Consider the following 248967-nt stretch of genomic DNA (forward strand, 5'->3'; position numbering starts at 1 on the left):
TTTTAGTATTTTCTTTTATTAATTCATAAAATATTTGAAATCATTAAGAGGCCAAACTGGAAGCTGAGACCAATTATTCCAGAAAATAGGACTCTTGGAGAGGAAATATCTCCTGAATGTTAGCAAAAGACATGGGGAGCTGCTCAGTTTCAGTCTCACTGGGGATATGGAAGCATTTTTGGTATTTTCAGCAGTCATGGCTAATGGACATCTATTAACAGAAAACAATTAAGTGATGCCTTGAGAGGCTACCTGGAACAGAGGCTAGACAGTGTTAAAGGAATAAAGTAGATATTTACTAAAAGGCCTTTAAAGGATACATCTTGGGCAATACAAGAGCCCAGCTGTGGCTCTAGCCAAGATGGACCCAAGATGGATGACAGATCATGAGTTTTCACACTTTTATAAGTTTTGATCCATTTGCATATTGGGGTTAATTGTCCAATTACAGCTTCAGGTTATGAAGTCCCATCCTCCCAGATTGCTCTCCTCAATTCCCTGTTGTTTATACTTTTGGGGCCTGAAGCTGTAATGGTGTCCTTGGGCTGGAAAAGGATTGTTTTGTCCAACCAAACTGTGAAGAGAACTTGCTAACACTTTATATGGAGTTTAGAGTTGTATACTAATGCAGTACAAAATATGGAAAATATGAAATCTAAAATTTAAGGCACCAAAGGATTTCATGTCCCACCAAAATGTTTGTTAGCTTCTATAATAAACATTAACATATACCTGCACTTTAGACCCAAGGGCCAAATAAATATATAATGATTTTATTATCTCTATGAAAGGATAAATTGTATCTGTTAATACAGCATTAAGAGCAATAAAGCATGAAGTGCATCACCACGTTAGGCGTAGAACAAGCTAATGTCATATTTTAACATCAAGTGTCCTTACAAAAGGTTAATGAAGTCAGGTTGTGCATTTCAAAATAATTGGCAAGTTAATGTTTAATAGTGTGACACTGGTGACATTGGAATGCAAGAGCAAAGGGTCACATAACATTAAATAGCTGACTAAGACATGTTAGTTCTAGCATAAAATGTGTGAGCAATGCATAAAATCTACAAGCACATATTCATCTTTTATGTTTTTAAGGTGATACTGGCATATCCCATGGTTTACAGGGAAGAAAAGCTGTTAGAAAAATAGATCTCTGTAACCAATTTTGCCTTCTTGCTTCCATCAAGCACAGGAGATTTTCATGATAAGACAGTGAAGAGTATTATACTTGAGAAGAAAATGCAGAATACTTGCATGATTTTAGTATAAACTTAAACCCCATGGCTTTACTTATGCAAACTGCAAGAATTCCAGTGATAACTGCAACAGATGTCTTATAGCTTTTTAGAAGGACATAAGCCTGTCCAAAAATCCCAGATATTAAAGTGTGCTGTCTTCACCTTTATGTAAAAGATAACAGCTTGATAGATGAGGCTGGCTGTATCTTCCTTATCAGCTTCATTTTTGCAGAATGTGCAGAACACAGATGTGTCCTCCCATGGCCACAAAGCTTCCAATTGTATTTTTACTTTAGGGGCCCCTTATTTTTTAACTGTTTTCAGTGAAAGAGATTTTAAATGTTGACTGGTACTCAACAAAAAATGACACCATTCCTCTGTCCCAAATAACAGTGAGAAGTGGATGGAGGTCCACTGAAAAAATACTATCTTGGTGAATTTCTGAATTGGTCCCTTGAGGTTTCTGAAGTTGAGAGAAGCTTCAGATCCTCTAATCCAAGGGATAAGTGCCAAATGTACTTGAGTTTTCTCATATTTGTGTTTTTCTTCAGTAGACAGAACTTAACTCTTTGCTTTGCTAGCATAAACTGGCTTTTTTCATGCATCATGCTTGGTATGAAGACTGGCACCAGCATGACATATCCTGCCCTCCAGAAGAAGCTGTTCCATACAAAGAGGTTCCATTAACAGAGCCAAATGCTGGGATATGAATGGAAATATTTTCCTGAAGAGGTAATGCCTGAAGTGGCACCATTCCCATTGGGAGCCTCATATCATCACAAGATCTTTACTCAGACTTCATCATCACCCTTTTATGGTTCTGTCTCCATTTTCCCTCTCTCCACCTTTCATCTCTATCACATATCACAACTCTTGATACTCTGAGATCATTCTGTCAGGCATACAATTACCCCCTTGTCGATGGGCACTGTGTGCATTCAACAGCTCACCTTGCAGGGAACCCCAGGTACTTCTACTATGTAGATTAACAGCCAAGTTCACACAGGCAGGCAGGGTGAGGCTGTCCATCCTTCAGTGACCTACAAATGAAGGACCTTTATTGTAAATCTCATTCAAACTCTCTCTCACTTAAAATGGCTTAGCCAGTGGCAACTCTAAATGCACTGTAATGTTTTGACATAAAAAAAAAAGACTCACTTCTACACTGCAAATCTGCTCATGAGCTCTCACAGCAACAGGGCAAGTCCAAGCTCATGAGATGGTTACAAAAAGATGTTGACTAAGGACAGCACAATTCCTAAAGCAAACTTTTCTTTTTATTGTGCTCCCAGCAGTGGTATCCACATCCAGCAGAGAAGGTTTTAGAAGAATTGATAGCTGGATCTCTGAGTAAGCATATTTGTCAATTCTGTCCAATATTGCATTTCAGCCTGATCACATTGTCTAAACTCAAATCACCACTGTAACCACCCCCTCCCCCCAAATAAAACTGAGCCAATTACATCAAATACCACAACTGATTTCCTATATACTTGTCAGGGAAAGCCAGACACCAGTAGGTACACACTACAGATGTGCAGGAGATTTGGAGTCACCAGCACCAGCGAAAAAATTCAGCTGCTCTCAGCACTGCATTACACAAGCTAACCTTGAAGAACATCTGATACTTACAAAAAAGAGATCAGCCATGGAAATTTTTAAACAACCAAAAATCAAAATAACAGTTAAACCTCAGTAATTCCCCTTTGTGTCTGGGAAAGTTAATTGTGTTAATTAGCAAATAGCAACTGAGTTACAATGGAAGCCTGTACTTTACCATGTACTAACACATTATTTTTAACAGGCCATATTGCATTTTCCTATATCATCAGTATTTACAGCCACAAGAACATTAATAAACTGAGTTTGCCCTTATATGTAGATACAAAGCTACAAAGCTATGTGTGTTTGTATGTATGACATACACACCAACATGTATACATTTCTTTAAAACTTGTAAATCTCTACTCTGAAGCCAAACCACTTTTACTGCACAGAGTAGAAGATACTAGCAGCTATAGGGTCATTCATGCTTCAGAAGAGACATTTGACAAACGCCAACAGGAAATTGCCAGTAATGTAATGTAAAGCAGGATATTGTTCTGCTGGAGGAGCGATTTTCATCACTAATTATCACTAACTTCCAGCCTTAAACGTGCAAGGAGGAACCAACTCTCAATTATTTTACTTTTAGGTGTTGGCATGCATTTTGCCCTGGATTGCTGCCAAGGATTCTTGTCCTTCTCTCATCCCTGACACCACAAATTAGGATTTACTCCACTCAAGAAAAAACAGGGAAAGAAACTTAGGCCCTCCATTTGTTTTCCATAAAGAGTATTTGCAGTTACTCCTTACCCTTTTATGATGACAAAGCAATCCTGGAATTTAACTTGATCAGCTCCTTCATGTTCTTCAAAGAGTGACATTTGGCACAATTACCATAAGGAAGTTTAAAAAAGAACAGGAGCAGCAATAACAACCATACTCTGAACTTCTTCTTTTGATTAGGAAAATGTCTTATAGCTGTCAGCAACTAAGAATGTCTTGTAGTTTTAACACTTCTTTTAACTGGAGACCTCAAAAGGCCACATACATCACAAAATGAGTCTGACAAACACTTTTGGTAGAGAGGGGCTGAGCAGACTGCAGGCAGAACTAGCACCAATAATACCCATGAGTGCAGCAGAGTAACTCTCAGGAGCCCACAGCAATATTATGAATATCACTGTACTGAATGAGGTGCTGTCAAGATCCTAAGGCTGTTTTGAAGCAGACAAGCTTTTCCAGAACAGGAATGGTATAAGTTCTGTTTTCAGTTTTATCTTAAATATTATTAACATGGCTTTTCTCACAATGATCAAATGACATTGGGATAAAGCTCAAACATAAATAGAATATATAATATTAATTGTTGACCCTTGCAGAACAGCTTGCTTCTTTTCTAGGTTGCTGGTACTATGGTAGGAAGAGTTTATTTAAAATAAGTAACAAAACCTCTGAGCAACAATGTATTCATGTAATGGAGTTGGGGGGGAAGTAGGAAAGTAAAAATTGCAAAGTGATAGCTTTGATCAGGTTGCCAGCAATGCCTCATCCCCCAAGACATCTTACTGGAGACATGTCTATTTTTAACAGCAGTCTGTATCTGACAGAGGCAGATTTCATCCTCACCTTTCACATACAATAAGGACGAGGCGAAGAAAAGAAGTCAACAAGAAGAAAAGCAGCTGATACATTTAGTGTTCTCTTTACCATAAGAAAGCTTATCTTATTAGGGTTTGACTGAATTGTCCAGAAAATGATGCATGGGGGAGTTTCCAGTCAGTTCTGTTGAGGAACTCAAGATTCCCAGGAGAGTGATGATAAGCTGAAATGATGGGTTGATAGGAGGCATTGCATATATAGATAGGAAGGACAAACCATCTTCAGCTAAAGACATCGAAAATGTGTAAGTCTGAAAGTGCACATAGAAACTATTAGCCTGGAAACATGCTTGCTTCAGCAGGAATGACTTGTCAGAGGAAAGCAGCCACTTTAGGACTCCTTAATCAGTATTTCACAGCTGCTGTACTTAGGCATTCCTCCTGGCAGTATTACTCACTTGGCTGCCCATATGCCTGATTATAATGGTTGTTTCTTGGCCATATTAGTTATTTCTTCTGTAAGGCAGCAGCCTTCCAGCTGCATGACACATGGAGCCCACAGGTATATACTTTTAACATATGCTGCATCTTGTCCTTTACACTGCTCCTATTAAGCCAACACAAAATGAGGAGACTGGGACTGCTCTGTTCTCTTAGCAGTCAGTATGTCCAGGAGCAAGAGCTGAAAAGCTCCCAGTGTTGCAAGCCTGGCCTGAAGGATTAGGAACAGCAAGGATTAAACACTGCCATGTCTAACCGGACCTTTATGCTGAGTGTTCTTGCCTTGACTGTTCCTTGTAAAATACCTTTTTTTTTAACCTACTTTCTCCGTTCAAATAGAAAAGTGTTCCAGAGTACTCTGGTAAAACTCATTCTGAAAAAATACTCAAAGACATTTTAAATTAGATCACATCACCATTGAGCCCATGAGACTTACCAGAAGGTGAAGTACAGGTGTAAGATTTATGTGAGCTATTCCTGATTTATACCCATTTAATGACAATTAAATCAAAGCAGCATTTTTACTACAGTCCAAGATCAAAGTCTGTGTCTTACCTGGCTGGCTAAAGAAATGGTATCATTCCCTTGATCATACATAGTCAGTTTTGAATTTGCAGTCCATCCAGGAGACTTGTATTCTGCTGGATACTGGAAATAAGCATTTGATTGTGGAAAAAGTCCTTGCTACCTCTCCAGTGAGTTGTATAGGAAGCTTCTAATGCCACTAATCTTAGCTTGAGGTTAAGCAATGATAAAGATATCTATCTAGTTCATAGAAATGAGAAGTGGAAGCAGGTAGATAGTCACCCTTAGCTTCTCTCATTACATATACACCAGATATATATGTACCTACACGACAGAACCTGCTGCATTCAAAACACAGATGGCACAGTGAGGCACGGTCACATACTGAAACATTTTAAATAAACCATCCTTTTCTGAAACAGCAGCTCACGAAGCATTACTTTGTGCTGGGCATTAAATGGGAGCAACCTGACTTTCATGCTACAATGTGTTTCCAAACAGTTTGGGCTTATGGATTAGATGGTTTTCCACTCATATCTACACATAGTCTGCAGAGGGAAGGAAGCAATATCTAGAAGGGGAAATTGCTGTCCTATCTCTTCAACTGTCCTCCCCACAAAGGTGTATGCTTTGATTCTCCATTTAATGATAACTTGCAGTTTCCCTCCTGATAGAGCAATATGTACAGGCTCAGCATTACTGAGGGAATCAGTCTTGGCAAAAGGGAAGGAAAAAGAGGTTTTCAGTAACTAATTTTTTTTAGCAACTTCAGAAGTTCTGGGAACAAAAGATTCAGCCTGGCTATACAATTGTAAAACTAGAATGTGGTTTATGAAAGTCTGCTCTCATCAGGATCTCAGAATCTCCTCTTGAAAGGACAAAGTCCTTGAAGTGCTGGTGACAAGCAGCTCTTTTTCTTTTCCCAATGTCTTTTGGCAGTCTTTACTTCCTATTTGAACCTGGGAGTAATGCCAGGCTGTTTCTGAAATATTCAGACCTGTAGACCATTTGTCAAACCTCTAAATCAGAGTACAGCAGAGTGCAGAGAACAGAATAAATTTAGCCCATGCTGAGTCTCACAGCTGGATTCCTCTGGGATATCCACTGCATTTCATTTAAATCTAACTCAGGAATCTCTGTATTCCACCATGACAGAAACTGCTTCCCAGAGACACACTAACTCTATAATAGGGCTCCTGTGCTCCTGGTGAAAAATCATAAAGCAGGAACCATAGAAGTCCTTTGTGCACACTTTAGGCCAAGTCCTTTCTGGATTACTCTTTCTTAGCTAAATGGTGAAAGGGGTCTTTCCATGGTGGTGTTTGGAAGGTTGGCACCACGTGTGTCAGGGCACTATGAATGACAGAGGCAGTGGGTGTTCCCAGGGGGACCCCAGCCAAGGACCAGGGAAGCCTGGGAGCAGCTCCAGCAACTTCCTGGGAATGGGGATAGGACAAGGCCAAGCCAGGATGTACCCCCAGGGGTGGGGGTCAAGTTCAGGCTTGGTGCAGGAAACAAGGATCAGCCAGAGTCCCAGAATGGCTGGGCAGGGCCTTGGGGATGGAACTGGGCTTGGCAGAGCCATGGTTGTGCTGAGCTGAGCTATGACAGCACTGGTGCAGGGACTCAAGTGGAGTTCTGGCCCATGGCTGGGCTGAGGAGAGGCCCCAGTGGAGGCTGGGCAGGGACAGGGAGAGCCCATGTTAGTGCCCCATGGCCCTGACAGCACAGAAGTCACACCATGTGCTCTTAGGGCTGTCACAGAGCAGCTGCCTGACACAAGGCTGTAACCATGTTTGAAAGGTTTAAAACACAGGAGGAAAAAACTGTATGTAAGTGTCTAGCAGGAAATGAAGAGGCATTAGGGTTTGGATTTTTTGCATTTGGCAGGCAGAGGGCATACTCAGCCTAGACCTAAATATAGCTTTCTGTCTGCTTAGAGGCTATTTATTCTTTCTGTCTCCTGACACCAGTACACACAATATTAATTTAACATGCAGCAGATGCAGCAATCATACAAAATCATAAAATCTGTTTTGGAGAAATCAGTGTGCTGGGAGTGCAAAAGGCTGGCCAGCAAGAAGCCACAGTTCTCCCCCAAACACCTGGAACTGGTAATGGATATTGGGAAATAAGATGTTCATAACCAGTTGAGGCAACTGGGATGACTTGATCAAGAGTTTTCCACCTAACTGATTTTTCCAATAAAAAGTCAGACTCTGCTCCTCTCCAAAATTACTTTTTTTTCTGTCAGAAAATCAGAACCACAGCTCCCTGCACAGCTTCCTCTACAGCTTTTGCAGTTTTATTCCTGCCTCCAGGAAAATGGTGTTTTTTGGATCTTTGCATGTAAAATAACTGCATGGAAAAAAAGCAACCATTAATGTGTCAATGCAAAAGCATTATTTTCCACATAGAGAGACTCTGCTGTCAGTGATTAAATTAGCAGCCTTAATCTTAGCTCACATATTCATTAAACTAATTTTATTATGTATTAAATAGTACGGGACATATATCCTCACTTAATTAAATAACTATTCATCGGGTGGAAATCTGACAGATCCATAACTGTTAGAACTGAATTATTTCACAGAGAAAATGTCCATTTGCTGGCAAACCCTGTTACTGAATACAGTGAGCCAATTTAAATATATACTGTATGTGGCACTCAGACAAATATTTACTAAGATGATTTTTTCTTTGCAATATTGTTTGTCTATAAGCAGACACACATTGAGTCCCCAGAGGTGGGGTGGGTGCCCCAGATAGTGGGGTCCTTAACATCCCCAAAGGACTTGGTCCTAGGAGTCTCTGTGGCTCCTCAGTACCCAAGCTGTCAGGATCCTCAGCCTCCCCAGATCCTGGAATCCCTGCCTTTGGGATGTGGTGGTGGTGATGCTGGAGATGCTGCCCCAGCCGTGGCTGCAGTTACGGCTGCAGGATGAACCCAGCCCCGATGTCACCACTGCACGGCCAAGCAGGGCACAGAGAGATGGCAGGGTTGGGGCAGCAGGTGATGCTGTAGCAATGGCACTTTTCTTATACCTCCAAATAGTTTTAAGATGGTTCCTTTTCAGGAAAAAAGTTGTGTTCCCTTGAACAGAACAATGAATAGGGAGAGGAAATTCAGATATGCTGTTTCTTTTTACAGGACTCTGCTCTCTGCTCCACGGTGGGTGTGGTTCAAGAACTGGAGTCTGCTCCCAAGACAGGACTGATATGGGAGTAGCTTTGTGTGTTGCTGCTGAGCAGCAGGTCCACTGACTCCTGATTCTTGAGCAGCACTTAGTGCTGGTTGGCATTCACAATTCACATTCAACCACTCCTTCTTTGCTGTTTGTCCAGGTTCCTTCTGTCCATTCAGCAGATGAGTTTGTACTTCACATTGCTGAGTCTTCTTGGCTGCAGCTCCTGAAGAGACTGCGGTCTAAGTGTATGGGCTACACCATGGCACGTGCATTCTCAACCTCTTCCCCTTCCATTTAAGATCTCAAAACATATCCATGGCAACTGCAGCTCTTGCTTGCAAGAAAACAGAGACATTAAGAAATGCCTGTCTCTCCTTCCAGAGTCTGGTGTCAAAACATAGGACGCAAATTCAACATTTCTCAGTTCCCTGGGAACTATGGCCATCTCCTTGGTCTCCATGGTCTTCTACAGGGACTCTGAGCCACTAGAGCACTATAGTTACCCTAAATACACAGCAGCAATCAAGCACAGCACTTGGCTTAAAGAAATCCATTTCATGCTTAAAGAATTCTACAGTGGGACAGTAGGAGGAAGACAGTGTAGAAAAAGAATTAACTCATTATAAAGGAGCAAGATACGAAATAGCAAGCAGCTTGCATTTCATATGGCCAGAAAGGTGATGTCTAGGAGAAAAAAACTGATGTGTTGGAACAGACTGTTCCAGCAAAGCACAAAGTTAAATGTGGCACACAGACATGTTATTCACCCACAAGCTCCAAACCTACAGAGGAAGCATACGCCTGTCAACATTTTGACTTAGAATTAGCATCACATTACAGCAAAACCAAGAGAAGGCTTAAAAAGACAACCCTGAAATGGAAGAGAAAAATGCATGTATTGAAAGGGCTCGTTATACTCTGCTGATCATGGCTGGCACATACTAAGAACAAAGAGGTGAGAGGGGCTGTATTTTTAAGAGAGTCTGCCACTCCCCAGTATTTGTGTACAGCTACAAACCACACTGATCCTTTGGGGGACAACAGAGTGGCATTAGAATGATGCACACCTGGCAAGAGACTGCTCTATACTGTTTGACTAGTCATCAAAATATCTGTAGTGCCTTTTTCTTGCTTTTTGCTATTATTTTTTTAAACTGTTGCTCAGACAATCGATGATTCATTTGTAAATGAAAGCCATGTTTCTTTCTTCCCAGGGATACTACATATAAACAAAGAAAAAGGTGTTTCAAGACATCCTGCTGTAATGTGTGTCTTGTTCTGTAAGGTTGCAGTGATTCTATCCAAGGCTGAGCTTTTAGAGAAGTCATGTTTCTTATTAAATCAGCTGATGATATGGAGAAGAAACAAAGTTTTCTCAGTCTTCTTGCATATTCTGTTTTCTTTTTCCCAAGACCATGCCATTTTGTCTTTACTTTTTATTAGATCTTTCTACAAAGCTAGGTAGATCGTGCTAGTTATAGCATGATATAGAGTAGTCATGCTGCTAAACCACAGCAAATTCTTTGTGAAAAGACACCACAGGTATTAAAGTTAAAAAGAAGTTTTCTGAAAATATTTTATCCTTTTGTGCAGGTTTTAGATCAAGCCATAAGAGCTCAGCATAGATGCTGTAAACTCAGCTGAGAAAAAGGAGTCAACAAGAAAAATGTAATCCTCAGGTAGGAGACAGAAAAAGTACCAACAAATCCCACACAGATACAAAATGGTGTCTTTTTTTTTCTCCTCACAAAATTGGAATATTTAGCTTTGGTATCTAAAGGATTAAATCATCACTCTTGTTGGATCTTAGCCTCACACTTGTGTTTGATAAGATCAAACAACACATATCACAGCTCAGATTTATCTCCAATCAAGTGATTCTCTATTGGGATTTCTGTAACAACCAGGCAATAGCTAGTATGGTACAGAAATTGTGACATGCTCAGGAGCCAAGTATTCCTGCTAAGATTTGAGGAAAATGCAGAGGGTGACCCCTTCATATTAACCTTCAGACCATGAATAAAGACTTTGAAATGTAATTTTACTTGTAATTAACATCACAGAAATGTGAAACAGCAGGTAAAGGAGACCCAAATGAGGCTGCTTTTTCAAGTGCTACATCACTTTTGGAAGATTAAAAATCAAGCTGCTGTTTAAGAAAAATGTATTACAGTGCAAGTCAGAAAAATTCTCTAAAATTAGACGTCTAGTGTGTACTAGATTGGCAAAAAGGTTGTTTGAAAACAGCTGATGGAAGAACCGAGGGCCAAGAGTAGGAGAACAAACACAGAGCAGGAAGCACAAGGCCGCCTAGCAGCAGATTGCGAGAGTGTACCAAGAGGAGGGAAGGAAGGTAGGAGTTCTTGAAAGGTAGTAGAGGTACTGACGAGTTTTCCACACCACCATAATGACACACGCTGTTTGTAATGAGCATTCCCAGCTGCACTGTTGCTATAGCTAAGCCTTTGTTTCCCACCCTGGTTTTCATTTCCAAGCAGTGGTTGGACTCAGAACACCTCTGTGAAAGTCAGCTATCCCAATCCTAAATGGAAAAGCAAGCAACATTATCTTTCCTATCTCCCCACATCCTTTGGTATCTCTTTCCACATCTCTGAAAACACTGACATTTAACCGAGGTGGGCATATTCTCATTTTCACAGACAACTTTAAGACTCTGCAATCCCCAGTGAGGGACACCAGGGGCATTTCAAGTGGATCCTTCTGTTCCAAAGACAGCTAAGACTGCCAGGGAGAAGTGCCTTTTTGCAGTGATGAGGCTCTGAAGAGGCTGGGGCCTTTACAATTTTCAGACCAGAAATGGGAGGCAAAGAGCAAGAGATGCCAATGATCCTTGGGTTTATAGACCTTCTGCTCCTATTGAGTGCTGAGAGATTATTTTGCCCTTCACATATCCTGCCCTAACCTCATCAGAGCCCAATGGAAATTTGTTAAAGGGTCTCTGTTTAACTTGGAATTCCTTCTAGTTAGTCTGGCCTTTTACCAAGTACATTTGTCCATCAGACCCCCTCTTGTGTGTGCCCCAGCACTGTGAAAGCACTACATGGCAGATTTATAGCTGGCTTTTATTAGGCTTGAGGAAGAGAGGGGGATCTGAGCAATGAAAATGTAACTCTGTTACACCAAATTCTGAGAAAGCCAAAACGTAGCATGCACATGAATAAGATAATATAGGCTATAGTCTTCCTCTTGTTTTTCAGACACATCAGAATAACTCTTTAAAAACCTGGTAAAACCAAGCAGGTTTTAGAAAGGAGCTACAGCCCTATATTTACATCAGGAATGGGGGAAAGTTGAGCAGTGTAAACCTCTTTGGGTAGCTCCAAATATCTACAGAGGCGCACACACACAATGCCTCTGTGAAGGCTCCAAGCACGGTGAGAAAACACTGCAGAACTGCAAGGACTGCACAGGAGCACCAGCATGTGCATGGCTCCATTTCAAACCAAACAAGGACAATATTTGTTGTTCTTAGTTTATTTCTTGGCACTCAGGAAATCAAATGCCATGCTATTCTTCTTTTTTTATGCTGGGCCTTTAGGAGGCTAGTTGTCATTGGAGTGCTATTTCTTAGGAAATTTTAATAGGGTTTCTTTTTTAACAAATTTTATCTTTTCCAATAAATAACCTCAATGGTTTAGAATGAGTTGCTATGAAAGTTTATCTCCTTGATAAATATTTGTGAAGTTTGATAGATCCTGGAAAGCTGACAAGCCTGAAGAAGCCTTTACACTGGATTTCAGTGGGAACATGCTCTGATCCAACACACACTGCCAAATTTCACACCAGACAGCTAAAGACTGGATAGAAAAAAACCAAAAGCAAAACAAAAAACTTTCTTATGAAAATAATCAGCTGTTTGCAACATACAGATGAACACTGGATTTACCCCTAATCTGCCATTGCTCCTTTAAACTCTTAAGTCACTACTAAAGTTACTGTGTCTTCTCTGTGACCCTTCCATATGTGATTCAGGTCCATTGCCTCTGTGCTGTTTATTTAAGCCTTCTTTGGCATGTATCTTCCCCTGATACCATTTTTACTGAGTGAGCCCAGGATAGCAGGAGTTTTGATCTCCTCGTGCCAGTTACATAACTCCTCTCCCCTTACCAGGAATTTAGGACACAGGCACATACTGCCCCAGATCCGCATTATGAAAGAGCACCTTAATTCCCTATAGAAAAGTGAAAAAACCCCAGTGTTATTGAAGATAAAACATGAAGATAGTTCTATGCTTCTGAGGATACTTGACTGGCATAGTCAGGGCCCCTTTACTTCACAACACATAATTAAAATAGACTGGAGGTGAGCAGGTTTCTTTCCTACCCACTCCCTTTTACCACCTCTGCTGATTTGTGGTTAGACTTTCCTCATGAAACTTTACTTTTTCTAGAGAATTTGCACAAAACTTTGAGACAGAGCTAAGAACAGATGCTGCCTCTGAAGAATCAGCCTCATACTCAAATCCCAGTGGCCTCAAAACTGAGAGTACCCAGCCCCGAGTGGGGAGGCAGGTGCAACAAGCCCTTCGCAACTGTGGCCTCCCAGGCCACACCTCTGCCCAGCCCCACACCTGGCTGAGGGCAAACACTCTCAGGCCTCCAGTGAGATCCAGACATCAGGACAAGACTTCTCCCTGCTCTAGTGAGGAAATCTGCCTGAGAGAGCAGGCTTAGACAGTGTGGTGACCAACAAATGGCATTGCAAAGCCTAGTGTCAGACATTAAGATTTTATGGACCACTATAATTAAAACAGGTTCATTGCCAGGTACCTCATTGCAACGTTCCATTAGAAAGTGATAATCCAGAGATCTGGTTTTGGGGTTAGGTCATACCTCAAGGTCATCAACCCCTTGCCTCAGACCTCTCCTGGGAAACAAGCACTGAGCAGAGTTCCTGAAACAGCACCAGAATCTTTACGTGGTGGACATCCAGCTGCTGAGGGTGCAGCATGCTCAGGAAGAACTCGTTTCTGACTCAGTGGTCTCAAAATAAGGAAACTGTAATCAGGTCCAAGAGATTACTTTGATCCAGCATCTTGTTTAGTACTTTTGTTGCAGGAGACAGGTTATTGTTACAATCAGCATTTGAATACACTGTCTTTTGGGGCATAAAACATTGTGTACAAAGGGTGCATTTAACATCAGTGCTGAGCCTTGCACACTTGGTCACACAAACCCTTTAATGGGACCTTACATGAAACAGAAGCATCATAACTTCTGTGCCCACAGTTCAGGTTTCTCCTTGGAGTATGGGCCAATCTTTAATAAAGATGGCTCACTGAGGCTCCTTTGAAGTCACTGCAATGCAGGCTTTTGCCACATTGCTTGAATAAAATGGCCTGTGAGATCTGGGAGCAAGTTCAGGGGAAGGGAAGCATCCAAGTTCTTTTCGGGTTTGTCTGCAAAATGTGACACATGAAATATTTTTCTTGTGATGATCTGCTTTCTGGCAGGCGAGCCAAAAGGATTCAGTCATTGTCCAGTAAAGCCTTTAAGCAGGAATAGCCAGGAAATCAGTGCAAGAAGGAACAAACAATCAAACAAACACAAAAACTTCCAGGATTCTCCAACCCTAAAGTAAGGTCGAGTTTATGCTCAAAATGCAACTTTTTTTTTTTTTTTTTTTTTTTCCCAAACAGTATCTTGGTAAGAAGAAGTGGATGTTTATAAGCACCTTTGGCTTCACTCAGATGACTTCCACTGAAGTCACCACCTTCTTCCTTTGAATGTTTGGTAACTGATGATGTGTTAGTATGGGACATATTCATCTCATTTGCTTTGTGATCTGTCTCTGGAAGAAGCAGACACTGTGCATGCTAACCCAGCCTGGATAACAGTACCACAGGGCTGTGCTGGGCCTGTCCATTAGCACCACAGGGTGCCACAGTGACAGCACAGGCACGATGGCCTACAAAGGTAAGGTCATGATGAGTTTCCCAAAACAAGCCCTCAACAAGCCGGCTCAGGCTGCCCCAGAGACTTCCTAATGCTCATGGTGAGCCAGGTGAGCAGACAGCCCCTCTGGCATGAGAAAGAAGTGAAAAATTCAGTGTCTGCTTCTGACACAGATGCACACAGACAGACTTTTATGTGCTTAGATTAGATTTCCCATTAGGAATGGGGTGTGCTGGAGCCACTGGCCACCTGGGTCTCTTGCTGCTGCCCTGCAGCTTTTTTCAGAATACTGTGGGAGAAGAAATGCAAATGTATTTCTGTGGAAATTACACAGTGATCGGGACATCTGGAACATCTTTCACCCAGCCAGCACAGCCGCTGGCTTCAGCCACTTTGGTTTTATTTCAGCTCCAGCAACATGGCTCAGCAGTGCTGTAACATTAAAAGTGTCACTCCGACCATGGTGCTGCTGCAGCCACCCGGGGAACCAGACAGGCTCTGGAGTCAATGGCTGCTTCCTTGGGAGAACAGGTCAGCCACCCAGAGGGGACGTGCACATGTACAGCTGTTGGGACCATAAACACCATAAACTGGGTTTGAAGCTCTGGTTCTGGAGAACACATATCCACATCTGGCTCATGTCAAAGCTGTTATCTGTTGTATCTCTTTTCTCTAGTCAGCAGGGGGAGAAAGTAGTGACTTTTTTTTTTTACTATTTCATAGTTAAAATCCTGTGTCTCAGAAGTGCTGCTGGGACAGTTTGAGGCCCAAAACACTCATCCATCAGCCACAGGAAAAACAGCAATCTTCAAAAGCAGTAAAAGCCTGAAATCCCGAGGCAGTGACAGCTGTCAAACAGCTGAATAGCCTTGACCCACAATCCAATGTCCTGGAGAATAACTTGACAACAGAAGCCATTTTTATATGAACTAGTGTACTTTCCACATCCCACATTTCAATTTTTATAGATGTCCTACAGTTAAAGCAAGAATTCTTCAGACAACATCAAGATGCTGTGGTGGGAGGACCTCAGCATACAGTACTGTCACTGCCAGGAAGAACTTGCAATAGGAACAGCCCAGCCTCACTAGAAAAGTATCATCTCCGACTTTTTAAAGACATGGACAAGGCACTTTCCCAAAAGAAGATATCTCAAACTCAGCTTTAAGCTTCAGAGGGCCAAGTCAATGTGTTCTCTATAGGCTATGCTTACTCTTTTGAAGGACAGAGTCAGATTTTACAAAGTTGCAGCAAAATTTTCTTAGGGTTCTAACTGATTGGTAAAATTGCCCTGCTAGTGGCTGCTCAGCAGGAAAGCAAACATCACAACTGGGCTGTTTTCCATCCCTTCAGATCTTTTAACATTTTAGTAGCAGTGTCAGTAGGGAACAGGAAATCTCAGAAGTACTGAAAAGAAAAACCCTACAATTCCTTTACTGCAATACACAACTCTGAGTCATCAGCAAAGTTTGCCCTCAGCTCAGAGTTTTCCCATTCAAATAAGCCCATTGAAACCAGCTGTGATCAGAAGGTCTTTGTCCTGCATCTAATTTACCCTGTCAAAGTGCTTCTTCCATCTGAGTCTCTGCAGGGAAGACAGTCATCTCTCTGTGATTCCACCTCTAGTCAAATCCTCTGTGCCCTACTGAAGGTGACAAAGAGAATATTTTCTCTAACATCCAACAATTAACTGGTACTGCACATTAGGAGTATCACTCAGTTCATAATATCCTCCTTTATTCCAATGTAGGTGGAAGCAGGACAGGTTTTCTCCTGCAGTGCTTGAGAAACTGTTCAAATAAACTCCCTTTTCTGAACTTTTCAAGGTTCTTTGCTGTTCTGTTCATTTTTGCCATATAAAGACACATTTCCTCTAAATGTCTGTGAACACAGGAGGAAAATACAGACTCTTCCACATATCTATCCACACCTGATCAAATCTAGACTCAGTTTGGAGTGGCTGTGTTGCTATTTTTACTGCACTTCAAAAGAACAAAGCTTCTCTTCTGTCAGAAAATCATTCTGGGGAAGTGTAAGGCAAAATTAATATCTTGCATACTGCATTCCCAGCAGCCAAGCTTTTGAACAGGAAAAAGTCTAAGTTTTCTGTATAGTTTGACTGCTCAAATTACTTCTATTAATAATTTGTCAGAAGGATTTAGGATAAGCTTCTTGAAGGCATATTGATTATTTTGAACCCAGAACAGCATGCACAAAGCTGCCAAGTAAAAGTTATCCTTTCAGATAATCATATTCATGAGGTCAGCAGAGGACACTAACTCGGCACTTTGCTTTGTTTCCACATGATCTCTTCTCCCTGGGGTGTGAGATTAGATTGGGAGGAAAACCAGTTACCTCTCATCTCTCAGCCAGTCATCAGCACTGAATCTCTCAGTGCTGCTGTGAGTCAGCTACAGATTGCAGCAACCTGAAGTCACACCAGGGCATTGAGGGGGGGAAATGAAAGGACTGACCCTGATGATGTCCCTTGTTCCTTCTTTGCCTCTCTCTTGCATACCCCACCCAACAGGGGCTTATGGCACTCCATTGTTCACCAACACTGGCACTCTGCTCTGGCCATTGCACCCAAGGAGATCAGGGCCTCTGGCAGCGTGAAGGTGGATTGAGTTTTTTTTCCCATGGAAAATGGCCACAGCCTGCATCCAGTCACACATGGCTGACAGTGCTGCCTCCTAAAATCATGAATGTCACAGGATTTCTCCTGGACTAAACAACTGGGACTATGGCTGCCCTTGGAGCCCCAAATGCCACCTCTGAGCTGACCCTGAGACACTGGGGGTTCTCCCCATGGAAAATGGCCACCATTCGTGTCCAGTCACATATGGCTGACAGTCACATGAGATTTCAAGGCACAGAGCTGGGAAGAGCCAGCAGGAACTCTGGGTCCAGTCCTGCCATAGTACTACTTGGAGATTCAGTGCCCTTCACTACACTGCACCAATCAGTGCAACTTCCTGGGAGCCTGAAGTGCAGTCTAGTGGCTCAGGCATCCATCCGGGACAGGGGTACTCAGCTCATCATTCTGCAGGACAGCCTGCTCACGTGGCAGGGAACAGGGCAGACTGGCACATTTGGGATGATGCAACTGGTTCTGCCAGAGGGGCAGAAGAGAAAAGCAGAGGAAGAGATAAGGGTGTTATCTCTATGGCAACTGCCAGGGAGCAGCACCGTGCTCACCGGGAGAGAAGGGAAGAAAGGGAGAGGGGAGAATAAAACACAGAAAGCACAGTCAGGAAATTGCTAACCAGGGGGAAATGGAGGTGGAAGAGGAGCAGCAAAACCCACTGTTCTGAAGGGGAAAACAAAGGGCTCACAGTTTTTGTTCAAGGAGAAGGCTTAAGTTCCCAGCACAGATCAGCTCTGCCAGCCTCCTCTCTGCATCCTACAGGACATGATCTGCTGCAGCCAGACACGGCTTCTGGCAGGCCAGCAAAAGTTCCCCATCATCTAATAGGAGACACCAAAAAATGTGTGAGACTCAGGTAACTGCACAGGTCTTTGAGCCTGAGAAGCCAGCAGTGCTGGCATCATACATAATGTACATGCATAATTTAAAGCGTGAAATATTCATTTTACTCAAACCACAGATGAGTATTAAGCTCAGATAAAGATGCCAGATGGGTGGTGAATAAATTATATTCCCTTAAATGCATCTGAAATAATGTAAAATAAATACTGAAAAAATTAGCAGGCTGAAGATCATGCCAGTGCTGTACAACTTGTTTCATGTCTGCATCAGAGTACAATGAAAAGGTAGGTTGAATTCAAACTAATCACATTTGTTCAGCTTTGCCCCATCCAGGAAGGCTTCAACCATACAATCCGGAAGTCAAGGTGAGAAACTCGCTCCTTATTTCCCACACAGTCACAGCACAGTCTCCACAGAATGGAAACTTACTGTCTTAGCGCCAGGCCTCCAGTTCCTTCTCCTCTCCCTTCTGTTAGTCAGCAGTCATTCACATGCCCTCATGATTTGAGAGAGTGGAAACTGATTTCCTGTGACTTCTCTTGACATAGGTCATAGAAAGGGCTCATTTTACCATCTTACCTGTGTTTGTGGTATGGGCTCTCCAGCTTGCCTCAATTTCAGTAGCAGTGACAGAGAGGTTTGCACCACCGAACTCTGCTTCAGAAGAAGACACAATGCAAAAGCCTTAGCAAGCAGAGAGATGAACAGCCCCTTCAGAGCTGGGAGGGCATTCAGTAAGCCCAGAAAATCTCTCAGCTGCTCATGCACACAGAGGACAGGCTGCCAGTTCAGCAGTGGGTCAAGCCGAGCAATATACAAAACCCAGAAACTCCAGGCTGAAAAATGTGCTTCCCCACAAAACCTAGAGTAAAGCTTCCCAGGCTGAGGTGCATTTATGCTATTCCAAACCTCCCTCTGAGATGAAGGCAAGAAAATAGCCTCTGTTCTCCAGAGGCCATGGGAAGCAGCCAAGTTCACCTGACAAAGGTGTTAAGAGATACTGCTCTCACCTTGGTGCCAGAGGAGATGGAGGCTCTAAGGAAGTCACATCCCTCAGTGTGACAATGGGCTGGCCCAGGTCCCCAAGCTGTGTTCTTGCTGCTGCAGCCTCCTCAGTGGCTGCTTTTTTGCGAGGGAGAGATGCTATCCTTCAATGATGGACAGGCTTGGCAGGGTGTCCTCAGCTCCTCCAGAGGTTGGGAACAGGGAGGATGGTGGGTGTTGAACTGAGAGAGCCCTGGCCACCAGCCAGCACCTCTGTGCTCCTCTTTCCCTTTCGGCAAGACTTGAGTGATGAAAGCACATCACCACATTTACTGCTGGGGACTAACTGTGCAATACCCTGCTGTGCTCACACAGCCACCCAGTTCAGGAGTGCACCAGATGACTTTCCAGTGGGAGACTGACATCATCTGTGTCTTGGGGATGAGCTGGGAAAGGAACCACTGCTACACAGCTCAGCCAAAGCACAAGGGATTATATTGACAAAACACAGTCTCTCAGACTGGAATGTCTTTATTTCAATTAATTGCCTTGTTCTCTCACCTTGCTGCCAGTTTTCCATTGCTGAGCAGTAGCCATGCATTAAACCAAAGGGAGCTGCCCTGAAACCATGAGCAGGAGCAGCTCAGGACTTGTCAAACAGGAAATTTAGTCTCCATTAACTCAACTCCTGAATTTAAAAGAAATTTGCTGAACTGTATCAAATGCTGTTGGAGATACTCATATTCATAACTACTTTAACCTTAATTATATTGATCTTAATTAACTTTCAGATCTAAGCTATTTTAGTTGTCCATGTATGTTGAACACCATTCAACCACTGGGGAATGGAATTTAGGTTTCTTCTTGGTGTACAAACAGGCAACCACGTTACAGCACAGCAGCTGAGTCAGTCACTGCTTGTACTCTCACTGTAACCCTTCACAAATGTGACTTCCAACACATTAACATGAATATTTCTCCCTGAGGTTTAAAGGAAGGCCTTGCCTCACAGCTGCTGCAGGGTGGGAGTACCTGCAGCATTAGCTCAGCTCTTGGAAATAAACAGAATGTGATCAAGTCTGAAGGATGAATAGATAAATGACCCCAGTAAATGCCTATGGGATTAAATGCCTATGACACTAAATGACAAATGAAAGGACATTTGTCCCAGTCAAGCAAAGTCAGCTGAAGATCATCCACTCATGTACAGTTAAAGAAGCCTCTTTTCCATGAAGTGAGGGTACACATGTCACCTGACTCTGGCTCACCTCCTTCACTGGAAAGTGGAACACAATCATGGAGGCCATTTGCCATCCTCCCACAGGCTCACATAAGGCACCTCACACGTGTAGCCCAGCTCACAGCACACCACTACCAGTGCAGAGCCCTTTGCCGGGATGTCCTACCCATAGCAGGAATGTGCTTCAGCTGCAGGAAACCTTTGGTTTTCTGTGCTCCCCTTCAGCACAAAACTCCCACCATCAGTGTGATACATGGGCAGTTCCACTGCAGCAAAGCGTAGTCATTGGTCCACACAGAGTTTGCTGACATGCAGCCTGTGCTCAGACTATGCAGACTGGGGTTTCCACGTAGAACAATCTCTGAAGAAAAAAAGTATGTGATCGCATCCTAAAGGATGAGCTCAGATACCATTATATGAAGAGACCAGGAAAATTCTGTAACTGAAGCATTTTTGATCAACTCTCCATATGTGCATCATCATAGCACAAGAGGAGATGTCTCTGTGGCTTCCTCTGAGATAACAGTATAGGTTCCCTTAAATGGTGGAAGCAGTTTAGATGCTGGAAATAGCTCTAAATCCCTTTCACATGATAAGTGAAACTCTCTTGTATAACCTGTATTTTTTCTTAAAAGAAGATTCATTGACCGAAAAGAATGATTACTAACTGAAAGACATTAGATTTAGGCTACCAAGCAGAAATCCTTACTAATCTTGGCTAATCTTATGCCTGCTTAAATTCTGCTTTCAGAAGTTTCTCTCCAATCACTTACAAAACAACCTGTATTTGAAAGACAGACTGATGTCATTAATTACCTTTATCCCTCATCATCTCTCTGTCATCTGTCTTAAAGAAAAGCTTAATCCTGCAGTTAAAACTTTATCTTGGACTTGGAAGTTCACAGAGGACAGGGCTGCATGGGAAAGGCAAAGAGCTGCACTGCATTCCTGGGAGAAGTTTGGTTCCCTGCTCGGCCACAGACCTCAGGTCCCCATCAGCCAAACTCTGCACTGTCTTCACATCCCTCGTGTGTCTAGGGAGTGCAAGCTGCCCCACCTGATGGATGCAGGAAGCAGAAACATTGCAGGCTACAATACTGTTAAAATAATAAACAGTAAAATAATGACAGTCCCAGCCACAGGAGTCCAGGAGTCCCACAGGAGCTCTTCCAGGAAAACAGGACAAAATTCTCCCTTCCTGGAAGAATGGGCACTACAGAAACGGTGCTGTTATGGCCTATTCCACTGCTGTCTGGCACAAACCAAGCGCTCAGAAGGGAACTCACAGGACTGAGGTGCCTTTTCCAAGATGAAGACATTCACTTGCTAAAGTACAGCACGAGTTCAGAGGCTGCTCACCCTGCTCTGGCATCTCCCCTGTGCCCGTGCATCATCCCCAGTGCTGAGTAGGGTATGTGCCAGGCCCCACTGCCCCTCTCTGTCCATGCTCCAGTGGTGACCCTGTGCCCTGGCAGGAGGCAGAGGCAGGGCTGTGCTCCACACTGAGTCTCTCTGGCAGACATAATCACACAGACCCACCCTAAATCCCTGTCTGACGTCTCAGCTGTTCTGGATGCCGTTAGAGGCATTTTTCAGTCCAGCCACCAGTTTTAATGGGATGTGCAGTTAAACAGATTCATCCTTTCAGCTTCACTCTGCAGAACCTTCACTCTCCAGCTGCTGCTGCTCCTGTCCCAGGGAATTAGAGTGCTCTTAGTGTTCCTCTTTTGCAGGCAGGCACATTGCTCAGAGAAGCAGCTCTTGCCAAGAAAACTGTATAATCTAGAAAGCCACCTGCTCAGCTTTTGTTCTTTGAACTCCTTACAATCAATTTCCCTTTCCCAGGAGAAGGTGCAACTGTTTTCAGTGAAGTAGGAAATAGAGGATTCATGATATGCTATAAAAGCATTGCCAGTCCAAGGGAAAAGGTTAATTTGCCTCACTGTAGGGGCTGAAACATGTTATGTGAGAAAGCAGAGACAGCATAGGATCCCCAGTGCTGGCCTCCCAAATTTCAGGAAAGTGTCCTTGTGCCTACTGCAGTACCTTGCAGATTACTGTCATGTTCCCATCAGGCCAGGTTGCAACGTTAGCACCACACAAAACAAGATATGGCACTTTAGCTTCCTGACAGGCCTCCATTTCCTCCCTGTTACTTTCTTTGTGACTCCTGCTTGGGACAGGAGTATATGACATTTGCTACAGGGGGTTCTCTCAGCTGGTCCCCCCATGGCAGAGCCAGAGTCCACCTCAGGCCCTAGTGCCTGAGGCAATGAGCACAAGGGCTGTGGGACTGAAAGTCACCCATTCTCCCTGTCTTTTGGTTTTGCAGATGTGCAAATTCATTTCATGATTCAATAATTTATTATGACAAAACTGTTCTTTGCAAACAGCAGCCACATGCAAACATCTGCCCCTATGTCTGCAGTGTAACCTGAATCCCCACCAGCTTCCCTGGATTTTCTTGCTCAAAGAACCTGACAAATGACCATGGAGATACATCATGTGACCTTGTACAAGTGTACACCTTGTGGCAAGCTGTCACAGCCAGCCGTCTTTTATGCAGATAAAAGTTTGGTTTCCACTATAAATACTTGTAAGATATGGCATGAAATAGGCACTGTTGGGATAAAATTAATCCTTTCCTGAAATGCACAGCTTAAACAGGTGGGACAAATGGCTGCCTAAAGATACCTATTTCAGCACTGACAATAGAGAGGGTTCAGCTGCCCAGGAAAACCTGCCTTGCAGAAGGCCAGCAGCCCCATGCCCAGAACTGCTGCTCCCCCTGCTCTCCCCATCATGCTGAGATGCTGCTGTTTGTGCAGTTCCTCCGAGCAGGAGCCCCTTGGACCCCTCTTGAGGGGCTCCCAGTGGTTGGAGGGTACCACACAGGCAGGCATCTGAGCCTCACCAGGATATGGCTCAGAGTACTGTCTGTGCTCTGTCCACTACCAGAAAAAAGGGCAGGGCTTAGAGCTATCTGCTCCCTTAGGAACTTGGGACACACAAGCTGTATTTTCCTTGCTGTACAGCTGGGATCCAGAGGCCTCATAGTGTAACGCTACCCCATAAAAATTCCTCACCAGGCCTAAGCCTCTTTCCCATACACATCATTAATAAATACTATTCAGTCAATTTTCACATCCAAATTCACACAAATAATGAGAGGAATCAAAACTGATACCATTCTGTCTTCATTAATGCTGTCATCTGACTCCACACTGGAGACTTTCATCTATCCTTAATTTGATGTCTGGTAGAAACATTTTTTCCTGTGGATATTTGTGTTCATTTGATGGTAATTATGACCTTTAAGTATTAACAAAAAAAAAAAAAATCCCCAGCCAACAGCCTCCATGCACAAAGAGTGAGACAGACCACAATACCAGTTTTCACATATCTCCTCAAGACCTAGAGGGGGCAATTCCAATTGAATCACAGCTACTGGTTAATTGCAATCACCTTGTTAAGAAATATCAAGTTAGAATCAGTAACCAAAAAAGACACACCTGGGTTTGCTAATTCCCCCAGCCTGCTGGATTGCAGGCAGTCACTTGCACACATCCTGCCTCTGCTCAGACCCTAAATACCAAAGCAGGCTTTCCAGAAACACAGGATCATCTTCTGCTTGCCCTAAGGGGCATATGCCTCGAAGCAACTCCAAGCCAACCTCAGTTTGCAAACCTGAGCCAGTCTCATGGACTCAGCATTTATGGTTTACTCTGATGACAATTCAATTCTGTACTCAGTTGCTTCCAAAATGTTTCAACTGATCTGACAAGGGTGCCCTGCCACATCATCAGCTGCCTGTGGCTGTACACCTCTAGATTGTTTTCTTGGCCAGTGCATCAAATCCTACAGAGTAACTCTGTTTCCACCCCATAGTCTAATGGCAGTCCTGAAACAGTGCTGCCACCCTCTCCCTCAGGATTGGGACAAAATCTGCTTGCCTTGGCAAGGCAGTGGGAAGCTGGGATGGGTCTCGCTAGCAATCAGCAGAGCAGTCTGTGTGGATAACCAGTTACTTACAGACAAGATACCAGCAAAATATAGTCACAGCATCAGCAGGTGAAATTACAGCTTGGCTTTGGTAGGAGCTGAGCCCCCTCATGCTATGGCTGATCTGAGCCTCCTAAAAACAGCTTCACCCAGCAGTCTCTGATGGAGCTCCACAGGGAGCTGCCACCTGCCCAGGGCAGCCCCACACATCCCAGAGAAGGGTCCCGGTGGCCATGGGCTGGGTGCTTACTGGCCCTGCCCAAAAGCATTTCCTTCTTGCTGCTCAGATTCCATAAAAACTTAAGAGTCCATCGAGGTATGCAAAGAAAAGGAGCAAACCAGATGTCCAGGGGGAGTTGTTGGCACAGCTCAGCTCTAGCTGTGCTGCCCTGGCTTTGCAAGCACCTTGTGCAGGAAGGCTGCTGCAAACCAGCAAAGCACGGCTGAGTCAGGGCTGGTGAATCCTGAAGGCAGAGCACATCAACACCAGCAAGCAGTGGACTGGACTTGCCAATACTGTTATGTTCTTCAATGCTTTGTTTCTGCCCCTCCAGCACACTCACCTTCCACCCTGGGAGGACCAGCAATGAAGCACAGCAGCAGCCCCTACTCTGCCCTGTTTGCCAGGTGCAGGAGGCAACAGCAGCACTCCGCTTCTCCCCCATGCAGAGCACACTAATGCTGCAACTGCAAAGCTCCCCTCTCCATCCATCAGCATCATAAATAATCACAGCAGCTCCTGCTGTCCAAACCATCATTTCTCTCGTTTTTAATTGCTTTACGTGTAGCTGGTTCACCAGACGCTATGTGAGGAAGCATACAAATAATTCATCTCTAGGCTCCATTCTCCCCATATGTGCTTCCAAACAAGCCAGATTAATCCTCCTTCTCCCACCTCAGTAAACCATGGGCCAGGGATGGGCCAAACTGCCATCGTACCTCCAGCCCTCACGGAGGTCTCTGCAAACTTCTGCTGGTGCAAACCAACCCCACCGGTTACAAACTGCTCCATGGCTAAACAGCCCTTTTCTGCCACTGCAGGGGGGCTGATGGCTCCTCCTGGGCTCTCATCCAGTGCTCCCCCATGCACAGCCCCACACTCAACGTGCCACCTCCTCTCCAAGCACACTTTTGGCCTCAAGTATCACATTTGTTTCCCAATTCTACTATACTCATGTCTTTCTAAATGAATGAGTCTCTGCTGTGAAACTTATCAAGGAAAAAACTTCTAACATCATCAGTAACTCAAATTTGCCTTTGGAATCATTCATTTTTCTTGCAGCTCCCAGAGGAGGGTGGTGTGGACTGTGCACAGCAAACAGCTGTCAAACACAACACTCTCCTGCTCAAGATTTGTCTGCTGAGAATTTGATGTCTGCATGTCTTCTTGGAATTACTCCATGAGTATTTTCTGCAAAAGCAATTTATTCATCAAGTGTTTCAAATAATCAGGAAGAGTGTAACATCCTCATTTAAAACATGACCTGCTTGATCAGGGGCATGTTCACACAGTACTCTCTGTTGCAGAAGAACAGCTGGTGAGACAGAACTTGCACCACATTTCTGGCTGGGTCAGTCACATCTTGGTTACTGAACTCACAAAGCCCTCAACATCACTTCAGAAAAGAAACATTTTTTCAGGGACTTGCTGTGGAAAGCAAATGCAAGACTGCTCAGCCTGAGACTGTGCAAAGGCAACCTGCCAGGACTGTGCCAGAACAGTCTCAAAGAGCACTCACGCTTTGGACCCATGAAACACAACCCAGCAGTGCTCCCCAGCTGCCCTTTGCTTGGTGTGGCAATATGGAGACAGCTTCACTGGTACAATGTTATGGTAACGATAGATTTTCATGCCTACCTAAGGCAGGGAGAGGGGCCAAAAAGAACCAATTCCTGGTTTTATTGAATGTGTACTTCACCTACTGCTGCTGAGATATGAGCCAGGGCCACCATGCTCAGCCCCACAGCAAGTGGTGGAGACCTGAACACTGCTCCTGTGACCCCCTCACCTTTTTTTCTGAAGATTCCCGAGTTAGTCCCCTGCCTGAGGCTGCTGTCTACCCTGCAGGAATGGGACCAGTGCCAAGAAGGCTATGACCTAATGTTTTAGTCTGAACAGAGAGATGGGAGAGATGGCATATCATACAGGAAAGTGCTCTCTATGCATGCAATTATCTGATAATCTATTTTAGGAGATGAATATTGGAAAGAGGAATAAAACTTTCACCTTCTTTGCACTGGGCAGCTGCATTATCCCTTTAAAAACAGGGAACTAAATACATGAAAAATGATACAGAAAGCAGTGGAACAGCATGGTGCTTTAAGTCATGCAGAATTCAGGAAAGGGAGGGGAAAGGGGTCAAGTCCTACTGGTCATGTCAGCACATGAAATTTGGTAAATACTATTCCTGCTGATTTAAGACTAATCAGGTCTGTGAACAGCTGGATTAATTCAACTTCTTCCCATGCTTCGTGGCTAGATTCCTGCATGCATGCATATAAGCAGCAAAATCCAAGTGAAACCTCTGCATCCATCTTTTTCTCATGGCCCCCAGTGTCCCCCTTACACACGTACAGGTCACACTGTAGCCCTGTGCCCTATGCTGGGGCCTCTCTGAGCTGCCTGCCCCATCCTTGCTTGGGAAACATGTAGGAATTTAACACCTGTGAGGTGGCTGCCCCTCTGCCACACTTGACCAAAGGTGCAGTTTGGTAGGGGTCAGACACACAAGCACGTGGATGAGACATCCCTGATCCCTGGAGGAACCGAGGCCCTTGGGAGTGGTGATTTTGTGGTGGCTCAGCCCTTCCCACACGTGCTGCCTCACCTGTGCTCATCAGCAGTGGAAGGATTTGGCAGACACTGGTGTTACAGTGCCTGGTTGTATTCCTGAGAACAAGAGCAAACTCAAAGCTTTTCCAGAAATGTGTAATTAATCTGTGCTTGGGAAGGAAAACATCATCAGTCTTGTCTTACAGTTGAGAGAATGACAGAGAGAAAACAAATACTGTAAAGATGGAGGACTCGGTGGCAGAGAGAACTCAGGTAGATTCACTCCTGTGCTCCCTGCTGGCAGACAGCTCCTCACACCAGTCCTGAGAGCTTCTCTGATTTCTAGCTGTTCAACTTCACTGTAAGCAACTGCAAATGGCTGTAACACCTTCCTGACGTAACTTCCATAGAAGTGATACAGATAATATCCACCCTTCATGTGGGACATCAGGCAAATCGTACCAGCAGAGGGCCCAGAGAAGACTGTTCCATTGCAAGAAGCCAGGCACACCATGAAACACTTCCCAAAAAGGCCAGGCACTCAGTCCCCTCTGTGTGTTTGTTGCTGATGCTGGATATGATTTTTCCATGTGTTCTCCCTCAAGGCTGAATTTTTATTAACCAACTGCCACTTTGTCATTCACTTCCACTCCCAGTGATTTCAAAGGAGCTCAGAGGAAGGTGAGATGAGCTTTTGCTGCCAGCCCCTCTGTTGGTGCAGGAGGAAAGGTGGAGCTGCTCCAGTTGCGGGGTTCTGGGTGCCAGCACCACGAATAGTCCCATGAGGGTGCCCCAAATTCTCTGCTCCTGTATTTTGGCACAGAATGCATGACCTTGGCACAGGACATGACATAAATGCTAAAGATGGTATGAAAGGTGTGTGTGCATGCTATGGGATTTCCAACCAGCCACTTTGGGTTCTCCTAATGCATCCAGAGTGAGAGCTGTGTAGTACACCCTCTACATGTGAGCACAGAGAGCAAGCCCTTCTCTCTCTAATTTCATGTTCATTTGTTCCTAACATCAGAGAAGGTATTTTGCCAGAAGTTTCTATACAGACATTAGGACAGCCTTTTAGATTGAGGAAATCAAGATATTTCTAGATTTAAATGAAGCACCAAGAGGCAAGCCACTCACCCTTCCTGAAGCAGCCTCTCCCTTCTGAGAGGGATACTTTCCAAAGGCTGATCCTTTGCAGCTGATGATGCTGGGGTAATGGTTTCCTTAGTCCCTAACTGTAAGTAGTGAAGGCCAAGTGTTGTTTTTGTACAAACGCAACCCAAGAGGGCAAAACGTGAACATGCACACTTACACCATTGATGTGGGCTTTATGCCTTGCCTGAAACACAAAAGACACTTCTCCAGAGCTCAGTGAAGTCTGAACACACACTCATAATCTAAGGGAGAGATAAACAGAGCATTTAAGGCTGGATCTGAGCAAGTATGGCAAATTTTACTGAAATGGTATTTAAGGCACCTGAGTTATAATCTTTGCAGTAACACAGCTGCTGTTAGAGCAGGACCTTCTCTCAAGCAACTTACCCACTCTAACCCACCTTTATCCAGGATCATGTAAAATCACTGCAAAATCATGGGTCAAAGTTGTTTTATAGCTTTACTCTCTCAGTAATGTGCAACATGAACATAATAGTGTTATTAAGAAGTCAAAAATAACTTAACACAATAGCTATATAAGAGTTTCCAATGATCAAACTTTCAGCAATTACTTTTTGTTAAATTCAGAAAATTAGCATATTTGTTAATCAAATTAATTTAAAAAGTAGCTTTTAAAAATAAAAGCAGTGCTTTAAATAAATATAGTCTTTTTATAACCATAAAACACTTAGTCCTGTTAAAGATAACACAAATATTCCACTCAAGCACAGTACTTAAACAATTGAAATTAATGTTGTGAGCACAGGTGGGCTGGACACAGGGAGGGACAAGGATGCATTGCTTCGGGACATTCTCTGTCTCCTTTCTACAGCAGCACAAAGAGGCAGCCAGTTCTCAGAACTTCCCCAAACACATGACATGTGTTAGGATATTTGTAGCTGCTATACAAAAATGCTGGCAACCTGTTTTTCCCCAAGCTATTTCTCTATACTACACCAGTAGCAGTTCTTCAGCCCTGCTTTTAAATGTCTAGAACAGCATAATTTTAACCACAAAAACATTAGGCCAGAGCCTGCTTGCTTCATCCAGCTGACTCCAACATCTACGCAGAAGGTGGCAAGCAAGGCCTGACCTCTCACAGATCTTGCTCTAAAGCTCACATTTTGTGAAATCTGGAAAACCTTCCTTTTAATACTGGCATCACTGGCTGTTTCAGAACAGCCTGAAGGTCACCTCCAGTGTTCATGACCACCAAAGGGTATTCACAGCTCTCCCCATAATTACAGGGCTGGCTAGCTATGGTCATTACTACTCAAGTTAATGCCTATCAGCAAAGACTGTAGCTGTCTTGCAGATCTACAAGGTAGCAATGTTTTGCTGGAATAAATTAAATTAGCCAGTTCTTACGTTAGTATGTGTTGTCTGGGTGTACCCTGAAGAGCAGTTTGCTAAATTCACCAAAAAATACACCTCAAATCTACCGATAATCTACCTAGCAACTCTGATCATTTCATATCCTGTCTACTTGGCTGTAACTCTTCACAAAAAATCACCTTCAGGGTGTGCAGCAAACCACCAGTTATGTCCTCACAGAAACAGCTGTCAGTAAAATCTGTTGTGTTTTGTCTGTTTGTTTAAACAGCATAACAGTAATATAACCTATAAGTAAAATGATAAAAGCTGGAGAGTAAAGTAAAGCCCTAAACTGATACAAGTGCTCTCAATTTGTTTTGCTCTTCAGAATGAACAGGCCTATTCAAAGATGACAAAGGAATAAATTAGCAAATGGCTAATGTAATGCATGAAAGAGTGTCTACAGGATTTGCATGTGCGCACACACACACGCACTTGCATACAGACAGCTTGGCTTCATTAGAAATCTCACTACCAGAGTTTAACTTGGATAAATTAACTGCATTAAAATACTGACATTGTGAGGATTTTAATACTATCACACCCTGTAGAGGGCACTCCTGTGTGAATTTTTAAATGCTTTAAAAAAATAGTTTAGACTTATTGAAATCTGTGACAAATGTGACAGCTCTGCCTCTCCTCACAGCCTCCCATTCTCATCTCCAGTATCCTTCTCCTGTATTGCCTCCAGGCACCGTTTTGCCTTGGCATCTGCCTGCCCGCTCCCAGTTTTGCTCAGTCCGCACGACAGGCACGCCAGCTGGATCTGCTTCATGTTCTCCAGGGCTTCGTTCTTGGCGTTCTTCAGGAGATCTCCTTGGCCCTGGGGATGCACAGACATGCAGGAGAGAGTCAGAGATTGCACACATCACTCAGGACCAAAAGAAGCAATACTGCTCCTGTGTCCCTAAAGGTCCCAGGTCCCGTCTCAAATCATCTCTGTCCCCTGGAAATGGGACTGAAGCCCCTCCTGCAGCTTGGTGCCAGCACAGTGAGGAAGGCAGCAGCCAGCACTGGACAGGGTGGGACAGGCACCAGACTCCTCCCACTTCCATGCCACCAGCCTTGGGAGGTAATTTTGGCCGGAACAGAAGGAGGTTGCAGGAGAAGGCATTTCCTCTTCCATAGTCAACAGCAAGGTCCTGCCAGGGCCAGGGCTGCCAGTGATGGCACATGGCACCCCTCTCCCCAAGCTCCCTCCCTGCTCCCTGGCATCAGGTCCCCCATGGCAATGGCTGCGTGTTCCCAGCCAGGGACCCCTTAGGAGCTGAGAGACCCTGATAACCCACCCCTCTTTCCACCTGGATTTAATACCCAGCCTTGGGCTCTCCTTGAGCAGAGCAGGCCAAGTTGTGCCCATATGAAACACATCACCCCACAGCACTCCAGTGAACCCTTCTGAACCATTTTGTTTGGGACCTTCTAGAAGACAAATAGGAATGAGACTTCATGAACACGCTGATTCTGTATCTTCTCAGAGCATGTGAATGTGAGGTGACTAACAGGATATCAATCCAACTTGTAACAATCAGGAAAAATGTGTCACAATAAATTTGTATTAAGGAGTTGGGGTTCAGAAATGCCAAAATGAATATTTATGCAATATTGATATCTCAGGTGCCGTGAAGCTGTAAGATTCTGGAGCTACAGATAAATATATATATATAAATAATAACAGGATACAAATAAATAAAAGCCAGGAGATGCATCTGGTTATTAAAACTCAGTAAGAACTTGAGCTCCTCTTCTCCTAATGTCACCCCAAGTACAGCTTGAAGTACAGCACAAGCTGCAGCTGGTTACACTCATAAGGAATACTTCCACTGACTGAAATGTCACATTCCCATCCCTGCCACCCAGCCTGATCACCTGCAAATCACAGGTACTTTGATGGGCCTCACAGGATACAAGAGACACTACAGCAGGACCTTGGGCTCACTGGAGGGGTGACTGGTCACTTGCCCCTCCTTGGGCTCTCCAAACAAATCAGATGTGTTGGATGAGTCACAGTGTGACACCTTCCAGCAGTAGGAGCATCTCTGCTCTCCCTTTCTCCAGAGCTAAGAGGAAGGATTTATCCTACACCGATGAGCAGAGTTTCCTTTTTGCCAGTGCCTGGCACTGGACTCACAGACTCACAGGGTCTGAACCCCTGTACACAATGTTCACAACCAAGAAACAATGGTGGCTTGCAAGGCTGCAGCACTGGTAAACACCACGTGGGATACCACGTCATCCAGGGACGACAGCCTGTGCCTGAGAACATGATTGCCTCATCTCCTGGTGTCACAAATTTGTCCCTGCTGAACGATGCAAATCACCATCCAGATGCTGGGAATACAACTCTGTGAGAATAACAAAAAGCACTGGGACTGCGTGAGCAGCTCTGTGCTATTTGCCATGAAGCTCTTTTGAAGGGATTTGTGTCTCAGCAGCATGACAGTTCTGGGAATACACAGACAAAGAGCTTGGGATCCAGTCAGCAGGCACAGTGTGGAAAAACAAAACAAGAATAAATTATGCAGCAGATACTTTTCATAGCTCTGAACTTTCTTTTATGTCAGAGGTGTTGCTTACGGTTAAAGACAGTAGGCAGGAATTCAAGAGCCCCAGAGCTGCCTGGAGCACCTGGCCCACCTTGGTGTCCCTCCCTGTCTGCAAATGGTAGAGGAATGTTGCCGGTGCTGTAGTGACAAAGACAACACTGCCACATAAACGAAGTACATATCATTAACAACATGATAATGTTATCAGAAAGAATCCTCAATGTTTCTCCTCAATACATCTTCCATCTCTTCAAACTGCACAAATGCAGTTTTAAATAGTTTGGGTTTAGGATTAAATACCCCGGGCTGCTACTTCTTATGCACACAGGACCAAAGACACTAAAGACTTCACCATCAAACAGGAAAAAATTAGTGTCACCATGCTTTGCAACCTTAACTTCTCCAAGCCAAAACCTGGCATTGTGTGTGCATGTCCAAGAACAGAAAAATCCCCTCAGTGCAAGAAGCAACCCCTCTCCAGGGTGAGGGCAAAGCCTGGAAATGTTTCTCAGGGTGGGCCACAAACTGTGTTTGTCCAAGGACTGAGACACGCGTGGACGGACGCTATTTGGGATTAGATGCACTGTTTGGGGGACAACAGCCCGAGTCTGCCCTGCCAAGACTCACATCTGAAGTCTGCAGAAGCCAAGGGACTTCACACCCCACGTGAAAGTGCCATGCCATCCGCTCTCCCTTATACATATTCTGATTTCACATTTGAGTAAACAGGCAATTCAGATTACAGATTTTGTCTGAGGCAATGCACAAGATGTCTTCAGGTTCCAAGAAGAAACACACGCCTCCTGAGCATACTTCCAATATTTTGAAGACATTCTTATTTTACAATGATCTAAAAACAGAAGTGGCCTTAGCAAAATAGTGCAATTCCATTCATGTACAGACCAATTGATTTATGTCTTAGTCTCCTTGTGATTTTTATTTTTAAACAGCTGGTTCATTTGAGCAAGACGAAGAAACAAAAATTATTTTGAATCATCTGTCATGAGAAAATTAACGACAAACTAGCCCTCTCTGACAGAGCTGTCATAATTCTAGAGACACCATTAAAAAAAAAATCTGTGTGCAATGCTCCGTTTGAAGAGCCATCTGTTTGCTTTGAAAACTGGCTGTGAGCATAATCCACTTAAGAAGAATGTCAGCAAAATTGTGTCAACACCTTAACAAACTAAATACTGGAGAGAAGCTAGAGTAAACTTTACAAGCATGATTACATTGAAACAACCTTCACAGACCAGTCATTGTAAGCATCTCTGTGCACAGAACCATCCTGCTCGCCCTTACAAACAAAGCACCTCTCTTTCAGATAAGGAGAGACCATGACAGTCCACTTCAGCATCTATCCATCTATCTCCCTTCTGCTACTGGTATCATCAGCCTTTGTGAAAATAAAAACTCATGAGAAAGTTTAAACTCAGCATTTGGCAGGACAGTGACTTAAGCCAGACGAGACTAATCAAGTGTTCTAACAAAAAATGATCAAGGGGCCATTTTCATTTAGCCTTAGGGAACATCAAAAGTCAGGTTTCATACACCTAACTACAAGTATAACTGCAGAGCTTCAGCACAAATTAACATTACAGGACAAATAATGCAGCTGGTCAAGCAACTGCAAGATTATAAGCCTTTACCTTGACAGGTTAATATTGCTTAGAAAACCCTTAATCTGACATGGTTTTAAATATTTTTCAGTTCCCGTAACAAGCCATGAAAGGCTTTAAGAAGCACAAGTAGCTCTAGACAGACACTGGCAATGGCTACAGATGGGACAAATTCCATGCAGTTGTAGGTTCAGTTGGTTTTTTCCAAATAAAATACCAAAGTTTTTGAGTCAAGATAACAGCTCTAATACCCAACAACAACCCACTCTGAGGCTGAGGAAATGAAAGCTGGGTTTGGTCAGCGGCACCATTTTGTGTTCAACTTGGCAATATTATTTCTTTTATATAAATTGCATGTATATTTCTATGAAAATATAAATATATGTGCATGCACACTAATAATTACTGTTTCTATGCTTTCTAGGAAACACCCTGCAACACATAGGCCAGGTTGTGAGGACCCCAGTTATGGCACTGGCAGCACCCACAGCCTCTGTGTTGGCAGCACCCGCACCAGCGGCTGCAGGAGGACCCTGAAGGCCAAGAGTGGGCCCATGCAGGAGTGAACTGCACTGACAGGTGCCCCACATGAGCACCTTGCACTGCTCCTGGTGAAGCAGAAAACCCTACGCTGAGCAATGGGGCTTTCCTGGCGTTCCAAACTGGCTGTGTTTCCAGGAAGGCTGAAGCAATAGCTGTGAAAGCCATTTTCTAATCTGCTGCTTGCTAAAGCAGACAGTTGCTTATCTCCTGAGCAGACACATTCTCTGACAGCACATTATGGGAGCTTTTCTCTCCAATCCTCAAGGGCTAAGTAAATACAAACAAATAACAGAGGTTTTAACACCCATCCCACATTATGCTCATGATATTACTGTTATTTTTTAACTTATCCTCAACAAGTCAAGCTCTTTCATTACTATTTAATCACAAAGTAAAATCTCCAGAGGATGCCAGTGGATGCCAGCGGGTGGCTGAAAAAGCCAGACACAGTCAAATAAAACAGCCGCAAGCACCGCACCAGTCCACATTTCAGAGGCAACACAGGCACAGTAACAGTACTGACAATCTGTGCCAAGGGACTCCAAATGCTGGAGAGCTGCTCTCACATTGGGATACTCTGTGTGGAGGCAGCATTTACTGCAAGGGGTACATTTTCAAAATGTCATAGTAGGACTAATTGTGTTTAATATTAAAAAGGAGGCACACAATTAAATGATTGCATATGGCTTTGAAAATGTAATCTTGGGTAGGAAATCATTAATGAAAAGATTAGACTGTTACATTAAACTTATTACAAAAAGCAGATATTTTTCCATGCATCCTTCAAAGCTAAATGTGGGAACAATTGATTTGAATTTGATTATGATACATTCATATTTCAGAACAGACTACTCCAAAAACAGTGTTCCTGAATCAATGCAGACTGTAAAAACCCAGCCTTTTCATTATTACTGCAGATAGTTTGTCGACAGCTTTGCTTTATTGTCTGTGACAGAGATCATAATGCACATGTTGGCATGAAAAATTACTGTACACAAAGATTAGACACAATGCTATAATCACTTCTCACACACTGAAATATAAAGGATTACAAAAATGAGTTACACCAGAGAAAAAGCAGGGTCCAAATGTTACTTGCCAATTTATCTTTAAACCCTCGCACAGCAGAAATTCACTTCCTAACAGGAAAATAAAAAGGCCACAAGTATAAAAGATGGCATTTAAATGGCATTCCTTGTGTGTGGTGTATCATTTTAGGTCTGGGTTTTGGGCACAGCTTCTCACTTAGCAATTGTAAACCAAATGCAAGAGCTTGTTTCTACCTGGCTGAAACCAGCAACAACTTTGACACTGAGTAAATCAGGTGATCAGACCAAGTGCTCGCTGGGACCTGAGTCATCACATTTTGCAGGATGTGCTGGTGATTTCAGACATCAAACTGAGCATCTCATTTTGGTATATCAGCATGTTACTGACAGCCCATTTCTTCTTCCCATTTTCCAAAGTAGGGTCTAGCAAAAATTTTCAAGAAGGAAACAACTGGGAATCAATTATATCACACAGAGAACAGATCTGAGATGTATGGAAAAGAAAACATCCACCTAGGGAAAGACAGTCCCCATTATATATAAAGTGCTGAATCTCTGTAAGCAAGAGCAGCAAAGCATAACTACTGCGGAACAGATTATTGTGTGCAGTTTTGACACAAGTTTACACAATAAAAACCAAATTAAATTATCTAAGGTTGTGCCAAGCACCAAGGTCAAAGCTCTAGGGCTGATCTGCTCAATGCACTGTAGCCAGCTAGGAGAACAAGGCTGAGGATGATGAGAAAGAGGAGGAGATGGATAGTTAACAGGAACAATCTCCTATTAATTCTGTATTTAAGCCACATTATTCCTTATGTCATCTTTTCTCCATTTACTTCATGAATCAGCCATACTGATGCCAGCTCCAGGCTTTCCTGCCTGTCTGTCATTGCACAGGGAGCTGAGTGGGTAGCAACTCAAGCTCCTTTTCCCAGGAAAAACACCGGGAAGCGCAGAACCAGCCCTGACTGCTCTGTATGTCCCAACTGGCTTACTCCTTACTCAGGGAAAAAAATCCCGCTCGCACCTGATCTTTGCATGAGTCTCAAAAACAAAACCATGCCTGCAAGAAGCACTCAAGGCCTTGAGGGCACTCACTGCCTTGCCAAGACACTCAGCCCTAAGATGACACATCCCAGCAGCCTCCTGCCAGCAAGCATCTAACCTAAGGACAACTGCTGGGACAAGAGCTAAGGAGCAACTATCTCTGCAAGTACCATCTACAAAGCACAGTCTCTTTTTGAATGCAGACAGTTGTAAGGGAAAGAGGACAACATCAGCATTACTCCAGGTGGCTGGGAAAATTCACAAGGTAACTCTGAAACAATCTGGTCCCATATAAAAGCAGAAAGGTCTCATAGTAGTTCAGGGGAAAGTGGGTGAGAATCTGGGTTACAGCACTTGCACAGAGCCCATTCAGCCATGGCTTGCCCTAAGCACCCAGCAGGATCCAGTGGATCAGCTTGGTCCTCTTGGAGACCTCTTGGTGTTCAGACAGCATAGCAAAGGGATACAGAGGAAGTGAATAAAAATTAATAAACACATTACAATAGAATGAATAAATAAATAAATAATGAGCAAAGGAAGCAGAAATTACAATGGCCCTAACTTGTAACGCAGACCAAATGTTCACCTCACTTGTGGCTCGGATGCCATTACACACCATGGGCTGTACACACCCAGTGGATATGTGACTGCAGGTGGGCAGTCTGACCCAGGGATGGGGCCTGATGCTAACCATGCAAATGTGATGTGCTAAAAACAATATTTGTTTTTATACAAAATAAATGTTACCTGAAAACCAGTTCCATCTGATTTTAATTACTTTTATTTAAACTCCTGAACTAGACCAATCTGACAGTTGTCGAGAATTAGGCCATCCCATGCAAAACCCAAAACTTTTACACTGACTTCATTTGCCATTTGCATCTCACCCAAAAGGTCTGCATTGGAGAGGATGACCTAAAGGGGTTTACAGAGCTATTCTGCATGAGCCTGGTTAGCTTTCTAGGAGGCTGGTGACAGTTCATTGCACAGCCAAGCAGTCAACCCAAAGCACATGGCATGACATAAATGGTTGGGAAGACAGAACACCATCTGTCTCTGCTGGTATGGCACTCCCTTGAAAAACACCCATAGCATTTCTTGCCTTCTTCTCCAGTTGTTGGAAATGTGCAATTAAAATCTAAATGGTTGTGCTGGATATCAAGAGACAGCCCCCACTCCACCACACTGGGCGAGGCTCCCCAGTTATTACAAAACTGCCAGTCCACCACTTGTATATTCCCAAATAATGTGACACAGCCAAACACAACCCCCAGAGCAGCCTGGGAGCTGGAACTGAACAAAGAAGGAGAACCTCAAGGAGAACCTCAATGAGAACAGTCAGGCAATTACCAGAGAAGCAAATACTTAGAAAACCTTCTGATTCTGGCTGCTGGCCTTGCCAGCACGAGGATATCATTGCTTTGTGCAGCCATGGCAACTTAGGAAAGAGGGTCTGTATTTGTAATTCTCTTACAGGATTTGCCTGACAAGACAAAGGCGAAGGACATACATGGCCAGCTTGCTCTCAAACTCAATTGAGTGCCGGCTCCAACCCCCGATCAAAGCCTGAAAAGGAATTAACACCAAGCATTTGTTTGAACACCAAAGTGGCAAAAGCACTCATGCTACAGTCTTCCCTACTGATCTTGAAAAAGAGCTCTTCACTGAAATCCAGGGGCTCTTGCAAATCAATTGCACTGCATGGCTGCTAATTTATTCCTTCGAGCAGGCATTTTATGTATTAAAAAAGTGGGCTTTTATTTTTATTTTTGAAATAAATGCCTATGCATGGGGATTTAAATTGAATTATGTTATATCAGGCTGTCAAAAGCAATGAATGTGAACATTGACTGTAACTGTGCTGCAGCAGGAATTTGCTCTCAGAAATAATGTCATTAATTTGATGTTAGCCATGTGCTGAGCAGTTCAGCTGCCTGTGTGTCTCTCAGGCACTATGTCAGGCAGACAGTTTGCAAGCACAGACACAAATGTACAGACTCTTGCTGTCAACCCCTCCACGCTAGGAACCTGCCTTTTTTGTGGTGATAAGTTTAAAATCACAGGGTTGGCTGGAAGCCCAGGAGTGTAGAACTAATACTAAGAAAACCCCACACCTCTGAAGAAATTTGGGCACTGTTTATTTTTGAAACACAGCCATGAAATGAAAATTGAAGCTGTATGTCCAGGCACTTATTTTTTATGCCTCCTTTCTTCACAAAACCCAATTTCTCACAGGTACCAGTACCAGCACTAACTGGTAACTCCAGTAAGGTCCATGGAGTCCCAGAAAAACAAAACAAGAGGAATAAAGATGAGGCAGAATGTGCACAATTTTTTTTGCATTTGATTTTTCTGAGTAAAAGGACCAGCTGCAGGAAAAGAGATGTTTTGCAGCTGATGAAAGTCCTGTGAAAGACAACCCACAAGCAAAACATTTGGCTGGAACCCCTTGCTCCCTGGTGCCCTCTGTGCTGACTCTCTCAGATGCACAGGCTGCAAGCACACAGTTAACATCAAAATCATGTCCTTCATCGCAGTGTAGCCAGCAAAATGTCCCTGAAGTTCATCAGAGGCTGGAAAGGGTTTAGTGGTCAACTCCGAGCTGATTCTGTTTTGACTGAAGACAACATGCATCTGGTGCTGGTTTAGGTTTTTTTTAGGGGGAGGGAGTGTTGCAGCAATGTCAAACAGTCACTGCTCTCCTTTGAATTGCTGGAGATACCAGCTCAAAAAATACCTACAGCTGTGTTTAATGCTAACTGAAATAATCTGATCAAGATGAAATCAAATTGTGCCAGTCAGAGCAGATTGTTTGTGGACAGAGCACCTTCAGGATTGCTCCCACATGCAGCTCCTAAGGCTCTGCTCCTTTCTGCCTGCCACAAGCACTAGTGCCTTAGCAACTATGTGGTTTGCAAATGCTGCTGGTGCAGTGGCTGCTGGCCAACACCACCAGCTGACTGGGCCATGGGAATCTGCAGAAGCCATCCAAGCTCCCTATTCCTACTCCCCCAGATGGGACAAGGCACCCCCCTCCTCCCTTCATGCTAGGAGCTGTGGGCAGCCAGTTTCTAATCAGTTCACAAGCAGCACAGGCCACAGACAACTTTATGCTGATGAAGAAAGCTTTAAGCTCAGACCAAACCTCCAAATCACATGAAGGTTTAAGTGCAAAAAGAAAAAAACAGCAGAAACCACTGTCTAAGTACTAGGAGGAAACAGGTTTTTATAGGATCTCTGAGCAAATGCTCTGACTCACTTCATCCCTGTCCAGGGATCAGCCCTGTCATTCTGGTGCCCTGCAGTCAAAGGCAGGTTTGCTGGTGAGACTGGACAGTGAGCTCAGCAAAAGCAGAGCTGAGCCACCTTCTCTGCTCATGATCTGCCAGCCAGTGGATAAAGTGGCTCCTGTGGGCCTTACACGCTAACAGGGCTTGTTTCCCCTGGGAGAATCCCAGCCCTGCCTTCCCAGTGCAGATGTGAAATCAAGTACAAACAGGAGCAGATAGGGTTATTTTTATAAGCAGAACACTGACTGACCCAGCAGGCAGAGAGCTACTGAAAGGAAGCAACTGAGAGGGGAGGAGAACATCAGCAGGGGTCAGAAACAGGCCTGGTGGAAGTGAGAAATCTCTGTTTCTCTTTTTCAGAAGGATGGGAATTGAAACACAGCAAACTGAGTGAGCCAAGCACAAAAATTAGTGGTGCAGGATAGGGGTAGTATTCATTTACAAATTCATTGCCCCAATATGTCAATGAGGGAAAATGAACGAGCATAATTTACAATCCATTACAATACTATGCCACAGAAAATACGAGGCTTTTCAGCCAAACTGATCTCAATTTTTAAGCCATTACTACAGATGGCTGTAATAAAACCTCCACAGTTACTGGGGAGGGTTGGAGAATATGAGTTTAGACTATCCAGCATCAGACCACTGAGATACCCTCTGAAGGAAACTGTGCTGCTGCTGCTGCTGGCAGCCGCCAGTCCCAGCCCGTTTATCCCAGACTGCTAAATTAGGCTGCTCAGGTTGTTCAACTACCACCACCACCAATACCTGAAAAGGTAAAAAGAGCACTTTTTTGCTTTTCTGTGCCTTCGTGTGGCTCAGCTCCTCCCCACTGCTACATACACCAGCATCCCCAGGTCACCACCCAATGGAGTGGGAAGCCAGGGAACAGAGTGAGAACTTAACTGCAATTATCACCTCTATTATTACTATTCAGAGCAATCACAGCCTATCAGTCAGGATCTTCCTGCCAATACCAGACCTATGGCTTATCTGTAACACAGGAGGTACTGGAGAAAAGAGCTATTAAATATGCATTTTTAACTTACTCCTCTAAGTCTGACTGCTCTCATGCAATCGCCTTTCTGACATCAGAAATGCAATCTTTTTATTTTTGTGATCTAAAAATAAATAGCAGCTGCCTCAGCACATGAATCACTGGTTTTGTCTCTGCTTTTCTCCTCAAATAGATCCCACCTGTACCTAGGGAAATGACCCATAAGAAAATGTCCTTTATGTCCTGAAGGTTTTATCACCTGGCACTTGAATTCATCTGACCCACGTAAAAGAAGACTGCAGCTGTCAAAAATACAAGATTGTAGTTTCCCAATCCGTTGTTCCTACAGTAAAAACTTACTTCCACCCACAAGTACTTGGGCCTCTCATTGCTCTAGCTCCTGTGCAAGGTTTTTGAAATGCCTGCTGCATTTAGAGCTTATGGGGTCTTCTACCATGATCTAGGGGAGAATAACTGCAGAACAAATGCCTGGTCTCCCTGAGAACCCACAACTTTCACTTAATGCAGTCTGTGGCTTTTCACTGTTCCAGCCATCCCTGCAGACCCCTATTTCCAATAATCACACATGTAAACACAGAAGTCTTTACTCCACAGCCTTCTACTGCTAGTGGCTCCAGACAACAAAAATGAATCAATACCACCATTGAGTTAAAGAGCATTTTACTTGAACCACAACCCTCAGAATATGTAGTGGTGTGGATGAACACTTTTCAATGTCAGGAGGCAGTCATGGAAACTACACTGGCACAATGAAACGTGGAAGGTCATGCCAGCAAATCACTCCCTGCTGGATTCAGAGTTCAGCTCCTATGACTCATATACTCACACAAGTACAGAAGTAGTCAAAGGTCCTGGCTAACAATCACATTATGCACATTCTGACATGTGGAGAGAAGATTTCTATCAATGCTCAGGAGGGAGAAGGTGAGGACTTGGCTTTCACACAGAGACATGCCAGCCCCCAACTTCAACCAAGCACAGGGGCCAGGAACTGCTCCATTATAAAATATATAACTGGATTTCACTGAGGCCACTGACTGTGCCAGGGAAAACCCAAACACCATCTTAGCAACTGCAGAGGAAGAAGTTCCAATGGAGCAACCAGCAGTTTTTATTGCCTTCTGAGCTCCCCTGAGGAACTATCCTAAATTTGCTACCCATTTCACCACAGGGAGCAAGTTTTGTAGATGCTGGCATGTAATTCACACAACAAAAAGGGCAGTCAGCTTGTCATAATTTCTAAGCTCTGGGAAACTGTATGTTATCCGCTAACAGGAGCGGTAAGGAGCTCCAAATATACCCCAAGAGTAATTTTTAGAAAATGTCGAACCTCTTATCACACACTATTCAAACACAACCATTTCAGGTGAGTACCAGTTACAGCTCCCAGGGAATGGCACAGCACAGATTTAACAATAAGAAAATGCTGGAAAAAAAGCAGTGTACAAGCAATTCTCTTTTAATGTTCTTGCCACATACAAATCAGTGCCCTGGTCTCTCTTGATACTCAGAAATTCAGAAAGTAGATGTGGATGGAGGCCCACCATGGAGACCCACCATGGATGCCTTAGAAGCAGAGCCCTCCACTCCCTGAGGCTTTCAGTGGCATGAATAAACTTCCAGGCAAGGTAGTGTGGGCCACTGCCAATCCAGGAAGGAAAAGGTCTCTCCAAGCCCCTCGGTGAGTGCCAGGCACTGGGGCAGTGGTCCTGCCTTGGGCACTCACCCAGTGCCACACAAGGGCCCAGAGCAAAGGCTTCCAGCCCTGCAGCGCTGCCTCACTGCCTGAGCCATGTGGGCAGGGCTGGCAGCTTTGCGTGGGTTACACTGCAATCCAGAACACCTGACAGAGGCAGCTGGTCTTTGTCTCTTGTTCTTTGTCAGTACAGCCATTGACAGAAGCAAGAAATGTGTGAATTTCTGCAGAAACTTGTGCTTTCATCACACCCTTTTTAATTCCTATGAACAAGGTCACATTGTCAGATTGGCACAAACTACATTCCCAATTTCCATGTCTTCCAGGTTGTGTTAATTAGCTCCACTGCAAGTACAGCAGTGTTTGATATCCATACCTCAGATAAAAACACCACTGTTGCAGGGGAGGGAGAGGGTGGTGGCAGAAGTTGCCTAAGTTCCTATGCCACCTGCAGTTTCTGCCTGCACTGTCTCTTCCTGAGAGTGGTCTGTAAATGCTGACCCAGTTTTTATACCCAAGCAATTCTCCTTTGATGGGGAATCACCGTCACCCCTCCTCTTCCCACTGCCTCCCCTCAATAGTTCCAACTTTCCAGCACAGTTCTGCCCAAGCACATATGTGCAGGAGTAGCCACTTCTCAAAAGATCTTCAAGAAACTTGTGACTCTACCTGCTGATTTTTCAAATAACCTCTTCATAGGTGATAACCTTGTCGCTGCCCAAAACAGCCTTCAGAGAACAAACTCTCTTTGTATTCCACCTGAACGTTATTAATTACTTTTCCAGTTGCAGAGGCTTTGGACCGAATGACACACCCCCTCAGGAGAAGCTGCCCTTCACACCCAGGTGACAAAATCCCTGCCAGGCTGGTAGAGAACAGTGACTTGAGCAGCACAGATGGGACTCAGGCTGTGATGGGTCTGCCCCAAAGGCACAAGCACAGAAATGCCAGGTCCCACACAGCCACTCCAGAGCAAAGGTGACACAAAATACAGAGGAATAACTCACAGGAGCTACATCTTGGTGAGGGGACAGCATTAGAGCTGTGCAAAGCTTAGTCTAAATCAAGGGTGGGGGTCACAGGCTGTGAGCCCCACACTGGCAAGATTCAGATGATACAACTGGGGCAATGCAGAGGGAATGGGATTTGAGGCTGGGGAGAAGAAACAGTAAAGACTGAGATGACAGCAAAGCACAGAGAGATAATGGAGTTAGGACAGATAACCAAGCTGAGGGCTTCGCTGAGCTGCCAGCCTACACAAGAGAGAGAGCTGGGCATCTATTTTGCCTTTCAAACATCTTGACAAGCCTCCATTTGCCAAGTGACACTAAAAGTGTTTTTCTAAGCACAGCACCTCAGTGTGCCAACCCTTGGCAGGGCTCAAAGCCCATGCTGCTGAGGTGGCCCTGGCACAAGGGGTACCAGGCACAGTGACCCCACATGCTCCTGGCTCTGTCTCCCACCACAACACAATGCATCTCACCCTGCATGCACAGCCAGCAGCTTGGCATCAGATCCGTGGCTTTTGGCAATTTGTCCCATCACTCAAAATAAAAGATATCACAAGATTGCTTGAGATCCATCTCTGGCTTATTTTAGTCAAATTCAAGAACTCAGAAAGGTATCACTCAAGGCTTTTCATACCACCTTTATTTTTTTCTAATCTCTTCCTTTTGTGTCAAAGTTACTGGTTTTTTGCACATATATTTGATGGCCTGTCTCACCTCCTGTATACATACACGCATGTGTGTTTGCACACATACAAACTCATCCCAATGGATCTGAAGGAGTAATATTTAGACCTGAGTTTCAGAACTTTGTTTTGCAGTTAAAAAAAAAAAAGTTTATATCAAAGGAAGGCATGTCACAGTACTTGTTTTCTGGATGAACTTCAGTGACCCTCCATTTTTGGGTTGTAATACACTTGGGACCACACTAACTGCAGGAAGGTCTTGTCCCTAAACCCACCATTGTGAAACACCTGTAGGAGTAGAGCCATGGTGGTGAAGGAAGAAGAGTAAAGTGAGAGAATTGGCAGAAACACACATTTCTGCTCAGATGACTCTGGCCATCAGCTCTTTCCCCAACAGCCAGATGGCTCCCTGGGTCTGCCAAGTTCTGGGTATCACCATGGAAAACAGTACAGCCTCATACCAAGCACCTTCCACACCAAATATATGAGCAGAGCTTAGATCCACAGCAGCTAAATATTCAGCAGCAGGAGGAACTACACAGCTTCTCACAGGCCTTTCCAGTGCTATTTTTTTACCAAAATAGGTGGTAAAGGCTGGAGAAAACAGAGAAAACTGTGTGTGCTCCCTGGAAGAACAGAAACTATTAATTGGCTTTGGTTCTGCAGGGGCTGTGTGCCACAGGGGAGTCAGTGCTGCTTCTCAACAACACCAGCACTGCAGGCAGGTGAGTGCAAGCCCATGTGGGTCCCCATGCCTGGACAAACACAGATAAACACAGACTCTGCCTGATCTCAATGTCTGGACAATCATTCCTTGTCAGTGAAACACTCCTGCTGTGACATTATTCAACAAAACCCCAGCAATAACTGAGTAACAGGGGACAAAGTCTCTTCTCTTTGTCAAGCTATCCTGGGACTTCACGCCCTACAGAAACTCACAGGACCATGAAGGAGATCATCAACAGCTGTGAACTCTGGTAATATTTGCTCTCTGCTTAGTCCCTACTATTGCTAGCAGTTGGTACCTGAAGATTTAAGATTGTCTGGGTGGTCTTCACATGTATTTTAAACACACAAATATTTAGCTTGTTCTAAATCCAACTTGTGTCTTGGAATTTTCCCTGGCCAAGAAAACAGAGACCTTGTCAGAAACACCATTAGGGCTTCAAAATCTCACAGGGAACAGCCAGGTGCCTAGAGAGGTCATGCTGTACTTGTTGAGACCGCTCACTACATCCTCCCCGGCGCAATGCTCTGGCAGCATGGCTGAGGGCCAAGAATAACAGGATATTCCAGCTGATTAACTAGTACTCCTGATGGACTGGGATTACACTCCTTTTACCCTAATACACAGTGTTGAAGCAACTTGAGAAGTTTCCATCACCAGATACAACTGACAAAATCCACAGAGAGTGTCTGTTGAAGAGCTCTGGTTCCTGCCTTTGGGCTTGGGCAAAACAAACAAAAAACAGTGCATTCACCATTTATGGAGGAGGTCTTTATCAACCAAATCAGTAGAGAACAGCACTCGGCTAGGTACAAGAAAGATCTGCCTATCCTGCCTAATAATCACATGGTTTGGTTCCCTTGGTTTACAAAATACACTGATCAAAACAGCTTGGCATGTGAAGCACAACACTTACACTTACCTCCTTATCTTGTAACTCAAGATCATTCAAAGGACTCTAAATCTCCTATCCCAGAAAAATCTTACAACACCTCCACATACAGAAGAGCTCTGGAGCCTGTCCTGAGAGCCAGGAGCACAGACTTTGCCCTGGAACCAGCCCTGAAGCTGGGAGCCTCCTCTGCACTCATCACCGCATTCAGAGTACACAAAGGTCTGGGAACAAGTTGTGCTCCCATGTGGCTCCTCCAGACTCTTTCTCAGATTCAATAACGAAAAACATAAATCTACCTCCTCCCTCTTTCCCTCTACTTTTAAATTAACTGCTTCCAAGTAAGCAGGTTAGTATTTACAGGACTAAATGGATGTTGACCTTGATGGCCCTCTTCACCTTGTCTCTAGCACTCTCAGAAAGCCAGCTGTTTTTTATTAATTGTCTCTTTTTTGTCCTTCAGTTCACGTGTAAGAGACCAAGCAGATCTAGTCACTATGTGAACCATTAGAACAGCTCTGCATTTTCTCACTTTTGTAAAATCTGCCACTCAATCACAGACTGACTGGCTCAGATAATCTCCGCTGGAGCTGGCACGTCTTGGCATAAGGCAGCAGATCCTTCAAAAGTAGCCAGGGCATACAGTCTGGAGAGGTTTAAAAGTTTGAAACACTGCTCTTAGTTCAAAAGTTTGAACTACATCAGCAAACCAAATGCAAACAATGTGGGAACTAGAAAGCAGGAAAGATATTTAGTCTCTCTGGAAAAAGAGCCTTTGGGGTAATCACATTCAAAATGCATTTCTCTAGATTTGGGTATGAGTAGACATGAGGTGAGTTGATATGGAATAACACACTGAGCCCTGCATTTAAAGGCAGGCATGAAAACTCCAAGCCACACAAACCACTCCTGTCTACTGCTCTTGCTGGACTATCACTGTCAGAAGATGACAGCAAATCACAAGAATTTGTTGCTAAGACACTATGGCTTATATTCAATCAATTTTTGACGTTTCACAAATTGAGCACCAACGTGCTTATGTCCACAAATATATGCTGAGAAAACGGGGGAGATATGGTAATCAGGAATTTCTGGGGGTGAGCGGAAAGCCTAACTGACACTTGGAGCGAATAAAATATATGAACATAGAATAGAGCAGCTTTGTGTGGACTCATGAATCCATCATGCTCTCACTTGAGATCTAGACAGCATAAATTCTCATGCAAATCCTTTAGCAACAATTAAATGATATGTGGCAGAACAGATTGTTACATTGTGCTTAACTACGTATAAGGTTTCTATGATTCTGCTGTGCTGCTCTGTTATCTGCTCTACAGCATGCCAAGGAAAAAAGCCATGGTTCATGTCTAACTGCAGGAAAAAGGACTGATATGAAAAGACCCATAAAAATATCTCAAGATTTTATAATTCTGTAGAGAGTATCCATTCAAAAACACTTCCATAGTGCACTATAATAATCCTTAAATTAAGGCTGGGAATGAACCTAGTTCTTCCATGATCATCAGAAACTCTGTGTTTAAGGTGCTTTAGAATATCAATCACTATCTGATAAGTAGTTTTTCTTCAAAAAGAAAACTGATACCGTATAGTGATGATAAATTCACCTCATTAGGTGAGGGCAGGTAGTCTGTAGGTACATCTGGCAGAAATCTCACTTTTATCTCTGCAAGTAGCCTTAAAGTGTGCATTTGGGGCTCTGCCACCCAAGTGAGGGGTCTGGGATGCTGCAGGCCTCCCAAGCAGCTGAAGGACATCATCCTGCAAAAGTGCTATCTCTGCACAATTCTGCTGCATAAAATCACATACGCTAGCGCTAACATTGATCACAACCACATCATAAAATTGTGGATGCCTCCTCCAAAGAGAGGACTGCATTAGCAATTTAATAATTGTATGCCTTCTGCATTCGACAGACTTCTCAATGTATCTAATCAGCATTCATTTAAATGCAGGATAATTAACAGATACACTCATGGATGAGAGCTGAAACAAGCCCTGAAAATGTAGCCACTTGATGTCTTGTGTCATGCACTAATAGTTGGAGTCCTAGTCAGGCAGAACAGACAGACTTGAGACAGCGGAGGTAAAATCTCATCATGGGGAGCAAAAAAAGATTTAAAAACACATGTGCATTTCAGAGCAGACTAGAATCAAACATTCGAATCTTTTGCCCTTCAGCAGAAGACCAAAACAGTAAATACCACTTTTACCTTCTTTTCCCCATGTTTTATCTTTAAATAAGCTGGCATGTTGGCATATTAACTATCCAGATATTTATCATCAACATAGAAGTACCTCTTGGTGTTGTTTCTAGACTTTGTATGTGCTGACCCACCAAGCACAAACAACCCAGAAAAATCTGTCTGCAGGCTGTCAAAGCATGTCCACATGAGAGCAGTAAATCTGAATCACAATCAACATACTCAAACTTTGTTTGACTTACTCGCCAGGCTCTTGGGACTCAGGTGGATCCCAGCTTCTTTGTTCAAGTGAACACCTCCTGGCAGTCTGTGACAGTTTTTCCTCAGCAAGGAGAGCAGTTTTGCATGCAGGTTACAAGTTTTCTCCCCTCAAACATTCTCAAAAATCCATATAGCAGTCATTGAATCAGTGGTTTGCGCACGTGATAGATGCTAAGAGTGCCTCAGTTACTGCAAAATGCTTGGTACAAGATCCCATGGGAGAGGCAGACAGTGGGCTGAAGAGCCCCAGGAGAGGTGGCAGCTGGCTCTGTCCTGTGCCGAGAAGGCCAGGAGCAGACCCAACCTGGGTCATCAGCAGGACATCACCCACAGGTGAGAGTACCTGACCTGAAAAGCACCCAGTGCTCTCCAGTGGCACTGAGGGCAGGGGTTATGGCATCAGCTCAAGATCAGGGGTTATGGCATCAGCTCAAGGTCAGAACTGCCCCAAGAGGGCTTCCCAGCTTCTGCCTTCCAGGCTCTGGTGCTCCCCTCTCTCCCAGCACAGGCAGGAGGAGCTCACTGCAAAAGCAGCCACTGAACCAGAGCAGAGGTGGCCCCGCCAGGCAGGCGGGAGAAGCACCAGCATCTGAGAAGAAGCACAAGCCCACGCAACTACATAAAAACCTCTGCTCTGGGAAAGGGGGAGTCACCTGCTTTAAAAACAAGAAATACCTCATGAAAATGAATCATGCCCTTCTGTGACAAGGGAGGGTCACACCAGAACAATTGCCTCAGCTGAGCTGAGCAGCTTTGCATGCCTGGTAGGCTGAAATTAAGGATTTCCTAATACCATGGTCCCTGTGAGGGGGTTAACACAAAACTTCTTTTGCTGCCTTTGCATTCTACTGACACTCAATTAAATACAGAGAGGAATATAAAGACACAGATCTGGTGCTGCACGGAAATAAAAGTTAAACTAAATTTGGGATCATAACCATTCCTGTAATACTGCTGTGACAGCATGATTCTTCTGTCTCGTATACTTAAGTTATGCCTCTCAGTATTACTGACTGCAAACCTGACAGTGTTCTACACAACATGGAACCAAAAGAGGAAGGTGTGACGTTTTATAAATATTGATGTCAAAGCTGACTTGTTAGACTGTCACCAAGTTATAACATCCATTCTTTTAGTGACATTTTTACCTTCTGGCAAACAGTTTGTCCTTACAGTGGGTATTACTAATATGTAATTAAGTTTATATAAACTAAGGAAGAAATTGACATACTATTTTGATTCACCTCTAAAAAGTACTCCAGGGCATTTTTAAACATGACAAATGACCACAGTTAGGATTTTTATAAAATACACTTTAATCTTGCAGTCTGTAGCTATTTAATGATTTTGCCAGTAGCAATTTCTTATTGCATCTCCTCTTTTATTCAAAGCTTACCTACTGCAATGAGTCTTTATAAAGAAACACATTAATTAAATATGTCTTGGCTTCACTAGCCTAGGAAAAGACTATTAATCATTTCACAGCACAAGAACAACATAATACCTGCTATTGCTCATGGGCACCTCACACAAACTGACTCCTGCCACGTGATGTAATTGCCTCCAACAACCCTGAGCACACAAAGAGGCTTTCTCTCATCAGCCATTCACTCACCCCACCTCATGTAAAACAGCTGATGCATTGTGAGATGTTATGGGATTTTTTTTTCCTTTTTCTTACAACCCTATAACAACACCTAGTGAAATATATTTGTAATGTCCACCCTGCCACTGGACATAGGGAGGACACCTAGGGAGGACACCTATGGCTTGAGTGGGGCAGGGTTGTCAGTCTCTTCCTGCCAAATCCTCCTGAGTGGCTCTCACCAGCACTGTGAGGTGCTCAGTGCTAAAGAGGAGATGCAGGTTTGTTATGGGCAGGGTCACTGAAAGACAGTATTTTTAAGTGAAAAAAGAAAAAAAATTATGTAAAATGAGAAAAATTACTGATTGTTTCGTATCACACACCCGAGGTACAACTTCATTCCCAGTTTTCTAATGTCATCCCTGAGCTGGACTTCAGTTAGAATGAAAAGATGTTTCATGTGCATTTCATGGATAGTTGTCACAAACTCTATTAATATTTTATTGTGTGAGAAAGGTAGAAAAGAATTTGTGGCTTACAAATGAAACAAGTAAATTATTCCTTGACCTTGACTAGATTTTTAAAAAGCTCTTTTAAGTAAATTGACAATATGTGCTAGGCAGAAATTATTTTCCATGGAAAATGTTTCTTTGATACTCTACTTGTACGATCATTAATCATAGGTCACTGAGAGGTGCAAACTTCACGTTTGACAAACATCTAAAAAATCAAAACATTTAGAGTGACTCTGATCGTTAGACATTTGTTTTACTTAACACAGCAAAAGGTACTCAGATTAATGTTCAGAACTGCCTAGTGTGCTTTTGGCGGGGAGCAGGAGGATGACTCTAGCTGCTAACCTCAATTGCTCTGTGTGGAATAGGTTATCTATTTAAGTCTGTAACTTTGAACTGGTTGACTTTTCTCTTCATGAGAGATCCCATTAACTGAGCTGACACGGACTCCATTCCTCACTTCTGCATTCTCTCATGGTGAATCAAGGTATGAAGGAAACCACAGGTGTTCCAGGTCTTCTCTAACCCTTCTTTACCACCAATGGTCTCTTCCACAGACTTCTGCCCTTCAGCCTCTCTGTTCCCAATTCCTTTTTCCTTCTCCTGCTCAAGACATGTTAAGTGCTCTTTCCAGCATCACAATGGTGACACATACCTGTCGTACTGCTGTTGCATGCTACATTTAGGGATATATTTGATGAGGAACTTAGTGAAAATTCCCTTTCATCAACTGGCTTGCTCTGGCATTTCAGCAAAGGGAAAGGCACTGGCAGGTCACAGGAAGATGCTGCCAGACAGGGCAGCCTGGGAGCTGGAGCAAGGGAGCAGCTGGGACAGCGAAGGGAAGTGTGATCTATCAGATCATGCAAACCATAAGCCATCTTTCCCCTTCTGTTCAAGGATTAGATAAATTCCTTTCACAGCTTCCAAAACAGAGGTGTAATTGATATATTTGATAAATATTAATAAATGGGGTAATTGATACATTCCATTAAAAAAAGAACAACATGTGTCTTCAGAATAAGTAAGATGTACAGAGAAGCTAAAAGAGCAAAGGTTTACTTATAAAGTTAACATGAGACAGGACGTGGTACTTTCTGTGCTTACCTTCAGCACTGTGATATTCCATGCAAAACTCTCAATGGCTTTGCTTAATTTTCTTCCTTTCAAACCTTCTTTTGTCCCAAGGTTATGAAGCTCTTCATGGAATTCCATTCCTAAAAACACAGATTGCCACATCACTCAATGTGCAACTGATTTTCCCTATAAAATGTTGAGTGAGCATTTTCAGTCTTGCAGCTGGGACTTCCTACAACCTCCTTCTGTGCTTTCTCCCCTTCCTTTTCTTTTTATTACTTCATCCTGGGAGAACATTTTCCAGAATAAAGGTGCCACGTACAGTTTTGAGGTTGTGCTTCCAGTTGGTTTGTGGCTCTCCTTGCCAGTGCTGGGGTTCCACACAGGCACTGGTCCCTGCACAGACACTCCTCCAGCACTTCTGCCTGCAGCCTGCACTGCTGCCAATACTGCAACAAAAGGCGATCACTTGTCACTCTCCTTGAGCTGATGACTTTGCACCTTGGAAGGCTGTTTGACACACGTGGAAGATACCTGTTCAGCACAGCAAATGCAGGCTCCAATGCACATCTCCTCATTAATCTTCATCAGTCATACAGAAAAGCCCTTGTACTCCACAATGATAAATTACATCAGAAGCACATAACTCTAATCACAGGATTGCAACTCCTGCAGCATGGAGAACTGAGACTTCCAACCACAGCCCTCTTGCATTTCTTTGCTAGTTTCTGTGGCAAATGTCTGCAGACCTCTTTCCAGATACAAAAATTCAGGAAATCTGGGAGCAAATCAAAAATCTTAAGGTATCCAATTAGCCCACCAATTTCACAAGATCTGCACAGTGTATGCAACCATTTCTCTGAATCTGGTGTGGATTGAGAGACAAAATGGAAAAGAGCTGCTTGTGTTCCCTTAATTTGTACCTTACAAAGGCCAAACTGGCACTAAATAACTCCAAAGCATCTCAAGTCTACCCTGGCTGAACAAACCAAGCTCCATCTCCAGTTGTTTCATATCTCTCCCTCCCTTAATACTTTAGGATAATTGTCACTCTTGAATTTGAGCTTCATTGAAAGGACATCAAAGAAATGCCAACAGAGAGAACATCTGTACAGTGTAGATGCAGAGGCAGCCTGGCAGGTGGCTGAAGGACAGTCCAAGCCAGGCTTGCACTCAGCACAGCTTGCCCAAAGCACTCCTGAAAGACTAACACTGGCTTTCCTTCCCAAGCACCAACCCCAGGAGCTCAATAACACTGAGGCTGTTCAACCCCACACAGTGCAAGAGTTCTCTATTGTTTATCATCCAAAACTTCACCCACTCACAGGCTTTGCTTGTCAAGGCTAACGGAGTTCCTGCAGTACATTCTTTGGAAAACTGTCTAAATAACTGCACCCCAAGCAAGAATTCCTTGCAGGTGTGCTTCATGCCAACTGATTTACAAATCATTTCACTTCAATTAGTAAAAGAAAACCTTCAAATTACTTGTTTTGTCCTGGGAAAACATAAGAGAGCTAATGGATCTTAGCTCTACGTGGACAGCCCTGCCTTCATGCAGCATCCTTTTAGTTATTCTTCCCTCTTGACCTCACTTCTCCATCTGTAACTTGGATACAGCACTGCCCCAAAAAGAGGGAGCCACAAACATTTGTTAGGCTGCAGGCAGCAACACCAGTGAAAGCTTTTAGCAGGGTCAGTCCTCCAGGCTGCTGCTGACCACTGTGCATTGGGCTGAGCCTGCACATTTAAATAAAACAACGATAAAAAGCCAGTCACACAAGAACCAGTCCGGAAGAGCCAGCAGGACCCTGAGGCACATGGAACCCGCCCCAAAACAGGCTATGAAGCAGAGGTCTGGTGGAACACATGTTCAAAGGAAGCAGCACGGGGGTGAGGTAAAGGACAATGTCACAGGCAATTATACCTCTGACACCTCTTAATTTTGAGTGCTTCATCTCACCACATTTAAAGTGTTAGATAAAAATTTGCCTGGGTAACATTTGCAACAAACTAATTGGCAAATGAGCATGAGGAGGGATATCTCTCTCTTAGTCCTTTCCTCTTCCTAAATCCCATGGCTTCAGAGAAGCACTTCGTATCTCTCCAGCTGCCTTCTCAATCAGAAATGTTAAGGCTAATAAAGCAAACAAAAATGAAAATACAAGAAGATGCAGCAGCAAACTGAAAACATTTGAAAATTTTCTCTTTTTCTAGGGGGAAGAAAGGGGGAGCTGCATGAAACTCTGGAAATCAGTGTGGTGGCATGGTACTGCACGGTATTTTCCATACACATCTCCCACTCACAAAGACTCCAGTGCCCAGTCAAATGTCATGGGTTCTTCTCTCTGCAAAGATCAAGCTGGGCAGAAAGGTGGCTGATGCTGCTGAGAGTCTGCATAGTTTAGTGCTAAGTATTGCTCTTAAATTATACCTTCTAGACACCCTCCTGGTGCTACATTTCCTTGTTACTGCCCCTTTCCTAAACCCTCTGCACACAATGAAGGCTTTGGGCACAGGAATTTTATGCTGCTTACGCAGATACACAGAACCCAAGGCATGTCACAACAATGAGGCCCACAACCTCCAGCCCAACACAGCCACTTGCCTCTTGTCCCTTTGCTACCACAATGCCAGCATGGCTAAAGAGCAGAGACTAGGTTCCATCCTGCTCTTGCACCACATGAAAGCAGTTAAATGCTACTGCTGAAACAGCTTCCAGTTTCTCCTAATTAAAAAAATGAATTAAAGTATTAACTACAAGACAGCAGTTTCATTCATTATTTACATTTAATAGAAGGAAATGGCTGTAGCCTACATCACTTGCCAAATCCAAAAATGCCTATCAGAAACAATAGTATTTATAATTGTTGGGGTCCTGTGGGTATAGAAACCTCTTGCCTGCTCCGTGTTCAAAGGAAAAACTGAGCTAGAGAATGCAAGTAAAGGCATTATGCCTTCTCACCCCCCTCTTTTTAATGCCTTTTCAGTTCATTTGACTAATTTAAATGCTGTCAGACAGTTCAGAGCTGTAGAGCAGACGGAGAAATAGCTTCTAAGATGAAAGCTGAGTATTTTTGTCTGATCACACCTGCACTGCTATTGGAAGATGAGCCTTCAGGAGGGTGGAGCATGCCAGAGAAAGACCAGAATGCTCACTTACATCCAGGTGAAAAATGCTATATTAGTCACAAACTGTAGAGCAAATTATGGCACATTATTTCCCATCTTCCACCCAGAACTGCTCAATACAGATGGATTACCTGCTTTCTGGCACTGAACAATCTTGTCATGAGTGGTGTCTGCCGTCTCAATAAGAACCCTGCTCTCTTGAATCATCTGTCAAAAAAAAAAAAATTAGCATTACTAGGGTTTTCTACAACACCTAACACACAGAAAGTACAAAGGTTGAAACTGGAGAGGAGGTGTGCTCTGAGAGCAATATGGTAAATATTGGATCCTTCCTTCCTTCCTATGGAGGCCTCCCAGAGCTGTATCAAGCTAAATATCAGTTGCTCTGAAAATGTTTTGCTCCAAAAGTTAATGAACAGCTGTTTTACACCCAGGAGACACCACTGCAAATAATATGAAGGAAACACAAGTGATTTCAGAAGAAAACAGATTTAGCAGACAAACTTAATTCTGAGTTCAACTAAGCCCTTTCTAACTGGTATTTTCTTAGAGGGGGAAATAAGTATAATCCTTGACATAGGTGGTTATTAAAAATGTTACCAAGTCATGAATAGAGCTGATTTCCAGAAGTATTTAAGCCTGTGCTGGATTTTATTCTATACAACAGTTCAGACATCTATAGTAGTTCTTGAGTTTCTCCTCTGAGAAACCGAGATCCAAATCCTATCCTATCCTCAATATTTCTGTTGAAGCTTAACTGAAAAGACGACAACACAAAAAATCAAAACAAAACCAAAAAATTCCACCTAAAACCAAACAAACCAAAAGCAACAGTTTCAACAAGCCTACTCACAAGTTTCAAGAGACATCCCTACTTAGAACAGCCCATTAACAGCAAACAAATGAAGGGTCCATTACCTGACAAGTTTCCTGAGCCTCCCTACATGCAAATACTATTCTCCTTTGATGGCAACATGCCTCCAAAACCTCTCAGAAGCCCAGGCAAACAAGAATATTGCTCCATTGTTCTGTTTTGTGAAATTGCAAAAGGTGGTACATACATCTGTTACAGAAGGCAAGAACATGCTGCATAACCAACTGTGTCTGAGGATAACCTCACTGTCCTGGGATGTCCACCACAAACCTCGAACCCAAACAGCACGAGAGCAGTGCCAATTAGAAATGGAGCAAACTAAAGAGTGACTGCCTAATGTTACATCCTGAAATTAGAAAAATCACCTCCTGAAAGCTCTGCCAAAATGCTGCAACTGCTAAAAGCCTCCCTGCTTTCAAATACGCTAAATATGAAAACCCAAGTAGTAGGTTTCGATGATTTTAGTGGAAGACAGCATAACAGTAATAAATTAACACTTTCAAATTAGCACATCTTACTGTTTTAATTAGACACAAGGAATGAGAGACGCTTCCACTTGTCACACTCAAACTTCCAAATTCTGGAGGAATTAAGATCCAAATTTTGCTCCTCATCTCATCTTTATTTCTAATTAAAGGCACTAAGGCTGCATTTAACAAAAATACCTATGCCTTTCCTTTGATATAAAGAACAACACATGGAAAACAAAATCCATTATCAGCTTCACAGGCAGTGTGAAAAGCCTGATATACCTAGAGAGTGCAAAATTGTTTTTTAACAGAACACACCCAGTGGATATGCCTGAGATTTAAATTACTTTCGATAGTGTCCAATGCCTTTCATTCTTATTACTTACTTGTTCATGCATCACATTGATTTTTTTCCTCTTTGATATTTTCATTTGTCATCTAGAAAGAAATGACAATTTCTACCCACTCTCTGGCTTTTCTGTACCACAGCACATTATCCTTTTGTGCTGAAGGAGCCATTCAGCTGACAACTACAAATCCCAAAGGTTTGTCTGAGCAGTGACGACAGTAAGAGTCCCAAAAATCCTGCAAGTCACTGGAGAGGCAGCCAGAGGCCAAACATGCACCTCTTGCACATGCAGAGCTGGGGCCCGTGGGGCAGTGCCTGCACTGGCCAGTCCAGCCAGGAGATCCCAGCATCTCCATGGCTCCTGCACCCCATGCAGCCATCACCCTGGGCTTGGGTCCCCACTGGGTCTGTGCCTGTGCTTCCTACCCAGCAGCAAGGTTTGCCCTGTGAGGTCAGCTGCAGCAAAGCTGGTACAGCACATCCCATGTGTCAGACTCTCCTGTGCTCAGATCCCTCAAGCAGAGTGTGACTTGTGAGGTTTTTATATACACACATGCATACATACACATATATATATAGCCACAGGAAATTATCCCACCACACACAAAAAAAGCAGGATCGAGAATCATGCAACTACTGGACCTACTCCCAGGAGTTTCTGGTATGCCTATTTAAGGATTCTCAGACGTGAAGGTATTATATTCATTTTTTAAGAGTAAAGTAGCACTAGGATGTCAATTTTCACTTACTGCAGAGAAGGTAGAGCAACCCTCCACTCCTTTGATGCTAACATCAAAGTCTCACTACTTTCAGCTCAGCAAGAACAAACAATTAAAAACAGATCATGTAGCAGAATTTAACCTGTTCTCATCTTCCTATCTGCAGTAATCTTGACAAAAATAAGCAGCTTTTTCCCCATGACAAATCCTGTAAGTGGTTTCAGAGTTCCTCAGCTCAGTAACCAGGGTTAAAGGACAACCTCAGTTCATCACCTGGCATCCTCCCTCACACGTTCTTCTAGGAAATATTGTACTAGGTAGAAAAAATGGGACCCAAGCTAGTTATGAGGTAAGATTTTGGCTGGCCTATGGCACCTATACCATAGGTATATATACCACCTATATATACCACCTATACCACCTCTGATAACACAGTGTGCAGGACCCTATATCCCTAAATGACAGGCCAGATTCTGCCCACAACAAGAGCTGCATATGCAGTTTCAAAGGACACAAGATCCTGCTTCCTAAGGCTGCTGTAAAAGATGGCAAGAACAGGACAGGGCAAGGACAAAGCCTGGGTGTTCACCTGGAAGAACAGACTGATTCAAGCAGACAAGAGTGTAACAGGCAGGTAACTGCTATCTGGGAATAAAGTTGTAGCATAGCGTCATGGCATCTAGATACACTTTTTCTTTTTTTGTCACTAGTTTTGAAATGAGTCCATGATTTCCCAGTTTAAATCATTCCCTGCTCTTCCAGCTGCCATCACATCTGAAACCCTGCTCAAGGATGTCACCTATTTCTTCTAGAAAGGACAAGAACCAGAAGCCCTAAAAACATAACATGGAAGGCTGTGAGATTTTCTGCTGGGAAGGTAACACCATAGATCACAGGACAGCCTGAGATTTTCAAGGCCACTTTTGCCAGTAATATATCAAAACACACCAACCTATCTCAAAAGTGAAGAGTGAGCTTTCTCATGTTTCAGCATGAATTTCCAGGCATCCTTCCTCTGCTCAGATCCACACTGAGCAGCCCTCCAGGCAGCTGTGCAGTCCCAGCCATCTGGCTGGAGCCCATCAGGATGCTGTTTAATGTCAGCTCCCAAACGGCAGCTCGCTTCCATGAGTGACTCTCACAGAACTAGAGATGTCCTACTCCCTCAGGACTCCTGTGTTCCACCAGCGTGTGCTAACTCCTGAATGCTGAGCTTCAAGGGATTACCATCCAAGTGACATTTACTGAAAAGCAGCCTTTAGAGGATGGACGTTGGTATCTAGGTCCACTCGGGAGGGAGGAAATTTTTATCAGCTGCTGAAGCTGGCAGGATTTCTTGGGATAACTTGCATTTTCCATGTCAGAAAGTTAGTGATAAACTTTACTGATTGATGTGTTTAACATAACTGGAGGGTTGAGGGGGAAATCAGACAAAAACAAGAATGAAAGCACATAAAACCCGATTCTGGTATTGAGAAGAAGTATAAACTTGATTCACCTCAATCCACCTGAAGCTCTCCATAACAATCATGGTGGATTCTCAAAAAAAGCATAAGAAGCAGGTGCTGGCACAAGCCCACGAATTCTCTCCTTATCCAGTATATGAGACCCAGGAAGTGAAACAGACCAAGGGTTGAAAACATAACTGACCTGTCTCACTTCACTGTCTAAGAATAGCATGGAATATCAAATTTAAAATTCCAGTGCTTCACACAAAGAACAATGCTTTAATTTGTCACTTCTGTTAAACTAAATACATTTTAAGTGAAATTTAAAATATCTTAATACTGAGAGCATCATATTACTCACATGAAATTTAGAGGGTTATTTATTGCCTGTACTAAGGGCAGTTTAATCACAGGATCAGTACAAACTGAACAAAAGAATGTTCTTTTTACTTTAATGAACTCTTGTGCTAAAGACCAATATCTTCTTTTCATTGTGAATTATTCTATAAACTGAAAAGGAGAGAGGAAATTAACACAGCAGTCTCACCAAAAAAGACAAAAAAAGAGAGGAAAAGCTCCTGGTGGCAAATTAAAGTACTTCTCCTGCTGAAAAGATAAATGAGAAAAAATGGACAGTTCAAGGAAACCTCTCATAAATATTCCACAGTTTAAAATTAAGACTAAAAGGAAGCTTTCTCTTAGGTGTCTCCTCATGGGCATTGTCCCAGTCTTCCATGCCTTTCATTAACAATGAAGAGTTTTGCCTGGTTACAAAAACAAAACCACTAAAAATCCTCAAAAACAAACCGAATCCACTATCAATCAAAAATGAAAGAGGTTACAAAAACACAACCAATTCAGAAAACAGCTGAAGAGAAAACTGAGCTCATGAAGATTTGAAGAGAAGTCCCTTTAGCACTGAGTATTTCTTGTACACGTCTGAGACAAGAATCAACCAAGCCATCAACTGTGTGTCAGCAAGTTTTGCAAGAAAAGAAAGATGGGTATGCAGTGCCAGGACATGGGAAAGAATGCTGCTGGCCACCATTCTGTCCCTCACCTTGTCTCTGTCCCAGTATAGTTCAAGCTGGATTTCGGTATCTGAGTCTTTTCCTGCAACAGCCCAGCATGAGAAACAGCTATCAAGGACAGTTACATGAGCTGGAAACATCTGAAACACCTTATTGCACAAACTGGAGAACAAACTGCATAAAATTCACCTTAAATTCCAACTTCATGTTCTCAGTTAGAAATATTTCTGGGAAAATATGGAATCATTGTTGCAGGATGTGATGTGTGCATGAAGACCAGTCCTCTACAGAACAACAGGAGCAACGGAGGAAAAGAGAGAGGTCAGTGTTCAATATGCTTATGCTAAAACAGCATAACTGAAGTACCCAACTGGAACTTTCTTCTCTAAGGAAAGTTCGGATTTGACTCTTTTCTGGTTCTGTTTTAGAAGCGACTAATGGACATGGGCAATCAAAGCAAGAAACTTTGAGAGCAGTGGGTGAAAGAATTTTAAGAAGCAGAGAAAGAGCAGGACTTTCCTTAATAAGAAGTGGAAAAAGAAACTAACTTTCCCAATTTATGTCCAATTTTGGATGGAAAATTCTTTAAAACAAATACAAATTCAAGACAATGTCCATGTACTGGACTGTGTTTGACATCAGGGCATTATGACACTTCTTTGGCAGTGGGTGCTCTGCTCTGCAATATCCCTTGTCTTCAGCTGCTTAGAGAATTGTGAAAAATGTTCCTCTGGGAATGACTCTATCCCAGCTGAGGTATGAATTTCAGTGAAAAAGCTCACAAAAATCTACTTAGTCATTTTGCATTTACATAATATCTGGGAAAAAGGACTTTATTCTTGAAAATGTAGTCATGCCTGCACCAAGACAAGCCCAAAAAGACAATATGAAAGAGCAGCAGACAAAGAGCAGTTCACCTCATACACATTTCAGCAGATCTCTGCTAGCATGCATGGACCATTACCCATGTCAGCAAATCCACTGCCATTAAAATACCTCTTCTTATTTCCTAGCAACCTCACAGATGCTTCTTGTCCTCTCAAAAATCCCCAATACATCTCCATGTTGGCCAAGATGTTCTTAACTACCCTGCATCTCTTAGCAGTACCTGCAACCACCCTGTCCTTCCATAACTGTCTGCTTCAACACAGCAAGATCAGGCTTGAATACATAGAAAAACATGAATGTCAATGTGAGTTTATATAACAAATAGCTTCATTGTTCAATCTTTTTTACACTTGTTATTTATGATTTGAAAACACATAAAGATAACTTGGATGTCTCATTTTTCTTAGAAAAATTTCTGTATGCACATGACCCAGGAGATTGGGTAAAACCAAGAACAGTTATTATCACTAGTTTATTGCTTTTTGATTTTCAAATGACTCAGTCATTTGATCTTGGAGGAAAATAATGCTTAACCAATAACTGAAATGCAAAGTGCACAAGTGTCCCTGAGTTCATGCATGCTTGCATCAGCACACGAATATATCATGCAGACACAGTAACCACAATCTGTTTCCAAACAATTCTCAACCAAAAAAAAAATCCTAACTTCACAGGATAACTGTTTGCAATGAATAATTCAACCATCTGTCAGGTCCAGCTGGACCCCATCCCTTCTCTTCACATGGAGTAACTCATTTTTAGGTGTGATCAAAGAACACCCTCATTAATTTGACAGGTTGTGAGGCACGTTGCACGTGCTGCCCACCTGAACAACCACCAAGGGGGAGCACACAGGTAGAAAGGCAGAGTAAGAGCCCTTCCTCATGGGAAAGGAAAGCTCTGAAGAACAACTCTAAAAGTGGCAGGGTACACTATCCTAGGATATGTATGTGGGAAGCAACGACAGCACGACCAGAATCCATTCCTCACGCTCTATGTATGGAATCAACTAAAGCTGTAAATTGAAATTAGCCATTCTACACTGTATTTCTGATCACTGACACACTTTTCAAAAAGGCTGTGTATTGTCAACAGTCCACCTTATTTTCTTGATTTTGGTAAATCCTATTCCCTCCTCTCTTCTGCAGAAGCTCCTATACAACCCAGTATTATCAATGAAGCCTCTTCCTACATGAGACATGGCCAACAGTACAGCTCCACTAAATCACTGTGATGCCACCATAAAATGAAGGAAACACAGTCCTGAAAAACTGTTCTGGTTCCTTAAACAAAGCACATTAAATTTTATTCTAATAAGGTCACTCTCAAAAGAAAATATTTAATGCAGAGCACAATAATAAAATTAATTGCCCAGGAAAAAACAAACAAACTGCACAAATGGGTCTTTGTCCATCTCACAGCTGACAAAGGCCGAGCAGGAGGGAACAGACAGTTAATTGTTTTCCAGATCATTGTGGCAGGTTTCTGAGCACTTGCATCTCCATTTCCCTGGACCCTCACCCTGTTTATGCCCCATTAAGCACATAGGCAGAGTCTATACTTTCCATGGTAAAAAAAAAAGGTATATTCAGTTGGCAGTTTTCTGTAAGGGGGAAAAATTCTAACACATTAGGGTTGTTTTTATCAGAAATTATTTTCAAAGCAGACTTTTCAAATAATGTGTCACATGTAGTGTTTTCAGAGGCGGTAAGGAAGCATTTACCCAGCACTCAATCTCCCTGTGCTGTGGGGCCCAGTGAGTGAGGCAGACCTGCAGTCACACTATGAGATTTAGGGTCAAACTTTTTCCATTTTACTGTAAAATGAATTAAGAAGTATGCCCTATTCATGCAAGAGACAGGCCAATATAAACAGATTTTATTTTATGCATTTAAAAATGCTCTTAGACCTTTTCATTCAAAAAGCACTGTGAAGTGAAGAGACATGCAGCAAGCACTTGTGGATCCAGTTCCTTGAAGCCATATTTATCAACAATATAAAAGGCTGAACTATAACATATCTTGAATTAAAATTAATAAGTAAGCTAAAATATTTTATATTACTTTCCACCAACATCTCCTTGTGTTCTTATTTGCACAAAAAATATTAAAAATAAATACATACAGGATTATATGAAGTCATTATACAGCAAGGAGAAGCCCCTTGTCAACATTGAAAATGCAAACCCCTTCCCACACTGTGATTTCAAATATCAAGATTGATAGAGACAGTTCATTTATTCAAACACAGAAAAGGCTAAATAGATTTCAATATTCTGCTGCTGGCATTGTCTCAAAAGGCAAACATCCAAAATGTAGCAAAACCACTTATTAAATCCAGCTTTCTTTTTCAGAAGTGAATAGTTTTAAAAAAGTAAGAAGCAGTCACAGGCAAAGTGGGTAAAAAAAAATAGTATCATGTTCTCCTTAACAGAATTATATCTCAAAGCAATCCGTATGTAGGCAAGGCACAATTCCCTTCTCTCTCTCTCTCTCTGATTTTGAACTCTTTGCACGCTCTCTTGACATTCAAGTTACATTTTCCCCCATCGGAGACAAATGTGAGAACAACCATTATTTAAAACAGTTATACAAGTGTTTCTGTCTACATCCAAAAGAGGCCTTTCACCTATTTAAATTGAAAACTGTTTCCAAAGTACAACAAGGCCTTGAAAAAGTCCCAAGTGTACTTTTCAGTATATAATTACAAAGATAAGAGATGACACATTCCTTTTGGTAAAACTCCATTAAGCAGGCCTCCAAAGGCAGAAAAATCTCTTATTTATGTGGTATTTGCTCTTTCACAAAGACATGAGACCATGTAGCAAATCTACCCCAGAAAGATTCCCTCTAAAATAAGGCAATCAACTGGATTTGCAAATCCTTGTTCTGGTATTGTTACAGCTGGCATTTTATTACCATAACTTAATAATTTCCAAGTACTAGAAACTATTCTGGAAGGAACCCAGGGATTATTTCAGAGTACTTTTAGTATTTCTGTTTTAATCAACATCAGTGTCTTCTCCCACTCCACAAGCCATTTTTCCCTTGAGAAGTGTGCTATAAAGGCAAAAAAGGAGACGGGAAGGAGGTGGGCATTTGGCACACTGAATAGTTGGTCAAAGCTGTGACCACTCTTTGCAAAACATCAGGGTCTCTGCAAACAATTTGATAATCCCAGCATTATTCACCATTTTATTCCTTATGAACACAAGCTGCAGAAAAAACTGCTGTCCTCTGAACATGAGTTGTGATTCAGCCTGGCTGCCACAGTGCACTATTTAAGTCAGGCTTGGCAGAACTGTGCATCTTGCTATCGGTTGCTGCAGACCACCAAAAAGGTTGGGAAGCAGTGGGCACCCCCACGGCCCAAGAGGCACAGTGTGACAGCAACTTCTGCTGCTGGAAGTCACGCACAGCTGTTGCTCAGTCACCCACAGCAGTGACATATGTCATACAACGAGCAGCAGCACTCATCTGGAACGATTCCAGCTCGTGTCTCTACATTTGTGTAAGCATTCCTGTACCATACTGACCTCTCCTTCCCCGTGCAAGAAAATGGGGATTTTAACCTTCCTTTCCAACACTGCCATGCCCTCCCCAAGAGCAACACTGACTTCATCTGACAGGGACAGGGGCAGTACTTAACAGTGCGGCTGCAAAGTGTAGGGAAGGGGAGGGCTCAGCTTTGCCTGGGAACTCCCATGCTGCAGCTCCCTATCTACTGGCCTTGTGCTCTGCTGCGGGGAGGCCAGCGAAGGGCAGCGCACAAATCTTGCTGCTTCCCAAGGACAAGGACTACCAGTGCCAGTACAGGCTGAATTGCCACTAGTTTTGTAAACAAAGTCCTCTTCAAATGCCAACCTGTGCTAGCCACAGCCGTGTTTAAAAAAGGAAACAATAACAAAAAGCCCAGTGTGGCATTGTGGTGATTGAAGGCCAACTTGCAGAGCCCATTTGAAGAGCCTTGTTCATTTAACTGGAACATTTGGGCGTGTGAAAGCCAGCGGGCACAGCCTGCCCCGTTCACAGCAGTGGGAAAAGGCGGAGGTCGCAGTGCTGAAGTGCTTACCAGGTCATACGCTGCCAGGACCTTTTTCTGCACATCGGGCACGGTCCCCAGAGGCTCCAGGTAAGGAAAGGTGTCCTTCATGCAGAGGGCCACCGAGGGCGCGTTGTCGCTGCTCACGAGGCGCGAGGACAGGGTCAGGATGCACTGCTTGAGGCTGGCGATGGGCGGCAGCCCACACAGCTCCTTCACCGACACCATGGCGTTCTGGGCAAGGGACACAAACACTTCAGCACGTGTGGCCACTCACCGTTCAACTCCCCCTGCCTGCCATTACCTTGACAGCCCTTTCTTCTTCTCCCTCTGATGGCAGGCAGTGCTATCTCGCTGTTCACCACCCCCAGGCCCTCCATGGACCACGGGATTCCATCTCACACAGGAATTCCCTGCCAGCCCCATTCTCTGTCCCGAAGCCAGCTCCAGCTTTCTTCCAGGCTCAGGCATCCCAACTGCCAGCTCTTCAGCTACTTTGCGTTGCAAATCCAGCCCTAACAGGGACACCTTCTGGTCTCCAGCATATTAAACCATCAGCCTAAAATGCTATTTCTCTTCCCAACTGCTTCGACTCCAATCGCTTTTGATGCTGTAATCACTTTGTTCTCCCATCATCCTCCAGCAAGAACAAGTTTGACAGACCTTGTATTTCCCATGGGAAAGGCAAGCAGGAAAAACTCACTTTGTGTTCAGCCTTACATTATCACATCATAAAGAAACACACACACTCTTTCCCCTTCGTAGGTCACATGTGAGAAAATCAATACTGGATATACAGGTTCAAACGAAACTGACATGCCAGGATTTATTTATTTATCTGGTCAGAGGATATACAGCTGACATGCACCCACCATTCAGCTTCTTGAGTTGTACAAGGAGTGACCAAAATCCACAAAACCCAAGTAAGATATTATAACAACCCATACCTTGCAAATGTTCCTCCCACAACTTGCTGAAAAAAACCCAATAATGAGACAATGCCTGGCTAAGTTTTTCTAATTAATTAAATATGACAGCATGCAGTTAAATCCAAAACTGTGTCTTTACACAGCATTCCCCAGAACATGATCTTTTACTGAACTTTTGCTTAGAAGGCACATTAATACTGTTTCTGAGTCAAATTCAGAGAATTTTCATTTATATAGTTCATATATGGTGCCTGACCTAGACAGAAGGTGGAGTCAGCAGTTCAAACTAGTTACTTTCAAGGCCTGAAGGAAAGGAAAGGCTGGGAAGTTTTTCCCATTCTTAAAAATATGCTGAGACAATTCCTTTGAGAGTGATTTAAAGCTTATGTCATTTTGTAAACTTTTCCAGCTGTCAACATTTCATTTGATTTAGACTCCATCCAGAAGAGTGGGGTCAATGAAGTGCTACATGTTTTTCTCCTGTTTTCAAGCGAAAAAAATGAACTCTTTCTGTATCTTTACCAAGGAATAGCTACAGCTGATTCCAGCCATTTATTACGGAAAAGTCATTGTTTAATGCAACTCAGTTTTGTTTCTAGGCAGTGCCTGAAGCTCAGAATTGAGCTGTCCTTTAATCAACCCCCAGTCGCTCCCACCACAGAAGAGAGCACTGGGGATATTCTTGTTTGGCTTTGCTGCCACTTCACATCCTGCCAACCACCAAGGTCTAACCCAAACACCTGTGACAGTGCCATGCACCTGGGCCCTGATGCTGCTGGCCACAGCAGGCTCTGCTGCATGCAGCAGCATGGACAGAGTGCCAGGGGACCCCCTGAGCCAAGACACTGGCACTGGTGTCTGCGCCAGCCCTCAATCAGCCAAGACAAAACAACTATTCAGCAGGGAGGAAACTGCAATCCAAGTGGCATTCACTGCCTGTGTTGAACATCTGCAACCCTGGGGCAAACAGTGGCAACACACTCTCAGGAAAACATGCTGCTCTTTGCACAGTGGGTTTCTTTGGTGTACACAAGACCTTAATGACACATTCACTGACTGCTTCTTATATTTCACCAAAGAAAATTAAGAGCATAACGCTCACTCAATTAGCAAAACAAAAGCTTGTTGATGTTTTTTAGAACCAGCGAGGAAATAGAGTATCTGGGACCAGAGGCAGGGGACACAAATGTACCCTCAATTCTGCTTTCTCAGGAGAAAAAAAATCAACCAGTAAAACATGTTTGGAGAGGGCACACTGATTTTTAAAACATTCTGCCTAATCCCACATTTGCTTGTTAGTTAGCACCTGTTACTATCAGCCTGCCAATGTCCATTTAAAGGTTGACAACAGCTGTGGGTGTGAAGTTTCACCAGCTTCCACCAGCTTCAGCAAGCCTGCCCTAGCAGCAGCTCACACCAGGACTTTCACTTCCACATTCAGGACACAACCAACACGTACAATGGAAGTCTCATACCTGCATATTTTCTCTCATGTCAGTGGCCTCTCGCAAGGGATGCACTGCCAGCTTAAAGATGTCATCGATAGTCTTGAGACCCGTGTTCCTCAGCATGGTGTACTCCCTTGCTTTCTTCCCTATCCTCACTGAGAGACTACGCTTCTGTGCCTTCCCGCCTCCACTTCGGTTGGTTATTGCAATGTGAACAAAGAGGGTAACGTGCTCCATGATATCACCAACAAAAGAGCGCAGTGGGATGTGCCTGTATCCGGGCTGTAAGCACTCCAGTGGGATGGTGTACTGTCCTATGAACTCATCCCCAATGTAGTCATCATCCAAAACAACAAAGCGGATCATGGCCAGCTCCGGTAGATTGATCTGGAACTCAAAGCTTTCATCAAAAATAGGGTTGTCACTGTTCTGCTGCACAGTTCTAGTTCTTTGTTCGGTGCAGTCTGCAGGAATCCCATGTATTTCTATGCAGACATATGGGTCTATGACATCCCCTTTTGCACATGCACCCTTGGGCTTTGGAAAATTCTGACCACTGATAATTTTGACATGTAGGACCTGCGGGGAGACCCCAGGAACAATACCCTTGGTATTTGCGCTGAAGTAAGACACTTCGTCACGCATCACTGAAGGCCTGAGAACATACCCGCATCCCCCGTTCTGTAGAAACCAACCAGTGTGTAGGTCCATCATGGGCCCTGGGGTCTGATAGTTCATTGCCACTATCTGGCAACCACAGTTCCAAAAATCTTGAGGATTTAAGTTACTGGAGTCTATCCTCATAGCACTCGGGTACACCCTGGACAGAAACTTTTTGTTGTAGTTAACAAAATCTTCAGGGTATTCATTTGCAATCCGACTGGCTTCTGCCTCACTGAAGGAGCACATTTCCCAGTAATTTTGAGATTTCATGGATGTCTCAAAGTCTTTGTACTGGATAGATTTGCATAGGGACACCAAGTCAGATAACTCCTTGCAGAGCCAGATCAGCTTTGGTTCCCTCGAGAAGTCCTCTGACAGTCTTCGGGATATTTCAGCCTCTTCATCTTCATCTGTGACCTCTCCTTCTAATACATCCTGGTCGCAGGGCAGTTTCTTCCCCTTCACAATGATCTTCATTTTCAGTTTCTCAGGTGATGGGAGGTAGGCTTCTGAGGATAACGGTGTCTCTGTGTACAGTTTGTTTCCAAAGATTCTTTTCATGTGTTGCACCACCACCTTCTGCTGCTGTACAGAGCAGTGGTTCCCCAAGCATAGAATAAGAGGGTATTCTGAGGCAAAGAAGGCCAATTTGTTTATTACTTCGATGACATTTCGAAAGGCAAGTGGCGATGTCATGTTGTTGCGGTTACAAATAATGGGTTCATTATCTGGGCCGTCACAGACGTCCAGTTCAATACTCCGGCAGCTCATCTTTAAAGCTCTGACATAACCATTGATATCAGCCGGCCCTCTGAGCTGGTCTTCTATTAGATATGTATTGTGGGATGCATTGATGTAGTAATGTGACAAAGGCTGTGTCATGTCTTGGACAATTTTTTTGTGCTCTGGGTCAAAAATATCACATTCTGAGGACAATAAGTATTGAGTAAATCCATCAATTGCAAGAAAACCTTTCAACCGCCCTTCTTCAGAAAGCTCATACCTGCGTATAATATCTAGACACATTTCTTCTGTTATGTGGGTCACTCCTTGCTCAGCCTCTAAAAACAGCATCAGGTCATTGGCATCCAGGTACTCTTTGTTTTTGGATATCTGCACAAGTAAGAAATACACTTCAGGTCTTGTGCAAAGTTCACTGAACGCTTCACAAAACTCTTCTTTTGTTACTCGTGTTGTCAGTTTCTCTTTGCTCTTCTGAATTTCCTTAAATTTTAATCTAATCTTTGATTCCTTTAAGGTGGGGTTAAGCTTCTTTATTAGCTCCACAGCTGTATCTTCTAACATTATGCCATTGCCATCGACGTCGGCTGCTTCGAAAACAGCTTTTAACCAGGCAAACCGTGGGGTATTATAGCTGCTTTCCATCAAGTCCAGGGGTTGCTTGCTACGAGAAACTAAGTACCTTAATCCTGATACCCAAATATTGGCCACATCAGCTGAATTGGCAACCAAGTCAAGGGACTCATAGTTCTCACCATGAATTACTGACAGTGCACAGTCCTCAGAAATCTGATCTGCAAGCCCATTGTTCCTGAATGTCTCTGTGTTCTTCCCTAGTCTGATTTCTTTTATAGCAGAAATATCAAGCTTGGCTTTGTCCAGATCCTTCTTGGAAGGCTCCCAGCGAAGAGCCTGCAGGTCAGGATCCAGAGTAAAAAAACGGTTATAAATCCGGGAATTTGGACGAACTTTCTTCAATTCACACCCAGCCTGCATAAAGCTGATACAGTCGCTGGCACTGCTTATTTTCTTCTCTGATGGCATGCTGCTGAAGGACACTGTTTTCTTTCTTCCACATTTTTGGTTTGAAGGATCCTGTGGAATAATTACATTAAAATAAATGAGGAGGTTTTCTTTGGCCATTCCACAAGTGCATAAATAACAGAAAAGGTACATTTATGTAAAGATAATTAATGTTCTTCTGAACCTCAAAACACAACATCTTATTCCTTCCCGTGATTCAGTTCCCTACTGAGCTATAAAATATACTGAGCTATAAAGTGACTTGATTGACTGTGTCATTAGAGATAGCAAGTTTTCATGAGTGACATTTGCAGCTATTAAACTGTCTTCCAGATCTCAGCAACTTGCTACAGCTGTGAGGAGGCAGTATCCAATTGTATACGTTTTGTCCAGTTTCAATGCAGATATATCACACTGTCTTGTCTCCCCAGTTGTTTGGAAAAGTAGTTATTCTGGTCATTTCTGTGTACAACAACTACAAAGCACTGCAGGAAAATGGACAGCCAGACAAGAAAGCCAAAGCCTTTCTCTTTAGGATATATATTCTAACTCCTCCTGAGAAAATACACAGCCAGACATGTGATTGTCTTTTCAGTCTCAACTACTTCTTGTAAACCCTGCCTACAAAGCTGTCTGTAATGTTAGTGCAGCAACTAAACTTGAACCTTTCCCTGCATATTATCAGTTCAAAACATCTCACAATCATTACAACATATAAATCATTCTTTTCTCTGCATGATTTCCATCTACCCCATTAGTATGTAAACTATCCAACAGCTACCAAAAATATTTTTAAAACATCAATTAAGACTGCAATTAATTGTGGAAGATTTGTTAAAATTGCTTTCCCTCCTATTTCCCTAGCCACTAGCAATACTTCCTTAGTTCTCTGCCTTCTGTTGTTGAAGGGACCTCAGCTGCCTGGATTTTAAATTGAAAAGGAGCCCTAAGGCACGGAAATGTTGATGCTGGGACTAAGCACTCAGCCCTCCACACCCTGCTGCCTCAGGCCCAGACATCAGACTGCACCAGGCACCAGCTTCCCAACAGCCCCTGGAGATCTGCTTTGAGATGCCAAAACCCCTGACTCCCAAACCCTCCGCAGCCTGGACCTCCCTGCCCAACCCCAGCAGCTGATTCATCTCAGCTGCAGCTTACCTGCTGTGTCAACCTGCTCAGGCAATACTCCTCTGCAAATCCTATGAATAAGCCCTGCTCTAGCGGGGGCCCCTATCCACCTATCTCTGTTCTTTGATGCTCTGCACCATCAGAGCAGGACCTTGTGTAGCTCCCCATGCCACAGAGCATCAGTTTTGGTGCTCATAAGAATCTCTCCATTCTTCATTTGCATGTCTGTATAGACACTTTCAGTAGATTAGTCGGTATGAATGTTTCTACATAATTGCTGTTGTCATTCAATCACTTCATTCGATAACATCCAAAATATTTCCAAACCCCCAGGCCTCTAACTGCTGAATTTAAAGGCGTGGGATCTACAGGGAACAAAATTAAGACCTCTATACTTCTTATGACAAAGACTTCTCATTAAACTAGTACAGAGACTTCTACTGACAAGAATAATTACTCTTGCCATTTATTTAGTACTTATTATGAGAATGGGTCTCAAAGAAACAGGAAGAAAGTCAACGAAGCGAATTCCTCAGGTCAGCTACTTTTTAAATTACAGTTTTATGCTAAAATATTCTGTTCCTGCATTAACACACTGTGTTTTAATACACAGCTTTGGTTATGAACATCTTCAGGCAGTAGATGCTAATGAATACAAACAAATGTAGCAGATTATTCCACGGGTTTTAGAAGAGCCTCTTCTTTTTTATTTCCTTATGTTTACAGGAGCAGTATTTAGATTTAAAATTGATGATTAATTAGGATTATTTTCCTCATATAGTTAGATGTATTAATGGCCTTGGAATCTGCAGTGAATCGGTCCTTTACAGAGGTTCCTCAGGGCCAGACCTGGAAATCTCATCAGAGCAGCCTATCTGATTTATCTACAGGTCTGACATTTTGTCTTAACTAGGGAGGCACGAATGTTATGTAAATACTTTATTTTCTGCAAAAAATAAAAGGCATTTATTTTTAGTTCCAAGATAATCCGTGTCTTTTGATCAAAGCAAGACGGAATTAATCAGCCATTTTTTAGGTATTCAGGTGGGGGGAAAAAACCTCCTAACTGACCTCATGGACAAACAATAAAAGTTTCCTTTTAACACACAGACTTAACTCCTCAGGGATTTTGGTGGGAATTAGATTATCCTCTGTGTTGTCTTCACCTGTTTTTATTTTTGACTGATATTTCTGGTTTTGTACTTAGTGGTATCTAAAGAACATCAGAATTGTACAACAACACTTCATGTCAGAGTAGGACTTCCCCATATCTTTTAATCAATTGAACAGAATTCAAGCCTAACCCACTGACTAATTGCCTACAATTAACAAGATTTAATTATTATTGACACTGATGGGATTATTTTAACTGATACTAACAGTGTCCTCCATCTAAGGTATAATACACACAAACCCCACAAAACTGCCATTGCTAACTGAGCTTACTACTGCATTGGCTATTCCCCTCTTGGTCTCTCCAAACTAGGAGCATACTCAGTCTTTCAAAGTGAGAGCTGTTACTTTAGATATAATGTGAAAGTCCTCATTCATAATTATCACAAAGGTAATTTTATTCCAGTCTTGCAGAAAGTCAAAAGATGTTTCTCTAAGTTCCAATGTTGTTTTCTGAGACTGACAGCCCAGGCACTCGCCTTTGCATTACCACACTCCTAACGCTTGAACAAGCAACTCTGGATCCTGACACCATGATTTAGCCAGCCCACACATCTCCAGATCCCCAGCGACCACCCTGGGGAGCAGAGGAGTGTTTTCTTCAGGAAGCATCCTCCCACCACTGAGCCCCACTCACATCAATGCCTGGAGAGGACAATTTCTGATCTTATGTTTGTTCAACTGAGACTCCAGAATTTTGTGTTCTAATTTTAGTGTAGCTATTGCTTTCTCTACCTTAATCCAATTTCAACAGATTGATCTTCTAAAACGAGATATCCAGCCAAGAATACTGTGCTGCAGTGTCTCCAGTGTCTAAACTGCTGCTCCGTTTTACTGGATACTAAGAACAGGAACAAGTACAGTCACCTAGCAAACTAAAAGCTGCCAACATCTTACATGGATAGATAGGAAACCTGTTCTCTTGCACTACCTGCCAAGAACATTCCCACTGCAAGTTATCAAAACACCTCTCCTCAGTGTTTACCCATGCAAGAGCACTTGTTCCTCTTCATTAACCAAAGCAATCAGAAAGCACAATTAGATGCAGCCCTGAATCTTGGAACTGGGAATTCTTTCTCCAAGATGCTAAGGTCATCAAAATTGATCTTGCCTAGGTAACAGGACAGTTACTGGCCTAGGACTGCCCTTTACTCTCAGTCACTTGTACTGATAGAACTGAATTTATTGTGGCAGTGAAAGATGAGAAAGAAATTATGATATTTGCTACAAAAGATCTACATCAATGTGAAAATGAGGACCTAACTCATAGATTTCCACTCTAAGGTCTTTCCTACCAGGGACAACCAAGCTCTTTACAAAGCACTCTTGGTGGAAATGAACACAATCAGTTTGCATGTGATGTGCAAGTACAGAAAGGAAATCCCCGCTTACATGGGAAACCTTGTGTTTCCAAGGAAAGACACTTCTCAAAGTTACTCAAAACTAGGGTTTCCTTCAGTTCTTTGGTTATCCACTATGAGGTGATGTAACAGGATGACTCCATCTCCCTCCTGCTCCTGAGCCTGCATAGTATCAGTTATATAAAATACCTCAAGACCACATCAAAATGCATTTAGATTTCAGCCTATGCACTGCTGCTCTGAAATCATTAAGGACCAAGGAGATATATCTGTGTGCTGGCCTGACTGCATCCTAACATTTTCTAAATGTTTCTAAAGGAAAGATTCAGAGCACCAGTCTACGCACACTCCCAAAATAGGAGAAGCTCTCCTGTGTAACACATCATCCTCATCAGAGGGACTGGATACATAAACAGTACGATCACTAAGCCATCAGCAGTTGTGGGAAAACTCCACCCCATTCACCCTGACCTCTGACTGCTCAAACTTCTGCTGTTTAAATCAAAGAGCTAACAGAAATAAATAAGTGGGATTAAAAAAAAATGAGTAAACATGCTCTCCACCTTATCCCACCCTCTTTGTCAAAACTGTAGGACATAAATTGTCCATCTAATGTTAGGAACCAGGGCAGTAATAAGAACTAGATAGTAAACCTGCACACAAATGTCAAGCTCATTAATTAGTATTTGTCTGAAATGAAGCAACCTGAAGGCTCTCTAAAGCATTAACAGTCTTCCAGGATTCTGCTAAAGAGGATAAAAAAGGCAAAAACCATCACCTACCTAAAGACACCAAAATCCCTTAAAAACCTGCAGGGCTCCAGTGAAAGGATGTGAAATTCAGTAATAATCCTGAGAGATAAAATCTTTAAATGCAATTAAGAGCTATTTCCCCAAAAAAACAATTCACATTTTCACCACTTTGATTCTAATCTTTGACATTTCACCTGAACCTAGCACTAAGAAATCAGTAATAGACAGCTTAGTCTGTCCTCACAAATAGACTGTAATAACCAGTCCTAAAAGCTATTGGCTCTGGAAACTCCAGATTATCCAGTTAACTGGCCAACTGATTACCTCATTTTCTGTTTCTCTTAGAAGAAACTAATTAACTCTACAGGGTAATCTTGAGTGGGATACTTTTAGATATTTCAGTTATGCAAAGACAGAATCCCAGTCCCTGAAAATCTTAAGGCGTTACTTTACTTGTAGTTTTACTTGTGGAGGAAAATATACCTTTAAACAGAAAGTAAAAAACCAGTGAGTCACTAATGGCACTCAAAGCACTATGTAGCAGGTTGACAAATGGCAGAGTAATTTTTCTATAACGGAGTAAGCCAGAGCAGGGAAGATTTATATAAACCACCCAAAAAACCAAAAAGTCAAAGCCTGGGCCAGGGCTCCAACTGGGATCTCATACACCTGTGAGGCTCAGTCCATTTGATCAGATGTAGATCAAAGCTTGAACCCACAGTACCAGCAAATTATTAGAACAGGTAGCAATGATCACTGTAAGCCAGTATTCATCATTAGCACACAAAGCTTTCTTCTGTAAATCTCAGCCATGTTCTGACCATCCTCAGAGAGTATCCTTGGACTGCCCATTCTGCAGATTTTATCAACTCTTCTCACAGCCCCTGCTATCTCACCAAATTAAGGAGCTAAACCCCCTCTATCTTTCTTGGCAAGGCCTGTAGGATCTAAGTACCAGGTATATACCAACTGTAACTACTCACATGTCAACAAAGAAAAGGTTGCCTACTCAAAATGCATCCAGGCTGACAACTCATGGCACAAAGCAGCTACCTTTGCACAGGGGCTGAACAGCCAAACCACCTTATCCCTGGCATGGGCAGCTATGGGGATGCTGCCAGTCACACTTGGGCTAACACACAGTTCTCAGAGGATGGCAAGAGCAGATGTTACTGCTGTGAGATAAACCTTGGTAGCCTCTTCAAGGCAAAATTCCTACAAATTCAGGGATTTGTGCACATGGGGAACAAAGACCAGACCCAAAATTTAACACATGTGCTGTTAAAAGCTGAGCTACACATAATGGAACAAACAGAAAACTTAAGGCTGACCAAAAATAAAACATGGACACATACATGAGAAACAGCTTCAGAACACACTGTCCAACAATTCTCCAAATACCAAAACAGTCCCACTGACATGTCTGCAAAGCCAGCGAGTTGTCACTAACCAGCAACTTAACTCAAGCACAACCTCAACAAAGAAGCCTCAGTACTATCATAATTCATAAAGAGCAAGGACTAAGGGAGCTCAGACAGGAAAGAAAAGTGTCCTGGGAAACAGTGAGTAATATCTGTATTTACAGCAGGCTTTCCTCAGCTCCCCAAGATTACCGGGACATTGGGTATGGGCACTGGGCTCTCACCAAGACCTATAATAACAACTATGATCAGCTTCTCATGAAAAAGTCACCCTGCAAAATAGTACTGCAAGGGCAGGAAAATTGAGTGAAGATAATAGTGTCTACTGGAGAAGCTCAAGAGGAGACAAGACTATAATGGCTTATCTGATTTTCTCTTTTGCTCCATTACTAAAAAACACTTTCAAATACTGTTGTGTAAGACCAGAAGGAGATACAAAAAAATGCCTGGAGCAGATCTTCAGGAAAAACACCTGAAACAAAATGATTTGCTGTTTAAGAAATGCCTTGTGTACTTGGCTTTTTCCTTTTCTTCTTTAAATGACTAGCACTACCAAATTTATTCAATTTTACCTTGAAGATGATTTACTTTTGCTGTTTAAATGACAAATTAGAGCAAAATAAAAAAACAGCAGCACTCCATCTGGAAATGCTTTTTGGAAATGAAAAGCACACAATGCAAGAAGGATTTCTTTTCTGGCATGATACCATGCTGAAGTTACTACTTTTCCCTTCCTTTTTATAAGTAGGGCCACAAAGCCAAGGTTGAAAAACTTCCAAGAGCACAAGAACATGAGAGTCTATAATGAGGCTACCACTTTCCAGGGCTTTCTGCCATTGTTGTTGAGGTTTCATCCAACTGGTTTCCAGGAGCGCAAGCAGCTATCCCTTTATGCATTAAGCAACATCTACAGTGAGATACAGATTCCTGTATGACACTTCAATACATACACACAATGTCTCCACATAAGCCTACAGAAGACATCACCTGATGAAGATTTTTCATGGATACTGTCCATTCTCCCTGAAGAAAAAGCCCCTTCACTAAGGACACCCTAAGTGCTAGATCTACTTCCAAATGGAAGGAGGCTTAGAGTTTGGAAGGGACTGACCCAGCTCACTGGATGTAATGTCTCCAACCACTACTACTCCCAAATATTCTGTTATTTTCAAGTGCTTAGGTTGCTCACAGGCCCTAATCATTCTTAGTCTGCAAGGGCACCTTGGACATGGATTGAACTCATCATCCTGCAGGGAATATAAAGCTGAGAAAAACAGAAAGACACTTTCTGTCTTCAGGCAGAAGTAGTAGCAGCAAGGTCTGGAGAAAGGGGATCTCAGCTGCAGCATTCCCAGAAGAACTCCATTGTACAAATCCTCATTCTGTAACAGAACCTCCTTTGAAGGCATCCGAGACAAAAATTAAGAGAATAACAGAAAGTCAGCAGCAACTCAGGAGGAAAAAATAAATAAGTTTAGAAAGACCTGGCTAAGGAAAAACATGGCCAAGTGGTACTCCCTTTCATTACACCTCTAAACACTTGATTGGCACTGCATCTATGAGTGGGTAATTTTCACTGTCAAAATAATGGAAAAGCTGAAAAAAGATTTGATTAAGAAGAAAACTATGATTAGCATTACCTATTTCCAACATTACGGAAAACAGAGCTTGTCAGACTAACCTGATAGCTGTGCTTTTATGATATTAAAGGTTTGGTTTATACACACAAAGTCATTGTAATAGACTCTAATGTATTATGGTTTCTGCAATGTATTTGACTTGGTAGTGAATGACATTCTGATTAAGGAAATAAACTCAGAAGACATTAAATTGGTCAAACACAAGATAAATGGTAACTTTCAAATGCAACAGTAGACGTGAAACACTTATCATGAAGAAATGCTTCAAATGGGATCCTGCAGGGACCCATTCTTTAGCCCAGTGCTATTTTACATTTTTAGAGTGAGCTGGAAAAAAGCAGAAAAGCAATACACATGCAGTCTGAAGATGATACAAAGCCAAGTTTCAACAGTGATGACTAACAGAATGTGAGTCAGCAGTCAAAAGACTGCTTGACAGACAATACATAAAAAAATAACTATCTTCGAATAAGGAGCAAAATACAAAATCATAGTTCTAAAAACAGAAGGGCCAGTCCTTATTTACAGGACTCTGATGCAGGAGAATAATTCTGGGTAAAAAAAGTCAACTTTGTCATCACAGATGATCAGCATAGAACAGAAAGATCACACACAAAACAGTATACTTGGTTGTATAAATATAGTATCTTCTCATGATAGAAAAGTTGTAATATTGTTGTATTTGTCCACCATGTGATGCTCTCAGTTTAGAAATTACCTTTAAAACTGGAAAGTTCACAAGTGCCACAAGAATCAGAAAGATTTTGGAAAACAAATTCAAGTAAGGGATTACAGATTATTTTAGTTTAATATACATATTGTTTGTATTGATAATTATTATATTAGTATTAATAAAAATGTGCATGAATAAAAGTAAAAAACTTAACAGACACCCCATACCCTAATTAAAGGATATCTGGGCACTTTTATTCAGAATGTAATGCTATCAATTGAGTAGTTTAATTAAACCCTTAATCGATGTACTTTAAGAAGTCCTTCAAATTACATTTCCTTATGGATCCCCTAGAAACTCAAAATGTGGAGTAATGTTGCCACAGATTTTAGATCACAGAACATTCTGAGCTGGAAAGATCCAAAAGAATGATTGATTATGAAGATGATTTTATAAAGATTATATGAAGATCAGTACTATCAAGTGATACATTCTTTTAAATCCTGGAAATCGACACATTCAAAATCAAGCCAAGACTCTAAACAAGAAAAGCAAAACTGACAATGGTCACAATCTCCCAAGGATGGCTGGAGAGTCTTCATCACTTTTTCATCAGCACCTGATTCCTTTCAAAAGGATGTCCCATAGATCAAATATGATTTAATTTAAGCTCTATTTAATGGAGAGATTCCAGACTTCAGTGCTATTTTTTGGCCTGATTATTTAGGTATTAACTCAAAAATTAAATCCCGTGTTTTTCCAAGAGAAAATGGTTGAATAGGACGGTGCCTTCTGGTCTGCTATCATGGCACTGGAGATTACCAAGCACTGGAGGCCCAAAATAGGGTGACCAATTTAATTTCACTCTGAATCTTACAGCAGTCCTCCAGGAATAAAACGTGTAATCCAATAAGCCACACAAATCTCAACAGGCTAATCACATTATTTTAAACCCTTTTTAATCAACTTAAATTATTTCTTCATTAATCACATTTACGCCTATTCAGATCAGCCCCTATACCTAAAATCAGCAATTAAGTTACAAAAATCAATAAAATTAGGTAATGAAACTGGTTTAATGGGTTTTTTTTTAGAAAATTCCAATTGTCAGTCATAATTAAATTATTAAATAGGTTGAGATAAAACACATAAAGCCGAATATGAAGTATATGGGCAAGACAGGGCAGTGTTTTATCTGACCTATAATGCACTTGGGGGCGAAACTGTGCCTCGTGCTATCTAAAGGCCCTCGTTTTCTTCTTCGAGAGAAAAGCAACTTTCAGCATACCCAACAAAGACATCAGCTCCTGCGAGGAAACTGTGTATCAGCTGAGGAGAGCGCCCTTGAGGTGTAGGAGTCTGCAGAGCTGGCTGCAGGCTGTCCTGGCGGCACAGGCACCGCCTGCTCCGCAGCGCACGGGACCGGTCCCTGGGCAGCCCCGGCACCGCGCAGCTCTCCCGGGGCGTGGAGGTGCCATCCACCTCCCCGCACCCACGGCACCGCCCGATCCACCTCCCCGCACCCACGGCACTGCCCGATCCACCTTCCCCGCACACACGGCACCGCCCGATCCACCTTCCCCGCACCCACGGCACCGCCCGATCCACCTTCCCCGCACCCACGGCACCGCCCGATCCACCTCCCCGCACCCACGGCACGGCCCGATCCACCTTCCCCGCACACACGGCACCGTCCCGATCCACCTCCCCGCACCCACGGCACCGCCCGATCCACCTTCCCCGCACACACGGCACCGCCCGATCCACCTTCCCCGCACACACGGCACCGTCCCGATCCACCTCCCCGCACCCACGGCACCGCCCGATCCACCTTCCCCGCACCCACGGCACTGCCCGATCCACCTCCCCGCACCCACGGCACCGCCCGATCCACCTCCCCGCACACACGGCACCGCCCGATCCACCTCCCCGCACCCACGGCACCGCCCGATCCACCTCCCCGCACCCACGGCACTGCCCGATCCACCTCCCCGCACCCACGGCACTGCCCGATCCACCTCCCCGCACCCACGGCACCGTCCCGTTTGTGATTTATTAACCCTCGTGCTGACACCTTGTCAACAAGCTCCATCACAAAGCAAAGATCAGGGAAAGCTTTCTGATTGCTCCTCTACAATATGGGCACCAAAATGTGGCTGTACTTAACCTGTACAAAGTTTTTGGGTTTTTGTGGGTTTTTTTTTTTTTGTTTGTTTGTGTTTGTTTTTTTTTTTTTTTACTTTTATTTTTATTTTACTCCCATCTACAGTTTTTAGCTTTGCAATTATGGGCACGGTGCATACCAGTCATGGCCCTTCAGCACCCTTGGGCTGAAAAGCAAGGTTTACACATAAATCATGCCTGCTGGTATCACAGCAGTTTCAAGCCATGAAATGTGCTTCTACACTGCTAAAGGAGTTGGCAGGGCTGAAAACAACATACAAGTGAAACAATTATTTCAGTGGTGCACTTAGCAACGGTATGACAAATTAAGCATCTCCCTTACAAGCAAAACACAGATTTCTCCATTAATAGAAAGGAAAGGAGGATTCAAGAAACAGCTGTGGTAGTCTCATTAAATCTTATTATGTGACTCTCATAAGCAGGCATATTTCAAATTTTTACCAATGCAGACACAGAATGTTTTCATTACTCATCAAAATAAGCAGTAAATTAGGCAGGTTACAAGCACCCTGATAAGCTGCAAACTGCAGCATCATAAACATCCAATTTATTTAAAGAATAATTGATTTTCTATGGAGATTTGCTACAATTTTTTATCGTATTCCTTCAAAATTATCTACCTTCAAGGGCAAAACTCTCCTATTTCCCAGAGCCCATATCTTAGTGAGATAAAAACCCAGTTGCTCATTTGGTTTTGTTTTTTTTTTTTTTTTAACAAATAAAGGAATGAAATTATAATGTAGTTTTATCCTGGTCATATATTTATACTGGTTAAATAATCATAAATCTTTTATTTTAGAATTAAACTATGTGCATGCCTGAGTATTACAATCCCTTGTGTTTTATACATGAATTTTTACAGTTTAAGTGCATCACCAACCTGGTGTAATTGCCTCCATCCAGTTAATATTTAATTTTATGAATTAGTGGTTATAGAGGTTTTAGAAAAAACTGAACTGTAACCACTGTGTAACTACACTTCAACTGCAACATAACTTAGCACTTATGTGGAAAAAGTAACACCTCAAGTCTCCAATAGTTTTGTAGACTTGCAACATTTTGGAAATGTTGAGCAAGAGGAAAAATGTTGGATTTGCAGCCAGAGGAGTGGGAACCTCCTGGCTTCCCTCACAGTTCAGCTCAGAAGCTCAAGAAGACCCTGAGGAAACACTATCTGCTCTAGATTTGTCTGGTGGTTTCCACAAGACTCAAAAATGTTTCTGACACACAAATCTCAGCACCTTTGGAGAAAAGGCAGCTTCTGCCAGGGTCTTCACCCATCCCCTCACCTGGAGGGATACATGGCAGAAAAAGGGGTGTCTAGCAGTGGGGGCAGGAGCAGTTGGGCCAGGGGTTTGGGGAAGCTTTTTGTTTTAAGAGGTCCAAGTTTGCTATTTGCCTTCTCGAGGCCAGAAAGCCACAGGCGCTGCTAAACCACAAGCTTCCCTTATCTTGCACAGTTGTCATTAACACCAACACTCTGCCCAGAGCAATTCAAGAAGGTACTAAAGGACACTTAAACACTGGTCACTGTTAGTTTTGTGTGTGTGAACAAGTGGTAGCAGAAGAGTGACATTAGTGAGCACTGGGAACCACTTTTGCATGGACAAAAATCAGCTCAGTACTCACAGTTCATTCAACGGGCCCTTTAAAATAGATTCTGCTTTGCAACAACTCTGTGATTCTGTTGTTGCTCATTTTAAGCTTTAATCTTGCAAACACTTACACACTTTTAGTCCCCACGGTCACACTGTTCATTTGTTAATATTGTATTTAGATTAAAATAGGTGTGACTGTGTATTTGTTCATCGAGCAGCTCCTCAAGTCCTTTTTAAACGCCAGTGCTCTAGCTTTTCAAGACTTCTAAAGGTAATTCCTCCCACCAGGGAAACAGATTCTAAATTTAATGGTGTTTTTTACATAAACAGGTACAGTGAAAAGACAAACGTTGAGAAGAAGACAGTTTCTTCTTGAAATATCAACTCCTTCCCTTCTTCTTTCTTGTTATTTTTCATCAGTTCCTTCAGTTGGATCTATGAGCGATGAATGCTCCTGAACATGTATACCTTCCCCTTTATTCACCTTGGAGCAACATCTCTATTCAGCTGCAGCATTTGCTAACTCTTGGAAAGAAGAGGCCAGAGGTAAGCAAGAAAGCACCTTGGTGGCAACAAGCAGCAGTAAGTGCCCTGGACACAGGGGAGCACACCCATTCTCAGGCTGGACTGCTCCAAATCCAGCATTCCTGGGAGAGGCCAGTGCCTGAGCTCCATCTTTACAGATGACACTAGTTTTTCCTAGCTGGTTGCCTCAGGAAAATAATATGATTTTTTTAAGTGCCTGTCTTTAAATGGAAGACTAAAAAGGACAAAAATTCAAAAATTATAGAAAAATATAGAAATCACTTGCTTTGCTTGTCAGCTTTCCATTTCAAAGCTCTTGATGAAATTTCTCATCTTAACCCTAAAGCAAAACCTTATGCAATGAAGGGACAACATATTTTATATCTGTTTAATTATAATAATGAAGACTTTGGTAATGCATTTAGAAGAACTACAGTCTAATCAGGGCTGTAACCAGAGAATTGCTTTGTTATACCCAGGAGAATTTGTCTGTCTTAATTAAGTTTCCTCTCTCAGACACAGAACATAGAGGCTCTTTCATCTGAACCACCTTATGTAATTGCAGAACAGCTCTACTTGCTGCATACAATATGCATTGTTTGCAGCGCAGTTTCTAACACTATCATCATGTTTCCTAAAGCAAAAATATAGAAAAGATAGACAACAGTCTAGACAATGTCCTTGGATATGGTAAATGGTATATACATGCTTCTGTCTTGTAGTTCAGTGGCAGAGGCTGCAGTAAAATATGAATGCCCTAATGCTCACATTGATCCGAATCACACTGAATTCCCTTAGTTCACACAGGCAATTGTTGTTTACTTAGCTCAATTTAATGAATGCAGAATCTAGCCCACAGGAGCAATGTATGAGATTTGTGGAAGTCCCATTCTTAACTGTACCATATTTTCTGGATATACTATTTTAAGGCATGATTGCAGTCAGGAGAAAAGTACAAAAACACTGTAACAGTACCAGATATTTTACATACAGATTAACAAAAATTAGATCTTTTTAGACCTATCATAGACACTAAACTCCATACCATATTAATTTCAGTGGGTTTTGTCTCTGCTGTTTTCTCACTTCAAACCAATATTGAAGCTTATTAAAAATATGTTCCTCCTTATGCCTATACATAAGCCAAATAAATTTCTTTTTTTTTACCACAGGGTGTTTTCATCTGGGATCATTAGTAACTATAAGAAAAATAATCAACTCTTTGTATGCAGTGAAGTGGCAAACGTGGTTTTTAACTATGTACTCTGGGAAGTAATACATTTCTAACTCATTTTCCATAGACAATTAAAAATTACACACTACCTGTCACTGAGTTCCTCAGCTACTAGGTAAATTGAGGCACACCAGATACTCTGTAATTGCTAAATTACACTGTTGATCAAAGCACACTCTTGCAGCTCAGCAAACTGAAATAGCATTACTGCCCTCATGTAAAAGGAATGTTCCACCCTGCAACCATTTGCTGGTATTTTAAAACTCAAACACTGATTTCAGAGCTCCAAGTGAAATGTGGTAATTCAACAAGCACTGCACTGTGCACCATCACACTAAGAAAGAGATTTGGTTGTAAAGTTGGCATCACCCAACCTCAATCTGTGGTTCCTTCCTAAACTCTCGCAGAAAACTGTTTTCTCCTATCACTAAGAACATGCCCCAGAATAAATTCAAGTGCACTTATACTGGGAAAGGGTATGAAACTATGAAAATTACACCATCCAGAAATCAACCACAATACTAAATTACAAAGGACAAATTTTGAAGGGGTCTGAATATATCTTTTGATTTCAGGGTCAACATGGTTATCAGAAGCGGGAGAAGTGATGTAACTAAACCTGTGAAGAACTGAAGGGCAAAACACTTTTAGAGTATTAAAACTGAGTATTAAACTGAGCTGAGCTGTTACTTTCCACAGTTTAGAGTTTACTTTTGGTGACACACTCATTCTGGATACCTTTATGCAAAGCTTGGAGCTTCCTCTTTCTCTGCTGCCTGAAAATACAGGGCTTGAAGTGGAATTCTGAATCCAATAGGCAAATACACAAGACTGCCTAAGAAGCAGGTTTTCCTTGCATCCTGTTTCTGAAAAACTCAAGTACAGATGTCCCATATATCGTACACAGAGTCAGAGGCACTGACAACCACTGAAGCTACAGATCTGACTCCAGAGTGATATCCACATTAAGCACAAGTTCCATTACTTTGTTTTGCATGAAGCACAGATCTGATGATACATCCCCAGCTCTTGCTGACTCAACTAAGGGTTTAAACACAGATCTACTGTATTCAGTGACACTTAAGAGATATTTCAGTGCTTTGCTGCTCTCTGAGGCATCCACAATCACGCAGGAAACAGAAGGCAGACATGCTGTGAATGCTGCTGACATGTTGTAATACCAAGCCACAAAACCACCTCTCTGTTTTCAGAGACTGCTCGAGCTCTGTATCAAACCTACATGTTTTGTGAATCATATCTTCATGGTAGGAAAGCAGCAGCGTGCAGCAGAAATAAGTCAAACAGTTGTCTTGGTAAAAATAAAATGTTTCTTTGCAGAAAAGACACCACACATAATTCCCAAGTGGTTTTTTCAACATAATTGCTTGGAATATCTTCCAGAAAAAAGACAGACTACATACCTGAAAAACAACCCTTTTCATTTCTGACCATAAAGATAACCTTAAGGCAGGCAGAAGACATGGACTTGAAGCCTCTTAACCTAAACCATACACCTTTCACTATGAGTTCCCCAGTAATTAAAGTATAATAAATGGCTCAGTTTGGATAATACCATATGCTGGTTTCTTAAAAGTTTCATTGTAATTGTTTTTCCTTCTTGTATTTGAGAGCTCTTACTCACGTAATACCAGAAAACATACACAGAAGTGTCTCACTACCTCTGCCATTTCCTTTTTAAAGACTATGACAGTGATGATACGAAAAAATGTTTGTTTCAGCAGACCTTGTGCAGAGCTGCTCACGCACAAACCCAAAATCAGGTTCCAAAGCAGTCCATACACACAGCCTCACCACAAAAATTATGTGCTGACCATAGCTTAATCAGAATTTTCAGAGGCAGAAAATGTCTCTTAAGTTGATCAGATGCAGGTGTTTATTCTACTGGGAAAAATGGGACTTAAGGCCTGTAAAGTCATCTTGTGTTTTCTATTTAAGCCTTTGCAAAGAGACAATGTTTAGCAAATAGATGCATTTTAAATACACATCCTGGACGTGTTTATACTCCCTTTGTGACTAACACAAGGAGTTGAGAGTAAAGCTGTGCTAAGTCCTGTGGCTTGAGACAGGATGCATGGGCATGAGCACACAGGCACACAAGCACCAGCGTGCAGCTGCGTAAGAACACATCACACACTGACACACAGCTAAGACAGAGCCATGAAGGGATTCCACCAACACCTTTCCAAATGCAACCTGCATAATAATAAAAAAAACTTGGTATGTTCTGAGGCATTGCAAGAGCAAACATTTTCTCCACACAAATCTCTCCTTGAAGCCTAGAGGGTAATAATGTCTTGCAGGGATGATTACACAGCATCCAGAAGGAGACAGAGAAGCAGAAAAAGAAAATAACTCCATCAGAGAGAAACTGGGAAAGCCAGCACAAAGCTTCTCTCTCTATAATTAACTTGGTAGAATAATAGCAGAATTATACAAAAAGAGCAACTAGAGCCCCTTCCAGCAAACATTGCTACTGCCTGGATTAATCAGAGCTGTTCCCGAAACTGATAAATAAATTGACATTAGTTGAATCTGCATGTATAATACCAATTCAGTCTCATTTTTCATGCCAAATTATGTTGGATTTTAATTAAAATATTTTAACTGAAAATTAAAATGTCGGTGGTGATGCACAGATGCTGCTGAACCAATTTATCTTCTTCCTAATGCAAATAAAAAATAAGAAGAAACACCTAAGAGCAAGAGTTTGAAGCAATTGTCTGCTCAGACAGCAGCAGGGACTGGCACCACTGAATTAAGTTTCAGGGGTCTATTTTCTTTCTAAACTCATCTTTCACTACCAGTAAGAAGCCAGCAGGATCAGGGACTGCCCAGATGAACTCTATTAGTCAAATAGCAGGAAAACAAGAGCAAATAGCTCCTAAATGCAATATAGCAGTAATAATACATGACTTAGGAAACTCCAAACAGCTTTTTCATTCACCCAAGCCAAAAATGGCCCCTTAGCAAAGCAGAAGCCTTGAACTCCACTAGCAACCCACACAGACACACACAGTGTGTGCTCATCTGCCTCAGCTTCCCCCAGCATTTGGGTGGGACTCAAATGCAGTGGCTGACCACCACCTTCCACCTCTCCAAACACATTCAACAGGGGAGAAGTGATAACAAGGGAGCCATGCATTACAGTATCTATCTTCCAGAGCCACTGCTCCAGAGATGCCTAACCCCACTTCCTCCCACTGCTAATTGCTTCAAGCGATCTAACGTGGTTTGACACAGCAGCAATCACCTACCAACAGCTCCCAGGGGGTGCTCCCCATTTTGGACCTAGTCCTAACTTCAAACTCACAACTATTTTAATCAGACTGTTCAATCTATGTGCAAGATCCACAGGATCACTGTCACAAAGTGAGACCTGCAGCTCTTCTCTCCAAAGCTATGGTTTCTGATGTTTCCAGAGGTTCATCTGTTTGGTTCAAAGAAATCAAAGTAATAAACTTTGTCCTCCTCAAACTAGTCATCAGCTTCAGCCTGAATTTCTAAATGCACACGTTTTGGGCCCAGCACCATACACAACCAGGCTGTACTGATGCTGCTGGTCAGTTTCTGAAATGCTTTCTCTGATTCCACAAATAAAACCCATTCCATGACTTAATTTCATTTTCTAGCTATGAAATAAATAAGAGAGACAATGAAATGTTGCATATTGCAATGCAGTTTTACAGTGAGTGGGGAGCCCTTAAGGAGAATGGAAATGTAAACAAAAATTAAGGCATGAGTCATAGAGTTCAAGTCAAAGAAAAAAGGGAAAAAGACCAGTGAGAATAGCAATACACAAAGAGGGTGAAAAAATTGCAAACAAAGGACAGAAGTAATAAACAGGGGCCCATGTAGAAGTGGCTGTCAGGCATTAGCAGCACACTTCAGAAGGGGAGAAGATAGAGCTTTTGACACCTCACTCAGTTCAGCTTTCCATCCTCATTAAAAAAGCATCTGAAAAAGAAAACCTTGGTTCTCCTGAGAGCACATTTCCTTCTCAACAAATGTTACTGAGAGTTGCACTATTGACATCAATAAAAGGAGGGTAGCTTAATCACTACAGATAGCTTTGGGATGCTGATTTGATGGTGATCTGCTGCCCAAGCTGCTAATGGTTTGAGCCTAATTTTGTGGTAATCTGACTGTATTCATCCTTAGCTTCCTTGCTGCTGAGGTATCTAACATCACTCTACCTGTCAGGTCCTGGGAACTGAAAATTATTTTTCTACAGTATTCAAACAGCTGACAAAAGAAAATGGATATTACTAATGGGCAGCGCCAGCACCGATTTTTGAAGAAAATATGGCAGTTTCACAGAGCTGAATTACATTACATATTTGCACAGGGCAATTTGTACAGGAAATACTCTTCTCCTTAACTGAGTCTTGCTGTTAAAACAGATCAGTCTGGAAAAAAAAGAATAGAGGTCAGAATGGGAGAAAAGCCAGCCTGATCTTTTCATCTGCCTGCAGAGCACCAGCACATCCCCACACAGCCCTGCACAGCAAAGACTGGGGAGGCAGAAGGCAATGAGCAGCTCTTATCCTTAAGACTAAAGGTCAAACTGAACCAAGCCTCCAGTGGCAGCAGAGGCACGTGCTTCCAGCGCACACCCAAAGGCAGAGACACCCAGTATGTCACCACTTCACCAGCAAAGGCTCTGCCCGAACTTGTCAACAAACAAAAGCATTTTGTGCATGACTGTTTCCAAGGCTTGGTTTTCCTTCTGCTTGTCCTTTGCAGACCCGAGGCAGGTTGGCCAGCTGGGTAAGCCCATCAGCCAGCACAGAGGCAGCAAATGCCAGAGACATGCAAGACACCCCACACTCATGCGTGCACATGGTGACTCACAGCATCCGTTTCAGTTGCCAAAACTGTTTAATAAACTACTAGTAGATTTGAGGCTTGAAATTTTACAGGGATGTTTAGACTGAGAGCTTATACAGTGACAAACTTCTGGCTTTGAGAAAGGCTGTTAAAACCTATCTTTGGTCGTTTACACATCCTCTCCTAGTGCGAGACCTGCCATCTGCCTACTGTGATTTGCTAGTTACTCTGCCGTATCCGCAGCCACCGTGCTGCTAAAACACGCAGGCTAAAACCTCTCTTGGTGCTCTTACCCACACGCTGCTTTTAGACTGGTGCTTGAGAAGGAGCAAGTGGCTTAGGCTTAGAAGCAGAGGGCAGAAGGACTTGGTAATTTGTACCATAAGCACTACCACCCCCAAAGTCCATGCAGGGAATCCCCGTGTGCTGACACCCCTCTGCTGCCAGTGCATTGCACTGTCTGACAGCAGCCCCTCCATCACAACTGCACCCACCCCTACAACTCCAGCACCCTGCTTTTTGGACACTAAGCAATGCCAAGAGCTCATACAACTCTCAGCCCTCCCACAGACCCCTCATTTGACCTTAGACACAGTCAAATCTTCCCCCCTTGCATCAGTTCATCACCAGCAAGATCAAAATCACTCACGTGATTTCCATTCCTGCTGCAACCCACAAAAGCTGACCTGGGGGACCAGCACATGGAGCAGCAGCAGCTGTGTGTTCAAACACAGGGGAGACTCATCCACCTGGCACAGAGTAAATTCATGTCCCCTGTTCCTTCCTCACCTGCCTGAACCCAAATGCATACAGTACACTGTTTAAGAGAGAGGTAATTTGAATTAAACAGTACTCCTAGCACATTCCAGGAGCATTCCTGAAAACCAAGCATTTGGATGAACTTTCTTCCAAAGCCTCTAAACAAACATCCAGCTCTACTGTAACATTGCTGCTTTCTCCTTACCTTAGTAACTGTGGGAGGCTAGTTAGCTCATTCCCCTTGCAACATAAAAGCCATTTCTCCAGTCAAGCCTCTACATTACAGATGGTTATTTTGTCCTTTATCATGAGCCCGCTGATAGTCTCTTTCATAGGGAGGCAAAGCACCCCGCTGAATGATGAAGGTGGCGGCAGAGAAGCAATCATGCTCGCACAAGGGACCTCTCCCAGGGTTTTATGCTGTTTGCAAAGGCCTGACTCCAGTGCCAGGCTGGCTGTACATCACTGTGATTACACTGACTAGGTTATTCTGATTTACAGCAGAGACAGAGAGGCAGGAAATTGGCCCAGCAATGATGTACTAATGTCTACTCTTCTCCAGAAGATCAGGGCCTCCAAAATACAAAAATGTTTAAACCGTGTTTTTGATAAGCATGAAAAATCATGTAAAATCATTACAATTTTATTAGAGGAAACATTTTCAAATGCAATGATTAAATTAGGAATAATGACTTGGACTTGAAGTTATAAACCTCTAATCTCATCAGCACTAATGACCTCCTGAAATAAAAGGAAGGAAGTCAGCATCCTCATGGCTGAGACAAAGAATGCACAGCACATGACAACAGCTCTTATCAGCCATGCTACAATGGCTAAAAGTGAGAAGACAAAGACTGGAGAGTCAAATCACAACCTACATATTAAAAATAGCTTCAGCTATCTCAGATTTTAAACCCTGTTTAAAACTATTTAATTCTTGAGCTCCAACCAATATTGAGACACTTAACTGTAGTCAAAAAGCAGCCTATATAAAAGCGATGTTACTCTGTACATATTCACAATGAAGAATATGGGAAAATATGCAATGTGTTTGACCTATAATTGTCTTCCCAATGCAAATGGCTTCTGACATGCATATTCCAAAGTGTAAGTTGCATGCAAATATCCCACGCACCAAACTGCTGATTCTGAAGGACATGCAGCAAGGAGCTAGTCACAAGATGGCATTCACCTTCCCACTCTTCTCTTACTGAAAGTCCCCCTCCTCCTTGATACTGACACTGATCTCCCTCCAGAGACTACTGAGATGAGAAAGAAAAGGGAGGGTGTAGACTTCCACTGCATGTAAAGACTAAAGATGGATCCAACTGCCCCTTACCTTCCTGGCGCCGACTGGCAAAGAAGTATTGTCACTGAACAGGCCTAAATTGTAACCTGTATTTTGAGGTGCCATTGTCAAGATTAGGGAGACCTGAGCTTGATAAAGAGCAAGGAAAAAACTAAATATGACAGTGCATTTTCTTACTTCTTCCCCTTGGTCCTGGAGGTTGTCAGGATATGTTCTCATCCCTTATGTGATAGAGACAATCTCAGGGTCCTGTGAAACCTTAACTTCACTCCAAATGCCTGCACACACTCAGCAGAGCAGGTAGAAAACAAAGCATGGTCTTCACGTCCTGCTTCTAGGGCTGCTGCAAAACCTGAAAAGTCTCTTCCCTGAGGAGCCTCTCCACACTGAAGGTGCTTCCTCCTGGTGGAAACAGCCAGCTAAAATGAAATTGCTCGTTCACTAGTGTGTGCCTAATTGGGGCCTTCTATGCTGAATCCTCCTTTTATCCTCTCCAACAGCAAACATTATAAAGGATGCTTATCCTTATTTTCTTTTTTTCCCCTCACATGTTTAGCCATTTCTCTCTCACTCTATGAAAACTGGAAGCAAGAGGAAACAGTGGAATGAATGGATGCAATGTCTGTCAAAATATAATGTATGGGGAGAAAGCAAAGTGGTCTTCCCTAAACTCAACAATTATTAGCTCACATGTCTTCTGAAACACCAGCAAATGTAAGAAACTGGTGATGGAAGAAGGATTGTTTTAATGACGTTTGCACCTCAAAATTTAACCACAAGAATAAAGTAATAAATAAAATAAGAATAATAAAATAGTAACCCATGCAACATTGAGGAAAACCAGCAGAATTATCTGAGTGTTTTTCCTCATCTTCCCTCATTTATACAGATTTTAGATTTATACACTTCTCTTTCTTGTACAGACTACATCACAAGATAATGCATGATTACTTCATTTGTTCATTAAAACTTCAGCAGCATTGTTTCATCTGTCAGATAAATGGAAAATACTGCTAATACATAGCTGTGCATTAACATTATTTTTGCCTGTCTCACCATGAGCTCAAATCCAAGAAATGAGCCTCACCTCAAACAGGTAATTTAGTTTAACTTCCCTTCAAGACCCAAAAAACTCATCTTATCCCTTCTCCCCCCAGTTGAAGTAGCCTACATAGTGAAAAACTGAGTTTCAGAGCTTTGGATCGGAACCTCTGGGACCTTGCTGGCTACAGAGACACTCCTGCTTGGTAGAAAATAAAAAGATGCTGTTTTGTGCACCTTGGGAATTTCCAGGAACACAATACAGAACGAATCTCACTTGTGCATCCAGGAACAGAAGGGAATGATTCACCTGAATACTGTATGCAAATTTGGTCTAAGAGTGCACACAACTAATTACTAGACGTGGATCACTACGATAAGATTCTTTTCCTTAAACTGAACTTCCAGATTCATGGTATGAGTTTGCTTGCCTTTTTTTTTACCTTTCCTTTATTAAAGGAATAAACTTTCTATTTTTAGTCTGTCATTAAATATGTAGTGTGTGCAAACACTGATGAGTGTTTCTTTACCAAATTGTTCTGTTCTAACAACTGAGAACAACATCTTTTACCGCATTACACATAGGAAATATTTAGAACAAACAAAAAGAGAACATTGGCTACACACATGCATTAAATATCTGATAGTAAAGTGAAAACAACACATGTGGTAGTGCAGCTGCACAACATTAGGATAATTGAGTCTGCTCTCCATCTCTTCAACCATTGAGTTTCAGCCTTTTTAGTATTCTTGAGTTATCTTTTTTCATTGTAAATAGACTTCATTTTCAAACTCTTCCCATCATCTTTTCTTCCCTTGAACTCACCTCTGAGAGACTTAATGAGGACAGAAAATTGATCAATGAGTACATTTTATTCCTTATTTGAAAGCACATAATGTTTCTCCTCTTTGTAGGAAGATGTGTCTGGAAGTACTTCTCTTCTATAAATGTATTAAGAAAAATGAAAGAGAGACACAGCAAAACCCAATGACTTAGTTAGCACAGATGTGCTCTTGAGATACCAAGACTGCAATACCCCTTTCAGCTATGCACTGCCAGCCCAGATGGTTTTGGGACTATCTGTGAGATTTTGCTTACTCAGGTCATGAACCTCCAGTGCCCCAAGCAATTTACCTATGCTGAAACTTGGCTCCCTTTGCACAATGTGAAGCTCAATCCTATTCTGTTTTTAATAAAAAATATTTTTTAATTTAATAAGAAAAGACAAAGTCACAAACAATGGTTGGTGCTCAAACACAAATTTTCATCTTTTTATGGACTATTTTTTACATGTGGGAGTTTTGTCTCCCAGAGCTATCTAATTCAAAATTATTTTATAGCCCTGTCATCAGAAAAATAATAACCACAGCCTGACAAGACCTCAGCATGGGTGATATAAACAACCTTCAGCAGAACACACTGGGGTGCAAGTTAGCTAACATGCAACTACAAGAGTAGTAGGAAATAAAACCAGCTAGATACCCTTAAAAATACCAACACAGTATGCTCAACATTTTCTTTCCTATTGTGGAGTGCTATAATTAGTGGTTAGTAAGCAGCTGTGTGATGGCAGCAACCAGATGTTGCAACAGGGTGCTGCACAGCACTGGTAGGTGTGTGAAAAAAGAGGCAAAAGTTGGCCTAAAGGGTTGACTGTTAATATTGCTTGCATTATTCTAATTTCTTAAAAAAAAAAAAAAAAAAAAAAAAAAATCCACCACCTCAGAAGGAAATTTTATTTAAAAGACACTCAGAAAATACACTGGCTCATCAGTCAGGCTATTAAAACAGAATAAGTGTATTAATAATAATTACAAATAAATACTGTGTTAACAATAAAGAGAAATTACGCAGAGCAGTAACAATAAATTATATAGTTTGAGATAAAGCCTAGTAGGAGCAGTGATTTTCTTCTCTATATTACTACATAAGTTCTATGGGGTGGTGGTTTAACATATTCCCCATGTTATACAAGAGTAATTTTAAAATTGAAGTGGAAAAGAGTTTGTGAAAAACGAAAGTATATTTAATTGCAAAATGGACTCAAGACTTGCATTAAATGAACTGACCTTATCAGGCTCCATTCATCAGAATTTTTCACCCTCAACAAAAATGGAAAGTGGGTGGGGAGCTGTTTCAAGTGCTGTTAAGCTTCCCACTGATGTGAGCAGCTTACTTTAAACAAAAAGTTCAAGGTTTCTGTGGAAAGAGTAACAAACCCACCAGGATTTCAAGGGTGCATTTTCCCATGAATCCCTCTCCATTCTCAGTGCAGTGGCTGTGGGAACACGATGGCCTGTCTCACTCGTGGCTCCTGTGTTTAACATGACCATATGCTGCACTCTCCCCATTCTCCCCCAGTTCATGCTAAATTTAACACTTGTACTACATTGTTCAAGATCTCCTTTGAAACTGCAAATTTTTATATTCATTTGCAAGATATGAAAAAGAAGGGTTTAAAACCATTAATCTGGCTATGATCATCAGCCTGCCATTGATTTTCCATTTAAATCTTTTCACTCATCTGTTACATTATAGACTAAAACCCCATCTCTTGAGCAAGCCGAGCGTGCCCAGTCAGTCTCTCCGGCAGATAGAAAGTTTTCCCCCAGCCACCCTGGGAGGTCAAAAGCACAGCTTAGGCACACACTATAAATAAGTGGTCAAGGTCAGCAAGGTGAATATTTTAAGGAAGGAGATCCAAGCCTCTTCCCCTGCCTGGAGGAGACAAGGGAAGGAGAAGGGAGCCTATGGACCCAGTGAAGCTAAGGAAGGGAAGGTCCTTGCTAGCTCGACGCGCTGCAGCAGGAACACCCCTTGCCAAGCCGATGGCAAGTCTCTGCCTAAGGGCTGCAGCTCAACAGGGATGAGGGAGCACTTGCAGGAGGACATCGGAAGGTGAAAGGCAAAAAAGGATGCACCGTTTCCCTTCACACAGATTAAAGGCAGCCCACGTGCAAAGCAGTTTCCCCAGGCACACTGCCAGTGTGCAGTGAGGGGCAGGCAGCCCTTGGCCCACACAAGGGCCTGCAGGACTGAACCTTCGGGAAACACGGGCATTGCTCCCACCCATCTGCCGTGGATGCACAGGCCCTTCCAAGACCAGAAGGGGAAGCAGGAGGCCAGCCCTGCCACAGTGCAGCACTCGGGTAACAGCTGCTGCTGGGCTTCCCGGGGGCTGCATCCAGCTGCACGCACCAAGACACCCTGCTCTTGGTTCTGCTCACAGGAAGATTTGCCAAGGGGAAGGCAGCTGGCAAAAGCTACTAAATCCTTCAGCTCAAACTAGCAGTGATCCTGCTGTGCCCCTGCCAGCTCTGATGGTGGGTCAAATAAAGAGCTCTGCACTCCAGGTAGCTCATAAAAATAGATTAAACATCACAGTCAATGAGACGGTTTCCTTCTATTTGCCCACTCAAGGAGAACAACTTCCCCTACAGATTAAATTCTGCCTTCCTCCACTCAGTGGAGGCACCAGGGTACACAGGTGGGAGGCAGGGAAAAGGCACACCAGAACAGAGAGGAGCACAGCCAGGAAGGAGGCCCTGTGTTCCTCCTCTCCACTTACTCTGCCAGCAGTGGACCATTCCTATGGCATGAGTGTGCTTCCTGCTGTGGCAGTGACACAGACCCATAAGCTGCAATGAAAATAAAAGTAAGCCATTACAAAAATAATTTGAAAAGCATTTAGTTGTCACACAACTGAACTATTATTTTCATGACATTTACAAAGTCCATCCAGACTGACTGGCTTGGGATGGTCAATCAGACTGGGATGTACTCTCTGCTCCTTGCAAATGTGGTTTTAACTGATGAGAGATCACAAGACAAGCATTAGCGACATGCCTTGTTAAACACCACCAATAATGCAACAGGGAAACCAGAATACACAGGCATGAAAACAACAGACAGATATTGTGCCAGAGCAATACTGCTTTCCTCCAAGGACAGCCATGACCTATCTCCAAGCTCTGGGGATGGACATCTATCATGTCAGCATCCCCATCTTTCCCAAAAAGGGCAAATCTAGCTCCCCAAGGCTCAATATCCCTTACACCTATCCATCAGAAGGGTTAAAAGAGAAAAAAGCAGTTAATGAATGTACATGAAGTCCATATGAGCTATTCTTTTCCATAAAATTTGCAGAGCACCGCCCAACTGAAGTGGTGCATATCAACAAAAAGCACTTGGCCATCTGGTGGAAGAGAATTCACTGACCAAGTCTCAGGTATGGACCTGCACAAACATTTTTAAAATATGAAGGTCTACAAAGGAATATATACACATACTTTCACCTTCATGTGCCTAACACCCATGTAGTGCTTCATTCCGGGTAACTAATTACAGCAGGACAAACACCAACACCGCAGCTTACCAACAGCTCAATTAAATCAAAGTTTTGTGGGTGTTAGCTGACATTTCTCAGAAAATGCAGTGTACTCCTGAAAAACAGTGTTACAGAATTCTCTTCAAAAGCATTCAGCTTGTTCTTCCAAGCTGACAGGTTAATGCCTCTAATGCACTGAAAATATCTGCTGTATAGTCCCCAAGAAGCCCTGCTCCCATTAGCACAAGCTGAGCTTTCTGTTACCGCACCAAGAGTCTCAAGAGAAGAGCAAGATAAAGGATCTACATTCTCCTATCTACAGCATCTCTACTGTAACTGCTGCTTACCACACCCAGCACAGTGCTTCAACATTCTTACACCTGGGGTTGCATTTACTGTAAGTTCTTTACAGATAGTAAATCTGAACTTTGCTCCCTGTATAAGAACTTTCATCTCTCAATCTGATTCAGTCTTCTATTAATTAACAGTTAAGTACAACATCTGAGGCTTAAGGTCAGATTATTAAAAGCTGCTTCAAAATTGTGTATAACAGAAAGCATAAGCTTTTAACAGAAGCCTATGTGAACAAATAAAAAGACATAAGAGCCTTTCTCATCTGTCAAATGACTATTTACGTTTTACTTCGTCTGTTTAGCATATTGCTGCTGTTTTCAAATTAAGATCAACACAATTTGCAGACAAACATACTTTTATAAAAAGTAACTCCTCTTGAGCTGCACAGGTTGCCAATATATTTGGCCTCACCCCACAATAATAATGGTCTGCTTTACACTAAGCTCTGCCTAACACCATGGTCTTCTGGCATGCATTTAATTCAGCTGCACCTTCTGGAAAGAGCCATGGCATTTTTAATATACTTTATATGCTTCCGACTCATTGAAACCAGCCATAGCACCTCCCAAATGGTGCATCTTCCAGGACTCCATTCCTGCCAGAGCCAAAAGCTTTGCCTTAAGCTCCCTCTGTCCCATGCTTGTCTGGAGATACTGCAGTGCTCTCACAGCCACACAACATCCTGGGCACAAGAAGGTCACTTTAATTAGTGGATGACACTCAGATGATTTTAGAAATGGAGAAATCTTGCTCTCTCATTTTCTATTTCGCAGCCTGTTCCCAAGTCTCTAATTATATATATTCACACCTCCACATGGAATTTAATAGGAGTAAAAAGAGATTGTTCATCTGAAGGCAACACATATTTCTCCAAAATGTGGAAAGTTAAGTAAAATGTCACAAGGAAAGAAATTCCAGGTGACTTTAGATTATTTAACTGTCCAGAAAAAGTCTTTGCACATAGCTTGAAATGAAAAGTTTCTTTCTATTAATAAAGTACATATGCTTTTAAGAGTCTGGAATTAAAAATGCATCAAGAAAATGTTCTGTCTCCAAGCTGGTGCAAATCTGCATAGTTCTGCTGATTTCAACAGAGTGGAGTACAACAAAAATATTTTTAAGTGGAAAAAAATCACCTAAAAATATATGTTCAAGTCCTTTATTTCAAAGTTGAGGGAGAATTACTCTTCTCACACCTATCTCTCAGGAGCTTTGCTAAAAAAAAACCCAAGCAACCAACAAAAAATCAAAACCAAACCAAGGCATGAGGGTAGCACTAGCTCCAGAAAGCTAAAGACAGTAAAATTTCATCAGAATTGTCTGGTTTGCCTCTATCAAAATAAAATTCATCACTCATTCATCTAACAAATAATACTGGTCAGGTTACTTACTGATGTTTCTACAACTCAGTACAAATTCATTTTTTCATCTAGAAACATTTGAGGGATGGGACACTCAATAGATATCTCAATGAACTTCCATTTCTTGGTTATCTGCTAGAGAGATCTTTTCAACCAGTTACAGAAACCTAAAGTTCACTTTCTGAACGCAAATTGGACAGTTTTATACACCTCTGCCACCGCGGAGGGAACACGAGACTCAGCAAGACAACATCAAGCAAAACAGGAAGTTTTCTTTACCACAAACAAGTTTCTGACATAGGCTGTTGAAGAAAATGGTACAAAGTAGGAAGATTTCACTGACAAATTTCATTAGTAGGACTTCACTGAAAGAGAAAAGAAAACCAAGGCTCCAACATCAAACACAAGCCTGCTACCTCGACCTCCACCCGTGACTAGGGAAAGGAAGGCCAGAGGGCACTCAGTGAATCTGGGCTCATGGCAGGAGCACTGCCCAGCACATTTCTCCTACAGCCAGGGCAGCACTTACTGCCAAGACAGGAGCCACCAGCACCCCAAGGTGACCCTGCAGCTTGCCACAGGCCATTCCCCACCTTGCCCAAGGGTCTACTTTGGTTAGTAGGACCATAAACTGCTTCTTCCTCATGCAGATGCTCTGGACTGTGTCCAGCCCACTGCGTCTCCTTGGAGAAGGCCACCACGGCCTTGTGAATAGAAGGGTGGTCTCAGCCCACAGCTGAGAGCTGCAGGGCTGACACCTGCACAGGGTGGATGCAAAACTAACACTTGCCCCCAGCCACTTCAACACTGGGATATTCAGGTGTGATGCATCAACTCTGCAAGTATCAGTTGGTTTGCTGATTCTTTGGTTGGTTTTTTTGTTGCAACAACAGGTTCTGTAGGTCCAGCTTCCCTCAAAAAGTCTTCTAAAAAGAACACATCTACCACTGAAAGCTGAAAAACAACTGCAATTACTGTGACTGTTAGGCTATTCACGTGAATGCATGTTCTAGATGGGACGTCCTGAACTCTGCAAGCCAGAAATACATTTCCAGTGCTTTTAGTTTATTTAAAGAAGGTCAACTGCAGTTCTGTAAACAAAGTATACCTCCAGCACCAAAGGTCTGAAGTCACAAACTGAGCTGGAATATCCATCTCCTTATTGCAAATCCCTTAGTAATCTCAAAAACAGGAAATGAAATAAAAGGCCACAAATAAATTGTATTTCATTCGCTGATCAAAATACCGGACATTTCTTCCCAGAACCTCTGACCCTTCCTCAATATCTCATGGAAAATAAAGATTTGAGAGATTTCTGCTTAGGATCACATTTTTCCCTCCTATGTGTATCTTCAGCCATCAGGTCAAAGAAACCTTAGGACCCAGAGAAGAAACCACAGTTCCCTCCAGAGCCCAGCTTGCTCTCATTGCTTCTCCAGCTGCATGGAAAGTGACCCCTTCTTCCACTCTCTCAGCAGGGAAGCACCATGTCCTGACCCTGGGGGCTTCCACTCAGCAGGGTGCTGCTGCTCCCCTTCCTCTCGTGATGCTGGCTCAGCAGGATGAAGGCAAAGGTCACCCAGAGACCTGAATCTTCTACCATGTTCATGTCCTGCCACGACACAGCCATATGGCAGACGACAGAGACACCACATCAATCAGAACCTTCTCCATTCAAGTAGTGTAAACTATTAGAATTATTCTACCTAATTCTTGTCAACATCTACACTGCAAGATGTCACGTTTTCCAAATTTTCAGTCATTAAAGTGAAATTGCCCCACGAGCCTCCTTCTTTACTGGGGGGAGAACACTTCAGTTGAACTTGGTTTGGGATTTGTACTCCCTACTCCTCTGGCATGTTCTCCCTCTCTTTTAGTTTTAACAGCAAACAGCAACCACCTAGTGCTTTCTCTGTGTCAGAACAGTCTCTCTGCATCCTATTAATGCTGCAGCTTCTTTCTGCTCATGGTAAGTGCCTTCCAGCACATGTCTGTAGAAGTGAGAGACAAAAGCTTTTTTTTTGTTCTAACAAGGTTGGCATCTACTCTTCATGCCACCACTTGCTCACAACTACACTTCACAGATTAGATTCAGCTCTCTTGCTCTCTTATTCCTTCTCACCATTGCTGACTCTGAGACACATTCCCCTACTTAAATTCTGCTTGAGCTCAAGTTGTGAAGCATAAAAATGTTTTTAATTTCCCAGGAAATGTAGATTTAGACAGACTGTTCTCACTTTTCCAAATCACAAGCACACACAGAGCCTTCTCCTGCTCAGTACATCATTAGTATTTCTTTCCAAGAATTTCACTACTTGCCAAATATACTATTTTCAGGAAAATATGCTTGGTGTAAAATCTTGCATGGAGGTGTTCATTAGCCAAATGCCACTCATTTTGCATAGTCTTTTTTTTTTTTTTTTCTAGTTTGGATCCTTAGGAACACCCTGGAAGGGTAAGGGATGGATAGGAAAGATTTGTGTAAAATAAGCCACGCATTTGCTATGAAATATACACAAATGGGCATAAGCACCAGCTGCCAGGGATGGATGCAGGCAAACATGGACATGGCAGCACATGGAATGAACACGAGGGAAGTGCAGCTCTGAGCAAAAGGTATTCAGGAACACCAACCAATGTCCTGCCAGTCACACCTTCCGATATGGATGGGACCTCCCCGACAGCTACAACTTGCATCTTCAGCAGATGAGGAAAAAACAGTCTATTATTGGGCTGCTTCTGAAACAAATTAACCTACAGGCACAAGAAAAGAAGATGGCTTGAAGAAACTTTTTCTGCCATTCTCATTTATGTGACTTTCTGACAGGAAATTAAACTCTCAACCCCATCCATTTAAAAATAGGAAGGAATAAACCCCATGTTTCAGTTAACAAAAAAAGCCACAGTGTTGACCACAAAGACTTGCCTAACTCTGCTTCTGCAGAACTTGTATGCAGGTAAATTGGTAGTTCATTACACAGAATATTGCCGCATTGGAGGTAAAAAAAAAAAACAAAACAAAAAACAAACAACACAAACATCAGAATTAGTTCAGTTTTGCCTTGGTTTTACACAAATGCAGGGGGGAAAGTTAACATAGACATTTTCTCATTTGGAAAGCCAAAGCCATACATCTTAGTCCATATTATATCCCCATATAAAAACCACAGATTACAGCTGGTGCTGCAAATACTTGAAGCCTTGAAAAAATCAGGTTACTTATTCAAATGTTCATGTTCTAAGGCCCCTTTTAAAGTGGTTTACCAAACTCACAGGACACTTGAGAATTGTTTTAAAAAACTGCTTGTTTCAGCCAAGATTAGATTTGACTTCAGAATCTGCTCACATACCTAAGACTACAGAATGATTCAAAATTTGCGTATCCCATGGCCAATCCACCCATGAACTTGAATTATTACAATCTAGCATAAAACATGTCTTCTAATTTATAAGCCTTATCTGGGATAACATGGTGACTGATGCTAGGGTAAGGAAGTTCCTCCAAATTTCATTTGAGGTTAAATATCTGATTTTCAGCATATGCAAAAGGGGGAAAAAAGTGTTCTAGCTGGAACATGAAGCTGACATTTCTGAAATGCCAGCAGACTGGTTTCTAGTTTTTGCTGGAGGAAAGACTACCAATATGTCTTTACTTCTTTCAGCATTCCTAAATTTTCCCTGTCATCATTTTGAAATAGTGGGAGTCATCCCTCACAGTACAGCAACCCCCAAGCCTTTCTGATACCAAAACTGACAGCTATGTAGCAGAAGCTGTGAAAATTGTTTTCTGTCAGGTTAAAAGAAGAGCGTAGACATCTTAAAATAGGGCAAAAATCTGGGTGTCTTGAAAAACACCTGAACCAAAACTTTTAGAACAGCCACCAATATGCTAGTTCAGATACACAGAGTGTGACTGAAAATTGAACCTAACCTAGAAATCCTCTGAAAATGAACAGCTACTGTGCTTCATATTCACAGACAGCAGCAGCAAGAAGGCCACACATTTGCCTACAAACCACAAGCTGAATGCTATACCAAAGGCAAGGGAATCCCTCAGTGGAGCTCAGAGAGTCAATGGGATCTATCTTTTCAGTTTACCCAGCTGACAAATAATAAGGGCAAACTGTTCGTCCCCTGCAGAAATTATGTGAAACTGCAGTGTACAAAAGCACTTGAGTTTGATTAAGGGTAACTGGAAGAAGCTGGCTGATTAAGAGTGAGTTGCTTAGGCACTGAGGTGTTTAAACAAAGATTAAGAAAGAGTACATGTGTTTCAGTTGGGAGAACTGAAATAATTAAACATCACTAATCCCATTGTGTGGTGCAGCACACAGAGCAGTGCTGGAACATCAGCCCACAAATGGAGACTGTACCAGCACCATCTGGCACAGCATATCAAAGTTACTTTCTGGGCAACACAATATAGCTTAAGTTTTACCTGAGAAAACAGGTAACACATATTGTGTACAGGTTGAAGAAAATCATTTTCAGGGCACTTTCTTGAGCATTTTTTCATACACAATGAATGAAGTTACAAACATAGGGTCTCAACAGGTTCCGGTGGCTCATGATATTCCCTGCTATAGTACAGAAGCACATAGGGTGCCTAACACTGTGCCTCCACTCCCCCCATCCACCCCAGCAGCACCCAGGGCCTACAGTGGTGAAAGGGAGGCGAAGGAGCAGCAGAGAGAGAAGCGAAGGCAGAACTGGAAGGGCTGAGAGCCACTGAAGGGCTGCAGTAAAAGGACAGTGAGCAAGGGGAAAGGACAACCAACCACTAACTGAATTAAAACATACAAGAATCTCCAGGTTACAAAAAAGTAAACTGAAGATGAAGGGACAATGCTGTGGCTGTTCTCCCATAGCTCCATCTGAGGCTGCCACTTGGGGAAGCCTGACACCTCTGACAGTATCAGAGATGTGGAAGATACCAAAGGGCTGGAAAACAGTTTTGTTTTTTTTCAAAAAAGCTCAAAATTTACAGTCAAATTGTAATTTATTCACTACATTAATTTGTCCCACAGAAATTTCTCCTTTGTTTTCACCTTTAATATGGAAGATGAGGAAAAACTGAATATGGAAAAGAAGGAAGATTAAAAAAAAAAAAAAAAAAAGAAATATCAGAGACAGCTAAGGAAGTTCATTTATGAGAATATTAACAGGAAGAGAATATTAACAGGAAGGGATCTTTCATATGACCCAAAGCACATCCCCAAAAGACCACTGGCACAGTGAAGCAACAGTATGTTTCCCAGCATGGCAGCAACACTGCTGTCCTGTCCTAATAGTGTAATTACTCTGTTAACCAAAAATCCCTATGGCAACTCTTTGCTACATAAGCTCTCTTTTAGGAAAAAAAAACAAAACCAAAACCAAACAGCTTTAAAGACCTTTTCCCCTTTACTTTCGTTGAACTTTCGGTATTTTCATTGAACTGATGAGTTGGGTATTGTAATTCCTACACTCATTAATGCAGCCTACATTCAGAACCAAGACCTGCTCTGGAAGCCATGGTTTCTGTATATCTAGGAGTTGTGTTTACCTCAAAAAAGGTGGAAATAAGAAGAAATTCAAACCTTTCTGTGTTCATTAAAACACCTAATGAGAAAATTGCTGCCTAGAGCAGTTAGTGGTAACCTGTTATTGCTGACAAAGACAGCAGAGCTCCTTTGTAAATACAGTAAATACTATTTCAGCTACTCTGGCCCTGAAAAAAAGAGCCAGGATATTGTTTATACCCAAAGAAAAGTGATGGGATTTGTATGGTCTGCAAGTGCCTGAACAATGTACTTATTCCACTGAAGTGCAAAGCTGTACAGAACAGGATCCTCTTCTCACTGAGGAAAGCTTTTAGCTTAACTGGGAGCAAATTAAAATCTGGCACCACTAAGCTGGTAGAACAGTCAAGAGGACCTATCACGTCCAGAGATTTAGGAGCAAAGATAAATCAAAAAAACCTTGAGTGAATCACTACATTGTGCAATAGCACAGAAAGGAGATGTGTGCCACCATGGCTGAAAAGCACAGCTATCAAATTGAGACAGACTTACAGCCTGGCACCATTTTTATTGCTCTCAATTGCTTGAACCAACCAAACCTCTGAGACAACAGGAAAGTCATGCAGATTTCAATCACGGTTATTTCTGGAACTGCCAAACCCAGAAGGGAATATCCTTTCCCGCACATTTTTAATCTGCTTAGAAACAAATCACAGGAGTGTTTTCTTAATGTCTCGTATCACTGAACAGTAACACCTTCATCCCAAAACAAATGAAGCTACAAAAAGCTATTCACCAGGGTGATGGAAAGAAAATACTGCTAAGCTGCTCCTTACTCTACCAATACAGCCTGTAGCATCACATTTGGGCTTCACCACATAAGTGCCCCAGGCAGACACACAGCACACATTGACACTCTGCCAGCACACACTCTTGAACAAACCAGTCAAAACTGCATATTTCCTTGCAATTTATGGAACATAAACTTCAATATCTCTGAAAGCCATTATTGCCATACAAACTGCTACAGGCAGTAAAACTGGAACCACTGAGCCCTAACCACAACTTTGATCTGCTATTCTTTTTGTACAGAAACAATTCTAGTAGAATCTATTATAACCAGTATGGTATAAACCAGCAAGTGACAGCAAAGCAAGCTCTGAAGAACATTCATATGGACCTGCTTTAAGAGAAAGACCTCTATTTTACTATGCTAAGTTTAATACATTGCATTTCACCTGTTACATTGAGCAAGGGCAAGGCACTTTCCCATACTTTTGGCAGTGGAGTTAAATTATGCAGAGCTAATTACGTGATGCACTGTTTAAAGCCTGTCTCAAATAAGGAGAATGCAAAAATGTAGCTCCCAGGCAAGTAGGAGAGACATGGGATGTGTGTGCAATACAAACTTCTCCTAAAGGACTGTAATGCCCAAGACACCAGCTGTCTATGTACACCATCTGGACAGAACTCAGGTGTATGGCAGGGACCATGAAATCCTGATTGTTTTGGTCTCCCAGCTGAGGGTGAGGTATTTTGGCAGATGTGGCTGCCTGATCTCTCCAGTTCCAGGTGCTCTCTTCAAGAAGGCAAGACTGATGAACCATCTTGCAAGATAGCACAGCAGACAGTTTTTCTCCTCTGGTTTTCCTTGTTATGCACATTTTCTGTAGTCTGGAGGAACTGCTAATTTTTGAAAGCCGTGGAAATCATGCAGCCCCTAACTTTCAGGGAGACTTGCTCTGGCACATATCAGGAATAATCATCAGTGAGCGGTGTGGCTCCCAGCCATTCTCCTGCTCCCCAGGGGCAGCAGGAGCATCCCCACACGGCCTCTGGAAGCAGCACGGGGAGTCTGCCTGGCAGCCCGCCGGCAGCCACCACTCCTCTTCCACAAAAGGCTGGCAGGGCTGCAGAGAGCTCTGCTGGGAGGAGCCGGCAAGGAGCAAGTGTTCTCTCCTAGCATAAATACAGCTGTTTTCACAGATGCATGTCTTTAAACTCACTGCTTCGTTCCAGGCGGGAGTGCAAAAATCTGACTGGTTTTGCACATGCGGCCACTGTGGGTAACCAAGGCTAGAAATCTCGAGAAAAGAATTATTCTTTTTTTGACCTGGAAAGGTTTGTCAAGAAGTGATGGCAAAATCAGGCTTCATCTGTCCATAAGAGTCACGACTGGCAAAGACTAAATCATAGGATATCCTGAGTTGGAAGAGATACATGAGGATCATTGGAATCCAGCTCCTAAATGAGAATAAAGAAACTCAAGAAAGCCCCCAGGAGCAAGCAGGGATGTGAAGCTCTGGATTATCCTGTCATCAGCACTGTGGAATTCCTATCCCTCAGGAAAATAAAATTCTGACAGATAATGCTACCATGGCTCCTGCTGATGTTGCTCCTGTCAGGCTTCTTGCTGCTCCATCATAAGCCTCCCAGTCAGCTCACAGCCAGTGCTGCCCCTCTCCTTCCAGAAGCAAGGGAAAGCTGGGCCTCGGCACAGTGAGCCTGCACCCTCCCAACAGCCCAGCCTGGAGGTTTGTCCATCTGCAATGAAGCCACTGCAGCTCCCCTTATTTACATTAGGACTGACACCAGGCTAAAAATTGAAGCTTCAGGATACCAACAAATAAATGGTGTCCTTCAGGGAGATGAAGTTGAACTCCAAAATTCATTTCATCCAAGGTAACAACAGCAATTTATAACAGTCCAAAGTATGTTTAAAGTTGCCCTTTGTTAAAAGCCCTTTTAAAGTTATTTTGAAAAACCTGAAAATGTCTGCTTCTTTGTGGATATGTAATGTACTTGATTAAAAAGCTGAGCCACCAGCAGGACACCAGAACTGTTTGCTCTGTCCTGGTTTGTGCTGTGGTTCCAAACAGCCACAGCCAGTGTGATTATAGATGGCCCAGAAGGTAACAGGCACCGCGCAGAGGTAAAACTGCCAAGCAGCAAAAGTAGCCAAGGTCCATTCATCACTGACAAAGTGCCCTGGTGCTAAATCCTTCACATTCATCTTCTCCTAAGCTTTTCACTTTGCAGTTTATTACAAACAGAGCTTGGCTCCAAACCTCAGTAACCCCTCCCACAAAGCTGTATTTTTCAAACTGTCGTCCCAAGCGGCCCTGCCACTCTCCTGATCTCCCATGAACATTACTCCATATTTACATTACGTACATTAAGAACATTTTTAGTTATTCTTCCAGCCCAACAAATGAGCGTTCACAATAATTTGGACATTGGCACTGTCTGCCTGCGGCAGGCAGATGCTACTGTGCTCAGTAGAAGGGGAAGCTATTTTTATTTTTTTATTTTAGCATGAGAGCAGTAAAAGCTTCTCAGAACAAGCAGACACAAGTGAAATTGTTGCTCTTTTTTTTTTTTTTTTTTTTTGCTGCTCCCTGCCCCTTTCTCTTTGGGAGAACAGCACTGTTCCCGTTCACAGCAGGGAGCCTTCATGGGGGAGATGCAGTGCCAAAGGACAGCTGCTTTTTGATGGTCCACACATGTTTATATGAAAAGTACATATTCCTTATTGCATGTGGAAAGCCAGCCAAACTCTACATGTTGTACATTTCAGTATTTTGAAAGCAGGATTTTTAAAGGATGTCAGGAACCTCTGCTTCTGTTAAAATGTTAGCTATCCTGTGGATCAGCTGCAATTATCTTATGACTCACTTTCCAGTGGTGGTGTGAATTTTGAACAATTACATATTTTAACTAAGTAAGAAGATAAGAAAATTTTCATTTTCCACAGAGCACTATCATTACAACAAAAGCTTAATAGTTTTTTTTAATCTTCCTTTCCTATCCATCACATGATTTGTACCACCCTTTTCCTTAGATCTTACACTAGGTTATTAGGAGATACACACCAGCAAGCACTTAAGTCCCTTTGTTCTTTCATCCACGCCTCTCAGTACTCCTCTGCCTTTCCCACGTCCATTGGCCCAGAGTTACACAGCCTGGCTCTGCCAGGATTTCACAGAAGGGACCACAGCTTAACATACAAGATCTCCTGTGGGTCCTTGTCAACCACAAATAATGAATGCTCAGACCATTCTCCTCACCTGCTTGAAGTTTTCATGTCTGCAAAACGCTCAGCAACTGCTTATATCCAAAAGAACCGTCCATGAAAACATGTAAGAGTTTTAAGCTGCTACCAGAGAAAGGGGAGATGGAAAGACGGATGGATGGGATACAAACACCTTGCAGCCCAGATCCCCAGGGCAGATACAAGATGCATTCACCAACTACTCCTTAAAGGGTATGAAGACAACCCAAGTGGTCCATACAATAAAAGCCCCTGTAACTACAGCACTGCTCTATCAGCTGAGCCATACAAAAAGGGTTCTTCAAAAGCCGCTCACCCATCACCATATCGTTCCTCAGCTCCACGCACAAGCTTTATTGAATTACTCTTATTGAATTAACCGGCACAGCCCAACAACAGCCAAAGATAGCAAATACCCAACTTGTCAGTAAATGTGAAACTCTAGCCCAGGTAGGTCTCTGTTTATTGGAAGTGCTTGCACCATTCATGATCAATATGCATGGCAAAATTGGTCCCCAAGGTCCCTGACGTCAAGGAAAAGCTTCCCATTGATATCAGACAGATTAGGACAGATAGCAATCTGTTACCTCAGGGTAACTCTGAACTGCAAAGGGAGACTGAACTACAGACTGCCTGTTATCGTCCAATTATCTTTATTTTTAGCTACACTTCTCCTTATTCTCTTCCCAAAACTTCATCTCCTTAGTACAGAAGGCAGTGAGAGCTGAGAGAACATGAAGTACCTTATGACACATCTGTCTGTACATCTTCACAGTGAGAAAGTCTTAAATGCTGGCTGTAATGTCAAAAAATTACCTGGGCAGTTCAAAAGAAAAGACATATTCCTGTGCCAGTGTTCAGAAGCTGATAGGATGCTCAAAGGTCACAATTTTCTTGCCATTCAAATAGCAGCTCAGCTGTTAAATTCAAAATCAGCAGACTGCAGCAACTACAGATAAGAGTCAATGTACCTTGGTTTCCAAGTCAGGGCTATTTAAATTCTAACTCCATAAACTACTTGTGCACTCAGCATTTTAAGATTCAGTGGCCTGCTTGCTCTCCTAAGAGTTAATGCTTTCCCAGAAATAGCCTCTAACTTACAGAGTAAAGGGGGAGAAAATCTGTTTGCTCAGCTCCATAGCAGCCAAAAACTTCCTGGTTTTACCAGGAGAAGAAGACTCTCCAATAAAGACACTAAAACTAGCAACAAAAAAAAAAAAAAAAACAACCAAAAAAAAACCACCTTTTGAGGACTTCTTATGCCCTGGGGCAGAAGTTACCACTGTGCAGAACAACACACTGCAAGGCATGTGTAAGTCCCCAGGGACTTAGGTGGTTCTGGTTCACTGTGGTTTCTGTACTCTTCCCAGAATCAGCAAATCACAAAATCCTCTTAAAATAATCTCTGTATCTTTATAAAAGTCGTCTTCTACGCTAAAATACAACCTAAGGCCTTTTAACTGCTCTCTGAACAAACACCACAGGGCAAAGTCAATGGTCCTCTGCTAAAACTCCAACTGCAGACCACAGACATGTGCCATCAGTGACTACTGAGCCCTTCTGATGGGCTTTGAAGAGGGACTCCATATACTAAATGCCTCTGCATTCACAATGCAAAGTATTTCTCCAGGCTGGAGCTCTGGAGCTTCAATGTGTGTAGTAACGAGCTGTAAAAACATGTCAGCAGAATTTGAGCAGACGATGCCAAGCGTCAAAATAGGATAGCATTTAAACATTTGCAAATTTTGCTTATGATACAGCAGCACAAGGCAAACATACCACCATTAGCATTTCAAAAATAGTGTCTGTATGAAAGGAAACTGTAAAAATAACTTTGCTTTCTCCTGGCATCCCTATGCTAATAGATTCTTCTTTTAATTAATAAAGTCTCTTGCATGCAGGCACCAGGCGTCATCATCTACTCAGACAATTCCAGATCCTCTAGCAAAACAAATCAAAATGTGGTGCGCCTCTCACTTTCCCCCACCAAACCTGGGAGCATAGGTTGGGGCCACATCCTGCTCCAAATGTCCATGTTCCACTCACAGGTGACAGTAAACTTGCAGTGATCCCTCCAAGAGAGCTCTTTCAAGTAAGCTACATCTCATCACTGAGAAATATGATTAACTTCTACAGAAAAATCAGCTGAGCCAGAGACAAATGGATTTGTTTATCCAAAGCTACCAGATTAATGCTTGTACTACCATTAGTATCATAGCAGACAGTCAAGTATGAAAGCAACAGGAATCAACATGAAATATAAGGTTAAAAAATCGAAAAAGTGAGATTTCTTCTGTAAGAAAGAGTAAAGGTATGTGAGAAACAAAAGTACCAGACTGCATAACTGCAGAGGTGCTGAGTTCCAGTTACACAGGCCTTCCTTACCCATAGGATGCTTTGCTGGGCAGTGCCAACATTTTTCCAGACTATTTTATGCATGCGTTGCAAAACACACTGAACTGTTTAATCTACCTTTTAGTACATTGTTTTTCCACTTTGCTCTCATCACCTTCTCAAGTACCCAGTCCAGGTCTGGAGTTTGCAAACACTGGTAACTAATCCAAGAATTATCTACCTGGAAATCTCATTAGCTAATATACAGAAAGCACTGCTAAAATAAAGATGATTCATTTTGTTTCTATTAGCTGAAAGGTCACAAGAAACAGCTGAGCAGATCTAAAATTACACACTTAACATGAAACAGCACTAAATCTGAGTACAGTACTGAAACAAAAATCATGACAAGCAAGAATTCTGTAAGCAAGGTCCTCTGAAAAGCAAGTTACTAACCTGATTTTTAATCTGTTTCACCCAGTACAGCTTTGGTGGTAGATATACTCTGTCACCGTTTTCATCCAGGAATTTTATAGACTTCATCACTCCTCTTCCTTAATAGTTATTTGCTATAGGTCAAAAGATCCCATCTTACTAAATACAACCTTTTAGTTCCCAGCTCAAAACAAGCAGACAGACAAAAGTACTGGTAGTAGCCACAGGTAGTGAAGAGACCGCAAAATTCCAAAGTATTTTGGAGCTGGTCATTTTACGGAATTTCTGTGTAAAGAAGGTCATCCATCAGAGTTTGACATCAGTTGTGGTAAGGAAGCATTTTTCTCCTACTTTCTGAAGAAAGTAAGCTGACCAGTAGGAAAGGAAGGGGACTCTGCTGTAAAACCAGAATTAAGATGTGCCCCTGTGACAAGGCACAGCCCTCCCAGGCTATCATTCACCAATTAGCACTACAAACACCGTGCCTAGCTTTAAGGCTTCTTGTAACAATATATTTATGTTCATGTTTAAACATTCTAAGAAGTGGGTTCAAATAAATATAAACTGATTAAACTTCAAAAGTGATGGGCAAGTTTGGGCCTTTTATTTCAAGATAGCCTCCCTGCCACACCCTGGGGGGGCCTGATTTTCATGAAGTCCCACTTCCCCTCTCTCCAGGAGATCCCTTCCTGCTATGACTCAGAAGAGCCAGCCAGAACTGCAGGTCGTGCTGGAGAGCTCAGGGTGAGCTATGCCAAACGCTGCATTGATCCAACGCTCATCGTCAAATCCTGGCCAACCCGTTTCCTTCTCAAGTGTCTGTTCAGAGCATGGAGGCTGAATCTCTGCACCATAAGACACATATACCTTCTGCTCCGGAGTGAGGCATTTAGAGTGGTCTTTGCTTTTTGCTGGAGCACTGACACTAAATCCTCAGTGTTCACAAGAGGACATTCCCTTTCCAGGCTGCAGCCTTTTATAGCCAGTACCTTTTGAAAAAAGCCATGCCCTGACACAGCACATCTCCAGGTGTTGCACCTCCAGCCCAAAGAGCACTCACCCTGCAAGGAGTGTACACTTCTAAAGGCTGCACAGGTTTGAAACCCTAAGGTTTTATGCTAAATCAACTGGCTAAGAAGAAAAAAAAAATGCAACCAAAAAAACACCCAAAACAACAACAAAAACAAACAAACAAAAAACCTACACAAAGGAAAAAATCCCCACAAACCCAAAAACAGTCCCAAGAAAGAGACACAGCGTAAGCAGGAAGACATGAGCTTTAGTCAAATCATGTGGGCAGACTGTACAGACAAAGAGAGATAATAAAAACCTAAATTTTATGTAAGCAGGGAAGTAGGTCTGGGTAGTTGCACCATAAACAGTGCTGGCTAAAGATACAGTGTACAGCTCAAAACAAGTAGAGTAGATTGTACCAGTTCAGGTAATGGAGAAAGCTAGGCCAGGAGCAAAAAAACCTTATTTTTTTTTCTTGGAAAATATAGCTCCATTCCAGCTAAACATTTTTTTTTCTTTAGACAGTTTTGCCAAAAATATCCAAATTAAAACTAAAATAATAATGTGCCAGCAACAGCTGCAATACAGCAAATCAACACAGCCTGGGTTTGTACATCTATATCTTCTATAACCAGATTCACGTAGTCAAAATCACTTAAGAAATACATCAGCACATACTGCCAGTTTTCTATTTCATTCCTAACCTAGGAGCAAGGCAATTAATCTCAGAGGCCTGCAGTGCTCTCAACTCCAAAGCTGCTCCAGGCTCTTTCCAAGCTCTGAGCAGCTGGTGGTGCCTGACAGAAGTGGTCACACTGTAGAGGCTGAAGGTGCAATTCCATGTGTGGCTTCCAACGTGTCCAAACCCAAACTCCTGCAGAGTGTTTTCTAAGCCCCAAACCAAACATCCACACACTCACTCTCTCATGTCAGCAGTGGAATCCTAAAACCACACAGTAATGCAGGAAACTGATCCAGGTGTGTGCTAAAATACATGTAATTATGGATGGTGCATACCTGTACCTAAGAGTCAGCAACATCCCTGAAGGAGTATTACAGGATACTTCACCCCTCAAAAAGCACAGAATTTCTCCAGAAGTTGTTCATCTGTATTTAAGTCATCTTCCTACATACTAATACTCACAAAATACCTTGTCAGTATTTATCAACAGATTAGACAGCCCTTCCCTAAAACTGCTAAATATTGTTATTGTCATTTTTAAGGAATTAGCACTGAGGAACAGAAAAGAATTCTGCATAGCACTCTGAACTGCGGCCCTCATTTCAGCTGAGCCAGCAGAAAAAGTGCAGGGGGAAGGACTTACACTATTGCACAGAATACGTGTAACACTATACAATACTTATGTCACACTGCACAACTATTGCACAATAATATATTAGATATTGTTACAAAGTGCTATATAGAAATATTATATAATTGGTACTGCACCCCACCACAGGCTAGGGAAGAAGGCAGGGAAGACAAGGAGAGTTTATATAGAAAACACCCTCCATAGAGAAAAAGTCTACTCTGAATTACATACAAGACTGATCTCTCCTTCTCTCTCTCCTGCCCAAGAACCGGCTCTGTTGGTCAGGTCAACTACCATCCACCCAACAAGAAACACAGCCAGCTCAAGAGAAGCCTTGGAGGCTGCAGTGCTGAGCCCTGCCAGTCTGGCAGCTTTTGGAAGGACCTGCTGTCTTGAGCCACAGGTCCCGGGCACTGTGCCTGAAGCACCAGCCCCAACAAGGGGCTGCAATCTTGGCTGGTGCCTTGCACACTGGCGTGCCCTGTTCAGGGAGCCACAACCTCAACCCTTCACCACCACAGCAGCCTCTCCCCTGAATGAGGAACCAGCACAACCCACCGCCCTCAGCCAAGCTGCCAGCCAGAGCACAAGCTGCCTCCCTTGGGCAGCAAGGGGCAAAGGACCTTGGACCCCCCTCCCCCTGCTCCGTGCTGGATGCGCTGCACCGAGAGACAGCCCAGCACAACAGATGAGATTCAACGTGAGCATCAGGGCTCTGCTTTCATGTCTGCTCTTTAAAGGCCCCCAGACAACACTGTAGCAGTGCTGAACTGAGCCTCATAAATGTAACTGCTGAACACATTTTATGGGCATCATTCCCAGGGTCTGTGAAAACAGTGTGTTCTGTCTCAATAGCATCTAAACGAAACAAGCTCTTTAACCACCCAACAAAGGCCTGTTTGATGTGCCACATTCCAGGAAGCACAGCTCAGTATGATTTTATCTGTGCGTTTTCAGGCCCTTGTGCCTTTTGTTGAAAAACTAATACAGCTCCACAACAGGGGAGAAAATATTCCTCTCAGAGTATGCAGCCAGAAAAACAACAAAAAAGTTAATATTAAAAAAAGAACCACCATACCAACTTTCTCTGGTGTCACACTGTTTTCTTCCTTCAATGATCAAATGCTCACCTCCTAGATAAGGGTCTTTTCTCAGGCCACCTGTAGTGAGCAAAACATTTGTACCAGCCCAGCCAGTAAGAAAAAAACATGTATGTGTTTTGTTTACATGCAACCTCTTCAACCTCCAGTATCTGTGCATTACCCAGTTTGCTTATAAGTCATTAGTCATGATGATCATCTCACTAAATTCCATGGGAGGCCTCACAAGAGAGACGAATGCTTGCTTTCTCCTGAGGGCAGGATGCTTGCTCAGGATAAACTTCATTTTTTATATCCATGTAGGCCAACACAAGCAAATAGGCTATGTCCTTCTCTAATGACAGTGCATAACCAGGAGGGAAAAGTCACTACCAAAGAAAAACAAGTTCTACCCAACCTCTCAAGCACTCAGAAATCTCTGAATGATCACACAAACAATGTCTGAAATAGGTGAGCCAAGAACCTGCTATGCTTTGACAGTTGTGAACGTGACTTAGAGGAGAACATTAGGTGGGTGACCCTTTTCTAGTACAGGTCCTCTGGACAAATTTTAGATATCTATGACTAAGAGACTTCCTGGGCCAGCAGTGACATTTTTAATAGCTCCCAAACAATTTTTCATTATGATTTTGGTTTTTTTAAACCAGTTCTGCTTTCAACATTCCCACCAAAATATATCTGACAGAGTAGTTAAGCTTAGATATTTCTTGTATAAAAAGAAGTGTACTCTTTGGGCCTGAAAGTGCCACCTGACAGTTTCACTTGAGGTATCTTTGCTTTATTATGAACAAAAATAAGCATTTGTTTCCAATCTATTTTATTCATACTGCTCAAAGTTTGTAGAGTCTGTATCTCCTTTCTGTAGTCTTCTTCGGGGATGAAGAACCTTCACCTTGAAAGTCTGAAGTCATTTAGAAGACAACCCACAGCTGGGACCATTCCTGTCAGCCCACACTGTGCCCTTCCAGCACCATTTCGACTAGTCCAGCCTGGCTAAGATGAGCAGCTCTGAGTCACCGCTTCAGTAGGTTTTAAAGCACGGTGAGAGCTGACAACTCATTTAACATATCTCAAAGCAATGTTTAGCAAATGCCTTGGGGTTATTACTAATAGCTGAAGGCAATTAGCATCCGTCAGCTCCTGCCGGCCACATGCTCTACCAATCTGAATGTCCAGCTCAATTAATAAAGACACATCCCTGACAACCTGGCTTGTTCTTTTTAATGATTTCATAGAAGGGTATTGACTAAAGCTTCATTCCTGCAAACAGTGTGCACTCAGAGCATTTGCACATCTCGGCACTTTGGTGCCCAACGCAGGTGTCACAAGAGAGTGAAATTCTCCTTCTTTTAATTTGCTCTCTCTCTTTTTTTTTTATTTCAATTTTTATGTCTGTACTGAGTCCAGGAATGAAAATTTAATTTGCCACCGAGGCACCCACTGAGCTGCAACTGCATCCTTGGCAGCCCAGCAGCACGCAGGGCTTTGCAGTGTTAAACACGATGAAGCCCCATTGCTGTTGCTAGTGGCATCCAGCTGCCAAGGCAGGCAGGAAGGATGGAGGACTCTGCCAAACATCACCCCATTGCCCTGATGACAGGCACACAGAGCTGTTCTGGAGCAGATGCTGACATAGCCTCTCCACAAATGTCCCCAGCAAATGAGGAGAGCAGATTTACAAAAAGAAAAAGAAAACATCCAAGACAGTTGTGATCATTTTGTTGCAGGGCAGCAAGCTGAAAATCCCTCACATAAGAGAGTGAGAAAATGGGGGAAGAGGGAAAATGTTGAATTAAAGCTGGCACAAAAGGGTGCTGCTCTTCCAAGAAGCTGAGTACAGCTATCAGGGCCTCAGAAATGGCCATTTAAAGGATAAACTCTTTTTTAAACACCTTCCCCAGAGTTTGTTAACAAAAATAAGCCGTTCAACCCATGGGCACTGAATCTGTTGAGCTAAATAACATTATAATAACAATTCTCCACTCCTCCATACCTATTTTATTCACTAAACATGTACATATTAGTCAGCATGGAGCTGTGGTGGGGTTGTGAAGCAATCCTGACCTCATCAGCCACTACTGCACTGCTAAACATTAACTTCTGTCCACTGTGAGACCTCATCGCCTGTGCTGCTGCAGCCTTTGCAATTCAGTGGCTGCTCTGAGAAGGGAGTACAAATGGAGCCATCTACACATTAGAATTGACTTTCATGGTTCTCTACACTATTTCATTTCTCTGTGGTAGAGATGTAATCCCTTTTCGAGCTCAGCACCTCTCTCCCTGCATTTCAGGTTGCACTTCAGGCTTCACTTGATGGATTGCTTACAGCAGATTTTTTATAATAGCTCAAGCTAGGCTTAGATATAATAGCGAAAACCAGCGTGGTTAATATCACTATTTAACAAATACATCATTTCTTTCCTTATTTGTGTTAAGTGGGGCTCTTTGTTCCTTACCTTTGGCTGAATGAAAACAAAAGTTATTTACATCATTCTGTAAGCTGATGTCCTCACTACTTGCACCTCCATGTGCAAACTCTACCAACAAAACCTGCACTGTGAATAATAGCAATGGGAAGACATGAACACGTCTCATTGTTCATATGTACATGCTGAATTAATTTCAAAAATATCAAGTTTTAAATCCACTTAGGAGGTTAATTCAATATGATGCAAGGTCTCTGGATTTAGCTTTTAATCAAAAAGACACATATGAATAGTTTGAATGATTTAGAGAAATCCAAGCATATTATATAAAGGCTGTTTTTTTATCATGACAGCATATAACCCTGTCAAAAGAAAAAATGAGTTGACAAATCTACCAGTGGTTAAACCATGGTAAGTAGGAATTATATTTTTAGCCTTTAATACTTTGGAGTATTAAATTAATACAGAGTCCCAAACAAGCTGGCCCCTTTATGCTAATATTAAGCCAACCCAACCTGTGCTCAAGGGTTATGCTTTTCAGCCCTTTTTCAACAGCAGAAGGGCTTAGGAGTCCCACAGGGCTTTGGAATCTTTCAAGTTTTTACAGATTTGTTAAGAATCAATATTGTTTCAGAGACTGCTGGAACCAGCCTCCCAAACTCTCCAGGCCATTACTTCTCAGCACGGAAGGATTTCAAAACACCTGAGCAGACACTGCCTTGTCACCTCTGCTCCCACACAGAATCCTTTCCATGCACCCCTACAGCACAACAGGAGACATCCTGCCCTTCAGCTTACACCAAGTATCTCCCCTTACCCAGTAATTAGCTCTCTGGAAGCTAATCTCCCCTTACCCAGTAATTAGCTCTCTCATTTAGCCCATTCTCTCCTGAGACTGAATGGCTTATAAAAAAATTCCCACCTCCATCTTGTATTTACTTAAATATACAGCAGACAAAATAGTTTTCCATATGTAATTTTTATAAATACTACCTTGAGATACAGCCACTTGTGTACTGGCACATTATCTTCTTGTGTAGGCACAGTGCATATATGAACAGGCAATTGTGGCTTCTCACATATGGATTTGGAAGAAGAGAGAGAAACCCAGCACTCCTTAAGGAAGGGACTGCTTTGAAGTACTTCATGAACGCACTTAGCATAATGCGGTTTGCTGACTGGGGCTTCCAGCAACAATCAGAACGTAAGCAAATTATAAAGATAAGGTTTCTAGAAATTATTGCAAGACTCATGTTTTCTCTTTTACACAGCACCAGTATTTTAACCCAACGACCTGGCACCTAATCTAAATGTGACATTTAATTAACATTGCTTCCACGCATCACTTCCTCTTGCCACCACATCAGAAAGCTGCTCCCTGCATAAGAGAGCTTTAACCTTTGAGTGTGTGCTGTTTGCACACACATCCTGCAGAATCTGCATTCATTATCCAGGAGCTTGATAAAGGACACTGAGCTGCTGCACTTTGATGATCTCTCCCATAGCTGTGGCCTCTTTGTGCCAGGTGCTTGGTTAGGGTCCTGTGGAGCAGAGCTGACCCAGCGTGGGCAGGGGACTGATCTGCCCTGTGTGACAGGGGACGTTGCCCTGCCAAGTGGGAGCTGTCTGGGCAACTATTTTGAGGTGATTATTCCTCCTCTCCTGAGTATGGCTGCACCAGCTACTGCAATGTATGCTCACAAATGTTACTGCCTGATGCCTTTAATGGTCATTTGTGGTCCAAAAAAATTTTAAAGGCCGCTAAAAGGGGCAACAGACATTTGTCAGTTCTACAGAGGAATGGGAATAAATAGTAAATAACGTATCATATTCCAGATCCATCTTTTGCATTATGCAAACATCAAGACTCCTGTCTGTCTCCAGAGAACTTTTAGTCCCTCTTCCATGCTCCAAAATAGCAAGGACAACAATAAATTTGAAGAGCTGCAGCACAAACTTAAGGATACTTGTATCTGTCATTTCCAAGATGGCAAGCAGTCTACCCCTACTGTTATCATTATCTACATCTGCACCTTCTACTACTACTACTCACTTTCCATCCTCTCTATTTAATTTTCCTTCCTCTGACTTAGAGAGGCACACTGAAACTCCAATATGTGCTAAAGTAAAGCTGAAAAACAGTCACTATTTAATAAGCAAAACTGTGCCTGTTTTATTTATTTAGGCAGCTTCTGTGAATTCACAGTTATATTTGCATGAGTGTTCCTCATTTTGACCAGCTGGATGCTAAAGAAAAACCCTCATAAAAAATTGGTATTCATGAAAAACATACACTTGATGAGCTATTCTGCTCCTAGAGACCTTTCCTCTGGCTTTATTCTATTCTTCTTTATTATGAAGGACATTTCTGGACAACAGAATCAGGGCTTCTTAGTGAACATCTGATATTAAAAGCTATCTCCCAAGAGAGCCAAATCTTGTTTGCCTTGGCCACACAAATAGTTTTATCAACTTCAGTAGAACTATGTGTGCAAAGCAGACAGGACTGGCCTCTGCTAAGAACTGTGTGCCATGTCCCTGAAGGTTGCTCCTGCTACTTCGGTGATCTCGCACCCCAAAGTCCTAAAGCACCAGTAGTTTAAATAGAAAGATGTTGAAGAAAACAATTTCCTGCTGTCATATGCAGCTCTAGAGAAGAAAGAAGAGAAGACAATAAAGTGTAAGGCCTTTTTCTTACCAAAATGTTTTTATCACATTTCAGTGCCTGTTTCACATAGATAAATTTCTCCCAATACTGTTTTTCTCCCCAGTGCTTATAATAGGAAAATGCTACAAACTCAACTCTCTTGTGTGGGGCTTCTGATACCAGTTTGGGGATTAGTGAATTAGTCATCACAGTGCTGTGCTGGGACATGGAATGGAAAGTTACTGCAAAAGGGAAACTAAGGTGAGCTCAGTCACACCAGCTGGCAAATCTGCTGTGTCTTGAAGGCTGTTACAAAAACCAGGTTTTACACCAAACTCTCCTGTCATTCTGCCTTGCACAGATACATGACTTCATACATAGAAGTAACACCTGGCAATTTCTGAAATATCTTGATATAAAGCTACACATATACAACATCTTCCTACAGGCAAGATCGGGCTGCTGCAATGGGCATGCTTGGGTGACATTGTTACTGCTTCCTTTGCATTTGTACAATGGGTAAGTGATAAATTTAATGCTTAGGAACAAAGAGATTAACCACACAGTATGTAGTGCTGAACTCCTCCATTCAGCCATTAACCACAGCAGGCCTGCGTTGACATCTCAGCTGTAATGACACATCCTGTCAGAGCTGGACTCCTTTCTATGTATATTTTAAGTCCAAGCCTGCTTTTTTGTTTAAAGAACTATTGCAAAACAACCCACTACAGCCTAGATGGGTCCATACAACATATATATTTTACCTCTGAAAGTGCTTTTCATGCATAGCTGATTCATCCCAGAAATTATCCCAGGATTCAAGTGCACTCCAGACACAGAGAGAGCTGGCTAATTCCTCACAAAGTGACAGCAAATCCACTAAATAGCAGTCTTGTGCTCAGCCTTGCTGTGAAGGAGTGAATCTGCTGCTAATCCTTTTAAGACTGTCCATCACACATTGACTAGTAAGGACCAGTGTCACTACGATGAAAAGGGTTGTAATCTGCAAAGTATTAGTTGCTTTATTTCTGATAACTATAGCTGTTTTCATACATGACAACATGTATGACCTTACCTAGGTTTTTAAACTATTTAGCGTTTTAAGTACAGAAGTTAACACTTACTCTAGAGTCCTTTTTTCTGGTAGTTAAAGCATTTTCAATTTAATTTCCTTAACTGATGAACTGTGTCAGAAAGAGCTATTTAGGACACAAGCTTTATCTTAGGACCTTAATTTGATTGTGTTCCTCCTGGGGACTATTGCACTGGCACTACTTAAAAGATGCTGCAACAGCAGCAGCAGCATCTTTTACCTGCACCCCATACATCTTCAGCAATCCACCCATAATAACCCATGGAGGAACAGGGAAAACCCTTTCATTCCTAGGAAGAGATACCTTGTGTGTAAAATCACCACAAGAAGTGGGCTGGGCTCTAGTGGGGCTGCCAAGTGTCACACACCTCCAGCTGCCAGGCTCAGCGGTGCTGTACAGAATTCCCTGCACAAGGGGAGCAGTGGTGGCACCCAGCTTTCCGCAGGCAGGTGGCCTCAGTGCATGCCCTGGCCACGCTGCCTCCAGCCTGAAGGCAGAGGCAACAACGCAGGCACCTAATGAGGGCAGTTGCAGGAGTTCCAATTGTATGTGCAATCAGTTCTCTCCCAGCTCCTTTTATGGCATTCTACTGTCCAGCTGGTACCAAAAACAGAAAATGCAATTGAAATATCTGGAACACAAGATATGATGCTGCTAGTGGGAAATTACCAACTCACTGACTGGAATTCTCTATACATCTTTAAGAGGATTACCAGTAGTTCTACTGAAGTCTAAGAACTGACTAGACATTTGGCTCAGAAAACAGATACTTCCTTGGGAAAAAAATATTATTTATCACTTTCTCATCCATGTCTTTTTTTTCCATATTAGTAAGACAGGGAGGCAACATAGCTGCCTGACAATTCATTTGCTCTACTTTATTGATTTCTCATATGAAGCCATGTTCCCCAGACAGTGATGTCATTTATTTCCATAGCAACTGTATAACATCAGAGGACTATACCTAAGCAGGTGGAGGAAAACCTTTAGGGAACAAGAACTTACTATGTCCCTGCAAATCTGCCTACAACAGAAAAGGGCTTTTAGAAGATGTCTGAAATCTGGCTCTTAATAGTCTTATTTTTAAAGAGTGAGTAGTAACAGTAACAATTATTATCCATTCTTCACTGGCAGTGGTCAAATCAAATTCAGATGGGCAAAACCTACTACTCTCTTCTCTGCAGAGCACTGCTCTGTACATGCCACATGCAGAGAAATGGCAGAAAGACACAGCTATCAGCAGCCCACTCCAACAACCATAATCCCCTTTCCTCCTGCTCAGAAAGTGTTCACCAAGTTGCCAATGAACTCAGGCTGGTTACCAGCTTTTCAGAAGCAGGACTCAGCTTTCCAGATCAATACTTAAAACTCAAGTCATTCAGTGTGTGCCAGCTATCTCTATTGCTCTATGACTTTGCAGCACAAACTTGTGCAGCAGCTGGCTCTAGCCATACTCCGAAGTTTCTCATTAAGCAGACAAGATAATACATAAGCAGTCCAGGGACAGCTTATCTTGATTAAATGAATCACTAATTGTATTCATGATTTCTTTCAAAATTTTTACCCAAAGTACCACCATGGGTTCTGGTCATCAAAGCCTCCATGGCTCAACAAAATCCCAGACATGATACTGGCTCCTCTTCAGCAATCGCAATATTTGAGCCAAATGTGATCTTCTTCCTAACAAGCTGGCCCATTTCTCCCCAAAAGGCACAGAAGCTCACACACAACCACAAGAAAACAACCCTGCTAGAGTCCTTTTTTCAGCAGGCACCACAGTGTGCTGGTGTCAAGAGGAGGCACGTGTCCCAAGGTCTGGGGATAGAAGCACTGGGCCCTGCTGCTCCTGCTCATATGAGTTAGCAGTGTAGGAAGGGAAAAAGGACACAAAGGGGCTCAGAGATTACCAGAAGGTGACAGCAGCTGCATAATGCAGAGAGTTCTCAGCAGCTCTGCACTGGGCATAGACCTGCTCCCTTCCAGTTTTCCCATAGGCAAACGCAGGACTTACGACAAATGACCAGATGTGGTCAACTCTTCCTACCATCAGCAAACATCAAGTAAGCAACTCTACTTCCATCACTGTAAAATACTTCTATAATCTCTACTGATCATGTATTCCAGGCTGATTTCTATTTTGTACAGAAAAAGTGAAGCAAGATGCTTCACATGGCAAATAAAAAGTAAAAAGTAACTGTTGCTACACCTTTTTTTATCTGTGAAAGTCAAGAGATAAACACCTGAAATAACATTCAGCTAATAAATCTCTCATACAACAAAAGCACTCCATTGTTAACAGTTGCCTGTTCAGCAGGCTGCTAAATCTGTTACTTTGAGCTCCTGATCCAGTATGTTTTAGCAAAAGATAAACTGAGGCTTTTGCTTTTAAAAAACAGCAACAAGACACTGGTCTTCTCTTTTCCTGTTAGCAAAGCAGATAAACTGAAAGGAGATGCCTTGGGTAAATTCAAGATTTGAATTATTCATTAGCTTTACTAATTAATCTGCAGTTCAGTAGAGTTAATATTTTCTTTAAAGTAGCCTCAGAACTCAGGGAGATGCTGAGCAACAAATGACAGTGCAAACAGATTTTTCTTTTTTCCTATTATCACCACATTAGGCTGTGCATAAATCTCTCTTTTAGCATGCAAATACTTTCCCACTGAGGTAACACAGTGTGGGTTTAGATTATTGCTGCCAGTAACCAGTATTTTCTATTTTTATGATCTCCATAGCCTTCAGAGACTTCCCTCTGCTTTATAATTCCATTGCCCATCCATTGTCAGTTCTCTCCTGCATCTGCAACCTGTTGTCAACTGATGTGATTTACTTTGTCAGTTATGCATCTTCTTGTGCCCTTTGGTCTGTGCTTACACATAAACTATATTGACAGCTAGAGAGACTTGACTGACAGCTCTGTGCGTTTCCCTTTCAGAGTTTAGCCTATACATGCTGGGTACGGTCTCATGAGGGCACAGAGATGAGGGGCTGACATCACTGAAGATGCCTCATTGGCAGGCAACCTCCCTGAAATACCCTGCATATATTCCCCCACTCTCAGATGGACCCCAAAGACAACATGAATATTATTCAGCTGATGGTCCCTGCATGGTTGCATTAGGGAACACATCAAAAAATCAAATAAACTACTAACTAGTCATACAATAAAATGCAGTTCTTCCTGCAGAATAGATAATTCTGCAGAGCTGATTGACAGTTTCCTACATTAACTCCTTCTTTTATATTGAATTATACCAGACATCCTGCATGCTGAGCTGTTTAGCCTGTGCTGTAGTGCATTATTGCTACTCTACAGCTACTGCAAGAAAAATGATGGAAAAGCTTGCAATGCTGCATCACCTTCCTGCCTTTTCCGGGTACCCCCAAGAAGGAACTGCTCATCTGAGAGCACAGACTAAGAGAAAAATTATTAAACTAATCTGGAATCTCTTTCTAACCCCAACTAATATTGGTATGCAACACTATTACCTCTACCACGTAACACCATCTGCCCAGGTGTTCCAAGAGAAATAATGAATTTTGCAGTCTGATATTTGCTGATATTACACAGAAAAGGAAAGTGGAGCATTTGAAAAGTATTTTCAGTTCTCCATTTAAACTTCACATGTGGAAAACTATTTTTTGTTTGTGCAATAAGCCACAACCCTAAAGTTTTCCTACTGAATTCACTGAGCAACAGCGAGAGCTCAGCCCAAACAGAATCAACAACAAAGCAAGCTGAAGCAAACCCATTTATGTCTACTTCTGTTCCTTTGCCTTTTGTGAGCAGAAGGACCACGTACGATGGACAGCTACCAGCCTCTTGAAAGCAAATCAGTTTCTTTCAAAGAACATTTGTATTTTGTAAACCAATTAAACCACATGAATAGTACAAGCATGAATAGGCTTTTGTTTTATTCAAATTAAGATATTTGGAATTTGTAAAGCTGCAAATAGATATGACAAAAAAGGTAATAAGGATACAATAGAAAATTATGGAGCAGGGAGAAATTTAATTACATGCCTCTTTGATTGAAAGTTCAAGGTTCTTTTTATATTGCTTCATATTTATAAATTCACAGATCCTGTCTCACTGTTTTCCAAATATGTTCAGGAAAATACACTGGTTGAAATTGTCCTTCCATGGCTTTTAACTTCAGTTGCATGCTGTTTAGATCTTTTTATTTCTATAAAATGCAAAAGTAGTTCCAAGCCATGAACCAACATACTTCCTTTTAATGAAGGCTGGGTGAAAATCTGCAGTCCTCCAATAAGGGGAAAAACCTGCAGAATTTAACAGTGCACAATAACCCTTCTAAACAAAAAGTTTAAAGAAAATATAAGCCAGCCAGAGCTCTATATCACTGAATTCGGCAGCTGAAAGAGCCAGGTGCTCCATCAAATAGTTTTTTAAGCAGACTATTTCATTTCCATAAGCAAAACATCACCCACTAATTCCCATGCATTTGAATTTACTGGGATGTTTGTTTTTTGCTGGATTAAAAAACAGCAACAACAAAATCAAAAAACACCTATACCAAGATGCAAATTTACAAAAATATATGCATGGTAATAGCCTTCCTTATTTCAGAGACCATATTCAGGATGATGGGAGCAGTCCAGATACCTGGAGTTCTGCTGTATGAGTCTTGAACAAGGATTTCAATCATCTGGGCCTAATCATATTCCCATGAAAATCAAGAGTTTAGTCAGTTTTACTAGGACCTGTTTGACGTGCATGATACTGACAAGGGAAGAAGACACCTATGGAAAAAAAAAGGACTCATCTGGGTCTTTATCAACTTGTATGAAATGCATGGGGTCACTGCTGAGCCCCTTGGGGCAAGTGAGAACAAGCACTGGGAACATGACTCCAAAGAATAACCTGGTGTCACGAAACACAGAAAACTGCCCCTTTCTTTCAGGAAAGAAAAAGAGACTTCAGCCTTTGGGAGTATCTGTTTTCATTCTGCCATCCTTTTGAATGCAATCCACTGCTTTTTGTGGTCCCAGCTGTACAAACAAGCTGCCAGATGACCTAAAGGGATCTGCAGAAGTGGTAGCTCTATCCCTAAAGGTAAGCAGCCAAAATATACAGTTTGTCCTGTGCAAGAGGTAAAAAAATCCTGACTGTTACAGAACACGAGGCAAAGAAGCCAATAGTGCAAGGTGCCAAGTATCTCCAGAAAATTAACTCCCCGTGTTGCCAGACCTAAGAAAGGACACAGCAATACAGCCTGCCGCTACTGGAAGAACAGTCATATAACACAATGTTTTATCCCTACGCACGACAGAAAAAAGCTGTACAAAGAATGCTTACAACAAATGAATTACATGAGGCTGACTTGACTTAGAATTCTGCAGAGGTTGCAGGTGACCTGTCTGTACAGTGTATTGGAATCCAGCTGGCAGCAAGGACATAGCCCTGGTATGCTACCACATCATTTGGACAGAGATACTTTCCAGAGAAAAGCTGCACTTGAAATAAACTAAGATAAAGGAAAAGCAAGAGCATTGGGAAGTTATTACAGTCCATTGGCCTGCAGAAAACAGTAGCTTTATAAGAGCTCTTGCAGGGCAATAGATGTGGTGCAATTAATACAAATAAACCCTGGAGTATAGCAAAGCACATTTGGAGTGAATTGAAGCTGTTGGCACCTATACAGAAGGAAAGCTTCAAATAAAAGAAAAGATGCCACAAAAGAAGTGAGGTGAAGTTTGTGTTTTTGGAGAAACTTTTAGGGATTGCAGGGCCGGGTTTGAGGGTGCTGCTGGCAGTGGTGCATCTGCTTGTGCACAGACGTTATGCTGAGTTTGAGCTGTGCACTGAACAGAGACGGCTGGGTTAAGGTTTAGGATTAGGAAACAATTGCATGAAAGTCATGTATATTTTATTATGCATTTTCTTCTGGATTTTCTTTCACCTATTTAATGGGGAAGCAACAGAGCCCATAATGAAGCCCCAATTTTTAAACCATACCAATCTCATTGTTCATTACACATTAGGAATGGGATTTCATCAATTTTATAAGACCTGAACAGATACAAACTTCTAGGAAAGACTAGCAAATATAATATATAAGCTTTACAAACTGTAGATTAAAGGTCCCAGAACTAAGAGGAATTAATATTAAACTTTAGCATATTGATGTTTCTGTCAGTTCTGAACAGTTGTTCATACAGCTTGATATGCATAAAGCTCTGTATTTCACATAAGCTTTTGCTATAAATTGCTTTTTCATAAACAGTTCTCGTTCCTGATAACTAAGAATACAACAGAAGCTTTCTCATAAAAACAAGATATTACTTATCATACTGCTGTATTGGTTTGAAGTGATTAAAAAGTGAGCACATGTCGTGATTAACTATTTAATTGAGTGTAAAAGAAACTCTGAGCTCTGTAGTTCCAAGCCTCATTGCTGCTTGATCTTGTGTTTTACAAGGCTTTTTAGCTATTATTATAAAAATCAAATCACACTATTGTTTGAGCAGCATCCATTAGTTTTGCTTTTATGAGAGCTTGAAAAACACCTTGGAGCCTTAATGCATGTGTTTTAAGTGCAATACTGAGGACTGCTTTTACACCAGTATTAAATGTATTACTCATCCTGGGTTTTTTAAACAGAGCAGATTTTTTTAGCATCATTGCACAATGCCTTTGCTCTGTATATGTAGATATGATATTTATGTGTACATGGTGTCTTATTTCCAGCAGGTACCATGTGACTAATGTCTACTTTGAAGGCCCTTTCTTTAATATCTAAGGTATTCAATATCCATCATGTTGGAGGGTTTCAGAAACAGAAAGTTATACCATCCTCACCTTTTATGTGCTTCAGAAACTCTCCTTCAGTGACAACTAGTGTCCTTTTCCAAATTTTTTTTTTTAATTCATGTTGATTTGCTGCAAATGAATTAAGCTCAAAATACTAGAAACATATAGTTTTGGCAAGTGTTTCAAAAATGTCTTAACAGCCTGATGAGCTGGGAGTTCCAGTCTTCTTCCCTCAATCTGGGGAATTCTCTGCTTTATGGTGAACTCAGCTGCAGCACCCACGCTTCCTCAGGGTGCTCAGGAAGTTGTTCTGAAACCCACAGATGATGAGAAACCCTACGTGAGCTAAGCTGTAGTGAAACCTGCCTGTGCACATGCCTATGCATTCTCATGCCATTTTCCTACAGGGTGGAACAACATTTGTCTCACTTGAGGTTTCCAGAACAGTTTCCTTTCCCTTCTTTCCCTCACACAAAGTGGTTTTGTAAGATTCAAGACCCTGGTCTGCTTTACAAGGTAAATATGTGAAATGGCCTTTCAACATTCCAGTCTTACAGCATGATACAGAGCACAGTGCAGAATAAGGGGAACTTTGTCTCTATAGAGCCTTTGGCACCTTTTTTATAATGTAACAAAATGTATGTATGCACTGAATCAGAAAACTGCCAAGAACGATGGCAGTTTTTCCTCTGGCTCTGAGCCATGCCTTTTGGCACCTTCATTGTGAAGGGATATGCAAGTGCTGGCTGAAAATGCAGAAAGATTATATCACAATTATCTTCACAAAATGTGTGAAGCCCGAGACTTTCTGGCAGATTCCAGCTGCAGAGTTGAAAGTTCATGTGTTCATGCAGAGTGCAAATATAATGCCAAAGGCTTGTGCTCAGGCATATAGGCTCCTTTGTATCTTCACGTTGGTCTGTAGAGCAACAACAGAGCACGGAAGGTGGGTGTGTACGTGTGTTAGAACAGCAGATTGGATCGTGACTGCAGAGAGGTAAATTGGATTACTTTGCATCTTCCATGAAGCAATCTATTCTATTCTCTTGCTTGCAAATCATCTTTCACAGGATTTTTGGTTGACATGTTTCAATTTTTGTCTTAGGTGAGATGAAAGAACCAAAGGAGTGTCTGCTCTTGTCACAGCCAAGGCAGAAGAACATTTTTCTAAGAAGATGCTGGATTTCACTGCTGGAGAGTCTGCTGGGCAGCACGAGCTCCAGCAGGACCCTTTATACTCCTCTGCCACTGCTGAGGCACTGACAGGATATGAACATCTACTGGTCATTCAGCAGTTCTTGAAGGTCAGCATGAAGTAATGGAGGGAAGAGAGGTACGGGTAGGTGCTTTCCCAAAGAGGCTTCAGCTTTCTGTGGTGGGAGGTGTTAGGTACTCATCCCTGTGCACACAGTACCCAGTGCCTTTCTGCAATGCCTGCCCACTAATTCCAGAGATGCACTAATACATTTTTGCTCATCATTAGTCTCCAAAACATTAATTGGCAGTCAGAATTTTTGAAAAGGAAGCTTTGGAAGGTCCTTTTGTTCTATAAAGTATGAAATAGCATTTCTTCTCCTATTAAACCAGGCTGGGACTTGGGGATCACATAACCACAGTGTGCTGTGAATTGATGCTTCTTTCTCAGCTTTGATTGCAAGTCCTCTTCCACAGAGGGGTTCAGCTGTTATACTCACGGGTTTCTCTTGTGAAGCTGGGGCAGGGGAGTATGGTATCTTCCTGAAGATACTCTGCTCTCCTACTGTGTGTATGTTTTGGGTTTGTTTTTAAAGAGGGTTGTGGATTTTGAAGTTTATGGTGCCTGAGTGATGTCTACTTCTCAGAGGTAGGATGAGCTATTGGCATATCTGACTGGCACATCTGGCTGCCTGAAACACAAGCGTGTTGGAGGCAATAGAGAGTTAGATCATTTAAAAACGGCAACGGCTATAAAATGCCAGAGGTATTGGAATGACATGTTGTGCTCAGCTTGGGAAGGTCTTTGTCATAATAATTAAAATTTCCAGCCTTCTGTACAAATTATAAATTCGAGCAGTCTTCTGGGGCTAGTGTACAAGATCTGACTTTCATTGTCTGTTTGAATTTGACAACCAACAGTGATTAACATTTTTCTACTAAATTTAGCAGGCAAACTGTAAGCACATGAACCATCTGACGGACTGAAATTCCTTTACAGTGTTGCAAATACTAGGCTTGTGACTGCTTTATCAAATTTCTTCAGCTGGTGTCAGTACTGATGGAAAGAGTTATAGTAAGTATTTCAGAATTATACTTTACCTAAATTACTATATCTTTTTAAGATACATCAAGACATGGCTTATATTAGGGAAACAGCTCCGTGTGACTAGAGATTGGAAGGAGCCTGAACAATATGGAAGGTGAAAATATGTAAGTTCTGAATTCTGCTTTGGTGCAGGGAAGTCAAGTCGTTTCACTATTATTTCCTAGATTAAACAACAAAATTAAGTAGAGGAGATAATCAATATTTCGCTGACTACCCAAGTATGTTTATTGAGTGGAAGTGTGTGAAATCACTGAGATGGAAACCATATGGAAGTGACAGTGGTATTAGGGTTGTCATTATTAATAATAGAACTGCCCTTTTTGATCAGCTTCTCCTTTATCCAAAGAGAAGCTTTTAACTGGGAAGACTGAAGAGAACTGGAATTTATATCCACAGAAAGCAGAATACCAACAACCTCGGGGCTCGCAGCACTGCCTGTTGTACAGACAGCCTGTTTGGGGACTGTATAGCCATTAAATTCTGCAGTTACTGCAGAGATTGTTTTGCAGAAGTAATGTTCAGCTTCCACTGGGCATCCATCATGGCTAGATTTAATAGGGAAGGAAAAAAAACTAAAAAAGCCTTGCTGTCTCCAAGTTATTCTGGAAATTAGGTAAGGGGAGGGGCTGTGCTGCTGACAAGAGAGCACTAGCTCTTGCTGGACCAAGTCCTGCAGCATTCACTCAGGCAAAGATTTCTCCCAAAGCAGGATGAAATAATGAACCCATTGGAATCATCAGCACTGATCATCCCCACTGATGTTGGTGCAGGCAAAATTTCACTCTGAGGCTACTGGAGAACTACTTGGAAATTTCTACAAGGGAATGTAGGAAGAAGAAAGGATGGAACAGTGCTTGCAAATAAGAAGTTGTACTGTATGGGAGATAGTAACATCTACTTTTTGTCTGTGCAGAAAGTCTGCAGATGTAATTGAAACAGGTTTTTTTTCAAAACCCTAACAATAACACCAATGTAATAAATGCACAAACCAATAACTGTGGCTGACTTCATAGCATAGTTTAGCAAAATTCTTTCAATTCAACCTGCATCCTAAAGCTGAGAAACCCAGAATATTTAACAAGAAACACAAAATCTCACTCGTATGTTTTCAAAACTTGACCTTAGCAAACTTCAACTACAACCTTAAAGTACTCAGATCACCAGAAGTTATGTTGAAGATAAACTGGCACATTGACCCCCCAGCACCAGCTCTCAGTGGTCCTTTCAAGATACAGAAAGGGCTTCTGTTCTTTTCTCACTCTTTCCTCACCGCCACCGCCTCAGTGCCCACACCTACAACAAACCTAAATACCCTCCAGTCCCTCCTGCCAAAACCAACTCTCATGCACACTAACTGCTCCTGGATGGAATTCAGCAAGAAAACGATCATTGCTTTCTCCAGGGGAGATAAGGTGGCAGCTCTGACACCTGCCCAGAAGGAAAAAGGGGTCCTCACACAGACTCTGATGAATCTGTCAGTATTTCAGACCTAAAGCAGGCAGCAGCTAAGGGATACTGCCATGCTGACTGTTCAGAAGCTACATCAGTTCTCTGTGCATTTCCACAGCTCCCAGGCCTTAGGCAGGATGATTAATAGTCGTCTCTCGAAGCTCTGTGAATGGGAAGATAACGACAGTGACAGATCACTGTAGCTCAGACTCTCCCAGCTGCTGCTGGCCTCCGGAAAGTTATAAAATGCTGATATTTCTTTACCCCGCAGGGAAGGTGTGTCAGCAAACCTTCTCTAGGTAAAATCCACAATTACAGCTTCATGCAGGTAGGTAACCCTCAGCTTAGAAAAAAACCCTTTAACAGTCTAGCAAAGCACTGATCAGGGTGAGAGAGCTAAAAGGTCAATCACCAACTAAGTCATAAATGTTTCATTTAAATTTGAAAAAGTTTAAACCGTTTTTATAAAAACTCATTTTTTCCTTTTTTAACTCTTGAACCAGGAGGACAGATCTGCCATTTCTGAAAGGATGGAGAGCCTGTCACTTTGTCCCTGGAACTTCCCTTCCTGATTCTAAAAAGCTCTAAACACTACTAAATCTAAGCTCCTAGAGGGATCTTGATAAACAAAGGCAAATCATTCATGTTATCGTCTAGTAAAATCAAGCCTGCCTTTAGATGTCTTCCCTGCTCAGGAATCCTTGCAAATTCAATTTGCATGCTTAATTAGAATCTATGCCCTCATGCCACTCTGTTTACAAGAAACAGTCCTCATTACAAAGCTATGAGTCTGTATTTCCTCTGCTTCTGAGTATACATTGTACATTTTTATTCTTTAATCTCTTCATTGGCTGGTTTGGGTGTGAGACACACTTCAGCACTGAAATGCCAGCCTGCCATCTTTGTATTTGTTTTGCTCAGGTATATTTATGATCCAGCTCTTGAAATTCTTTTCCATAAAGATTTTCTGAAATACCTGAAAGCCTTCGTAGTTTCACCTGTACAACTGTAAAAAGCCTTTTGATCTTAGAAGCAGAAATTACCCTGGAACTCATACAAACTTGAAAAGTAACTCATCAAAGGATGAGCAGGGAAGTTGGAATCTGAGCACTATACTGAAACAGTAACTTTTTAATGAGCATTTGTACCTGCTGTATACCCTTTGCATTTTGGCATGGATTTAGAGCACCTGTCTACTTGCAGCTCTGCTCAGCCTCCAGTGCCCTTTCTTTCACACAGGGAGAGAGGTTCAGCCATGCAAGGGAAAATGCCACCTTTGAGACAGGGAATGGGGCACACACCCACAAAGGTCCTGGAAGAATTAGGTATCAGATATTATCAGATAAGTATTATTAGATAAGTATTGCAGCAACCTATTGCAAGAGGCAACTAAGAACACCATGAGCATATCCTCCTAGGTACATATTAACTGCCTGTTTGTGTCTATGATGGATCAACAGAAGTTGTTTGGGAAACAAATTTAACACAACCTGCAAATAGCCCAGATGCTGCTGGTGCAACAGCACCAGAAAAGCCTTATGGCAAAATCAGAGCAAGACTGATTAAATAAATAATAATAATCCTATCCAGTTTATACCCTATGTCTAATAGCTAGCTAATAAGAGACAGTATCATTTGAAGTCTGGGAACATTTTATGTTCCATCATGATACAGTCCTTGGGTAATAAAAGCTTGGAAAACATTGTGTTAAACTGTATTAAAAAGATATCTCCGTCTTCCAAAACACAAAGCCACAATATATGGTTACTTGTGCACTGGAGTGCAAGGTGCATGTTGCTACAGTAAGGGTGAGCTCCATCAGAAATGATCTCAAGATTCTTTGGTGATAAAGCCCAAGTCATGAAGCTATTTAATAGGAAGTACAGCATAACAAAGCTTGCACTGAACAACAGTGGTAGTCACTGAAGGAGGGATGTCCCATTGTGGGGGAGGTCTTCTGGCATTTCCCTTGCCCAGGAGGAACACAAGCTATATTGGGGTTGCTCTGTCCATGTGACACAGCACTAGCAATGAATGGGTCAAGACTGAATGCCCATCCAGCCCAGAGAGTGGATAGCCAGCAACACAGAGCCTGGTCTGAGTAGAGATTGAGCCTTTTTCTAGTGTACACATTCAGTGTTTAGAAACCCAGAAGTTACACACTGCCACACAGATTGAGAAAAATGCATCTTTACAGAGACTTAAAGAATTTTATATGCAAGGGTATGTTACTGATGTTCTTGTTCCTCTAGCAACCAATAAAATATGCTCCTTACAAGCAGCAGCACCTTATAGCCAAATAAAAGGCATGACTCTGCCTCCAGCAGTTTCCAGTGGATAGAGGAAAACATGGTAAAAGGCAGGGAAGTGGAACAAGAGACTTGATACAGCATAGTGTCAGGAGGGTGCCTGCTTTCATGGTTCAAGCATCCTGCTGTTTCTAGCTTTTAAAACACTGGCACAAGCCTTCAGGACTGTGCCCTACTAGCACTAACATGCCAGCGTGGCAAGCCTAACTCTCACATGAATGATTCCCTTCTCTATATCCTTTTTCCTGTGCTTGCAATGCTATTGTTCCCATAAGATCTCATTACATATTAATAACCATTGAGCCATTCATTCTGATTGCAGAAGGGAAATACCAACTGCATAGTGGCTGACAGAATGAGATTTTATTAACAAGTCTTAACATTTCATTCATGTTTCCAACTTCACCATGGTTTTTGAAACATGGAGAAAAGAAAATCTGGCACTCAGCCATGCTAACAATCTACTTGACTTTTTCCAGAACTACAATCTAATTCTATGCCTGCTTAGATCAACCAAGAGTTTGACTCTTCAACTGTCAACTCAATCCTTTGCCAGCTATCCTTTCATGCCTTTTTGTCTCCACCTGTTTGATGCAGAAGAGAAAACCAGTGCAGTGGGTTTAATCACGAAGCAGCCTTCTGTGATGTACAGTCATGAATCTCAAATAAGGATACTGATAAGAAGCATATTAACCACCATGTGAGAATTTTAATCATTTCACAGTCTTCTCCACAAGAGCTGTGCTTGGCATCTCAGTAAAACATAAGGGCCCCCAGACTGCAGCTTTGCAGCCCTGCTCACTTCCACTGCTTGCATGAAATGCAAACATATCCCTGCAATTCTGCATTTCTACGGCCAGCACCCTGCATTGTGACCCTGGTAGTGAATGAAACAGTATTTAGAGATCAAATTCTTTGACCTGAGCATTTTTTTTACCTGTTCTTAAAGCCACATACTGCCTCATTTCTCTGCTCTTTCTACTGTTCTCTCTTTGGAAATGGAACAATAATCTATTTTCAACAACACAAAGTAAGTCTGTGTAAAAAAAGCCATCTCCATAGCTCAAGGCAGGTATGGCAGTTTAGTGTCCTATGTCCTCAGGCAAGTTACCCATCTGAGAATAAGCTAATTACTAGCCAAGGTTTGAGCACACATTTATAACTTAGCTGTGCAAAATGGTCATTCTGATTTGCGATGTTCTTTAAAAAAAACCTCACCCTTTTAAACTTGAAAAAAATAGTTACCAGGAAAAAGGGTTATATACTAAGCAAATCACACCTTCAATATTATTTTTTTTAATATCTTTTTTTGCTGTGATTTTAAACAGCAGCATGTATACATGCAAACAGATTCTACTTATCAGTATGTGAGATGCACACATGTGGAAACACACATATAATAAAGAGACGATTCAGTTACAGATAAATATATTTTCCACAGATGATTCACTTCTATTAGCATCTCTTAAAGCTTGAAGAGAATGTACTTTGTAAGTAAACGCTAGCACATCCTTTACAACTATTTCCATCCTTTAATAGCTTGGAAGGTTTATTTAACAGTTCATTACCAGGGCAAACACAAAAGCCAACTTCATTCTCACAGGCACTGAACCCACATGGTTCTTTCCCAGAACTGGGCTTGTTTATTTGCCTCTAGCACACTCCACCTTCAGTCCAACCAAACAGGTTGCTCATTTGCCATTTCTTAAAGGGCTGACCAAACTCTTTGCCTTGATGTCCTAAGATGCTGATCCATTTGCAATGCTGTGGACCAATTCATTCAAAACTTGCCCCTCTATGGTCAAATAACTTTATTTTCCACACATACTGTACTGAACTATCCACTGATTTTTCATGATGCCTTTTCACTCTCCCTGCTCCAGATCAGACCATTTTTCTGCAACTGGAAGGCAAAACATCCTTCTACCACTGTCTCCAGCTTCCTCTGTACACCTGTCTTGAACTAGGAGAATATGAGAGAATACTGTAGCCTCTATACAGAAACCAGGCTACCTACATGCCCATACATGCATAGAACAACCTGACAATAACCAAGCACATCTCTAGAGGTTATCAGTATTTGCAGTTCTAAAGAAACTATTTTCTATCTTTAGGCACCACTAGGTCATGCTTTCATGATTCAGTTCATGAAGATGCCCAGAAAGACAAGGCCAATCAATATCGTTATTGACAGGTTGATTTCAATTACTGTAACTCTCACTGCCAAGCAACAGTTTGCAGTTAAACTGCAAATAGATCTCATCCTGAAAAACATACAAGTGCACTACAAAGAAAGGCATGTGTTCAAGAGAGCTCCTCTTAAATAGAAGCATTCCTTTGGCATGAAAAAAACCCCAACCAAACAAAACCCACTTTCTCAATTACCTATGCCTGGGAAGTTTCCTTCAGCAAGCCCACTGGATTTTTTTATTCCTGCGGAATTTAAACTCTGCCTGCAAAACATGAGTTAATAATCTTGGGTGGGTAAAAGACAGGTAGTTTTCAAATTATATCCAATGCAGGGATTCTTCCAGAAACTGCTGGCATCTCTAGTACCTCCAAGCACTGCTATCACCTTGTCAATAGAGTAAAATTGGAATGTCTACAATTCAATCCAGCAACACCGCAGGGGGACAAAACACACAGGATTAAGAAGAACCACATCAACTTGTGAGAACACAGCAGCAGCTGAGGGCAGACACACAAAACACTGCAAAATAAAAAGTAGGAAGAGTAGCACGTTCTACCAAACCCTACGATTCTAAACCCACTCCCAAATGAAACCAGCATTACTGTCAGGAGGGGAAGGAAAAAGTATCTCTGCTTCGCCTGCAGCTCTCTAGCAGAACATTCCTACCCCCTGCACTCTTCCAGCACAAGCATTTATGTAACTGTACAATGAGCCAGAATAACTCAAATACACAATAACTAACTATGGATGGAGTCTCCAAGGTCAATGAGTAAGAGCAGAGGAAAGAAAGATCATTTCTTCCTCCCCTCCAGTAGCTGAAGGAGGAAGCAGAAATGCCTGAAGTGCAATGCCAAGGTGTCCACACTCAGCTAACACGCGCCATTTCTCCCTAGAGCTATAACTCCTCAGCATCTTAAGCACTGCCACTCATGAACAGGGGTTATTCATCAACCCCAACAGTGCCAAAAATATTGACTAGCCCTTTACATTTAAAAGTTCAGATCTTCAATGCTTTGCATGCAAGCATCCTGCTTTCAGCTGAGTTTTCAGTCAAGACTCCTTTGCATTACAATGCATATAAACAGTGACTGCATTTTAAAAGGAGCTGTAAGCAACTGGAGATACTGCCCTCTCTCCCCAAGGTAACTGAGCAGTTGCTACCAATGGAAAGAAAAAAGCAATGAAAAATCAAAGTGCATTAACATGTGTTATTACAGAGGTGAGCTCTTTAACCTCCTTCTGACCATTCCCCTCCTTCTAACATTTAGCAGGCAGCCAAAGCTTTTAATGGAGGATTAGTGGAAAACAGCTTTTCAGCAGACATTGTCCAACAGGGTTCTGGCACATCAACTTTCATCACTGTCTCACAAGACAGACAAGCAAGTTTTATACCCAATTGTACTTTAAATCATCTGTTTTAACATTTCTGCATGTAAAAACTAATACGTAGAAGCAATTTGTATCTGCTTGTCCCAACAACAGCTTCAAGGTTCCTTCTAAAGTACTATTTCCTGTCAATCACCATTTGTGTTTCTCCCCCACTATGTTATACTTTTCAGAAACTCAAGTTCAGTCATTTAAAAGCTTCTACTAAAAATCCACTCTAAGACTAAAATCCACTTTATCTACTAAAAAGAAAAATAATCCAGCTTTAGTGACATGTGCCCAGTCTTCTGTATACTTATGCTAACTTTAAAAAACGGAAGCTATTTAATACTTAGGTCCACTGGGACTTGTATACAAATAAATCCATCAAAAAGCATCATCCTTATTTTCCTTCTTCCTTATGTTAGACCATCTGTGCAATCTATTGCACAGCTAAGGGGAAAAAAACAAAAACCAAACTGAAAGGAAATGCTCTAACATTAAAGGGAAACAGTTATTTGAGACAAGAGCATTTTTGCTGGTGGCAGTGTCTTCAGCAGATAGTACTTTGGAATTGAAGAAGAAAGTAATGCTTGTTTCAAGGGAGGCTTGTTTTTATCCATATCCTGATGGAAACCTCCAGCACACAACTTCCAGCTCCAAAATGTTTCCATCACATTTGGCTCTTAACCACACTAACAGATGTTTAGACCACTGCTTTTTTTAGAGGGGTTAGACCATGACCTTGCACCTTCTCTGCACACAGAGCATTATTTTATACAGAGAACAAGATTTCACTGCACAACTCACCCCTGAAAAATCAACTCCACTTTACTCCTCAGTCTTGGTGAAACACAGTAAATTGAAGACCATCTTGTCTCTCTGTTAATACTAAATCCAGTTGTTGAGAGACAGCACAGAACATTACACTTTATAAGGGTCAGTGAGTCATTTCTGCAAAGGCAGTTCGGGTCCCTCTTCCTCATATCAGATTTTTGGACAATTGTATTTTGGAAGGGAAACAGCATCCTTTAAAATCTTAACAAATGCACTGTAGGAGACAGCCTGCTTGCACTACCTCAGACAGACACAAGACAGACTTTGGTTGTAGAAGCACATCCCTCCTTTTAAGGGGTAACATTGGCATTAACCTGTCCCTCACCCTTCCAGGTACAAAAGTCAGCCAGCCTCCAGCAACCATTCAGTTCAGCTCCCCAGCCCAGCTGTCAGAGAGGCTGAGGCATAAAAAGGAGACTGAGCCCTGCCTGTTTTCCAGGGAGGAATGGGGTAGAGAAAGACCAACACACATTCTTCTCCCTGACACCCCCAGGCTTGGCAGACAGATGCACCTTGAAGATGTGGAGCCTCACTGACAGAGGGAAAACAACTCAACTGCCAAGTGACAAGACCAGAACTTTCTCATCCCTCTCTGCTCATTACATAGGGATAGACCATAAATATCAAGGGTGCCTTACTGGAACTCTCAATAGATTAGACTCCACATTCTTAATTAAGTGCCTGCTAGATCTACGTTGTGCCTCAATCACTGCATGTGGTATTACCAGTAAATTAAATCTAAGAATAAGACAAATAAGATGGTCCAGCCATTTAAGCCCCCGTTTCCACTTGCTAGCAAAACTGTGACTCTTCATCTACACAGCAGTCTTGCAGGAATATAAACTGCCACTGCAGAAGCAGCAAGTATTTTTTCCATACAAACCAAAACAGCCTTGTTATACGCACAAAATATTCCAAGTTTCCACATCGTGTCACATTTGTGAAAGCTTCCACTGCACACACATCTTCATTTTAGTTTTAAAAGCCACAGAAAATCTGGAAACTGTTTTACATTATTCAAAAAACCAGAAACACAAATGTTTCTTTAGTTTGTAATTAAAATGAAATTGTTTTTCACTGCTCACTGTCATTAAATTAAGTTGCAGGCTTTACTGGAGTTAGCCTGTACCTTATCAGTCTGTTTCAGCTGTTCTGTGTAATAAACACAGATTTCAATTTGCACAGAGTCCAGTCTAACAGACCCTGGATCTTGCCAGACTAACACAAGGCAAACGGATGGAGAAACTGAAGTGTGTAAGAGAGGCGACTCTAAGGTGACAGCAAGTCTGACTGACCATTTCATTAGAGCACTGCTGTTTCTGAGTTGTCTCTTCCCCATAGGACACTCCTACAGCAAGAGATGGGCAGCACTGCAGCCTCAGAAGAGCTACCAGCTCTCCATATGCTCTGCTGTGATCCATCCTCAGAAGACATCCAGTGGTCATGGAGCCCAACAGTGGATTCACCTGCACAGACCTGTGGCTTGTGCTCTCTGACTCTATTTAACCTTTGTTTGCCACTCTCCCCTGTTTCTTCCTTCCCTGCTTGCCAACTCAAAAAAACACCTGGAGTTTCATGCCATTTGCAGATTACAACCAATTATTATGGGACCTGCAATCCAGAAGCATTTGATATGACTTGCACATCCTGCAGAAAGATAAATGTCTGAAGGATCCCACAAGATCACCTGACTCCTGTCCTTCCACTGATGTGATAAATGAATCCTGCACATGAAGGTCAGAGCAGCAAACATTTTTGCCTATAGCAAGGTTCTGGCATCTGGCACCACTGTATTCTTTATATCTGTTGCAACCTCCTTTATTTTTAACAGAAAATTGAAAACAAATTTTAAAACCTGATTTTAAAGGTTACATGCAACAGAAATGTGCTAGACAGTTCCACATTTCAACTCTAAATTAAAGCCCAAAGCAGTTAGCTTGATAAGACCCATACTTTACATTACAACATGCCAAGGGTCCAGACCTTCACTCTGCCCTGGGAAGACAGGGCTGGCACTCCCAAGGCCTGGGAGGTTTTCAGAAAATATAAAAGAATAGAAACAGTTCAAGATTTCATCTTTTTAAAATAAATCACAGGGAAGCAGGGGGAACACCAAACATTCCCCATACTTTGTAGCAGATGGAAATTTTCTCCCAGGGAAATCCACTTGAACAAAAGGTTATTTGTCTTTAGAAGATGTTCACCCAAAGACTGCAAACCATCTTGCTCAGTCACTGCCCCAGACAGCTTTGTGGATCTTCAATTCAGTGACAGCAGTGGCTTACTGAGCCAAAACCAGGTATCTATTGAGTTTGAACAGCTTATTGGAAAGATGCTTGCTTTTTTTACCATAATTTATTTTTATAGTTTCATTGTATCCTCTGCCTAATTTATCACCTCATTTCTGTGTTTTATTATCCTGAAGTCTTTCAGTAAGTATCCATCAACCAAACCTACAAGTACTCCCCATGGACAGCTCTCCCTAGAACATTTGCTGACTACCCCATAATTAATCTCTAGTTGCATGGCTCAGAAGCCATTTTCCGCCTCTACAGAAACAGCCTGCTTTCTATGTTTGTTTCATTCTTCTCAATACCACTCATAAGAAATAAACAAAAAACCCCTAAAACTACAACATCTAAACAACATGTGACCTTTTGCACTTTTGATTTCCAACAAGAATCAACTTAAGGCACTCCAACAAGTGCTGTCCTCTGTATACTAAGATGGGAAAAGGAACAGCAGAGACTCATGTTTTGGCCTATATTATTTTTCAAACTGCTTTTCAAAACAAGTCAACCATATGGATGTCATCTTTAAAAACTTGAGCCACACACTCTTCAGCATGACCTACCATTATAAATGAAAATTACTGTCAATTGAACATGAATTAGCTCTTTTGTTCCAAAAAGTGAGAGATGACAAATTGTTTGCTCCTAAACAACATTACCTAAACATCCTCTAGATTTAAATATCACTATCCCCACTTCTCATCATTACCTAGTAGTGCAAACTAATTATAAAATCATTTTGAGATCTAAAGGGTTCAGGAGTAGTAAACTTTAAAAAAACTTATTTGAATCATTACATTAAGTACATAGATTGTGCAATTATTTCAGCAACTGCAGACTAAAAACTGATTGAATGTTTGTGGTTTTATATAGCCTGCCAACCCTGAAGGACCTACAGGCTCAGTAAGGCTACTGAACAAGGACTGTCAACCTTGGAATCTGAAAATCCAAATTTATATCAGCTTCAAAGGAAACCTGACTTGACTTTCAAGAACAAAGTTCTTCACCCCAGTTGATGCTACTTTCATTCCCTAGTCTGTGAAAATACATTGACTGGATCCTCAGGAGCAGCCACATTCCCATGAATGAACTTGCATAAAACAACTGCCTGCAAACACATCACGGCAAGTTCTTCCAAACATCCAGTTTCAAAGGTGTGGACAGCTAACCAGTCACCAGAACCTGTGGGATTAACACTGTGTAAAATATTTATGATCATTAACCAGATTTTGCAAACGTCCCACACATTTTATTTTGTGTTCTTTACTACGCTGATAATGCATTCATCTGTCTCAACACTTCTTTTTTCCTTTCATAGTGGCAAGAAAGAAAAAGGTTCATGCATATCCTGATAATATGGGTATCAAACACCCAAAAGGGATTCTTGCGTTCTGAGGCAAGGAAACAAGCTCCCGTATCCTCATCAGCTGTAGAGCTGGATAGAATATCTCAGTCCTGAGGTAACCAGAAAGTAAAAATGCAGGATGAAAATGGTCTCCCTGTATTTCAGTATGAGCTAAAAGGGAAAAAATACAGCACAGTCTTAGCAGCTTTTATCAGGGCATATCTGAGGCATTACAGTATTTTTGTACACTAGGAGCAAAGTAATTACAATATGCCAGACTTTGCAGCGTGCTCTCTGCTGACACGGTAAACATGGCCTTTTCAAACAGTCTGAGGTTATTCAGTCCATTTTACTACTAGTGCTGGATTGCTTTTGACAGGGTTTTTTCCCATACTTCATCCAGTTTTGTTTCAGATGCCCCTAAATGGAATGTGATTATTTTACTTAGGAGATAATCCCCAAACTGAAGGGGTCCAGTTTCTAAGAAGAAATTAAGCCCTGTGAACCCTAAGAGAAATTCAACTTGGCTTTCCCTTTTTTTTTTAATTTCACCTCATCAGTCTTAGTCAGAGCCCCTCATAAGTATAAACCAATTGTACCTGATGCTTTCATGATAAAAGCTTGTAATCCATTAGAAAGTCATCTGCAACCTCAAAACTCAATTTACGTATGACCTTTTAAGCCATCAGATCAAAATTATTCCAAGTCACTTTGGTTAATGTCATGTCTGACCCGCAGACTAAGGAAGCTCATTAAGTGCCATACTCAACTGTACATGCTGATGTTTCTCCCTGCAAAGGGAGCACATTTCTCAGAGGTTCCTCTTCAATTCCTATGCGAATCATGAGCCATGTCATACCTTTTATCTGCAGCTGACATCTGCTTTTGATTTACAGGATCAGGAGAGACAGTCAAGGATACAGGCACAGATGCATTAAAACATTCCCTTAAGCCAATTTGTGGGAAGATCTAATTCTTCTCTCCTAACTAGCACTTACTGCTTATTGTAGAAAGCAAGAATATAATGTGAGGGTATTGCAAACCAAGTAAGGCATTATACACAGAAAGAATCCCCAGGACTGGTTTATTACCATCACTGTAAAGTGATACACCATCCTACTTAGCACTTTTATTTACGTAACTTTACATCAACTACATCAGAGTAATCAATTACCTAACAGTGTTTCTAGACTAGTCTCCTTGGAAGATGTAACTGATCTTCTGAGAGCTCTGGCTCACAACATAATGATTTGTACTTCTTTCTCTCGGAAAAGGGTCCGAAGCCAGCTGCCTTCATATAGCTCAGTTACACAACTGCCTAAAATATTAGCAACTTCAGTGTTTATAGAGGCCATAGGATTCATAACACAAAAACTATATGCTCTGACAGCAGATCACTGTTTAGCCTGGAAAGAAAAGAGTTATTGTCATTCTGCTGCATTTGCTAAGGATGGCTTTTCTGCTTGGCTAAAATCTGAACGGAATCCACGGCCTAGGAAGAGTCTTATCTCACATGGCCACATCCAAGGGACTTCATAATTCTTCAAAGCAAAAAAAAAAGCCTGCCAATTAACCAAAAATATCTTCTCAATCAAAGTAAGGATTAAGAAATTCCCAAGGGAAGGATTTGGATTTGAAAAACCCACAGCTGGGCTGGAAGCCTAGAGGGGAGCCACAGTCCCCCAGATCCAGATTACCTCCTGGAAGCACAACACCTGAATGAAAATAAAGAACATAAAAGCCTCCACCAGGAAGCCCTGCCCATGCTGTGAGATGAGGAGCCCATGAAGATAACCCAAACAGACAGAAAGGTAGGTAACAGGATCTTTGTGCAGACTCTTTCATTTCTGTTCATCCCTGCCTTTGTAAAAGGTAAAACTGGGGCTGAAGTATCCTCTCAGCCCAGAGTTCACATGTTCTTCTCTGAAGTGCTGCTAACACCCTCAAGTGAGCTGCACTTGCCAGCAGGGTGACACTGGCTCCTGGCCTGTACTGGTACGGTCTCAGGTGTGTGCATTGGCTGGGCACACCCTGATATAGCACAGAGGGAAGGGGAGTGCTTGCACCCTGAGCAGGCATTTTTAATAAGCCAACTGAAACAGGTCGTGTAGATGAGGAATTGCCAATCTGTACATCAAGAAAACAAGAGGTAAAGCATAGATTGAACACCACTCAAAAATGAATTTTAGGAGAGCTTGACACACCGGGACTGAAGCACTGCAATCACACATAGCTGCTGATAAAGTCCACTTTACAGCTAAGGACCTCACCAAGGCATTCGGAAACACAAAGCCAGCAGGTTGGAGTGAACTTTGTACACTACCACTAAACATAACAGGAGTTTGCACCATAATCACAGTTTTCAAAGAGCTGTGAATATTAATACACAATAGAGCACTTACCTGTAGCTTATGTTAAAAAAAAAACACCTCATTTTAAATGCAAACCATTCACATCTCATTCTGAGATAGGAATGCAGCAGGCTCGAAACTCACCAACAGGTTAAGTGTCAATTTGGATAAAACACAAGAGGATGCTTTTGATACTCCCCAGTGTCTGTGGCATCCCTTCCCTGCAGTCCTGCTCTAACAGTCTTCCTGCCACTTATAACTACCTATTTTAAGGCTACCAGGTCAGTCAAAGCACTGGCCTGACAAGGTAAGATGCCCTTCCTCTTCCCAAGTTCATTGGTCCACAGCCCCTACTCATGCAAAAATGACTTATGTGGCTGAGGATGTAAAGAGGTACTGAGCTCAACACAGCAGCTATCATAAGGCAGCTCATCCTTCTTAACCAAGAATTTTCCTCCCTGTCTCTCAACCCCACACTGCTCTGTGCAGCAGCCTTCCACCTCTTGCTAGCACAGGAGATGACCTGTCTCAAAAGCCAGAGCCAGCCCACAAGCTTGGCACTGAACTGCCCTGCACAGCAACCAGAGCCCAAGGTGCAGTAAAGGTCACTTTCTGCTGTGTCCCCAGGCAGCTGGGGCCACAATCTGCAAAATGCAAAGCAGGAAGAGACCAAAGTTTCCAGACGATTGTCCCTACACAGGGGTGCAGATTAACCATAACCAACTAACAACGAATAGAGTCATGTGCAATGTAAACAGAAGAATGAGGGACATGTAAAGTCTGAAAGAGAAAGAAACTAGGACACAGGAAAGGAGATGCACTTGGCTTAATTAGCAAAACAGTCAGAAAACCTGGGCTATGGGAAGTCTAACCACAGCCCTTCAAAATAGGAATGATCCCTCTCCAACCTGTCTGGGAAGCACCTCCCCTCGCAGCGCAGCATTTGCAGCACTCTTTTATCTAATTACCACCAACAGGCATCTGCTGCTGTTTGCATCCTCGCGCTAATGAGCAAACGCAGCAGCCAGATCTGGCTGGAGCTGGGGAGCACTATTGTGACTGCAGAGATTATTTTTTCCTGAAGTTCATCAGAAGTACCTGCTCCTCAAGGAGATTCAGAACTTTCTCAAAACTGGGAAAGGGAGCATGAAGAAAGTGCACCAAAGATATTAAATGATTAAGAGTTTTAAAAGGAGGCAGTGAGTGCAACATTGACAGGTATACCTTGGGCTAACTGCTAACCCCCACTGCTCAAACCACAGGGAAATATTTTGGAAGGGATCAAAACCAATAGCTGCCTTTTGTTAAGGCTAACAAATTCAAGCTTGGGGAAATCCACAAGGTTGTTTTTTCTAGTAGTCCACAAGGGAGCTCTATCCTATTTCCAACATTAACATGGGACATGGTGCTCCAATTAGAGGTGTCTCTAGCTCATAATATGACTCTTAAGTGACATTTCTGGTTTACCATCAGCTTTAACAAAGTCTATTTTAAAGAGCCTCACAGTGCACAAGGTGCTCTGGAAATAATCTCTCAACACAAAAGCAAAGAAAAGATAGTTAGATTTGCTCATTCAAAAAATTAGGTTTTTAACTTCTTACAAATATGCTTTTTTAAAAAATGTGGTAACCACCCCATGATTTGGTTCAAAATATACATTGGCATAAGGTTACTGACATTGTTGGAAAAAAAACCAAGTCCTTGAAAAAAAAAAAAAAAGCTTAGAAAAAGCTATCACTGACCCTGACAGGCACAGATAGTGAATTTAGTCTGATAAAATGCTGCACAGTCAGTTGATGGAATTACTCTTTCTCCTTTCCACATCATTTAGACCATCAGCCCTAGACAACAGATGTAAAACATTCTTCTCAAAAGAATCACTTGTAAAACATGTTTTCCTATCATACACAGACTGAGATTTTGGAGTAGGAAAGAAGTATGGGGATTTTCTCTTTTATTTCACTGTAATAACCTGAGGTACTACTTATGTTTCGAGAAGCTCCTACAGGCCTTGCCTTAGTAGGAGTTTGAGTCATTCGGTTACCTTGGGTAGGATTATTCCTATGCTTATGGGAAATGTCAGTCTCCCTCCAATATAATAAATATTTTCCATGTAGTACTTACTAAGTTCATAGTTGATTTCTTTGTGCAAGAGCCTTGCAAAACTTAAGTTTGAACATGAGCACCAATCTGTATTTATTCCCTTCTAATCATACAACCTAGGGGCATATGGGCCCACCAACAATGTCAAGGCAGAGCCCTCGGCAGACACAAGGAATCTAAACTCTGGAGGTACGAAACTGGGGGAATTGCAGGGCTCTAAGAGCTACAGAGGTGTCACTACAACACCTGCTCGTGCCAAATATCAAAGTATCAAAGGAGACCTTCGGATACCCCACAGCTGGATTTTCATGAATCCTTTTCTCCAAGACAATAAGTAACATGCTGAAGTAGTAGCTGCACTTCAGGTACTACTTCCAGTAAGTAGGTCCAGTTCCACAGTTACGAGTGTCCATGACTTCACCACCAGGAGTAAAATTGCAATGTATTTCCAGCATCAGCACACTGTTTAGCAAAACTGTCCTTCCATCAATAGTTTAGGCCACTTTCCTTCTCTGCAGCAACAAGTACAAAGGAAAAGCAGTCAAAATGCCTCCCTCAGAATGCAAAAATCCCCACCCCACTGTACTGCAGAGCTGTCAGTTTGGTTTTTCAAACTTAGATGACTGCTGATCCTGGTAACAGACTTTCCTATTCTGTTTTCTCAAGAATTTCTGCTTTACCCCCTCAAAAAAGAAAAAAAAACTTTTTTTTTTAATTGCTGTGTCTAAAAATCTAGCCGGAAGATATTTTATACCCTCACTTGAATGTTTGCATAACATTTCCCTAAAAATGCTCTCAGACTACATACTCACTCATAAAAGCTGTCAGAACATGATGAAACTGTTCTAAGTGACAATTCAAGAAAATGCAGAGATATTATCCTACTTGGGCTGAACTATTCTTTTTTTCCAAAAACAGATCATGGGGAGGAGACAGATTCTTTCCTGTGAGAAAGCAGTGTGGGGGGAAGATTATCTATCCCTCTCTATTCCCAAATGAGGATGCTTAGGAAGAGTTGCCTCTGTGAGGAAGACTCCCTCACACTCAGCACAGCACCAGGCAGCTACTGGTGCAAATATTTGACTTTAGGCTGCTGCACAGGAGCCCTCAGCAGTACAACTTCAAACCTGAACCAATCATTCCACCATGTCAAGAAGGAAGTCTCCCCCAAACACTACCAAAATTACAAATGAAGTGCAGCCATTCTCCCAGTGATGCAACCTGCTTCAGAAGCTGAATGAGACTTCAGGAGACTACTGAGGCAGAACAGTGTTTTCTTCACAGAGATGCTGGGAGATCAGGACCACCCCTGCCTTCTGCTGCTACGCAGCTGATCCTTGGAAATACATGTTGCTTAACACTGGGCAGTAAAGTTACTTACATAGTGAGGTGCTCATTAAAGGACTGAGTCCAAAAATGGTCCTTCCCTGAACAGTGAATACATTCATTGCTTCCCAGTGGCAAGTGCTGTGATTGCAGGATATAAGAAACATTCACAATTACAGCTGGATTGCAGCCATGCCCTTTGGATATATTCTTCTCTATGAAGGGCAAGTTTACTAATTAGAATGCTACAGCTCTAAAGTAACAAATGTCTTTCAAGCAGAAACTTTTGATGTTTTTAAATTCTTTCTGCTTTTATTTTAATGTCTGTTTCACACTAATCATATAGTATGCAATTTGGGTGCAAAACCACAAGTACTTACTTTTTAACCCAGCTGAGACCCTAAGACATGATCCTAAGACATCTGAACACTGTAAACCATACATCTCTCCAAATAAATAAAATCCAGTTTAAAAATAAAAACCTAGAAAGTGTTCTATACTTAGTTTGCTAATGGATCAATGTCAGAACTTTAAAGACCTTAACCACACAGCTCCTCAAACTACTTGACCATGCCAAAGTTTGACTGGCATGCAGCAACTACAGTACCAAAGAGTTGCCTTAAGACATCTACATTTCCAGTTGCCTGAGACAGCCTAGTTTTAGCACATAAGCTCTTCCACTCCTGACATTTTGATTCTGCAACCTAGACACTATCACTTAGAAAACCAAAACAAAACTTTTACTTTTTAAAAAAAATGTTTTCAAGAGAGCCAGTCAACATTTTTTTACCAACAGCTCACTCCTTAAAAAACCACTTTGAAATATACAAAATCCTTATTTTAAACTCATACCTCCTTGCTAATTTTGGAAAAAGTGTCTGGCTCACAAGAGTCCTGTAGGCAATGTAACAGAGATGCTGGCATGTCTTTTCTGCTGCACACCAAGCTCCTGCTGCTACCTCTTCCCATGATCAACCTCAGGTCCTTTCCAACACTACTGTTTTCCAAGGGTCTTCTTTCACAGAGAATCTGCATTTTTAATTATTTCCCCAAAAATGTGCCAACTTTTCCACTTTGAACCTCATTTTATTTCTTGTGTATGTTTTTAAGCTTCCAGAAACTGTCACCCAATTACATTATTTCTCTGACTTGCCAAGCAGCATGAGCAAATAAATTCCACTGTCGAGTTCAACCACCTCTGTAGCTCACTTCTTCCTTTATAGAGAAACAGTGTTAAACAGCACATGCCATTTTATGAAATCACCCTCAGTCTGGGTCAGGACTCCGCACACAACACCAGCTAGTTAGGCTGGGAAGAAGACCCAAGTCTACATGTCTGACAGCCTCAGTGAAAAATCTGCTTTCATTCTCCTCAGCTGAGCCCGTATGCAAAACCTGATCCCTGGATACTCCTCCCAGTACTGCACACTGCTGTTCCCCACTCCTTCCCCAAGTGGGAACACTCACTTCATCCCACAGCCCAGCAAGAAGCTTCTGCAAGACTAATCCCTTCATTACAAAGCAGTTTCATCCCTTCCTAGATAGAGCAAGTACTTCATCACTTACTTGTGTAATTTGATCTAAAGTTTTGATCAAATCTGCCTGGCAGAATTTGTCCTTTATAACCTGATGTTGTTTATTGCTCCTTGATCTTCTCCAGACTTCCCTTCCTCGATCAGAGCCAAGAAACTGTCTCATTTGCTACACAGCTATACATAATTTTGTGACTTTGAGGCCTGTTGATTTTATTCACACCCCCCTCCCCCCCCACCCCAGTCCTCCTTTTTGGGGCACTTCTTCCTTCTTTTCACCCAGAAAAGAAGGCTGTGGGTTTGCACAGCTCATCTAGCTGTGTATATATTAAGCGTGGTTTATACTTATTTTTGTAATTTGGCTGCATAAGGCTTTTTTTTTTTCAGATTTCTGAAAGGAGGTGTTCCCTAGTCTGTTAGCATTATTGGATTTTAGATCATTCAAGGGCCTGTTAACAGCTACTTTGAAGCTCCTGCATTTAAGGAACAAAACTGACCTTGGCATGTGTGAAGAAGTGAGGAAATGCAGGTTATTATAAATACAGCCCATCCAAGCTACCTGTGCTAAACCATTGCCAGGCCATGCCCCACTTTCTGGACTGCCCTTCAACCCCAGTGGGGACCCATAAAGGGTGCCTGCAGGGTGAAAGATGGGGTGTATCTCCACCAGACCCTCCAGAAGGAAGCAATGACCCCAGCCCTGCTTCCCCCAGCCACATCCCTCTGCCTCCAGGCAGGACAACACTGTGAGCTGCTGCTGGCTCTTGTGGCAGCTCATGGTTTTTGCAGGTGTTTTTCCACAGATAGCCTAAATTTCTGTAGAACCACCAGTGAAATAGCCCAGAGCCTTCTTCCCAATCGTGAGCATCCTTTAAAAACAGACTCATACACTGTTGGCAAAAGGGGGTTTTCTGGTACAGATCAAGTTTTTCCTAGAGTTTTTCTGAGATCAGTTCACAGTGTAGCTCTGTCTGGAGACAGTGATAACTTTTACTACATTCCACTGCACTGGGGATTTTATTTTTAAGACACTACAATGTAAACTTTTACACTTTACATACTCTGTTCTCTCTGTGCACATAAATCGTTCTGATGATAATGAGTGTTATCTTTTTCACACAGTTAAAAGAAAAGTGGCCTTGTTTAGAGGGTTAAAAGTGCTCTTATAAAAAAGGACACTTAGCCAATAGAGAAATTAGGAACACTGCTAAGGACAGTTCCTAAGGAGTAATGTCACAAAATAGACAACTTTAGCACTAATTGTGTCTTATTCTGAGTGGCAGGTTAGTATGATAGTTATGTCCCATTTTTATTTTTTCTAACAAGGTGAAGAAAGACTGTTCAATGTCAGTAATACTTTCAGTTAACCACAGGAAGCACCAGTCCATTCTTTCCTTGTCCGTTGTAGCTCTGTTGAAAACAACAACCATTTGCATGTGTCTGAGCTCAGCCCTGAAGGCTTCCTCTTGCCAAGACTCATTTATCAGTTTAAGTAAACTATAATGTAATTTCAAACAAAAGTTATTTGAACTAGTAGCTGGAATATTTCAACAAATAGCTGGACTGCTTTCTATGGCTACCTTGTATAGCAGCATTAAAGACCAAAATTAGTTCAGAATATGTATTTTCTTCATAAAATAGTCATCTTTAAGGAGCTCTACTTTTTACTGAAATTATGTGCCACATATTCCAGTGCAGAAAGTTGGCATCTTCCCAGTAAAAGCCAGTGGAGCTATATAGCTTTACTCCAACTGAAATTCCCACATTAGCTGTGCTGTATGTTTCATTTGTCAGTGTATTGTTTTGGATTAATCATACCAGAACATGATGAAAAAAATACATTACTACTGTAAAAAGAATAACATGCCCTAACTATATCCTCAATCCTCTCCCATAGCCCTGCTGATCATGTTCCTTTCTCTGAGCTAATGTACAACACCTGTGAGGGTAATAGTCTTCTAAAAATGTGTGAAAAATACATTTCTTAGCTTATACTATACAGTGAAGGGGATCATGTGAAATGTTGCAACTTCCATATAAATACAGCTGTTCTCATCTTTTTCCTAGAATATTAACTTTTCCTAATACACACTTATATGAATCACAAGATTCCATCTAATAATTTATGCCTGCTGGTAGCAGTTACTTGGAAAGGAATTATTTCAGCAAAGCCAGTATAATTACTAATGATCTCATGCCTAGTTACTCTTTTTAGATGCTCAGTAAACCATTCGTAAATTCATTCCACCTACTATCTGTTTAACTTGTCAGGCAAGCTTAATAACAAGGGAGCAAGAACAGCTTTTAAAAGGAAGGAACCAAAGCAAACACTTACACCTTTGCCCTAAGCGATAAGTGCAACTACAGAGGCAAACCCAAAAAAAATTTTTTAATCTGCTGTTGTAAATGCCTGTCCTAACACCAAACATCATTCCGAATAAGCATGCGGCCACATGCAATGACCACATGCACAGCAGCTTAGGTTAGTGGGTTCTTTCCTTTTTTTTTTTTGTTTTTGTTTTTGCACACTTAACTCTTTTCCCACTTTTCAACCTCTGAGCCACCCCTTGCCCTTGGCAACCTCTTTTTCCTTTTTTGTGGCTCAGTGGAGCTGAAAGCCCCTTGGTTCCTCCAGAGCAGAGAACCAGAAGTCACCTGCAATTACGAGCTGCAAGAGCAGCTACTCCCCATCTTCTGCCAGATGGAGTGGATGGAGCAGACGAAGCAGTTGACAACAATCTGCTCTTTCCTGATCCATTTAAACACTTTGCTATCGCCTTTAAACTTTCCCACAGCTCTGCTAGAAGACAAAACCCACTTGGAGAAATGCAAGCTGGAGGCAGTATTTCTGTCTGTTCACAAAGCACTGTGAGGTGGCAGAGCAAACCCAATTCTTCACCAACTGGGTGCTTCCAGGTTCTGCCCTTCTGACTCACTCCAGAAGCATTCAGTGCCGCTGGCTGCCCTTCCAAACACATACACAGTCTAAATCCAGCTCCACAGAAGCATGCAGGTTCTGGTAGCAAACAGAAGCTCTTGATCGAGTTGAGTGTGGTGTCTGCAGTTCAGCTAGTCGAATATGAGCTAGATACAACCTGTTCTCCACCTCAAAAGCAATCCCATGGCAATCATGTTTTCTTTTAAATAGATTTAAGTCTAATGTTGCATATACTCTTCTCAGCAGAGGTACAACCATCACTTTTCCAATTATTCCATACTCCAGCAGGTTGCCTGAGTTGTACAGGTATCAAAAGTCCCCCGAATCTTTTACTTGTTTAGTTTCCATATTCTTCTGTGTTTATTTTTTTAATAATTCAAAGGAAAATTCTATGGGGTTGGTGTTTGGTTTTTTTGTTTTGTTTCTGGTTTTTTTTTTTTTTTTTTTTTTAATAACCAATGCTCTTGGCTCCAAGAGTCAGTTACAATGGACTGCTCATTTTTTGGCATGTCTTCTGAGTATTTTTCAGCACATTCTCAATGGCATTATGCAATCATTTCATTCGTTTCCACTGTTTCACTTGGCAGTAAGGTGAGTTATAAAATGATGTCAACTCTTGGAAAACTAGAAAAGCCAGAGGACAGTTTCAGGGGTACACAAACACTAAAATCACATCCACCTGGAATTCAGAAATCTCCACTTGAATATCTGTGATCTCTGTTTTTCACTAATAAGCCATATCATCATATCACAGTTATCTAACACTTATGGAGCTACACATCTACTCCCACCCTACCCCCAACCCAACAAAAAAGGGTGCATTTGGTCCTATTTTTAGAGAACCTTTTGGACAACCAAAGGTGAAGTCGCATCCAGTTCCATGCACAAGACAAAGCAATGATGTACAGTCTCCCTCTCCACACTCTTCACTATTGCAGTTTGGTATGATACACCTGACATGAGTCAGCACAAGGTAACAAAGCACAATCTGTCATCACCTTGCCCCCTGACAACCCTATTGAGTGGCTCTTACTCTAGAAATAAAGATGTAACTAGATCTTACAGATGCTTGAATACAGGTAGTCTTTCACAGAAGATACACAGCATGCTTTTGCCTCAAGTCAGTCAGTGGCTTCTGGCAAGACAAATGTATCCAGAGGAAACAAAAATAAGCATGGAAATGGTGCTGACAGAAAAAAAGTTGTTTCTTGAGCAGGGAATCTCCTTCCCCCCCATCTCCCATGACACTGGATGCCAGGTGGAATTGTCTCTTCAAGGGCTAGGGAATTGAAAGCTCCAAATGCTCAGAATTAAAAACTAAAATGTGAAAAACTTGATTTCATCAAAGTGCAGTTATCTGAAGACCACCTGACACATTCAAGCAACTGCCGGCAAACATGAGACATGGGAATGGACATGTTTTGCCTCTTACCTCTAGACATCTACAATGAAACAAGTAATACAGTAGAGCTTCCCTCACACAGACCCCAAAACAATCCAATACTAGTGCTGTTTTTGCAAAACAGGCTGCTCTGAGCATTTGGAACTTTTCCCAAATCCAAAGCAGCTGGCACTGCAGTCTGGAGATCACATTGCTTCTGTCAGCATCACAGCTTGTCATTAGCTGTTAGCGCTCCAGAGGGGACAGGGTAATCTTCACAGGAGGTAAGGGAAAAAGAAAGAGCCACATGGGTGGGGGAGAGACTCTCATCCCCAGTTCAGCCCTCTCAAAACAGCCTGACATAATGTGACAAAAAGAAGATGAGGAAAAACCCTATTGTGAGGGGAACAGTCACAAACTGACAGCCCCCAGAAATGCACTGTGCTGCTTTCTCATACAGCAGAGCATGCAATTTTATAACAATTAGGGCAATGCATAACACCCAGAGGAGCAAAGAACTGCTGACAAAAGCTAGTGCACCTATATATGTCAATATTTTCTAACCAATATCTACAGGAGTCTCTCTAAACTCCTGTCAGAATGAAATATGCCACAAACAAGAATTCGCATTTTTTCAAAATGTCACTGAAATTAAATACCATTCATCAAGTGGATACATAAGTCTACAAGTAAAATCTGTGGGGTAAATGCAGAGCAACCAAAACCCATGCCTCATTTTTGTAGCTAGAAGAAACTATTGCTCTTATTTCAGTGACTGCATTCCATTCTTAACATGTGTGAGACCTGAAGAAGAAATGATCCTGAAAGCCTTTAAAAATAAAATTGAGCTACTATTTGTACTTTTCCTCTAAGCCAAGCTCTCCTCTGCCAAGCACTTGTGTAAGTATTTAATTGCAGTCTCATGCATTAATCAGAATCATTGGGAGCACAGAGAAAAAAATCCACAAGTATCTGCAAAGACCACAAAGGTCGAAGTAACAAAAATGTAAGTAGTTAGGCTCTGTTTCAAATGCACCTTTAAATACAATCATCATGAATACAGAATTTAAAAAAAGACTAACTGTATGAAAAGCCAAGAGAAGATGTAGACGTTATTTATGGCACTACAACAGAATTCTTTTTCTCTTATTTTAAATACAGAAGCAGCCCTGGATGCATAGTCTGTGCTTACAGTGTCTAGTGCGCCATACAAGTCCCTGCCAAATCCGCTACAGCAATGCATTCAGCACACATATGCTGACCTGGATTTTTTTCTTCAAAATTTATCATTTTGCCTTCAGAGTATTTCAATTCAAACACTGTTCAGAAAACCACTGAAACCACTGAAAGATGCTCAGATAAGCATCTTTCCCTGTGTTTTATGTAATACACGCTCAAATGAGAGTAAAATAAGATCCTGAGCAAGAATAGTCAAACTACTTGTACATGCTTGGAGAAGCTCAGCAAGAGCCATGGTTTGGTGCATGTAGGGGAATTTCAGGGATCTCTGTTTCGTTAACCAGTGCTTTGCTAGTTTAGAGGCTCTCACTGAGTAAATCTACAGGGGATGCCCAAACTAAGAGACTCAAGTCAGATAGCCCACATGGTGAAGTGCTAAGTTCATGGCCCCAGTCTGAACTATGGGATTGTGTTTGCTTTATCACAGTATGCAGCTCTCTGTGATGGGCTTCCCACAAAAGTCACAGCCAGCTGCAATGAAGGAAGAGGAGGCAACAGTCAGAAAAGGAAGCAAAGGGATGATTTGGTGTAAAGCAGAAATAAGGGAAGGAGAAGACCCCAAAATACTTCTCAGGGGTCTTGCTCTTCAGAGCTTTCTGTTCTAGGATTCATCTAAATGGAGTCAGCAGACACTTCTCTGCATCCACAGCTTTGATAAGCTCTCACAGTCTGGTAGCTTCAATAAAGCAGAAACAAAGAGTGAGTTTGCCTTTATTATGGCACTGTGTGGTACACCATAAATAACTGCTTGGAAAGAGTAACCAGACAAACACTTCAAACTGCATTTGTCAGATAAACTGGGTAGAAAACATTTGGTGATCATATCAGCCTTGCTCTTGTATTTATTAATTTGCTTTTAAATCCAGCATGCAATAGCACTGACAGCATGTCTCTTAGTCATTCATGACATCTCGTTGCTCTTTTTACTCCTCATCCCCCAGAGGCCCACTAAAAAGAATGGAGCATTAGAGAGAGGAAGGCTTGCTAACCCTCCCAAAGCCAGGGAACGCAGCCCAGCCGTCGGAGCTTGATCTCTGGGCCAGGGTAGCAGCATGCTGCGGGTTCTGGTGCACAGGTACATCTCTGCCTGGCAGAGAGGAGACACCTCCTCCCTCCCCACTCAACACTCTGCACCTCCTCTGCAAGCACCAGGAGGCAATGCCAGGGGCTGTGGGACAGCAGCCACAGAAGGACCTGAACCCATTAGTAATTTAAGCCCTATACAGGATTCACCCTCTATCAACAGCATAACATGTATCAACTTCAACAAATATAACTACATGGATAGAGCTGCTTAGTTGTTTTAAATTATCTGAAAACGTGCAAAAAAATACTTCCTAAGAATCAGGTGTGCATAGCTGGGAGTTTATTTTTCTATTATTTCTACCTGTTTTTTTTTTTCTATTGGCATACCCTAACATTTGAAAATGTGCCAGAACAAATTGCAATAGAAACTGTCAAACGTTCTCTCGAACCTGTGCAGTTACGAAAAAAATGTTTCATTGCCATGCATTACTCTCTTTCATGCTAATTTTGTGGGTGAAAAACTGGTTAACACATCATCTTCTATGCTGAAAGCAGCCCAACTGGATTTTCTCTATTAAGGGAGCAGAGGGCACGTGGAGGACAAGCAGCAGTGTCAGGGGCCCAGAGCTTCTGGGGTGCAGCACTGCAGCTGCCTTGCACAACTTCAGCAACACAACTGCAGCTCTCAAGTGGGTTCAAAGTGGTTTCCACTTTGAGGCAGCTACTCCATCACTGTGCCATAGCTTGCTTGAAGCTGCAACCAGGTTAAAAAAACTAAACCTCTTCTTAAAAAGATGGGATTTCTCCAAGACAGGGGTTAATTTTAATGATGGAATTAACAAAGTAACATCTACCCACAGCAATACCTTTGATGAAAAGGCACATTTGTTTGCTGAGTTTACTCCCTGTCAGCTGAGTGAGTTTTCGGCCATAGTAACTATTTATTTAGCACCAATGCTTTATGGGACTGAAGTCACATCTTCTTTTCAATAATAACTTTGTATTTCATATTCATCTTGTGGAAAGAGACACCTGAGCACACTGAAAGCTCTAATGCTTGGAACAGCTTTACCATCCCCTACACAGCTTTTCTCAAAGCTCAACTAAAGATGAGAACTCTGTAAACCATCCCAGAGTCATTAATTTTAGTCACTCAAATATTTTTAAAGGCCCATCAGTGCTAATGAGCATCTTTATTACATTTTCAGCAGTAAGTAACTCAAGCAATGGCTTGCAATTAACTAATTGTATGTGCACCGAGATGCATATTGTATATGCATCACTATTCATTTACCAGTAGCCTAATAACACCATGAATATTATATTCAAAAAAAGTTCTTCCCATCATAACAGACAACCTGCCTGTATAAAAGAAAAGTATCTAGTAACCTCTCTTCTAGTGAGACTCACAGGAAATCATATATATCCCTGCAAATTCCTACAACTATTTTATTGCTTCAGAAAGAGGAAAACAAAAAATCACTCACAAAGTTAAACAGCTATCATTTCTGCTTGGCATTTTCCAAACAATAAATATATGCGGTAACGGCTCGTGCCTTCAGGCCACTGAGCTCTGACTTGATACCACTAACTAAAGCAAATCTACATCGTAAGAAACATCTCAGCAACAAGCATAGTTTGAATTATTCAAATCCAAATTGTGAGCTAACAAATTCCCTTTTTTAAACAAAAAGTGTTAATAAATTATCCTTTCTAATCTAGCACTGCAAGCAAGAGATTTTTTTGTTATTTTTAATGCTATCAGCCTTAGCTCAAGGATGGGAGGGGCTAATCCTTAAGCAAATGTTGGACTTGTCTTGGCTGTTTCCAAGAGCTCCAGAGCATTTAGTGGCATTTAGCCACAGTGAAAGCCCTGACCGAGTGCAATGTACTTGGATCCTGCAAATGCCATGGCAAACTTGCTCACCATTTGGGAGGTCTGTACCCTCAAATGCAAACATTTGGCTCATGGTTTATCCTATACAAATGTAGTGGTGGGTGGGCTACACTTCACATGGCCATGTTCAAATCTCCTGGGTTGGCAGCAATCCCCAGTCCAGCAGATTCCCTCAGCACATGCATAATTTTAACACACACCACAACAACATTTAAACTATGGACTTGCTTAGTTTATTGGATCAAGGCATGAGTATCTATGTCTGTGCCTCTACACAGAAGAAATATTTTCTGTGGGACTAGCTCTGGGCAAAATTCCTAAGCTTTTGCATTGAAGGGTTTTTTTCCTTGTACTGTCCAAAAACAGTAAAAGCAACTGTGAAATGGAGTACATGAACCATTTTTTTCCTCCTTTCCTTCAATCACCTTGCAAGCCCAAAAAAAGGCCTGAACAGAGTCTGTTCCAACAGGCACAAGTTTGGGTTTTTTCCATTATAAATATTTGTTTCGGCAGCCTATCCCAATTTGGTATAATTTTGATGTGATACAATCCTGTTTATTTCTGGTCTCTGCCAACATTATCTTCCTTTTCTATTTTGGTTCCACTAAACAAAGCATTTAAATGAAAAGCACACTATTTTTTTTGTGTTCTAAAATACACACATCTGTTATAAATACCTAACTTTTCTAGAACCCTCAAAACACACACTTCACACACTCCAACATGCCTAGATTTCCCCTTGGCAACATGCACCAAACCAAATGGAGCAAAGCTGATCCTAACATGGGAAGCTGCAGCTAACAAAAACGTTCAGGTTCTTGAGATTATTTTCAGCAGTTTCATCAGTAAGAACTTTTTACACCCACTAAACAAGTCTGAGATTGCCAAGTAGCAACACACAGTGGAAGTATCAACAGAGTCTTTCAGGGTGAAACAACATCCTGAGGTCATGTAACTGCTCCATTTTTGAGGAATGTGAGGGAAATGTATAAACAACAGGCATACCTCCTGTATAGCACACGTTACTTGTGTTAAAAATAAAGAAGCGTGGTGTAGGGGGAACTCAACCCAAACCAATGGTAACTACAATATAAACTCCTTTAACCTGAGCCATCAATAATTCATCTTTTATCAGCAAAAATGATATGCAGTTCTGCAAGCTCCTATTTGTTGAATATCTGTGTACATAACCATGACTCCAACTGTTACCTCAAAATAAAGAAACCAAAGAAGTGTTAGATCTCAAGGTCAGAAAACAAGCAATTTGCAAAAAAAGGCCAACTGAGTTCTCCTCTATGTATACAGGACTGGCAATAATACCCCATCAAACGTTATGGACTAGTGGATCTACAGTGTCATGCTACATCTAAGAATTCTGGACCTATCCAGCCTAACTCAGAAGTGTTCACTCTATTATGAATTATCAGATGCTGGCAGCAAATGCCATATTCTTAAGATTTTGCCAGTGCTTCCACAAGTAGACTGGAGACGCCCGAGACTGACAGCAGCTCCATCCCAATATCCTCAAGATGCCCTTTCCTTCACTATACTCATCAGAGAAACAATATATTCATAGGTCACACCTACAGGTGGTTCCCCACCAAACATTCTCCAGATCCAAACCACAGTCAGCTGTCCTCAGTCGCTAATGGCATTTAAAACAAAGCACAGTTCTCGGGGCAGACCCACTTTTATGGTCTAAGGAGGGGCATTTTAGGTCATGACAATCACTGGGAAGCCTTTCAAAGAGGATGGGTCTTGACGCTCCATAAATTTTAAAGATCCCATCTGCATTTTAAAGGTCCCCAGATTGATCCCAAAACTGCTGTTACCCTAACACCTATTTTCAGTGGTAACACTACTTAAGTTTGTAGAGGTCAAGTTTCCCACTAGACTAGAACCAGCATCTCCTTCACAACCACAGCAATGGAACAGATGATTATCAAAGTCAGTAACTCTGTCCCTTTCTTCTCCCAGCTAAATATCCAGGGAAGTCCAGGCAGTGGTTGATTGCATTCCATTTAGCTGAACTGGTAAATGTACAGTATAATATATTTCTACATAAATATGACAGCAAGTGCATACAGAATCTCAAGCTGTGCAGCTGAATACTCACTATGGGTGTTTAGATTCATACAGTGCTTTCCCAAAGGGCCTTTCTTCCCATTTCCCTTTATTTTTTATAGATGACAACAGTGCAGGGGCTGTGGCAGACAGACAATTTGCTCCAAATATGGAATGGCTTTGATTCAATCTTATCTTGTAGAGTAGCTCAGCCAAGAGTCACTGCTTTTGGTAGGAAAACACTTCAGGCTCTGCTTTCATCAGCTCCACTCCAGCTGTCCTAAAAGACTTTTTCAATCAACCAAGCAGCTCATTGTCTTGACCTTGACTGCAGGCAAGGGATGACTTCTCAGAGCTTCAAATATTCTACTGGGGAGCAGAGCAGGGATGGGGATCACAGGAGTGTCCATGTGAGGCAGCATTATTTAATCCCTGTAGAGCACTACCAGACCAAAGATTACTGCACTGGTTTAGTTTCTCTACAGTCAGATAATCAGTAAGAGCCTTGGTTACCATAAACCAGGGGTTATCTGAGGATCATGGAGATCTTCCTTCCTCCTCCTCCTGAAGCTGCAGGTGCCTTTGCTATGTGGGTAAAATGTTAGGGGCTCAGCCAGCCCTGCACCTTGAGGAAGGATGTATGATGTGGCTGTAACCCAGCTCCATGAAAGACAGGCAGCATCAGGGGACCACTGGATGAGTGCAGGCAGAGCCCTGCAGGACTCCCCAGGTGCAGCATCAGGAGCCCTTGGCTGGATCCTAGATAAACATCAGTGCAGCCAACACACAGTCTTTGGAGCCAGCAGAAAAGCTTGTTTGCTCTGGAGCTGGATTTCTTAATTTGTTTTGTTAGGAAACAAATAAAACCTTACCAATGGCAAACTATGCAAAACAGAAAAAACTTCTTGGACTGCCTCAAGACTCACAGTCTCCACAGCAGAAAGAGTTTTAACATCAAGATTGCTTACATTGCTAATTTTAATCAAGATACACTGCAACATAAAACTAAAAAAATTAGAGATTTAAATGACTGTGCTATTTTATTGAGTCTGCTTCATTCCTTAATTACTTTCCTAAGGGAAAGCCCATTCAATCTCTGAGAGCACAGCTCAGTTCAGTAATGAAATTGCAGCTCTGTACATCCAATCTAACCCTGTCCATTTTCCAGCTTGTAAAGAAACAACAAAAATAAATTAAAAAATCACAAACAAGACAAAACTTTAAAAAATTAAAACAACACCAAGTAACATTTCCTACAATACCATGGGTCATACCTGCTAATGTCTTTATGCAAAAGAATAAAAAGAAAGGCTGAAGTCTAATCTCCTGCATTTCCCAATGAGGTTTTAATCCTCATCTTCTCCATGCAATTCCTCTATATATTTGGTATTTTATCATGCTCCTCTAGCCTAATTCTCAAGTTAAACCATTTTAAACAGCGCAATTACTGTCATTTTAGTCTCCAGCAGCTGGTATTCCCTGAGCTTTGTATCTTGTTTGTTACCTTCATGGGAGGAGCAAGGTCTGAATGAAGCCAGAGTGGAAACAACCTGGCTTCATGCAGACCCTGCTCCTGCAGATCCTGCAGTCTGACTTCTTCAGGTAGAGCCCTGCAGAGCCAGGCCTACAGAGCTCTATCACAACCAGTGTGCTCACACGCACCCAGCAGCAGTGCTGCACTCCCTTCCTTGCTATTAAACTCAAATGGGTGTAGATTTACAGCTTTCTACAGTCTACACTTTGCCAAACTTAATTTGTACTTGTTTCATTCTTCAGAGTCTCCTACAACATTTTAATTATTTATTGCTGTCTTATCTTAACTCCTTCCAGTTAATCTGTGTCATTCTGACACTGAAAAAGCACAGAAATAAAACAACATTTTAAATGCAGATACCACAGCTTATAAACCAGGTCTGTAAGTTACAAGCAGGCTCTCATTTAACTTTGACTGAAGTCTCCTTCTCCACTGTTGCTTGTCAAATGTCTTGCCCCATTGAAGTCTGCTTCAGCTTTCTTCTCTAGAGAACCACACAATACACTTGATTACGTTCAAGGCTGAATTTCATTGTCTCTTATTCACATTCCTCATGTCTCAAGCTGTCATATTTTGCTATTTTCCCCATCTTTAAATGCACTTGCAATTCCTGTCAATATGCTATGATCTCCAAGTTGTCTTGTCTCCGATGTACCAGCCTGGAAGCCAGGTCTCCATGCTTGCCTTGAGGAAACCTCAACCAGACTGAGGACCTGGACAATGTACACAACAGCTCCCTCCCATTCCAGATTGTTTGTATTTCCTTCCAGTACAGACCAAGCATCACATTTGAAAGCTGACAGCCACTCTCCACTTAAAACATTTCTCTTGTAACCTCCTCTAGCTGGTCACTCCTTGTCCAGACTGACTTTTGCACAAGTCCTGTACAAGAGTAAAACACCTCCTTAATGACATCTGTGTGATTTACTAAGGAACAGTAGTATTCCAACAATTGGGATTCATCTACCCTCACCATGAGTCTCCTGTATTACTACAGAGAGCTCTTTGCAAGTGCAAGCACATGAATTCTTCACAACACCATTACCCAGAAGTTAAGTCCCCCACCGTGTTTTTTTTTGTGCTTTTCCAGACTTCCTCATTTACCGGTGTTGAGAATCTCACCCCACTCAGCAGTACCCATCACTCTCTAGCTCTGCCAGTGCAAGTGAGCACCAGGGAAGATTTGATGTCTGGAATTCACTGCTGCTCAGCACACAGCTGTGTCTGCTCACGCCTTTAAGGAGAGAGCCCACATCTACTCCCTGCAAAGGCACAGGCCACAGAGATCTCCACAGCCTTTGTTCAGCATCTCTTGCTGAACACTAATCTTGGGTCTGCCACCATCACTCTTCCTCACTTCTTTCAGCATGGCCAGAAATCCCAACCACACTCCTACATGCTCTAAATAATCAGTAACCCATGTGTCACAATATAACCTGCATTATTTTTCCTCCCTCTTTTCTACTGTCACTCCTTACTGCAGTAGCTGAGTATTTTCCTGCAAAAATCAATGCTATGGAAATCCCCCATGCATTGATGGAAGCCTCTGACACTTCTATTTTTGGCAAAAATTACTTCCCAGTGTAGGATGCAAAACATTACTATTTTAACAACAGCAGTTTCTCATATCTTGGCTACTTTTTTGTAATTGTTGCTTCTCATCTCCACAATATACTTTTTTAATAAACTTAATAGCAATTCTGTGATTTTAATTTCACTTGGAATATAGCTAAACCACTAAGTCTACTCTGGAGACCTACTGATTTATGGTCATCTTTTAATAAGTTGTATTTGCTCTGTTGAAGCACCTCTGGGTGCTATTGCAATGGAGCTATTTGCAATTGCAAATGAACAGTGAGGCAGATTTTCTAAGCAAAAGAAATCCAGAGGGCTGCAGAAAACACACACAAGATACAGCTCGCCTACATGACTGCATATAATTCAGTGAAATGCCAAATTGCTACATACTGTGTTTAAATTAGACTACAACAGCCCTTAGGAAGAAATGTGTTTTTCTGAGTGCTTCTGTAGGCAAACCTGGACAAACTTGTGTCACAGATGCATTATTCAGAAAATGTATAACATAATTATAATACATTTATATTTTAACCCCTTAAGATATTTTTAAACAAAAAAGGGATTTAATACAACCTGTGAAATTAAATCAGCAGTGCCAGGAAATGAGGCAGACTTCCAAAAAACACCAAAACATACGAAGAGACAGTGCGTACTCAGTTTGTATAAAATATACTACAAGTGCTGGCCATACTACATTTACATCTGCCTTGCAACAATTTAGAGGAGGCTGATAGACCTCTGTCAAAGCTGGATCCTTCCCATCCTAGCATCTTCTGTCAAACCACAAGGAGACAATAATAAAGGGAAGAGGAAATAAACACAGAAAAAAACTAGCAAACAAAAACCACACCACAAATTGATTTGGCCTATTGCATCCTCCATGGTTTTTGGTTTTGCCTCCTCCTTCACATGATTAATTCTTCTGCAGACATTATTGCATTTTATGGTACAATGGGGATTTCAGACTCAAAGACAAACTGTTGTTATAACCAAGTAAACATTGCATGGGATAACACAATACATTCCACTGTATTTTGAAACTGCAAAGTCAAGATTGCAGCCAAACTGGGAAGATGATGAGGTGGTCAGACAAATAAGTAGAAAGTAAAAGCTACAAGCTGTACTATAAATTAACCACCTCAATTAAATTCATGCTGATCCTTCTCCAAAAAGGTTCCACTTTTCACCTCCCCATCCCTGAAAAAACATACTCCAAAATCAAAAGCCAAAACCGCTGGTCAGCTATTGATGGCTTCAACTCTTCTGCTACTATGCAAAGAAGGCACTACAGAAAATTCAACTTCACCTTGGGATTCAATAACATTATTCAGGATGACAAGAGGGTATTTCAAAAACTTGAAGTAGGATTCCAGACAAACAAGTGCTTCTCAGGAATACTGCACACTTAAGAGCCAAGAGAGCTCTGAAAGTAGTTGGCAAAAAATTATGACTCCGAGCAAAACTGGAATCTCAAAGGGCATGGAATCTGGGAGAGGAAAATCTATCAGGAATTAAGCTTCAGGTTTTTCAACATTTACTGCAGCATCTGAATGACCTCTCCTGTCCTGCAGGAAAACAAAGACAGTACCAGCAGCTACAACCACATCCACAATCCAGTCATTCTTAGCCTGTGGAACAAGTTAATGCTTGACATAGGTCTTCAAAAACATCCTGAATGATAAATCAAATCGCACAGAAATTAAGTCTAAATACAAGCTATCACATTGTTTAGAGCATAAATCAGGGGTCTGAAGAGGATGGAGGACACAAGCACATCATTAGAAACAAAAATACTGAGTCAGACTGATCGCTTATTCCTTAAACAAAACCTGATTGCATCTTGGCTTTTGCCCCACTCAACCCTCAGAAGAGGCTTATTCAGATGATAAGCAGGAGAGAGCAGCAGAAATGGCATATCCACTCCTCTCCCACAGATGAACGTCTCATGGAAGCAGAAAAGGATGATTTTTGGATGGTGATAGTGAAACAGCTATATATAAATAATGGTTTTCAAACTTCTTTTAACAACTAGGCTCCTGCATTTTTTCTGGTGGCAGTCTGAAGTGTAAGTTTAACAAAAAAAATCTTTCTTTCCTTTCAAGAAATCCCATGAAAGTCTATGAATTGGGTGTCTGTGTCCACATGCTACCCAGGCTGAAAATCAGGTCTTCATTCTCCAAATCCCTGCTCTGCTTAGCTCCAATGACTGCCAACCCCTCAGTTCCCTTTTTATTCCACAGGGCTATTGCCATCACAACTTGCAGCCCAAGCTGCTTTGGAGATGCTGAAGCCAGGAAGACTTGCTTTATCCTAAATACTAGTGTTCGACTGTTTCTCTCCTGAAATACATTTACAATGTTTTTAAACAGTCAAGCCCAACAAGCACTTGCTCCCCACCGTAATTTCAGGCAATTCACTCCTGATTCCCACCAGACCCTGCTCCAGCACTTCTTGCCCACGGGAGGCAAGAAAACCACTGCCTAGGACAAAATAAAATAGCTCAGTGATGAAATGACGAATTTGAAAGGCCTGATCCATCTCCACCTAATGAATATGTGCTCTGCTCACTCTGGGACAACGTTTAGAAACGTGTTCTATATAGTTCTCATGAGTTTTATAGCCCTGGGAGTGCTGCATCACAAACCTGACTCTTTCAGATTCATCCAAATTCACAGCATCTCACCATGCACAATAAATGCTGATAGTAGAAGCCTGTTTCCTTATTTAAAAGAATAGCTTCAGTGGATACAGCACATTACATAAAGAATTTAGATTTTTATTATAGCTCTCATAGAAGGGCTTTGAATAATTGCTGCCTTCTAATCTTCATAATCTTTAATTTTTGTTTCATAGCAGACTGTTTTGTGGTTATGGCAGAGAAGGAAGGAGAATGAATAGGAATAGGGAGTAACTCAAAATCAAACCAGAAAGCTGATATACCAGCAAATCCTACTCTTTCCTATTAGCAGAAGTATTTAAATAGAAACAGAGCTTCCTGTACAGGAAGAACAAACAAGAAATAAAGTGAAAGAATATAGTAAAATTGTTAAAAATCCTTTAAGAATGGATCCTTTCCAATTCAGCATATTCTATGATTCTATGAGCTGACTTGGAGTAGTGCTTGCCCTAAAAAGTGAGACTATTAATTTTTAACAAAAACACCCAATGTAACATGGATATACAAGATGTTAAGCCAGACTGAGATGTGCCGACTTCTTCTCCCTCTCCCAGACTAAATGGATCCTAGGTGACAGTTCAGTCTTTATACAAAAATTCACACATGCCCAAAGACCCAAGGAAAGACTTAAGACACATGGAACTCTGAGTATAATGGTGATTACAAGAGAGTAAACAACATGTTGATTTATGATGAGGAGTCCAAACTTTCTTACTTCATACTGATTTTTATACATCAATCTCCAAGCAGTAAATGTTCTAATTATCTTTTTTTTAGTGCAAAACAAAAGCTAAGTTGATTTTGGAGCGTTCCTGTGCCTATTTGTTTGCATAGTATTATGCAAACATTATTTTCATTTGATCCAAATGAACACAGTCTGCAGAACACAAGTATAGAGGCAATGTTCCAGCAGCATGCTCTGAAAACAGACATTACCTCTATTGCTCCTAAGAGAGGAGGTAGAACAAGCTCTTAGGCCCAGTGGGAATTGTGGTCTGACAAGCAGGGATAAGTACAAAAATCATGCAGTGCCTGAGGTTATAAACACAGTGTGCAATTGCTGCTTGCAAAGCTTCAGATACACAGGACAGTGGCCATTATCATTGCGCTTTATTTTCCCCATAAGTCATCTGTGAAGACAGATAAAACAGTACCAGGCTATAAGAGTTATGGTATCTTCAAGGACAGGTTAAATCAAACTGTGCCATGAAAACACTGTTTTCACACATGTATTTTTAGTATAATCCCAAGGATATAATTTTATCTTGCTCCCACACAGTGTCTTCTTATCAAGTCCTGCAGTCTGTGTTATAATTCAGAGCAAACAGCCTCAACTGCTGCATGCTGTTGTTGCAAAAAGCCAGGACTATTTATTGGCTGTCAAGCACTACAGAGTGAATTGCATTGCTTGCATGAAAAATGTGACAGAAATATTCTTAAATATTGCCTTTTTATTACAAATAGGAAAGAAGTGACCTCAAAGAACTATAAATTCAGACTAGGAGGACCAGATCTAAGCACAGCTCATTAAGTGATGCTGTGATTTAAAAAAAAATAATTACAGAGTCACAGAAAGGTTTGGTCTGAAAGAGACCTTAAAGATTATCTAATCCCAACCTCCCTGCCACAGACAGGGACACCTCCCACTAGACCAGGTTGCTTAAAGCCCCATCCAACCTGGCCTTGAAAACTTCCAGGGATGGGGCATCCACAACTTCTCCGGGCAATTTGTTTCACTGCCTTACCACTATTATAATCTCAGGGTTTAGTTAGAAAAATAAGGTTTTAGCCCTCAAAGTGGGAGATATGAAAGGGTGAAATATGTGAAATCTCTACACAATTATTAGTCCAAGTCCATAGTCACTCCAAAGTTGCTCTAAATAGAGTGAAGGGCATTGTGTGTTTGGATTTCTTTAGGTCAGTAGTCTTGATGACAGTGGAGGGAGTCACAAAAAACATTTTTTTTTCAGTAAGCCAAACTTTTACTGGTTTGGATTGCATCTCCATTTCCTTCCCTTCTGTTCTGGTTTCTACTGTTAATAAAGTTGGGCATTTGTGCTAAGCTGTGTAAACCCTTTTACATTGCAAATATTTCAGAATTACTCTGCAAGTGTGACAGATCCAGGAAACAAATCACTGTAGCAGAAGGCATTAGTAACATCTTCCTCCCCCACTTCTTTTTAACCAAACATGAGAAATTTGGATATTTCCATAGTTCTCTCACTGTAGGGAAGCCCCTGTCATTGACAAAATAAATACAAATTGTAACACTTTACAATGAGGTACTGTAATGAACAATCTCAAGGTTAAAACCTTGGAGAAGGAACTGGATGTAAGCTGTAGATTCATTATTATAGGCTACAGCTACAGTACTAGTATTCTCTAGGAAAAAATCTAAAACTTGCTATCATATTTCCTGAGTAAGTCCTATTGCTCTGGAATGAACTGATGGGATCACAGCACCTTCGCTGCTGATTAAAGGTAAAACAGTGTTCCCCCTTAAAACATTAAATATAAAAGCAATTAATAAGCACATACATGGGAAAAAAAAATGACTGGTACATCTGGAGATCAAAGAAGAAAGCAACAGCAATGGAACTTCAAAGTGTTTCCTAACTGCTGAAGTTTTTACAAGGACATTTCCTTTCTCTTTTAATCCCTGATTAAATGTGTGCCAAATAGTCTGGCAAAAACTCCATCACCAAACACGTAAAAACCATTTGATGTAGGTCCGTATACACAAGTGAGTGCACACACATTTCTGAGAAATGTCTCTGTTTTATCTTCCCCCAGAAGCAGAAGGGTCAGTCTCACACACAACAAGTTGGCAGATAAAGCACAGCAATAGGATTCCTTGCAACACTTCTGTTCTAATGCCCCACCCCAGACATTTATGGTATTTCAGAGTGCTGGGTAGCATCAGCAGGACATGTACCTTCTCCTGAAGAGGCAGCTCATAGGGCCAGAGAGCTGTAGCTGCAAAAGCAAGGCTGTCATCCTGCAAAGTAGACTTGACTGCCTTTTCCTCTGATTGCTTCCTCTCAAATGGGCAAAGGAATTCTCAGAAACAATACTTTCATAATATGATTTTTTGCTAAAGCAGACTTATCCAAGGGATGCTGATGGCCCAGGCCCATTGCTGTATTTTGAATAATCAGGCTCTGTGCCAGGCTGTGGAGGGCTGCTGACTGAGACTAACACTTGGACAGCTTACCTGGGCTCTATGCTGAGACAGAGGCTCCTTCAGAAGCTCATCAGCATGGCAATAAATTAAAAAGCAAGTGAACACTTATTTGATGTCTGAAAAGTCAATAAACCTTTCATTGCAAAACCAGCAGTAGGTAAACTCCTTTTATCTCAACACTACCATTTTTCTTCTCTACAATACAGAAAGCCATACAGCTTTTCTACTTAACAGGCCTCTTGATCTGTGTAAATCCCTGCTGTCTTCATTCTCAGTTATTTTAATAGGTACATGCAATTCTAAAGCATCCAAGCCTACAAATTGTGTGTATGGCTCAAGCCACATCTTCTTTCCACTAATCTGGTTTAAAAAATGCACAAGATGTAAGGCAAACATTTGCATTTCGTGTTCAAGATACAGGTCTTCAACTTAGAGTGTTACCAATTGCTTTCCTTTTCTCTGGTCTCCACCAACAAATAGCAGTATTCTCCAGAAACTGTTCAGGGTTTCTGTTCATTTTGGGGTGTTTCATTGGGTTTTAAGAGTTGAGTGAATGTTTTCATCTGTCTTGCCTATTTCCTATAAAAGCAGAATATGAAGAATGAACACTTTCCATCCATCTGGCACTTCATATTTTTAAAGTTTAATATAAATACAAGTATAATGTGTTTGCTGCTTTGTTTTTTTTAAAAAAAAAATTTTCTGGGGTCTTACTTTTAAAGCAGTTCTCTAACACAGTAAATCCTAGCGTGCCAGATTTCAGCAAGATATACAACAGGATGAACTCATTAATACCCATAGCATGACATGCATAAAGCATGCATGAATGGAAACCAGTATGTATTGTATTGGCTAGAAAATCTGAAGAATTTAATTAATTCATTACTTCATGTCAAACTGGTAGTGAAGTGGCATAGGACATTACTGGACTGGTATCCAAGCATTACTTTAATTAGGTTTTAATTGGAAGGAGATCATTTGCAAGGGAAAAAAAAAAAGATACTGAACCCTGCAATCACAAGTGTATAGCCAAATTGTGGATGGCTCTCATACATGAGAGACCTAGATTAAAATCTACCAGATGGCAAATCATTCTGAGGAATAACAAAGCCTCTTGATCACTGTTTAAGGTCTGAATACTGTAGTCTTCTCCATGGCTGGATACTGCTTCATCTTGTCATAATTTGAAGGAAAACCAGTGTTTATTTCAACTGGCTCTCCCCACTGTTTTAACTATTAACCAGATGATTAATACTAACAGTGATTTTCTGCCACTCTAAATATATTCTTTGCTTTCACAAACATTAATATAAAATTGGTACCAAAAATCCAAATAGGAGTGTGACTACCACACACACCAAAAAAAAAAAGCTTTATCTGGGGAAAAACAAAAAGCATCACGTATGAACATCATACTCAGCCAATTTACTTGAAGAAGGAGGCCCTTAAAAGAAGATTTCATATTCAGACTTGACAAATACTTTTAAATTAATCTGCAGGCTGAAAAGTAGAGCAGTATAACTGGGAAGGTAAAAGCTACCTTCAGTTATGTTTTAAATACCATTTGCCTACTTTATCAAAACAAGGACTGGTGTATGTGATGCCAGAGCCTCTCTTTCTCCTCCAGCTGCTGTGCTCTGACTGAACTGATAGCCAAGTTAACACTGCTACAGCAGTAGGAATTGTTCAAAATACCACCCTAGTCCCGTTTCCAAGCCAATATACCCCAAAGAGAAAGAGGAGCAAAGTGTTCAGTGCCCCAGCCATCCTCAGCCCTCTCCTGGATGCCTGAGAACCCTGGTAAGTCTAAGCTTTAGCCAAGTGACATCATTGACTGTGCAGTTCACCAAAGGCTAAAACAGCCTCACACACTGGTTGAACTTTCAACCTAGAGATAAAAGACTCACGTCTGAGCTACACTGTCCCCAGGGTTTTCCTCTTTTAAATAATTCAGTCATGCATACCATAAGTGGATCGTGAAATCATTTAACAGTGTATTAAACCAAAAGAACAAGCAGTTATGGCTACTTTTATACCTTGTCTAAACTAGGAATTACCCACCTGTTGCACTATAGTTTATTCACATTTACCTCTTCCTGGCTTCCATTTTCATGCTGAGATGGTGTTCTAAGACAAATAAGTTATCTAAACAGCTACATTCAAATATATCTGCAACCAGATCTCAGTGGAGGTAGAAGGGGGAGCCAAACCAGAAAAAAACCTAACATGCTAAGCAAAAAATATATCAAGTTCAGCATTCATTCAAAGCATATGATAAAGAAATGCAACAAATGGTTTGCTGGAACAGAGCCTTCTTGCATTTCTACAAAGTTATTTTTGTAACAACCAGTCAAGGACCAAAGTAGGCATTGCTAGGAGTTCTGATCCTGCAGTTTTGCTGCTTAGTGTTTTCAGAGATCATTAGCTCCCACTGCCAGGATATGCACAGGGGACCAGCCAACTACATTTCACAGCTGAGAGGAGCATGTGTGAAGCTCATTTTTTTCCTCAGAACACAACTAAGCTGATTCTAAAACTTCTTTTTTCTCTCCTAAATGAAAACATCATTAAATTTCATAATAAAATGGAAACCATCTAAGCCCTTCTCCCACACTGGTAACAAAAAATACCACCCTCAGGGGGTGAAAGGCCAACAGCACCTGGAACTGCAACGACCGAGGTGGGGCAGTACATCATGCCCTGAGCTCTGCAGCAGAGGAACTGACCACTGCTCTTCACTGGCAAAGGTATGTTTCATTGGAAGATGATGTGTGTATAGATGAGTCATTTAAGTTTTATTTCAAAGTAAACTAAATAAGGAGAATGCTCATAACTAGCTCATTAGCTGCCTTCATCAGTATGTTAATGTTTGCCTTTAACTGCAGTTTCACAGTAAAGTCCCTATCATTGCATTTCTTATCTTTTTAGAGGAACCTCCCCCAGTGTTTTGAAGAAAATCAACTTTTCCCAGCTATTATACATCAGAGGTCAAAAATTATTATAAATTCACAAGCTAAAACGGACTATCTTTGTAGAATACCTCTCCAGGCATTCCCATTGTACTAGAATTGTCCTTGGATAGCTGGAAGGATCTTTCTCATGGAGTGCTCTTGCAGCCATTACCTCGTTTCCACATTCTCACAAGGTTGAGCTATTTTAGTTGGGACTTGCAATAAAATCTTTTCTTAAATGTCTTTGGCCCAGCAACAAGAAATTGAACCCCAGGGACAGACATCCAGAAATAAAAAATAAAATCTATACAACTAAATCACAATAAGCAAGCAGTGAATTTTCAGACAAACTGATGTCCCGGTGGAGCCAGCTTTGCCTGCCCTTACAATGAACAAACTCCTCATATGAAAACAAGTTCAAACCATTTATCTATAGCAACAGGATCAACTGCACCTTGCACTGGTAAAAGATTATGGTACAAGCCAGTAGTGGCAGCATTGAGTGTGCAGGTTCAGCTGAAGTGACCCAGTCCCCATGCTTGCTTCAAACATCTGCTTTGTCTGTTCTCCTGGACTACAAGCTCTTGAAAATAAAGACAACTCTCTGCTTTTTATAAACACCAGGTTTAAAGGGATGTTAAGGTCTTTGGACTATAATTAAAATGTCAAACCAAAGTAGCTACCAAGGAACACTGCAGGAACGTTTTAACTTTGTGTTTTTAGTGGTTTTGGTTGGCTTGGGATTTTGGTTTTTTTGGGGTGTTTTTTTGCTTCTTTTCTTCTTAATGGACATGTAGTACCATGTCCCTTAAATAAAGTACTCATGGCTGTAGAATAGAATAGTAAACAGCAGCTTGAAACAGTCAAACTTTTTAAATCAAAAACTCCATTAAAATCTCCCTAAGATAAAAGTCTAGTTCTTGTTTGAAGACTTATCATGTGTACAAGTTTCCTGCCAAGAAGAATTATTATGATACTGCCTATCAACAACTTGATCTACTTTCTCTTCCTGCTGTCAAAAAATTAAATTTTATTATTTTACAAAGATGAGTATCATCACTATGACAACAAACCTATGACCTGGAGGATGCCATGAAATAACGTGGCAATAAAAATCAACAAAAGGAAACAAAGAATGAAGAATGATTTTGGAAGCATTCCTCTCTCTGGGAAAGTTCCTTTTGCAACAAACCCACTTCAGGAAATCTGCAGGTCCACTTAACAAGGAATGTTCTCTTCTCCTAAGTACCAAGTGATAGGCCAAGTTGTGTCAGAGTTGTTTTAGATTGGATATTGGGAAACATGACTTCACCAGAAGGGTTGTCAAGCACTGGAACAGGCTACCCAAGGAAAGGGTGGAGTTGCCATCTCAGGAGGTATTTAAAATGTATAGATGTGGCACTTAGGGACATGGTTTAATGGTGGACTTGGAAGTGTTGGGTTAATGGTTGGACTCAAAAACCTTAAAGCTCTCTTCCAAACTAAAGGATTTTATAATTCTATAAATTGCCTTTAAATCAGTCAGGTCTTGAAGCAAAAGGTCACCCCTGAGTTATTTTGGTTCCTCAGTTAAAGCTTTTTTATGTGTGCTACAGTGGAACAAAGCTTGTACTTTCCACATGGGCATTTTTAAACTCATAGCACAGGTGCCTTGACAATATGTAACAAATATGGAAAGAAATCAAGATGTATTCCCTTGTCATTCCAAATTGGCTTTGACTCCACTTATGTAAATTAAAAAGAAAAATGGGACCCTACTTTATATACTCTAAATACCAATTACCCTCTTTTACTTTCCATAACTTAAAATCTTTTCCTATCTGTTTCATACCTTTTTTTAATGGCATACAGAAATATTGCCTAAGGCTATCCAGATGTAATAAAGCATCTTTATCATCTTGAGTCATTCCACTTATTAAATCCTAAACCAATGTCAAATTAATATTTATAGAAGACATGGATTTCCATAAGTATTTCACAGCCAGCACTATAAATGTCATTCCCAGGCCATATTTCTAACTCCACAGTCTCAGCTACTTTGTGAATGATAATCAGTTCACTGCTGTAACTGTTCTATGACTATGGTGCTGCATGTACCACAAACAAGGAAATGCAATGGAAATGAAAAGATTATTTTATATTATCACAAAGTTTCATGCTAATAGTCTTATTTTTAATTCATGTGACCACTGCATTAATTTATAAAACGCATAGCCAGTAAAAAAGACAAGTTGGCATTTCCCTATAAAATGAACCAGACTTAATATTTTTCAGCTTTTGTTTTAGACAGTTCACTTTGTCAGAATCTGTACTTCGGAGTAACTGAAATAACAGGGTGAATTTTCCCAAACACTTTGGCCACAACAAAAGGAAAAATGTTTTTAAAATGTTGGACTTATTTAGTTCAGATTCAGCAAAACAGTACACCATAAAAAAAAAAAACCTCATAACAGTTTATTCCAGCAGTTCCAGAATAAACTATAAATATTTCCACAACATTAAATTTTCAAGCTCTTGTAATAAACACCTGCCCACTAACAAACTAATGTTAGATTTGCAAACCACTGCTCCCTGTTACCCCTCAACCCCAGTCCCGCCCCAGCTGTGGAGGATCTACATGAACCTGTTTGCTCTGCTCTTGTCCTACATGAGAAGTCATGGAACTCCCAGTTTCCATTCCCACTCTGAACCTGCTAAAGGATGGTGGCTGTTCATGGTGTGACACTGGAGTGCTGGGAATTGGCTCCACAGCCCCTCCAACAGGAATGAAAACCCTGCACACTGCACTTAGTTCAAGCTTGCACAAAGGGAGAATGAAACTTCTGGCCCTGATTTCAGAACTTCACTTTCCTTTGCAAGGGGAAACCAACACACTTTTGAAAATGTCAACACAATTAGCTTCACATACATGAGAAACAATTATTTTGACAGATCAAAAACACTGGATTTGACCCAAAATTAAAAATTCAATTTTCCTTTATGTCAGTAAAAATAACCTTTGAATTACTTCTTTTTTCCTCCATACTCCCAGTTTGATCAACGTCTGGAAATATCACGCATTTGCATAAAGTAGATATTTTTCTGATCCAAAATAAAGAGAAAAGCTGAACAAGAAGAATATCAGTAGTAAAGTAACAACAGAAACTCATTGTCAGTGCTTTTCATGGTCAAAGTTCTTCAACTAGAAAGAAAAAAGGCCCTCTTTTTCATTTGGATTACAATAATACTTGGATGACCCATCTAAGACAAGCTTTCCATCGTGTTCAGTAGAAGATACCATCCCAACTAACAAAAGACAAGGGCAAAGAGTAGGAGAGGAAACAAAAGCATGAAGATATTTAATAACTCACCCAAGGTCACCTGAACTTTTTGGAAGAGCCCATGACAAAGCCTCTATGTTGTGCTTCCCATGCACCAGCTCATACTGAGCTAAAAGCCTTCTCTGTGAAGCTGTTCTGAAAGAAACACGCCAGATGCAAAAACTACAAACAAGAAATTTAGAGAAAAATAAGTCACCAGTCCCCCTCCACCAGCACTGCTACCATGGGACTTGCAGCTTCCAGCAAGGGGGAGCAGTGCCAGGAAGTCTTACACAGCTCAGAAAAGTAACCACAACCAAGAATGGTATCTGTACCTACAGCAGCTTCCTCTGCAGTCTCAAACCCATTGAAACATTCAAGTCCTAGATGGTTAAATCTCACACAAACTCTTAAACCTAAACAACAAAAAGGTGATTTGTCTGTCTAGTTTCCAGAGTGCCTGTAATATAAATCCTGTCCTTCCAAGCTAAACCAGGCAGACATGCCTGAAGACATTTCTTTGGCAAACAGAGTGTGTTTTGAGAAGCTAACACAGATCCAAACATCATATTGTATTTATCAAGGCACTTCCTTCTCTTGCATAGAGCTGTGGTGCTTAGGCAATTTCATTTAAATAAAAACTCAGGGTCCCTTGGAGAGCAACCTAATTCTGATTATTGAAATGACAACTTCAGAATATCAGCTCAAAACATGTTCGGTTTAATTTGTGTTGCACATTCAAATAAAATAAAGCAGCAAACCCAGAGTTTAAGTTACATGAAAGAAACTAACATGCTATTGTAGGGGCCAACAAAACAGAGATTAGTGTTTGTCTGTCATTCTCTACTACAGATCAGCAAAACTTGGGAATGTGACTTAAAAGCAGTTTTCCCTCTTCCTGAACTTTCGGCATGCTCATTTTCATCAAGTCATGAGAAGGCTAACAAAAACTTTAGTACAAACTGAATTCACTCACAGATAATTGAAAGAGACAATACAAAAATTCCAAGTTCTCTATCAGCTCTATTTTATCTAGCTTTGAGAAACTGCCATAAATGCATTTCACAAAATTAAAGCCATGTTGATTTTACAAGTAAATAGTGCTACCTACTTACAAACACAACTCTGACTAAAGCAGCAATAACTTGATATTTAACATGAAGCAACCAATTTCCTCCTCAGTCAGTAAATTCTAATACAGCAATGAAGTTCTTATACATATATATACACACATTGATGTTGCTATTGCTCATTAGACAGTGATTTCCTAGATGATGAATACATATTATCCCTATTACACTAGTGAGGCATTATTAAGGTCTTCACTGACAACTGTCTTCTCTGAAGATTACAAATCAAATGCATCTTGCATTTGTCCCTCTGAAAAGAAAACTGTTTAGAGAATGCAATGTGCATTCATTCATGCTCTTCCTTATGAGTCAATTTGCCTCTGGACTTCCATTTTGCAAGACTTGTATAACTTAAAGGGATATGAGGCAAAAACTTGTGAATCAAACTTCTTAATTCTTTAGTGCTTTCCTTCTCCTGTATTCCAAACCATCAAGAGCCCTCACACCTGCAGCTTTCTCCTGTCAGCTCTATCTCTCCAGACTCTTTCTTGCTATGTCTCTTCCTGTATATCCCATTCTAGGTAGTCGCTCTTCCTTTTTTGGACAGCAGCACCTGTTTTCCAGGATTTTGCCTTTTTACCCTAGTACTCAGATCTCTTCCCAAATCTCCTCTGTCACACTGACTCCATATTGCAAGTAGTTTTTCCCTTCCAGCTGAGCACCTCAATATCTCAGAAGACAAATGTCTACAGTAAGAGACCAAGTTCTCCCAAAGTTCTATGTGCTATTCTAGTCAAGCTTCTCAGTACATTAACAAAAACCCTTGGTCAGTTTGCCTCCATCCCCCTGCTTCTTCAACACCCTCTCACCCCCTCATTTTCCTTTGCCCCTTCTTCTGAGAGGGGGGAAAAAATTAAACATAAGGGTGCCCTAAAACTTGTGAAGACAGTTTCCTTGTGCCCACACAGCATGCCTGGGTGGGTGACAGCAGCAGGGCAAAACACACTGCCCAACCTCACTGCTTTCCCACACTGAAAACATGACATGGCACAGCAGTCCCAGGAATTTCAGGCTTCTGCACCACGGCGTGTATCTTTTGTGATTTGGGTATTTGAGTCTAAAATAAAAGGGAAGCAGTGCAAAAACAAAGAAGCAAAATCACTCCAGCCAGATAAGCACATTAATCAAAATCTAACTGCATAGCAATCACTTACCTGCATGCAACATCTACAAACCTTAACAGCGATGAACAAGGGCAATAGAGAAATGAATGAGGGTAATAAACAGCAAAGCTACATGCTTGAGTGCACAAAATACTAAAAACTTGAGGTGTATTATTTCTTATTTAAAAAAACAAAACCAGGACAGTCTGCATCTCTACTGCATAAAAAGTAACTTCAGAAGAGAAAAATTACTGCAAATACTTCTATGTTGATTTCAAAAATAACACCAGAACAGCCAGCAACAGGACAAACAGTTAACCGACCTAATCAACACACAGTTATTTAAGAACCAGGTGGCACAACTAAACATCCTTCCCATATACCAGTAGAGGACATTTTAAAAACAAGTCCAGCCCAAGCCACACTGGAAACCAAGGGTCTCCACTTAATTCACAGAGGGTTTTGAGCTAAACCAGAAAAAACAGTCAGAATATGTAATGACTTGAACACCAACAGGGCAGAGTGGACGTAAAGTCAGTGGGAAATTAGGTCATTTTTGTCTACAGCGGCATTCTCACTGAAGGAACTCGGCAGAAGGAAGGAAGGACTGGTTGGATGCCTGGCAGGCACAGGACAGCATCTTTTGGTGCCTGGCTGCCTGCTGTGCCCACCCAGCCAGCCCTGCTGCCTCTCCCTGCCCTTCCCAGGCCGTGGCATTTCAGAAGGGATTACCTGAGTGAAGGACAAAGCACTCATCTGTGTGTGCTTTGTTTTAGCACTGGAACCACCACCTGTACTGCAGAGATCTATGGGTATCCTTACCAAAAACAGGATAAGGAATAAAAAGTGAAACTGGGAAATGGGAACAAAATAACAAGGGTTATTTTTTCCCCTCTTTATGTAACAAAATATCAAATGAGGTCTAAAGAAGTATTCCTTCCCTACACAGTTACCCATCAGGCTTCAATTTAAAAAGTATCCATATGCAGAATAGAAAAGGACATGCTGAAATTCAAACAAGGGATTAAATCCAGCTCTTACAGGGTTTAACAACAGGAAAATATTAAAAGGCTGGTCTTGAATAACAATATCCTTAACACTAATATTAAAGTGCTTTCTTGAACAGGGGCCATGAGGAACTGTGACCCTGATGATTGGGCAGGTGGAATGGGGAGTTAGAATAAAAACAGTTGTAAATTATTATTAATATCAATAGCTGCAGGAGTCTATTTATGTGTTTGGTTCATTTTGTTCCATATTTATGTGTCCTGAGATCAGCAAGAGATGTGTTCATGCAAATGAGTGGTTTGACTCAGAAGGGTTTCAATCCTGCCTGCTAAGAGAAGTTACACCATGCTGCACCCAACAGCTTACAAAGGAATAGAAAGAACAAATGTCAGTGAGTTACAAAAATGGGTACTGAATAAATATATGCTAAGTATACATCCAACACTGTTACACAGGCACAGGTGCTGTGAAATCTTGATACTCAAGCACATAAAGCATGGAAACTGATGAAACAAAACATGTACGCCTAATTCTTTTGCTCTGCAAACAATCTTCCTTACCTGCCCAGTCCACAAGAAAAATTAACACATACATACAAAAACCCCCAAAACCCCACATTCCTTGTATTGCTGCAATACACATATCTATTTACTCCGAAGGACACATGCTACTACAGCCAATATCATTTCCAATGGCCTTCACAACATGATTCACTGTGAACTATGATTTATGTTTCTGCACTGGATGCATATTATATTGTAGTCACATTCACAACCAGATGAGCTAGATCACTCTGGCCATCACTGTCCTTACACTAAAGCCCTTTACAGTCTTCTGGCATCAGAAAGGAAAAAAAATTAAAGCAACTATAAATCTAATTGGCCCCCATTTAACTGCTTTTATTAATATGCAAACATCCACTTTCACTCTGTCACAGACACAAAGGTGGATTGAGACACAACCCTCCACTGAGCTCCCTAGGCTCTTTTAAAAGAAAAAGCAAAACAAATAACTTCATAAGGAGAAAGCTCACAGCTAAATGTAATTATTACCATTTTCCTTCGGGTCCCAGGAAAACAATGCAAAAATGCTGATTGGTTGACTAAACTGAGAAGTTAGTACCAGATCCCATGGAATAAGATGGTAAATGGATTTCTCCTGCAATGCAGTTCACAGAACACCCAGCCATGGTGCCATCCTGCATCACATGCAGGGACTCCCAAGGCTGCCCAAGAGCTGCTCTGGATGCCCATTCCCATAGCATGGGTTAGCCAGCCTTGCTCGGTGCATCCCAAAAGCCCTGGCAGCTCCAGCAAACAACATTCAGAGGAGGAGAAGGGGGCAGCATCCTGATACCACCTGTTAGTCTTCAGTGCTGCAAGGATTGTAGCTGGTATGGAGGAGGTAGCAACCATCTGCCACTGCCACAATTGAGCATGCAGAGCATCACTAGCTCAGAGCAGACAAACAGCAGGGAAAGAGCAGGCATCTTCCTGACAAAACAGAGACATAACTGTTGATGGGCCTGATTACTCCTAAGGTTACTTAACACCCTCTACCTTCTGCAAATTAAGTGTTGTCTTTCACCTGCTGAATTTCAAATCAAGACAGATCTGCAATTTACAAGAAGGACATTAGAGGGGGGAAAAGCCCAGCTCTTCTTCTTTGTCTTCATGTGTCAGAAAAACAAGAGGACCTCCTCTTCAATCCATTCTTGTAGATATATAATACTAAGGACTCCAAAACAAAAGCCTTTTAAATCAGGTTCTAAGTAACACTCTTTTCTGCATGTCTCAGTCACTATGCTTATAAAATTAAAGCTATGCCCTCAGTTTGTAGGCACAAGTAATTATTGCCTGAGCAATACTAAGCTATTATACTAATGAGAACCAAGGGAAAGCTCATGAATTAGTTAATAATCCTATCCTGAAAGCATCACTTCAACAGCACATAGGAAATACAGCCTGGGGTACGCACACAACAATGACAAAAACAAATAAGAGATGATCATTAGGTAAAGAGCCACTCCTGTGTGCTAGTTAAATAGGAGTCTCAAGAGAAAGCATTCTGTGAGGCCAATGTAACCATAGAGGAGAGCATTAAAACATATACATGTGGTAAGCCATGGCATGACCACCCAGGCAATAATCTGCTATATTCTCCCTTCCATGAGTTGACTTAACAACCACACTGATGATCTTTTAATGTAGGAAAAGCTGTTTGTTTATGAGAGATACTGGAAAGCAAATCCCTGCTCAATTATTTAGGTGAGTTTTAAAGAAAAACACCACACACGGCAAAACGTCCCATGTCCAAGCCCTCACGAGGCTGAGAACTGCCTCCCCGAGCAAACGGGAGCTACAACCCCACTGGCTCCAAACACAGAGCGGCCCTGGAGGACCCCAGAGGCCAAGGAGTGGGCATGTTCACGGGCTGGATGAAGGAGCAGCACTTCTTCCCTAGCCCTCACAAAGCAAATAAAAATTACATGGAAATAGTGAGGGGAGAAACATCCAGCATGTTCTTCCAAAACAAGTGGGAGAAGAGCCAGAGAGAGCGCACTGTGTGGAGAGCTGGAAAGAAAGATGCCAAACAGCTCTGGCACAAGCTTCCAGTACTGCAAGACAGCAGTACCAGCACAGCTTTGGCTAAAAAGAAAAATGCCTCAATACTGTTTGGTCTGATGTCAGGGCACAGAATCAGACCTACAGACCACTACAAGAATGATGGAATATAATCAACAACCAAACCCTTTCTGCAAGATTTAACAGCACACAATGCAGAACAGTTTTTCAGTGGATTAACCCTCATCTCTACAGAGGGGTCAAACTAAGATTAGAAAATAAATGAAATTCATCTGAGCATCTAGCAATTCTGACAAGGCAAAATCAAGCCTTCAGCAGCAATATTAACTTACTTTAGGCTTTCCCTAAATACAGGTTTTAATTCCTCTTTTTAATGCTTCAATTATTTTAAATACATATAAAGGCAAAGAAAAGAATCCAGGTTTATATGTTTCTTTCCTGAGAATTAAAATAGTTTAATTATACATTTCCATATTAATTATTAAGTAAGATATTTATCTCAGTCATATAAAACCACAACAATCACGTTCATGAAACGTCCAAAGAAAAGAGATCTACACCTTATAACAGAAATTTAAGGTAAATTATCTTAGAAGAAGGAATTAATCAAAAATCCAGCCCAAATCAATTCCAGTAAGATTTTGCTGATTGACTTAAATGGACTTTGGATTGCGTGTTTACTAGCTGTGCTCTGAGAAACCAGCAACGAACATTAATTAACAAACGTGTTTTGATTTAGAGTACTCTCATTTTCAATGTACTGTTCAGCTCCATTGCACTGTTCCCCCACAAGTACTTACAACCAATTTTACACTTGAACTTGCCAACAATCAGCGCTTTCCCACTTATGGGATTTCAAACCAAAGTCTTTTAGCAAGTTAAATATTTTAAACCTTGGGGGAAGGGGAGGGAGGGTAGAAATCAGGAAGCATGCAGTATTCAAACAGTGCCTCCAATTTCAAGAAGCAAACAAAACAACTACAAAAGGATTCTCAGTTTTCCATTCATCTCCCTCACCACCAGGAACCGTCTGGGTCAGTGCCTGCTGACTGCCTCTGCAGCAATTTACAGCACAGTACAGGTTTGAATATTGTCCTTTGTATGCACAGGATGGAAAACTGCAGGGACTGCAGAGGTGACAGTGCCACATGACTTGTTTCATTAAAAGCCACAGATAAGAAAGAAAACATGCTTACAAACGCTGTTTTCTTTACTCAAGATGAAAAGAAAAAAAAAAGTACAAAACAAAACCCAAAAAAGCATTTTTTGTTCATCATGATTCAAATTAAATTGGAGAAACAAACAGCAGTTGATAAGGTATCCAGTGATTGCTTTTCTCTTTAGGAATATCAATAGGTGATAGCCACAGATGATGCTTCTTTAGATAAGACTTGATCTTAAGAGTTACTTTAGGAGTATTTTAGTAATCAAGTTGACTATGACCATACAGGTTCACACACTGGGCACCCCAGAGGTATGTTCTGGGTCTTCATCTGGCACCTGCAAATGCTGTGGTGCTTCCACCAACAGCCCACACAGACAATATCCGCTCCAAGGTGAATCTTTGTGCTGCCACTAATGTGCAGCCTGGGGCACCGAGCCAGGTAGGCAGAAGTACAGAAGAAGCCATAATCTCTGCCTAAGCTTCCCAAGTCTTGGTGGCTCCAAGACACATCCACAAATATCAGTCATTTGGTCAATGACTGCCGTATTTGCTGCCCTCAAGGAAGAGGAAAAAAACACTAGAATTGTAAAGGAACAGAATTGATTTAACAAACAAAGCTGGAAATGCTTTCTATGATCTTCAACTGAGATTAAACATGGTCTTACCTCAGATTATCCTGAACAGAGACACAATAAATATTTAGCATAGTTATTGCACTCGGTTTTGGAGGCAGTCCTAAACCACTATACTTTCATATACAAACTCCCTCTGCCAGACTACAAACAAAAAAATACTAATAGTACAGTCTCCACAGCCAAGAAGGGATCAAAAACCAAAACACAGCATGTGTGCTGCTCTGACAGGAGGGTCTTACCAGATCCCAAAACTGGCAGAGCCAGCATGGAGGGCAGAGGAACACATTTGCACACACTTGTGGTAGCCACAATTCCCATGGCTGTAAGGAGCAAAGATCTCTTCCTCTCTTCAGCTTAACTGTCTCCTCCTACCTTGAAAAAGGAAACCACCAAAAGGAGGAAAAAAAAGCCATATAGTCTGCTTAAACAACACTCTGGATCCCTGGTTCTATGCCCAGCCTACTAACCACAACCAAAGCCTTATGGAGACATGAGGACACTCTTGGCATTCAAAAGAAAGTGCTACATCAGGCAGGAAGAGTTGAACTCTGATGTCCAGAGGGGAAACCAGCGCCACTTACTGAGAAAATTCTCCCAGATCATGCTGCCTCATGCCAACCTTAAGGTGGGGGCTGGAAGAGTACAAAAACAAAAGATAGGACGCTAGTTCAGCACTGATAGGAGACAATGCTGTATTGGCTTTAAATTCCTGCCTCTTTGGGGAAAGCTCTCACTGCCTTTTATATGGGTTTTCTTCCAATGTTACCATCAAAACATGATTAGGCAGGTGGAAATACTAATTTTTCAATTTGTTTACATTCTATATTTGACAACGCTTTATTCATAGACAGAACTACTCCCATGAGGAGCATTCATCAATTTCCTTTGCTGCATATGTATTTTTCACACAGTTTGCAGGCAGAAAAAATATTTTCAAGTGAGATAAAGTGATTGCAAGAAAACACACAGAAATCAAAGAGATGCCTTACCTACCTCTCTGTTTGTTTTTTGCCTAGTATTAGGAAAGAAAACCCTGAAAACACATTGCTATGTACCAATTTCCTTCAATCCCAGTTCTTTTAAAGGATAAGAAAGATGTAAAACAGGCCAAAAATAACCAAAGTATTACTTCAAAAGTCTTTTAAAGGCTTTTCTTCCCCATCAAGGATACTTTGAAAGAACTTGACTAAATAGCTTACTTACTCATGTGTACAATTCAAATAACTCAACAGAAGAAGAGTCTTTATGTCACATAACTGTTTAACCCACTACAAGAAATTTTTATTTTCATTCTACTGTGATTGTGTAGCATCAAAGAGCAAATACATGTATGTAATAGATCAACTAATATCTGCACCACAGCAGTGAGCTATCTTCTCCCCTTACACCTGACAAAATCAAGTTCTCTTCATTACAGTTCTGGGACAGTTTTGCTCACTCCACCATTCAATCTCTTGGCTCTCTTTGGCAAATTGAGTCAAGGTACCTGCAGGAGTTAACAGTTTCCTGACGTTGAAATGTAACTCTTTACAGATCACAAAATAGATTATTGCAGCCATTGGATGAATCTCCTCATCAGTTAACTAGCCAGTCCTCAAGAAACAGTCCAAAGACACAGAGCATGGTAGTGGAGGTGTGTTGGGATCCATCCCCGTACGGGCCACCAATTGTTGGCTTTGGTGTTTGGCACCAATCAACAGTGGATGAAAACTGACTGTCACTGTTAGTTTCTGTTATCTCTTATCTTACTGTAAGACTTTCATACCTTCTCTCTGTGAGTTCTCACAGGCAGCTCCTCGCAACACTGACTCCTTTTCTCTTTCTTCCACACAGCTGGCTGACTTCTTCCGTCCCTATCACAACCACCTAACCCTTCCTGTCCCTAGCAGCACATACTAACCCTTACAGTCCCTAACTTGAACACCTGACGCGTTCTGTCCCTAGCACAACTGCCTGACCCTTGCTCCTCACAGCAGCACAGCCCACTGACTCCCACTCTCCCTCGAGCAGCTAACCCACTCTTTTATAACACCCATCCTTACTGGACACAGCTGTGTCCTATTAAGGGCAGGGCTGTTCCTACTCTTTAGTTATTAGTACAGCTGCAACTCCTCAGGGGAGAGATTGCCTTCAGCACTATCTCTACTCTCTCAGAATCCATCCTCCCACAGAGGTGTGACTACAAAGAGGCATCAAAAGAAGAAGCAGCAGAACAGTGGAATTGGTTTTTCCCTTTTATAAGGAAAGAAAAAGCAAGGACAGACAGTACACTCAGCCATGACAACCCTGATACCCTATTTCTCTGTCTTCAGGGCTCGCCGGGGCAGGCAGAGCTACAGGCTGCAAAAAGAGAGGCTCTCGGTGCTCCCAGCTGCCTGGCCGGGCACAGGTCAGAAGCAAGATGAACAGCTGAAGTGCTGACTCAGCATGTTTTGGTGTACCCAGCTGCCCAGCCTCACTTTCAGCAAGACAGCCCAATATTGTCACAACTGACCATGCAAAATCCTATTATACCTCAGCAGTGGAAGAGGTGGCACCTATTTCCCCAGAGCCCCAGCAGTGAGAACAGTAAACAAGAGCACGCTTTGGATGAGTAAGCACTTGCTGTCAAGTTCAGCTTATCCAGTTGCTCAAATTCAGACCTTGGTGACTGTCCAGGACCCAGAGATCAAAACCCAGACCAGGAAAGTTGAGCATTTGATCCTCTTTTCCCTACTGACTGGTATTTTGGCTTTCCTTGTGTTGCTTCTTTTCAAGACACTAACATGCGATAACCACACCCTGTAAAGCACTCGAGTCCCCAAGGTATCCTTAACTTCTTATATATGGCTTGTCCAAGAGCTTCTCAATACTGCACTCCAGGATAGTTTTGTTTTCTATGTCAGCAGCCTAATAACTGTTTAATTAGTTGTATTAAGCCAAAGAGAGCAAGCAAATCTATTAACACCATTTTAAACTTTGCATAACTTAGCTTACTTCCTAAAACTTGAACATAATTGAAGAAGAAATTACACTCAAATGGTTCAGTTTGAAAAATGTGTTGTCCAGCAGCACTCTGTAAGAATTGCCTCATATTTTCATGGCGAGCAAAAAGTGAGATTTAATTGTTTTAATGTTAGTGATTGTTGCAGAGTATCTATGCTGAAAAATAATAACCTCTTGCAAATATTCATGCACACACGATGAAAACTCTACCACAAGCACCATTTGAAGATTTTGCTCTATGTATTGCACAACACAACTCTGTCTTGGTTCTGCCCATCTTTAAAACCCTTAACATGCGAACACAAGCTGTCTGTCCATCAGCAAAACAGCATGGCCCAACTCAAAATACAGAACAGTTGGCATTGCAGCCTTGCCCTGTCCCCGCTCCCATTTCCCCCTCACATACACACATGAAGGGCTTTGTAGGGACTAGCTCTAACCTGACCCCAGACTGGACATGCAATAGGAAGCACAGCATCCTCATATCCCTGTTCTCCACAGAGCCCAGCCACGCTCTCCACCAAAGTGCACTTCACAAAAGTGCAACAAACTAAGAATATCTATGTGAAGAAATATTGACTAGTTGTCAGGGGGGGTTAAACCAAACCATTAGGGCTTTGGGAAGAAGTAAATGCATCCTCCCTCATTTCTTAATCCAATTGCTGATATTTATAACAAGGCATTAGCACTAAGAAGATCTATGATCTCTGTGTTAATTATCTTTGCTACAGACTATGAAAAAATCTGTAAGAATGGACAATACCTCTATTTCACCTAACAATACCTGCTTGTGAAAACACACTACCCCTGGGGTGTGCTGAGTGGGTAATGACAAGGTATTGTACAGGCCATTTTTTTTCCTCACAAAAAATTAAAAAGAATCAGCTCTACAGTTGTTTCCCCTTAAGGGGAAGATAGACACTTAGAGCATGACATTCTCTGCTGTGGACAAAGAACTGAGCTGTGCTTTAGACATCATCTAATTCCCAATACCCTGCCACCAGAGCTGCCCAGCTCAGCCCAGCAATGCTACCTTTGAGGGACTGCATTCCTTTGATCCAGTAAACCACAGTTCATTGGTGACAGAGCCATGGTTCCCAGAAAAGGGCTGGAAGACCAAGATGACTACCAGCTCAGCAGAATGCTTTCTTTCAATTTTTCACAGTTGAGATTTGTCTGCAGTTTGCTGCCTAGAGAATAGGAATCAAATAGCAGAGCTTTGTGTGCATGTAAGCAAAATTACAGTCCTGCTCACCCAAAAACTTCAGTAGGAAACACAGTTTTTCAGAGATAATAGGATTGAATGGAGCCACAAATACTCTCCTAATGCCAAGAAGATGGGACGGGCTTTTTTGCATTTGGGGGTACACGCTTTTTATTTTACTTTCTTTACACCCCATAAAAGCTTTATAATGTTAACGCAAACCCATTATTCGTGAAAGTGAGAATCCGAGGTTATCAGTGTGACCTACACAGGCTGTGAGCAAAGTGAAAAAGCAAATCTGATGCTGACTTCCTTGTGATTGTCTTCAAGATTTTTTCAGCAGATTAGACTGCTCTTAGGTAAACTCTGACTAAATAGTGTTGACAAAATATTTTTAGCTCTCTTTGAACTGTATGTTCAGAAGTCATTCACAGTGAAGGCCAAGCCAATGGATAATTTTGCTCACTAGCAAAATCTTGCCTTTTTCAGTTTCTTTTACATTTGCCAGCTTTCAACTCTGAGCTGAAATTTTCCCTATCAGCTACCTGCCTTTAGAGAACAAAAAAAAACCAAAACAAAAATTTAAAATACCAAAGTAATTCAGCAGGAAAGCTAGGAAAAATAAGTTGCCTTGCCACTTGCCAACATATGGAGAAAGGTCAGGAAAAGGTTTCAAAGGCGTAATTGCACACAAGCACCTACACTTCTAACATCTGACTTTGTGACCTTACTCCAAGACTATTTGAAAAAACTTTTTGCGTGTCATGTACTATTAGATGGGGAGACATGAACCAGTTAAGCTCACCTCAACTTGTAGTCTAAAGCATATGCAGTGAAAAGCATACAATGTTGTTGTTTAAAGTTGTGTTTTCCCAAGAAGGCAGAGATGGGGCAATCACTTGTAGAAAGCTTATAAGAATCAGGCCCTGGAACATTTGTCTTTGTTTTCTGGAATTTGTTCTATTTAAAAAAAAAATTACTGCACATATAACCAAAGAGTTAAAGAACTCCTTACCTACTTACACTACACAGCTGATACCTACCCTCGACCAGGAAACAAAGCAGAGTCCATATCTGATGTCTGCTCTTCCCTGCAGCCTTCCAAGAATATCAAGATCATGTAAAGATATTCAGATCAAGCATGAACAGCAATGCAAAGGACAAGGAAATGAAGAATCATCTCTTGTCATCTTTGTGCTGTAGCAAACCCAGCAGAAGCTGAGCGTGTCAAGAAACAGAATGAGTAAGCAGTCAAGTAGGTGGTTCAATATGTTCATTTTCCTCCACTATTTCCATTTTAAGTGTCAGCTTCCCAAAATGTATTTAATTTGTACTATAAATTTTGATTTCCAAACTCTTACCATGCTGTTCAATGAAACAGTATGTACATACAGATGTAAAAGGAAATATTGCACAAAACCATAATGACAGAAAAGGCCTTTGTATGAAATCTGTTGCAGCTACATTTACTTCCAGATCTAAAAAAATGGTAAAAGGTTTTTTGGTTTGATGGATCTAAAGATAAATAAGAAGCAACCCCCTACCATCTTTCTTTCACTATGCAGTCTGCACTAAGCAATCATCCAACAACAGCAGCAGACTGCTGACAGTGCAATTAAAGAGGTTTCTGTAAGCTCTTAATCACAACTGCAGCCTCTATTATAGCAATATCCTTCTGACTCCTCATTAAAGCACAGCACTATGCTGGAATAACCACATTCCATCACTCCAGTTATTTAACCTTTGGGATACCCTGTAAATGCAACAGAATTAATGAAAATGCCAGTCTCAAGATAGCTTCATTGTAACATGCAGAACCCAAAGAAGGGCTCCTTGTTGTAACAGACAGATGAAAAATCACTTGCCATAGCCCCAGGAGGAATGACAGCATCAGTAAAAGCCCAATCCTCTCTGCCCCCTGCCATGGCACAGTCTAACCCAACCCTACTCCTGGCTACTTCAGCAATACGCATCAAGTAGTTTAATCAGAGAGAAAAGGGTCAAATGTGAGAAAATATCCATACCCAAGTGAGCAAGAGAGAAGCAAAAAAAGGGCAGCACATGGCATATGGTCCCCAGCAAATGACCACAGCAGGGGAGTTTGCCAAACTGTACCCCTGCCAGCCTCGTGCCCACCTCAGCAGGCTTCCCACAAGACCACACAGCACTGTAGTAGTCAATGGTGCCCGCTGCACTCTTGTCCTACATCTGCAAACCGTAAATATCTGCCTACAGCAATAGAAGCACACCCACTGCAGCAGAACCCCTGCAGAAATCCAGCATGGTAGGCATTTGCTTCAACCAAACCTCAGGAGGCTCAGGCTGGCACAGCAGCCAATGAACTCCTTTCATCTCAGAGGCAGATAAAGACACAGCTCCCTAACACTCCAGAATGCAGCTGTAAGCAGACTGCTCTCGTCTGTGCACCACCTGTACTGACAGAACCAGAGGGACAGCAGAAAAACCAGGTTCTCATAAGTTAGGATTGTAACTAACAGTAAAACAACATTTAATGAAAAGCAGGAAAACTCACTGATCCAAGCTCAGAACACATCACTACACAGATAGTAAAGATAGATAGTAAAATCCCTATGATACACTGCACACCATCAAAACCCATTACTCACTGGATGAATGGGAAAGTGGAATTCTGCAAGCTTGTCATAGAGAGGGATATACTGTACAAGCTCTAAATCTAATTGTCACTTTGCTTTGGAAATGTGATAAAAATGGTGAATAAATATTAAATAATTGCAGACTAAAAGCTTCAATAACTGCAAAAAACTCTTAACCCTCTTGTATTTACAGCCTGTTTTTGTGCCTATCCAAATACTGCTGCAGAAGTGGTGTATTTGAAAATGTACATGGAGCAGACAGAGTAACTCATTATCAATACTATGGTCAATCCTTCATGTCTTATTCTAGATCAAGTATTTACTGGGGCAGAATCAGTACTGCGTTAGGAGAGCTGCAGGATCCCCTCCTGAACTGCAAAGTCCAGCAAAAGGAACAGGGGGTGACAAGAACTGCAAGAGCAAAGTCTAAGATTTTTCTTACCTGTAGACACAGCTCTCTTAGGGGAGTCTTCTGCTTCACTGACTTTTCTTTCAGAGCACTACAGACCAAGTTGGACGGTAAGAGAAAGAAAAGCCACAATTTTTTTTCACTGACAGCATGTTTTCCTCTCTGCCCATCAAGAGACAAGGATGATTCACTTCTCTGCTGGTAAGGCTGGAGGACAGCCTGAGGAACAGAACTATAAGGATTAACTGGGTATTCCACAATTAAAAGTTTTATGGGCATTCCTCCCTAGCTGTACAACATATGTGAAACCTTGAGTTTGCTAAGAACTCCGGCGGTTTTTAGCTCTTTCCCTGATAGCACTGAACCATGAGTCTTACTTACAAATTAATCAGTTTACATCAACAATGCTCACAAATGGAGAGGGATCTCCAAATCCTTTTTGCTGACAGCTGATGCTAAACTCTAGTTCACAATTATCCCACTATTACACTTCTGTTATTTATATTAACTAAAATTATTTCTTCCAAGTATTTGCAACATCCCTATTAGCAGTGCATCTGTTATGGTGGTTCCCCATTCAGGTTTTCACATCTATACCAGTCAGTGACCTCAGAAATTGCAGGTCAAGGATCAGCTGAAGCATGAACCCAGGTACAACTTCTGTATGCAATGAATCCCCTGATCTGAGAATGAAAAATATTCTACTTTGTGGAAACATGCCATCTGCCTAGTACTCCATTTCCTTATGAGCTGTAAAACTGCTCCTCTTGCAGTACTTCACCCTTTTTATCCTGTTTGTATAAATATTGGACAAATACATGTAACAGCAGTTGGTATGGAGAGAATTTAAATAGTTCAGTCCCCAGATTTTCTATAATTCAAAGTCTACCTTGCTGCTTATTCCTAAAAACTATGCCACTTTTTCACAAAACCAAGTTATTGCAGTTATTGCCCACATAGCCACAAAGTTACACTCCTTTACCACAACTGACCCTGAATTTTTCAAATGCAATGCTAAACTGTGGGCTTAACAGTTGTCTGCAGGCTCCAGAGTACACAGTGAAACCAATTTAGAAGGTTTTTTTTAAAAGACCAAAGTAACTTTGCATAAGCCTAAATTTCCTTCCCAAGACACTTAAGGCCACTGTGACACTTAAGGCCATTTAGGACATTGGAAAACAGCAAAGACTGAAGCAATCATTCAATTTATTTTTATTTGTAAAGAAAAAGTTACTTCTATCTGTTAAAAAACCTCATTAAAAGTTTAAGGATGACACACACCCTTACACAAGTCCCACCCCAAGTGACACTCAACATGTTTTGCTTGTCTTTTTGTTCAGCAGAAGAGTGAGAAGTCCAAGCACACCTTGGAGCTGGGCAAAAGGTACTTGAGCAGTCTGTGTACCCAGAGTGCCAGTAAACTCTAATTATTGACCTTGCTGATGGAGTCTGTGCTCTTCACACTCATTCACTCTCCTCCCAAGCCACTGGACTTTGAATGTGTGAAGAGTCATAGACAGATGATCTGCTACATGTGGGCTCACAATAGACATGTTCCAAGGAAGTCTTGACCCACATCATGTCAAAGATGCTTTTAGATCACACAACATTTCATCTTTCTAGCTTCTGCTAAACCCCTCTTTCATGCTGATATCAGAAAAGGGGTAAACAAATGCAACTGCTTATTTTTAAATCTGTATACAATGAGTTTTAAATTAATATCTATGTCAGACAAATCAGTCTCACATCCTTTCTTTACTTGTTGCACATCTCAAATAGTCATCACATCTATAAGATCAGCTTTACTGCTGAGTATGAGCTATATGTAGCTAAATTTACATAGTGTTGTGGAGTTTATCCTGACAGTATTAACTCACTCGAATCAGTCTGGACTAGAGAATGTAATTTACTTCTTAACTCTAGAAAAACAGGCCAAATAAATGCAAGATTAAGATTATAGAGTGGTGAGAAAATGTGTATATTTTTATACTTTACATGGCATTCTCTGGACATATTTGTCCACACACAATGACTTTTTTCACCAATTAAGAAAATCGCCGACTCAGAAAATGAATGTCAGAAAGAGAGATCTAAGTAGAACCAGAATCATTTAGGATGGAAAAGTCCATCAAGTCAAACTGTAATAACACATCAGCATTACATCACAAATGTTTATGCTTGTTTCATAAATTTATCATTTTCGGTGTGGACAAATAGAAAACCTTACTCCATCTCTGTTTTCTCCCTGCTTTTACAAGGAACTGCACACCAAGCTGGGGGTCCTTTTACTCCTTGCCTATATATACAAAGGCTTTAGATCACAGGGAACACCCTATGGATCAGCAACAAAGTGATTTTACTGAATCTACAGATTTAGCTGTTGCTCATGGCAAACATCAGAGCTGATTTTACTTGCTTCTAGAAACAGTAAGTGACAAAAGATTTACAAAGATTACATATCTAAACCAGGATTTTTGCACACATTAACAGAAGATGCAGCACTCAAGAATGAGATTTGTATTCATATGTTGAGCGTGAAGACTGCAGAGATGTATCTACTTCAAACATTCACCAGGACATTGAGAAGATTCTTTTTTAACATTAGCCATCACTGGTGAGCCACAGGCTTACCAGGTGTTTCTAATCCAACATTAGAATTGTCAGTGAATCTGCCCAAAGACACTTGAGAGGTAAGCAACCTAGAAGTGAATATTTAGTGTGCCTGTGGTCAAATTGATTCAATGCCCTGTTTCAGTCTTATTTTTAAAAATACCTCCATTATTATCTGTGAAGTCCCATCCAGAAGTGTGCAGTGGATTAAAAAAGGCAGTATCTGGCTTAGTCTACTTTTGTAGCGATTTACATCACAAATTCAGTGGAGGTTGTCTGGTTGACGCAGAGGGTAAAGAACAGAGGCAGGCATACATAAGTGGTGCTTTACAAGTCCATTGGCATGATTAAAATGAATAATCCAAGAGATAAGCCTCTCATTTCTCCAAGTACTCTAGTCCATACTGTATCACTCTGCAGCAGAACATACTAAGCTTCTGTTTACATCACACAAATTGCTGGGGTAGGAATAAAAATACTTATGAATTACTTCAGCATTTAGACTAATATCTCTGTCTCAGTGATCATGTTTTCTTCTTCACCAAACTCTGATGCACAGCTGTTGACAAACTCTGAATCTGAATTTTTCAGCAGAGCAGTATCATTTAGGAGAACTGTATCATCTCCTTTTTTTAGCATAGTTCTCGCCTCAAAAAGGTTTGTCTAGTTCAAATTTATCTTTGAAATTTACTTTTATAGAAACTTATGTAAGAGCAACATAATTTAATAGCCCAAGCTTAGTTTTCTTTCCAAGGGTAGACACTGCTACTACAGGTATCTGCCAAAGCAATGAGGACTTTGCTACCCTGGACTATTTTGTTTCACACATTTGTAAAGCTGTCAGCTTTATCATTATTGAGAGGTTGCTGAGGAGACCAGAAGTCAATCAGAAGCATATCACAATGAGTACATGCAGCAATTTAAGCAGCAAGGCTTCCTGAGGTTGCTTCAGCACAGCAGCAGGTCTCTCTCACTGATGCCAGAAAAACTTATCCTTTAAACATAATCTCTAATTCATCTTCATCAACATAGATAAACATTTTGTAAAAACACTTTCACAAGGCCTAACTAACCATTTATAGATCTTCCTTGGATTAAGAGCCAAAACCCAAGGTTTTGCTAAATAAGAACATATTAGTACAAAAAAAAAAAATCAACGAAAAGCCTGAAGTATTTAATTTACAACCAAGCCTGCAGTTCTCTGCTTCCTACTTTCACAACGAAATTGAAAAAATGAAGACAGGAAGAGGAAGTAATAATTCATCCATCAGCTTTGAAACCTTTCTAGGCCTTGGAATAATCACCAAGACAGTATTTAGAGGAAGGTCCCACCCAGCACCAGAAAAGTTGGCCTCGTCCACCTCTCTAAAAGCAGAACTAAAGGAAACAATCGGTTTCCATTTATAAAATAATCCAAGAAATAAAACATTTTCTTCATGTTTTCAGTTAACTGGATTTTGAAATATCTCCATATATAATAATAAGCTAAAATGCATCTTTCCCAAATCATAACTGTGTAAGAGCTATATTACATCTAAATTAATTGCATCTTGACCTGTTTTGACCCCATAGTTTCTACAGGACAAAAAAATACCAGTAAATTAACCCAAGAGAAGGTGTTTGTTCTAAACCATCACATTCTGTTAATTTAATGGTCATGTTAGTGCATTGGTTTACCATGCTGCTTTAATGTAGGAACTACATTTGACATCCAAAATTTTGTAGCTCCCAGGGAAAAAAAGGAAAGGATGTTAGCTTCCTTTATTTGGAGCTGAAGGACTGTCATAACATGCTCTGGAGTAATGCTGCATAACAAAGATGAAATAAAAATATTTACAGATTCAACTATTACAAGGCTTGGATCATCAGAAAATAGCTATCATAAAACAAAGCATCTGGAGGAACAGTGAGCAAAAGGACACTTCAGTACATGAACTCCATGGCAAGGCCAAACATAGCAACTCCAGTGAGGAGAAAATCAAGGCAGTTGGGATAGTCATTATAAACCACTGCAAAATAAGTTAACATGAGAAAGATAAGAAATGACACTTCTGAACAAACATCCTCTGACAATTAGAGGCAGAATAATGTTCTATATGCCTTGTCCCACATCCCCTCAGCTGCACAGCAACATCCTCAGCCTCTGCTTCCAACTGCAATTCCCCACCTGTGAGAGCCTGAGGCCGCTCCTCACATACCCTATCTCCCTAGCACATCCCCTCCGGCTGAGCAGGGCTGCCTAAATCCCACTGCAGGAGGGAGAGCACCAATAGAGCTTTCCAGACACTCTCCACACCCAAACATGCAGCTGCAGGGACTCTGCCAGAGGTTACAAATTCCACCTCCCTGTCAGCACTGGCAGCAACTTCAAAAGGATGGTCACAACCAGCATTAGCAACTGGACCTTGGCAAGAAAATACTGCTTAGAATATTTTGCAATATGCATCTTGCAGAGCTTTTTTGTACACAAACTAATTATGGTATTTAGAAGCAAGAAACCAGTTCCTCCAGAAAATACATCCCATAGATTACCTGAATAGTTGTAATAGACACTAAAAAAAAAATCAGTTGGTTACCAGAAACTGCAGATAGTCCCTTAGAATTTCACTGCCTTAAATAACGTTCTGGTGGCAAAAATTAGTAATAGGAAGTTAGTTATGAAAACATTTTCATAAGAAGTACCATAGTTACACGCCTGTCACTCAAATCAAAGTAAGAGTTCAAACGGTTTTTTATATGCTCTAAAGCTCAGAACTCCACCATTAGCTTCTTCAAAGGAAGCAAGAACAGAGAACTCTATTTTTATTTTTACTAGTTCCATGTCATTACTAGAATAATCTTGGAGGGTCTTTTCTGTGGAGGGAGTTGTTTTAGCTGATATTTCTCCATCTTTGAAAAAAAAAAATTAGAGCTTTTATATGCAAAAAACATTCAGAAGAACAAGCATCAGGAAGAAATTAAACCAGACTCGACTGCAGACTTTTCAATTGTCACTAATAACCACATCACACTAAAATGTACCTTCTAGACATGGCTACAGTAATGCAGATTCTTCCCAGTGCTTTTCATATACTTTACAATTACACCTTTTAATGACCTGATTTTTCAATAAGATCTTATTTAGATTTGACAACCCATTAAATAAAGGTTTTTCTGTTGAGCAGACCCCCTCATGGATAAAAGAATCTTTGAAGAATAAACATGTTACCAGTTCAGAATCTGTATATTCTGGCTATATATATATATTTTTTTTTTTTATATTTATGTCCAACACATAACGTGAAGTATCCAGAATCACAGCTATTTGGTGCCTAACACCAAGCATATTTCTCCTGGCGGTCTCTCTTGTGGGAGAAGGAGGTTTCACCACCTGGAAAGTCTAAAATGTTTTGAGAAAGCAATCCACCTTTTCTATAGAAACACATGTCAAAGTATTTTGCAAAAGCAGCAGAAGCAGATATTTCTTAGACAGATTTCCGTCCACATGGTTGTAACCTTATCAAGCAAGACATATTTGAAAAATAAAGCAGAACTACACTGATTTTAAGTACAATAATAACTGCTGACTTCTGGTAACAGTAGCCTCTAGTTTTGCTTGGCTACAGAAGCAATCATTCTGAAATCCCTTTCAGTTTGTATCCAAAATAAACGTCTTAGGAAAGTTTACCTTCCCTCCTAAAAAATGCAGGTTGTGATTATTTTATCCCTTCCCAAAAACATGCATAAAGTAACTCATTATGCTGGTCCATCTCTGCAGCTCTTGCCACTGTTTCCTATGAAACTGATTAGCATAATACTACTTGTTGCATCCTACAATTATTTTCTTTATCCACTGAAGTATGGATAATTTCATTCTGAAAATATTTTCAAGGTAGTATTTTTCTTCATAGTAAAAACTTATTTATAGGATTCACAGAATATAACAACATTTGGGGGCTTCTTTCCAAAATAATGGAGTTTTAACAGTGCTAGCAAATTCCCAAGGCCATGCAGAAAGACAACAGAATTCATCTTTGAGACAACTCTACAGGGAAGAGCAGGAAAGAATAAAATATCAGCCAGTTCTGATTCCCTACAAGGCAGCAGGAGGTCTTGATTTCAGGAAATGGCAATCAAGGATTTGTTCTCTGACTGAAGGATTCCCAAATAGCTAAAAAATTTAGTTTATAGCAACACCTCTGTCAAGAGTTATTTATGACCTGCCTGAAATACCACACCACCATAGCAGCTCCAGGATGGGAGAGGAAGTCCAAAGGGAAAGTATCCAGCCTGGTGAGAACAAACAGACTCCAAGAGAGCAATCAAATACCACGGTGAAACTGCCTCGAGCGTCGAAAAATTCAGAAAAATGGTAGAGAACAATGAAACCAAGCGAGTGTCGTTATTGCACTGAAAAGAAAAATTCTGGGCATAAAGAGACTCCATCAGTCTGGAAAAATATGAAGCTTAAATAGCTTCAGGACACATTCCAACAAAAGGTAAATGTTGAATACTAAGCAGGAGCAGCCTCCAAGAATCTTCAGCTTTTCATGTTGCTCGGGAGAGGAATGTACACAACCTCCACCCTTCTATACAAAAAGGAAGAACCACTTGCAGAAAGATAACATGACATAAATATAATAAGATTTAAAGCCAACTGCTGCAGGAAGAGTACCTAACAACTTGTCATACAAAGCAGTATTTGTCATATTTGAGACAAAAGGTGTCTACTTCAGTAAAAGCTGTTCCAAAGGAAACACTGTCTTCCCCACCTGTACAGCTGTGGTCAGCAGGGAGACTGGCTGTGCAGGCTGGTGCTGCAGTCAAACAGCCCAGCACAAGAGTCATTGTGTCCTCTTTAACCTCACCGATAGCAAACACAAAAGAGCTATCTGACATCCTCAAAGCCCAGTGAAGAAGTAAATAAATTAATCTCTGTTCGCATACAGTGGTTTAAAAGTTTCATCCTTCTACAGAGTAATCACAAAGACTCCTTTCATATTCAATAAAATAATCTCTTTGCTGTTCTTTCTCATTTATCTCTCCAGCATACTCTTTTTAATCAGCATTGTAGACATACTGCTTTTGGGGAAGAATCTTATTAAAAAAAAAACCAACCTTTTATTGGGCTGCATAGTGTCCTTATGGAGTGTCTGCCTTTCCTTCTCTACCCATCAATCTTAAACACTCACGAAGGATGGGGTTTTCATCTCTGAAACTGTAACACATGAACTAAAGACTCACCACTGTGTTATCATGGCAACAAAAATAAAAGCTTTCAACACTACTGTGAAGTTAAAAGAAATAAACACAGTAACTCCTACATGATGCAAAATTAGTTTTCAAGCAAAAACTATCTAGCTTATTCCATATTCTGAAGTCTTGGGACACTGGAAGGGTCTCACTTTTGTTAAATACAGCACTTTCGTTAAATACAGCTGAAGTTTTTAGAAGTATGATTTAAAAAATCCCCAGAACTTACTGGGATTCAACAAGTCTGCTGACCATGTGATATTGTCGTTCTTAGTAGTTCAGTGCTGGCATCATAGTGCAACACTCCTGCAAGTCTTAGCAAACCCTACTGTTGTAAAGGTGCTGCAAGGTGATCTTGGGCAGAACCCAAAACGCACTGCAAGAACTGGGTCAATACTTAGCTTTGATCTGCTCAGGGACATCACAGATACAAGAGTGACTAGATAAATACATCAAGTCAAAACATGTCTCAGAGTTGAACCCACACTTAGGAGGGAATCACAATGACAATGAATGAAATAATTGTTTTTCTGATTATCTGGACTTCTATGTGTCGTTTTTACATCTTTAGTCAAATTGTCTTCCAGTACAGGCAAGGCCACAGACCAAAATCAAGGAGCAGATTTTGAGTTGACAGTAATGTAGTTATGGTGGACAGTGAGTAGGGGCAAAAAAAAAAAAAATCTGAGCAAATATTTAGAGGTTGAGTGCCATCACTGTGGCTTTTCCAGACATTTGGAAAACAGTAATTACATTGCAAATTGTTTCAAAGCAGAATACATTTAAATCCAACACATAGGGCAAACACCATGATTATGTGGAAAAAATATTGCAGATATACATTTTTTTAACCTGACAAAGTAATTAATGATCTTCACCATTAACTGATCACTATTTGCTTTGCAGTAAAATAAAATGTTCTATTCTTAGGTGGCAAGATTGGGAAAAAAAAAAAGCAGGAAACAGCAAAGGTACTTGGCCATAAAATGAGGTAAAGCAGCTATCTAAAAATGGCAAGCAGCCTCTGGCAAAGGCTAGAAATACTAACCCAAGGCCACATTAGCTCCCACTGCAAGCATTCTGCACTGCTCCCCTGCTCTACGCATCCAGCCTATTCCCCAAAGCTGCCAGACACATTCAGACATGCAAGGCTCCTGTGCTCCTGACTTTCTACACCAGGCACTGGCCTCACAGGATGGATAAAATATGCCTAGCCAGGATGAAGCTTTCACACATGACCTACTCCTGCTTACAGAAAAAAAAATTACAGGAGAAATGTTATGAAAGGAATTTAACTGGGTTCATGAGATATTTTCCTCCCTTCGCTGCCCCAGTCCAAGGGAAGGATTTTGTAGGTCCATCACAAGCCTTTGTTGTCTGTATGAATACATACTTCCATACTATGCTGTATCTCCCTGCATTTTACCAGTCATAGATACTCCAACACCATCCTGAATACCCCTGTGTTTTGGCTCTATGCATTCAGTAATTAACACAAGCAACAATTTCTCCAGCAGATTATTTATACAGGATTACACGGGAAAGGTCCTGCTAATATTCTGCAAGCTCTGGCCAAACAGTCCTTCCCCTAAAAGTAACCATTTCACACCACAGAATATACTTTGAAGTGAGCAGGAGCATGGAATTACGTCCTGAGATGTTCTCTTCCAAGCCTCCGAATGCTCCTATATGCAGTCATTTGGCAGTTAAACTTTTCTTCTTGCTTTTCACACCTCTCAGAAGAAAGTACAGTAGTGTCCTCAGGGAAGAAGGCACTCAGATTTGTAAAACCAACTACAAATCCATTATCGTAATGACTCAATTAATTAAGCAGTTAGGCATGGCTGGAAGTGACCTGCTGGGAGAGACAGGGCTAAACTTCTCCTGTAGTATATAAACTAGCAAGAAACAAACCCCAGAGCATTCAATAGCAAAGGAAGCATTAATCATTATCATCACTGGAAACACCATGAAGCTTATCTTGAAAGTTAAAGAACCACTTGAGAAAAGCAGCAATTCTCCCTGATGCATTGCCTGGATTATTTTACTGCTATTGAGCACTAAATCATCACAGAAAAGAGAGAAGCCTGGCATTCTTTGATTCTTAGTGACACCTTTAGAAGCTCATTTAAGAGCTGTTATGTGTCCAGCCATTTAGGGTCTTTCCAGAAGGATGTTAAATACCTCCCTGATGTCTTGAGTCTTGAATGCTCCTGAAGTTAGCCTCTCCAGCCTTTTTTTTAAAGGGATTTAAAATTATAATTGCAATTGAACTTCCACAACCCATACATCCAAGCATGACAGGTATCCCAAACACCTTCCTGATGTAGTAAAATCTTTTATACAGCAACCAATACACATATCATATATGCAATGGTAAAACAGTAAAAATAAAATGTTAAACTAAAAAAACAAAACAAAAAAAATACCCACAACCAACCAAAACAAAAAAAAAAGCACCAAACCAAATGGAAAATAAACCCCAATGTATTTTCAAAAACATGAAAGAGGAAGGAAATCTTCAAGATTTGTACCTCAACAAAAACTGGTATAGAGATTGATGGATAGCCAAGTCATCTGAGAAGCAACTGATGATAGCAAGTTATACAAACATGCAGCATGTTTGCATCTTTTCTACAACATCATTCTTTCATATAATTTAATTTCATATTTGCATTCATCTATTAATTACTTTACTGGATCATAATAAATCCAAAGGAGCAATACAAGGTTATACTCAAATGCTCCCCATGGATTCAGATATCAGCTTCTAATTAGAAATATACAAAATTCATTAAGAGAAAATGTATTTTGAACATACACTAAAATACAGGTAGGCATAACAACCAGCCCCCCAAAAAAACCCAACCCAAAACCAAACACAAACCACAAAGAAAGACAACCACCACCACCACAGAAAAACAACAAACTGTTTTTATTAATTCAACTGTATAGTTGACCTTTTATATACACGGCCAGGAATATCAGAGAACAATTTCCCCTGCCCAAACTGCAAGTACCTGCTATTTTTCTGCTGGGGGCATTCATTGGTCCTACCCTGAAAGATGGCATTAATTTCCAACTGCCACTATCGAGCACTCACAAAGGTAACATTCACTGGGGATACCAAGCCTTTGTCAAAGGCTCCCAATTGGTCCTTTCTACCTATGAACCATACAGATCAAATCCTGCTTTGGTGTAGCAGGCTGGAAGAACACACGTTAGAACCTCTGGCCTGCAACACCTTTGTTCAAGCAATTCTGCTGGCTAGAGGAGTGCTCTGCATCTCAGTCTGCACCTCTCTTCCTCCTACAGCAGCTTTTTGCAGACAACACCAGCTCAGGCTGTAGGTAAGCACACCAGTTTTGAAGCACACACATCAGTCTGTGGATGCAATGTTTGGTCTTCTTCATTCTCTGGTTGTTCTCATTTTCATCTCCATCTTACAAGAAACAGGCCTGTGGCCTTTGTCCACACAAACTTTTTTTAATTAAGACCTAATGCAAATCACTACATAGGCATTCTTGTATCAGCTTTAGTTTCAGCTACCTCCTGATGACCATCAGTTCAAAACTTGAGACTTGTCCATACACAATTAAAAAAAAAAAAAAATCAAAACTTTCAAATAAACCATTCCAACTTGTATTTACAGTATACCAAAAAGAGCAGCAGACAAAGAACTATTTCCAACACATGCAAGTTATTTAGTAGTGTAAACCACACTTGACCTTCTTATTCATATACTTCTGCTGCAATACTAAATTTAAATGGCCTTTTCTTCCTTTTGAAAAGAAGCTGTATCTTCCCATAACTACCACATTCAGTTCTTGGATTCATGCAAGGAAAAAAACACCATAATTTACCACTGCTAAAATTACGCAGTACTGCAAAATTTTGTGCATAAAAAGTCAATTTAACATGTTCTGTGAATTTCTACTATCATGCAAAGTATATACAATACTTATATACATAGATGAAGGGGAAGATAATAAACTGAGCAAGTGGGAACTATGTTCTTTAGAACATACACATATCCAGACACAAACACTTCAGTGTTTTTCTTGAGTAGTATTTGGAGAACTGTGCAATATGTGCTCCTGGCTGCAATATGCCACAACACAAGCTAGAGGCATTCTGCAATCCTTGAGTAGGTGTACAGATAAATAAACAAACTAAATGGTATTTCAAATTAAAGTTCTAGATTATACCCCACCAATGGTGGACTTCAGCAGGGTCTTATCTTTTGCCTCCCAACTGTTCAAAGCAGACAGAAAATGCTGCAACCTTCTTAGAAAGCTGATATTTCTTCTCCTGGTGAACAGAACACTGTGCCCACACTGTTCCTTTCAAATCCTCAAATTTCTAAAAACTATGCCAAATGCACTTGCAGTAGGATATAGCTAGCTGTTTATTCAAGCTGAGAGCTGTGTATAATTGGAGAAGTTAAAAGCTGGTCTGACGTGAGATACAGTTTCCTCTTTGCAGAGCAGGGCTATGTGGAAGCCAGGCACCAGCTTTACGCCAAACTTCTTCAGTAAGCTAAGAAAAATCTGTGGTCCTCCATACTGGGAAGGCAAGGTACTGCTATACAGGATAAGAGTGCACTCTTAAGCTCCAGGGGTTTTTATTTATCAGGATTTAAGTCTTGATAATTTCAAAAGGAACAAAATTGCTCTCTTCCCCAGACATCACAGGCACTGCCACAAGCAGGTACAAGGTACTTTCCCAACATCTCAGCTCTGCGCTCTGCATTGCCCCGTTTCACATGCTCCCTGCTCCTCTCAGTCTCATCTCTTCTTGGTAAACGGGATCATCCATCCAGCCCCAGCTCACATCTCAACATGATACTGGCCATTAGCCCTTAGAAAGGTGAGCTCTTTGGGCAAAGTCACAAGATTTTATCACAAGTGCTTGTATGTCAGCATTTCACAGCACCTGGGGACATCTTGCAGTCTTTACGCTGATCAATGCAAATGAGGATGTTAACCTCATCTCATTAAAATAACCTTTTTTCCTATCACTTCAGCTTTACCTGCTCCCCACACCCATGCTCCTCCCAGCCGAGCTCCTGCAGCTAGGCAAAGCAAGATGCTTAACTCACTCACGTTTCACTCTCCCAAGCCAAACAATTTACTTATCGACCCCATCTACTGCAGCAACCCAGCTTCTTCTGCAGGAAAATACCACAGACCTTGGACTGCTCTATGTAGTCTATACTCAGTATGAGAATGTAAAATAATTTAAGTAGTTATAATGGTTAAAATTTTTTTTAAAAGTCTTCAACGTCGGAAGGTACTGCTGCAGGGAACACTCCTCTGGCAACCAAGGGTACCAGGAGAATGTTCTGAAGGCCACAAACAGGCTCCAATTTGATCTTAAGATCAAATGGAGATTTGGATCAGTCCATTGAAATTGCTCACCTCTAAGCACTAGTCCTGCCCACCAAAGTAGTGTATCTCAGTACCACGTATGAGAGTACCTTCCTTTCATCCATAAGGATGTAGCACAAAGAAATATTGAATGTGAACAGAATTGTAAACCTGCATTCAGCACGCAGATGCCGCAGCAGCACTGCCAAGCAAACAAACGTATTTGTTGTGAGTTAAGTCATCTAATTTTTTTCTCTGTTCTAATAACAACTTAGTCTTTTTTGTGCTTCTAGTAAGAACAACTTATCTAGAAATAATCCCCAAAATTCATTCTTCAGCAGTATTAGTGCTGATATTTAAAGTAATACAGTTTTGCCAAACAAACCTTGAGTAGCTCCAAGTAGAATCAGCATAACATAATTAACCACATTTTAAGAGTCTGAAAAAGAAAATTGTGAGGTAAAATAACAGGGTTTAGTGATTGGCTATTTGTGCTCAATCCAATCCCTCCTCCGTCGATAGCAATGGGAAAATTGCCACTGATTTCAGACTGCAGAAACTATGTTTATACTGAAAATCTGCATTGCTTTAGGGAGCAACTGCCACTGTGAATCATAACACTGAGGAAGAAATTCACAAGCTACGTGAATACCGTAACTTGCATTTCCAAATCATACACAAATACAACCGATTTTACATAAGACTAGGAGACAAGACTTCCTTCAGGATACATCCATGTGCACGTCCCACGACAAACCTGTCCTTACCCCCGTGCCAAGGCCTGGATGTCACCCAGAGAGCAAGGCTGGCTCCAGCAAATGAAGGCTCCATTCCCGATGAAGGCTGTGTAGCTTCCAGGCAGTCTGGGGCACTGGGCTCCATCTACCACTGAACACAAAATGTTTGCAGAAAGTCTTTTTTCTTATGTTGCATGAATTCCAACATCTGTTTCTTAGCCAGTGCTCAGAGAATTTTTTATTACAGAATTTACATGAGGTAGCCTGGAGGTGTATCATACTCCAATGGAACATAGTACTTTTATTAAACTATTACATTTGCTAAATTAATGCAATAACCTCCTACATAGTCTCATTCAGAAAAAGAGGAAGGATCTTACAGTAATCCATTCACAGCGCTTTCTCTTGATAGCTCTCACTCAAAGCATTCAGCAGTCCCTCTAGGTGAGCAAATACAACTTCCAACCAGATATTCATGGGAGTTGTTATAAAATCAAATTAAAAGAACAACAACAAAATTCACGTGGGTCTTCCAAGCAAAACTACAGCTTATTAAAAAATTAAATGCGGGAACCCAGAACTCACGTGCATTTATGATAAGTGTTGTCCATAATGTATTTTGTGTCCTAAGAGAAAAATTAACCTTAAGTGAAAATTATTCTTCTCACTCTTCTATGCAAGTAGGCTAGAACTGACAGAATCACCAAGATCATCTATTTTCTCAAAAAATCATCCCAACAGTGAAAACAAAGCTAAAACATCACTGTGATATTAAAATTCAATGGTAAGCTTGCCTAAATGCTACAGGGGTATGGAAAGCTTAATAGGCGATGCCCAAACAGGCAGCAATCTTCACTTAAGAAGAGAGAGATGCAAGGAATCACCACCAAGCTGACAAGAGCAGGACCAAGGCAGCCCTCAAGTATTCTCCCGTTGTTCTCTCAACCAGAGCTGCCATAAAGGTTTGTGGCAAAAAAACCCTCTGGCTTCTGGCAGCCACCTTGTGCCCTTTTCCAGGTTCCCCAAACCTGGCATCATTCAGCAGCCATTCCCCTTAAACTGCTACACACCTCTAGCACAGTACATGCCCAGAAAACCACAAAACCAGAGCAACACAGCTCAGGCAACAAACTTGCTTTCCTGCGTGACTTTCCCTGAAGTGGAGCTCAGAGCTGCATCTGCAAATGTGATCCCCATGGCAGTGCTCAAAATTCTTCCCCAAGTCCTGGTCCTTGATCTCACCCCTGTCCTGCTCGTGCACCCTTGGCTGACTCCTGACTCCAGTGCCCAACCTCCCGGCCAGGACCCCTGGTTTTTATTTCAGCCTTGCCTGCTCCATGCTCTCAGCAGCACTCTGATTACATATAATCCAATTTTCTGAATTTCACTTGAGCTTCTAGACATGCTCTCACCCTGCTCTGTCCTGTGGCTTTCCTGGTGTACTCAAGCACTAGCATCTGATTCCTGATCAAAGAGTTTTACCTCTTATTGCTATTTACTTCCTGCCTTTTTCTTGCAAGCCTGCTGTAGCTGTCATTCTCAGCTAGTCTCCAAAGCACACCTACTCCTCAAAATGCATTGACTGCACTAGGAGCCAACAGAATTTCTTAAATTCATGAAATCTTTATCAATATTCCTGGCAGAAGTTTTTGTCTGGCTGCTTGCTCTTCTGGTTTGGTTTTTAGACACACTCTATAGGAGATGCATCAACACAAAATGGAGAAAAGTCCACCAGCATACACAAAAGCAAGATGGATATTAACACATTTCCATGAGCAGCAGGCATCTCATACTACAAGTGCACCCTGCATTATACTTAAAGAACACCCTTTTTTGTTGTATTTACCCTCCAAACTATCTGAAAGAGTGAAAAAGAATTAAAATTTTTCATAGCCTACAATCAAAACAAATTAGCAATCCATCAAACCCACCTAATGAATAAGAACACCCTGTGTCCACCTATAGCACAATACAGGTAATTAGGTACAAATTAGTCTGGGAGAATCACCATTCAACATTAGCTTAACAGACTTTGGGTCCATAAAATAATAAATGCTGCACTTTACCTGATTCTAGACTTATGTGAAAGGTATGCAATTGAGCAGCCAGCTTTATACTGAACAGATTTCCAACTGAGATTCTTACTGCCCATTCAGAAGTTGTATCCCAGTTACCAAAACAAGCATCCAGTGAACAATGATGATTTGAGCCCTAATTACTGACCACTCTGCGTCTTCTACAGCCACTTACACCCACACAAATCAATGTATGACACAAATCAATGTATGACAACTCTGAAGTATTCAAACACATTTCCGAACAAGGAGGTGGGCAGCAAACACACGCTCCTTTTACTCCTTCAAGAAGTACCAAAGCGGCGTAACATAGGTCAACCTGAAGGACAACCAGGATCCAGCAGGATGGAGAGCCTCTGGGGAAAATTCAATATGACTCTAATGAACGTTTTCTGTAGCCGTTTCAGCTAGGATTATCTAAAACATGGTGTGTCAGTACTCCCCTGAGCAGGCCACTCAGGAGGAGAATCCAATCTTCACAGTACACATTTATAGATGGAGTATATTTTTTTAAATCCCCTCAGTACAGAAATACTTTGGTGCCAGTTACATTTTAGATTGAGATACACCTTTAAATAGGCATGCCACAATAACATTACCCAATACATGCTGCCTAAAATAATAATCCCAAGGCTAAAATCATTGATGTAAGTGACTCTGGAAGAGAAGGAATATTTTACCTCAGTTTGATTCCAGTTCGTTTCAGTTAAGGCCTGTACAAAGTCTTAATTGTCAGAGAATTTCAACTTAAAAAATACACACTAAACAGTGAACCACGACTGAAGATATTCATAATGAAGAAATTACAATAATCTCAGAAAGCTGATCACATTTTAGGAAGGGGGTTAATAATCACTTAAAAGTGCAAACCTGGAATACATGTGTTATTAAAAGTAATATTAATCATCCTTCCTCGTATCTTAGAAAAATCACCCAGTATCACCAGAAATTACACCTACCAATCAAGTATGTTGATTAAGTTTACAAGAACGACCAACTAAATGGTTCACCACAGCAGATGTATTACTGGTTCTACAGTAACTGTCTGCATTTTCACATCTACTGTAGGGAAGAACAGGGGGAAAAAAATATACCACTAACTCAATTAAAACATTTTTGTTACAGATGGTGATGATCTCAGTGTAACTACAAAATGAATAAAATATTAGCATGAGAAACAGCATTTGCATCTCTACATAGATACAAAAACTCAGTTTTATTAACAGCTGCTTAACATATTTGGAAAGCAATAGAAAGCTTTTCTCCTCTGCCACTGCTCTGTCCGCCAGCCCCATTACTTCATCAGAATATTATTTTAATCATTATTTATCTATTTCTGCACATAAGTCTTTATGGACATAATTTAAAAACAAATGAACCAGTATCACCAACTTCATCTCTTATTCCCAACCTGAACAGCTCCTATCTCTTACCTAGAAAACCTATCAAACAACTTCCTGAAAAAACCTGCCAGAACTTGTGTTTGTAGACCACTGGACTGCTGTTATCGTACAGAAAGGTCACCTTTCAGTAATTCCAATGCAAGACACTCAAATCACCTTGACTCCTATGAACTGGTATGGAAAAACACCCTAAACACAAGGCTTTATCCATCTGTACCCACATGTTTACTGAGATCACTGGTCATGTGTTAGATTATGTGCCAAGTGGAACCAAAGGACAAGAAATATGGACTACTACTAGAATAGTTAGCAGACATTTTTGCTATAAAGTTCAAAGGAAGCAGTTTGGCCTGGATGTAGATTGTTTGGATTTGTTTAAAATTTTTCAAGTAGTAAAGTTTAGACAAGTCAGTGTAAAGGCACCCATTAACTATTAGGAGACTTTTTGCCAGATGAGCCTTTAGATTCCCAAGACCCATATGCCCAAATCTTGCACCTCAATAATTTTATATACAGTGGTTTCCATTGCTATGGTAATTATTGATAGCTTGACACAAAAATTCCACAAGACCTAAATCTTTCTTACTACAGTGCTACCAACTTAGGCACAGCTATACTGGATCTACTGATGTTGCTTTAAGAACAAAGAGATGGAAGTTAAACCCCAGTCTGAAATGCCTGCTGCCCTCCATGAGAATGGATCTCAGTGATAAATGCAACAGTTCAAAGAAAAACTGCCCATTTTCACTGATACTAATTACTGGATCTAACTCATCTGACAAAAGCAGGTCTATAACCAGTATTTGTTCTGTCCAAAATTGTCCTGAATAGATGCTTAAGGAAAAACAGCAGTGTATGGAACAGAGGTGCAGTGTTATGAAAATATAAACAGCTATGCCACAGCAATCCAAAAAATATCTTCAAACCACTTCTCTTCTGTAAAGCTGGCAAACATTAATTCTAAATAACTAAATTAACAAAGAAGACTCATTAATTTCTCAGAAAATTTTATACTAGGAATAATGGAAACCACTTTCCTGGGTCTCTTAACAATTCATTTAAGTTTTTTTAACAAAAAGGTACTGGGTTAGATAAAGATCAACCTAGGCTGGTATCCCAAGACAATGACATGCCTGGGGAGACACATAAGAAGCAAGGAAGTACAAAGTGGTCGATTCTTTGCTGCGACTTCCCAGAGTTCAAGTACTTGTAGTTCAGGAATTTTCAAAGCCACATGCTTTTGGTGCACTCTGAAGCTCTCTTCATCAATTTGTCATTTCAAACCTGCTCAAACCCATTTACATGTCTGACTGCACAGATTTCTGGGGCTGTAAAGTGCATGATTTACTCACATGCAGCATCAGGAAATACTGTCATTAATTCTCAACCTGCTGCTAAAGAACTATCACTGTTTTTTAACCTTACTTCACATTCTGTGAAAGCGAGCAAATACCAGTTCCCCGTTTCCCACAATGTTTGGGAATTTACATACATAAAAATATGACCCACCAGTTACCTTTTTTCAGATCTATCTGGTGAATTTCCCATTTTGTAGCAGTCTTTGCATGGCTAGCCATGTCATTCTTGCCCTTCTAAATACACTTTTAGGCTCTAGCACGTTATTTAATGTAATCTCAACTTACATATTCTCCTTTTTTCCTCTGGTACCTATACATCAAAGAATGCATTCATAATAAAATCAGCACTGGACTATCAAGTAGTTGATCAGCTTTAATGAATCTTACATAGTCATAATTTAATTTCTTAAGCAGCAAGCTCCTAAATGCAAGCTTACACAACAAAAAGCTATGTAAAAGCTTCTGGAGAATCATTACAGTCCCGAAAAACTCTTCTGAAAACAGTCTTAAATAGTTACATTGCATAGACAGATGTGGCATTTATTTGAAATACTTAAATTCTGTCACCACACATCAGAACAAACTGAAAGAAACTAAGCCTTATTGCTTTCATTGCAGGTTGGTTTTTTTTTAAGCTGAGAACGTCACAAGCATAAATACAAGTCTTGAAATAAGACAGCTGGCTATCTTGATATGCCTCCACTGATTAATTACATTGCAAAACCCTAAAACTTGCAGTTCTTAGGCTAGTAGTGTATTTTGAACAAGGACATCTCAACTGGCTTTTAAAGGAAATCTCTACATGAAGCAGGCAAATAGCCTTTGGAAGAACTTCAGTGAAAGGTCTCACAGCTCTACTGTGACTGAAGTTAAATTCTCTGAGTTAGAGAGGCTGCAGCTGCTACTTCAAGTTCATTTCATGGGCACAGTCTGCTGCATTATCTGCTACAGTATCTTAAAACAAAGATCCAGGAAGAAAACAAACGCATGATCGGAAAAAGTTTGTCTTGCAAGCAAACAAAGCAGAGAGAGATGCCTGATAAGAATTGACAGAGAAATATTTTGGTAGAAAGCTACAAAGCATTTCAGTAGCATTACATAACAAATTACACAGCCTTCCTACTCATTTATTAAAGTGCTCATACATGGCAATGGCAGAAGGAACATGCCAGAATGAAAACAACATCAATTTACTCTGTTTAGAGCCCCCCACACAGGAAGGCTTGCAAAGCATTACATGTAAAGAAAGCAGAAATCCAGTTCTCCAAGCACTTCTGTCTTCTGCTCTCCTGGCCTAAAAGTGGTTGCAATTATTATTCTATTTGCAAACAAGTGGGCCTGGATTATTCACAAGCAAGAACAACAACAACAAAAAAAAAACAAAAAAACAAACAAAAAAAAAAAAAAAACCACAAAAAAAAAAACTTGGCAAATCATTTAGTCAATGCATACTCCATCTTCAGGCTTCCTAGAAAACAGGTCAAGTTCTACGATCTCTTGAGAATTTTCTCTAGTTTTATCTCCAAGCATTCTTGTCTGCTGATTTCAGGTTCCTTGTGTCAAACTCCCTTTCTCATTCCAGTTCTGGATTAAGACCATTTACCTCTTCCTTGCATTAGAAAAAAACCCACAAAACCAAAACACAAAACCTAAAAAAAACCAACTAATGCACATTAGGGAAACAACCTAGTGCACAAGAACAGCTACCACTATTTCTCATGAATGTTATTTTACATTTACCTCAATCTACAAAGCTGTGAACATCAGCAAAGCAAAATGGGAATAACAATTTTCTGGCTACATTTTGTTCTTTTTATATAAACGAGTTCTCTTGTTTCTGAAACCAAATATAGAGCACATGAATGCACTGAAGATAATTTAGAAGGGTTCATATTTTACTTGCAATATATGCCAAGTGGAATTTGCTGCAGGGAAGGTTTTTAAAGCAAGTCCCTGTTCAGCCTTTGTACTTCACAGTTATACTGTGGCTGCCAGAACACTCCAATGTAAGCAAGTCTGGCTTCCACTGGAACTGAACTCTCAGATGCTAACCTTGAGACTTCCAGAATTCCAAAAGACAGCTGGGGAAAAAATGCTGTTAGAAGTGTACTTCGACCACCTAAATTTACAGAATTTTAACTTTTTGCTTAATTGAGCAAGACCACACATGTTTAAAGTACAACTTTAAATAGCTGGGAGAGAAATGGGAAAAGAGAGCAAGAGTGTTCAACTCCTGCAGAGTAAGAGCTTATCCTTATGTGCAACTTCCTCTGCTTTCCTAAGTCACATTTTTCAGCAGATAAGATCAGCTTAGAGAAAGCAATAGAATATTATTTTGACTATAGATTTATATGAACATATGGACATTTTGGAGTAAAATAAATATAATAAATTATTAGAAAATTAATTTCCCCGTAAAACATAATGCTTGAGCAGAAATCCTGCATGTTGAAGTCCTGAAAAAAGAAGAAAATGTAATGTTGGAGGGTTCTATCTTAATTCCAAATAAAATTTGCATTTAACCTGATGAATATGTCCTAGTACATTAGAAACTCCTGAAAATGCAGAAAAAAAACATTATTTCATTTCTACCCAAAGTTAATAGTATTTCATAATATAATGCCAAAGGAAAACTGCAATTTAAAACACTTTTATATACCACTGAGATAACCTTGAGGGAAAAGAAATGTAGTGCTCTCTATGGGGTCCCAACACCGTGCCTTAGAGATGCACAGCCTGTGAATTCTCAAGTTCAGACACCTGCTATGAGACACAGCCGTGTTATCTAATTTAATCCATCTATTTAACAATTACATTTAAGATTAACAATGGTATTTTTCATTCCATTCCTATCATAAGACCATTCCAAACCCTTACAGGGCCCAGAGTAACTTTCTAGTTTCCAGACTGGATCTACACATAAGAGTCCTTTGCTTCTGTCCAGGAAATCTGTTTTTCCCCTCATACAGTATTCAATCCAGAGACCTTATCAGCCCATCCTAGTTATCCTTCTATGCATCTGCTCCAGTTTGAATGCACCATCCTAAGCAGAGGAAAATGAGTTTACTCATGATTTCAGATGAGGCCTTACCAGTTCCTTATATAAGAAAGTTAATTCTTTCTTACCTTTGTCAGGAATCTTTCTCCTTATAAACACCATCCTAGGATTCAAGAAACTTCCTCCAGTTGGAAGAGTGATCATTACCACTATGTGCTAATGTGCTGATCATTATCAGATGTGCTAAATTAATAATACCAAGCTATCAACCGGTAGTGAAAATGCTACTCAGTCATTAACAATTATAACCACTTATGACATTAAAACACACCTACCACACAGAACTGGTATAGTCTGTAAAAATAATGATACATTTTTAACTGAAATTCAAGACTGTGTATTTTCAATTTCTGAAACCTTCACACAATTCTAAGAGAAAATATCATCTCCATACCAGTACAGTTACAGAACTTTGGTCCTGACTTAGTAAAGCATTTATACATTTATGCAACTTCTGACTGGAAGCATTCCCATCACATTCAGTGGATGTCTTTACAAAACTAAAACCACCCTTAACGCCTTGCTGGACTTAATGGGTTAATATTTCAACGTGAAACTTACAAAGGACCCTCGAGGCTCTTTTGCATTTAACTACCTCGGTCTCCTCTGAACGTTTAAAGCTTTAAAAAAACCAAGTATTTCGCGTATCTGTTCTTCCTTTGAATAGACATATTAAGTTGCAAGAACTAAGCATGCGTCCTGAGCTTCCAGCATTAAGGTAGAGCTCTGTCCAGTGCCTTCACACATTTACAGATGAGAAGTCTTATTTCCCGCAGTTCTCCCGATGCCTTCCAAGTGCAAATCACTAACAAGAGGATCACGTGTGACCATATGCTAAATTAAGTTCGCCCAGGAGATTTCATTCATCGGTTCCCCAGAAACTGGCGATTAAGCCTATATACTTGCAAGGAGATGCCATTTAATTCAAAACCACAGAGTTTATTTAAAAAAAAATTAAACTGGAAAAAAAGAAGGATCAACATAATCATAAAACCATTTTCCTTACCAGACAATAACAAAGGCGGAGGCTTTAATGTCACGCCCGACCTGTTAATTTCACATTAAAGGTGCTAAACACCCGGCGCTGCTCCGCAACAACCTGCACTACAGTCCGTCTCCAAACACACCTTCTGTTAATTTGTGACACTGCATATTTTGCTGCTCAAGAACTAAGAAAGCCAGCGCTGTAGAAGCTATTTATTCTGCCTTCCAGGTGCTCCATAAATATTAAATAAGAACAGATACGAGCTACTACACAAAAACTTTACAGCTCGGCGGGAAGCTGCCCCACGGGTGACGCACGAGCGCGGGGGGACCCCGACCCCTCTCAAGGGCGGCGGGAGCAGCTCTCCATCACAGCCTCCGGAGAGCCGCTCGGTCCGGGCACGCACCTCGCCCCAGGGTCTCCGGTGAGGCGGCGCCGCGGCCCCGCCGTCCTTGCTCGCCGCAGGCAGGGCAGCGGCGCTGCGCGGCGGAGCGGCCGCTTCACCTGCGCGGAGGGTGCGCGCAGGCCGTCCCTGGAGGAGCCCCACCACCCCTCTGCCCACCCCGGCCCCCAGCCACGGGCACGGGCGCACCGAAGGGAGGCTTCAGCCTGGGTAACCCGGCGGCGGGACCCGCGCAAACTTCCCGGCGGCGCGGCACACCCTCACCTTGATGATGCTGCTCCTCCGCGGGGTGGCCTTGGCCGCCTCCAGCAGGCAGGCGTCGGGGTCGGACGCTGCCGCCGGCCCCAGGCTGCCGCCGGGGAAGCGCTCCGCGGTACCCACGGCCGAAACGCCGCTCCGGCGCTCCCGCCTCCTGTCCCCGGCGTCCAGCGATGCCGGCTCGGACTCCTCTTCGGCACGGTAAGCGGCGTCGGGAGGAGCACGGCCCGCCGCCGGCTGCTCTCTGCCGCCAGCAGCCTCTGCCATCGCCCCGCCGAGCAGTGTCAACTTCTCCGGGGCGCTGAGAGGGCGGGCGAGTCACACGGACGGAGGAACGGACGGAGGAACGGACGGCGTCCCGCGGCGCTCCTCTCACGGCACGGCGGCTGCAGCGCCAACTTTCTCCGGAGGAGCCATGTCCGTCCCCGGGGCGGAAGGTGCCCGCGCGGGACTCCGCGGTGCCAGAGGAGCGGGGCGGGGGACGCGCGGAGCGCGCAGGAAGTGCGGCCACAGCCCCGCGCTGTTGTGACAGGAGCCGGGCTTATGTTGACGGACGGCGAGCTCGGCCAATCGGCGGCGCGGCCGCCCCCCGGCGGCGCAGCGGCAGCCAATGGCCCTGGGGAGGGGCGTGCCCGCGGACTCCTGGACGGGCGGCCGGGGCGGTGCGCGGGGGGCGGCCGGGGCGGTGTAGGAGGACTTGTAACACCTGGTCGCCCCCGCCACGACCTTGACGAAGGGGGCCTGTGGAGGACCGTGCTGCCTGTCGAGAGCTTTCGTGTGCCGGGGCGGCCGCGGGAATGCTTCCCCGCGCGTGTTTTAGGCAGGTTTGGGCTGCCTCTGTGCCAGGGTAAAAGCAGCTTGTGGAAAGGGTGACTGAGGTTAAACACCCTGCGGCACGCGTAGCCCTCAAGTGGAGGCACCGTGGTAGGAGCAGGGATGCTGCCAGCGCCGGTCGTAGGGGATGCGGGTGTAAGGGGCACCTTGAGGCTGCTGACGGCGGGCCAGCAGAGTGGATGCTGCAAGGGACAGCTGGCAAAAGAGAGACGAAGACTCACGTTGGGATTCCTCCGCCTCTTAAAAACGAGCCAAAAGAGAAGCAGGTTGCGTGGGGCAGCGGCGCTCGCTCCGCTCTCGGCCGGCGGCCCGGGACGGTCTCGCTCCTGCCTGCCCCTCACAGCCCCGGGCCCGGAGGGCGCTGGCTGGGCCGACACCGCCCCCTGGCGGCCGCACCTGCAGCGGCCGCGGCCCCGCTCGGTGCCCGTGCGGAGCCAGCGGGAGGCGGGGAACGGGAACCTCCCGGGAAGGGCAGGAGCCGTGGGCAGCCTCTGGAAGAGCTCGTGCGAGCGTGGTGCTGTCCCTTGTAATTCTTCAGGGGTATTTAGTTATAATGAGATTATCCACGTGGACACCTCAGGAAAGGTGGGGTGGAGTGCAGCAAGGGTGAAAGCCCAGGAAAGAGGTGAGAAGAGATTACACAGTGAGATGGGAAATAGAACGGGTAGGGCTGAGCGAGCTGGGGCTAGGGCTGAGTAGTCACTGGGGATGTAAGACTATTCAAAATTACAGTTACCAGCTTTAAAGGCAGTGAGACTCTGTGGAAATATTAATTTCTCCCTGGTTTCTAAATTAATTCCTTAATTAATGTGTTTGGCACCTGTTGGCAGTCACTGGTTAAGGAAGAAAATAAGAGAGAACATGCTCACCTTAACCAGTCATTAGCTACTAGCAAATGCTTGGCTACAGGGCATAATTGCTATTTAAAGGATGTGAAATTTATACATCTATATGCGCACACAATATATAAATGTATAATTCCATGTTTTAAAAGGTCTAGAACTTCTGTTGAGGGTATTGAGGCATTTATCATATTCAACACAAAGAAATGCTAATTGAGGGACAGGTCTAGATACCACTGAACTTTTTTTCATTAGCTTCCTTCTAAATTTTATGTTAAAAATTTAAAAATATATGTATACCACAGTTACTTTGCTTTGTTTCAGTTTAAAATGTCACAAAATAAGTAACACTAAAAGAAGATGGACAATATCCACATTGAAGAAACATTTATGTTAAGCAGTACTGGACAGATGAGACTGTAAGGGAATGAAGGACTTAACCCCAGCCTGCATTGTACAAGTCAGAGAACATCATACCAAGTCACTGCAACCAAGAGGAGGGGAAAAAATCCCAAACCAACAAAAAAAACGTATTACATATCCACATACTGCCACACAAACTGACCTAAGGACACTAATTTAAAGACAACAGAGAAGGTAATTACCACGCAGTGTTTTAATAGAGGGAATTATTGTTTCATGCAGAAATATGTTGCAGATCTTTTCTGTATTTTGTGAAATCATACAAGGTTTAATCAGCTTAATTATTTGAGAACAATACAGTGCTGTCATAGCTGAAGTCTGCATCTACCAAAAACTCTGCAGTGTATTGCACAGTTAGATGTGTATAACATATTAAAGTACTTTATCCTTCCTAGGATATGTTTTACACATTTAACATTAGAGAGAGATTTATTGTCAAATGAATTCTCTTCTGCCATCAAAGGTTTAAAACCTTTTCATTCTCCCCTATATTGCAACCTTTGACCCCTGAAGTTTTTATCCAGAAAGGATCTATGGGGAATCTACAGATTTCAAGTTTTATAAAAATCAAACCTACAGGGAACACTGAGTCAACTGTATTTTTGATCTGTTTGTCAACAAGATGCAGAGATTTTAGAATTATGTGTGGTACAGCTAAGTGAGGGTTTAGTTAAATTCTTCTCTAGAAGAGAATAAAAGGTTGTCTATTTTTCTGACTCCTTCTGAAGGATCTGCATTTATCTGCTTTTCTTTGTGGAGAACCATTAATTTTGAAGGAAAAGAGCAATTGGTTTTGATACTTCTTGATGACTAATAAAAAAGAGAGCTGACAAAAGGAAGCTTGACATTAAAGTCTTGCATAGAAGATTAAGAAAGCAAGATTGGTTGGTGATAGGTGTATATAACATGTTCTGTGTTCAGTGTCATGCAGTCCCCTGTACAAAGACTCTGCTGTGTTGTCCATAGCTACTTCAGATAGGAACGGATTTTCAAGAAGAGTCAAGGAGTTCACTCAAACTAAGAATGGTAAGATAGATAAAAACATCTATGTGTTTGTCTGAACATAAGTCAGCAAGTGCCTGCAATATCTATTTTAATGTGGATTTTTTTTACACTCATTTTGCTCCATCTCCATCCTTAAGGCACACAATTGTTCCTCAGTGGGCGTAGTTTGTATCATAAACTGGCTGAAAATACAGTTGTCTTGGAGCTGTGCTGAAGCACAGCTTACATAAGCCAGTACTTGCACCTAGACACTGCATTTTGGGAAGCCCTTAAAAGTAAGTGTTCTGCTGGGAGCCAAAAGTGGTTCTCCTGTGCCAATTGAACAGGGCTGATGAAGCATGAAAACTGACATATTTTCCTGTGTGATGAACATCTAATTTGCAAGACAGGGAAAGCAATGGGGAAAAATGTTTGATTTCTTCACATATGCATTCACACTGATAGCAAATAATAACCAATTTTAGCATTGACGAGACTTAGGCAAAGCTATTGATGAGAAAATGTTTTGCTAGATAATTCTTAAAGTGATTTTTTTAAGTCTTAGCAGTTACTGTGTCTGCACTGTTACATCATGAACATGATATTATAAAACAATAAAAAAGAATGATGTACTTTATTTATACAAATATGTACTTGTTGCTAAGTTTCACTCACATTTTGGCAAAGCAACCCCAAGTTGCCTTTAAAGCCCAAGTTTTGCCTTTAAAGCTATAGTTAAGCTTTTAAGCTGGGTAAAAAATGCAATGTGAAATAAATGCAACTGCAAAATGCAATGTAAAATAAATGTAGTTAAATCTTCATTTTAAAACATACTGCATATGTTTTCAATTTTTATATTTTAAATATATTTACACACACACATTCATTTGATGCTTCCTTTTTTTTTTGTTAATTCTTGTTTTGTCTTGCTTCCTACATCTTTGAAAAATCTTCACTATCCTTACACATCATGTTGTATTTTCTAGGTAGTATAAATGTTGTGTCTTCTCTAACTTAACAAGAGAGACTTTTGTGGTATGTCTCTGTCTTAATGATGTTCTTGTTCCAGATGAAGTCACTGATGAATTCTTTTCAGTCTGCTGATACTTTCAGGCAAATCCAGTGTTTTTAATAATTAAAATGCTGTTGTTATAGAAGATTCCTGCAAATTCTTAGCTCTGAGGAATAATCCTTTATTTTAGGAGTATTGTTTTCCCTAAAAATATGCCAATTAATTGTGAGAAATGGTAATATCAGGACCTCAAATTAGATCATATTTAATCCTGTTTCACAGCCTCTGCTTAGAGGCCAGAGGCAGGCCCAAGGTTGAGTGGAGCCTAGATTAGGTAAAGCCTGGAATGAAAAGTGGGGTAAAATCTGAGATAGATTCTGTAAACAGTCATAGCAGGTAGCAACAATTGAACCAAATTTTGTAGACAGGAAAGGGTAGATTCCTGATAAGAAAGTGATTCTTCCACCAAATTTGGCACCAGGTATAAAGAAGAAACTGACATTAGAAATTTTTTTAGGAAGAATGGTAAAATGTCTTATTTAGTTTTGTAAATGACTAAACATTTTTTTCCAATCTGATTTTCAAGGTTAGATGTTTGCCAAGAATTAATTTCACTTACATGAAGATTCACGTCATAAGTCACACCCATCTTCAGATTTTTGGCCAAAGTGATTGAAGTTCGAGAAGTTAACAAGTAAGGTGTTTAATGGACAGCCTGAAATAATACCAGAAGTCATGCTATAATCTAGGTAAAACAGAGTTTATACATTTGTGCAACCAGTGAAGCTTTGTCAAGTTGCCCATTTTTAGTTGCTAGTTGCCTAGTTTTTAGGGAGGGAAGGGAAGGCATGTCATATACCTTATAACAGAAATTTTCTTGGGGATTTGACGGAGTGTTAAAGATGAATTCTTATTCAAGTCTAATGATAATAGTAATGACTCTTGTTTAAGGTAGGTGGTAATTCCACTTAATGAGAACATTTACCAATGACTGTTTTTCACAGAGTTCTTTTTAACTCCTCTGATCTTTGCTTTTAGTATTTCTTCAGCTGTGACACATACACAGAAATTTAGCTGTAGTTGTTGCTAACTTTCAGGCTATGTGAACTTGTTAACTACTGTGAAGAGTTTTGTCCAATAGATGTATTTAATTTCCTCCATTCTTTGGTAATTACTTAAGAGTAGGTTCAAGTGTACTGTGTGCCCTGCTAGCTCAATGGATATATTGAGTGTTAAAAATATACATGGCACCCACACACTTACCTGCAATTTTTTGGGATTATTTTGCTTAGCATGAACTGCACAGTTCCTGGGGAAGCAGCATTAGTTTTAAATGATACCTATTAACCAGGAATTCATCTTACTAAAGATAGAAAGTATTCTGGTAATAATCTAGTTCAAAAGCTACCCTTACAATCTCTAATCTTGCTACCTCAGAAGGAAATTGCTACCAACATCAGCAGGAGTCATATTCATATCTACTTTGTAGATATGTAGATAGTTAAAGAGTTTTGAGAAAATCTGTCAATATACCAAGAATGGAATTTAGGCTATTCTTCTGTCTGTTAATCATACAACCTTCCTCCTAACATGTGCTCTCTGAAAGATTTTTGCAGGGTCAGATTTTGCAAGGATGTGAGGGAAAGTATCAAATAACCCAATAGCAGTGGGTCTGTGTGGGGAGAGCATCGGTGATGAGAGCCTGAAATCCACTCCACTGGCACTTCTGGTGGTGGTACAGGTCCAGTCCCAAGGATAGAAGATCTGCGCATGGGAGAAGAGAGCAATAGCTCATGGCTTCAACTGAGAGGTCAGTTTGCACTCAGAAGCTACTCTGTGATGTGAACCAAGTCATTAAGTTAGGATGATCCAGAGATTTGCTTCAAAACTGCCCCTTGATCCAAACAAAAATGCTAAACCAGATGCACTTGAAGCAAGTAAGTGTTAAAAGTACATTGCTGTCTTTAGATCACCTGTGCCTGACTGGCCTCACAAGGAGAGAGCTATACCCACATTTGCCTCATGTCAAAGAAAGCTGGTTTCCCCTGGAAAAAAGTCAAGACAGTATTTCCCAGCAATATTTCTGACAGCTTCTACACTGATTTAAAGTGGTAGTATATGCAAACAGAGAACAGATACCCTATAAAGTCTTCCTTTTAAACTGGAACTAAAATTATATGCAGGCTGGTCTAGTTCTTGATACCACTTCCAAGCACAGGGTTACATGAATTTGAAAACTGCTAAAAACATTTATGTTTGGTTCTTTTTCATGTGTGTAAAGTTGGCCACTCTCTCTCAATTCCTTAGGAAAAGTCACCTCAAAAAAAAAAAAAAAAAAAAAAAAGCAATCTGATTATGATCTCAATGTAATCCTCAAAATAACTTAAATTTCTCTGGTATTAATTGAACAGAATTTTAAGAAGAATAAAAATATTTTCCATCAGGGATGAAGTGTATTTAATATTTTATTGCAAAATCTCATGTTCCTTAATGTCAGGTTAGAAGGATGTGAAAAAAAAAAGCCTAATGACTAATCTAAGTAAGCTTATTTTCCTGAAATTTGCCACTGTGGGAGTATAACATGCATAAATTGGAAGAATTGTTAACGACTGTTTATCTGTGTCTTTTCTGAGTGGGGTTAAATCAGCTGTTGGTTAAAATCAATACGCTATCCTAACCTCCACTGTACCTTACATCAGGATTAGCAAAACTGAAGCATTCTGCAAACACAAAGCCAGGAGTGTTTTACTCCCAAATAGACAGATTTACAGACTAATCAATAATAAAATGAGTTGGGCAAACTTAGAGTCACCTGTTTACTTTGTGGTTTGGAAGAATCTTCTAATTCTAACCAGATACCCTCTTTTCATCTCATCTTAGACATACACTCAGGCTTGGTAGCAAGATTTGGGAGACTCAGGTATATTAACTCTTCAGGCTATGCAGATGTCAAAAGGCAGTAGAGCTTTTCTCATCTATACTCTGCAAGTTTGATGTTCAGAGATGCCAAGAAATGTTTTCATGAGCAGATATTATACACAATGAGCCTCAGTGAGCCATACTTGAACATAGCACTTTTCAAAGGCTTGTGATTTGGGGGAGGATAGGAAAAAGCTAAGGAAAAATGGAAGAATGATGTCTCTTGTTTTATAGATCCCGAGGTCCATAGTGCAGGCCAAAACTTACACTGGATTATTTCTTGTCAGCCACTACAAATAAAACAAATTGAATTTAAATTACCTATATGTCCAAACACTTAAACCCCCTTGATCTGAATGGAAAGCAAAAGGTAAAAAACATTTTAGAGCTCACAGATGCCCTGAGACTGTATTCTACAAAATGCAGGAAAAAGAATTAATTGCAAATTGAGCAAAATAAAATAGAAACAAAGCATAAAAATCCTGTAATCACTCACACAGGCAAGATAAGTGACCTCATGAAGCTAGATTCTAACGGAAACATTAATATGGAAAAACGTCTTCAAATTCAGTGTTAAGTAGGGAAAGATTAGCAATCCATTTTAAAAATCAATGCTTTGAGTTCTTGTTTTTCCTATGTATCTGCTACTTGTTTTTAAATAAGGGGGACAGAGACAAGAGGAGCTGAGTAGGAGTACCCCCTTTGTTAGGGCAACAAAGTAGGAGCTAAAGACAAAGGTTAGAGAGAATGGTGGAAACTGGGAGGGAGTGGAGGGAGTGAGAAGTTGGAGCTCATAGAGAAATGTGCCCAACCGAAGAAAGGGAATGTTGTGGGAAAAGGGCCTGCAATACGGAGATATCATATAAGAGAAATACACCCATTTGAACAAATGAAAACTTAGCAGAAATTAGTAACTTCCTTCTGCATTTTTCACATAGCACTGACCATACCTTTTACACAGAGGAACTTCTTAAGTGACCACCCTCCGTACTTCTAAGCACTATTAACTGCCTTGAGAGGTCTTCTCCAAGTCCTTGAATACCTAAGAGTTCTTGGGTTTTTCAGTTTGGGCTCAGGGTGTAGAGAATCCAGCCACAAGCTTGTAAGATAAATCAGTGTGTACATCTTCATAAGATACATGTTTTTATTTTTTGTTTTAATACAATTGTGCATGCAACAGAGACAGAAGCCAATCTTCTAGTAGCATCCTAAGAGATATTTTTATGAACTTCAGAGCAGGAAATAAGTAATCTTTCATCAGGTATACCTTCTGACAAGGATATATTAATGCTTTTATTTCCATGAAAGGTTCTTAAAAGGCTGGTGGGAAAACTAGTGTTGTTATCCACAGATAAAAATAAGCAAAAGAAGGTAGTAGGTCTTTTCAAGGTCAGTGAATCAGTGAAATAGCAATCTGTTGTAAGGCCCATGTATTACTCATAAAATACACTTGTCTTTTTCTGCCTGGAGAATTCTTTTCCTCCTCCCTGTTGCAGTGCGCTGTCGTGGCGTGCTGGGCAGCGACAGCAGGGGCGCGACCTTCCCCCCGTGAGCTCTTTCATTCCCAGTTATCGCTTGGTCCGGTGCAGGAACAGATAACGATGACACGGGACTTGGGGTAGAACTGGATGGGTTTATTAGGTCCACAACCTGGGACCCCAAGACAAAACTTAGGAGGTTTGCAGAGGTTTTTATAGGGGGAGTGGTATAGGGCAACCAACCAATGAGGGCATGGCAGGGGAGGAATCTAGGGTAGAACGAACATTCTATAAATCTATCAGGGAGAGCAGGGGAGGGGGATAATACAAAGTAACAAATGGGATATCGAATACTACAAGATAGACAAGGAACACTCTGGAAAAACGGGTAGGGGTAGAGAGGATTGACAACTTGGGAGGGAGAAAGTTAGGTAAGGGCTTGGGGAGATTGGCAACTCGGGAGGGGAGGAGATTAGGGAGGAGAATAGTGGGCAAACATAACGTAAAAACCACCACAGCACCTCCCAATTAATTTTTTTTTCTCCCTATTTTTCTCTCTTGCTTTTTCTTTGGTTTATTTTTCCTCACTTAACCTCTTTCTCTGATGCTAAAAAAAAGGATAAAAGGAAAAAACCTACAGGAACCAGCATTGTCAGACTCTTGTCTTTTATTGCCTTTTTACGTCCAGCACTGCCTTTTAATTTATGGGGGAGAACAGCAGGGGAGATCATTTCATGCTGTATATATTGCTGACATGTGGAATCAAGAAGAAGAGTTGCACTCCTGACTTCCTTTGAGAGTGGCTCCCTCAGCCAGGAAACAATTCCTTTAATGAAGCAGCCATGCAGTACCAGGGCAGCCCAGCAGCCTTTGTTGTGATATTCAAATCTTGTATGCATGGCAGTATTTTTTACCAGCTCTACTCCTAATCTTGCTACATTTATAGGTGTGTTGAATTTTCAGGTTTTAAAGCATCACAGTAAAAAAAAAGCTAAATCTTTTTCATTTATTTGCAAAAGTCCCATTTTTGTCACAACTGTCTTATTTTAAATGTAAATGTCCCAGATTTGGGTTTCTTAACTAAAGGAGGAGGTATAATACAGAAGATACAAAAATTAAAACTATGTAAAGTACACTTTCATGTCTCTGAATGTTTGTTTATTTTTTCAGCTGTTCTCACTTTAAATACCCCAAATCAAGATATGAAGCACATGAAAGGCTTTGGCTCTTCTGCCTTTCACATCATTAAAATATAGTACTCTTCTCAGGATAAGCTTTGTTGCTGTCTGATAAATATTCATAAAATGAATGCAATTCAGCAGAGTTCTGTAATCTCACTAAATAAGTACTTCTAAAAAATCCTATCAGCTCTGCTAAAATTGCTTTTATTTCTATACAATTTTCTCAACTAAAAAAAAACCAAAAACCAATAGTAAGAGTTAAGCATTCTATTGTTATATATTACGGGCACAGAATTATTAGAAACTTTTCTAGGATTGTGTTTTTTTATTCTGTGTGATAGGAGTAATGTTGCAGAAGCTGATAGGTGTTGAAGCAACACCAAAAATTAAGGAGCAGTGTAGAATCCCATAAGGACTGCAAGTCTGTGCTGTGCCTCAGGGAGACTTACATGATCTGAAGGGCTGTTTGGTTTAGGTGGGATGGGTATAATTTGCATAAAGCAAAATACAAATATTTGAATTCAACTAAAATATAAGGTAGACATTGTCAAGATTACTCATTCTTGAACTCTTTATTTTAAAGCACAAAAAAAAAAACGTAAACCATGAGAGTAACTAATGATAGTAGTGATCCTGACATTGAGTCTTGGAGTTGAGCGGCAGTGACTTGGCCTGTGCATGTTTGATCACTTTGAAAAACATCTTTCCCACTGGCATGGATCTCTCAGTACACACTTGTCTGCATACCAGCTCCTGTTGTCATTAGATCAGGGATCTTTGTCAGGCTGCACGTTTGTACCTGCACTGATTATGAGCTTGGCATTTGAATGACTCTTTTTCCAGACCTGTTTAATACCAGAGATATTCTAAGGGCAAAATGAATTTGCAGACGGGATGAAATTATGGAACAGAAGAGCAGGTTGTATGCTGTTCAGTGAATGATCACAGAAGTACATTTGACACAAGCATTACTGTTGGTGCTTCTCCTCCTTGGTGCTTCCAGTAAGGGTGGAAAAAAGAATATTTTGAGTTGGAGTATTTTGGGGAGTGGTCACTAATATGTTATTTTCTAGCTCTCTTGAGCAAACCAGAAATTTTATCTCCAAGGTCATCCCAGACCCACAGCTGTTTTCAAGCTAGCCTGCCTACTCAAGAGTCTTTTGGAAACCTTAGGAAGATTCTTTGAGTTGAAATAGGACTTTTACTTCACATTCATGGCTGTTAAGTCTAAACTATGTTTTGACCCCCATCAAACATGGCCTGGTAAGCCAGGTAACAGGTTACTGCCTCCCTGGGCATTTTTGCATTTCTCCCACAGAGGCCAGATGAAATGTGTTACCCTGTTTTCCTCCCTGTTTCACGCCCTAGCTGGGACGATAAACCCAGCTGGCATTTATCTCCTCCCTCCCCAGGTGATGGGGAAATTACTGGAGGGAGGTTCTTGGGCTGACTCAGAGCTTCAAAGCACGGCTCCGAAGTGTGGTACCGCTACCGGCACCCTCTTCAGAGCCACCACCCTGGGGGAGCGAGGTCCACCAGGACCACCCGCCCCGGTGCTGCTGCGTGGAGGCTACCGGTACCACGGTACCCGGGGGAGGGGAGCGCAGAGCAGAGCGGCTGGGCCGCCCGACACCCGCTGGGGCATCGGCTCAAGCGGCCGGGCCTCCGGGCACTGTGGCGGCTGCGGGCCGCCCGCTCCGGGAGGCGCGGGTGGTAACGGCCGCGCCAGGGTCTTGAGGCGGGGAGGTGCCGGGGCAGAAGCGCGCCCGGCCGCCCCGTCGCAGCGATCCCGTGAGAGTACTCGGGGGCTGCGGGGACAAGGATTTGGGAGAAAGGATTTCTCCGGGGAAGGTGGGCTGAGGCGTGTGGGGGAAGGGCAGCCGGCGGGGCGCCGGGGCGAGGAAGTCCCGCTCCGTCGCGCTCAGGCCGGCACTGGGCCCGCCACCCGCTGGTGCGCGCCAGCCGCGGCGAGGCGGAGCTGAGGAGCGCGGCGCGTGCCGGGAACGTGCCGGGGCCCGAGGCGGCTGCGAGGAACGATGGATCCCGAGGGCGCGGTGAGGAGCCCGGCGGGGCGGCGGGGCCGGGCAGCCGCCCCGGGGGCCGGGAGGGCAGCGGGGCCGTGCTGCTGGGGCGCCCCGGCTGTCGCCCGCCCGCGCGGGACCGCCATTTTGTCTGTGGCGGCCTCAGGCTGTGGAGAAGCCGCTGGCGGCCCCGGGTGTGCGGGACACGGTGCTGGGCCAACGGGTCTGGCTCGGACCTTACAGCACACGCGCTGAGGAAAGTAGAGGTGTTCGGGGAGATGAGCGTGCTTAATCACCGGGCCTTCGTGGACTTAGGTTGTCTGACCGTGGGTGTGTTCAGTGTAAAAATGAATATAGCGATTCTGCAGTTGCCAGATGTGCTAAGTAATTGATAAATATTGACTAATGTATATATCTCTATTATTTGGGGAAATTAATAAAAAGGAAGTTTACAAAACAGTAGAAAAAATATTTAGGCAAGTGATGTGCTGATGGCACATATTTGGGTTTTTTTAATACCGTTTATTGCCACACTGATGATAAAGAGGTGGTTATCACAATACCAATTTTAGCACGTAACACTTAAAACTCACGGTGATTTACTGTATTGTGAGTTCCTAAGTGGTGTGATTAATTCCTCATTTCTTCCATTGAGTTTTTTGCATTTGTGCTTTATTTTAATATATCAGCTCTTAAAATGTGTACAGAGACAATGCAGTTTAGGCTCTTGGAGGTAAGGAATGCATTTCGGTTGTGCTGTTAATTGTTATAGTTGACTCCAGAAGTTTTTGTGCTGAACACAATTGCCAGATGATTGTACAGTTGGAGTGTTGTATTTGGTGTGAGAGGTGGAGAATGTAACCTGTTTTGTCCCTCAGGAGATTTTTGCTGCAGAAACAAGTCCTCTTGGGGACTGTAGTGACTGTGTTGGTTCCTTGCTTACTAGAGGTGGGGTTTGTTCAGGGTAGTACTCTAGAGTGGTATTCCCAGGAGGAGAGGTCCATACTGGGTTCTCTTGAGCAGATCAGGTTAACAACCTCAGGTTAACAACCTCAGGTTTTCCTCTGTCCCAAGTGTCTGTGTTTTAGTACATATGGAAAGAACTTGTGTCTTCTCTAGAACTGAAATTGTGTGAACTAAGCTGGATTTATTGTCTTTAAGATATCCACAATAATAGCTTTAACACATTACTTAGAATTAGTAGGAGTAACTCTTAGGTAGCTAAAGAAGTATTAAATAATCCTGCTGGAGAAGTTAGTGGCAATACTACGTGGCTGCTTTCTGGCTATCATCTACAGAGTTAGGATTGACTTAGTAAGGCAGTATTATTTTGTTTTGAAAAGAGTTTACAATTAAATTGTTTCACGGTTCACAAGTGTAAGCATGCTGGAAGTTAAAACATCAGGCAGGCTTCACCAAATAATGGTTTCTACGGCATCCCACTGAGTTATATTCTTTTACTGGGGCAAGAGCAATCTGGTTGTCCTTCTGCAGAGGGAATTTCTGTTCAGACCACTGTGTCTTGTGTTTGTAGGCCAAGAGGGTGTTGAATTAAAATACCAGTCTTCAGGACCTGTTCTCATTGGGTGTGTGGAGCTTGTTGATCTCATGTGGTGGAATTATGGGTGCTCAGCACTTGGAAAATGAACTGGAGGCTGTTGCGGAGAATAGAGTTGTACAGATGTGTGTGAGAGCACAGACTCACAGACTGAATTTAAAATGTCCATTCTATATAGGTTTAAAATAAGGACTTCTAGTAGAGAGAAGATCTGTTGTATAGTAGAATTCATAACCTGACATTTATGCAGCAGGGTGCTTTGCAAATTGAACCAAGATTGGTGTCCAGTTTGGAAGAGTGTTTAACATTGGACTTCAGACCACAGTGTATTGACCAACTTACTGAATTCATTAAGATTGAGCTTGTGTTTAAACACTGAACTACATTCTGAATAAAAATACATTATTAATGTTCAGCATCTGCTGTGCCTTCTGAAAAATTCTGTATGTATTGTCTGTTGAGAGTTGTTTCATTTACTGATAAATAATGTGTAAGATTTTGAAAATGTTTTCTTTCAATCAGCAGGCCACTGATCAGATGCAAACAGAATCTTTACCTTCATGTCCCAACATTGTGCCACTGGTGAGGTTAAATAATATGACCGGTTCTCCAAGGTTTGGAACAGTTACTCCAAATCGTGTCTTTGTTGGAGGAATTGATTTTGAGGTATTCTTCCTTCTTTTTGCTGCTAAATTATAATTGATAACTGTATAAAAATCAACAGGGAAAAAAGACAGACATAGTCATATGTATTTGTTTAGTTGGCAAGTCCTCTTCCCTTTAATAGCCAAACTTACAGCAGGGAATAAAACTTTAAGCCTTAATTTCCATGGCTGTCCTACAAAGTTCACTCTGTACACCTAGCTGCTAGAAGCTTTTGACACACCACTTCTTCAGAGTTTTCCTTTTTCATAGAAGATAGCTTTTGTCATCATCAGAGCTGATGGCAGAAAAGCATGTAGAATGTTTTATGTATACCACTTAGTGTAATTTAATAAACTATCACAATGTTTCATATGGCCAGTGGAGCAAACATCAGTGGGTTTTGTTCCTCTAACACTTCTGGTTCACACAAAGAATTACAGTGTGTATATTCCTCACCATAGTAATTTTCTTAAAGGCAAGAGTTTGTTTTTAAAAGAAGTATGTAAGCTTCTCTGGGTAATTTGCAGTGTTGATCTTGATTCCTAGAATGCTCGTGCCTTTGTGTGTTCCCTAAAATCTTTAAATAGCAGTGAACATTGCACCACTCTTACCTTGTTCAGTTGCTTTTAACGTTTATGATAAGGTTAAGGTTTTTTCTCTCTTCCTGCTTTAGATAATTAATTAAGCCATTGACTTCTGCAAAACATGCTTGGTCTGCTTAGCTGTTGCTTTGTTCCCATCAAGAACATATTCCCTGCATTAATCCTCCTAGGCTGAGACCTTCTGAGTACTGACTCATTTGAAGAGGAGCAAGAATTGACAATTCACTCCGGCTATTTTGCATAACAAATGCAAGAAATTCCAGAATCTCCTCGTTTATTTGGCTGAGATAATTCAAATAGAGGTGTTCATATTTTAAGATGTATGAGGCCTTGAGTACATTTGGACTTTAATAAAGTGGCACAGTAGCTTTTTGCACCAACAGTAAGCAAATTTCTGGAGCTATAAAAGGACCTCTTTAGCTCTCTTCTGTCTTCACTGCAATTTCAAAGGTTAAAATACTTTTCTGTCTAACATCAATATTTTTATTAATTATCCTACTTATTGTTCATTTTGAAAAGTCTCTTGACTTGGTTCAGTTGCTGATACTTCAAAATTTATTATGAAATTGTATTTTCTACAGCAGTTTAAGCATGTTTGTAATCATAAAGAGGATGGAATTTTTTTGCAGAGGGGAGAGGAAATAGAAGGGATGAAACCTCTATGGCCATTTCAGTTGCTCTTCCATTTGGTATGATTCTTTATATCCAATTCAGCCTTAAATTTCTGATCTAATCCTCATAGGGTTTATATGTCAGTCTTGAATTGCTTTCTATTGGCAATCTCATGGCAAAAAGTATTGGGGTTTTGGAGGAATTTTTTTTTTTAAGACTAAAGGTCTTATTCAAGTCACCTGGGGTAATGCAAAAGCTATTGACTTTATTTTTGTGAAAAAGGGAAACAGTTAATCAACAAAAACTTACTTGCTTTCTAACAAGCTCTTTTATGATTTTGCCATTTTGTCTATCACCATGGCAGTGATTCTTGTTTGTAAGAGGAAGCACCTGGTCTCTCAAACTTAGAGAAACAATTCAGCAAGGGAAGTTAGAGTTGGGAACACTTTCATCTTGGTCTGTAGAGCTCTTTCTTTAGTGGTGCAGGCCATGTGTCAGTGGCAACGGCTAATGCTAAGCCTTTGCCCTCCTTAAAGAAACTGGCAAGTGCCTTTGTCTTATCGTAAGCAGAAAAAGGCAAGTCCTGCATGTGTTTCTTATGAGTTTCTAAATATTATGTTTGCACAGGTGCTTGCAGATTTCACCGTGCATCTTAGAACAGCATTTCCTTCTTATTCTGCATAAATGCACTGCTCTGCACATAAACCTTTGCCTTTCTAAATTCATAGTTCTATGTAGCAAGCCCTTATGTCCTTGGGTAATACTTTGAGCACCGATCAATTTCAGACTTGGATGAGGCACATAAACCTTTGATGTGCTAGAGAGGATTCCCTACATTCTATACAAACAATCAAAGTCATTAACTTAGAAGTAAAACAGTACTTGGTATACTTGAAGTTAAGGAGAAGTACAGATGAATGGTGTGTGCATATAACTATGTTTCTCCCGGTGTTAGGTGTAGCATTAACTAAGGGCTATGTAGAACAAAATTTAAAACTCAAAGGTGATGCTTACTGCATCGTATCTGATATATGCTTACATCATAAAAAAATATTCATAGAAGGCAGAGGAGTGTTCACAAAGCTTAGGTGAGTCTTTACATTAGAAAGCTGTTTTATTCTCTGCTGTCTTGGAGGGTGGCAGTTCCTTCTAAGTTGACTTAGACCACTCTCCATTGAAATAACCTTTTCTTACTTACAGCGGGGAGTTCGTATAGTGGGCCTGTACGTATTTGCAGACTCTCATGTTAAAACCACTTCGGGAAGAGGGATCGTGGTATATTCAATGGGTTTGACCACTAAATCACTGTGTTTTGGGGGGATTTATGTGACCTGTGTATATCTATATGCTCTGCTGTGTTGCAGTTGAAAGTATGGCAGTGATTTTTCATAATGTAAACTGCTCTAGCACGTAATTAACAGAAACTAAAATTCGGATCTAGTACACCTGCTTCATTGATCTGAACTGTAATAGGACAGTTGTTACATAAATCTACTAATGAGAAGTTTCTAGAATTACTGTTGAATAATTAATGCAGTAGTTCAGTGGGCCCTGAGGCTCATACTTGCTCATTCTTCTGTCTTCATATGTAGGGTTATAATTATTTTGTAGCAAACTTCATCCAAAGTACATCCATTAATAATCTTAAGGTAAATATTGAACTAATTAATTGAATAACTATGCAAACCAACTTTGCCTTTTTTTCCCCTCTTTATTTGTTGTACTAGACTAATGAAAATGACCTGAAGAAGTTTTTTGCTCAGTATGGCAGTGTGACAAAAGTGAAGATAATAAATGACAGAACTGGATTCTCAAAGGGGTTGGTATCGTAGAATAAGTGTATTGTGGAAATTGAAAATAACAGAAAGCTGACTATAGTAAATTTGATTGATTTTTATAGCTCATAATATTTTATCATTGATGTTTCAGTTATTCCGTGTGTGCAAAAATCTGTTCTTGCCCTTTAATATCTCTATTTAAATGTCTCCAATTTGCATAACAAAAACTCTGTTAGTCATGTTGTTATAAGATGAAGCTGTGTGCAGCTAGGACAGAATCAACAGTTTCCATTTTTTTTTCAGGTTTTCTTAGTGACTAGTGATTATCCTAGCAAAGTTATTTAGTTATTAAATATATTTATATTACTGAAAGCCAGTATGGAAAGGAGCCTAAAGTGGAAGAAGAGCTTAGATACACCTGATTGTACTGGAGTGCGTGGCTGTAACAGATTTTTGTGTGAAGATTTTTGGAACAGCAGCATAGGGAACAAATCTGATCACTTACAACATGAGTTAAATCATTATTTACAATGGAGACTAAGATCAGAAGTCACTAGTAGGAGAAATGATAAACAACAAATACAGAGAAGGATTAAGATTGCATACTAAAACTATTGCTGTAACCCAAAGGATGGTGATGTCAATGAGGTGGGGAAGTGCACTGCCAGAGAAGGTGGGAAAGAGGGCTGAAGCAAAAAGGAATGCGCATGAGGGCTCACCTCTAAAGTTCTCTCCTGAGCAGTAAGGACAGTTTTCATGCTATCAGAGCTTAACGTGTATCAGCAAGTTATGTGCTGAGCTGCAGCTCTTAGCACAGAGAGTGCACTTGAATGACTTCAGAGACTTGGTTCCAGATCTGTCAGCAAGCCTCCTGCCCTTTTAGTAAACTCAAAGAAGTATCTGAGAATTGAAGTGTGTGTCCATATAACCCATAATAATTATGCATTATGATTACCAACATGTCTCACAGCAGATATGTTGGAAAATAATTATTTCCCATACTGTTAGCATTCCCATTGAACACCGGGCACAGGCTTTGTTGCTTCTGCTAAACAGGTGATTTTAAAAACTTAAAAGTTTGTGATTACATCTATTAGTTTATTGTCCAGACAGTCTACAGAATGAGAAGTCTGTGTAGGTGAGGTCCCAAGCAGGAGAATACTTTGTCTTCTTTGAACTTGGAAATGTTTCCAGCTTAGACAAGCCAATACAAGAAAAACCCACAAATTTGAAAGTACAGCTGGTCAGATTTATTGAAATTTTGTATTAAAATTAGCATACAAATGCTCACAAAGAATGATAACCTTGTATTGCAAAATCTGATCTGGTGGCAGGAGAAGTAGAATCTCATACCTTCTGTAATCTGACCCTGAGAAATGAACCATGACCCTAACAAATCATGTGTACAGAAATACACATTTCACATTTCAAAGATTTCAAAAGTAGTTGAAATTTAAGAAGTTAGATTTATTGGAGGGGGGAGAAAGGTGGTGTTTTTTTTGTTTTCTTATATCTGTGTTGTATACATTTAGATACTTACTTTGCACTGGCAGTGCCACCAAGATTACTCTGGGAGTGAATTGAGGGGGTTGGAAAAGCAGGAGTTCTGAGCGGAAAGCCTGTTTGATTTATTGCAGCAGTTAGAAGAGGTATGGTAAAAGACACACTATGTCACAAAGTACGAGAATTGCTTCATCCTTGGTCTCTACAGGACTCTTTTTAATGCTAATCCTGTTAATAATTACAGGAGAATTCACAGATAATGGCTGCATCACTGCTTTTTCTGAGAACTCAGTTTAAAATAGTGGATTGTGCTTGTGGCAGTGGGGAGCATTCACAATTGTTGGTGAAGTAGGTGGGAGCTGCACTATGGATTATAGTATAATATTAACTTTGAAAAAATCCCAAGTGTCTCAACTTTGGTCACCTCAACAAGTGAAAGTTTTGATCAAAGTCTTTGTTTAATAGCAATGAAGAATTTAAGACACAGGCTGAGTAACAAGAACAGCTGGTCATTCACGGTGGTGTATTGCCACATACTTCAATGTAATTAAAAAGGTGCTAAGAATGCAATTGTTAATTCAGTCTTTACTTCTAGGGGTTTTTTACCCATTATTTTACCTTGTAATGTCACTTGTACATCAAGTAACTATGTACTGTGTTTGTAAATACAAACTTTAGAGGCTTAGCTTCTGTAACTTTTGTTTAGGTATGGCTTTGTTACATTTGAAACCGAAGAAGAGGCTCAGAAGATCCTACAAGATGTAAGTGGCAGTCCCCATTGTTTGTCTCTTAGTTGAATTAATTAATTTCATACTAGGCCTGAGTGCTCTGGTCCTCTGTTTGCCAAGTTGCATTTGAAGATAAGTTTGGTCTGAGAGTTAAAATTGTTTAAAGAGATCTAAGATAAGATTTGGAGCTCTAAGATAAGATTTATACTGAGATATTCTGGAACTAAGGAAGGAAGTTCTAGTTCATAGTACTGGTTTTGACTTCAACATTGATCTTTATTTTCTTAGTCTGCAGTACATGTAAAGTTATGAAAACTTTATCCTTCACATTCCACTGCTGTCAAGATTTTTGTAGGGAAATTAGATAACTGCTGTCTTTTATTCTGTCATGTTGGTTTGTCAGCCCTAATTTAATTATTTTTGGTAACAATTGGGTTCCCTTAAAGCCTTCAGCAATGAAGCTCAAGTAGTTTAATTTTTGCTTCTCTGAGCGGTATTACTGTCTTGATGCTCCTTGTAGAGCCTCCCTTGAGACATGGTCAGCTCTTCAGTTCATTAGGTTTTGTGAAATGTGTGCTCTTGTATTTTGCTTGGAACGTATTGGAGACATTTGTCAGTCAGGAGTTACTCATTCACGAGAGGGTATCTAGGTGCAAGGGAAAAAACCCAAGAAAATAGCATCTGAGACATGCAATTTGCCTTCTCACAATTAGAAGGCTGGTTAAAATGTTGAAAATTCCAAACCTTGGTTTGAAGTTAGTGGAGCTAAAAAAGTATACAAGCAGCAACTTCTTGAGTCAGCTGGCTTTCTTGCCCTGGCTTTTTTTAAATTGCTTTATTTCTGTGAGCATTGAGTACATCAGTGGTACCAAGTACCATTTTGTAAATGGTACCATGTTGCCCCTTTTGTAACTGAAAGGCTACTCCATGTGAAGTCTTACTGATGTTTGACTTTGCCTGCTCTAAATTCTTTAATTTAGATGTCCTACAAATCTATCACCTTTTTCATCTTTGCACATATCTATTCCATAATCATCTTAACCTCATGTAGCATCTAGGTCTCTTTCCATCTTCAGCTGAATTTCTAGGCTTCAATGTATGTATGAAATTAATGGGGTTTTGTTTTACACTCTTGAATTTTTTTATTTGAAATTCTGATCATCCTCTGATTTTTTTTTTTTCTTTTGTACTACTCTATTTTGAGTAATGTCTCCAGAACTTCCTTTTATGTTGCAGTGTACTATGTGTTAGTATTAAAAACAGACCTTGAGGAGATTCACCAGGTTCCAGACACATATCCTAGGATCTGGTTTCAACATAACTGCTCTCATGCTCAGTGTGTCTAACCTGAAAGTTATTTTTCACTTCTCAGATGCCTATATCTGTGTAGAAAATAATAATGTCTTCTTTCTTTAATTCTAGGCTAAAACACTCAGCTATAAGGATAAGAAATTGAATGTTGGACCAGCAATAAGAAAACAAGCGCGGAGTCCTAATGCTTGTATGTATTTTTACTTGGATTTGTGTATTGTCAATATGAATATAAGTTTTTAACCAAGAGGTACCTGGTCTTGCACTGCACTAATGCTGTGTGTGGCATGTACTCAGAATGGTTTGCAGTGGAAGCAAATGCATGCAAGTAGAAATGTTGATATAAATAGATTTATGGTGTCTTGGTTCTTTTATCTCTCAATATGTTGTTTTTTTTACTTTATTGGAGAGCGTTACCTATCTAGGAACAAACTGAATGGAAATTCAAGTTGCCTGGCAGAATCTTAAATCTAAATACTTAGTGTGTCCTCACAGGTTCTACAGGATAAAGCAGGCTTTGCTGGTTAATGGCATTGTTATTCATTGATTATTTTATGTTATTAAAACCCATTAGGATTGTTGCATCTTGCTTTCTTCGGTAGAAACCATAAGGAATGGGTGGTTGCAATCCCCACTCTCTTCTTGAGCTGTTTGTTCTACGATATTGAATGGATACTGAAAATGTAGGCTGTAAATGGCCAGTTTTTAGATGAGATCTGTCAGTTGCCTTCAGTAAAGGCTGTGTGTCAGAAATGTAAAATAGATCTCTTTTTTTAAATGCAGCAGGCAATGAAGCATACTTTGGGACTTCACTGCAGTATTTGTCCTATGGTATCTTTTGGAAGAGTTAGGAAAAAGCCATATTTTTGCTCATCTTCATTCTGAGGCCAGAATACAGAAGAAAGCTGGTTTAATCCTGGAGCTTTCTTTTGTTTGCCATGCTCTGTTAGAAGTGGTTCACATGTACACTAATGTTGTTGGTGCAGACACGCTTGCTGAAGACGGGAAGTTTGCCTCATCCTCTGCTTGTGTCTAAGTATGCCCTTTTCCCTTGTGTAAGTGTATGTGTTATTATTTGCCCTGGGGAAATGGAATACTTGTTCCAACTGTATAGTTTCTTTACTCTAGAAATTATTCAGTATAATCTTTGCTCGGTCATCATCATGAGATTGTATGCCATTATTCTTGCTATACGTTATTTCACTTTACATCTTTGACTTGTATTTTCTCACTTGTGTTGCCTGACTTGTGGGAGTTCTTTGTGGGAAGAGTCAACTTGTGGGAGTTGACTTTCATAATGAATGTGTAAATTGATAGAAAAAGGGTGTATCTCTGTGTTTTGAGACATGAGACAATAGAGGGGTACACCAAAAATCTTTTTTAAAAGGTTTTCAAGGAAAGCTGCTGTGTTCTTTTGAGATCTTTTTTTGTGGACCCATTCAACTACTTGTTGTCTCTCATGCCCAGGATAGATCTGTGATACAAGATCATATTGGTATCCAGACACATCCTAGGGCCTGGTTTCATTACGTCTGCTCTCCTGCTCAGTGTATCTCAGTCACCAGGATGCTTTGTCCTACTGCAGCTCATCTTGGGTTCATGAGGCCAGAACACCTGGACTTAAAATGTCACTGTAGAGCTGTGGGCTCCATTATATTCCACAGGATTAGAGAGCTGGACAATAAACTGCTGTCCTCTATAGCCCACATATATAGTGCTTGTCTTTCATACTGTAAAGCAAAGTTATTTTTAGCTTTTCTGTCATAGGATCATTTGGGGTGAGGGCTTTGAACATAATTTGGAGAGCCACTTGGTTTGCTTTTCCCCAGCATCAAAATGTATTTTTTTCATCAGTGAATTTCCTGTGTTTGAGGAAGATTTCCTTTTTCTTTGCCAGAGACTTATTCAACACTGGCAAGAAGGTTTGTGCAAATTACTTGGTAGCTAGTGGACAGGATTGTTGGCCATGGAATTGTGTTAATCTCATCTGAGACACCAGTAAGTGCTATTCAGGATTGCTTACTGGAGCTTAAACAGCCTTCAGTTTTCCTAAGGTGTGCTTAACATCTTAGCCTGTCTATGGATAATATTTCAGCTGTGTTGTATCCAGGTGTCTTAAGGCTTTTCTAGGAAAAAAAGTCAAACTCTTACTATCAATAAAAGCTCTTGAATCCCTGTGGGACCCTTCTTGGTCTTTCACTGAGCATTCTGGTGATCTCTGCAGTGTTCTGTCTGTTCATAAAATGGCACTTCATGGTGGTTTTTACCTTTGCAAGGCAAGATGAAAAGCTAAAACTTACTCGCTGATGTTGTTTATATTGTGTTCTTCCTGATTTTTTTTTTCTGTACTATGTTACTATTTTGTGATTTCAGCTTCAGTTACAGAATTAATTTTCCCTTTTCTCTCCAGAAATCTCCCCATGTTATGTGTTGTGTTTAATTATTTGTATGGATGTCATCTTCTGCAGCCTTTCTTATCTAGCTCTGAGGACATCCTGTGGCCATCTGCTTTCATGATCGTGTTTGAGAAGGAATTGAGATGGCATTAGACAAGCTGCTCCATGTTCTTTCCTTTGAATGTTTTCTTTCTGTGATGATCAAAAGTGATCTTCTCTTTTTTTCCATGGTGTACACATCTGAAAAAAGTTATTTGTAAATACGTTTTAAAATATTTATTCCAGGTTCTGCTGTGACACCACAAGCTGGTACAATGTGTGTAACTACTGCTGTATCACCAGAAGCTGGTACAATGTACTTGACCACTTCGAGTGGACATCCATATGTTTACCATAATGGAGTGGCTTATTTTCATACATCTGAAGTCTCTCCTGTTCAGCAGCCATGGCCAGTAAGGAATTTATTTTGGTATTTATGCTTTTCTATGGACCAGGATAGCTGCAGTGTTTTTAAGTCCCTTCTGCTTCATTTTCTTCAGCTATGCCTCATGCTAGATGTTTAAATGGCTTCCTTATATTAGACTTTATTTTGTGTTGCTTGGTTGTTTTTATTTAAATAACACTTCAGTTTATTTTGCTTCTACAGAGCAGTTTGCCTTTGGTGTGACCTATTGAACAGGATAGTTCATAATCAGTCTGGGCCTTGCCCCAGGAATAAGTTCTACTATCTCTAGGTATTGATGGCCTAGTGCTTTCTAGAAAGGTGTGAGTATGCCATAGATTTTTGTTTGATCTAACATAAGCTGTTAGAGACACTGGAATTGAAGCAGCTTAAGTGTAAGTTAAAATTTTGTGAATCATTTTCAGAAGGGAGGGGGTGATTCAGCATCATAGTACTCCAGAGCTGTGTGTAATAGGAGTGACAATTTATGAAATTGCTGCATTAAGGTTTGTAATTTCTTTTCTTTTGAAGTCTCGCTCTGTTTCCAGTTCACCTGTGATGGTTGCTCCACCTGTTTATCAGTCTCCTACGTACCATTATCAGGTATTTGTTTGAAAATGATTTTCTGACCATTGCTAATCCTCCAGCCATGCAGTACTATTTGCAGCACTGTCCCAAGTCTGTTTATTCTTAGGAAATAAAAAGACTGTTTGTAATAGTAGTGTGAAACATATTTTAACTTAATTGAAGACTTTTCAGTAGAATAGAGTTTATTTTGTTTCTCTGACTACATAGAAATTTAATAAATTACATTTTATTTTATGTTGCAGGACAGCTGGCTTATCATCTAAGCTAAACTCCTGCTCAGAGTAGGGCTGGTTAGAACAGGTTTCTTGGGTACTTGTCCAGTTGGTTTTAAGTAGCTCCAATGATGAAGATTGTACACAACATGTCTGGAGAGCCTCTTCCTATACTTAACCCTTCTCATCATAAAAGACCTTTCCCTTAAAGCCACATTTTTTAGTGGTCCAGCTTGGGTCCGTTGATTCGTGTGCTCTGAGCACCTCTCTTGAAAACCTGACTTAAGTGTTTTTGAAGTTTATGAAACGGTCAAGTTGGAGGCTGAGTTGAAATAGATAAGACCATGTTCCTGAATAATTTGGGGCTTAATGAAAATCATATTTCCTCTTTTTAGTTGAGAATTAATTACAGATTTGAGAATAGTAGTATTCTCTGTGTATTTGTTCTTCACCACATTAGTGACATCTTGTTCAATTTTAGGCACCAACACAGTGTCTTTCAAGTCAGTGGCAGTGGCCTGTTGTACAGGTAAATACAGTTCATAGTTGCAGCATTTTATCATTACTTTTCACCTAGTTTAAAGGTATGCTGTTCTTATATAAGAGTGAGATTTCCCACTATTCACAACTTGGTTGAAATTAGTATTAATTGCTGCATTTTAGCAATGTATTTACAACATTTACTGCTACAATGGAAGGCATAAAATAGCATCTGTTGAAACATTACATATTTATATGATGTAAAGAAAATATCTTCCTCTCTCCTTCCATTTAGCAAAACATTTGTATCAAATTACCTAACAAATCCTTTAGAAGCAGGTAAAAACTGCCAAATTTCACTTGATTAAAGAAATGGATATTAACTTACCAATTAACTGATAAGCGTGACATTTCGTAGGGGTAGAGTTAGCAGAAGCACATGGACACACACTGGGTGAAATTAGACCCAGGCCCTTGAAGTAGGAAGAAGATATTGTTAACTTAGTCATTTCATGGGGAGAGTTTATCTGTTTTGTGAAAGAGCAGCTTAATATGGAAATCTTGACACTTGAGAGCTCAAAGAGTTTGAACCTGAAAGGACAACCAAATCCCTTAAGCTTGCGGCCAGCCTTGTCCAGTTATGGTCTGTTCCACTCTTAATAGATCAATCCACTGCTTTGAAATCAGGGTGCTGAATTACAGAGTTACTCTAATTATTGTTGCAAGGGAAAATTTAACTGTAGTATGTTTCTGTGATTTTGAGATTAAATGTGAATTTTACAAGCTTTAGGATTTTGCAATGCTCTCAAAATGTGAATAAAATCTGAAAACCACATAAAATTAAAGGAATTTTTTTCTCCTGCTACCTGACCTTTCTATCTTCCCTCTCAGTTTAAGTTATCAAAGATTAATTTGACACTTAATTTTAAAGCTTTGTTTTGTTTATATGTAGCAAAGAAGACTGTAAAATAAGCTCTTTTCTTTATCCTGCTTAAATTATAAAATTTATTAGAATAATTTATTTTATTTCAGTCTCCTACCTCTTCACCTCCACTTCTGTATCTGCAACCATCTGAAGTCTTTTATCAGCCAATAGGAATTAACCAGGAAGGTGGATGTATGTCTCTACCTCTCCTAATGGAAGCTGCAGTTCCTGAGGTATTTTTAAAAATGTAAAAAAGTGTACTGAAAATTGAAGTGCTTATTTGTGATTGAAAAATACAATCTTTTATTTTAAGCACTGGCTCTTAGAGCAGTGAGGTTAACTGTTCCAGTACTTATGTTGACGTTAATTAATTTCAGGTGTCCTCAAGTAAGAACTTCTCTTCCTGTCTAGGAGAATGCTTTGATTCTGAAATATTTTAGAGTGTCACAAATGTATTACAGACAGCAATATAAGGACTTGTCAATTGGTTTTATTTGCAAGGATTGTTTGAATAAAGTGTTTAAATGTTTAAATAAAATGGAAGTTCATTCTTTGGATTGTTGGGTTGAATATCCCTGAACCACAATAGTTTTCTAAAGTAATTCTTCTGTGAGGAGAAGCTTGTTTTTAAATATTCTGATGATCTGAAGTAATTGAGTGCTTTATTGTACTTTAAAAATCTCTTAAATGTTAAAATGTTACTGATATAGAATCAAGAAACTGTAAGCAAAAAATACTTAATCATTCAATCTCTTCACGATTGGATATTAAAAATGATAGTAAATGGCTACAGAAAAACTGAATTACACACATTTTCAATTTTATATTAATTGGTACTTCTCAAATATTTATTCCTCATAAATAGAGAGGCCAAAATAGATGTTAAATTAGGACATCTAATTATTAATAATAGTAATCAAATACGGTTCTAAAAGTAAATGGGTATTTTATTCCTACAAGAGAAATTCCAGAACTTATTTCAGACATCTAAAGTGGAAAATTCTGACATGCTGAAGTAATTTAATTTCCCTGCAAAGATACTGAATAATACAAGGCTTGGGTTATGGGGATTTTTCTTCCTTTTTGAAGGTGCATAGATCTTGGTATTTATTTTATAATCATAATCTTATTAACAGTACTGTTTTACCTTTAGTATTTCATGATTTTGATACAAAAATGTACAGAGATCTGAAAACCATGAGCACTAAGAAAATAGATGAAATCATTTAAGGAATATTTGGATATAATGTGCTCTTAGTTTACAGGTAGGCAGTTCAGTCACATTAAAGGAAGGATTGTGTTAAATTTCAGAAGAATGGTGTAAAATTCCAAGAATAATCTGTATTACTTGTATGTAAATATTTTATAAGTATGATAGTGCTGGGAATTACATTTACAGTATGCTAATCTGCACAATTAAACACTGTTCCCATTAGAGCCAAGTGAAATTTGTAATAAAGAAGCTGCTCTTTCTGTCAAGGAAAGTGATTTGTGACGCTGATTTAAGATAAACTAAGTTTACTAAACTTGACTAATCAGTGGGGGAAAATTGTGTTTTTAAAAAAGTCAGTAGTTCAGATAAGCATAGGTCACATTTTGAAGTTTTGAGCATTCTAAATTCATATGAAAGGTTTAAAAACTTACCATTGTGAAACAAGCTTTTGTGCTAATTTTTTGTATTTTTTTTATACCAGCTGCATTCTGCTCATGGAGTTCAAACACTACATCACCAGCCCTATGTCCAGAGTCACATAGCCTGCCTGCAGCTGTGAGTATCACATCAAGATAGTTACAGCAAGCATACCAGTACTGCTGTCTTCTTTCTTGAAGCAGGGACAGTAAGACAAGAGGGGAATGGATGAAAAAGTCTTTTAGTAATGAATTGGTACATAAGGAAATAGGAAATATTGGAGAGAAACTGAGATTTTTCTTCAGTTGAAGTTTTTTTTTGCAGAGGGACAAACATATTACTTATTTTGGAACTATTTGGGGAAGCTAAGAAGTCAAAACATGACTAGTTATTTTAAGACTGAGCTACAAAGTAAACTGCAAATCAGAAACATTTTGAGAGAAAATTGTGAACCTTATTCAGTTCTTAAGGATGATGGTTACAAATCCTTGTTTCTTTCTCTGGGTCTTCACCTTATATTCATTACTTCAGCCTTAGAAAAGCACCTCATGTTGTGAAGAGTTGAGATTTTGAAATGCAGAAAATGAAAAACTGTCCCAGTCAGTCACCTCTGGGTGTTCTTTTGTGCAGTTCTGATTTAGAAAGGCCATTTGAATATTATTCCATGTAGTCTGATGCGAGTTGTTGGATTTTTTTGGTTTCCAGTTTAAGGTGCTCTTGCCTAAATTAATAAGGCTGTTGACACCATACATTAAATAATGTTAAAACTGATTAGCCTGATGACAGAGATCTAAAGTTGATATTACAGCACTTAATTCTTCTGTGAAAGGTTCTTACTCAGCTGCAAGTGGAAGACTAAACATGAATGAATAAAGCCATGTTATAAGCTCTCTGTTCCACATATTTTTAACTTTATTTTACTTTTAGCACTTTTCCGGACTATTGCGTAACAATATGTACTAGGTATTCCCAGCAGAGGGGGCTGTAACCCAAGTATTGTCTTGAAATAAAGTGCCCTGTACTTCTTGCTCATTCTTTCTTGTTTTCTCAGAAGTCTTGTTACCTAGAATTAAAACTATGCTCTGTTCAGGTCTCAAGTAGATTCACAGATAGTTAAACCCTTCCGAAGGGTTACTGAATTCTGATAATTTTATTTGTTACAGGTTGATGCTGAATAGTATTTGGGTTTTATTTATTTAGTTAGCTTCATTTACTAGTAATTAGTAGTTCTAAAATACAACTTTCCCTTTTAAATTTTCATACTGTGTTTTCACGTACCTACTTGGAGTTTGAATGTGTTTCCCAGGTAATGAATATGATCAGCTTGTATTGCGTGTCAGTGTGGCTGAGCTCTCATCAATGATTGAAAAAGGCAAATGTTGTCAGCACACTGCTATTTGTTAGGCAAGTGGCTGTGGTATTACCACCTGCTCCCCAGCTGCAGAAGGCAACTGCCTGGTGCCTGTAGTTTACTTCAAATACCCCAGCAAGTATATCTGCTGCTTGAAAACTGCCAAGTAGTGGCAGTAGAAAGCAGGTGCCTGAAGTAGTGACTGTACCTTGGAGGTAATCTACTAATTGCCTCTATTGCACCATGTATTCCCAGTGCAATTCCTGGGCTTTGTCCTAGGGAGCTGTAAGTCAGGTGGTGAGACTAGGATGCTACAGCTGGTGTCCAGATATTTTTGACAGTTGTAGACTTCTTACAGCTTTCACATGCAGCCCACGGCACATCATTCTCTGTTCTACCATCAGTACAACCAGGAGTAACTAAAAATGCTGGGTGTTAGTACAAAGTTTTTAATAGTGCCAAATGAAAATTAGAAGATACATATTCCAACTTCCAACTGTAAATTATTTTGAGATCCAAATTTGGTATTTAGGATCAAGTTTGAATCAAAAAATGCTAATATCCTCCCTGTGTTTGTGTGTTTGGTAATGATGTTGAATATATTTACTTTAAGCTTAATTCTTTTGGCAGTTAATAGCATGTTCTGTTGATGAGCATGTGGAAGGGACTTCATCCATTCACATCTGTACAAATGGATAAGGCTAGCATTCATTCTCAAAGGCTGCTGAGTGACACATTTTTTTTTTTAGGAAGTGAGAAGATTTCTCATCTCTACTGGATGTTTCAGATCCTATATCATCTTCTAATATGGAGATGAATGTTTGGAGATGAATGTTTGGATTCTTCCAAAGACTGTATGTTAAATAGTGTCTGGTAGTAAAAGTTACTTGGGCTATAGTAACAGTGGAAACTTGAGCAAGGATTGACATTTGTGATCTTTGATTTCAGGCCCAGGACAAATATCTGTGAGTTAAGTTTTGGTTTGGTTAAGTGTTTATTGGAAGTTCTGAAGCACTGGCCTGGTAAATGTTAGTTGTATATTCTGTATGTATATGAGGGAGACCCCTGAGGCCTGAGGAGCTGAGCACACAATGGCAGTCTACAGAGTGAGCAAAGTGTAAAAGGTTCTGGCACATAGATTGAGTGGGTGGCTAGGGTTTGTTTTATTTCATGTGATTTGTTTTTATTATTATCGACCCTTTTGAGCTGCAGTGTCTCTCTGGGGGGTAGGCATGGTTCTAGTCCGTTGCAGTTACTGCTTTTCCCATAGTTTGTGTCAAGCAGTGGTTTCGGGTGGCATCAGCAGTGCCAGACAATAATAGTTCATGGATGCTTGCATTCAGACCATAATGGTACATGATGGCCTTTGCATTGCAAGTGTCCCATAAATTTAACTGAACACAGCACACTGTTTTTCTCTGCAGTTCAGAGTATTAGGGGAAGGTTTGTGTTCAGTGTGTATAATACATATAAATGTACATGTGTTTATAAATGGTTGTGTAGATACACATGCAAGTAGATCTACATAAATTGTGTCTTTCATAAGAGTTCTGGTGTAATCATTTGGGGAAAAGCTTAGTTATTTTATATTTGTACTGCATGTTATTGTCTGATATTCTGTCTGAAACAACAAATATTGCTGCATATTTTCTGTATAGGTAAGTGAAATTGAAAGAGGCTAAGCCTTTTGTTTATAGATATGTTAGTCTAAGAAACTTGAATCTTAACTTCTAGTTGTATGATTGCCAAGAGACTTGTCACTAGCTGCAGCTAGGTCTGTTGGCTCTAAAATGGCTATTTTAAACTCCACTTGCAAATTTGATATTAACATGGAAAGGTACAGGGGGTGCATGCTTTTTCTCATGTTGTTTCATTCTGTGCTCTCTTTACAAACTTCTTTTTCTTTTCTGTTTGTTTGCTCTTACTTCAGTTCAGTGTGTTTTTTTCTTTTGCTTTCTCTTTACTTGATGACCCTATGGAGAATTCACTATAATTGCATTTGGGCTGCTCTAGTCTATCTTTACTGATTTTTTTTTTTTTTAAATTATTTATTTTATTTTTTTCCCCAGTCCTTCTTGTGTGGTTTGTCCATCATCTCTAACAGCTAGCAGCTGCCAGTTGTGGCATTTGGGGTCAGTTGTTTCATTGCAATGCTTGCTATTTATGAGTTAGTGAATAATAAAACATGCTCAGATCTAGCACAGTCTGCAGTATCACTTGCCTGCTTTCTTCAGTTTGACAATTGCTAATAATTCTCTTCATAAACCAAACTCTATATAATCAGTGTCATTCATTCCTGGAATGGTAATGTATATGTAAACTCCATCATCATTTTAGTTAAACTGCCTAAATTTTATATGGGTTTGGGTTGTTTTCCTTCAGCAACAATGACATTTTTAGTACTTCCAATGTATGATTCTTTTGTTTCTGAAAACTGTTTTAATTCCCTTTTGACAACTTCTTCCCTTTTCCTCTCTTACTTTGTGCAATTTACAGTAGCTTGTGTTTATAGGGCTATACTCTGGCAGGTGCTCAAGCATGTTTTACTGTGAAAATGCTGCCTCTTTGTTGCTTACACTTTTTTAAAAATTAGGATTTTGATGAAAGGAGGCCTAGGGAAGAATATGTGTTTTGCACATCTTAAAATTAGAGTCAATTTCTGAATTGATAGCTTTTAAACAGCTCACTGATTTGTAGCAGGGCCTTGCTGTATGTGACTTCTTATCTGCATATGTGCTTGTATGATTTATCCCCAGCTGTGGCTTTTAAACAAATATCAGAAGCCTACCAGTGTAAAACTGAGCATAATTTTCTCAGCAGACAAAGAGAATGTGTTTGTGTCCAACCTATACTAATAGGAGTTAAACTAAAGAAAAGAGAAACATTGGGGTTGAAATCCTGCAAAGTGGATATGAAGACTGAAGAGCATGGAACCTTGGAAGTTTTGAGAAGCAATGCACAACATGATGGGGAGTTGTGCAGATGATGGAAACAGTGATATCTTGAGATGATAGTGGTTTGGATATCCCGATAGAGGTGTATGAACTGCAGCTGGTTGTATTAGGAAACTGTCAGAGCCAGAAGGGAGTGGGAAAAGTTAAATTTAACCAAACAAAAAAGAAGTTAGTGCTGAAAAGGCCTGGGATAAGAAATAAGGTTAGAAAAAAAGCAGTTTGAGTCTGTCGTATGACATAGTTAAGTAAAGAGTAAAAGAGATGGGCAGTGTACCTTTGGGGTCTAGAGCAGCTGAGATAGGGGGACTGTAAGAGAATTTGATCTTCGGTAGAAGAAACAGAATAGTACAAGTATTCTAAAATGTTTTTGCCAGTACCTAAAATGGTAGCTGTGTTTTCTGCATCTTGCCATCCTTTTGTCAGCAGCTAGTGGCATCCACTCACAAATTACGTAAGCATGGTCCATTGCCTCTCAGTTTACAAATAAAACAGCTTTCAGTTCACTAGCTCAGGTTTTATGTGTCAGCTACTAAAAACTTAATGTAAACATTATTACAAGCACCCGTAGTAAAGTATTGCTCTAATCTACATGACTGAGAATGCTAAAGAAAAAAATATTAAATTGTTTACATAGGTTTTCACTAAATACTTTGTAAAAATAAATTTTCCCCATCGAATTATGAAGAGGATACAATTGCTTTAATAACTTGACATCTTTTAGTAAGACTGTATGATCAATGAACACAACTGGTTTATTTTCTTTTAGTAAAAGAATTCTGAACTCCTAAGATTCCATGCTTGGAAATAAAGCCACTGTGGGCTTCATGACCTAGGTGCATAAGAAAAATCTGGTTTTCCTTTTGAACCGAGTCTGTCCAGCTGACTGTAACTGTTCATTGAAGCATTATTAATGCAGTAAATGGGACACACTTTGGAATGGAAGAAACAACACAGTGTTTTTCCCTCTCTTTAGGAATTGAGGTCATATTCTGTGAGAAGAAATGTTCTGCATCATTCATCTGTGAGTCTGAAACCTCAGTCTGCATGAAGTCATCAGTTTCATCCAAAAAATTACAGAATGGAAGATAAAACTTCACACTACCTTCTACAGATGCTGTAAAATACTGGTTTTTAGCCATGTATTTGCTAAAATACCTATCACAGAGAGGGTGTGTTCTTCCTAACTTGTGACATTTCCTTGCAGGTTCCCCAGTTAAAATACCACTACTTTTTTCAAGTAATAACATGAAATTTTGTCATTTGGTCAGGTAAAACCACATTAAATAATTTGATCCCTGCACTTCCCTTCCTAATAGAAACCTTGTTACAGGACAAGAGGGTGATTTCTGAAACACAGACTTCGGTATGTATTCTAGTTACTAAACCAGACTGAAAGCCAGCGTACTTCTACTAAAGAGATAATGTCACCTTTAATTTCTGGGTTACATAAACTTTAAAGATGCATTAGTTACAAAGTTAAAAGCATTTTGCCACATACAGTATTTTTGTACTGTGGATAAGATCTGGTTATTTAAATCTATGTGAATTTCATTTCCATTCCAAAACAATTTGTCTAGCTTAATTTTTCTTATATCAGTATTCTCTACTTTTATACGGTATTTTAGTTGTGTGTCATTTTAGTGTTTGCAGTAATAACTTTTTAAAATAAAATTTGGACCCCTAGTTTAATAATGATTTGTTCTCATTCTAATATTTTTCTTGCATATGCATTTGGTTTTATTGTATGTTCTTAGCTATAGAAAAAGGAATTAATTGACTACTTGAATTAGAAAAAGCAATGAAAATGTCTTTGATTCTTTGGGGTTTTCTGTTGTCTGTATGAAAATAAGGAACTCACTGGCAGTATCACAAATTGAGATGAAAGACAATTTTTTCCTTGAATTCAGGAAAATAATTTTGGTTTTTGGTTGTGATGTGTTGTTTGTTTGGTTTTTGTTTTTGCTTTTCCCCTCACCTCCTAGGGTTCCTTCTATTCATTACAAAATCACATTCCCCAAAGGTTGAAAATACCGCCTCTGTATTTACAGGAGTGCAAGGTATGGCTTATTGCTTCTGTAGCACTGAAGCTTTTATTTTTGTATCTAAAATATCCTTGAGTTATTCAATTTTATCTGTTTTGTAGTAATTTGAGGATTTTCTTTTTGTGTGGATTTGTCTTGTTGGTAGTTTCTTCCTTATAATCATTCAGAGATCTTGCCAAACGGACATTGTAGTCAGTGAATAATCCATGTATGATACGTAAATCTCTTTAAAGATTCTTCTGGTGTTTAGTAGTGCTTTGTAGTGTTGTCCAGGAAGAGAGTTGGAGTCCAGTTCTGGTTTTATGCTTTTTGAAATTGTTAGGAAAGGAGATGCCATGTACTAGGTCTTGGTTGCAAGTTTCTTCATGTGACTTTGCACCTTCTACTAGGTAGAAAAATCTACACAAATATAATTTTAATAGTTTCTCTTTTTAAGAATTTATTGCTGTTGCAACTGTAGTGGATTGTTTCACCACTAAGTGCCAAAAGAAGTATACAATTTTTTGGAGACATGTAAAGCTCAGCCTGTTTTTGAAGGGGGAAGTTTTCATTTGCTCTTAAGTTCTCATGTTTCTGAGCAAGTCTGTACCACTAAATATGTCTGTCCGGTTCTGTTTAATTTTCACATTTTTAGAACTCATCAATACAAACTTATCACAAAAATCTTGGCTCATCAAAGCCATAATTCTTTTCGATGGAAGAATTTTTACACTGTAGGTATTTTTTAATTAAGTTTTGTCTCTGAAGGTGCCAAAGAAAGATTGTGTTCTGGTAGAGCCTTACTTCTTGTGTTAGGAAACAGGCATTTGACCCAGGATTCTGGAGATTTAGTCCCAAGCCCATATTTTTGGAATCTGCACTCTGTTTACCAAATGTGACTTGCCTGCTCTTAATAGAGAACAGAGATTCAATCTTCAGAGATTGAAGAAGTAAATTTTACACTGAGTACTAACTTAAAAGAAGAGTGCTTAGAGGGAAGTCTGTGGAACTAATTGCTTGCAAGTGTATTAATACTGTGCAGTCACATGTCATCAGATTGTGGCTCTATTCCGGGCACCCACAAAATGTAGTGTATTTTCTCTTAATTGGTGCAGATGTTAGATTGTTGATAATGAGTTGATCCCATGGCCTTTGCTTCAGAGATCACTCACTTTCTTTTTACTTGCACGTGAACTTGATTGTAAGGATACTCAGTGTCAGGCACTTAACTATCACTTAACAGTGTTCCCCTGTGGGGTGTGTAACATCATTCTGGAGGCACTGTTAGTTAGGATTGTATCTTCAGGTCTTAACAAAGCCTTGTTTTGATTTGAGAGACTGAGAAGAAACCAAGTAGCTCTGAATATTGGTTTTCCTCCAGGAGCTGGCAGTCACTGTTCAAATACTGAGGCCTTTTCATTTATATTGTAGCTCATCTTTGTTCAGAATGCTTGCCAAGAGTGATGGCATGACGTCAGACAGCAGTGACTGAACCAAACTTTCAGGAGTTGAGTCTCTCTGTAGGCATGGTTGAGGTGTAACTGACTTACCTGTGTGAATCCCTGTAGTTAAATTAAATGTGGGCTAGGGAAGAACTACATTTCCTCAGTGTCTACAGTTGTGCAGTTTTGATGTTCTAGCATTCATGACTTCTTGTTCCTTTACACAGCACAGTCCTATTCTGCTAGTTCAACTTTCTGGAATGTGGAGATTCCCATGCTGTTAAATAGAAGTAATTTAGTTAATCACAGATCCTCAGATGAGGATTTTGGGGTTTGGAGAGAGGGTCATGTTCTCTTTGGCCTTCTGTAGTTTCCTACTGATAATAGTGAGGCTCCACACTCATGGAGGGAATGTATTCCCATGTGCCATGTGGGCATGCAGTAACTGATAGCAAATCACCTTTATGGATTGGCTCTCACATTCCCATATTAGCAAACTAAGTTAACTTTCTGGCTTCCACCCCTTAGAATTTAGGAGAGCTGGTTGGTATCTTCTGCTGAAAACTGGTTGGTTTTCTACTGCGCTAGCTGTTACAGTATTTCTAGCAACTGCTGTCTGCTTAATGTTCCATTTCCATTGCAAAAGGTTAGTTCTAGCAGTCTCTATTTTATTAACACTGGATAAAAACTTGGACAGGCAGAAAGTTACTCAAGTTGTCTCTCAGGTATTTTTGTGTATCTGGTTGGCTATTTTTTTGGTAAAATGTAGAATTCTCTGGTTCATTAGCATTTTTGGTTTCTGCTTCAGATCTTATGCAACAGAATTTATTGTCCCTGAAAAACTGTTTACAGTTTTCATTTCAAATTGGCATTTCTTTCTATTTGGATACTCATTTTCCAAAATAGCTAAGAAGTCATTGGGTAAACTGCATTCCAATAGAAACTAGCAGAACACATGGCTCTCTTGAAATGTTTTTCTCTGTTTAACATAGTCATAAGATGTGAAAAGTTGTATGTCTGCAAAATACCTTTTTTTTTTTTTCCCGTAAAATAGGTTTGTGCCTTTGTAATGCTGAAGTACTACAGTAGGTTCACTTCACCTGCTATAAAAACTTCCTAAGTTTTCCCTTGAAATAAAAAATACTCAGCTTAAGTCCTTATTTTAAGGATCCGGAATACAGTGCCATGTGTGCAGTCCTGCACACTAATCCTTATATAGCTGTTACACAGAAAATCCAGATCTAGCCCATCCAGTTTATTTCCAGAATCCATGGGTTTAGTTTGCTAGCATATGGCTCTAGTGTTTGATACTGTATTGGAGATACAGATGATACACTTGTTACTGCCTTGATAAGTGAGGCACTGTGCATTCACTGAGAGAAAAGTTTAATAAATTTGCAGATTTCATTTTAGAGAATTGTTAACAATTTTACAAATTAAAAGCTCTTTCTATTGAAACTGCTTGTAATACAGCAATAATAAACAAGTTTCTGTAGATTTGGATTTCTACTAAAGTTCTGAGTTAGTCGCTACAAGTTTAATTCCAGCTGGTCTATATTTACTGTTTGGATTGTAACTATTGTTTATTGTAGTATCAGAGTTTTAATATGGGTTTAAAAAAAACATGAAAAAATGAAATTTAACTTTGATCATTAAACTATGTTTTAATGACTGCAAAAGCAAACTATTGTTGTCATCTCTGTTCATTATTTTTAGAACATGTAAGTTAAAACTTACAGCAGAAAAGCTGGCTTTCCTGCTCAAGTTAACATGTTTAACAACTGTTCCTGTCACATTCGCAAAACTCTTCCTTCAAAGGAAAATCATTTAGGCTGAAGAAAAAAAGCAAATTTCCAAACCTCAGAGCTTTCAGAATGGAACCTTGCTACTTTGTTAGTATATTTAAATGGAGTCATTTTAGAGAAAAAATAAAGAAATGTCAGTGTTTTAGTTAAAGTAATTGCTCTTGGGTATGGGGGTGTGAAAAATATTTTGACAGCTTAGTTGCAGAATTCTTCTGATGGACACTTTCTGCTTTTTCTCTCATTATCCTTTCTCAAGCAAAAACTTTACATTTTTAAAGTCATAAAACAAAGGAAGTAAGCCTGAAAAAAGTTAAAAGGGGAACGGAAGTTCAAAAATGTTGTAATTTGAGGTTTTTAACATTTAGGGGTTTTTAAATGTGTTATTTTTGAGTCCTCAAACTAGCTGTTCAACAACCCTCAGGTTCTGAAGAAATCTGACTAATTTTTCTTGTGGTTGTAATTTGTTGTCTTGTATCTTATTCATGTCTGTGTCCTCTGTATGCATTTTGTCAGTGATGACTGATCTATAGCCAGTAATAATGCCAATTTCTTTAATTTTTTTCCCCATGTATCCTTTATAAGCATGCAAACATTTCAGCCCAAATAGGAAACGCGCTTGGTCCAAATATTTTGCAGTTTGACTTGGTCAGACGGAGTTATCCCTTCTCTTTTTCATTGAGTCAGTTTTGGTCCTAGTGAAATCTTTATTAATAATAATATTTCAGATACTTGGTAGAGGTTTAAGGTATTTACATTTCTGCTGCTCACTACATCACCCTCAAGAACAGGAAGGGATCTTTACTGGTGATACATCTATGGGAAGGTTATTCCCTCAAAACTTTTCACTGATGAGCTTACCTGTAACAAATTCACTGATACAAGCTGCCCAGACTAATTGTTTTTGTCCCATTGGTGGCCTAGCAGGCTGGAAGATGTTCTCCTCCTGGTATCCTTATCCAGTTCTAAGTCACAGGATTGAGCAGGAGTTGTGTCATGATTGTGATACACATTAAATTCTTCATTTCATGAAGTCTGTGATTTATATTTTGAAATGTAAAATTATAATAGTGCTGCTTTTGCTTATTTTTGAAGTTAATGTAGCATTAAAGCAATGTGATTCATGTTGCTTTTAACTCACTAGCCACTGTCCTAACTGGAAAGAGACAACCTCTAAGATAACATTTGGCATGAATGCTGGTATAGCTGACTGAGCTGCAGATTTAGTAATTTAAGCTCTTCCTTGAGTGTTGGTTTAGATATTGTTCATACAGACAAGAAGCATCTTTTGTGTACCTGCATTTTTTTCATAGTTTTCCTTATATTTCATTATTTTAGTGAAGAGGAA

General features: G+C 41.1%; 2 protein-coding genes and 3 long non-coding RNA genes across 8 annotated transcripts; 2 read left to right on the plus strand and 3 right to left on the minus strand.

Annotated features, from left to right (window-relative positions):
• Positions 1–23352: 23352 nt before the first annotated feature.
• Positions 23353–27619, minus strand: LOC137477325 (uncharacterized). Its single transcript, XR_011000934.1, has 2 exons — positions 27061–27619; positions 23353–25643 (listed from the first exon to the last, which is right to left on the minus strand). It is a non-coding gene; the product is annotated as an uncharacterized lncRNA (long non-coding RNA).
• Positions 27620–28601: 982 nt separating this feature from the next.
• PLCL1 (phospholipase C like 1 (inactive)) lies at positions 28602–211427 on the minus strand. Of its 3 annotated transcripts, none has more exons than XM_068196255.1 (6): positions 210952–211427; positions 66671–69142; positions 64297–64500; positions 54578–54653; positions 51348–51457; positions 28602–30357 (listed from the first exon to the last, which is right to left on the minus strand). In XM_068196255.1, exons 1-6 carry the CDS (start codon positions 211210–211212, stop codon positions 30175–30177), a joined length of 3306 nt encoding a protein of 1101 aa, XP_068052356.1. In that variant the 5' UTR covers positions 211213–211427; the 3' UTR covers positions 28602–30174. The 3 variants fall into 3 exon arrangements, with proteins under 3 accessions (XP_068052356.1, XP_068052357.1, XP_068052358.1); XM_068196256.1 differs by lacking the exon at positions 210952–211427 and adding an exon at positions 91543–91602; XM_068196257.1 differs by lacking the exon at positions 210952–211427 and adding an exon at positions 69255–69284.
• Positions 211428–219079: 7652 nt separating this feature from the next.
• On the minus strand, positions 219080–220746 carry LOC137477627 (uncharacterized). The gene is made up of 2 exons (XR_011001105.1): positions 219959–220746; positions 219080–219439 (listed from the first exon to the last, which is right to left on the minus strand). It is a non-coding gene; the product is annotated as an uncharacterized lncRNA (long non-coding RNA).
• Positions 220747–222585: 1839 nt separating this feature from the next.
• On the plus strand, positions 222586–238263 carry BOLL (boule homolog, RNA binding protein). Of its 2 annotated transcripts, none has more exons than XM_068196262.1 (10): positions 222586–222672; positions 224720–224863; positions 227784–227875; positions 230044–230098; positions 231488–231566; positions 234058–234224; positions 234746–234817; positions 235496–235543; positions 236527–236652; positions 238114–238263. In XM_068196262.1, exons 1-10 carry the CDS (start codon positions 222655–222657, stop codon positions 238189–238191), a joined length of 879 nt encoding a protein of 292 aa, XP_068052363.1. In that variant the 5' UTR covers positions 222586–222654; the 3' UTR covers positions 238192–238263. The 2 variants fall into 2 exon arrangements, with proteins under 2 accessions (XP_068052363.1, XP_068052365.1); XM_068196264.1 differs by having other exon boundaries at positions 224723–224863.
• A 3232-nt stretch (positions 238264–241495) lies between these two features.
• Positions 241496–243468, plus strand: LOC137477326 (uncharacterized). Its single transcript, XR_011000935.1, has 2 exons — positions 241496–241532; positions 243328–243468. It is a non-coding gene; the product is annotated as an uncharacterized lncRNA (long non-coding RNA).
• The last annotated feature ends 5499 nt before the right edge of the window (positions 243469–248967 follow it).

This window comes from Anomalospiza imberbis, chromosome 7 (assembly GCF_031753505.1).
Source record: "Anomalospiza imberbis isolate Cuckoo-Finch-1a 21T00152 chromosome 7, ASM3175350v1, whole genome shotgun sequence".
NCBI lineage: Eukaryota > Metazoa > Chordata > Aves > Passeriformes > Viduidae > Anomalospiza > Anomalospiza imberbis.

What these genes read in the sequence shown, in the direction of transcription:
- PLCL1 (XM_068196255.1), bottom strand. Translation starts at nt 211,212, where the DNA reads ATGGCAGAGGCTGCTGGCGGCAGAGAGCAGCCGGCGGCGGGCCGTGCT. An exon ending in GGAGGAGCAGCATCATCAAG is followed by an intron (nt 69,143 to 210,951) that starts GTGAGGGTGTGC and finishes ATTATTCCACAG; the next exon opens with GATCCTTCAAACCAAAAATG. An exon ending in ACATGAGAGAAAATATGCAG is followed by an intron (nt 64,501 to 66,670) that starts GTATGAGACTTC and finishes TCCCTTGCCCAG; the next exon opens with AACGCCATGGTGTCGGTGAA.
- BOLL (XM_068196262.1), top strand. An exon ending in CTCCTACGTACCATTATCAG is followed by an intron (nt 234,818 to 235,495) that starts GTATTTGTTTGA and finishes GTTCAATTTTAG; the next exon opens with GCACCAACACAGTGTCTTTC. An exon ending in TGGAAGCTGCAGTTCCTGAG is followed by an intron (nt 236,653 to 238,113) that starts GTATTTTTAAAA and finishes TTTTTATACCAG; the next exon opens with CTGCATTCTGCTCATGGAGT.